The sequence below is a fragment of the Prinia subflava genome, assembly GCF_021018805.1.
Source record: "Prinia subflava isolate CZ2003 ecotype Zambia chromosome W unlocalized genomic scaffold, Cam_Psub_1.2 scaffold_22_NEW, whole genome shotgun sequence".
NCBI classification, from domain to species: Eukaryota; Metazoa; Chordata; class Aves; order Passeriformes; family Cisticolidae; genus Prinia; species Prinia subflava.
In genome coordinates, this window is record NW_026960606.1 from 439,278 (window position 1) to 727,635 (window position 288,358).

Here is a 288,358-nt window from a genome sequence, read left to right on the forward strand (position 1 = left end):
GCGTGGGGAGTCCAACACAGACCCCACCTCCATGTCCCCAAAGCTCCCTCCCTCCAAACATCGAACACGGAGGGACAAAGCACTGCGCCCCCCCCCCCCGCTCCCCCCCCCCCACAGCGGGACAGGGAGAGATGAAGGGGAAAAGAGTACAGAGATCGCAGGCAGCGGTCACCGAGCGCGGGAACGCGGAAGCGCAGGAACGCGGAAGCGTGGGCAGGGCGCACGCTGATGTCGCGGACGGTGAAAACCGAGGCAGGGACCGGGGGCACCGCTCCAGCACAAGCTGCGGGGATGCAGGAAGCGCAGGCACCGGAGGCATTTGTAAGGACCGCCGGCGCAGATCAGGGCGGGGCGGACCCCGGGAGAGAGCAGACAGAGTGCGTCTTTTCGGGCTTTGTCACACCAGGGTAGGCAGAGGAGGGGCATGGCCACGCCGGAGGCGTTTCGTTCCACACCCCCATGCTGGTGCAGACAGGGGCAAGGCGGGGCCAGGGTGGGATTTCCCTCTGGGCACCGTCCCCCTGCCCCACCCCCTCGCAGCACATGCAAGCAGCGTTCTGCCCATTCCCTCTCATAGCAGCAGTGCTCAAGCAGCGGGAGCTCCCGCAGCAACCCCGGTGCACAACCAAAATTAAAAGCAATTATGCAGCAATGCCAAGGCATTGAAATAATTAAAGCTAAACAGCAAATATGCTCCCAGCACCCAGCCGGTGCTACGCGAGTGACAAAATTGTGAAAGTGCAGCTTTTTAAAGCAAGCATCACAAAGATTATAAGTCCCCATCCTCAGAAAGGAGAGGGGAAGATGATGATTGCATGATGGCAACGCATGGCATTTAAGATTTATAAGAAACACGCAGCAACACCCAAAAGCTGCAGTGATCACGGCAAAGAATTTTTCACAAATATGCCCGTTGTATCACAACATTGGCACGGAGTTGGCTGTGCCAGGGACCCCTCAATATTTTTTATCAAGCCCAAATCCCTCAGCTCAGTCAGAACGGCCTGGCCAGCCAGACAAGCTGAAACTGAACCCAGCCGGTTCAGCGTCACCGCCATGCATGGTGGAACAGCAGCATTGCAACAATTTCTAAGCAGATTGCACAGCTTCAACAACAAAAATAGTAACAAAGGAAGCTTTCATTAACTCCTGAAGACAACAAAGTTCAAGATATGCTAGCTCAGAAGCAGCAGCAAATATTCACCGTTGGTGACAGCAAGTCAGTTCAAACTCCACATAATTTTTGGACTGCAGCCCAAACTTCTTTTGCCACTCAATCACAATCATCTTTATTTTCAAAAGATTTTTTTATGAAAAAGCAATTATTTCTTCAGTTGAAAGACTGTGCTCTGGAATTTTATCCCAATTTAGCAATGCATTTCCCTCAATCACCCCTTCCAGCATAAGATAGTCACACCCTTTCTGAATCCTCTGCAGATAATTCCTACACATTTATATCAAGGCTACCTGCTGGGTCAGCAGCAATTTCAGCTGTGATTTCCCTTCACCGTGCCACATAGGTATTATGTGCAGCACAGAGAAAGTAATTCCCCAGTCCTCATACAGGAGGGGGGAAAAATGATTTACAATATCCACTCCTCATCCAGGAGAGGGAGAAAAGTTAGAAATGTTAGCAAGCTCCAAAATGGAAGAAAGAGCATCATGGTAACAGCAACTGAATCACATTCCTGCAAATTTACAGGATGAAAGAATTATAACAGACTGCAAAGAAATCAAAAAGAAAACATTGAAAGAGAAGAACTGTGATATAGTGAAGCATGGAAAGTATTGTGTTACCAACGACTTATGATCTACAGGATGCAAACTCAAGATAAGGGCAATTGTATCACGATGTGCTCAGAGACTGAAAGTGATGCGAGAAAATGGTTTGACATCTCTGTACTTCAAACAGTTTTTGAAGGAATGCTAAATGGAGGAAAACCCTTGATGAACTGAGGAACAGATAGCAAGGAGTGAATACAACCCTCACCATGTTGCAGGTGGCAGGGGACATACCATAGGACAGAGCCAAAATTCAAGCCAGGGATTTGCCACAACAGGTGCCGGCAGACATCAGAAATACACCACAAAAAACAATTTTGTAAGTTCCATCGATTGAAACACCTGAAAACATTTGTACATATATAATATATATATATATACATATATAATAATCCAGCAAGGACCTTCAGAGTCTTTCATGTCATTCCCTGGTTGTCTCACCAAGACAATGAACAGGCAAGTGAACAGTGAAATAGCAAAGCTACACCTGCTTCAATTCCTTGCGTTTTGGAATGCCAACGCAGAATGCAGATGCATCATCAATGCAATGCCTGGTCGATTGTCTCAGGCAGAGATGGTGAAGGCAGAGATGGTAGAGGCATGCAGTGAAGTGGACACACCTCAGCACAGCACATCAGTGCAGGCAGGCATCTGAAGAAACCAGCTTGAAAGAATCCTCCAAGCCCGGGATGAAGGAATTCTCACAGCACTTCTAAAAAGATACAGAGAGAAATTCTCAAATTCTGTTTAACACGGAGTGTGGGTTTCCCACCACTTATGGTTGGTAGGGAGACCGGACCGCTTTAGATTTGCCAACTCTATATGGTTGACTTCTGAGGTAGAAGATATGAGGCCATTAATAGCCTTGAAAATCAAACAGCGTAGGATTCCGAATGCTATGGTTACAAGGAAAAGGATAACAAAAAGTAACAAAATTGTTTTGACTACAGAAGTCCACCACCCAGTGAATCCCCAGCCCTTGAACAGTTCCTTGATCCAATCTTCTGATTCTTGCTTCACTTGTCCAATCATGTTGTTCATGCTTCGGAGGGCAGCATGGATGTTTGGAGCCTTTGAGGACAGATTCATGCAACAGAGTCCTTCAAATTCCTGGCATTCATGTCCATGTAATAGTAAGAGATAATCGATAGCGGCACGGTTCTGGATGGTAGCCTGTCTGGTAATCTCCTCGTCTTCTAGGAGGGAGCTGATGGCGATAGATGTTAAATTAGCCTGCTTGACCACCCAGCACTCTAGGTGGCCCAATTCACCTAGAGCTTTGGCTGCTGCTACCCACGGAAGAAACAGGGATACAGCAACTCTTTTTGACTTTGCCCAATGAAAAATGTCTGAATTACAATTTGGGTCCAAATTGTCAGCACTCCTTTTTTGAATTTTGTCAGCCGATTTGTTTTTGTGTGTCCATTCACGAATTAAAGTTTGGTTGGGTGTCAACACGGACAATCGCCCTATGGTACATGGCCCTCCGAAAAGCCGGGATGGAATTCCTGCCCATGCCCGATCCCCACAAACCAAGAACAATCCTCTAGGGAGGCTTCTGGGTTTGGAGTGGGATGGGTTGTCTGATGCAATGTGGCTTATATTATGACACCACCTCTTTGCAGTAAATTCTCCCCGGAACTGCTTTATAAGGTGGTACTCGTCATTGCTAGAGGGTTTTGGGATGACAGAGAAATGGATGCAGTATGTGGCAGGGGAGGAACCCAATAGTTCTAACTCCTGGGGTTCATGAGCTACCCTGGGCAAACCCTGCACCCATTCGGCTAAGGGGTTCATGGCAAACACATCTTGCTTTTGATGATCTTTGTGTGGTTGTGGGGTGTGTGCCTCTGGAATTTCGTTGGACTTGTATTTGTCCAAGCCTGCTGGAAATTCTCCAGCCTGCAAAGGAATTCCTACCAGACAGGTAGACATAGGATTCTTAGCTGCTGCAGTGGACAAACATATGTTTTCTTGCTGAAGTGTCTGTGCCAGGGTTACCCAGACGTTCTGACGTGGTTGAGGGATGATCCATGCAGCTGCCAGACTGTTCAGCATTAGCAGGATGACAACTTGGATGGGGTTCATCATAGGGTTGAGTGGGAGGTAGGTTTTCTCTGGAAGGGAAAAATAAACATTTTTTAAAACATGTTAAAAAGGTTCCTGTTTCTGCCAGAAGGAATCCACCTCTAAGGAGGTTCTTTCTCTTCCATCCGGCGGCGTCTTCTCTTCGAAGCATCAGTCACTTGCTTCTCGTCCCCTTCTGCTGGAGCTGGATTTTTGGGGACAAAAGGTTTCACCCACTTCTGGGGAATCCACCGAGGGCCTGAGGGAGTAGCCACACATGCATAGCCACGACCCCAGGTCACAAGCTCATAGGGACCTCTGGTTTCCCAAGTTTCAGGATCCCTAATCAAAACCGGTGGACGCTGAGACAATTTAAACTGATCACCACTATTAAAATGACGTACCACAGGTGGACTCATGTTTTCAAATGAACAGTTTAGAAAATTGATGGTGAACATGGCTTTGCAGAGCTTCTGCTGTGGTGTCATCCACGAAGCCGAGCAGTTCTGCCTAGCCAGAACCTGTTTGAGCGTTTGGTGTGCACGCTCGGTCACAGCTTGACCTGTGGGGGAGTGAGGGATGCCAGTTTTATGCTCCACTCCCCACTGCTGGACAAATTCTAGGAACTCCTTGGACACATACCCTGGGCCGTTATCAGTTTTGATTGTTTTTGGAATTCCCAACACTGCAAAGGCTTGCACTAGGTGCTGCTTGGCATGTATAGATTTTTCTCCTGCGTGGGCAGAGGCATCTCTCTGACAAGGCTTTTTGTACCTTTTCAATTGCTGTCTTCGCCTCTGGGGTCAGCTCCCTGGGAGACGTCAGCTCCTTCTCCCCCTTCAATAAATTGAAGAGGGGTTCTAGATCTTGATTTGTGAGGCCTAGCCAGGGTCTTACCCAATTCAAAGACCCACACAGGGAGTGGAGATCTGCTAGAGTTTTTGGATTGCAACCAATTTCTAAGCTCTGTGGAACTACAGTCCTTGCACTGATTTGCAAGCCCAGGTATTTCCAAGGTGGCATCCTTTGAACCTTGTCCTCCTGTAATTGAAATCCAGCAGAGGTTAAAACTTTAACCACTAGGTCAAGCGTGTGTTGGAGTATAGAGTCATTGGGGCCACACACTAGCACATCATCCATGTCTCTGTGCGCGTAGTGAAGGATGATGGCTTCTTTTCCAAGGGTGTGTGTGCCGTGTCCCCAATAACAAAATACTCACTGTCCAATCCCATGTGGTAAACCGTCAGGTCCTGTGAGATGTTAGACAGGTCAACTGTTATAACCATCCACTCAGTAGATCTGAAATGGAAACCTTTGGTAGTTACAAGTCTAAAACGGCCAAGTGGCTGCCAAACCTTGTTAGTTGAGCATTTAACATTTACATTTTTCTGCACCCCCACACCCCGTGACCTGCCCTCCCCCCCCTTTTTCTTTAAGAGAGAAGCTTTTGCCAATGTGAGTCCCGCTACATTTATATCTTTGCGCGTTGTAGTATCAACCGCGGGCACGCGCTGTAAATTCAGTTTTTTTGTTTGTTGGATTTCTTCTGCTTCTGCGTCTGGGGGCAGGATCTGGCGAAGTGTCCCGGTTTCTTGCAGCGGAGGCAGATGATGCGCTGCAGCTGGTCTGGTGGCATCTGTTGCCTGCTGGGGTGTGGTCCAGCAGGGGCTGTATGCTGTGGGTGTGTTGGTCCAGGATGTCTTTCAGATGTGCAGAACAGTTCTGCCCGTCTGGAACAAGCTTCTATCATCTGGGACAGAGTAGGTGGTGGGTCCAAGGGTAAAGTGAGGATAATTCTACGACAGGTCTCATTAGCATTTCTTTGAGCCATCTCTTTGATCAGCTCTGCCTGCACCACGGGATCTGGTATTTGGTGTTCCACCTGTGTCCTCAGACGATCAACAAACTGTAAGAAATTCTCCGTAGGAAATTGTTTAACATTGACATAACTTCCTTTCCCTTCCCTTGATGGTAGCTGATAAAACATTTTCTCTGCAACATTGCTAATCCTAAGTAAAATTTGTTTGGATAATACTCGGGTTTGTTTTTCGGGGCAAGCCCAGACACCTTCACCACACAAATGTTCAAATGTAATATCATTATTTTCAGTGTCCTTAGCCATATTAGGGTTTTGCTGAATCTCCTGTAAAAGTGTTCGTAAAGCTCTTTTCCACATATTGTCCCACAGATCATACTCTGAGGGAGATAACAGACATCTGAATAAGTCCTTAATATCATTAGGGACCATTTCATTAGAATCAAATGTGGCTCTAAACATCCCTTTAAAGATGGGGGTGTCCCTGCCAAACTCACGTTGTACTTTGCATAGTTCTTTCTTGTCTTGGTAGGAGAGTGGCTGGTATTGCCGAGAACCCTGCCTTCTGCCTACATATGCTACTGGAGCTACAGAGAAAATGGGTTCATCTGCATTTGCCAAGGGTCTGGAAGCTGCTGCCAGTCCCCCCGTGTCTGGGGGTACCGGGGTTACAGTGTTAGCAGTCCCTTGTGGGTGGGGAAGGAAAAGCGTGCTCTGTCCGTGCTGGCTGGGCAGCCCAGGCTGTCCCCCTCCCCCCGCCGTGTGGCAATCATACCCCCCGCCGTGGCCGTGCAGGGTGGGGGGGCGGCCCTCTCCCTGCTGCCGGGGAGGCAGGAGGAGGAGGGGCCGGCCCCCCCTGAGCCGCCGCAACAGCCGGGAAGGAAGCAGGGGAAGGAGGGGTGGGGTGGGGCTGCCGGAGGCCAGCAGGGGTTGGCACAGGGGTATGGGGTGGGGGCGGGGGCTGAGGGAGGGGGTTGGGAGGGGAAGGGGTCGTGGGGGGAAGGTCGGGGCACATGGCAGCCGCCATTGTTATCAGCCACGTGGAGGGGGTCTTCCTGGGCCTCTGCCGCCTCACAGAAGTCCCGGGCCGCCCCTGCCCCCCCGGCGAGATCATGAGGAGAGAAACTGGCTTTGTTAAAAGGATCCCGGGACAAAGGTAAACCCGGGTATAAAGGTGGATCAGAGGGAGGATTACATGGGGTAAGTTTTTGCTCCTGGCTGGGTTTGTTTAACTCTAACAGATGTTTACGAGCTTGCAAAAATATTGGGATAAATACAGAAGCGGCGTGATCATTATTTTGGACTTTATCTGTGATCACCGTACCCACGTAATCCCAAAAGGAAACAGTATCTATCTGCAGCAATTCAGCTTCAGTAAATTCATGTTCTAACCAGCGAACAAAACGTTTTTGCAGCCTTTTGGAAATTTTTACGTTAATTAAAAGGTCCTGGAGTTGTTTTAATATACTCTTTTGAGGAGCTGATAGCTGTATGCCCATGATTCGATATTATTGAAAGCTATTAGCTCAAAATCCAGCCTCCAGCTGCTACAGTCAGCTGTATGTAACTCCTGTGTCTCCTATAACCAGAGAGAACAGGCGGGGAAAACTCGGGGGCTGCGGTCGCTTATTCGCGCCGTTTCTCCAGCCCCGGTGGCACCGGGGGGGTCCCCGCAGCCTTGCTTGGCCGATGGGATACGTGCCCGGGCCGGGGTTTCCCCAAAAAGCAGGGCTCCTTGTGCGGAGCCGCCCCACGGGCCCGCGGGCTGCGGCAATCAGAAACGAAAGAAAAAAAAAGAGAAAAAAAATCGCCACCGCAGGGTCCTAAAACCCACCCGCTGCTACTAGCAAAGGTAAAATTACGCCCTCCCAGTTTGCGGTACCGATCAAACGGAGGACTTTACCTGGTCCGTGGTATCATATGCTGAGTCAGAAGCAACTGAAGGTCCTGTCTTTAGCTCACTCGTGTCTGGGCAACCACAAGCTACGAGCTTATCCCTACCCACCTATAGCCACAACATGTGGCCAAAGTGCCTAGGGTAATTGAACTTCCCAAAGAGCTTTTAAGACTATGAAAGGTCTCCAGCTCCGCATGGGTTTCTAGAATTAAACCCACTTTGGGGGCCAATTAATACAATCCTGTTACCCTCAAAGGGTCTCAGCTAGCTCAGCCCTTCTCAGGCCTAGTAGGATTATATCAAGAAAGACAGGAAAAGGATTCAAAAGAGGCTCTCTTACCCTTTTAGCTGCAAGTCCTTTATTCCAGGTTGATGTCCCAGGAGAGAGAGAGCTCCCGGGGGACAGGGGTCCCTTTTTCTCAGGGTCTCTGAGGGAGGGGCTAGCTGGCACACAGCCAATGGGGTCAGAAGGGGAAGGAAGGGTCAAACTACATGACAGGAGTTCCAGGGGTCCCTGAGGGAGAAGAAACCATTTCCCCAGGGGGATGTAACACACTTCAACAAGTGATTCAACAGAACAGCATGTGAACATTGTAAGAAAAGATTAGAAGAAGAAAATACAATCATTTGTCCCTTTGTTGTGGAGCAATCCATCATTGTGTGAGAAACAAAATATGAGAAAGGGACATCTTATCATAAAGAAGATAAAATAGAAAATGAAATGGAGATGAGTTTTTAGCCAGAGTTAATCATTCTGTGTTAATTTGAGTTATGTTTCCACATTTTACTGTTGTTGAAATTTTTGTGTGGTTTGGTTCGAGTTTGAGTTACATATTGTTAAATATATAATTCTAAAGTTTATTTCAAGTTTGGGCCCTGATGAGTTTAAGTTAAGTTTATATTTAAGTTTCATGAAGTTTAATTAGTAATTAATTTATATTTTATTGATTTATTATATTTGGATTTTATAAGGTTACTGCAAGTTGTAGATTTTTTATCAAGATTTATTTATGTTGAATTCAAGTGTTGGTTGATTTAAAAAGTGATTTACAATTTATAAAAGGTATGTTTGTTTAATTTGCAAAGTTTAGTTATTTTTCTTCAACAAAGAAACAGTTTCAACTGAAATGATGATGATGGAACATTGATAAGATTTGAGGAGAAGATACAATTTGTTAGATCCCTGATTTTATTGTTGGTTGTGAATTGTTTCAGTTTTTTGTGTTTCATTTTAAATTAACAAGTGTATGAGGGTTTTGAAATGCAATTTAACATGTTAAGTATTGATACATTGATTATATAGTATGAAAATATATAGAAAAAAATTGATAGTACTTGTAAGTTGATATTACAGTTCAGTTTTTATGCTTTGTCATTTATTTATAGGGTTTTTCAAAAGGCATTTGTAATTTTGAATTTTTTCTATTTGTTTTTTAGCCATTTAAGCATTTCGTAAATGCCGTGGTTGAAAAATGTAGTTGTATTGTTAAGTGCAAGTCAGAATTTTTTCTTAAGTTTCATTTTAAGTATATAGTTTGTCTCTTTTGTAATCAGTCTTGTATATTTTATGCAATGTTTTAGCATGTCCTTTTGAAGTTTCATTTGATTCTTTTAACTGTGTTAGGCATTTCGCTTGAAATGAGATTTTGGGCTTGTTTTGGTACCTCTTGTGTGAGTAGAGACACTGCATTTCAGTTTGTTAAATCTTTAAGTGTTTTTCAGAAGGTCTTGGAGAGAGATACCTGGAGCATCATTGATGATTTTTCCATCAGTTGTTGATCCTGTGATTGTTCCAATTGGTACTCAACTGTTTTCAAGAAAAGTTCCAGAAAAGATGAGTTCCTGATTGATCTGATCAATTTTTCATCTTAAATTTTAAATGTCTCTTTTATGTAAAAAACGTTATGACAGTTTGTTGTATTTGGGGCATTTTATGTTTATTGTTGTTAGAGGATTTGTTTAAAGAATATACTAAAAAGCATAACTCCAACTTGAAGTTTGAGTCCTGGCCAAACTCCCATTTTAACTTGGACGGATGCTGTTTGCCAACAAAGACCAGAGGTTTCTGCTCCAAAAAAATAATATGCAAGTTATTTTGACTTGGCAATTTGATCTTATTAATATAACAGCTGAATTAACTTTGACGTGAGACCTGATGTCTTGCCCGGGAAAGAATATCAGGATCTGCACTGAAGGAAAGTGTTTCAGCAGTTTGCAGTCTCTGAGGTGATGGCAAAAATGATTTGATAATCACGTTTCATTTTCATTGGTATGCCGAATTTTTCCTTTGTGTTGAGCATTTCTTTATAGAAGTCTTTTGTCATGCTTTATAGTACTCATGTCATGTTTTATATCTCAAAAAAATTGAAATAACTTTCATGATGCAAAAGGAGAGGGGAGGAATGCTGAGTGTAAATTTAAGCAGAATGTTGAGGAAAAGATAGTATGTTTTAAACTTTTGACAAGTTCTTTTGTAGAGTCTACTTCACCGAGCAGCAAGTGGAACTGGAAGAGAAATGTGAAGAGAATCCTTTAGTCTTGAGCAGAAACCCAGAGACAGGATGGATTGGAAAATCATTTAAATTGAAGGTTTGGGGCAGGGATTGTGCTTGTGTCTTCACAGGAGCCGAAAGTGAGCATCAACAAGGCATGAGAACCTCTGCCAAAGTCAATGGCATCAGGCGTTGGTCCAGAAATGGAAAAGCAGGCACACAGACGTGGCTGTCAAGACTGCGGACATTTCTTCGTTCGGAATGCAAAAGATTTTGGGACTTGGGATTTCTCTTGGGACTTGAGTGGTGTTGCATTTCAGAGATTCCCACAGAGAGTGAGGCCTTTGAACAAGCAGTTCAATCAAGTGTTATACTTGTGCCTTGTGTTCTCACCGATTGTCTTGGGCAGTGGGGTAGTTTCGCCCATGATTCAGTCAAGGAAGAATGGTTGGGAAACTCTGGCCAGTGCATCAGAGTTGAGCATCTTCCATTTGATATACTCAAGATCAGGGAAATTCTTTTCAATATGTTTTATGAGTTTGTTAGTAGGCAGGTAATTGAACAAGTAGTCGATCCCAGAGAACATCCCTCCAGCAATTTCACAGTTCATTTTCAACCTAGTGGACAAATGGGATGTTCAAATGAAATTCTTTTCTGTGGCTCTTTATGAACCTCGGGAATGGAAACTTGGTTCAGCAAAAGAGAATTTTTGCAAAAAATTTGGTCTTTCCTGGAGTGACACAAAAAAGATGACATCATAAACGTCACTCCAAATCATATGATTTGTAAAAGTGCATCACCTTGGTGTAACTACACTGAGATGTCAGATAAACTAGCAAGACAGGTTTCAATGTTATTCCCAAAAGGAATCTTTTTCATTTGTGAAGACAGGATTCAGTCTGTGCTCCCTGCAGGTGTCAAGGATAGTCCATGCAGCAACAAGAGATGTTCTTTGTTAACACCCAGCATGACATTGATAAAAGAGCAAGAGAGGAAAGATCTGTTGAACAATATGATCCAAGTTGTGATGGCAATGCAGACAGTATCAGGGATGATTTTAATACTATTGGATCAAAGGGGCTGTTGTCAGAATAAGTATGCCCATACCACTTCTCTTACACTGAATGATTTGTTAACTGATATTGACAGTGTGAGACGAAAACAGAACAGCAATTGATTATTCATTGCTGACGCTGAGACACGAGTAGATAAGTTTGAAGAGATATCATGAGAACATAAGACAACTGGAAAAAGGCTGTGAACCAACGTGTTATGAGAACTGAGCCTTGAATGGATGGAATGTTCAATGTGTTTAACTTTTTATCATGGTAGAGGCAACTTTTGAGAGTATGTGTGTATTTCCTGTAGAAGCTTGTGATTCTTCTGATGTATGTGCCGTGTTTGCTTCAATGCATACGACGGGCCAAGAACAGAGTTGTCAGAGAAGCATTTTTACTGCAAAGAGGAGGGGGAGATGTTGGAGTCTAGAACATCCCTCTGGCCACCCTGGAGGGTTTGGAGACCAGACAGGGGGGTCTGGGATCTGTACAGGGGGGTCTGGGATCTGTACAGGGGGGTCAGTTAGACCCACACAGATCCCAGGAGGACACTGACTCTGATTCCTGTCCATGGGAGTGAACACTCACATGCAGGAAGAATCACAAATCCTAAGAATTTAAAATAAGTAGTGGATGGTTTATTATAGAATATAAATATAGAAATTAGGATTCTTAGCATATGGGGCTGAAGAGACAAGATGGAGGAATTGGGGAGTGGCCCCTGTCCTCCTTGTTCTTGCTCTCGTCCCCCATTTTGTGCTGAGTTGGGTTTTAGAGATTGGCTTAGAGTAGAACTGACATGTTAGCATAGGTAGTAGGTATTGGTAAAATTTTGTAAATAAAAAATACGTCTCGGACAGTGGTTGGGTCAGAGGTACTGTACATAAGGTGCGGGGCTCTCTGATCCGCCCAGTCTGCCGCGTGTCCTGCTCTGCTGGGGATGCCTTGCAGAGCTGAGAAAGAACTAAGATAAGGTACCCTGCCAGGGAAGTGCCTGGCAGAGCTGGAAAAGGGCTGAGATAATGAAGAATAAACAACCTTGGAAATGTGCACCGGCGGACTCAGCTTGTCGTCTCTACCTCTGGTGTGTAACACTTAGGGCAAAGAGAAGACTGAAAACCTTATTACCTCTGGGAACAGCAACCCAGAGGAAACTCCCAGGGAACAGCAACCTTGGGAGAACCCTTATTACCTTGGGGGTCAGCAACCCCAAGGAGAATCTCAAGGAAACAGCAACCTTGAGACTAAGAGATTTAAATAATTTTCGCCATCATTTTCCACATTAGACACTTTTAGAATTCAGCTGGAAAGAATTCTGGGCTGTCTTTTGTAGATTGTGCTTTTACCTAAAAAGGCTGGACCAGATGGTCCTTGAGGTCCCTTCCAAACTGGTATTCTACAATTCTATGATAATAACAAAAATTATTATTTTAGATTGTGAAATATATTTTATATATTATCCTTTTTTAAAGTACAAAAATTTCTGAGCTACACAGGACCGAGTTTCATTTCTGTTTTATGATTCTTATTTTTTTTTTTGACTGCTGAATAGCTACATTTGGTCATAGAATGGAAAATAAACAAACTAGGCAAATTTTTAAAAATATACAGTTCTTATTGAACCTTCTGATCTTTTAGACAGCTAAGTACAACTTATAGATATGAGCAGCTCAATTGCTTAACACAAACACAAAATTAAAACACATTGAAATTTCAACATGACTAAATGGATGAGGACCTTTTCTTCCATTTGAGTGAACAAAATAGTTACAGTAGTAAAAATTTTCCAGGATCCTCAAATTTACCGATACTTGGGTGAGTCAAAATTTTCTTACAGATCCAAGGATCTTTTCTATTCTATTTTTAATATTTAGTCTTCAAAAATTCATGTAAGATTAAAGATCATCATATTCGAACATTTTAATATTATCTTCTTTCCATTGTTTTATTTGGTGGGACTTTTTTGGGTTTTTTTCTCTTAAAAATATTTCCATATTCAACCATTATATTTTCTTGCAGTTGTGGCAAAACATGTCCTCCCCCTCTCTACCATAGATAGCTAGTGCATGAAGAGATAACCCGGGCTGAAAGGCCGCGTAAGGGGTCATCTCTGGTGCCGAAAGGGCTCAGACCCCAGATAAGAATCAACATCTTAGTCTGGAGAGCAGATGTGGGAAGAGATAAAAGAAATATTCTTGACTGAGAGATGTTGCTGTTTGCCATGCTCAAATGACCACATGGAGACTGGAAATTGAGAGAGAAGACAGCAGGGTAGAAAGGTTTGCCCCTTGTTTTTTACATCCTATTATATACTTTTAGAAAGGTGACCATCGATTGGAGGGTGGAATCCCACCCCCCATCCACAATTGGCCAAAAGGACTGCCATTCACCTTCTCCTCTCCTGGAGAAGAATGTGAAAACAGTGGCAGTATTTGCAAAAAACAATCTCCTGTTTACATGAGCAGAGCGTGAGAAAGTGAGAACTTCTACTTCAATATGAATGCTCAGAAAAGTAGGAAATCTCATGGTGACAGACTCAGAGATGCCCAAGTGGGAAAGAAGGGAAGAACTTTACTTTTACTTATATTTATACATTTTGTGGCACTGATTGTGGATTGGAGGATGGAATCACGACCCCTCCAACCACACTGGTCAAACAGACAGTCAATCAACTTTTTTCCTCCTCCAGAAAGGAATGTAAACAAAAAACAACCATTAGGTAAACAGAGCTATATTTACATTAAGAGACTGTTAGAATAGTGGGAAATTGACTCCAAGATGGTAAACAATCAGAAGGCTAAGAAAATCCCAAAAGAACAGGGTGACATCTCACCCTTTTTCCGATAAAAAAGAAAAACAGAAAAATGAAAAATGAATACTGTAAAAAGGAAAAATGAACAATGTTCAGTCAGTGCTTGTAGAGGAATCATCAGAGTGATCACTTGTGTTGTCTGCATCTGAGTCATCACTCAATGATTCGTCCACCTGATGTCTTTAAGTTTGGTCACAGTTTCTATTTCGCCTGTCGGCTGGATTCTGTCTCTGTGGTCCCCGGTCAGGACAGACACAATTTGAAGGTATCCAGAGTGCCCCAGTATCTGTGGACATGCATAGCGATAAGGTCATAGGGACCTTCCCACTGTTTGGTGAGCAAATTCCAGACCCGAACCTTTGCTCGAGGCTGATGTGTGTTGTCCGAAGCCTGCAACAAAAGGTGATGGTTCAAAATGACAGGGTTACTTGAGTTCTGGGGCACCATGATTGATGACATGCAAAGCTTTTGCCAACCAACTGTGCAGGGTTTCACCCTGCATTTCCTGTTTTTGTTTTTGAAGAACCCGCTTCAGAGTACTGTGAGCATCTTCTACAGCAGCTTGTCCAGTTGGAGAATGAGAGATACCAAATCTGTGTGACACAGCCCACAACTGCAGGAACTGCCGCACCTTCTGCGAGGCGTAAGCAGGACCATTGTCGGTTTTCACAACAGAAGGTATGCCTAGAATGGCAAAGGCTTGCCTCCAGTGGGCAATGACATTGTGGTGTTTTCTCTCCCGTGTGAGCAGACGCCCACATTGCAGAGGAGAATGTGTCCACCATGACATGCACATACTTGAGGCAGCCGAACTCGACAACCTGGGTGACATTGGTCTGCCAAAGCTCCAAGGCCTTAAGGCCTCTGGGGTTTACCCCTGCCAGGCAAAGGTGCAGCCAGTGCGTGACAGTCATCACACGACTCGACAATGTCGCGAGCCTCAGTTTGCATCAACTAGAACTGTTTCTGCAAAGTATGTGCATTCTGATGGAAAAACCCATGCGATGCCTTGGCCTGCATGAACGTGTCGGGCTTAGGTGCTACCCACGCTGGGTTAGCCAACTTGTCAGCCCTCGCGTTACCTTCTGCTACAAACCCTGGCGAGTAAGTGTGACTTCTCACATGCAGAACATAGTATGGATGAACCCTGGCCTGAGTTGCACACCACAAGGTCTTCAGCAAATGAAACAAGGCAGGACTACTGACTTCCTTCAAAACTGAATACCCCAACCGCTGTGCAATGTCGGCCACATAGGCAAAATCCGTGACCAAATTGGAAGGTTCCTGGGAAAATTTTTCAAATGCCATGACTCTAGCCCTCAGTTCAACCAGTTGGGCTGGCCCATCCTCATGGCCTTCCAAAACCTGCTACTCAGATCCATCCTGCCAAGTAACAATGGCCTTCCTTGTTTTCCCCGAACCGTCAGTTAAAATGGTGGGTCCTTGTGCTGGTTCCTGGATATTTTTGGGCCGCAAAGAAATCTGTGTGATTTTTGCCACTTGCAGTAGCTTGTGGCTGGGCAGATGATACGTGATCTGCCCTGAAAAATTCTCCAGAGCAGTTTGCAGGGACACACTGTTTGCAAGGCTCTGTTCAAAATCCTCCCACTGTACCAGGAGTATGATCTTTGAGGGATCTGCACCCACCAATTGCAAACACCGCTGCTGGCATTTGGTTACCAGGTGAGCAATTAGCTCAAAGAATGCAGTCGCCATCTTTTGCGGCTGATGGGGCAGGAAGACCCATTCCAAGACATGCATGGGATCAGACCATTTGTCACTCCATCGGCCAATGAAGGCCATGGGATGTAAATCTGGAGTGGTGATGAACACAGTGATATCAACGGAAGGATCAATGCGGTGAACTTGGCAAGCAGAAACAGCTTGCTGAACTTCCTCCAGCACCTGACGTGCCTCAGAGGTCAATGTGCGAGGTGACTTTAGATCAGTCTCCCTTTAAGAAATCAAACAGCGGAGACAGTTGTGCATTGGTCAGTCCCAAGTACGGACGTAACCAAGTGATGACACCTACCAATTTCTGGGCATCATTCAGTGTCTTCACTGAATGCACAAATTGCACCTCCTGGTGACGGATTGTCTGTTCCAGAATTTTGATCCCCAAATATTTCCACGGAGGTTGTTGTTGCACCTTTTCTGGAGCCATCTGCAGCCCATGAGAATGCAAAGCATTCAACAACTGAGGCTGAATCCTCAGCAGCTCATCCTGGGTGGACGCAGCCACCAAAATATCATCCATATAGTGGTAGACATGAGCATGTCACGATCCGATGGACAGTCGTGATGGTTTGTTTTGATTTCAAAGTGCAAAAAGAGGCAAAGAGAACTTAGTTTAAGTAAAATCAATTGTATCTTTTATTGACACCCACAATTTGCGATAGAGGAAAAAGGAAAGAGAGAGAGAGAGAAAAGAGAAAAGAGGGGGTTATAACTACTGACAACAGACGCAAGTTCTCGTGACGCTGGGCCAATAGACCACCTTCACAGTCCTTGTGGCGTGCGCCAATAGATCCATCTTGTCCACCGGTGAGATCTCATAGGCTCTCTTTTTCAGGGAGCTTATTATAGTCCCTTTTCGAGGTGAGGGGCAGCTGGCCAGGAAGGAGGGGAGACCTCGTGAGCGTCGCAGGTTTTCTTGCACAGTGAAGAAGCAGGGCAAGCTGGACTCTGTGGTACAGCACAGTCAGTCCAGAGCAAACACAGCTCCGCAAACATGGCTCAGATACTGTGACAATCCCATTGTTTATGCACGGGTTTCTGAGGGGACGTCTTGGTCCAGTGAATGCACCTGCAGGAAAAACCTGGATCCCACCTCAGTCAGGCCAGAACTCCTGTGTTGTGGTTTTGGGTTCTTGGGGTCTCAGCCTCTGTCCTTGTTCGACAGTTGTGAGGCAGATGAGGGATCTTCAGAGTGACTCTTACACTACCCTGTGGCTCACAATTGTCGTCAAGAGAGCTCCAGCAGCCGAGTTCGTTACGTTGTTCTTCAGGACTCAATGTCGGTAGCATACCCCGGAAAACAGACAGAGAGAGAGAGGGAGAGAAGACGAGAATAGAGGGAGAAAAAGAAAAAACAAGAGGAAAAGATGGGCAACAATGAGTAATCTTGATTTTTAAACAAATCACAATGATATCACAATCATAATAAGGATGATTCTAAAACAAATTACATTAAAAAAATTATTCACAAAATCAAATAATCAAACTAAAAATAATAATAGTATTAAGGGAACTGCTTGCAGACTCCAGACAATGCATGGGCCACATACCATTGACATATCATTGGCCAATTTCACATTCCTTGGGGCAAAACTTTCCATTGATACCGCTGTGTGGGCTCAGCATTGTTTATTGCTGGCACCATGAAGGCAAATTTCGGTTTGTCATCGGGATGCAAAGGAATGGTGAAAAAACAATCCTTTAAATCCACAATGAGAACAGGCCAATCTGTGGAAAGCATGGTAGGTGATGGCATACCAGCCTGCAATGTTCCCATGCTTTCCATCACAGCATTGACTTTGCGGAGGTCTTGTAGCAACCTCTATGTCCAAGACTTTTTCCAAATGCAAAAGACAGGAGTGTTCCAGGGACTGGTAGAAGGCTCCAGATGACCCTGATCCAATTGCTCCTGTACCAGATTCCGAAGGGCAACTAACTTGTCATGAGGGAGAAGCCACTGGTTCTCCCAGATGGGTTTGTCCACCAGCCACCGTAAAGGAGGCGTTGGAAATTGTGTCCTTCATAGCAGTGGCCCCCATCAAAAATCCATCCCCATACGCACCCCCCCACGTGGCCAGAACATTCCTCCCCCAAAGGTTAGCGACATTCTCAGTAACATGAGGCCAGACCATGGCCATTTCTCCCTCTGGGTTCCTGATCAGCACCGGTTGCTGGCTCATGTAACATTGCGCTGTTCCTCCCAGTCCCGTGACAGGTGTCTCCACCCAGTCCAATGGCCACTCCAGGGGCCAGGCGGCTAGGGAGAGAACGGTAATGTCCACCCCGGTGTCAAGAAGTCTGCAGAGACAGATCTCTGGCAGCATGGCACCAGGCATGGACAAGGTACACAGCATCCTGGGATGTTCCTTGGTCAGGACAGCGATCCAGTGAACTTGAGGCAGCCCAGTGGATCCGAAGCCGCCCTCTCCTCGTGACCGGTCCTCTGTCCTGCGAACAGAAGACTTAAACAGCACAGGTTGAGCAATCCGCATCCCTTCCGGGATGGTGCCGGGGGGGTAGGTGTGGAGACCATGGCATAAATCTGCCCCATAAAATCCACATCAATGAGTCACAGGTGCACAAGGATACCCTGGATATTGGCATTAGATCTCTCCATAAGGAGGGCACTCATTCTGTCACCCAAGGGACCAAAGGCATCCAGGGGGACCCTGTGCACTTTGTCAGAATCTAGGATGACAGTTGCAGCTGTGCAGACATCAACACCTGCTGACCCGCAGGTGCTGGCTGCAAGCTGGCTAAGCAGACCTCCATTGGTTCCAGCACTGGAAGGGAAACTTGTGTCTGATCATGCTCCGTTTCACATTTCCCAAACCCAGCAAAGGCTGACCATTAGCATGCACCGTTGCCTTACAGACCTTCACAGTATGGTTCGGTTTTCCCCACCGACCACACAAAAAACAAGGGAGTTGTGACCTTCTGTACCATCTTTCTCTGTTTTTTGGTGGCCTGAACAGTCCCCTGCCACCACTGCCTGCCCTGCAGGATTATCCAGGCCTGCTGCACAGCCGTAGCCATGTCCGACTGCACAGTGGCAACCACGGCACGCTGCACAGCAGTAGCCAAGGCAGCCATCTTATTACCTGATATGCCTATCTTTGCACAGGCCTCTGCCATCTGCGGTATGGAAGGGTCACTGGGAAGAGCCTCTATGACTTTCCTACAATCAGCATTGCAGTTACTCCTCGCAAGGTGCTTGAGCAAAAGCTTCCTTGCATCAGGGTCTTCCACCTGCTTCTCTACAGAGGCAGTCAGCCTCTCTGCAAATCGCAGGAATGATTCATCAGCGCCCTGGACAACAGTCACAAAGGACTCCTTAGGGGAAGTCATTTCCATGGTCTGGACCAGAGCTGTCATGCCTGTCTGCTGGCACTGCTGGAGTACCAGGTCATCAAAGCCAACCTGCCCATTAACATCAGCATAATTGCCTGTACCCAGCAGCATATCAGTGCCAAACGTACACCTAGGTTCCTGTAGGCCCAGCCCAGCATTTCACTCCAAGGCCCTGACTGCCCACTGAGTCCATTTTGACTCAAAAATGTCATATTCCACAGGCTGAAAAAGAACACAGGCCAAACTCTGGATGTCGTATGGTGTCAGCAGATCAGCATTAAAGAAACAAAGCATCTGCATGACTTCACTAGATCCCAGACCATATTTCCCAAACTTATCATGGAGTTCCATCATCACCTTCCACGATAACAGCCGATAAGTTTTATGAGTAATACCCCTAAGCACAGGGAAATCCTGACAACCCCCCAGTAAGGCAGCAGCACCTACTAAGTCCCATCCCATGGACCCCACAGGGACAGGGGCAGATGCCTGACTGGGAGTCAGGTCAGCATCACCCGATACTGCATCCCCCGCAGTATCAGAAGGGCTAGAGAAGCCATCCCCGCTATCCAGGAGGTGTTGTGCGAAGGCACAATCCACCGTGTCTTCAACCTTAGCCTTGACTTCACGCCAAAATTGTCCCTGTTCTCTCAGATGCACAGTAACCTGGCATGGGGGAAGGGTCCAGAAGGCCCCTGAAGAAGACCCACCAGTGCAGGGTCCTTTACCCTTGACAAGGCCCGGCTGCATACCGGCCGTGTCGCCATCAGCGCCAAAGGTAAACACTGCAGCGCCTGAACCCACCGCAGTCCCAGTGCTCGTGGGGGACGGCAGAGGCAGAGCTGGGACAGCTGCCACTGCCAGGGCTGCTTCAGCCCCGGCAGGGCTTTTGCCTGTTGGCAGTGCTGCGGCACAAGCCACCAGGGACCACTCAGAGAGTCCCATGGCGGGCATGGGTCCCAGCGGGGCTTTCAAGCCTGGTGCAGATTAAAGCGGAGGAGATGGGGGCAGTGGGGCCAGCAGGGCTGGGTCAGTTCCCGCGCAGCCCACACCTGCCACGAGTGCCAGAGCCCCAGCTGCCGCCACGCCCCCTGAGGGTCTTGCAGCAGCCACAGACCCCAGCAGGGCTTGCGAGCCCTCCGCGGGTCGTCGTGTGGCTAACATGGGGCCCCTGTCTCTTGGTGCAGGGGGAGAAGGGAACACGGGCATGGGTGTGGCTTGTGGAGCTGCAGCCATGCTGTGCGCCGTAGTCAGAGGTGCTGCCTGTGAAGCCCCAGCACTGCCCCACACCGCAGCAAAGGCAGCCAGGCCAGGCAGTGCGGGTGGGAAGGGAGCCAGGGAGGGGGCAGGAGGCATCTGGAACAGCCCCCAAAAGGGTCCCGCCAGAGATACAGAACCTGACAGCAGGCATGGACACCCCGAGCTAAGCGGGGCGGGCAGGTCGCCTACTGGGGCTGGATCCAGCAAAAATTCTATTAGAACCCCATCCCCGGTGGCTGCCACTGCCTACTCATGTTCGGCAGGGGCACAGGTGCAGAGACGATTGGTGCTCCCTTCCCCCTGACCCCGTTATAACTGGATTTCTTAGAGACTGCAGGCATGATGTGCTGTGGAATGAGATCTGAGCTATCCCAAACTGGGCCTCAGATTTCGACCCATGTAGAAGTAGATAAGCTTGTGGCACAGTTAGAAATTAGGTTAAGGTGTGTGTATGGACTAGATGGGACAGTTAGAGTAGAATCACGGTAGCTGCCTTAAACTAAGATTGTTTACATTTTTGTTCACGCTGAATGCCAATTGAAATGCACCTGCAATTGTAAATTATTTCACACTGTATAAAACCAGCCATTTCGAGAATAAAGAGGAGAACATATGATCTGACCATATTGGTTATACCGTGCGTTGCTCTGTTCCGGCTTCCATATAGTTAATAGAGACCCTGGGTTCACCCCGTTGCAGTCAGGGGGTAGGCGGTAGACACCCCACAATTCAGACAAAGTGTTACAATAGAATCGGAACCCCACTGAGGGGCGGACTGAGCCAAGGAGTCCTCACTGCCTGTCAGTGCTGGGAAAACATGAGGGAAGGGCAGCCCTCCCCTGCCTCACTGCCTGCGCAGAGCAAGGATGGGCGGAGTTGGCTCTGCCGGCTCCACGGAACCGTCAAAGGCCCATGGAGCCCCGCCCCTTCATTGGCTGAGTGGGACCGGTGGGCTGGGATCCCACTCCTCCTCCAGGGAGTCAGTCACAATCCAAGAGGGAAATCTCCTCCAGCGCAGAGGCAGGAGGGGGAGGGGAGAGCTCTGTCGGGCATGGAAAATCGAGATTGAATGCGGATGGGACTTCTGTATCTAACTGGGCGACCCTGCCCTCCTCTTCCAGCCCTCCATCAACCCCAGGGAAAGGTAATCGCCGGGAGAGTTCGGCGTATCTGCGGAAGCCTCAGAGCCGGAAGAGTCCAAACCCTGCACAAATCTGTCAAACAGTTTCCATTGTACCAAGAAGTGTACTACTTCTACACTATAATCAGCAGATACAGCCTTTAACAGGCATCCTCCTAATTGAGATCACGCCTCCTTAGAGAATGCGTCTTCAGGCATTGAGAAAAATCCTTGATCCCTGGCCCACAAAAACAATCTTTCAAACCCACTCTGGGAAACAAGAGCCTGTTTCCTTTCCATTAAATCTTTCCAGATCTCCAGGACCAATGAGTCCTGCACAGAAACCACAGGGGTAGCCATAACCACAGGAGCAGCAGGCAAAGCCAAGCTCTCCCAAACAGTGCACCAAAACAGGGGGAGGAGGGAGAAGAGACCTCACCACAGCTGTTCTACACACGTTAGCCCACCAGATGTTGAAATAGGACACGAAAGAACCACACAGGGACTCGGAGATGTCCAAGCGGGAGAGAAGGGAAGAACTTTACTGTTACTCATATTTATACATTTTGTGGCACCGGTTGTGGATTGGAGGAATCACGACCCCTCCAACCACACTGGTCAAACAGACAGTCAATCAAATTTTCCCCTCCTCCAGAAAGGAATGTAAACAAAAAACAACCATTAGGTAAACAGATCTATATTTACATTAAGATACTGTTAGGATCGTGAGAAACTGACTCCAAGAAGGTAAACAATCAGAAGGCTAGGAAAATTCCAAAAGAACAGGACAACAGGGGCAAGTCAGTACAATAGAAAGAAAAGAATCCCCTTATTCTAAACTTTAGAAACTGCTGAAAGTCAGATTAATTAAATGGGCAAAGTTGTTGCTAACAATCTAAGATGTGATGAAACAATATATTTTGTCATTTACGTGGGCCACAAATTCACTGTTTGTTGCAGCCAATTACAAAACACACAATGTATCCCCTTCTTTGTCTGTCATTTGAATCAATGGGGTGTCAGAGCAGCTGCTTGTGCAGACTTTCAACATCCATGAAAGGCAATGCAACCTCAAACTGCAATTTCTGCAAGGAACCAGTGCATGAACCTCTTTTCGAAAGTGCATAGGGTATTCAGCCATTCCCATTCCCAACTGTACTACTGTCACCCTTCTCTAATGCTGCTCTAACAACCAGGGGTTATAAGTATGCTTCTGCCACTAGTACTTCATAACAGAAGGCAAGGAATACATTACTACTTTGCTTTCACTAAAGATAATTAATTTTTAATTCATAGGTGCTTGGAAATGTTAGGTACAACACATCAGCAGGTCTAGATTCTGACTAAAGAACACATTCTAATAGAGGGGCCCAAAATGCTTATGCAGTATTTGTACAATCTATTTGTAAGCAGACGAGGCAGATATGAGCAGACAAAGCAGGGACAGGATTCCCAGGAGAAACAGAGACATTGCCCAAGTGTGCAGGGATGGAGTTAGGAAAACCAAAGTTCAACAGGAGTTGGAACTAGCAAGGGATATGAAGGAAAAAAGAAGAGCTGTAGATATGACAGCAGCTAAAGAAAGGCTAAAAAAATTTTGGGCCTCTTATTCAGTGAGGCAGAAGATCCAGTGACTATTGGCATGGAGAAGGGCATTCATTCATTGCCTTTTTTTTACTTCAGTTTTCATCACTAAGTACTGCCCTAAGATCTTTCAGTCCCCCTGAGCCTCCTAGCAGTCTGTGGGAATGAAGCACTACCCACAGTAGAGAAAAATACAGTTAGAGAAAATTTAAGCCAGTTGAACAGTGGTCTATTGGACCAGACAGGATGCTATCCTGGTTCTGGCCAGGACAGGTTTAATTTTTTTCAGTAGGTGGGAGGGGGCATGGCTAGGACTGGGAGGTTGTTCTATATCACCTCACATCACTACTGGAGGTGGGGGAAAGGGACTCTTGCTTCTGAAGAGAAGGGGTTTCTTCCAGTAGGGAAAATGTGGTGGAGGGAGGCATCCAGTATTGTCTGTTACTGGGAATGTTTGTCCATGTGAATGACTTGTTTTCTTATACCTTTTGTTTTAATATTGTTGCTGCTACTGTTTGTTTTCTTATCTCATTATTGTTTCCGGAAAATGATTCTTATCTCAACCTGTGATCTTTGCCTTTTTTTGCCTCCAGTTGAAGAGGGGAGAGGGAGCAGCATGTGGTTTGCAGAGTCTTGGTGAGGGCACTGAATTGGCGAGTACCATTCCTAAACCTCAATAGATGCAAAAGGGGCTGAAGGAGCTGGCTGATGCCATGGTAAGGCCATACTCATAATCAATGTTAAAAGGTCATGGTGGTCAAAGAAGTTTCCTGATGTCTGGAAAATGCAAATGCTACAATCATCTTCAAGAAGGGCAAAGGAAAGGATTCAGGGAGCCACAGGCTCCTCAGCCTCATCTCAGTCCCTGGAAAAGTTATGATACAAATCTTCTTGGAAGCCATGCCCAAGCACAGAAAGTACAAGAAGGTGTCTGGGAACAGACAGCATGGATTTACCAAGGGCAAATTGCACCCAAATAACCTTATGGCTATCTATGTTTTTATGACTGACTCTGAGAACTAGGGAAAAACATTAGATGCTGTTCACATCTGTGGAGTGCTTCCATTCTAAGGAGGCGGGAACTTGATTTTACCCTTCTTGTGTTAACTTCTCCCTTGACTCAAAACCTAAACTCCACCCTTGCGATACCCTATAAAAACCACACTACCCTGCCTTTGCCTGGTCTTTTGTCTTCATTCCCCTCCTTGTCCTCGGGGGTAATAAATGGATTCTCGAGCTTAATAAAACAGAGACCCTTCTCATTTGTTCCCATGCCCAGCACTGGCAGCTGCACTCTCCCTGGACATGATGAACTCTGTTGCAATGCGATGCAACACATGTCAACTTCAACAAGGCCTTTGACAGGTCTTTCATAGTATCCTTATAGCCAAATCTGTGAAATATGGACTGGATGAATAGACAATGTGTTGAAATTTGACTGGACCATCATGCTCACTGCTGTGATCAGTGTTACTAAGTCCAAACATTGACTGATTTCCAATGGCCTCCCAAGGACTGATACTGGGGCTGATACTGTTTAACATCTTTATTAATGACTTGGGTGATGGGATGGAGTGCACACTCTGAAAATTTCTGGACAATACCAAATTACGTGGAGCAGATGATTCAGTGGAGGGCAGGGTTGCTGACAGAAACCTCATTGAATTTAAGAAAGGGAAATTTCACAAATCTAGTATGGAGCAACTCCATACACTAGTACAGGTTGGGGGCTGACTGGATAGAGAAAAGACTTGCAGAAAAGGACCTGGTGTCATGGAAAATCAGGAAATAAACTCTTCAACCAGTTTGTTAGGTTAGAAAGCCAACACTATTCAGCGCCCTGGGTGCATGGGGATCGTTTCACCTAATATGCACATACAGCAGCTGAACAGACCGGGTTATATTCATGAAACTAATACAAATTCACTAGATTTCTATTACATATTCATTACATTTCCTGAATACATGCATATATGCTAACTATTTCCATGGACTTATTTGGATATCAGTAGGGGTCTTTTGAGGGTCTTTGGAGGTTTTTTGGAAAGATTCCATTCCCCAAATTTTCCATTCATGGTTCCAGATCTTCTAATGAATCTTTTCTCCTTGGGTGTATCTCAAATATATGGTCAGGTTATGATGCACTTCTCTTATCCTTCTTTGCTCTGGTACTCTATCTCTGTTCTTAAAACTAAGACATCTGCTAGTACATATTAATGAATGATATTGGTTGTCACCATGAGATTTCCTAGTTTTCTGAGTGTTCATATTAAAGTAGAAGTTCTCACTTTCTCACGCTCTGCTCATGTAAACAAGAGATTGTTTTTGTAAATACTGTCATTGTTTTCGCATACTTCTCCAGGAGAGGGGAGTGTTGTTTGACAGTCCTTTTGACCAATGTGGTTGGGAGGTGGGAATTCCACCCTCCAATCCATGGTCACCTTTCTAAAAGTATATAATAGGATGAAATAAACAAATCAGGGCTTTCCGCCCTTGCTCTTTCTCTGAACTTTCCGAGTGTCCATGTGGTCATTTCAGCATGGCAAACAGCGATATCTGGTAAATTCTCAGGTTGGTTTTCCTGAGATATATTGGTTAAGAGTCTTTTTTCCTTGAAAGCCCGTGCCCAAAGCAGAAAAAAAAGTTTGAGTTAGCCAGTTCAGGTTTCTCAAAGTTGTTTATTATTTCTTATCTCTCAGTTCTTTCAGCGCCCTGCCAAGGTCCTTGCTGAGGCAAGAGCATGAGGCTACTCTCCCCAGGTCGAGAGGGCTCGGATCTTTTGTACCTTTTCTCTGACCCAACCATCGTCCACAATGTATTTTTTATTTCTGGTCTATTACCAATACCTACTACCTATGTTAGACATGTCACTTTTATCCTAAACCAATCCCTTGTGACCCACCACAGCAGAAGATGGAGGACAAGGACAGGAAGGAAGAAGGACAGGGCCACACCCTGATTCCTCCATCTTGCCTTCCCCATTTGCACCCTGTAATAAATTAACTACTATTTATATCAAACTCTTGGAGTCTGTAGTTCTTCATGCGATGTTGGTAATATTTCCCATGGGCTGAGATCAAAGACAGTGTCACTTTGGGCCCTGTGCCAGGGTCCCAGACTCCCCTGCTAGGGTCTCGGACCATCCAGGGCAGACAGAGGGATGCCCTGGACCCCGACAGTAAATAAGGAAGCAATAGCTGGCACAAGACTTATTAGTCACAGATATAGGGAGTTAACACAAAACCTCACTAATCTCTGGCATTTGTACTAAGCACTGTATGGTACAAAATTAAGCATTAACCACAGAGGTAGGGATCATGCACTATTGTGATGAAGTTAAAAGAATTTTCCAACATCTTTTTCCCATGATGCATAGACTCCTTTTAAAGAAATAGAACTTGTTAGGTAACACTGGCATCCTGGTGGACAATTAGTATATGACCCAACAGCATGTCTTTGTGGTCAAGGCCAACTGCGTCCTGGGATGTATTAGTAGTAATGTAACCAGAAGGCTAAGAGAAGTGCTATTTTCCCCCTCTCTGTTCAGTACTGATGAGACTACAACTGGAGTCCTGTGCCCACTTTTGGGCTCCCCAGTACAAGAAAGACTTGACATACTGGAGTGAGCCCAGCAGAGAGCCACCAAGATGGTCAGGGGCTGGAGCATATGACATAAAAGAAGAGGCTGAAAGCTGGGATTATTTATCCTTCAAAAGAGATGGAAGGACAAGAGGCAGTAGGCCCAAGCTGAAACATGGGAAATTCCACTTAGATATTAGGAAGCTTTTTCCCCATAAAGATGTCAAAAACAAATAGAGGCCATGCTCAGGAAGGAGGTGGATTGGACTACCTGAAAGGTGGTTGGAGTAAGGTGGGGTGTCTTGGTTTGAAAGACAGATATCTGCTAGGAAGGGGGCAGGACCTCTCTAGAGGTGGAGCAAATCCCCTCCCTCCAAACTATTCTAATTAAAAAAAAATTAAAGGAGCTTTCAGACAGAGCTATGGGGATAGGAATAACAGTTCTTTACTAGTATATATGACAAAACAACAAACAAACAACAACTACAGCATCAATAATAAACAGAACCAAGAACCTTGAGGGCTTTTCACAGAAAGCCCGAGACAGTTTGATCTCGGTGCCCCTGCGGGACTTCGAGAGGCCGAGCTGGAAGGGAGGAAAGTCCCGGGCCGGTAGATGAGATGAGGAGCTCTGTGCTGGCAGCTGAAGCGGCAGGGGTGTCCCGGCAGGTCTGGGCAGTGCAGGGCTACAGAGTAGCAGGGGAACCTCAAAGCTCCGAAGAAGCAGCAGCGGTGGGGGGAGGGCTGGAGAAAGCGAGCTCAGGATTCCCGGGAACAGGAGCAGATGACGATAGATTTCCCAGGACGAGACAGAGGCAGAGTGAGGGCCGCGAACTCTTCCTGTAGCAGGGGCAGCCTGACCGTCCTCCTCGGCGCTGAGAGCAAGAGTGAGCTCCTCTCCTCCAGATCTGTCTTTTTGCCTTTCCCAAAGCTCATCATCTCTCCCCTCTGAGGGACACTCCCAGGGACTCAAAAAACAGTAGGTGTAGCCTTGTGCTGCCATGTCCGTCAAGTACTCCTTTTTGTTCTGACTAAGTAGTCATCAAGGCCTCTTGGAAACTTATGGGAAAAAATTCTGTGAGAAGAAAAAAACAAATCTAACCCCCAACATGGGGGTTGGTCTCTTTTTCCAAGCAGCAACTGACAGAACAAGAAGACACAGTCTTAAGCTGCACCAAGGGAAATTTAGGTTGGATATTAGGAAAAAGTTTTGTATGGAAAGGGTGATAAAGTACTGGAATTGTCTGCCCAGGGAGGTGGTGGAGTCACCATCCCTGGATGTGTTTAAAAAAAGATTGGATCTGGCACTCAGTGCCATGGTTTAGTTGAGGTGTTAGGGCATGGGTTGGACTTGATGATCTTAAAGGTCTCTTCCAACCGTGTGATTCTGTGATTCTGTGACTAGAGTCCTCCAAATGTGTCTTTCAACCTATATCATTCAATAATTCAATAAATGCCCATCATCATCTGTTGGAGAAGATGGAACAGGAAAGCCTTATAAATATGACTGCTTAGATCTTGAGAATATAAAACCTACAAGCGACATGAAAATGAAGGCAAGCCTCGAGGTGTGAGATACCGAGCCATCAGCTACTGAACAATGGTGTGGCTAGCTAGAGGCAATCCCCCTTGATTAAGCAAGACCCTCCTGCTTGCCAAAGGTGGAATGGTAATCCTATACGCTGTATGTAAATGCTGTAAGATTTGTATCTTGCACTGGCTTGGTTAGTGTAAATCAGAATATTCAACACAGAAAGAGACTTATTGTATTGTAACAAGAACTTCTGCCTCTTTCTTTCTTTCTCTCTTTTGCACTCTCTCTCCCTCTCTCTCTTTCTTGACCTGCTTCTAGCTGTGCCTAGCAACTCTAAGCAGTGCCCTTTCACCCATGCCTTATGCAATAAACCACGTGTTTACAGAGCTGCCTTGTTTCCAGAGATATCTGGTCTACATCCCAGCCGTCTCGTGTATCTCCCTACAATCATCCACTTGTTTTCTTGTTCCTCTAACTGAACTACTACAACACCTTGGGAAGCTTTAAGGACTTCCCAAGCTGTGGAACAAAGATGATATTTGGATCATGTGTACTCAGTTCACACTCACCGTGGGGAACAGCAACTTCCAGCTGGAAAGAGAGAACAGTTTGGGGCAACATTTTGTTAAACACCACTCCAGCTAAATCTGTGAAAGTATGTCTGAGTATGCCTTAAACTCTAGTAGTGAAGACAGCTTCAGATTTTGGGTGCATTGTATTTCCTTAGGAAAACAGTTCTATTATTAAAATTGTTCAGAACAAACTGTTAAGAGCACCACATTGTAGTCAAGATTTATTTTTCTTTGTTTTCTTTTTTAGTATCATGGAAGAGATGAGAAAATGCCTTGGTATTTTAGGCTGGAAGTCTTCTGTGAGCTGTGGTAACAGACTGTAATATGTTAGAATATCCCTTTAATACGTGGAAAATATGAACTGGGGAAATGATTGTTCAGATTTGTGGATTTGAGCAAAGGTATCTGTAATTGACTGTGTGAATGTCGAATTAGTAGCTGTGATCCTGTGATCCTATGAGATGTTTGAACAGAGAAAGATGAGATAAGAAGCCCTCTTGGCCAGTGAAGAATTGAAAACAGATCTCTCTTCCATGAGATAAAGAATATCCTTTGCATTTGAATTGTTCATTTTTAAAATGATACCCCAGTATACATAAGTCCATGGCCCATATGTAGCCATGGGAAAGGCTACGTGATATGGGATGTTGTTATGATTTTCAGATGGCACAGGAATAACAACATGACTCTCCATGATGGTAAAGATGAGAGCAAACTTTATTCTTCTAAATGCTACTTTTATAGAGTAGTTTGGTACAAAGGACATGATTGGTTATTCAGCGTCTACACCCTTTTGTAAACATCTTTTTCCAGTAAACATGTTGGAAAAAACACCACCTGTGAATGGTTTCTCACTTCCCAAGGTTTGTTTGAAATCTTCCTTAAGATTTCTCAGGCTAACATGAGAAAGTTGCTCACTTGCCTTTCACGCAGACACTGGCAGAGCCTGAAGTCTAAATTCTGACCAATGCCAGGCCCAAAATGGGAGGTTCACAACTGCATATTTTTCCCCCAGGCGGCTGCTTTTATGAAAGTTAAAAGCCACAAGCAGACTGTTTTTTCTTGTGGAATGTTACCACAAAATATCAGGAGAGACTTCTCTCTCTAAAAGGACTGATGAAAGACTATTTCATAAGTGGTACTGACCTTGAGTTCCAAGTTTTGTCTTCATACATTGTCTGTGAGAAAGAGTAGAAGCTGGTGGGGGAGGGGGAAGTGTTTTGGAAAGTTTCATTTTGATTTTCATTCTCTTCTTTTAGTGTTTGTTAATAAATCTGTCTTTATACCCTTAAAGTCTGAGTCTGCTTTGCTTTTCTCCTAATTATATACCACAGTAAGAAAAAGAGTAAATGATTCTACTAAACATTCAAACCATTACACAAATGGTGCGTTGGCCGGGAAACCAAAATTAGTGAAGTGAAACCATTACAAATACATTTAAAATAACTTGATATAGAATGTGACTTACTTGGTAATATCAACACTGCAGAAAAATCACCTTGCAGAAGTAGTAAAAATGACATTTTCATGTGCAATCCATCATATTCTGTTGTCTTCTTACAATAACGTGCATCCCTGAATTTCCACCATTTCTGCCATATTGTATGCTATGGGAACTATATTATAGCACTGCGGGCAGGTTGAACTAAACTTCCATTTATGATTTAAATAAAGTTAAAATAATTTTTCTTCCAAATTCATTAGTATTGTAATCTAAAGTATTTAATTATAGAAACTTCAAGACAATTCAAATGTCAAATGTTTGTAACAAGAAAACAAATTTATTTATTTCGGAATACAAGACACAAATTTATTTTGAAAACCACAAGAAAACTAGCCTGAGTTCATGTCTGAAATATTCAGAAAAATCCTACTGTCTTTAGCATGTTCCAGTCATTATTTTTAAAAACAACACACTAAAAGTTAATATATATTTTTATAATTATAAAAGTTTCCTAGTTATTGTACAGTACACAATGCAAATTGCCCACAAACTATTATTTAGCTCCTTCCAATTTTGAGAGGACATGATATACTAAAAGATTTAGCATTTCTCACAAAAAAAAAAAAATCACATCAGGAAATACATATTTACAAAATCAAGCACATTATACAAAAAAAACCTATCAAATTATTCTGTAAAGAGGTTTTCCTTAAATAATTAAAGTGTGTTCAACAAATTAAAAAACTGCAAAACGACATTGTCACATGCACATTCTACAAAAAAGTTCCTTTCTTAATTTACATAATGTATGCAGTAAATAGGAAAACAAAAGTTCAATTTCTTCTAGTGTTATTACATTTCTGTGCCTGTGGTACTGAATAATGTAAACTGCCACTTACTAAATGAAATTTAAATTATGGCACCTTAAAAAAATACAGTAGAAAATAAATGGAACCAAGTAAATTTTCCAGAAGCTAAGAAAGCCCTGAGTGACGACAGAATTATTGATTGGCAAGTTCTGGAATTAACCTAATTGCAGTTTACCACCTGAGGCAAAATTTCCCAAGTGTTTGAAAGGCACTCAAAGTTTATTCAATAGCCTCATTGGTTATTACTGTAAATTCAAATTTTCAGTGAGGATGAGAAACTTGCTTTGGTACATGATTACATTTTTTTACATTTAAATTGCTTTATTGGATTACTTCAATATGATATTTAATGTTTAAATACAAAACAATTAACAATGTATTTGAGAACCCTTTAGTATTCTTAGAGCAAAAAAAAAACCTAAAAGAAAAAGACCCTCTTGTTATCAGCGAGTCAAAAGATAATGGCTATATTATATCCCTGGTGAACCCAGATCAAAGGAGGTCGTCCCTCTACAGTCTTAATTCTTTTCAAATATTTATTATTTTAAAGTTCACCCAGTGCTGAAAATTCTTGAAGACATTTGCACCATGATCAAGGAAGCACTTAAGAACATAAGAGCATTTCCCTGATTCTGATTTAAGTGAGGGTCATTTTGATGCTCATAGTCTTGTTATGACTTTTTTCTCTATAGTGAGTTTCAGGCTTACAGATCAATTTACAAGAACAATTTTTACAAAACTTTAATTACTTAGGGCTTCCAGTCCCAACATTTTAATTATTGAGTTTCTTTTCTAAAAGAAAAAAAAAATCAGAATAAGCCACAAAAGTTTAAATGATCAAACTGAGGTATATTTTCCTCCAACAAAAACTAGGTAGTCACTTTGTAAGTGGCTTTTACTATTTCTTAAGTAAAATGGGTAAATTAAAGTTAGGTCTGCTCGCATTTGAAATCACTAGCAGCAATGTTCAAGGCAGGCAAACTGGGGAGCATTTACAATAACTTATGAATAACATATTGTTTTATAAAACCCCTTTGCGTGTTGCATTCTAATTATGCATGAATTTGCATTAACTTACTGAAATCTTTACAACTTACTTGCACTGTATTAAGTGATATAATTCCACTAAGTGTAATGAGACTTTTTTTCCCTCAGCTAGATTTGAATAAAATTAAATTGGACCTATAGTTGTTGATTGCTTCTGCAATCAACCAATAGAAAAGCTAAGTAAGGTGATATCTCTATCTATAATTTTCAACAGCTCTCTACTCACTTCTCAACTTGTTCCCTTGTTCTGGTGAGTACTACTTGTAAGAACAAAAGACTTTTCAACACATCAGAAGGCAGGTGCAATTTCTAGGGTTTGGTTTTCTTTCTAAATTCTGACATTCAATAAGTCATCCAAACTGCATCCCTGTAGAGGAAGCTGAATCTAGTACCACTGTCTTTTCATTAGTTCATATCACAGTAACTGAATGTTAAAAGTAATATAAATACAATGTCCTTTTTGTCTATTTGTCTGATAGACTGCAGAAAATTTGATTGCAAACATACCAAGGATTCTGTAAAATTCATTTTCTGGTTAATTAAGCAGTTTTGGTTTTGTTTGGAAATATTTTAACTTACAGTATTAAAGTATTTTTAATATTACCCTAAAGATATTTCCAAAAGAGTACAAATATTTTTTCTAAACCTCCATATTGTAAAGGCATCTTAAACAACCTATGACTGTAGAGTCAAATATTTTATTTCTTCAGATATTTATGCAATTATGAAAAGAAAATAGCAGAAATAGTTTTGCACCATACAGCAGATATTGGTGGCAGTGAATAATTTCACTTAAATCTTTTAAGCCTTTTGAAACAAAAACATTTCTGTCTAGCATGCAAATATTTAATTTAGAATTTTTTTTTTAAATTCTGCAGGGCATTCAGTTATTTAAATATGTAGAATATTTTCAGTAGTCTAATTACCTAAAAAGTGTATCCTCACAATGCTCAAAGGGTTAATGCAAGGCATTACATTAAATTAATTTTCTAAGGCTAAAACTAAGTACTTTGTATTTATTTTTCTATTCCTGTATTTTATTTTTTTTCATCACCAAAGTAGAAAAGTTACTAGAATGCCAGTCATTGACCTATTTTTAAACCACAGACATGATAGTTTTCCTTTTCTACAGACAAGGATGTAATTTTCAGAAATCTATAATGATCTATCAAATTAATGTTTTAAACTCTGAAATAACTGTGACAAAGTACCAAAAATACTTACATTATTTTAAAAGTCGCTTTTCTACCATTTTTTCATGACTATAAAAGGTTATTTAACTTTGTAAAACCCTTCTATAAAGTAAGCTAGATTGCAATGTAGTGCTAACTAATATAAATTTTTTTCTAAACAATGCTGATATCATTTGGTGAGAACCACAAATATATCAGGTCAGGTCTTCCCTCGTGGAAAATATTTTTAACAGAAGCAGTATTTCAGACATTTAAAAATGCTTCCGTTTGAATTGAAATGTTTTATAAAGCTATACATTCCTCAGTGACAGTACACTAGCACAACATTTAGCGCATTTGTGAACTAAAGGCAAAAATGCTGTACGTCATAATTTTGCAAGTAAACAATTTAAAGGATATTATCCAAATTTTTTAAATGGAACATTAAAAAAAAAAAAAAGATGCACCAAGCATGCTCCAGTATAATAATAAAACACAGAAGCAGATAACTGAAAAGAGGGGGCTTTTTTAAAAACTGATTTACAATGAGAAATATGAAAATGTAACAAAAACTTTTCATAAGTATACAACTTGTGAAAATTGGGCCCCATGTTTTGAAGAAGAAATTCAACAATACCCATTCTGCCACGGTGTTTACTAAGTAATATGTACTAATGGGGGAAGCAACTCTAAATTATTTTTTTAAATTTCACATCAAGATTGGGTAAAAATCCACAAATGATATGAACACTTATCTTGTAGTGTCTAGTCAGTAGATGCTTGGTACAGCTCTTTAGAGCTCTAAAAGAGTTAAGCAGGCTTCAGAGTGGCAATTCAGCCACATGCTGCACACTACATAGTTTGGACTGAGGGATCCATATTTCTGTGCTCAAATCATTAACAATACACATCTATTAAGAAATATCAGAAGTGTTTAAATTGTTTCATGTGTGTATGTTAGATCTAAATTGCAGTAAATTTAAAAGTAAAGCACAACAGCTTACAACAACTTAATTCTTTCAAATAATTGTTAAAGTGGGAAAATATTACTTAAAAAATTGAGAGAATAATCAGTTGATAAGCATAGAAATACAAACTTCATTCAGTTATCTGAATCAGGAATAATTAACATTTATTTTGATAGCTGTTATAATCCATGATATGCATTCTATCTTTGTATGCATATATTTTGTTTTCTTTTTGCACTACATGAAGTGGTTAACTGTTCAAAAGATGTTCAAGTCCCACCTCTTCTTAGCAATCTAGATCTACATGTTACAACCATAGTTTTCTTTCAGCAACAACAAATCAAACATTCTACCAATAAAAAAAATTTAAAGTTTGTCTACACAAAATTTGAAACCAGGCAATACTGACCATCAGTACAGCATAGGGCACTCTGCGTTAAGAATGAAAAATGCTAAGTATTCAACTATATTTTATTTTTTAAAACATTATAATGCAAAATAAAAGGGAATAAATATTTATCATAGGTTAGTTTTTAGGATTTTTGGGGAAAGGTGCTGATTTTTAAGCGAAAAAAACCCAGGATGCAGTGATATTTGGGATAACACAACCTATGAGGATTCAGTGCACAGATGAATTTAGAGAGAAATTAATACAAACCTCATTTACATTTTTTGTTGAGACAAAAAACATCTACAGACCTAAGTAGGAATTGCGTCTACATAGAATGGAGCAGTATGGGTTGGCCTCCAAATTCTGCTAGGAAATTTACAAATAATTTTGTACCCCAAAAAGTATTAAGCCATCTTAGTTGATCTATAACCATTCTTAGAACATCTGAAAGCCCTAGCAACAAATTTCTTTGCTAAAAATACACTGTTCATGTCACATGCTGTTCACCCATTTGGTATATACGTCTTAGAAAAATATCAGTCCACAGTCACACTAGATAAAACAAGAGACTCCATTTTTAATGCAGTCCTTTCTATAAAATTGCTTTTGTTATTTTTTCCTTCACTTTTTGGCTTTTATTTATTTAATTATTTTCAATATTTTAGCCTAGCAAATTTGTCTGCTTTAAAAATAATGAAAGTGCTTAAAATAATCAGAAAAAAATCAGAGATGCTTAATGTCAATTAATATGGACTGTATAAACTATGACTATAAAATATAATCATTAAAACCTAGCATCAGACTGACATCCTACCACATATGCAAATTGAAAATATGTGCTGCATTATGTACCTGCTTATTTATTTAGTCTGACTTTTTAAAATTAAAATCTGACAAGAGTTTAAAATATATAACCATGCTTATGACTATGGTCCATTTACTTTAACAGCATTTGAAGTTGGCATTAAAGCTAGTTTTGCTTTTCAAGTTCTCAAGCAAATTTTATTTGTAATGAGGTGAAATTCAGCTAGAAACAAGAAAAAATATTTTTAGTATCAATTTTTGGAGGGATATGAATATCACTTAATAATAAAACCCTCTTTATTTCTTTGAAGACTATGTAACCTGCCCCTAATACTTAGGAAATTTGAAAGTGGCAGGCACACCTTGTTGAATAAATTTTAAGAGTTATTAAAAATAACAAAAAATATTAAATCTTAGCTTCAGTTCTCTTTAAGGCACCATGTAATAGCCGAGGTACAACAATCCCTGATGTACATTCTTAAATAGCAATGATCCATCTAGCCACCTATTCAAATTTTATGCAATTGGGAATAAGTATAAGGGAGGTGTGCCAGTTATACTACCTTAATAAGTTTTTGTGAAAAATTAAATTACTTTATTAATCAGGAAATGCATTTTGAAAAGAAAATCATGCAGGTTGCTACATTTCTTACATTTTATAAATTATTATTTATGAAAGCAGCAAGTTAAACTAGTAGGAAAAGGACTGGAATAGAAAAAAGTCATCCAAAAGGAATGTTTTCCTGTATGTCCAGTTCAACATAAGTAGCACGTACACTTTAAAAAAATCAAGTTACTTCTTTTGTGGTTTAGTTTCTATTAACTACAGTACCATTTGACAACCAGACGTATCTGTGCAGTGGTCTCAAAATAGAATCAGTAGTCTCCAAAGACAGAGGAATTGGCATGCAAATATAATCCAGAGCTGTTGATTTTAAAGGAAGCTTGTATTATTCACATGTGATCAGATAATTAGGTGTCCCTACAGTGTACACATTACCCCATTGTTACAATTCTATCACTTATTGTGCATTTGTAAATGCAGTGAAAACACTTCTTCCTTACAGAAAGAAAACAGATCTTCCCAACCCTCCAACATTATGATAAAAATACCCCCTGAATGCTCACAATTTCATGAAAATAGTGTCTTCTAGTGCTGTTCAATGAAAAACACCTTTTATAACAAATTTGATGCATCTACTGTCAAATGAGTATGAATCCAGTATGTCAAAGAATTTCTTTTAATAATTTGCATCTAATTAAAAATGGATGCATATGAAATCATTGTGGCAAATAATTAACATTAAAATATATTTAAACTATGAAAAAAATAAGTGATTTTAATTTTAAGAGGACAAAAGCATTAATATTAAAAGCTTGACAAAAATCTTCATTGACACTTGAAACTATGAAAACTCAATATTGAATAACCAATGTAAAATGATTTTGCTTACAAATTTTTTTTAAACATCTGGCAAAATGCATACACCCATTTTATTTTACAACTCCAGTAAAAGGTAATGTTCAGCACAGCTAAAATTTGATAAGACAACTTTCAGATCTGTTCTCCAACCTCTCCCATTAAGTCTAGCATCAACAAGGCCAATGCAGTTGGGGGGCACTTCAATATTAGACTTCAGTATATGTATTTCCAGTAGCACTACATTGTCTGATAGTCTGAGTATTTGTAACAATGTGCTCATTATGAATTGGGTTCAGGAGGCTCGGCTCTATTCTACTCTCAAGCACTGGCTGCTGCAAGCAGCCCACCTGAAATGCTTGGTTTAAGTCTGTTTTCTCCCTCTTGGCTCGTGGCTCTCCATTTTCATCCGACTCTTCTATTTCACTTTCAACTTCACTGCCCTCATCTGCAAATACAAAAAAGAAAAAAGAAAAGAAAAAATAGCACAAAGAGAAAAAATCTGAATACAGAGGCCTTTATTTTGTAAATAACATGAAATATGAAAACACAGGTAAATGTAGCAGTCATATCTTCTTTTTTCCAGATGTCCATTCCCTTCAGCTCTCATCAGAATATACAATTAAATTTTGAAAATTTCTTGTGTAAATAATGGACATTTTAAAAAAATTAACTATTAAGGCCCTAGAGTATTCTAGTCATTATTATATACTATATATCATGTATAGCATATTGTACCCATATAATAGTAATATTCACATAATTTGAATTATGATGTAGCTTTATGTTGGGGGTTAGATTTGCTTCTTTTTCACTTACAGAAATTTTTTCCATAAGTTGCTAGAAAACTTAACTGCAGTGCTTCAGCAAAACAAAGTGGTCAAAGGAGATGGCAGCACAAGGCTACACCTATTGTTTTGGGTCTCCGTGAGCTTCCTTCAGAGAGGGGAGATAAAGCGAGCTTTGGGAAAGGTAAAAGACAGAGCTGGGGGGGCAGTTGTTCTCTCTTGCTCTCAGCATCGGGGAGGATGGCCAGGCTGCCACTCGCTGCAGGAAGAGTTCACAGCCATCACTCCGTCTCGTCCTGGGAAATCCGCCGTCATCTGCTCGTGTACCCAGGAATCCTGAGCTCGCTTTCTCCAGCCCTCCCCCCACCGCTGCTGCTTTTTTGGAGCTTTGAGGCTTTCCTGCTACTCTGTAGCCCTGCACTGCCCTGCCCTGCTGGGAAATCCCTGCCGTTCCAGCAACCAGCGCAGAGTATCTGATCTCATCCACGAGCCCAGGACTACCCACCGTTCCAGCTTGGCCTCTTGGAGTCCTGAAGGGGCACCGAGATCAAACTGCCCCAGGCTTTTTGTGAAAGAAAGCCCTCAAGGTTCCTGGTTCTGTTTATTACTAATGCTGTAGTTGTTGTTGTTTCTTTTGTCATATATACTAGTAAAGAACTGTTATTCCTATCCCCATACCTCTGCCTGAAAGCCCCTTTAATTTTCTAAATTAGAATAATTTGGAGGGAGGCGATTTGAATTCTCTATCTCTAGGGAGGTCCTGCCCACTTCCTAGCAGATACCTGTCTTTCAAACCAAGACACTTTAGATTCAGCTTAACTATATTTTCAAAAAAAAACAACTTGTTTTGCTCAGAGACATTAGTTCTGTATAAAATTATACATTTGAGAGCGCTTACCTTTATCCATATTTCCAGGGGATATAACATTTAAATCACCAAACTGCAAAATAAATAACAAAAAGTGTGGACACAGTCCGACACAAACATGACCCTAGATTATCTATGGTAAAGCCAGTAGTATGCTCTCATGGCTTGTGGCTAGTATGAAAGTGCATGCATTTGGCTGCAGTCACATCTATAGTATACCAGTTCATTTTCCATTCTATTTGTGTTCATATTAGGGAAAAGAAAATAAAATATTATTAGCAATTAAAACAATAGAATATAAACTTAAGCATATGCTTTTGCATTATTTAGGGTGACATGTCAAGGCCTTTGTTGCTTTGAGTGACATATTTCTGGTGTAAAATGCTGGAAAATTAAACTGGTGTCCATTTTTAGAATGCAATATTTTAACCAAAAGCTTGCCTAAAAGTTCCCCTGAAATGGTGTGTCACTAAAGGCAGTTATATATACATAGGGTAAATAAATGGCACCACTGAAAATGGGGTTGATGGTTATTACAGCATATCATGCTGACTAGTTTACTTAAAAAAATAAAGTGAAAAGTTGCTGACAAGTGAAAAATCAAACTTTTCTCCTCCCTTTCCTTGTGAGTCATTTACCCTTCTCTTAAATGAGAAGCAGCAGAGCATAATTTGATGAGTTAATTTCAAATAAAAGGAGTACAATATTTAAATAAATATATTTCTAACCATACCTGGTTCAGTCCTTTTCAGAAATACAGAAAGATTAAACGTCAGTGAACACTAAACCAGCATGAGCAGAAGTAGCCCTATCCTTCCAGGTTCCCTCACATATACTCCCTCCTCACGTTCCCACACCCATCCTTTCACCTTAAGTCTTCCACATGGCCATGCAAAGAACCACTTGACAGAACTAACCCAATAAAAATAGACAAAAGGATTATTTTGGACGGGATTAATTCTCTGATCCAGTTAACCACAGGACTGTCTGAGTACTTGTGCCAGCATCAATCTACAAATCTAAGGGAATGGGAGAGGATGAAACAGTGCTTTTCTCAGCTGCAAAGACAGTTCATAATGGCTTCAAGTGTTTGTCAAACTAGCCTTAGTCTTTCCGATTTTATTTCAACTAGTCAGTAAATGCAGAGAAACACAAGAAGCCATGCATTTAATGAATGTTTACAACTTCCCTGTTCCCCTTTCATCTCTCAAAACTTTAGATTATATGTTTTGTCTCTAAGATAATATCTTTCTTAAGCTTACCAAAACATTCTAGGAAGTCCCACAGTGTGGTGGTGGGTTTTTGTTAAGCTGTTTTGAGTTCTGTATCTCAATGGTTCTTCCCTGTTTCCCTCTGCTCAATGGGTCAGGTGCTGTCCAGACATGTCCCCCTTTTTGTCTCTGTCTACCTCTCCTAGCCCTGCCCTATACCTAGAAGCTTCGGTCAGCTGTCCATCTTTCCCCTGTCCCTGCCCTATGTTATGGAAAAACCCCTGTCCATCTGTCCTGGGACCAATCACCTGCTTGTTCCACACCCCCACCCCTCGGTTTTAAAAGCTGGCGCGGGCTTTGCCTCCTGCTCTTTTTCATCGTCACCCCCCTTGGGGAATAAAGGTCTCTGAGATCCATATGGAAAAGAGTCTTCTCTAGTCCTTGCTCTGAAGTCTAGACACCGCAACACCTGTTTGCCATAGAAGAACAGCCTTGTTCTGCACCGTTACCTGAATCTGCTGGCAGATTTGGGAACAGCCCTTGGCACAGCCAGGAATCAGAGCTAGCTGGGATTTTACTGGCCGTGTCACCACAGTACATCACAAGCATTACTTTTGACATATACTATGTCAAGAAAACAAGAATGTAGCAATATTATACTTCTGCAATATTTTGCTATAAATGTAACGGCAGAGTTCAAGTATCTAATCAGAAAGTAATTTCTTTTTTACATGTCAGATCAATCAAACTACAAATTAAGCCAAGACTTCTGATCTGTGTAAATGTGCATATTTTTATATTTAATTATACTTTTTAATATATCCTGAAGAAAAAATTATATATCAAGTCATGCAAGGTGACTTACAACTTATCAGATTAAACATGATATAATGATCATCAAGTATAACAACATCAAGCCTCAGTCTGGTAAACTATCAATTGTATGTTCACATCCATTTTCTAGAACTTTAGAAAGCACAATTCCTTGATGATAACTCCTTAAGCAACTTACACAAAATTAATGGTTAGGGGAACTACTGAAAAAAAGAGGTCTGAGGAAAACTTCAGATAGCAAATACCATAAACACATATAAGACACAGTGGTTGTGAATTTATACTTTCCTCTGCTTATTTTAAACTATATACATTGAAATATAGGCATGAAATTATGCCATGTTCCAATCCTGCAAGTACTTCTGTGCTACTTTCATTTCATTTGTGTGAAACATGAATGTATATAACCCAAATTTGAAGATGCCAATGTATTTGCAACTCAATCTACAACAGATTACAAATATTATTAAAAAATATCCCATAGGTCCATTTAAATGTTAAACAAACCTGAAGATGCATGTCTGAATTTATTGCTAAATTCACCAATCCATTGTCTTGTGTATTATCTTACCTCTCCCATAACTGCGATAGGTGTTTCTCCTGTTGCCTGAGCAACACGATGTTCGACTAAGTAAAACATGTACTCATCATAAAGCAAGCGGATCAGATGAAAAGAGCCAAAGCTAGCAGCACTGCGTAAGGTTAAATCTCGAATCACCATTGAGCTATTTAAATATGGGGGGGAAAATATGAAATAAATATGACAATTCTTTAATAATTTATTCATATAGAATATACACTTCAATAACAATAAAGTAATGCTATTCAAAACCATCTGATTTATGGTGTCTTCAGAAAGAAATGTCTGGGAAAGACAATTATTTGTCTCTCCCCTTTTTTGAAAGCATAGTTAGAGACCACATTACACAACTAGAAGCTAGATTTTCAAAAAGGCAGGAAAGGATCTTTTTGGTGAATGCACAATTACCAATATATGAGCACATGTAAAAACTGAACTTAGCAAAAGGAAGGTCTTTGTTAAAATTGTAAATTAAAAAATTGCATTAAAATTATTTAATTTTAAACAAAGTGTTCTTTCAAAATATTGTCTGTTGTGCTCCCATTCCTAGATCAAAGGTTTTAATTGGTATGATTTTTAAACTTGGAAAATTTAGATAAGTTTGTGTATACCTTTTAATAGAAAAATGCAGATTGTGATTGAAAACATCCATATGATACTCTCACAAAGTAGATGCTATCATGTACCATTTTGAAAAAAAATAGCTTTACTATGATAACTGATACAGTAGGAGATGACATGGAACATTTGTCTTGTTCTTTTTACACAAAAAAAAAAAAATTGTCCCTACATAATAAAAATAGAATCCATGGTATTTTAATAACTAATATTAAAACATTGGATTTGAAATTGAATAACTAGTCAATCCAAAATATTTCATGGCATATTTCCAAATCAGGATAAAATTCTAAACTCATTACACTCTCACAGGGCCTTTAAAACAATATACAAGGATAATTTCATCCACTGCTGAGTTGCACATTGCACTGTGTTTAATGTTAAGAATACTGATCTTTTGGGGGGTGGGGGGAAAGCTCTACATTTCTTGGGAACTATTGTCTGATGTAACTTTTTTCAACATTATTATGGGATACTATTGAGCAAATAATAAAATAGCTGAAATAATTTAGAGGACTACCTGTAGAAAGACCATTTTAAAAGAAATTGCCGTGCTGCTTTAGGAAAGCTGGGTCTTCCTTCATATGGTTTCAGTGCTTGCACCATTACATTATCAAGCCAAGCCGCCCACTGCTCCAGAGTGCTCTGCTGCTGAAGAGTCATCTTGAAATCTGTTTCTAGTCTTTGAACCACATTGTCATCACACTGACACACCCAGGAAGCCTGTTCCTGTTACAAAACATAGTGAATATGAAAGTAAAACATAAAATGTAAATTATTCCTAAAGACTGAGCAATTAAATTAAAAGGATGAAATATACTTATTAGACAAACTAATGAGTATTTTTATCTTCGTGTCTCAGTTTTGTTGGAAGAAAATGAGAGGAGGAATCCAAAGAACAAAAAAGGGGATCAAATAAAGCACACACACAAAATTACAATGAAAATCCACAAATACATTGCAGTGTTCCATATTAATTTTCATTAAAGAATTTTCAACTTCCCTCATTCATGATTTTTCTAGTAAAAATTTCAAGAATTTTCAGGCTTGAGACTGCAGGAACAAGGAGTGGAAAGGGCAGTCTAATGGAAGTTGAGAAAGTAAAAACCAAAGAGGAACAAAAAAACCAAAGTGCCATGGTCACTTTTGCTTTGAAGGAGTGTCCTGGTTCTGGCCAGGAAAGAGTTAATTTTTGCAGTAGCCAGATGGGTTAAGGCCAGGACCCTAGGGTTAATCTATACCACCTCACACCATGCACAGGGGGAGATGTGGTAGGCCCTATATGGAGCCTGAACCAAAGTTGATCACTGTGTGAACCTTTAAACATATGTACCTTTTAAAACAACACATGCAATTTTAGGAAAACAGGGGCTTTGTACTTGACATGCCCAGGTGCTTGGCTGGCAGATGGGTATGCCAGACCAGAAAGTTCCAAAATAAACATCTGATCATGTACATTTTTACAAGTAACAATATAAAAGTGAAACCCATTTTGTCTTAGTTTGAAAGACAGGTGTCTGCCCAGGAAGGTGGTAACCTCACTTGAAATGGAAAATATGACCACCTTCCTTCCAAATTATTATAATTTTGAGATTAAGGAGCTTTCAGGCAAAGATATGGGAAAAGGAATAACAGTTCTTTACTAGTATGTACAACAAGGCAACCAAACAACCACAACAGCAGCAACAAAAAAGAAAACCAGAAACCCAATAACAGCCTTCTCTCGGCTGTCGAGCACTTTCCCTGTTGGTGTAGTTATGGTCACAGCCTGTAGGGGTGCTGCTGGCTCCTGGCCAGGCAGGGCAGGTGCCATGATTCTCCTGTGGCTGCAGGGGACGCTGTGGTGCGAGCTCAGCCATCTCTCTGCATGTGGGTAATGGTGGACAAGCTGGCAGGGGAGAGAGAAAAGGGGCTTCCTTTACAAACTCCCAGGGGTAGCCGGTCTCAGTACCCCTCTGGATGGCAAAATGGGCTGTAGCAGGAACCTCGGCGAGGTGGCTGGAACAGCAGAGGCAGGCACATCCAGAGTAGCAAACAAAATGTAGCAGAAACTCCGCAGCTGTACCAGCAGCTGCGGGATGTCCTGGCAGGCACAGGTTGCTGGGTTTAAAAGTAGAGAAAAAGCCCAAGGCAGCAGCAGAAAACAATGGGGCTGGGCAGCAGTAGCCAGGTGTCTGCAAGCAACTGGGGCACAGGGAAGGGGTAGGGGTTTGGGGTCCCAGGATTTTTTCCCCTGAGGCACCCGATTAGATGGTGAAGGTCCTTTCCAGTGCAATCAGATGTTAATAAAGTCCCAGTTCAACGTCCGCTCTTACAAGCAAAGGCTCACCCACCGTAAGGAAGAAGCAGTACAAGGGCTGGACTCCACAGTGGCAGCAAATTCTCCCCCCCACCAGGTAGCAGCAACTTGACCGTTCCCCTCCGATCCAAGAGCAAGAGAGCAAGTGAAGAGCTGAGCCTAGCCCCACACCCCTCAGCCAAAATCTCTGCCCTTCCCAAGAGAAACCTCCCCCAGCTAAGAGAGTAGTCAGCTGCACCCCTCCCCCCACCTTGTCCTCTTCTTTTGTCTTTTAAGGTCATTATCATCTCTTAGGCAACAAATATGAGAAAATTCCCTGAGAGAAAAAAACAAAAAAAGAAAAATCCTAACCTCCAACAACTTAGTAGCAGGATCAGAAGGCTCATCTATGAGCAGATGTGCTAGGTAGGATTTACCAATTAGCAGGAGGGTGTCTTTGGTCCTTTGCTGCAACAGGGCTCCCCAGCTGAAATACGGACCAGGATGATGGTAATACATTAGGGTAACTGGTGATGTATCTTTTCTTAATCACTAGCTGTAATCTGTAGTAATGATTTGATGCATTGCCTTTCTATGCTTATTTCTGTTATCTGCTTATTATCCCACTAATAGTTCCTGTGATAAATGATGTGAGATAATTCGTGTTTATAATGTATGTATAACATAAATCAAGTTGTGCCCCTAAATGGTAAAATCATACGGGACTGGGGGTAGACAGATTCAGGAATCGGAGAACGACCCTTGCTGGGAACTGGGGAACAACTGAATTTACAAGAGAAAAGGAGAGGGGGATCCGAGGAAGATGGGTCCTCTCCGGAGATGGGATTGCAAAGGACCCAACCATTACCACCAAGATGGGCCTTGCTGTGCCATCGGGGACACGCATCTCAATATGTGATTCCCAGAAGTCTCATCCAATATTCATTTCCCCAGGGAAAAACTATTCAACTGACCAAAGAGCGAGGATGAATCTCCAGGAATATGAAGGAAAACTGATGGGACAAAGAAAGCATGAAGTAATGCTCGGTCCTGCTAAAAAAACTGTACAAAAACTGGTCTCACAGAACCGAAAGTGTGAACAGGGGGAGCTATGGCACAATAGAGGCCGTAGCTAAGGTTCACCCAGTGCCGATCCCGGGACTTGACACTGATTCTTCGATTGTTGGCTTACCCAAAATTCTGGTCATTGATTTTTCTAAAATTAATAAAATCATTTATTAATTTGGAATTGGCTGGGCATTTATTACAATTCCCATTAATGAAATGTGGAGGGTTTACAAACAGTGTGGGCTGAATAAACCAAATAAAAAAATATAGAGCTCCCAAGTGAAAATTTGGGCCCCAAAAGATGCAACTCAGCCATTGGCTCCACCTTTGGAACCTTGATGGGACATTCCACCTGTCTGTGGAAGGTCCCCCATGGATGGGTCAGAAGTTCCAGGGGGAAGGAGGATTGGGATCTGTACACTGACTTGCTGTACTGAGACAAGGGGTTAGAAATTAGAGGGTGGTTGATTAGAAACAGATACTTAGATGATGCATATTGGTTAAGAATTGCTGTGTTTGTGAATGTACTGTGCTGGCTGCTTGCAAAGAGAAGACAGGGTGTACGTGCAAAAGCAACATGAAAGAATGCAAGGATATGTGATAAGGAGAAGGACTGCCTGCAGAAGCAAAACAAAAGAATGCTAAATTTGCAAGGCTACTGAGATAACAAGGCTCCTCTGACCCCTAAAACCAGATTAGACCAGCCTTATGGTTTGGACTGTGACCAGGGGATCAGAGAGCATGCACAAGGAGGCAAGGTGAAAAGTTCAGCCTCGATGAACCACTGGCACAACCACCAGGGTTAACTGCACAAGCACCAAAAGACTGATAAGATAATTAGCATATGAAGAGGGGCTGGGCTGAGCTAGGAAATGAATATGCATAGATGTACTGTGAAACTTAAAGTATATATAACATTTTAGAAGATAAGAGAGAATGCAAGTGAGAGAGTGGTTGTGCATGCCTTTGGGAGCTATCCTGCATCATGCCCAGTGCCGAATAAATACATACCTACTCTCCAACTAACTCCTATTAGTTGTGCAGTCTTTTTTTCTGCAAAACAGTACCCCTTACAGAAAGTGTGGGAAATAGAAGTATATCATAACCAAGATTAGGAAATAGGCCAAGCTCCAGTACAGGGATGGGCAAGAAAGGATTTGCGTTCCCATGTCGACCTTAAAATTTTTTGGAAAAACCAATCTACTCAAACAGTTAAAACCCGTGTGGATACTTGAGCAGATGCCTCGCTAATTTATGGGAATCCCAAAAGATTTAAGGGCCAAACGGTTCCAATAACTGAATTAGGAAGTAAACGAATTGAAGCTGTACAAACACAAATTGAAATGAAAATAGGAAATTTACAACATTAAAAATACTCAGTGATGACAGTTCCAATCCCAGAGCATATAATTGGAATTGATATCTTAAAGGACTTAACTCTAGAATTACCAGATGGACAGTATCAATTTGGCACCAAGCCATATATTAGTATGAGACCTATTCTGGTAGGAAAGGTAAAAATGCTTCCAGTAGAAATTCTCTAGCCACAAAATTAGTCTCTTTGAAGCAGTATTGCATTCCTGGAGGGCAGAAAGAAATAATGTTAACAATTAAAGATTTGCTTGAGGCAGGTATGTTAAAACCCATCACCACATCTTAGAATAATCCTGTATGGCCTGTTAAGAAAAATGATGGGTCATGGTGAATGACTGGGTTTGCATGGCCTGGTTTTTGGTAGCAGAGGGGCCACAGAGGTTGCTTCTGTGAGAAGCTGCTAGAAGCTTCTGCCATGTCCTGCAGAGTCAATCCCTGATGGCTCTGAGGATGGACATACCTCTGGCCAAGGCTGGGCCAAATAGAGATGATAACATATTTAAGAAGAAACCAAAACAAAAGTAGTAAGCAGTCTTATTTCCATCTAGAGAAGAGGAGATGAGAAAATGTGAGGAAAACAACATGGAGACACCAAGGTCAGTGAAGAAGTGGGGGGAGGAGGTGCTCCAGGCACCAGAGCTGAGATTCTTCTGCAGGCCATGGTGATGACCATGGTGAAGCAGGCTGTCCCCCTGCAGCCCATGGAGATCCACGAGGGATACAGAGATCCACTCGCAGCCTGTGGAGGAGGTGCCCATGCCAGAGTGGGTGGATACCTGGAGGAGGCTGTGATTCAGTGGGAGACCCGGTGGAGAGAGGGGGCCCCTGCTTCCAGGCTGGAGCAACCTGTCCTTGGAGGACTGCATCCTGTGGAAGAGTGACTCACACCACAGCAGTTTTGTGAGGACTGCTGCTTGTGAGAATGGACCCATGTCGGAGAGGTTCGCGGAGAACTGTCTCCTGTGGGAAGGGACCCTACGGTCTCACAGGGGAACAACTTCTCTCCCTGCACAACAGAAGAAAACCTTAGGTGATGAACTGATCAAAACTCCCCCTCCCCCCCCCCCCCCCCCCCCCATCTCCCTGCATTGTCGGTGGGAAGGAGGGAGGGGTTGGGGTAAAAAAAGGTATTTTGTTTTTAAGGGCTTATTTTGCTTCTCATTATCCTCATCTGATTTTGTTAGTAATAAATTAACTTTGTATCTCTAAGTTGAGCCTGTTTTTCCCTTGGAGTGTTTTCTCCTGGTCCTTGACTCATGAACCCTTTATCTCTCCTCTGCCCAGCTGCAACAGGGAAGGATGAGTGAGCAGCTTTTGTGGGTGCCTGGCATTTGGCTAATATCAAACCGCAACTGGGTTAGAGGCAACTAAATAAGCATACGCCACCTTTGACTTTAGCTGTGCCCAATACAATAATATTGATTGAAATATTCAGAAACATGAGGAGACCTGGTGTGCTGGCATTGATTTAGCTAAGTTAATGCTTTTTTCACCATCCTCACAGTCAAAGAGCATTGGGATAAATTTGTATTTACTTAGCAAGGCAGGCAGTACACTTCCACAAGGCTACCACAGGGGTGGCTACACAGCCCTACTATATACCACGGACCAGTGGCTGAACATTTAGATGAGTTCACCCTTTCAGAAGGAATTAATCCATTATATTGATGATATTTTAATTCAAGGGAAAAGTGGGAAAGATGTGCAAGATAATTTGAAGAAACTTGTAGAACATATGAGAAATAAAGGATGAGAGATTAATCCTAACAAAATACAGGGACCAACACAAACTATCAAATTTTTACAAATTCAATGCCATTGTGGCAATTGGTAAATACCTCCCAAGGCCTGACAGAAGATTATAGTTTTTGCCATATGTCAAAATAAGAATGAAGCAAAAAGATTTATTGAATTACTTGTATTTTGGTGACAACATATTCCTCATTTAGGACAAATTCTAGCTCCTTTGTATCAAGTTACTAGGAAAAATGAGTTTGAGCAGGGCAATAAACAACAACAAGCATTTGAGTTAGCTAAAGAAGCAATCCAAAAGGCACTAGATTTGTGGCCTCTGGAGAAGGGAGAAGTAACTCTGCATGTATCAGTAAATGAGCTATATGCTAATTGGAGTTTATGGCAGAAACAAGAAAAAAGGAAAGTTCCTTTAGGATTCTGGAACCAAAAACTCCCAGAGGCTGGGAAAAATTAAACTCAATCTGAAAGAGTTGTTAGCATGTTATTGGGCATTAATAGAAACAGAACAAATGACAATAGGGAGTGAAGTATTTTTACACTCAGAAATCCCAGTTATGCATTGGGTAAAGAGCTCTCCTAAAACACATTGAATTGGACATGCACAAGAATCTAGCACCATAAAATGGAAATGGTATATACAGGACTGTGCTAAAGTAGGGGCAAATGGAGTGGCTACTCTACATGCAAAGGTAGCAAATTGTGGGAATGGCACCAAACACTTGGCATCTTAACCAGGATTAGAACTAATCTGTATGTTTGCTGAGGGTGCTGTGAGAAATCACTTCAGTGGAAAACCACTGTATGTGTGTGAGATTTACTGTGGCTGAAGATAGCCACAGGAATGGAATGCTCAAGGCATGTTTTGTGCTACAAAATTAGCAGAGATTCTGGGGTCCAATTAGAGGGCAGTCATTTATCTGTAACAAACAGTAATAAAAGGGAACTCATACAAGAAAAAAAGTGTAGAGAAGAAAAAAAACACCATCCGCAGAGCTCCAAAACTACAACACTGTATCAGTGTGCTTTCATTATATAAGGCTTATAGATGGATCAGCAAAGTATATAGGAGGAAAAAAGTTTTGGAAAGCAGTTGCATAGAATCTAGTATCCAAGAAATTTTTAGAAACAGCTGGAGAAGGGAAAAGCAGCCAATATGCTGAATTATATGCAGTATATATGGCAATTAAACAGCATACCTTTGGGAGATGTCACATATATACTGACTCTTGGTCAGTAGCTCAAGGATTAGATATCTTGCTACCCACTTGGGTAGCCAAGGATTGGAAAATTTTTGCAAAAGAAGTTTGGGGAAAAGAATTATGGATGAGCATAGGGAAGTTAGTTTAATAAACTCAAGTCACTGCATTTCATGTAGATGCACATTGTGATACAGATACATTAGAACAACTATACAATTCTATTTCAGACAATTGAGCAACAATATCCCAAGCAGAACTGGAGTTCCCTCAAGAAGAATCTCATGAGAGTTTGGCCAAATGGGTACACCAGAAATGTGGACATCTTTGAGAAAAAGCCACTTACAGGTGGACCCAAGACCACAGAATAGTTATTTTACTCAATAAGGTAAAAACTATCCTAGCTAGCTGCCCAGTTTGTCAGCATACTCATAAGTGGCCAGTTCCACATCTAGTTAGACAAATTGAGCAAATTACTTGGGCAGATATGGCAAATGAATTATATAGGACTGTTACCACAAGACTGTGGGTGTTGACTTATCTGTGCAGCTGTAGATACATACTCTGGGTATTTAATAGCTTACCCATGTAAGAGAGCTACCCAGCATAGTACTATTCAAACTTTAGGCTTATTTATCCTATATTAAGGTATTCCTTTACAGATTCAAACTAATAATGGGTCCATTTCAAAAATAAACAAGTGCAGCAATTTGTTGAACAACAAAATATACAATGGATTTTCCATATTCCCTATGCCAGTAACTGGACTAGTAGAACAAATGAATGGGCTTTTGAAAAAACAATAATGTAAATTGGGAAAGGGACAAATGAGAAATTGGAAAGTAAATCTAACAGGAGTGCTGCATTTATTAAATAATAGACCACTTGGTGAAGCTGAAACACCATTGATGCAACTGACTACTCCTAATTTGCAAATTAAACCCTTGACAGTAACTGAAACAATTATGAACTGGGAAATTACCCCAGGAGCATTAGCACCTTACTGGGCTACTCCTGAGGCAGAAGGACTAGACTTACATGCATTAACTTTAACACTAATTAATCAAGGTTAAAACTAAGATTGTTGGCATTGGTATTTGGATTCAATTTCCCTTGGAACATTTTGGATTAATTGCCCCACCATCCAGCTTAGCAACAAAGGAAATTCATGTAATGGGGGTAATCACTGATGCTGATTCTCAGGGGGAAATAAAAGGCATTTTGATTTATAATGGGAACCAAGATTTAGTCATAAGAACCATTTAGCCCAGCTTTTGATATTACCACTTTTGAAAGCACAAATCCAAAAAGGGATCCACCTCAAATAATTACAGTAAAAGGTGATAGAGGACTTAGATCAAGTAACTCTTTTAATAATGGAGCTAAAGTGTGGGCCCAAGGAAAAAATGGATCCCCCAAACCTGCTGAAGTAATAGCAGTAGGAAAAGATAATACCATTCTTATTATGAGACCTGGATAAGAAATATGGGAATATGTTCCCACACAGAAATGTTATTTATGAGAATAATTGGAAGTGTTGAGTTTCCCTTTTATAGAACCTGCCAGGATGGATGTTCTTCTTTATCACCATGGTCCATTTGGGAAGTGTCTTTATCCCAGGAGCTGTATCTTCAAATGAGAAAGCATTGTGAGATTCTATGACCTGGGGATGGATAAGCTCTACTAAAGAATGGAGACAGGATGATTTCACCTGCAAAGCCAATTAAGTGTGTTAACATAGTTGCATTAACTTTTCCAAAAATTGCACTTTAGAGAGAGTACAGGATCCTCAGCATCCTTTTGAATGGCTGTACGCTCTATGACTTTCAGATACAAATATAACCATAACATCCAATGTAATCCTTAAATGCTGTATTGTGGGATTGCATTTTATGGAAATGGTTTGCTCTAGCTCACCCCTGGGAAAATGTATGGTTTATCCCAAGTCTGTAACCTCCCTGCAGTATCCTGTATCTGTAACCTCATTGGCTGGAGAATGTTACCGCGCCCCTTTGAACCTCTGTGATAAGAATGCTAAGGCAGTAGGCTCTGCCCCTCTTGCCCCTCTCCCCCTGGAGGCCTCCTGATGCTCCCTTTCCCTCTCCTCCCTCCCCCCCCCTTCCCTTCCCCTCTCCCTCAGTGAATAAACCCTCACCTCATCAGCACCCCACCGGCATCTGAAGTCTCTTTGCCTGCCAGCACGGGAAAACCACAACCCCATAAAGACCCCGGGGGTCTCCGGGGGGCACTCCCCGGGGACCCCCCCATAAATTTAAACAACAACACTGTATAGCTCTAGTTGTGGCTTAGACAGTGTCCAAGAATAGGAAAAAGTTTTATGACTGTATGATAGTAACAATACTCAAATTAATGCATCATCTTCCATTTTCCTGTACAAGAAGGTGTCTTGGTTTAAAAGACAAATATCTGCCAAAGAAGTCAGGAACTTTCCTGGAAAGGAAAGACAACCTCTCCCTCCAAATTATTGTAACTTTGAAATTACAGGGCTTCCAGGCAAAAATACAGGAAAAGGAAAAAAAGGTTTTTTACTAGAATACATATATATAACAGAAAAAAACAACAACACAATAACAGATGTTTCTCACCCACTAAGCATGTTTCCCCTTTGGTGTAGTTATGATCACAGTTGACAGGGGGCGCTGTAGGCTAAGGTGAGGCAAAGAGTGCAGTGGCTCACTAGTGGCCAGTGGGGGGAAAGGGGGGAAAAGTGAGCCAAGAATTTAAAGAGCTAAGATGTTAGCTAAGGGATAGAAGCAATTTAGATTGATTAGGATTTAAGAGTGGAGATGAAGTAGAAGAGTTACTAATTATTAGATGCTTAAGCTAGAGCGTAGGTAATGTATTACTTGCTTATTGTAGTTGTGTTTGTAGAAGGAAATAAGATAGATGGACTATTGTGATAATAAATGAAACCATGACTGCACCTGGACACAGAAACTGATTGGAATCAAGCAGGAGAGCCTGGACTATGCCAAGAGGTTACATAAGCCTGATAGTAAGATAAAGGTAAAAAGATCTCTGTGAGGAAGACGTCTCTGACTTCATCCTTCAAGACCACTGACCCATTTCAAAGACCATCGACCCAGTTTGAGAGAAGAATTGCGCAGGTATAAAGGACTTTGGGCTCATTTTAATATGAAGCAGGGATAGGCAGTGCAAAGATTATGCATATGTATAAGCCTTTTTGAGTATGTAAAACTTTTGTAAATAAATAGAGGGCTAGAACTTTGTGAATTGTGTGCACGCCTTTAGGAGGCTACTCCCATGCCACCTAATGTCGAAATAAAACATACCACTTTCTAACTTTAAGTAGTTCGAGGGTCTTTGTCCATTATCTAATTGATTTCATGCAAATCAAAGGGGGGAAGGGTGAATCCCCCAGGCACTCACTCAAGCAGCAATCGGTCTTCGGCACCACCAACGGCAGCCAGCAGACACTGGGAAGGTAGGCAGGGCTAGATTGCAATGCTGAGCTACTGCGCAGAAAGAGATCCAATGGAGACTGCCCCAGATTCAGGCAGCACCCCACACAGTGGCTCTGGGCTCCCAAGAAGCAGAGGAGCAGAGAAGAAAACAGGCAGGTTTTGATCGCAGTGCCAAAAATCGCAGCTTAGCTATTTCCCGGGGCCTGGCACAAACCCTCCGCAACACACACAACTGCTCTCCCTGATTGCTGAACAGAAAGAAGGGCAGCAGCCCCGCCCCACCCCCATGCAAAATCTTGGCAGAACCTACACCTCTTGTGTGATATCTCCTGAACTGCAGGGGGGAAGGGAGGGGAGAAGAGGGACTTCTTGGGCAGCCATTAAGAATGCACGCTTAAAGATACAGTGACATTTTTTATCACAAATGGTCATGGGATACTTTATCTGACTCCCCAAAGACAGAAGGAACCATTATACAGTGCATTAATGGGACTCCCATTCAAAATCGATCAGTATGAGGACACCAAATAGAAATTTTGTGTTGACATCCCAATGTTACAATTCATCAGTTACATGGAGTACCAGCCACTTGTATAGATGTAGCTCATCAGTATTCAAAAACATATGATTCATTTTAACATTACTTTTCCTAAATTACCAAAGTGTAGCATAAAACGAGCCTGGTATATAATACCTTTTTAGGAGGAGAAGGAGCTGAAGTAGGCTTTGTAAATTCTGTTGATATCGAGGCTGTGAAAAATAAATTGAGTCATACTGGATATGATGTGGGGCAAAATTTCCACTTGAAAGCTAAGTGAATGTCTACCACATTCAAGACAAACATTACCATATGATACTGAATTTTTAAAGTTCAATTGGACAGAATGAGAGCAGTTTCAAGCTGATCAAAATCTTACATAGAATCACAGTGTGAGAAATTATGCTCACTTTTAAAATTTTCAAGGTTTATTAAACCTTAACAAAATACAACAAAGGACTGAATAAGGAAAAATTACAGCACTGGGAGCATGGAACTAAACCGCCATGTGCTCGCCCACAAAATGGCTGCTCCCCCTTTTAAACCCTTGGTGTTGTATCAGGTAACCCTAGCTGTTTATTGGTGTAGGCTACTTTCTTGCAACTTGATTGGAGGTCAGGTGTTGTCATGCCACACCTCCTAGTAACAAGCCTTCCCTCTTCCCAAATGTCCTATGCAAGGGGCACAGGTACATACCCTCCTTCCACATGTCCCGTCTACCAAGGCTGTTTTTTGGCAACCATCCAGGGGGGAAAAGGGGACTATGGGGAGAACAGAGGACGTCCAAACAACAAATCACATTAACCTAACTATACATCAATAAAACTTCTTTTGACATACACATAATATTCATCCCTTAATTGCAAGAGTCAACCATCATATAACCCATCTATAGCAACAGAATCACAGAATCACAGAATGAATTAAGTTGGAAAAGACCTATGAGATTGATGGTGGAGGGTTAAAAATATAATTTCTGTATAAGTTAACCACTGGGTTAAGTTGAGGTATGTGGGGGGGGAGGAAGGTAGAGAACGTACAACTGGAACTTGACGCAGCTCGGCTTTGGAACAAGTGTCAGCTTCTGCAACCAGCTCCATGCTATTGTAATGACCGAATCAAGTGTGACTGCAACCCAGGAGATAATTGAGAAGCATTGTTTTAACCAAATCAAGTGTGGATCAGGGTAGAAGCATAGGTATGATTTAAGATAGTAACTAAGGAATAGGATAATCAGTATCTAGGGGTGGAGGTTAGTTAACATGTGTATAATTTAAACTATAAAAATCACAAATCGACTCTGTATTCTCGGGCACAAGATTTGGGTGTCTCATCGCCCTTGTGTCCCTGCGCGCTCAAATAAAGAACCGCATATGATCGCCTTCGTGTGGTTATATGTTTTCCTACGCTAACAAGATCATCAAGTCCAACCTATGACCTAACACCACCTTGTTAACTAGACCATGAATTGGACTGAATGTACATTGCAATCATTTTATGTTCTTATGCAGAGAAACAAGGCACAAAGTGATCTAATATGTAGTAATGAACTGCTTTGGCAATCAATATTTGAAATATATTGTAACAAAACACTGGATACCACTGACACCACAAACTGTAAAATGTACTGATTTATACTGTACCAGACAAATAATTCATTATAACATTAGTAACGTCCAAATGATGTGCAAATTTGTCATAATGCTTGTAATCTTTGGAGAAAACTCTCCTTTCATACCTGAATATTGGTTACCAAGTTTCACTGGAATGTATATTGAAAAACAACATAGAATTCATAATCTAGATTTATGTAACACAGTGTAAAATGGTGTTATTTGTGGACAGGGATCACAACTATACAAACCTTGTTTACTAGAACATTCAATTAATATCTGTAAATGGGCAATATTACCTTCTTTCCAAATGCTTATTGAAATAGGACTGCAACAAATATGTATTGTCATAAATGATGAACAAACTATGCAAATGTATAATTTAATTGCTCTTTTTTCAGGGTGTTTAGAAAATATTACACATCTAATTTGGCAAAATTTGACATATGTATGTTGGCCTGACATAAATGAGCAAGTAACTATGTATTGGCACCCTAAACATTTTCATAGGTATATTGTTACATAAACTTAAAACCTTGTTACAGGCCTCAGATTATATGCAAAAACATTTGTCAATACAAAATAAAACTCCAGCAGAATGCCTAATGAATAATGTAATAGTAGAAGACAAACTGGTGTCACTGTCTAGCCAAACTGAATGTGAAACAGCACATCATTTTTTCCTGGATATTCACCCACTGCCACCAAGGCATTAGATGTATCGGTACACTCCATCTTAATTGTGTTTATTATAATTGTACTAATGACAATGTGTAATTGCATTATTTGGTATAAATTAAAATGGATTGATAGCACCTGTATGCCATATTCATCAACTTGAAGTTCACATAGAGGTCAAAGGACAGAATGGTGTGGTAGGCCTTATGAGGAGCCTGAACCAAAGCTGACCACTGTGTGAACTTTCAAACATATGTACCTGTCTTGAGGTGATTTTATGATGATGCTTTATTTTCTAACTGTCTACTTTATGCTCAGAAAACAAGTGCTATAGCTTTAAGATGGACCTGAGGAGCAGGGCAGAGAGCCTTGGGCTCCTGTGTGGGCTCTGTTCAAGCTCTCTCTCTCCATGTGTTCCAGACAGCATGGACTGGGGCGCTACACTGTTCTGTTTGTTGGATTGGTTTGGGGTTTCTTTTGCGAGTGTGAAGCAACAAGTTTTTTTTCCTTCTATTATAAATAGCTATGTAGTTGTTGGCTTTCACTATTATGTATTAGCTTTTGTAAATTATTATTAATCCCAACAGTTTTGATGTAGTACTGTCCTGGTTTAAGGCAAATTTGGGAGAAAACCTATGAATAGGGTTCCTTTTGGAAGCCAACTCAAACGGCCCCTCCCCCCAACTAGTCTGGGAAAGAACTTCCTTAGAGAAAAGTGGAAAAAACTATTAATTTAACAAACAAAGTCCCCACAAGTATATATATATAAAAAGAATATCAAACAAAACCTCTTGCTGCTCTGAAGAGACTGCAGTGGCATGGAATGTGGGAGAAATTGTCTCCTCCAATGTTTTGGGAGTTCACCCCTGAACAACTACAGGATCCTGATAAAGTCATAGAATATTTGAAAGGAAAATACTGTGGCAGATACAGAGAGGAATGAAGTGTGCTGGGCTCTGGCTGCTATTTATCGGACACTGCTCATCACTAGACAGCACCCTCAGGGGGAGGAGGAGGAAAGCAGACCAACAGGCACCATGGCCACTCAAACTGCAGCTGAGCCAGAGGAATAACCCATGCTGGTAGCAGTTGCCCCTATAGAGAAGAAAAAATCCAAGACAAAATCAGTTCACTTAATAAGGGATGAAGAGGAGTAAGCAGGGCCCTCACAACAGGAGGAAGAGGCAGAATCAAAGAGCATCACCCAACACTGGGTGAGCTGCGAGATATGCAAAAATATTTCAGCCACCAATCAGGTGAACCCCTGGTGACCTGGCTGCTCTGATGCTGGGATAGAGCAGCCCACAGTTGGAAACTAGAGGGTAGTGAAGTCAAGCAGCTGGGGCCCCTGGCCAGGGATGTGGCCACTGACAAGGGCATTGGGATGAGGACAGAAATTCTCAGCCTCTGGACGTGACTCCTGTCAAGCATGAGGGAAAGGTATCTTTTCAAGGATGATCTATCAGTGCACCAAGGCAAGTAGAACACCATGGAGAAAAGTATCCAGTACCTGAGAAAATTTGCTGTGCTGGAGGTACTCTATAGGGATTGAAATAACGAGCAATACCCTCTAGATCCAGATGAGGTCCACTGTACACAATCCATGTGGTGGAAGTTTCTACAGAGCACACCATTATCATATGCCAACTCATTGGCAGTGATGTCATGAATGAACAGTGAATAATTTGGTTGCCCAACTCTGGCAATATGACGAAAGTCTGTCTTCCTCCATACAGGCCTGCATCTTGGCTGTAGAAACACTAAGGACCATCAGCAATTTAAAGAGGAAATGTCCCATGCCCTGCCAGTACAGACAAGAATCTCTGTTATTAAGAACAAGCACCACCCTGTTTAAGAGAGGGAACACACCTTGAGGTATTCTGTGATTTTACATTCATGATCACGAAGAGGAAATGAGGAAGTGGGATGGAAAACGCACGTCTGCCCTAGGACTACAGGTACATGAGTTGAAAGGAAGAACAACCACCACAGGAATTCCTTCAAGAATAAATGCTGCTCCAGTTTCCAGTGGGCAACTCCTCACAGAGAATAGAAGGGCTGATGTTATTTCTGATCCTCTTGAAGGAACCTCAGGTTGATCATAATTAAAAGAAGTGAGCAATGAGTACTATGACCAGTACTATTTGGAGAGAGTTCAAATTGGAGAGACATGGATTTGATGGATGGACCACTCGGTGGATAAAGAATTGGCTGGATGGCCACAGGCAGTGTTGTGGTCAACAGCTCATTGTCCAGGTGGAAACCAGTGACTAGTGGTGTCCTTCAGGGGCCAGTACTGGGTCCAATACTCTTCAACATCTTTGTTGGCAACATGGAGACTAGGATTGAGAGCAGCCTCAGCAAATTTGTTGTGTGGTGCAGTCTACACTCTGGAGGGAAGGGATGCCATCTAGAGGGACCATGACAGGCTTGAGAGGTGGGCCAATGCAAACCTCATGAAGTTCAACAAAGTAAAGTGCAAGGTCTTACACCTGGGTCACAGCAATCCCAGAGACATCAACAGGTTGGGGGGAAAAGTGATTGAGAGCAGCCCTGCTGAGAAAGACTTGGGAGTGATGGTTGAAGAAAAATTCAACATGAGGCAGCAGTAAGCGCTCACAGCCCAGAAAGCCAACTGTGTCTTGCTGCATCAAAAGGAGCGTTGGCAGCAGGTCCAAGGTGAATATCAGCTCTAGTGAGACCCCATCTGGAGTACTGCATACAGTTCTGGTGTTCCCAACATAAGAAAGACATAGAACTGTTGGAGCAAGTCCAGAGGAGGGCCACGAAATTGGTGACTGGAGTACCTCCTCTACAAAGACAGTTGGGGGCCTGAGAAAGTTGGGGCTATTCAGCCTGGAGAAGGTTGCATGGAGACCTCACAGCACCTTCCAGTATCTGAAGGAGCCTACAGGGAAGCTGGAGAGGGACTCTTCATCAGGAATGGTAATGATAGGACAAGGAGTAATGGGTACAAATTGAAAGAGGAGAAATTTAGGTTAGACATAAGAAAAAAATTCTTTACTGTAAGGGTGGTGAGGCACTGGGACAGGTTGCCCAGAGGAGTTGTGGTTGCCCCATCCCTGGCAGTGTTCAGGGCTGGGTTGGATAAGGCCTTGAGCAATGTGGTCTAGTGTGCAGTGTCCCTGCCTATGGCAGGGGGATTGGGACTAGATGATCTTTGAAGTCCATTCCAAACTCTTAACATTCTATGATTATATGATTAAAGTGGCCCTGCCCTCAGCCAGGTGGAGGAAAGGGACAGTCAAATCAATTGCACTATGTGGATCCCATGGCCTGGCACATCAGACCCACAAGAGTATAAGGTTTTAGTTGACACTGGTGCACAATGTATGCTGATGCCATCAAGATACGTGGAAGCAGAATCCATCCCTGTTTCTGGGGGGACGGGGATCCCAACAGCTGACTGTACTGGAAACTGAAGTGAGCCTGACGGAATGAATGGCAAAAAACACCCCAGAAGCCCTGTGCATTCTTGGCATAGATTACCTCAGGAGAGGGTATTTCAAGGGCCCAAAAGGGCATCTGTTGGGCTTTTGAGACAGCTGCTGTGGTGTAGCAGGGCATCTCTACCCCCTCACAAGAGCTTATCTGTTGTTTGTTAACTGGTCAGATAACTCAAGAATGACAAGCTGTCTAGTAGTGAGTTATTTTGGCACCGTGGGGTTAACATGGGTCTGGCATTTCCCAGCTGACAATACACATCTTACTGTTGAAGTGAGATCTGGAAGATAAGCTGGATTTCTGACCAACAGACACCTCACTTTACAACTATAGCAGCCACACCAAACTTTCACAAAGCAGAAATCGTCTATACATTTCCCTGGAAATGTGGGGAGCTTCTCCCATAAATAGGGGACACCTGCTTCACAGTTACTCCCAAGGGGTTAAGTGAAGGAATCTGTGTACATTATCATAATTTTGGTGGCAAGTTGCATTTGACTCCTAATCAATACTATTCCTTTTGCGAGCGTTAATATAGGTACCTTGATATCGTGCACTGTTTTATGTTATGCTGTAATCTAGTAGTATGGTTTTATACTATTAAGTAACTCTGATTAAGATCTTTTGTCTGTTATCTCTTGTTTGTTTAATAAATAATTCATTTTTATAAATAGACCTGATTCACCATCACTATAACTTGCAGGCCAGAGTGATTCCTTAAACTCCTCCCAAAATCTGAGGCTAAGGCAGGGCTTGTCTGAAGCTCCCACTCATCCCGTGACATGTGGAGACAGAGAGAATTCAACATCTGAATCCCTTGCTTGATGTCTCAGAGGACCCTTCTGCTGTGGGACTCCTGCAGGTCGAAGAACAGCGGGTACTGATTGCTAACACAACAGTGCACTATCAAAAACACCACACCAACCGAGACTTTGTGACCCTCATTCATGAGATGATTTTTGAACTGGAGAGCCAGGGAGTGCTCAGCAAGACTTGCTCACCCTTTAATAGTCCTATTCAGACAGTGTGTACGTTCAATGGAGAGTGGAGACTGACAGTGGACTATCATGACCTGAACGAAGTCACACCACCACTGAGTGTTGCTGTGTTGGACATGCTCGAACTTCAGTATGAACTGGAGTCCAAGGCAGCAAAGTGGTGCCACCATCGATATTGCTAATGCATTTTTCTCCATTCCTTTAGCAGCAGAGTGCAGGCCACAGTTTGCTTTCACCTGGAGAGGCATCCAGTACACCTGGAACCGACTGCCTATGGTGGTGCATACCCCCATACCTCAGGATGCATTATGATCTGAGAAATGCTCATTAGGAGCCTTCACAAACAGTTCCTCTTGAGCTTATCAAAACCACTGTCTGTTCCCAGGAACCTGTGCTGTCTAATGAGCTCCTGTTTTTTAATGAACAGCCTTGGAAACTTATTTTTCTTGCCTAAATAACAACCTAAATGGAATAATATTTTTTATCAAGCTTTCAAAGAAAGTTACTGACCTGAGTTGCAGCCAGGATAGAAAATTATTATGACTAAAGTTCGCTCTCTTGTGACACTACCAACAGTGGTCCAAAGTAAGATCCTTTGAGCTCTCCTGGACTGCAGCAGGCTGCAACCAGCAACATCCTTTTGAGTAGGGCCTCTCAGAGCGAACAAACTCTCAAATTTGCTATACTCGGAGGATCACCAAACAACTCCTCAGGAGTCAATCCTTCACCCGCTGAGAAGATGCAATGGCATCTGAAGTGAGTATCTCACTGAATTTGAGGGGATTTTTTTACAGGTACCATCTTTTTACATGCAAGTGTGCATATGCTGTAGCAAATATACCAGGAATGTTCTACATTCTCAAGTACTTTAGATTTGTAACTAAGTTGGGACTACAAGTAAGTTACTGTTGTAGTATAGAAAATTCTATATGAATCCTTTACTAAATTGCTTAGCTTATGGATTGAGTTTAAGTACTATTAAGTTTAAATGCTGTTAAGTTTAAGTTAAATGAAGTGTTGTTGGTCAAGTCCAGGGCTCAGTTTATCATTGGAGTCTACTCTGGAGCTTGTGACTCAACAGGAGTGTTTTCTGTATTCCTTTTTTATCCTTACCCTTTCCTAGCCTCACGTCTTCCCCTCCTCCTGTCCCAGCCTCCACATACATAGTTTTGTGTTTATTTTGGTTTGGATTGACTGATTTTGGATTTTTGTTTCCTTTTTCTCTATGTGTTTTAACCATCTAGTAAATAATAGAGTGAACCTTGCCAATGAACTTTGTAATGATGTGGCTTCTTATATTAAACCTTTGCTGGTGATTCTTTAAGTGAACTTAAAACACTCATTCACAACATTGCCCCAAGGGTGGAAACACAGCCCCGCTATTGGCCATGGACTGATCTAGACTGCACTGGAAAAGGGTGAGGCTCCAAAGCACTTACAGTACATTGATGACATCATCCCATGGGACAACACAGCAGAGGAAATTTTTTGAGAAAGGGGAGAAGATAATCCAAATCCTCCTGAAGGCCAGTTTTGCCATAAAAAAAAGTAAGGTCAAGGGACCTGCCCAGGAAATTCGGGTTTTAGGAATAAAATCACAAGATGAATGTCAACAGATTCCAAGGGATGTGGTCAACAAAATATCAGCTGTGTCCCCACTGACCAGCTAGAAGGAAACACAGGCTTTCCTATGTGCTGTGAGTTTTTGGAGGATGCATATTCCAAATTACAGTCAGATTGTAATTCCTCTCTATCAAGTGACATGGAAGAAGAACGATTTTAAGTGGGGTCCTAAACAACAAGCTTTTGAACAGGGGACAGTTCATGCAGTAGCCCTTGGGCCATTCAGGACAGGACAGGATGTAAAAATGTGCTCTACACCGCAGCCAGGGAGAATGTTCTTTCCTGGAGCCTCTGTCAGAAAGCAGACTCGAGGTGGACCTCCAGGTTTTTGGAGTCAAAGATACAAAGGATCTACAGCCTGTTACAGCCCAACTGAAAAAGAGATACTGGCATCTTATGAGGGGCTTTGAGCTGTTTCAGAAGTGATTGGCACTGAAGCACAGCTCCTCCTGGCAGCCTGACTGCCAGTGCTGGGCTGGATGTTCAAAGGGAAAGTCCCTTCAACACATCAGGCCACTGTAAGTGGGTTGCACTGATCATACAGAAAGCTTGAATAGGAAACCCCGATTGCCCAGGGATCTTGAAAGTCATCCTGAACTGGCCTGAAGGTGAAAATTTTGGACTATTGGAGGAGGAGGAGGAGAAGGTGACATGCTGAGGAGGTCTCACCATATAATCAGCCAACAGAAAATGAAAAGCGATATGCTCTCTTCGCTGACAGTTCCTGCCACATTGTAAGGATCCATTGAAAATAGAAAGCTGCCATATGGAGTCCTACATGGCGAGTTGCAGAAGTTATTGAAGGACAAGGTGGATCAAGGCAAGTTGTACCTCAAGGAGATTTGATTTTTGGGTGAGAACAGTCTAAAATGTTGAATTGTATAATTCTGGTTGCTGAATGACACTGCTACTGTATGTCATAACTACCCTGGACAATGAGGATGGAGCGCTCCAGATACACCAGTCATGAGCTCCTGATGCAGCTTGTAACCAGCCAACAGCACACCAGTTCTCCTGCCCTGGAAGACATCTAGGATGGATAGAACCCACAGTTATAGACTAAATGAACTCAACAGACATCTTGGAGGGATGGCCATTGACTATGGCAATGATACCTGTGATTGTGTATATATGTGTTTATATATATGTATATAATTGGAAGGTGTAGGGGTGGATGATGTCCTGGTTCTGGCCAGGACAGGGTTAATTTTTGCTGTAGCCAAGAGGGGGCATGTCTAGGACCTGGAGGTTATTCTATACTATTTTATGTAATTTTCCAGGAATGGGGAAAGGACTCCCTCCCAGGTCAGGGTAGCATGACAGAGGTCTAGTATTGTTGGGCTCCATTTGGTGTAGTGGTGAACGTTACCATGTGAATTGCTCACCTCTCTTATACACTTTTGGTATTAATATTGTTGCTGTTACTGTTTGTTTTCTTATTGCTGTTTCTAGTAAATTGTTCTTATCTCAACCCGTGTTTTTTACCTTTTGTACTTCCAATTCTCCTCTCCATCCTGACACAGGGAGGGGAGGAGTGAGCAAGTGGCACATGGTCTGGGGTGTTTCGGTGGGAACACTAAATTGGGGAATACCATTCCTAAACCACGACAAAGGACTTAAGATCTAATAAAATTTGTTACATTTTTTAATCACCTCACTTTAAAAGAGCTTTCTTTTATAGGCAAAAAAGGATTGTGGTGTTTATCCACAGTCTGCGATATATTACACATTGCCTAATGAGTAATATAAATAGCACACAATTGGACAAACACAGTCTATATACGGTAAAGAACAATTCACAGTATTATCATGGAATAAGATTATATTAAATTTTAAAGTTTTATTAAGACCAATATGGATACTTTTGTTAAATGGAATTTGAGAAAATGAATATTGATTTAAAAAAGATCATATTCTTAAACTCTAGCTATCACATGCCAAGTTACCATCTCAACTTTCATAGACTCTATATCTTACCACAGAACAATTTTTAATATACCATATATTTGGTTATATACTAAATTTTAGGTAGTTTACACACTGCATTACACATTGCATAATAGATGCAATATAACTATATTGTGTTAAATGTTATGTATTCAACGATCTTTGCAACAAAAAGAATTCAACTGTGCTAGTGAACTTCTGAACTTCTTTTAAGTTAAAATGTTTTAAAATGTTTGTTCATGAAAGACAAATGTATGACTACCAGTAATCTGGGCCATGTAAGTTAGTTGAGCAACAGGAGAAAAAAACTTTTTTCTTCTAAGGAGAGGAAAGAGATAAAAGGGAAACCTTTTTCTAAACCAAATGAAAAATAATAAATTGATGTTTTACAGATAACTGGAAACTAGTTCTAACCATTTACTTAGGAAAGGTTGGAAATGTAAACACAAACGATTAAAGAAAGTGTACTAATGATATTGTATTTTAAATTAAAATATGAAACATATTAAAAATAATTAAGCAGTCTGTACAAAAAATAGTGCTCTATGATAAATATTTTTTAATGAACGATCAGAAGCTATGCTATCCAAGATTTCATCTCCAGGTATTGTTCATACTGTTCATGCTAAGAACACATGTAGTCTACATTTTCATCTGCATTAAATAAAAACTGTCAGAATGCATGGTCTGAAGGATAAGAAGCCTTCAGAGAAAATGGAAATAGATAATGTTTCTGAGGTTCTATTTCTCTTATGGCCAAAGCAGAAGCTGGAAAGTTTTGACTGAATCACTGTATATATATATCAGAAAAATGCTCCCACTTTCCTTTCTTGATAGAATAAGAACTAACGATAAAAATTTTAAAAATGTGTGGAAATAATTTTTTTTAAAAGTCTAGGTTTTAAAGCTAAAGGTACCTGTACATTGGCAAAATCCACACGGTTGAGATCACTGAGCATCTGGTTGATCTGAGAAGTGTTCTGAAGCACAGCCCGAGCTGCCTGAGCCAGGTGATTGAGAGATGTGTATCTTCTCAAAGTCTGGGCAAAGGCACTTACAGTGGCAACCTATGAAGAAATCCATTTATCTTAAAACATTGTATTATCAACCAATCTTTTGTTTTGTCTATTTTAATTCTAATATTGTTGTATTAATTTATGAGCCCTCAGATATTGGAATTCACATATAATGGAACAAATACAGTTCTTCCTATGATTTTTTTGGCAAAACAAAGTTATTTCCAACCCCATGGTTAATGTCTGAAGTTCAACCTAAATATAACATTTAGCATAAAAGTTAAAATGATGCTATTTTTAGATCTTGAATGACATCTAGTGTACAATTGCAGAAAGAGAAGAAAACTGCAGTCAATTTTGTTTACCTTGCTTTGTATCATTCTCTGTGGTATATTGTTCATGGCACTGGAAAGCCAACCTTCAAGGCTTTTTGCAAAATTGCGAATGGCTTGAGTCAAGGCACCTAAACATTAAAGAATAAAAATAAAATGAAAAGGATGGCAAGGCGCCTCTCTTGAAACCTTTTGTATCTTCAGTATTTAAATATTTCACACTGAGAACTACTGCATTTATTGGCTCAGAGACTTATGCAGTTTAGGTTTGAATCCCTATCATTACAAGAAGGATGTTGATAAACTGTAGCAAGTTCAGTAGAGGGCCACTGACATGGTCAGGGAGCTGGAGCACATATCTTATGAGGAGAGGCTGAGGGAACTAGGTTTTTCAGCCTGAAAAAGAGAAAGTTTAGGGGAGACCTAATAGAAGCCTTTCAATACCTACATGGTATCAAGAACAGACTCAGCCTCTTCACAATGATGCATGCCAGGAGGGTGATAAACACTGGGCATAAACTGAGAAAAGAGGGATCCTGACTTGATAGGAGAAATTTTTTCACCTTGAGGACAGTTAAGCAGTGCCAATTCATGGCCCTTCATTGGACTGTCTCCAATATGTCCATGCCACTCTTGTACTGGGGAGACCAGAACTACATGCAGTACTCCAGGTATACAGCACTCAAATGGTGCTGAATAAAGGGGAAGGATCACCTACCTGGACCTACTGTCAACACTTTGTCTAATACAGCTCAGGATACCATTAGTCCTCTTTGCATCAAGGGCACTCTGCTGGCTCATGTTCAACTTGATGTCCACCAGGACCCATTGGTCCTTTTCTGCAAAGCTGCTTTCCAGTTGGTTGGCCCCCTTGGCATGTACTGGCACATGGGATTGTTCCTCCCCAGGGGCAGGACTTGGCACGTCCCCTTGTTGAACTGTATGAGGTTCCTGTCAGCCCATTTCTCCATCCTGTCGACGTTCCTTTAGATACCAGCACAACCTTGTGATGCATCAGCCACTCTTCAGTTTTGCGTCATCAGCAAACTTGCTGAGGGTATGCTCTGACCCATCATCCAGATCACCAATAAGGACATTGAACAGTGTTGGACCCAGTACTGACATTTGGGGTACACTGCTATTTACTGGCCTCCAACTAGACTTCATGCAACTATAACTATGGGATTCTCTGGAGTGCTGCAATGGATAGATACAGAACCTTTAGGGGAAACAAGACAAGAAGGTGCTCTATATGAAAGAGGAGCTGCAATGCGTAGAGCTTTGCCTAGGGATGTATGATAAATCAGTTGAGAGCTTAAGAATCCAGGTTAGATGACATAACAACATGGGTGATTTTGTGGGTATCTGATACAGCCTACCTCATAAGGAAAAAGTAGACGAAGTCTTGTGGTAGCTTGACCTTGGCTGACTGCCAGGTGCTTACCAAGCTGCTCTATCACTCTCCCTTTTCAACAAAACAGAGGAGTAAAATACAAAGAAATGATCATGGGTCAAGATAAGGACAGGGAGATCACTCAGCAATTGCTGTCACAGGGAAAACAGACTCAACTTGAGGAAATTAATTGAATTTATTGCCAATCAGAGTTGGAGAATGAGATATAAGAACAAATCTAAAAAAACTTCTTCCAACCCTCACATCTTTACAGGAACAACTTAACTCCCAGCTGTTCTACCTCTTCCCCACAAGTGGCCCAGGGCAACAAGAAATGGGGGTTGCAGTCAGTTCATAATACTTTGTCTCTGCCTCTCCTTCCTCCTCATGCTCTTTTCCTGCTCCAGTATGGGGTCTCACCCATGGGAGACAGTCCTTCATGACCTTCTTGAACATGTATACTTCCCATAGGCTGCAGTTCTTCACAAACTGCTCCAGCATAGGTCTTTTCCATGGGGTGAAGTCCTACTGTGCTAGTTTAGCACGGAAGTGATTTTTTTTTCAAGGAAGTTATAGCAAAACCAATCAATGACTAGGTTTGAATACTGATATCTGGTGTAGCCACTGGAAAGATGATACGCCTCTGTGAAAACACAGATTAAAATTAGAGAACTCCTGGGAAAAATACTTTTTCCTTCCTGCCTGGGAAACAGGTAACGAGTGGCCCCGGTTCCCTCCTTGCTGCCGTAGCTGGGCTGGCCAGGCCCTGCCTGGGGCCAGACCCCTTCCCGGGGAGCCAGGTTGGGGCTGGGTCTGATGACTGCCAGGCAGAGGGAGGGGAGAAGAAGAGACCCTGTTCTGGCCAGATTGGGCCTCCAGCAGCTGTTAAAACCTTACTGCTAAAAGCCGCACCTCCATCACGGCCCAGGAGGCCTAGCAGGGCTGGGCCAGGCCCCCTCCAGTGGCTGCTGGGCAGAATAAGGGGGAGGAACCCCAGCCACAGGCATGCTGCTGTGAAATCTTAGCTGCCCTCTCCCCCACTGTTACCAAGACCCCTTGCTGGGCCCTTCCCCCAGCCATGTGAGAGATCATGCAGCTGAGACCAGGGGCGGCTCTGCAGCTATGTAGAGTAGCCCTGCAGCATGGTCTGATTTTACCACCTTTGGCTGCTGCCAGGAAGAATCATCATGCCTTCTGCAGGCTGTTAACTCTTTCCTTGCACAGATGAAACTTGCAAAGCACTAACCTTTCTCTGAGTGAGAGAAAAAGCCAGAGTGGGGACACGTAAAGAGACAATATGTAGCTATCAAAGTCAGTGAAGGAAGAGTAACATCTTAGATGGAAGAGATGAGAAGATGCCTTGGTTTTAGGCTGCAAGTATTTTGTGAGCTATGGTAATAAACTGTAATATGCTACAGTATTCCTTTAAATCATGGAAAAAATATGCATTGGGAAGATGATGAGAGTATTCAAATTGTAGATCTGAGCAAAGGTATTTGTGATGGACTAAGTAAATATTGAAGCAGCTGTGATCTTATGAGAAGCTTGAACAGAGAGAGATGAGATGAAGATGAGGATCTGCCCCTAGAAAGAGAAAAGATCTCTGTTCCTGGAGATGAAGAAAAATCTTTGCTTTTGGAACTGTTCATCTTTAAAACGATACCCCATGAATATGCATGACCCATATTGCAACGGTGAGAGGCTGTGTAATATGGGAGGGACTTTACAACTGCAGATTTCTGGGCTGCTGTTTTTGTGAGAATTAAAGGCCACAAGAAGACTATTCTTGTCTTGTGGGAAGTTTCCATGGTAAACCAAAAGAGACTTCTCTCTCTAAATGAACTGATGAAATACTATTTTATAAGTGGAAAAACTGACCTAGAGTTCCAAGTTTTGTCTTTATATGTTGTCTGTGAGAAAGAAAAGAACATGAGGAGAGAAGTGTTTTGAAGGTTTTATTCTGATTCTTATTATTTTTTTCTCTCTTGTAGTTTTGTTAATAAACTTGTCTTAATATCCTTTTGAGTTTTGAGCCTGCTTTGCTTCTCTCCTAATCCTATCTCACAGCAGAAAAAGAATAAATAATTCTAGTAGACACTCAAACCACTACATATAATTCATAAAACAGAAATTGGCAAACATGAAACCACCACACCTACAAAAACAGACTGTTCCAGCATTCATCTCCTCACGAGATCACAGGTTCCAGCAGAAAATCTGCTCTAGCATGGAGTCCTCTCCCCAGGACCACTGTTCCTGACAGGACCCTGCTCTCATGTGGGATCCTCCATGGGCTGCAGGGTGACAATGTGCTTCACCATGGTCTTCCCCATGGGCTGCAGAGAAATCTCTGCTCCAGCAACTGGAGCAGTTTCTCCCCTCTTTCTTCACTGACCTTTGTGTCTGCAGTTGCTTCTCTCACATATTCTCACTCCTCTCTCCTGGCTGCTGTTGTAAAGCATTTTTTACTCTTTAAAAAAATATGTTACCACAGAGATGCTACTAATGTCTCTGATTGGTTGACTTTGGCCAGCGGCAGGTCCTTCTTGGAGCCAGATGAAAGTGTCCCTTTCTGACATGGGGACAGCTTCTGGTATCTTCTCATAGAAGACATCTGTGCACTCCCCACCTCTACCAAAAGCTTGCCATGTGAAGCCAATACAGGTCTCCTTCAGGTAACTAGAATAAGCTTCATGTTTACAGGCTCCAGTTTTCATGAGAGACTTGAACAGCAGAACTGTCCCTATCTGCTAGAGGGACAACAAAGCAGAGCAGAAACAGCCCAGGAAGACAGTTGAACAGTGCAGCTGGTCACCCAGAGAGCTTTATGTAGTTTCCATCCTTAGATGTTTTCAAGACATGACAGGGTAAAGCCCTGAACAAACAAGTCTGAATTCAGCATTGACCATGTTTTGAGCAGGATGTTGGACTAAAGATCTCCTGAGGTCCCTCCCAACCTGAATTATTCTTTGATTCTATATTATGTAACAATTATTTAGTTTCTGATTTAACAAAAAAGAATTGACCACTTCACCTAAGATCCCTTAAATAAACTTATGATCAGCAGTGAAAATTCTTTTCGGCATTTCTACAGGTACATCAGTAATTGTAACAACTGCTTCCTGTCTCCTGAAAACTTCCATCACGAATTTTCTGCCATCAATTTTTGCCCAAGTGCTTTTGTTTTTAAAGAGCAAAACCCCACAGGAAATGGTAATTATTGCAATACTTCAGTTTCCTCAGTGTCCTAGGTTGCAATGTAAGATGTGCCCAAAGTATGTATTCTATCACCATCTTCATGAGCTGTTGGAACCAGGTGGGGCAATGTTTCCCTTGCCCCCTCCCTCTGGACTATCTTCTGTTAAAGGGGCATCAATGCCTTGCCTCATGACTCATAGGTAACGCCCTCTGGCAGCTATCTCTGTTTAATGGGCAATCAAGGACCCACTGCATGACTCATAGAATGATATCAGCCCATTGTGAGATGCTCTGCCCAGGGGGAGGAGCCAGGCATTCCCTCCTGGATATAATCTGGGATTTGGGACAACAGAGGAGGCCTAACTCACGGGATCCCCAGAGGACAAGAGCTACCAGACCTTTCTACAGGATCATTGCTTCAACAAGACCGCTTCATCTGGACTGCTACCACCACCCTAACTAACAGGGTGTCAGGTTGCATTCTGACTCTGTCAGAGTGTTTTGTACTATTGCTTTCATTTTATTTTATTTTACATTTTTTTCTCTCCTATTAAATTGTATTTCTGACTTGGAGTCTCTCACTGGTTTTGCTTTCAAACCAGCATACTCAAGTAAGCTTGAAGTACCCTGAACCATTGCCAACACATTTTGCTTTTAGTTCTGAAGAACAAAATGTAATGTGTGATGTTCAACTACAGTATCAATAAGGAATATATAAGAATGTATTAAACAAGCAAGGTAGAATTGCTCGTACTGGAGTGAAAATTTGGTGGTGGTGAATGAATGGTGCTACAGTAATAAAGAAAAAAAAACAGAAATGGGAAATATTACTATCTATAAGTGATTTTTTTTTACTACATCTAAGAAGAAACAGTGTAAGTAAACAGTGGATTTTGTTTATGAGGCAAAACAGCATGTTTGTTACAATAAGAATTAATTGCTCATGGAAGTCACCTAATATGAGAAATGCCCTTTTTCAGCTTGAGTAATTGATGAATCCTGCAAATAAGAACAACTGCTAGCAAAGTTAACTAATATGCTTAAAAAGAAAGAAATATTTTGTTTTTTAAAGCATTATTTTCTTTGTAGTGATAACTGGTTTATGTAACTGTCCCCAAATGTGAACATTCATCTGAAATTTAATTTGCATTTATAAAGCTTCTCAATTAGCTCTATGGAATGGGCTTTTTCTTTTTTTTTCTTTCTTGAGGTTTCCAGGCAAAGAACATTCTTTTTCACTATCAATCATTTAACCCATGTTTCTACATTAACATCTTTGTATGTGCTTGCTAATTAACAAAGCATTCGCTTATGTTAATTTATTACCTGCAGAATAATAAAAAAGCTCTTTCAGATAATTTGCAAAGTGTTACTAAAAACATTAAATGATACAGCAAAAAAGGTTAAAGGGAAAACATATTTTTGGATAAGCCTGCAAAAAGCTTGGGGTTCTCATCTGAAATATTTCTTCTACACAAATAACAAGATTTTGCAGTCTTTCTGGTATTTGTAATTGCTGAAATTGACAGATACAACATGAAAAATATCTTGAACATCTCTGCCTGTAAGAGGAACTCCCAAACAAGTTTGGTGCTATCCATCCTGTCACTCGTGAAGATATAAAAAGGCCACTCTCAGGGGAAAGGATCTATTGCCGTTAATACATAGTGGCTCTGGTCTTTTACTAGAATAATTAGATAATAATAAATTTTACTTCTGACTGAAGTATAAAGTGTTTGGCTTCTTTTTAAACAAAGAAATTTGGCTTTTTCCCACACAGAAGTTTTTCATTTATTTTGTGGACACTCAAATGTTTTCACAAAGATTCCAACTAACCAAATTTTACTTAGAGCTTGTTTTTCAACAACTTTTCTTCACTATTAATTTCTTTTATGGTGTCCTGGTCTGAGGGGAAGTGAGTTTTTTCAAGAGGCTGTGGTCAAACCAATCAGTGGTCAGGTTTGAATGTTGGCATTTTTAGTGGCCACTGAGGGGTTGGACACGCCTCTGAGGACACAAGGGGTTAAAAGCGGGGACTCCCAGAAGGGCTGCCTCTTTTGGGTTCCGGTTTCAGCAGGGAAACATCTCCTCTCCCCTGCCCAGTTTACTAGGCTGGGTGGGGGAGGGGAGCCACGTGGCCGGGCTGAGGGGAACCATGCTGCCGGGCTGAAGTAAGCTGGGGCCCTGGGACAGGAAGAGAGCGGACAGGACTGAAGCTGAGCTGGCCCCATCCAGGATGGAGGGGTGGAAAACTGTGGAGGTGCCTTCCGTCCCCCCTGTCCCCCCCCCCCTCCGGGAGAAGGTGCCCAGCCGCCTGTGGGAGTTGTCGAGCCTGGGAGCCAGAAACTGTTAACCCTTTCTTGGCAGAAGGAAACTTTTTCCCAGACATTGATTCTCATGGCTAGTGGTTTCAGAAGAGAAAGAAAAACAGCCTGGGACCGAGATGATAAAGTTAGAAGATGAAAAGAATCCTAGATGGGCAAAGATTGAAGAGGAGTGGCCTCTGAGCCTCTGAGCTGGACTTTTCTTGCATAATGTTAGCCATAGACTGAACTCAAGTCTCTTTTGAACATAAACTGCATTTGGGTGGATGCAGCTGCCTCTGCTTTTGCTACAGTGACTGGCACTTTAAGAGTGGAGCAAACAGAGGAGAGAGGGGGAGGGTGTGGTGGCACCCTCTGCCCTCAAAGAAGACTTGCTCTTGGAACCCTTGGCCCCAGGGGAAAAATGGGGAAAGCTCGGCATGCAAGCATCCTTAAAAGAGCCCTATATGCAGCTTTGGCCCATGGACAGTGGTGAGAGCACTGGACATAGAAAAGAGAGTGTCACCCTGACAGACTTCTCCAGGTGGTGCCATGGGTGACATGGAAACACATAAAGGGTGGACCTGTGTTTTCTGAGGAGCAGTCTGTGGTGCGAGAGAGGCTCCTCTGTCCCTTGCTGAATTGAAGATTAGTTTTTTTGAGTGGTGATTGTTTGATTTAAAACCCAAGGTTTTGGTCTATGGAGAGTAACATGTAGGGGGTGGAAATTGGGGGAGGAGAAGAAATGTTCTGGGAAGGTTTCATTTCTGTTTTGTGTGTGTGTTTAGAGTTTTCCTTTCTATTTCTGTTCCTATGTAATGTAATAAAGTTTTGTTCTCTGTTTTCAAGTTTTAGGCCTGCTCTGCTCTGTTCTTGACCACATCTCACAGTAGCTCATTAGGAAAAAACATACACTCATAGGTGCATTAACATCTGGCCAGTGCTAACCCATGACATATGGTAATATTAATTAGGAAGTTATGTGGAAGAGTATGTTTCTCCAAATACTGAAAATCAGGAAAAGAACAAATGATGAAACTCAAAAATAGAATTATCAGTTTGCATCCTTATGAAATTAAACACATTTTCCACTTTTTTTTTTTTTTTTTGGCCAGCTGCTGTTGGTACCTTTCTGATTACCCAGAAAAAATGAAACCTGCCTATGCTGGGGTATTTCTACAAAGCAGAGCTTGCAAATATTTTCCTGAGTTGCTTCTTACAGCATAGCTAACAGAGGCAGACAACAGATGCAGTACTAGTGCTAGAAGAGAGAACAGCATTCATCTCCTCAGCAATGGTGTTAATATGTCTGAGTACCACCTCCAACCATTGGAGCAACTATCCCTATAACATCAGAGGCCTCAATCCAGACTGAACTTCTGAGGGAAGATGCAGCTCAGAGTACAGCAAGTGCTTGGAGTCTCTTGCTGTGGCTGGGGCAGAGGGGGGCAGTTTCCTTGCCTGTAGAAGGTGTGCAGTGGAACAGGACCTGTGTTGCCAAGGAAGTGCAGGAAGAGGTCAGCAGACTGTGCAGTATCAGAGAAGGTGAGAAATAGATCTACTGAATCTTTTTCAAGACCCTGCAGCCTGAAGTCTCAGCTGTATTGAAGGAGGATCGGGTGGTCTGTGCTAATTGGATAAGGAAATGGCAAAGGCTGGAAGTCTGTGACTTCTGGAAGCAGAGAGAAGGGTCCCGCTTCTCCAGCATATCTCCAGCAAAGAACAGATGCAGTACTCTCACAGCAGATGAGGGTCTGGGAACTCTGTCCAAGAACTAGTTAAGCCTGAGCCATGCAGCAGCACCAGAAGGACATAACTGATAATAATGGGAGACTCCATGCTATGGGGATTGAGGCCCACATCTACCAACCTGACCTGCTGTGTTGGAAGATTTACAGCTTGCTGGGGGTTGGATCCAGGGTGCTATGGTGATACTGACAAGGTTTGTCCAACCCTCAGATTATTACTCCTTGCAAATCTTCTCGTGGGCACAAATACTGCTAGAGGAGACCTGGAGCATATCAAGTGACTACATGCATCTAGAGGTAATGGTCAAGGGTATGGGGGCCCAGGTAGTTTTCTCATTGGACTTTCCAGTGAAAAGCAAGAGCTTGAAGGGGAATGTAAGTATCCTGTGGGTCAACAGTTGGTTGCCCAGCTGGCAATGACAATCGGTATTTGTATTTTATAACTATGGGGACCCTTCTTTAATGATTGAAGACTATTAGAGATGGGATCCACCTGACCAAGTGAGGCAAAACCATCTTTACCAATAGGCTGGCCAACCTGGTGAGGAGAACTTTAAACTACAAATAACAGGGGAGGGAGATAACCCACAGTCAAGTGAAGGAGTACTGGAATGAGTTGGTAAGCAGGATGTTATGGAAAAGAGAGAGCTTGTAATTGGCAAAACAGGGCTGAAAAGGAGACCCTGCTGGACCAAATTATTACAATCAAGGAAACTTGTCTTACAATTTTTACAAACTGTTTGTGATGTGAAGCTTGGGGGGAGTCTGAGCTGCATTGACCATGAGATGGTGGAGTTGAGTATACTGAGAGGATGGAAAAAGGCAAATGGCAGGATAACAACTCCAAATTTCAGGAGAGCAGACTTTGGCCTGTGCAGAGACCTGCTTGAAAGAATCCCATGGGAGCCAGTCATGGAGAGCACTCTGGATCTAGGAGACCTGTTTGATATTCAAGGATCACCTCCTCCAAGCTCAAGAATGGTTCATCCCAATGAGCGGGAAATCAAGCAAAGGTGACAGGTCTGCATGGATGAAGAAGGAGTTCATGACTAAACTCAAACATGAAAAGGAAGCACACAGGAGCTGCAAAAAGGGGCAAGTGACCCAGGAGGAATGCAGAGACACTGTCCAAGTGTGCAGAAATGGGGTTAGGAATACCAAAGCCCACCTGGAGTTGAAACTGAAGAACAACATTAAGGATTTTTACAGGTACATCAGCAGAAAAAATGAAGACCAGAGACAATGTGGGCCTGGTGCTGAATGAGGGCAGGGAACCTAATGACAAAGGCTGAGGTACAGGATGCCTTCTACACTTGAGTTTTTATTGGTACAGACTACCTTCAGGAATCTGAAGCCTCTGAGACCAGAGGAAAAGTCTGCAGTAAGGAAGAATTCTCCTCAATAGAGGATGACCCAGGTAGGGAAACATTTAAAAAATTGGAGAGGCATAAGTCCCTGGACCTGATTGGATGCATCCATGAGTGCTAAGGGAGCTGGCTGATTTTACTGCGAGCCTACTCTCAATTATCTTTGAATGGTCATGGTGATCAGGGAAAGTTCATGAGGGCTAGAAGAAAGCAAATAACCATGTCCCTAAGCATCACACCTATGTCTTTTAAATATCTTTTAAAACTGATCAGAACTTGTGGGTCCCTAAGCCCTCAAAGCAGATTCCGAGGGTACTCTGCTATGTGTCCCTTAATAGCTTAGTTTGCCTTCCTAAAGTCCAGTGTAGGAACTCTGCTGACATTTTTTTCTCACTACACTGAAAATTTTAAACTCAAACATTCTATGACCATGGAATCATTAAGATCATTGAGTCCAACTGTTGATCACTATGGGCAGGACAGCCACCAACCATCACATCTCCCAGGCAGTCCTTCTCTAGTCACAAACAACAAGTCTAGGAGAGCGTCTTTCCTAGTTGGCTCACAGAGTACTTGTGATGAGAAGTTACCTCCCACAAACTTCAAGACTTCCCAAGGCCTGCTCGTCACAGCAGGATGATTTTCCCAGTTGATGTCTGGGAAGTTGGAATCTCTCATAAGCACATGGGTTACTGATCCAGAAATTTCTCCTAATTGCTTACAGAATAACTCATCACTGCTTACAGCCTGGCTGGGCAATCAGTAATAAACACCCACTATAATATCTCCTTTTTTTTCCATCCCCTTAAGCCTCACTCAGAGGCTCTCCACCATCACTGCCAACTGTAAGGGCTGTGCAATCAAACCTCTTCTTTATGTATAGTGCCACACCTCCATCTCACCTGCCCTGCCTATCCCTCCTAAACAGCCTGTAGCCCTCCATCCCAGCACTCCAGTTGTGGGACTCATTCCACCTAGCAAATATAGCACTACCTGCTACATCAGTTAGACATACACAAGTCTGTGGGACTTGATGGGATCCACCCAAGGTGGAATGTTTTGGAGCAGATCACCCCTACAAAGAGGGGTCTGGACAGGCTGAATTAATGGGCTGAGGTGAATTGTATAAGGTTCATGAAGGCCAAGTGCCAGGTCCTGCACCTGGGTCACAACAACCCCATGCAGCACTACAGGCTTGGAGAAAAGCCGGTGGAAAGTGGCCCAGTGAAAAATCACCTGGAGATGTTGGTCAATAGCCAGCTGCACATGAGCCATCAGTGTGCCCAGATGGCCAAGAAGGCCATGTATCAGAAACAGTGTGGCCAGTAGGACCAGGGAAGTAATTGTCCCTCTCTACTGGGCACTGGTGAGGCCACAACTTGAGTACCGTGTCCAGTTCTGGACCCCTCACTACAGGAAGGACACTGAGGTGCTGGAGCAAGTCCATAGAAGGACAAGGAAGCTGGTGAAGGGTCTAGAGAGTAGGTCATATGAGGAGTGACTGAGGGAGCTGGGGTTGTTTATCCTGGAGAAAAGGAGGCTCAGGCGTGATCTTATCACTCTTCACTGTTGCCATGAGGTTTTTTCCTGGTTTGCCGAGCGTTCATATTAAAGAAGAAATGTGCAGTTTCTCGCACTCGTAAATGTAAACACAGGACCATGTTTTGTAAACACTGCCCTTGTTATGAATTCCTTCTCAAGGAGAAGGGGAGGTTGAATGACAGCCTCCTTGGCCAATCTGGTGGGGAGGTGGGAATTCCATCCTCCAATCCACAGGCCTCATAGGAAATGTATGAGTGGGTTTTTGTAAATAGTCTCTTCCTGCCCTGCATGCTCTGCTGAACCCAGAACTGTGTCCCCAGTCTCATTTCCGGTCAGGCCCCGCAGTGATATTCACAACTACTTGAAAGGAGGTTGTGGTGAGGTGGAGCTTGGCCTCTTCTCCCAGGCAACTAGCGACAGGATGAGAGGACATAGCCTCAAGCTGCACTAGGACAGGTTCAGGCTGGACATCAAGAGGAATTTCTTCACAGAAAGGGTTGTTAAACATTGGAATGGACTGCCCAGGGAGGTGATGGAGTCACCATCCCTGGAGGTTTTCAAAAAACAACTGGACATGACAGTGCTATGGTGTAGTTGACAAGGTGGTAATTAATTAAAGGTTGGACTCGGTTTTAAAGGTCTTTTCCAACCTAAATGATTCTGTGATTCTGTAATAATATTGATAACACACAGATTTTTTGGGTTTTCCTAAGTAGAGCTTGCCCTAAGTCAAGGACTTTTCAGTATTTCATCCTCTGCTAGTGAGGTGCACAAAAAGCTGGGAGAGAGCATGACTGAGACAGGAGACCTGAACTGGCCAAATAGATATTTCACACCATAGAACGTCATGCCCAGGATATAAACTGGGGGGAATTAGCTGGAAGTGATCAATCGCTGCTCAGGGACAGGCTGGGCATCGGTCAACAGGTGGAGAGCACTTGTGTTGTGCATCACTTGTATTTCTTAGATTTTATTTCTCTCTCTCCTTTACATTACAATTATTATTATTGTTAGTATCATCATTACCAATATTAGTATTATTATATTTTAATTTGCTTCAATTTTTAAGTTGTTCTTATCTCAACCCATAAGTTTTAGTCTTTTTTTCCTGATTTTCCATGCAACTAGTGAGGGAGGGAGCGTCTGTGTGGTACTTATTTGCCAGATGGGGTTAAACCACAACACCATCTAACAGTGGCCAGAATATTTTGAGGGACTGTATCAAAGGCCTTACATAAGTCCAGGTAGATGACATCTGTAGCTCTCTCCTTTTCCACTGATGCAGTCACTCCATCGTACAAGGCCACTAGATTAGTCAGACACGATTTGTCCTTGGTGAAGCCATGTAAGCTGTATCTAATGTCCCCTCTGTCATCGATGTAGCTTCCAGGAAGATCTGCTCTGTTAAGGAAACTACCCAGTCTGACCATTTATGAGACTCCTTGGAGGCACCAGCTCAGGCTGTTTCTGTGTTGCTGTGCAATGAATAAATTGCTTTATGGAACAAGACATCTGAGACTGCTATGGGAAACCTGGGGTCAAACCAGTAAGGAAACCTGGTCTGACTGCATGTGAGTGGGGTGTGCAGGGGCTCCCTTTAGCTCACTGGAGCCGCTGCTGCGAAGAGGCTTCGGTCCCAGCAGTTAAAGTCTGGCGTTTGGAGTGTGACTGCCAGAGACTCTCCTGAATGGTAAGACTGGGAAGTTACCTTTACATGCTCCATGATCTTACAGGTAACAGGTGAGGCCAACTGGTCAGTAGTTCCCAGAATCCTTGTTTTTACACTTTTTAAAAATGGGTGCAATGTTTCCCTTTTTCCAGTCACTGGTGATGCAGTTGGACTGTCAGGACTTCTTAAATGTAATGGAGAACACCTTGTGAACTACAGCAGTTCCTTCAGGACCCTGGCATGCATCTTGTTAGGTCATGGACTCATAGAACTATTTAGGTTGCAAAAGATCTCTAAGATCATTGAGTCCAACCTTTAACCTAACACTGCCAAGTCCACCATTGAACCATGTTCCTAAGTGCCACAGCTATGTCTTTTAAATACCTCCAGGGATGGTGACTCTAATGCTTGACAACCCTTTCAGTGAAGAAATTTTTTCTAATATCCACTCCTAACCTCTCCTGGTGCATCATGAGGCCATTTCCTCTTGTCCTATCATTTGTTACTAGGGAGTAGAGACCCCCTACCCTGCTGAAAGCTCCTTTCAGGTAGTTGTAAAGAGACATAAGGTCTCCCCTGAGCCTCCTTTTCCCCACACTCCAGTTCCCTCAGCCACTCCTCATAAGACTTGTGCTCCAGACCCTTCACCAGCTTTGTTGCCTGTTTTTGGACATGCTTCAGTACCTCAATATCTTCCTTGAAGTGAGGGGCCCAGAAGTGAACACAATATGAGGTGCAGCCTCATCAGTGCCAAATACAGGGGAACAATCACTTCCCTGGTCCTGCTGGCCCCACTATTTTCTGACACAAGCTAGGATGTCTTTGGCCTTATTGGTCACCTGGACACACTGCTGGCCCATATTCTCCCCACATAAACTCATGACATCTTTGTAGTCCTCCTGAGTTTCCTGTCCCTCCTTCCAAAGGTCATAAACTCTCCTTTTTTTCCCCCCTGAGTTCCAGCCAAAGTTCTCTGTTCAGCCAGGCCAGTCATCTTCCCCGCCAGCTCATCTTTCAACATGTGGGGACAGCCTGCTCCTGCACCTTTAGAATTTCCTTCTTGAAGAATGTCCAGCCTTCCTGGACTCCTTAGCCCTTCAGGACTGCCTCCCAAAGGGCTCTCTCAACCAGTCTCCTAAACAGGCCAGTTTGCTCTCTGAAAGTCCAAGGCAGCAGTTCTGTTGCCATCCCTCCTTACTTGTCTGAGAATCAAAAACTGTCATTACATGATTGCTTTGCCTAAGACATCACCCAGCAGTCCATTACTGTTCACATACAACAGGTCCAGCGGGGCACCTTCCTGAGTTGGCTCACCAGCTGTGTCAGGAAGTTCTCTTGTACACACTCCAGGAATGTCCTAGACTGTTTCCTCTCTGCTGTGTTGTATTTTCAGCAGACATCTGATAAGTTGGTCTCCCATGAGAACAAGGGCTAGTGATTATTAAGACTTCTCCCAGCTGTTTATAGAATATTTCATATGCCTCTTCATCCTGGTTGAGTGGTCTATAACAGACTCCCACCATATCTGTCTTGTTGGCCTTGTCCCTGATTCTTGAGTAAACACTCAACCCTACAGACACCACCATTAAGCTCCAGACAATTGAGACAGTCCCTAACATACAGGGATACCCTACCATCTCTCCCTCCTCGCCTGTCCCTTCTGAAGAGTTTATAGCCATCCATTACAGCACTCCAGTCATGTGAGTCATCCCACCATGTTTCTGTGACGACGACTATGTCATAGTTTTCCTGCTGCACAATGGCTTCCAGCTCCTCCTCTCATCCCATGGACTGGTGTATGCTCAGGTTCCTCAGGTGATCACAAACCTGATCTTCTCCCATGATGGGAGGGACTTCTTTCTCCCAGTCCCTACCTTGAAATTCAGGGTCTTGAAAGATGTGGGAAGAGAGATTGCCGATGTCAGGGTGGTCCCCCAGGAGGATCAGAGCCTGCGAGTGTGATGCTTCCTGTAGCTGAAGCAAGAACACTTCATCAACAGGCTCCCCTTGACTGGGCAGCCTGTAGCAAACATCAACCACGAGGTTTCCTTTGTTGGCTTTTCCCTTATTTTTACCCAAAATGTCTCAACCCATTCAGCACTTGTTTTCAAAGACAGCTCTCTCCAGTCAATCCATTTTTTTACATAGAGGGCAACCCCTCCACCCCTTCTTCCTTGCCTGTGCTTTCTGAACAGTTTATAGCCATTGATTGCAGCGTTTCAGTTGTTCGATTTGTCCCACTAAGTTTCAGTGATGGTATTAAATCATGGCTTTCCAGGTGCACAGAGGCTTCCATCTTTTCCTGTCTGTTATCCATCCTGCATGCATTGCTACAGAGACACTTCAGTGGACCTATCAATCTTGTCACCTTTTTAGAGGAACACAACCTAATTCCTTTGTGGCATTTCACAGATGTCTCCCTGTTGGTTCCTAATATTTCTTTTATAATTTCTTTTAATATTATATTATATATTTTATATATATATATATGTAATTATAATTACTTTTCAAGATTTAACACAACATACAAACCATTCAATAAATGTTTTTAAAAAGAATTTATCCTTCCTGGAAAACAATTTAAAAATAATTTACTACCAAAAGCAGCCATTAAAAAATACCATGCTTGAGCAATGATGGATGCTATAAACTCAGCTTTGAAAAGAATGCTCTATTCCTGATAATGATCAGTTTGCCATAATATTAGAATCAATTGATGAGTCCTTCATACTGGAAATAGAAAATAAACTATAATAGACTGGAACAATAAACAAGTCTTAAGATGTTTGATAGTGTTAGGTTGGTTTACTAGGTATCAAAACTGATAAGGTTTTAGCAGCCACTGATAATACATTAATGTTTACTTATCCAAAAATAAAATGACAAAGCATATACATTTTACTTTTTTTAACAACTAGAACTTTTATATAAAAAACTCAAACTAAAGCCTACTGAAGTCAACAGAAAGACTGTCTTGACATTATTGGACTCATGCTCAGGGCCATAGTGCATTCACAGCTGTCAGTTAGACTAGATCTAGTATATAAAGTAAGCCATTTTTATCTGTAATAAAAACGTAGAATTTGCAGTTTAAAAAAAGGCATAATTCATAAGAAAATATATTCTTAAAAAATCTACAGACTTTCCTAAATACAATGAAACATCCACTCTGCTTTTCTTTAAATACAATGCTTACATCAGCTCCAGTACACCTTTCTACTCAACAGAGTTAAGGATAGATCACACACACTATGTTTAGATCCTTTGAAATCAATCCCAAACGTTTCACATGAGGCACAAAAATCTCACCACATAAAGCAAAAGACAGTCTTATGAAATGTTATCTGTGTTAAACTTACTAGGAATAGGTCTAAGGACATCTGGAATGAGAATCTCCACCAAAGCCTGGTACATCACATGGTCGCAGTTACCCATCCATTTCAGAATAGACTCATTTTTGCACAGAGTAATTAGTTTTCCTTTTGGAAGTCGACTTTCTATTTCACTCAGATTGCTGTTGTGAATGAACGGAACAAATGGAAATGCATTTAAATACAGATAAGAAAAGTACAATGGATTTTGAAATAGATTATTTAATGAAAACCTTTTAGATGTCTGTTACATCCAATTGAACTTTAACTTCATCATATGAAACTGGGGGAAAAAATGGCCTCCAAAGTTCTGCTCCAGACCATAAATAATGTAGAGGTATGATAAAAATGATCCTTGCAATTTAAACAGACCAGACAATATATTGTGAAAAGATACTTTGAATTTAGTAATCCAAATGAAAAAATAGATGTATGCAATCATCTCAAGGCTTCAGTTTGACATATATCAACACCCGATATATCAAATAGCAGACAACACAAATTTAACCTTGTAAGAGATGGTCCAAAGATCCCTCATCTGCCTGACAACTGTCGAACAAGGACAGAGGCTGAACCCCCCCAGGCCCCTAAAACCACAACACAGGAGCTCTGGCCTGACTGAGGTGGGATGTGTGCCAGGTTTCTCCCGCAGGTGCATTCACTGGACCAAGAAATTGTACACGTCCCCATGGAAACCTGCACTAAGACAATGAGCACAGACAGATCGTGCTTGCCAGCGACCAGACACAGCCCTGCCTGATCCAACCCTGCTGAACCGGCCTGTCTGGTACCTGTCCTGTACTTGCTCTGCACCTCTTCCCCACCTCTTGGCCAACTGCCTGTCGCTTTGAAAAAGACTATAAGAAGTCACCACAACTTTACCACCTTTGAGATATCCCTGATGGAAGAAGACGGATCTATTGGCAGAGGACCATGAGGATTTCATCTCTACGTTGGTAGCTATTTCCCTCCCCCCCTTCTTTTTCCCTCTATCCTTTGTTTCTTTTTCCCTCTCCATCTATCACATACTGATGTTGTTGGCACTCAATAAAGTGCACTGCTGATGTGATTAATTTGAAGTCCCCTTGTGTGTCTTTTGCACTCTGAGATTAAAATGAATCTATCACGATTTTAGCCCACATTGGCTGGATCGTGACAAACGTGAAAAACTATTGATATCAGAAAAGGTTCTAAGCCTATATGCAAAACTAAGTCTTTCATTGATTTAACTCCTGCTGTTATATCATGATGGTGAACAGTAAGCAAAGATACATTTACTGACCTCCGTTCAATAATAGCCGCATCATCAGCTGGAGTAGAGGGAGAATAGCGCCAGAAAGTTTGCCACAATTTTTCTATAAGGCTAAACTGAAGATTCACAATAACATCCACTATTGCCTAAAGAAATATAAAATCAGTGCAGATAGTCTTCTAAGTGATTCCCCCCACAATTCTTTCCAGGGGTATAGCTGCCCTTGGTCATTTTGCAGAAAAAATATTAAAATGTATGCTTATAAATAAACATATAATATCCTTTTAAATAATTTTTTAGCGAAAATATTTACAGCTATCTGGACTAGTGTAACCAGAGACTAAGATCAGGCCAAGTGACTAAGATCAACCCTCCAGAAAAGAGCCTAAGCACATATATCAGGTGAATTCACTTAAACGGAACTTTTAACACTATTGCAAACACAAAGGAAACCCATTTCATTAATTTTTTTACTTCATTACATGCTTTAAAGCACCTTAAACCGTAATTTTAAAAGACATTATTCAATATAAAATGCGGCCTTAAGTTCTTAAGCAACCCACTTCTTTAAAACTTGAAGAAAAAATCAGTTTGTTTTTAACATAAACATTAGAAATAATAATTTAATCTGATTTCAACTCATAAAAATCCCAAAATTATATATATATATTATCTAAAATTTGTTTTATCTAAAATTCTCAAAACCTACACATGATTACATTCCAGTATCGGTATTCTATTACATGTTATTTTTTTTTTCTTGTTAAGAGAGAAATTTCAGGGGTCTTTTTGCAAATGTCCTTTCGGAATAAGCAAAATATTTGAGGATCACATAAGATACAAGTAGGCTGGCTGTAATCTGTTTTGTGTCAGTCACCCTTTTGTACTGATTCTCACTAGAGGACATGAATTTTCAAAGAATGATTTCTGTGAAAAGACATTTTTCTTACCTCACAGTGTTCTCGATAAAGACTTTGCAGTGATTTTATGTCCTCAAGGGTAGTACCATCTGGCAGAGAAGATATTTCAACTTCTCCAAACTCTGGAAGTACTCGAGATGCATCTGTTTCCATGACAACATAACAGAAGAAAGCTATTGCAAATGATGCCAATTACAGTTTGATTAGAAAACATTTAAGGACGATGTAAAGAAATAAATTCTAGGTCATAATCTCCAAAGAGGAATGTCATACTCAATATGTTTTAAAGTTGCAATAAAATTGTGAACAAACTGGCTAGCTATTTTTAAAACAAAAGGAAATGTTAAATTATTCTTGACAGGTAGCAGATAAATAAGATTACACATACATATTGTATCTGTATATAAAAAAAGATAAGACTCATTTTCAGGTTATTCATGTCAGTATATGAGATCAATATAATGTAATAGTTGTTATTTTGATCAACCAAAGAGTTTTTGCATTGCCATGCATGTTAGGGTTTAGTAGACTCAGCAGACTTTTATTTACTTGAAATTTAAAAGCCTTTCAACTGCAGCCAACATGTGCTTTTACTATTTCTCAACAGATATATTGGTATGGGGGGAAAAACGCACTGTCAACTTGGGGGACAGAGGAAAGGAAAATTCAAAAACCTGCTAACTATAGCCTAAGGTTCCCAATAATTTTGGTAACAGCAAGGATATGCCAAAAGATGTGATGCTTCAAAATCCGAATATATGAATTCAAAACAAAGTGTACAATTACTGCAATAACACATTTAATAAACATTTTTACATTAGCAAATGTAAAAGCCAGGATGCCATTGGCCTTATTGGCCACCAAGACACTGACATCTAAAGTTTAGTTGGCTGTTGACCAGCACCCCCAGATCCTTTTCCAATGCTTTCCAGCCACTCTTCCCCCAGCCTGTAGCATGGCATGGGGTTATTGTGACCCAAATGCAGGACTCAATACTTCATGTTGTTGAACCTCATTCCAATGGCCTCGGCCGATCAATCCAGCTTGTACAGATCCCTCTGCAGAGCCTTCCTACTCTCCAGCAGATCAACACTTCTGCCCAATTTGGGGTCATCTGCACACTTACAGAGGCACATTCAATCCCCTCATCCAGATCACTGATAAAGATATTAAACAGGACTGGCCCCAATACTGACCCCAGGGGAACACCACTTGTGACCAGCCACCAACTGGATTTAACTTCATTATCACCACTCTTTGGGCCTGGCCATCCAGCCAGTGTTTTACCCAGCAAACAATGTACCCATCCAAGCCATGAGCAGCTTGTTCCTCCAGGAATGCTGTGGGACACAGTGTCAAAGGTTTTACTGAGGTTTAGGTAGACAATATCCACAGCCTTTCCTTCATCCACTAGGCAGGTCACCTTGCCATAGAAGATCAGGTTATAGAATCATAGAATGGTTTCAGTTGAAAGGGACCTGAAAGACCATCTGCATCAGTTGTGTGACTTGTTCCATCATGTCTCTGTGATGGCAACTATGTCATAGTTTTCCTGCTGCACCATGGCTTCCAGTTCCTCCTGTTTGTTGCCCATGCTGAGTGCATTGATATAATACACTTGTGTTATTGATCCACTATCTTTTCAGGGGAAGAAGCTCTAATTTCTGCTTGACCATTCTCAGCTGCTTCTGTGGTTTCTAACACATCAATAACCCATGTATCCTTGCTACTGTACAAATCTCCATCCCCTACCTCTATCAAGACTACAGACTGAAGGATCTCATTAGCACACCATGTGTCAGTGGCGTGCCACCCCCAGGCTTATCGCCAGTGTTCCTGATTCTATTCCCTTCAAATCTAGTTTAAAGTTCTCTCAGTGAGCCCTGCTAACTAATAAGGATCCTTTTCCCCCTTTGAGACAGGTGTATCCCAGCTGTTGCCAGCAGGCTCAGTGTCATGTAAAACAACCCATGATCAAAAAAAACCAAATTCTGCTGGTGACACCTGGCTCAGCATCTGCATGATTTTCCTGTTTCTACCTCCATCATTCCCTGCAACTGACAGAATGGAGGAGAAAACTGTTCATGCTCCAGATCCTTCAATCAGTCATCCCAAAGCCCTGGGGCCCCTGTCTGTTGTCCTCAGACATTTTTTTGGACTTCATTGTTGACCACCTGAAAAACCAGTAATGGATAATAATCAGAGGGCTGTTCCAAGCTACAGAGTTTCTTGGTAATGTCTCTTACCCAGGCCCCAGGGAGGCACCAGACTTCCTTATGGATTGGGTCCAGTCAGCATCAGGCCTCTGTTCCTCTCAAGAGAGTCACCAATGACAATTGCTCTTTGTTTCTCAACTGAGGCAGTTGAGATGCAGGGGGTAGACTTACTCACCCTAGGCAACTTCTCCAACCTGGACGGACCTTTGTCCATATTGTAGTGTACCCATGTTGTATTTGTGTTCAAGAGGCATCTGGATGTGGCACTTGGGGATATGGTTTAAGGGTGATTATGGGGGTGCTGAGTTGATGGTTGGGCTAGATGATCTTGGAGGTCTCTTCCAACACTGATGATTCTGTGCCTGGTCTTCAAGTTCTAGAGCCTCATAATTATTGTATGGCAGCTGGGAAGGTGAGGTAGGCCAGGAGGGGATTTGCCTGCTGCCTTGAGTAGAAACCTGTTTCCATTCCCTCCCATCCCTTAGGTATCCTCCTTCTGCCTGGTGGTGAGTGTAAAGGATCCTTTTCTTGTGGCGTAGCCAACTGGTGCATTTGCCTCAGGAATGGTAAAGAGTGGCTCAACCATTCAGAGTCCCTGATACTTCTTAACTTTTCTACCTCCTCTCTTAGCTCTGCCCCTGGGCCAAGCAGATCATCCACTTCATCACACCTCACACAGCTGTTGTCTCTACTGCCATCCAATACCAGTGTCAGGCTCTGGCATTCCCTGTAGCCCAAGACCTAGATGGCTGCATGTTTTCATGGCAGCTCTGTCTGTGTCACCACATCCTTTCTGGCAAGACCAGAAGACATAGCTCCCCACCAAGTGTATACCACAGCTGAGCTCCTTCTGAGAAGGTAATGACCACCAACTGAGCTCTCTTTTTGAGCTGGTGAGTGACTGCCTTCTACCTTCCTGAACTGCTACACCCCTCCCTGTTTACTTACTCTGTGCCCTAGGAGCTGCTTTTGTAGGGGTGTGTCAGAGACTGGAAAGATCAATGTCTGGAGACATTTTTGGATGCTTGGAATATGTGTAGTAGGGGGCAGGTCCGGCCTTGCTCTGGTGAGGTGGTGCTCTGCCTTCCATACCCCCCAGCCCTGCAGTCTCTGTCAATCATAGCACACTGGAGGCAGCCCCTCAGTGTTGCCTAACCCAGACCCTGAGTGGCCGAGCAACTGAAAAACCCAACTGGGAGGAAGGCCCACAAAGGGCCATGGGTTTAAGAAGGCTGACCACAAGGCAAGCATGTTGTTCTTTAATCCTACCTTCATCTTGGAGTTTTCTATCTGTTACATTGCTGGAACCCAGGAGTTGGTAGCTATATGACACTTGCTATATCTTTCCTGTCTTTCTCCCTTTTCTTCTTCTTCTAACTTTCTTTTCATGGAACGTGACATCAAACGGGTTTAAAGCTTGCTAAGTTGAATGGGCTAAGTCAATGCTGTGATAAGTATTTTATGTTGTACTAAATCTTTTGCCAAAGTTCCTTGATTTTCTCTTTTTTGCCAGTAACCCTTTGCGGGATTTTTACCTCTTGAGAATATCTGGTCGGTATTTCTCCCTTATGTACCCAGAGCAAAGGAACCTCAGTTTAGCCCTGTACATTAAGTGTCCGGGGTGTTACAGGGTGGGGAGTGGACCTCATCACTCCTGACCTCACCCACACTGAGTCAGAGCTGCCTCTGGGTCAGAGCTTCAGCGCTTCCTGCTGGGAGGGGAAGGTGGCATGCTGAGGCACCTCTAGGTGCTAATTTTGAGGTCTTGCCACTTCAGGAACTCTCTCCACAGTCCCTCGACATGATCCTTGACTCCAGAGCATATCTGCCAGAGCAGTTTGTCTCAGTCTTCCCTGCACTTGCATTGGAATATATTTTAAATCTACCGTGCAAATAGATTTTGCACATATTTTTGTTTTATATCTGCATGATGAATATTAAATACTGCAGAAGTCTTGCAATACAGAACATATAGCTCCTACAAGTATCTTTTTGTTCTATTATCACTGAGACAACAGTATAACATCTTTTCATACCTAAAAACTGTTGATGATGTTGACTTTGGGCAATTATAGTTTGTTCAGCAGATGTGCCTGTCTGTTGACCACTTCCTGTGAAACCATCTGGAACTCCATCCACTTTCTGCACAGGCTTGTACCTACAAAATTATCAAATACAAAATCATTCTTTAGGGTCACTTTTTTTTAAGTGCCTGATTTCTGAGTCTCAATATATAGTTTTGCTAGTTCACACAAAAGAAAATAGTAACATCAGAATAATTGTAGCAAGGAAATGTAGAACATTGACAACACATAAATTTCATGAAGCAGATATCACAGCACAACTACCAATTTCTTGTGGAATTTGGTTTAAAATCTATACCACAAACATCTAAAGCTCATTTACACTAAACAGAAACACAATATTTCCTTTTCCAAAGGACTGGTCTTCCCAGGAATCAAGTAGCTCAAAAATAAAGGTTTAATCACCTAAGGAAGGGTGATTCATTTGTTGGAAGACAAAGTAATTTAAATAATTTTAATGTGTAACAAACTTCTCATAAGCTCAGAAGGTCTGAGAAGGCTACTTAAACTAAGTAGCTGAAGCAGAGGAGGTTCAGACTTGATATTAGGAAGCATTTCTTTACTGAGAGGGTAGTCAAACACTGGAACAGGCTTCCTACAGAGATGGTCAATGTCCCAAGCCTGTCACTGTTCAAGAGGCATTTGAACAATGCCTTTAATAATATGCTTTAACTTTTGTTCAGCCTTGAAGTAGTCAGGCAGTTGGACTAGATGATCATTGTAAGTCCCTTCCAACTGAACTATTCTACTCTATTCTATTCTGTTCTATTCTATTCTGAACTCTTCATCATTTAAGTCACAAAAAACTTTTATAAAGGATAAAAAGGACAAAGATACAAATAGGAATCCTGTTTAGGGTGGTCAGATGTTAAAACCATCACCCTGACAGGCTGAAAATTCTGCCTGCCATCTTCAACATAACTGAAAATTAATTCTGCCACAGCTATTACTGATAAGAACTTGGAACCTTGGTCCTTCTGAAGTAGCTCTGTAGCCAGAAGAAAACTAGAGAAACCTCAATGCAGAAAGCAATGCATGTGAACTGTTGCTCAAGTCTGAAATTGCAGATTGTAAAGCTTTGTTTTAACTTCAGAAACATCAACAAATTCCACTATGAAAATGCTCCTCTTAAGAAGCAGTTGAGTCAGATGTGAGAGTGTTCCCATTTTGATCTTATTAAACAGATAATAGGAATGTCCTATGTAGCTGTTTAGATTTTAATTTATGAGAAAGTTCCCATAAGAAGCAAGCATCCAAGGTTCTGGTCATTCTAGACATATATTTAACTATACAATAACATAAAGCATGTGATATACAACTGTGTTGATTTGGCATGGCCTGGTTTTTTGGCGTTGGCGGGGGGGGGCACAGGGGTAGCTTCTGTGAGAAGCTGCTAAAAGCTCCCATCATATCTGACAGAGCCAATCTCTGATGGCTCTGAAGATGGACATGTTGCTGACCCAATCAGAGAGGTTGTTAATGCCTCTGTGATGACATATTTAAGAAGAAAATCAAAACAGTACACTCACAGTTTTTTCCCCAGGGGTGGGGAAGCACCACGGCTGCTGCTGTGGCCACTGCCATCCCTGGTGCAGCCTGCAGCGAACCTTGCCTGCCTGGCTGGCCCTAGCCAACTGCACTGCGGGCGAAAAGGGCAGGGGCAACGGCGGTGGCTTCCCCTTCCCGGTGTCCCACATGAAGAGAGGTGTTAAATAGCACCAGCGCCACTGTCCACACAATGGCAGCAGGGCTGCCTGGCCAGCAGAAGAAGCATGACGAGCGATTCCCTGACGTGGAACCTAGACGAGATCAACTTCTCAGCGCTGTGGGATCTTGCAAGAATCTTTGACTTGGTGGAACTTGTTGACAATGGTACCTACAAGCAGCAGTTTTTGTTCTAGTCAGAGAAGAGGAGGAATTGAGGATGTGAGGGAAAACAACGTGGCGGCACCAAGGTCAGTGGAAAAGAAAGAGGCGGAGGAGGTGCTTCAAGCTTCGGAGCCGAGATTCCTCTGCAAGCCATAATGAGGACTATGGTGAGACAAACTGTCCCCCTGTAATGCACAAAGTCCATGGGGAATACAGAGATCCACTCACAGCTTGTGGGAAAACTGCTCACACCAGAACGGGTGGATGTTAGAGAAGGCTGTGGTCTAGTGGGAGACCCAAATAGAGAGAGAGGTCCCCTGTTTCCAGAGATAGATAGAGAGCGAGCCCTTGCTTTCAAACTCGAGCAGCTTAGCCTTAAAAGACTGCACCTGGTGGACAAATAACCCACACCACAACAGTTTTGGGATGACTGTTTTGCCCATGGGAGGGACCTCATGGCATAGCAGAAAAAAGACTCCTCTCCCTGAGCAAATGGAAAAAGATCTCAAATGATGAACTGACCAAAGCCCCCATACCCTTTCTTCCTGTGCTGTCGGTGGGAAGGACAGAGGGGCTAGGGGGGAAAAAAAGTGTTTTAAAGGCTTATTATACTTCTCATTATCCTCCTCTGACTCTGTCAATAATAAATTTACCTTATACCTTTAAATTTGAACTTGTTTTGCCATTAAAGTCTTTTTTTCTCCCAGTCCTTAACTCATGAGCTGTTTCTTAATTTTTTCTCTCTCCTCTACCCAACTGTAGCAGGAGAGAGTAAGTGAACAACTTCTGTGAGCGCCTGGCATTTGGTCAGTGTCAAATCACAACAACAAGAAGTATACTTTTCCAAAAGACACCTCTTGGCCCGATTAACATAGAGTATGATAACTGTAGGAATGAGAATACTTGAAAACAAAAACTTTTTTTATCATCTATATCTCTATGACTTTTATATGAAGTTAAGTTATTGTAAAGGCCCAGGATAAAATCCCAGGCCTGGAGAAATAAATTTTACAACTGTAATCAACTTTAAGAAGACTAAAGTTTAATCTCTAGTATCACAGTGATGCCAAATTGATTTTTGCCTTTCTTTCTTCTATATATTCTCTATATTCTTTACACAAATATTTGTAGCTCTGTAACCTATTATTGTCTTTGTAGTTAGCTCCAGTATTTTTCCCTACCTTTTTCTTACCCTGATCAACAGTAACATTGAACTCTTATGGATTAACTTCTCATCACTTGATAGATCTATTTGCAATCCAAAAACCCAATTTTTAAAGTATTTTTAACTTTATTCTCATTATACTTTAAAAATGTCTGGCAGAGGATCAATTTCTATTTTAAAATCAAAAGCAGTATGTTCACATAGTTCCACTAGTTTATACAAAATTTATTATTTCACAAATTTTTCAGCTCTGTGAGTAGAATCCAAAGTGCCTTGAATGCAAAAAGTAACGGTCCTTTGAGTTTCTAGGGTTTAAAAAGAACTTTCACACACACAAAAAAATCTAGATGCTAGGAGCCAGGATTATCCTACCACTTGCTCCAATGTGCTTTATCTTGGGGAAAAGTCTTAATTTTGGCATTATTACAGGTGACATTGTAGGAGTCAAACAGTTTCAACAGCTTTCATAGGATGGTTCCTGAGAAGTTGATGAAGCAGCTAAACCTAGGAACCATTTAAAAACACATGAAGGAGAAGATGGCAATTGGGAGTAGTCAGCATGGATTCACCAAAAGGAGTTCGCACTTCACCAAATTGATAAACTTCTACAATGAAATGACTGGCCTGGTAGATCAAGGGAAAGTTGATGAAATATGGGCTGGATGAGCAGACAGATAAATTGAGAATTGTCTGAATGGCTATATTGGGTTTATGTGGAAAAGTCTTGGTAGTGGGGGTCTGCAGGGGTAGCTTCTGAGACAGCAAAAGCTGTCCCCATGTCAGAAAGAGCCAGTTTCAGCCAGCTCCAACATGGACCCACCACTGGCCAAAGCCTGAGCCAATCAGACACTAGTAGCGTCTCTGTGATAACATATTTAAAAAAGAGTAGAAAATGCTGCACAACAGTAGCTGGGAGAGAGGAATGAGAATATGTGAGACGAAATTCTGCAGACGCCAAGGATCAGAGAAGAAGGAGGGGGAGGAGGTGCTCCAGGTGCCAGAACAGATTCCTCTGCAGCCCATAGTGAAAACCATGATGAAGTAGCTGTCCCCTTGCAGCCCATGGAGATCTATGGGGATGCAGAGATCCACCTGCAGCCTGTGAGGAACCCCCACCAGAACAGGTAGATGTGCCCTGAAAGAAGCTGCAGCCCATGGAGAGCCCACACTGGAGCAGTTTTTTTGGAAGGACCTGTGACCTTATGGGAGACCCATGCTGGAGCAGTCTGTTCCTGAAGAATTCCGCTCCGTGGAAAGGACCCATGCTGGAGTTCATGAGGAACTGCAGTCTATGGGAAGGATCCACATTAGTGAAGTTCATGAAGGACTGTCTCTTGTGTGAAGGGTCCCACACTGAAGCAGGTGAGGAGAAAGGAGAGGCAGAGATAATGCATTATGAACTGACTGCAACCCCCATTCCCCATCCCTCTGTGCTGCTGCAGGGGAGGACTTAGAAGACTTGGGAGTGAAGTTGAGCCTGCAAAGAAGCAAGAATTGAGAGGAATGGTTTTTTAGTTACTTTTATTTCTCATTATCCAATTTTGATTGACAATAAAATTGAATTAATTTCCTCAAGTCAAGTCTGTTCTGCCTGTGACGGCAATTGCTGAATGATCTCCCTCTCCTTATCTTGACTCATGAGCATTTTGTGTTATTTTTCTTTCCTGTCATGCTGAGCAACTTGGTGGGCAATTGGCAGTCAGCCAAGGTCAACCTACCACAATGGCCAGGCCCAGAGGATGATGATCAGTGGCAAAAAGTGTAGTGACTAGCAGTGTACCTCAAGGGTCAATACTGGGTCCAGTCCAGTTCAACATTTTTGTAGTCGTGCATTTCTGTACTCGAGCAGGTGTTTCTATATAAGGAAGTTAAACTAGAATTTTCTATAGCCTGCTCATTGCAATTGGCTCAGTACCAGCACAGACACAGTGACAGGGCTTTGGAAATGCACCTCAAAGCCTAGTGTCCATCTCATTGGGCAAAGAGCCAAATAAGCCCACCTAGACCATCGAGTATTAAAGAGCCAGCACAAGGGATGCACGGGGGCTTTTTGGGAATGCCTTAGCCTGTGTAACTGTGCTTGGTACACTGTGCTTGGCTTATCTCTTTTAATTTTGTAATGTTTGTTATTTTTGCTGTTATTAAAACCTTTATTTTACAAAGCATATCCTGAGAAGCCGTCTCGCTATTTTATTAAGCCATTTCTCCGCTGGCTGGACCCTCGGAGGTATTGAGAGAAATCTCGATACATGGCACTCGAACTGGGACCTTATATTAAGATACCTAGTTGGAGTTTTGCTGACAGAGCCCTCACATCAGCTAGGCCGTTTTGCTCTTGGTTTTCGTTTTTTTAAAAGCGAGCTCGTGGTGGTTTTTTTGGTCGTGAAAATAAAACCACACTTTTTGGGTCAAAAAGGCTTAGAGGGAGCCTTTTGACTGAACCCCTATACCGGTGAGAAGGGGTCATTGCCAGGACACCGATTCTAGTACGAGGTGGATTACTCTTCAGAAGAGAGAAGCTGCAGTCTAGCAGAGCTGGAGACAGAACAGCTAATCACCGAGTGACTTCAGAGAGTCAGGGACAAACTAAGAGCTGCTGGGTGATCACAAGAGCCATTCTGGTGAGTGAAATAGGGACCCAGCAATCAGTAGAACAGTGAGACATTTATTTTTTATTTTAATTATAATTTAGCAATTTAAGACTTTAATTTGAAAAGAAACACCTTGAAAGACTTGTAAAATAAGTCTATAAAAAACCCGAAATCAGAAACACGTGCAGTCTGGAGAAAAAAGAGATTTGATTGAAAAAAAAACTTGCAGGACGAGTTGTAATATACCTTTAAAAGGAGCAGAAACACGGAGCAAAGCAATTTAAAACATAAGAAAATCAGAGCGCTAATCAAGTAGAAGAAAAAAACGTGCTTTAATTCTGTAATCCCAAAAAGCGGTCTGTTCCTGACGCTGACCCTGAAAAGCAGACCGGGACCTGTCCGGAAAGCCCCGAACTGCTTTTTCCCCTCTCCTTCTCCCTCAGCACGGAAACAGAGCTGATACTGGCCATATTAGCAACGTTCCCGTCCCCTCCGTCATTCCCATTCCTTTGTGTTCCTGACGTTCTCCTACCAATAAACCTAAAAAGAAAAGCAAATTCAGAAGGTGCCGTGCAGAAATTTAAAAATTGCACCGAAAAAATATTTCCTTTGTGAGAAGCCACGTGCTCCCAGAGCATATTGCCTCGGCACAGGTTTTCCCCTTCATAGCCAGTACCATGCAGCTGTGCCTCGCAAGGCACGCCCAGTCCCACAAGTCACGAAGCTGCTCCCTATGAGCCGCGGGACCACTCCCCTTTTGTGGGCTGTGCTCACAGCCCCAGCCTTCATAACCACCCTCAGCTATAAGAGACACGCCCCCCAGTTCAAGTAACCGTGGGAACCACAGCCAGCATACAGCAGCAGCTTTGGCAGATACTGCAGTCTCTCTCTTGCCTCAAACAGCGGGAGACACACAGCAAACAGTAAAATCACTACCAGAGAGTCAAAGAGAAAAGCGAGGCAGAGCTGAGCCGCATCAATGGTGCCTCTCCTGGTGCGTAAAGGCTCTCTTCCCCCTCTGCAACCACCCATGGCCAGCAAGAAAGACAAACACCAGCCCACGTGAAGAGCCGTGCCGGCAGCAACAGAACCCAACAAAAACAGTGATATAATAACCCCAGTCCCAGCGCCAAAGCAACAGCTGAAAAGAAACCAGCACCCCGGGGCCAGCCCGGCTCCGGCGACAGAAGAGCAAAACAAAACAAAAGCAAGGACAGGTCAAGACTGAAGCAGTGAAAGTTTATCGTCGTCTAAAACCCACCAAGTAATTCCAAAACAAAAAGTTTTTCTTTTCTGTTTTGTCAATTAAGCAAGAAGATTGTAGTAACTTGCCCAAAAATTTATATTCCAAACTAATTATAAAAGCTAATTCCTAAATAATTTTTCCTTTACAGGAAAAGATTCTGCAAAAATATTTTGCTTGCTCATATCTTTAATTGAAATAGTTAATTCAAAATTCAAAATTTTTTATAAATTGCCCGTATAAATATTACAAAAAAAATCTCTAATTATTAAATTCATCTCTATAATTACATTGAAAACCTTTCAAAATTCATACACCTCTAAAAACAATTCGTTTTATAAATAAGTCAAGAAAATCTAAAATCTCATAACCATGTAGTAAAATCCTAACACCAAAAAATAAAAATCAGATTTTAAGAAAGTCTAAAAACTATATCTCAAAACCAAAAAAGAACAACTGTCTACATGTTTTTCAAAGTTCATATTTTATATTTACAAATTTTTATGTTACAAGTTTAATAGAAAAAGCAAAGACCTCTCAAGAAAAAGTTCTAATCAATTGTAAAATTTACATTAAAATACTAATCTTTTTCCTTTTTTCTCAACAGCAACTGTATTGTGTCACATGTTAAAGCAAACACTAAACTCCTAAGTTTTATAGCAAATAGCAATGTAACAGCGAACTTTTAACCATACATCTGTCATCAAAATACATCAACTCTTGTAAAAAGTGTCTCATATATCTGAAAGTTAAATTAAGACAATTGTGCAACCATGCCCAAGCTACCAAACACTAACTATGCCATCAATAGCAGCAAAAGTTAACCCTCAAAATTAAAAACAAGTATCATGCAATATCAACCATTTAAACAATTCAAACAAATTCACTTGTCTAACCACACACTTTTTAAAGTATGTTCTACCTCAACACATAAAGGAGAAAAGGACCAAAACAGACAATTAAAACATCTCTTGTAAACATTTCTCATTCCTAAATGTACAGTTCTTAAAATTACAGAAGTTTTTCAACATACCAAATTTACCACATATTATAACTAATTCATTCAAAAGCCAATCTATTGTTTAAAAAAAAGCACACAAATAGCTAAGAATGCTCTTTAAAAGATAAAAATGGGAGAGTGTGTAGTGCTTTCTATTATAGAAAGGTTGAACAAAGTTATATATATGTTTTTTAATCTCTCATATTCATAAAAATTCTGAAAACAAGACAAATTTTAGAGCCTGTCCTTTATGGCAGGGAGAGAGGTTTTGATTGTCTCCACAGGAACAGACTCTGTGAAAAATAGGGTTATTTAATTCATGTTCTATAAATGATTATAAGCTGGAAACTGTAATATATTGTATAAAGGTATGTGTGTATGCTCAACCCGCGTGTTTTACGGACTTCTGTAAAGCACCTCTCCTGATCTCCCTGGTCCAGAAATAGAAGGTGAGGACACGAGGCACTGATGAGACAATGAACACGGACCAACCTACCCCTGCCTACCTGCAGCGAAAATTGCCTCAAAAGCAAGGATTTACACTGATCAGTCGCCTACGTGCGGAGAAGTCATCACACACTTCTACAGCGGCGGTTAGATTACTCTAAGCAAGGACTTACTCTGGACATTAGCATTTGAATGGACCAGGGGACTTTTTCAGGGCTTAGTGTAAACACTCTTAATTGCCGGTGCTTAGCAGAAACAATGGGAGGATTGCTGCCGAGGGGGGAAATAAAGTGTATTTAAGTTGAGCCTCTGGATGGGCGAAGGTGTGTACCCAGCTAGAGACACAGACGGCCAGGGTCTATGTCTATGGGTCACCCTTGACTCTTTTTCCCGAGAGAAACTCTGTCAAGTAAGTGTCGCTGTTTGTGTGGGTTTTTTCTATTGCTTAAAATTCTGTGATTTAATTCCAAATTTTGTGATTTGAATTTTTAATAAACCAAATTATTGAATTTAGAAATAAATTGTCCTAGCATTTATAACAGACTCTAAGAAAGTTCCTGCAAAAGAAGTTGAGTCACAACTACAAAAGAGGAAAGGAGAGCAGAACACACCTGAAGAAGAGCATGCAAAAAGACACGGAGTGACCACAGACCGTGTCTTCAAAAAGACTTCTGCATTTTGACACAGCCCAGCACTATAGACACTGAAATACTTTTGAAGCAGAGACTTAAGTTTTATAAAAGTTGCACTGTTAAAATTTTTGAAGTTATTATTGTCATGTCAAAATTGTTTGTTGTTGTATGTTAAAAGTTATTACCAAATCCTTATGCAGAAGAAAAAGAAAATATAGTTCACTTGAAAAAGTCTCCCCAAACAAAAAAGTAAAATAAGATTCATATGTAATTTGAGACTAAATATTAATTTTAAAATATTAATAATTGAAATATTGGCTAACAAAAAAGAAAGTACCAAATTTAAAATTTTGTAATCCATAAAACTACAGCTTAACTATAAACCAAATTGTTAGATGACAATAAGTTATTGACACAAACACAATTATCAACAAAAGTGAGAATTTTTTCAAAGTAACTATTTATCTTTTTTTTCTTTTTTTAATATGATTTTACAGGGTGAGATGTCATGCATTTCTGTACCTGAGCAGGTATTTCTATATAAGGAAACTAGAATTTTCTATAGCCTGCTCATTGCAATTGGCTCAGTACCAGCACAGACACAGTGATAGGGTTTTGGAAGTGTGTCTCAAAGCCTAGTGTCCATCTCATTGGGCAAAGAGCCAAATAAGCCCACCTAGACCATTGAGTACTAAAGAGCCTGCACAAGAGGTGCGCGAGGCTTTTTGGGAGTGCCTTAGCCTGTGTAACTGTGCTTGGTACACTGTGCTTGGCTTATCTCTTTTAATTTTGTAATGTTTGTTATTTTTGCTGTTATTAAAACCTTTATTTTACAAAGCATATCCTGAGAAGCCGTCTCGCTATTTTATTAAGCCATTTCTCCGCTGGCTGGACCCTCGGAGGTATTGAGAGAAATCTCGATACATTTTCATTAATGATCTGTATGATCAGGCAGAGTGTACCCTCAGCAACTTTGCAGACAGTGCCAAAACTGGGAAGAGTGGCTGATATTACAAAGGGTTGTGCTGATAAAATTTATACAAATATACAGTTATATACCAAACTTCTCAAATATATACTAAAAATGATTCATAACTGTGGCAGAAGTCTTAGTTTAGAAATATAGTGTTTAAATATGTAATGCAGCTTAATGCATGCTTTTTTTGGTTTGTTATTCTTACATGTACCTCTGAGGTTTAGTACATACAGGAGAATCTTTAGATCTATTACAATAAACAAGCAACTATATGGGTCAAGCTTTCCCTCCATACACATTTTGGAAGAAAATCAGACCAAACTGTATCCTAAACCCTGCAAAATAAGGATATAAACAGAAATAAAAAGTAAAAGGAAATATTTCTGCATGCTAGAGAACAGCAAAATTATATTAAACATGTTAGAATAGTAAAATGCTGGTGTTTTATATATATATTTAAACTTTTGTTCAAAATTACTATTATGTTAACCATAGTCCATTGTGGTACAAATATTAGGAAGACATCTGATCTTGCTTTTAAAATGTCTATTTTCCCATCAAACAATTTACATCAAAACCTTCAAAGTTGGCAGTTTTTATACAAAATGTCTTGAAGGTAACGGTTCATAGATTTCAAATTTTTCCAATGAATTTTTTTTATTTTTCTGTTGGATAAACACCTCTTTTCTGAATAGTATATTAGTATATCTGATTTTGCACAGAAAACAGAGAGTACTAAGCTTTCCACCTTGTAAATATCACACAGTCATTTTAGCTCCTTACTCTCTGCATTTCATCTGTTTAGAATGCCTGGGATTTGGAAATTTATTTTACTGAAATCTTTGCACACCTAAATTGATTTAGGGAATGAACAAAGATCTTCAAAACTACTTTATATAGATACTGTCGGGATGGAATGAATAAAGCAGTTCCACACTATTTTCATTAGTATCCAGGGAAAGGAAAAAAGGCAATGGGCACAAATTGAATTGCAGGAAATTCCACTTAAACATAAGAAAATTCTTTTTTACTCTAGGGCTGCTTGAACACTGAAACAGTTTGCCCAGTAAGTTTGTGCAGTCTCCACCTTTAGAGAAATTCAAAACCCAACTGTACATAGGCTCAGGCGACCTGCTCTAGCTGACACTGCTTTGTGCTGCAGGTGTGTGTGCATGTGGACTAGACAATTGCCAGAGGTGCCTTTCAACTAAATGACATTTTCTCTTTTTCAGTTTGTGCCCATTGCTCATTGTCCTGTTACTGGGCACTGCTGAGAAGAGTCTGGCTTTGTCTTTACTCCCTCCCATCAGGTATTTATACACATTGATAAGATACCTGTGTTGCAGGAGTACTGATTTCTATCTCTGCCACACCCACACCTGTGACTGGTATGGATCCCATTGACCTGGACCCCAAATTATGGATTTGCTTTCTGTCTTGACCTTGGATCTGTCTTGCCCCTAGGGACCTACCCAATGATCAATGGACTGTGTCTGACCCTGGTTGTCCTCACCAGACCCAAGTCTGATTTGTGGACTGACTTCCTGGCTGGACCTTGCACCTGTGTCATCACCACAAATTTGTCTGGTAATCTGGACTCTCGGTTGAATCTGACTACTATCTCCAGATCTGCCCTGCCCTGCTCACTTCACTTGGATACTGCAGGACTAGACCCAGGCTGGTGAGGTCCCTGCTGTGTATACCATGGTACTCAACTCCCAACTCCCCATTCCTTAGGGAGAAGCCAGCCCTTGCTGCTCCCTGACAGGAAGACAGTTTTGAAAGCCTTGCTGAAGTCAATGTAGACATAATCCACTGCTCTCTCTTCATCCATGGAGCCATTCACCTAATTTTAGAAGACTATTGGGTTGGTCAAGCATGATTTCCCCTTTGTAAATACATGCTGACAACTCCCAATAATCTTCTTGTTCTTCATAGGTGGGCTTTGGTTTCCTAACACCATCCCTGCACACTCAGTCTACATATATAATAGAGAGAGAGTCTATAGACAGACTATATTCCTCCTGGGTTCCCTGACCTTACTTCCACCTCTTGTATACTTTCTTTATATGTTTGAGCTTTGTCAGGAGCTCCTTTTTCATCCATGCAGGCCTCCTTCCACCTTTGCTTGACTTCCTGTATGTTGTGACGGACCATTCTTAAACTTCAACGTGATCCTTGAAAAATAAACCAGCTCTTCTGGACCCCTTTGCCCTGAAGGACTGTCTCCCATGGGATTATTCCAAGCAGACCCCAGAAGAGGCCCAAATCTTCTCTGCTCAAGTCCAGGGGTTTGATGCATCAGTTCTTGCCAGGAGGACATCAACACAAAGCTGAACATAATCACAAGTTTTTCTATAATTTTTTATATGTGCTGAATAAAGAGATGAAAATGAACAGCAGATTTTGAAATTCAAAGCTCCTATTACTTTTTTTTCCCATCTTTTGAGAAAATAACCCAAGACCACCAAGAAGTGTCTGTTCTGAAGAACTGAATATTTTACTTTTTTAATCAATTTTTCAAATTGATGAGTTTTTAGATATATCTACTGATATCAGACTCCAGTGACATCAACTACTGAACTGACAAACGTTTTTTCCCAAGAGAAGTTAAACAATTTCCATTAGAGATTCAACTTTGCCACATAAATGCAGACAGATATGGTTCCAAGAACTGGAAATATGAACAAGTAGTTTCATATAACACTATACCTCTGTTTCTGCTGCATAGGTTGCTGTCTCATAGCCATATATTGCATGTCCTCTTGTAGCTGATTAAGAGGAGAATCTGGTTTGACACGAATCCCATAATAATGGTATTTAGAGTTCCCCCTTCATGAAAGAACAAAAATAACATTGTTTCTTTTGTATATACATCACACGTTAACATTTGCTTTGACTGGTAAACAGTACATAAAAGTTAGGGTTGTCTTTCACTTTGGTATAAAACTGATATAACTCTACCAGCTTCTGGAAAACAGTTCACTTAAACTGTATTTTCCAGCACTTTACTGTTGGGCTTCATTTAAATAGAATAAGGTAAATAAAAAAACAACTAAATGACATGCAGTCATGGTGAATAAAACAATTTCAGTGCTTGTGAGTGAGGGTTTGTGAATGTTTTACTAACTAATCAACTTCAGTCCTGGTCAACTAGAAAGAAAGAACAGATTTGGGCTATCTGTGTTCATGTTTATGAGAGTGTCTATATCGGTGTTGTTAAAGGCATTGCCCTGTGTTAGCTTATGTGGTTAGCTGTGTTAGTGTCATGTGTGTGTTTGCATCTTTGGAACACATGTTCAGTCTCGCTACTATCTGGACCTGCAAGTGGAAACAGCAGAAACTGCATCCATTGGACTGAGATGGAAGATATCTGGGTCATAAGAGTACACAGAATCTGGCTATAGCAGACCAGGAGTCCCGAGTCCTGAAGTCTGCTGGATTTGGCAACTCCCTTAACAGAAAGGTTTTTAATATTTTTATTTGCTTATTTCCTTGCTTGTTTTTAACATATGAGCTTCATGTACACAATTATTATTGATATTTTTCTGTTAAACTAAGATTTTATTAATGCAAACCTGGTTCCCAGTCTTCTGGTCCGTAATCCCATGAAGATTGACCGTATGAGTTTTCCAAATGAGGCAGCATTGACTGGATCTAACTTGTGCTCCTGACAATGACGTAAGTAATGGTTGTAAAGGGTACTTCTAGGGAGACTCACTCCTTCTGCAGTTTCATAGTTGTCTAAAAGCCATTGGAGCTATGTCAAATATGAAAGAGTGAACATATGTAAATTCAGTATTACTCTACTTAAAACCCCCAATTAATTGTACAACACAGAACTCAGATATTTTTTTTGAACACTCAAGGCCTGTTTAATACACTGACTTTGTTCTTCAAGCAAATATAATCTCTTTAAATCTCTTTCAATGCTAGATATGCCATGATGCCTTTGTTTTGGATTATTTTTTTTTTTTAGGTTTACAAGGAAATAACAAGACTCATGGCACTTGTGAGCTCAGATAGCTCCACTTCTAAAAATATCTCAGATTCAGTACCATATATTAACATATTATGAAGTTATTTGTGCTTTGGAGAAAAATTGCTGGAACTCCAAATAAATAAAATAACCAATGACAACTATATTAATTGCATGAAAAAACCCTAATAGAACTAAGTTAATACATTTTAAATTCTGGAATGATATACTATTTCTCTTCATATGGAATTAAAAAATACAAATTTTTAAAAAAAGTACAACATTTAACTGAATAGGGTTTATTGTCTTCTAAATACAAAGAAACTATCAAACATAAGGTAAAAAGCAATCTAGATGACATGAAAAATAACTTGTATAGCTATAAAGCATCATGGGCCCAATCTCTTTCTGTTGTAGCCTGTTTGCTTTTGACTTCTAAGAGGAACAGAATTAACATTTTTTCCAGTATAATTTATTGCAGAATTTTGGTGAGTAATTTTGGAAGCATTTAGGCAAATAGTTTCTAATGCATGACTGTACATTTGTATAGCAAAAATAGCCACTAACACAGATTTACAGAATATTCTGAGTTGGAAGGGACCCATGAGGATCAATTCCAACTCTAGTAAATGGCCCATACAGGGATTGAACCCACAGCCTTGGTGTTATTGGCACCATGCTCTAACCAACTGAGATAATTTCAGAGTTATGCACACAAAACTCAAGTAAAATGGTCATTTTAATGACATTTACCAGTATAAGAGAAAAAAAATGGAAATATTTTTATAGTTTTTATTTATCAGCAGTCCTGACTAATGGGGGAGGTCCCATTTGACTAGAAGTTAGCAAACCTATAAGGAGGGCCAGAAGGAGGATCCAGGGAACTACAGGTCTGTCAGTCTGACTTCAGTGCCAGGGAACGTTACAGAGCAGATCATCTTGCATACCATCCCATGGTACATCCAGGACACCCAGGGGATCAGGTCCAGTCAGCACTGGTTTAGGAAAGGCAGGTCCTGCTTGACTAACCTGATCTCCTTCTATGACAAGGTGACGCACTTAGTGGATGAAGAAAAGGCTGTGGATGTTGTCCACCTGAACCTTAGTAAGGCCTTTGACATTTCCCAGTGCATTCTCCCGAAGAAGCTGGCTGCTTATGGCTTGGACACGCATACTGTTTGCTGGGTAAAAATCTGGATGGATGGATGAGCCAAAAGAGTGGTGGTGAATGGAATTACATCCATTTGGTGGCTGGTCACAAGTGGTGCTTCCCAGGGCCCAGTATTGGGGCCAGTTCTGATTAATATCTTTATAAATGATCTGGACAAGGGGATTTAGTGCACCCTCAGTAAGTTTGCAGATGACACCAAGTTGGGTGGGAGTGTTAATCTGCTGGAGGGTAGGAAGGCTCTGCAGAGCTTGTATGAGGTTCAACAAGGTGAAGTGCATAGTTCTGCACTTGGGTCACAACAACCCCATGCAGCAATACAGGCTTGGGTAAGAGTGGCTGGAAAACTGCTGGTCAGAAAAGGATCTGGGTGTGCCAGTTGACAGCTGACTGAGCAAGCCAGTGTGTGCTCAGGTAACCAAAAAGGCTGATGGCATCCTGGCTTGTATCAGCAATAGTGTGGCCAGCAGGGTTAGGGGAGTGATTGCCCCTCTGTACTCTGCAGCTGTGGGGCCGAACCTCAAATCCTGTGTTCAGTTTTGGGCCACTCATTACAAGAAAGACGCTGAGGTGCTAGAGTGTGTCCAAAGAAGAGCAATTAAGCTGGTGAAGGGTCTGGAGCACAAGTCCTATGAGGAGCAGCTGAGGAAACTGGGGTTGTTTAGTCTGGAGAAAAGGAGACTCAGAGGGGACCTTATCACTCTCTACAACTACCTGAAAGGAGTTTGAAGTGATGTAGGTGTCAGTCCGTTCTCATAAGTAACAAGCAGTAGGACGAGTAAATGGAAATATAGGAAAATTTTCTTCAATGAAAGGGTTGTCAAGCATTGGAACAGGCTACCCAGTGAACTGGTCAAGTCATCAACCCTGGAGGTGTTTAAAAGACATGTAGCTGTGGCACTTAGAGACATGGTTTAGTGGTGGACTTGGCAGTGTTATTAGTTGGACTGAATGATCTTAGAGGTCTTTTCAAACCGAAATGATCCTATGATTCTATATTTAACTTATGGGGTTTCAGCTTTTTGAGGATACTATCATTTTACTTAGCTTACCCCTTCCTTCCACCATGGTTTCATATGCTTGGAATTTCCCTTTAATTTCCACTTGAAGAATTTCCCAATTTTGTTTTCATCTTGTATTTACTAATTATTTAGGAAAGTAAGTATGCCAAAATGAATTAGAATGAACATCCAAATTTTCCAGGTTCACAAATCTTACAAAAAGTCTGGATTTACTTTGAGCATCTGATAAATCCCCAAACCATGGATTTGGTTTTGACATTTGGAACAAAGTTTTATTCCAGTATGTTGGACCCTCACACAATTGTTTAATCCATTTCACTTTAGTCCACCAAAGTAATTAATATGACCAAGATATGTGTTTAAAGTACAGTAAAATATATAATTATGTGACATTGAATATGCTACTCTGCAGGGTTACTTACTAATAGATCACTGAACAAATTCTGTTCTAGTAATGTTCCATATAACTTGTCATTCACAGAACAAGAATGTCAATATTTTAGTGCACATTACTCCCGAAATAAGTTTCCACTCTGACCCTTCTTTATTGCAGAACTATTAGTAAAAATTAGATTATAATGAATATATTGGACATACAGTTCTGTTTAAGTCAATTGTGAGCAATTTACTGAACACAATACATGAAAAATGAAAAAAAAAATAGGAAAAGATTTACTTGAGACTTTTCAAAGACCATCTTCATGTTTACTTTCTTACAGAAAACATCACCAGAGCTATTATGCTTAGGTTTCTAAACAAGAGCTCTGTGTAAAGACGTAGGAGAAGCATGATCTAGCTGTTTGCAAGATGGATGTAGATAATGTTGCAGTTTAAATAAACATTAAAAAGTGCAGTTCATCATCCTTATATCAACTTTTAGGTATAAATGCAGTCTTAAAATTCACAATTTTTTATTAACTTGAGCATTTACAATTCTGAAACAAAGCCTAGGAAAAAATATTATAAACTTTTACCTTTACATGAGTGTATTATCAAAACCATTTCACTATATCTTAATTATATCCTTCAAACTTACCATTTCAACTATACTAATTAGTTTATGGAATATGAGCAATTCGTTTTACCTCACAAAGTAAAAAATTATTGACAAAACCCCCCAAATATTTCCAATTTAACTTCTAAATATAGTATTACATTTTTTCCAGATTAATTATAATTTATTATGATTCATTTCAGTGCATTTTACTAATGATCTGTATTTGACAGATATTCTTTCAACCACAGCTTGGCATTAGTCAACAATGGGAAAGCAAAACCCAAGATAAGTACAAAGGATATTTGCTCCAGGGTGAAAATATTTCAATTAAAAAAGATTGACATGATTATTTGGCAGGTTACAGCCTTCAAAGAAGAATGCCAATAGCTGAATGCCATGTAGAAAAGTGAATAATCTGCAGACATGATAACATTGCAAACAACCTTAAATACATTTTTGTATTTGCAAAAATCTAATTCTAAAATTGAAATGTCTACACTTTGACTTGTTGATTTGTAATATTAACAACATTGGAATGGTATGAAATGGTTTATGCAGAATGGGTAAATTGACTACAACTTCAATGAAACTCCAATATTTAAAAATCATTAGATTATAAATTAGCCAACTCAATCACATACAGAAAGAAATCAGGAAAGGAAATAAAATAAAGGAAAAATTTAAAAAATCATTAAAATAAACAGGTATTAATTAAGGCAACAAGATGCCAGCTTAAGCAAGAAGATAGGACTAAAACCATATTTACTGTACATATTTGAGTCATAATTCAATAAAAGTTTCTAAAAAAGGGAAAATATCCAGTGTTTGATATGGGTTCCATTAATTTCTTCCAAAATGACTGAGGCTAGGAAAGAACATTTATTACAGCAAGACACCTGGAGGTCTTTTTTCCACAGAATCCACAATAGATCCCTCTACTTGTCTTTCAGTAGTTTTGAAAATACCTCAAAACCGTTAAGAAACATCATAATAAGACTACTATAAGACAGATGCAAATCTCCTGATTAGAAAGATATTTTCAGAAAGTCATAGGATAGTTTGGGTTGGAAGGGACCTTTAAAGGTCATCTAGTCCAATTCCCCTTCAGTGATTAGGGACATTTTCAATTGGATCAGGTTGCACAGAGCCCCATCCAACCTGACTGTGAACACTTCCAGGGATGGGGCAGCCACAACTTCTCTGTGCAACCTGATTGTTCCAATGTCTCACTACCCTCATTGCAAAGAACTTCCTTCCTTATGTTCTATTTAAATCTATCCTCTTCCAGTTTAAAACCATTGTTCCTTTTGCTGTCACTACAGGCCGTGGTAAATATCTTTCTCATAAGCTCCCTTTAAGTACTGAAAGGCTGCAATAAGGTTGAAAAACCTCAACTCTCTCTGCCTTTCTTCATAGGACAGGTGTTCCAGCCCTCTGATCATTTCAGTGGCCCTACTTAGTGTAGCAATGTATTTGCACAACTTTGGCCATTCTGTGTACCAGCCAAAATCATTGTAGATAACAAGACACCTGCAGTCTTGTTTTCCAGAGTTCTCAGGAATTCATCAAGGTTGCAGGGAAAACAACAGGATGAAAAATAAGATCAAAGAGCCTGAGAAACTGTCTACAAAGAATGTAAACCCTAGATATAGGAGGTTCAGTGTGACAATGGACACTTGACCAATTAGGTGACCTGAAGGAGATGAACCTGCCTCTTGAACCAGCGACTTGGCCAACCAGGAGTGTGTACCCACGTGGGCTGTAGATTTTAGAGTCTATAGCTGGGATTGTAAAGTAAACAATAAATGGCTTCTGTTGAAATCATATTGGTTCTATTATTCAGTTGTCCAAATCCCCCTGCAACTTAGACTCTCTCTATTCCACTGTCTAAACCGTTGATGAAGATATTAAATGGCAATGGTCCTAGTACAGGCCCTTGAGGGACACAACTCATTACTGATCCTTGTTTGGACATTGTGCTGTTTGCCGTAATGCTTTGGATGCAGCCATCCAGCCAATTTCTTATCCATCTAAGAGTCTACCCATCAAACCCAACTCAAATTTAGCAGCAGGAATGGTGTGGGGGCTGTATTGAAGGCCTTAAATATGTCTAGATAGGTGACATCCAGACCTCTCCCTTTATTCACCAAATCAGTTGTTCCATTGTGCAAGGCCACTAGATTAGATAGGCATGATTTGTCCTTGCCAAAGTCATGTTGGCTGTCTCTAATAACCTCCCTGTGTTCCATGTTTCCTCCTCTTCCAGGAGGATCTGTTCCATCTTTTAACTAGTGCATTACATAGGAAATAGGGGAATACAGTGTTCTGATGTAGAAAAGCTTGTCCTTTATGTGTTATTGCTTTCATTATGAAGATTCTGGATTTCCTTGTCAGATTCAAGGCAGATTTAGCAATTCTTTGTATATCTAAGTTTTAATAGATATTTTTGGCATTTTGCAAAAAAATTTATCACCCATTTAATTATGATGCTAAAATAATTTTAGCATGTTTCTAGGTTGCCTCACCATGATCTAAATCTTTCTTCACATTTTACAGCATTCAAATTCCTTCACCTAATTTTAGCATTTTCTAAGAAAACTAAATTCTCTTCCAAGAAATTGTACTGGCTCCTGCTGTCTTTTTCTACCATGATGATGAACTTTTACAAAAAAATTTTGGTCTTCACCTCCATATTGCCACATTCTTGGGGGGGAGAGGGGGAAAATGTCAACAAATCAAAATAAGTATATAGACTGTACCCAATATACTCATACATTCATATTACAATCAATATTTACTTTTCTGTGGTAAAGAAATACAAGAATCTGAAAACATATGTGAGTTTCTGTTTCTTAGTAAGGCTACAAAGCAAAAAGGATGTAGTATGTATAGAAATTCAGCAGCAATTAAAAATACAAAACTATTTATACCAGCTGAAGAAAAACCATTTTGTTTGCACAACATTTCAAGAAAGACTAGCACTATTTAAAAACAAACTGAAAATTAAATTTTGAGCCTTACTCCTTTACCTAAAAGTTATATTTAACAGCTTTACCACTATATTTGCAACTATCTTTTTATGCAAATATCTTCAGCCTTTTATTATGGAAAATTCCTAACTACAGGATTTGCAAAGACAGAACAAAGCCAAAGGTAGAAGAAGCAAACATATTAGACACTAACAGATTGTTTTAATTTTTAAATCTCATGAGATGGATCTGCAGAATTGTTATAATAAACTTATTCAGAATAATAGAAATATTTGAAAAGAAACCTAAACTATATTTTTATTCAAACTGGGTGCACTGCTTATTTCCCCCTTTACCTACTCTTAAATTATTATATCAGGTACACAAATTATAGAAAATTAATTTTGAATGTCAAACACAGACTACCTAAGGGTTATTTGGTTATTATTTTTATATTTACATTGGGACCTGCAAAATAGACAAATACGTTAAGCTGCATTAACACAATACAGAACCTAGAAAAGAAATGCACTCTACAGTGTCATGACACTTAGCCTGACAAAATATAGTGACATAAGATGTAGATTTATGAGCAACTAAAATTGAAAGATTACAAGAAAAAAATAGCAATAAATTAAAACAAACATTTAGAGGCAGGCTAAGCATGCAGAACAAGATAGAGATTAGCTGTCATGAAAGAAGAGAACTTACATGGCTATTGAGAAGAGAGCTTCTGTGAGTAGAAAGACCATCAGACTTTTGAAGTGTCTCGATCGCCATTTCAATCTGATAATAGATGTCATTAGAAAATTACTCAAGACAGTATAAAAGACTAATCATAAAAATTGTCATAGATTCCCTTAAGTTCAACAGAAATATCTAGTTTGGTCATAGCTAAGGGATATTTTCTACTTAAAGGCCTCATCCTGAAGTCCTCATGGAGGCAAACCTCCTAGTGAAGTCAGGGTGGCATTTTGCTTGCATATTGTGATGGGTTTTGTGTTTACTCTCTTTTCTTTCTGTGAGATAGACCTTTGGGAGGAAAAAGGCAAAACAGGCCCAACTTAAAGGTCACAAAGATAGTTTTATTAACACACACTAAAAGAAGAAAAAAAGAGGAAAAAAAAAAGAAAATTTGAACTCTTCAAAACTCTTCTCCCTTCCCTACAAACTGTTCACTTTCCCACAACCAACACAGAGAGACAACTTGTGATTTTCAGTCAGTTTCACCATTTGGAAACAGTCTTTCATTACTTCTTTAGGAGAGAAGTCTCTTTAGAGTCATGGATCCCACTGATTTTGTAACAGTTTTCTTGTGGGTTTTAACTGTCACAGAAATATCCACCCAGGGAAAATTTGCTTCTGTGACCACTCTGACCTTTCTTCCCATTAGCAGTTTCCCAAGTTGCTCATGGGTCATGTGAACTCGGGCATATTGGGGTGTCACCTTTTAAAGATTCACAACTCCAGAGGCAAAGGATTCTTCTTCTCAGGGAACAGAGCTATCTCTTCACTTCTCCACTGGCACAAAGGCTTCTCATCTCTCTCTGTTCAAACATCTCATGAGACTACAAGAATCACAGATTCTAATGCAATATTACTCAGTCTATCACAGCACCTTTGCTCAAAAAATCCACAAATAAACAATCATCTCCCCAAATGCATATCTTCCTCATGGTTTGAAGGGATAAATTACATATAGAGTTCAGTTCCATGGCTCTAATTGAAGTCCAGCCATCAGGCAACTCCTCTATCCTTCCTCCAATTAGTCTTTCACTCTCTCTCTCTCCATCTGACTTCATGCTGGGTCTTCTATATGTTCACTCTGCCCATCTCTCTTCTCTCTCAAGGAAGGGTCAAGTTTCAAAAGCTTCAGGTTACTAAGAAAAGGTTAAATCTGCCCTGGTTTGCGATGGTCATGTGACTGGCTTCTCTGGCTGCCTTCCTCAGAGTGGCTGGGCTTCTCCCTGCTTCTCCTCTTTGCCTGGGAGTCACTGGAGGAAAGGGAGAGAGGGAGAGAGGGGTCTCTGCCCACCCCTCGATTGCAATCCAGGTGGGCTCGGTCCAGCTGGGCCCAAAGGTGTTATCAGAGGCCCAGCTCCTGCTGCTCCCTCCTGGCTCGGTTGGATCCAGGCCTCCAGCCGCCTCCCCTACTGGCCGGCCGGGCCCAGAGGCACGGCCAGGCCCTGAGCTGATTCTCCCCCCTACAAGGGGAAGGGAACAGCAGGGCCGGGCCAGCCTAGGCTGTCCTAGGAGAACGGCCCGGCTCAATGTTACCTGTTCAAGCGGACGGGAGGAAAGATAAGACCTGCCCTCACTCAGAATTTTATATGGGTATTCCTCAAAGTTGCATCTAGCTTCCTCAATTGTCTAACAATATGTCAGTATTTAAAAATGAACTCTGATAGGTGCTTGTCTCAAAACAATTCCAAAGTCCTGACGGGGAACTGTTTTCAATTTACCTAAAAACCAAACTGTGTCAACCTATAACACATATATACTGCAGGATCCCACTTTCAAAGTCCCATTTACCTTCCTCCCTACTCATGAAATAAGAGAAGTGGATTTACTAGTAAGCTACATTGCAAACAGTAAAAATTACTGAACAATCAGTTTTTTGAATAAAAGAAAAAAAAAACCAGAATAAAATCCTAAGAAATGCCTCAGTGTTTCTTCCTCTAAGTATTTGAGAAAGAACTGTGCACACTTTGAGTGTGAATAAGAAGCAAAATTTCTGCACTCTGCAACCATGGAGTAAAATCTCAATCATTCCATAGGTTTTCTGCCATTAGCTTCATTGTACAGATCTCACCCTCTACAGCCTGTTAAAGCATTCTTTTAATATTCAGAGCTCTCAAAGTAAATGAAAATCAGAGCCTTACACAGACAGCAAGATCCATCCTTAAAAGATAAAAAAAATCAGATGGGTTCAAAATAATACTTTTAAAGGAAAAATTATTATAAACCACTAATTATGCAGTAGCATTATTCCTAATACAAATGAGTAAAGACAACCATATCGCTTCCTATTCTTCCCTTCCATATTAATACATCTTATTTATTCAATAATGACAACAATAAAAATAAAATTACAATCTAACTGTAGTTCAGATGCAGAGCTAGAATAGCAAAAACATTAAAAGTCATCGAGACAATGGGATGTACAGTAAAAGAAGGCACATAATGAGCTACATTAAATGGAAAAAACAGAAAAGCAATGGAAAAGCATATGTAAATTTAGAACCACTTATCTCCACTGTTGACAGTTTTTAAATAAATCTTCCCTACACTTCTTTAATTATTGCACTATTGATGGCTTAAGTTTTAGCTTTCATGTTCCTCAGATTCTGTGCTGCCTAGGAGTGTAGTTCTGAGCCTCATATTAAGTGCTGGTAAGCTCTCTCACAGAGTAGGTGGACAAAACAAATCCTTTTCCAGCTTGAGACCAAGGACAACCATTACAACTTTCAGGCCTAAAATCATAAACAACAGTGGACTGAAGAGAGAAAACAAGAAGGATGGGACTTCATAATCTGAAGCTGTAATTGGACAATCAACCTCAATATACAAATGGACCAAAATTTATAAAAGTGTGAGACCTCGTGACCGGTCGTCCATTTCTGTGACCATTTTGGGTCCATCTTGGGTGTAGCCCTGGCCAGGCTCTTGTACTGCCCAAGGTGTATCCTTTAAGGCCTTTTAATAAATACCTACTTTATTCTCTTAGCTCTGTCTAGTCTCTGTTCCAGGTCAGCCTTCTCAAGGCATCACTATTATCTAAAGAGTTTATAGTGGTAAATTGCATTACTAAAATGAGTTCACTCAATATACAGCACAAAACTGAAAAATATTTCAGATTATATTTCACTTAGTGCATAAATAAAATGCGCTTTCCCCTTTTTATAAACTAATCAAATAGTATTCTTACTGTAAGAATTCTCAATGAAAAAGGAAGTCTTTCTTACAACTGTTTACTATTAGAAATATAAGCCTTTTGATAAAAGCATACTAGGATCTGATGATATGCAAGAAATATTGCAAAATAATGTTTGGACACAGATTTTTTTTCTTGCTTCAGTAGAAAATACTATTAAGTCAAACTATTCAATCAGTCAGAAAAGGTCAAATTTAAAAGAATACTGTATATTAAAAATTAAAAGGTCAATATTTCATCATACTAAGATCAACTCACTATATTGTACAACCATAGACTCTCCCATTTGAACATAATATTATAACATCATGCATAATTTAAATCGTAATTCTGAATCTCACTCCACTCTTTGACAATACCTTCTCTACAGCAGTACTACAGGGCTGAAGTCCTGTCTCCTGCTGTTCATTCAAGCTATTAAACTACCCTCTCACTTCACTGACAAGTTTTTGTGACCCATTCAAAGAACCAATTTTTAAAAATCATAAATTATGAAAATATATATATATATAAAATCATAGAGTCATAGAAACATAGAATGGTTTGAGTTGGGAGAGGCCTTAAGAATCATCCAGTTCAAACCCCTACACCACGGGCAGGGACACATTCCATTAGACAAGGTTGCAGAGACCCCCATCCAACCTGGCCTTGAATGCTTTCAGGGATGGGGTATCCACAACTTCTCTGGGAAACTTGTGCCTCACCACTCTCACAGTATTCTTCCTAATATCTAATCTAAACCTACTCTCTTTCAGTCAGAAGCCATTCCCCCTTGTCCTGTCACTACATGCTCTTGTAAAAAGCTCCTCTCAAGCTTTCTTGTTGGTTCCCTTCAGGTACTGAAAGGCCACAATAAGGTCTCCCCAAAGCCTTCTCTTCTCTAGGCTTAACAACTCCCAGCTCTCTCAGCCTTTCTTCAGAGGAGAGGTGCTTCAGCCCTCTGATCATCTTGATGGCCTCCAGGGCAGGTTTCACCAGAGTGAAGTAAAGGGGCAGAATATAGATGAAATCAACTTCTCAGTGCTGTGAGATCCTGCAGAAATCTTTGAATTTGTGGAATTTGTTTGCAAGGGTACTTGCGAGCAGCAGTTTTTTCCTCCTAGTTGGAGAAAGAAGAGGAAGTGAAGACATGGAAAAAGACAACATGATGGCACCAAGGTCAGTGGAAAGAAAGAGAGAGAAGACGTGCTCCAAGCATCGGAGTCAAGATGTCTCTGCAAGCTGTGTTGAGGACTATAATAAAACAAACTGTCTCCCTATAATCCATGAAGTCCATGGGGGGGGATGCAGAGATCTGCTCACAGCCTGTGGGAAAAGGTGCTCATGCTGGAGTGAGTGGATGCTAAAAAAGCTATAATCCAGTGGGAGACCCAGAGAGAGAGGACTCTTGCTTCCAGAGACAGAGAAAGAGGGCCCTTGCTACCACACTAGAGCAGCTTATCCTTAAAAGATGACACCCCATGGACTAGTGACCCACGCAATGGCAGTTTGGGGAAGACTGTTTTGCCTGTGGGAAGGATTCACATTACAGCAGGTTGGGTGGGACTGCTACTCGTGAAATTAGAACCATGCTGGAGAAGTTAATGGAAAACTGTGTCCCATGGGAAAGACCCCACAACATAGCAGAAGAGAGAGACTCCTCTCCCTAAATGAACTGAAGAAAGATCTCAAGTGACGAACTGACCAAATACCCCCACACGGTCTCCCTGCACTGTCAGTGGGAAAGAGGGAGGGGCTGGGGGGGTGGAAAAGTGTTTTAAACACTAATCTTACTCCTCATTATCCTCCTTTGACTCTGTTAATAATAAATTTACTTTATAACTTGAAGTTTGAGCCTGTTTTGCCCTCAGACTGTTTTCTCCTGGTCCTTATCTCAACTCACGAGCCCTTCGTCACGATTCATGTCAGTGCCTGGTGTTTTAACCAGTGTCAAACCCCGATAGCTGAACACAGGGTTGATAATACAGAGATGTTTTGTTATTGCTGAGCAGGGCCTACACAGAGCCAAGGCTTTTTCTGCTTTTCATACTGCCAAACTGCCAAGGAGGCTGGGAGTGTGTGGGAAGTTGGGAGGAGACACAGCCAGGACAGGTGACCCAAACTGACCAAAGGGATATTCCAGACCATATGACATCATGCTCTGTAGCAGGAGCAGGATGACTTATATCATAAGGTAGAGCTATCCCAAACTGGGCCTCAGACCAGGCCTTAGACCTGGGCTTGCTAGGCCTCAACATTTAACCTACGTAGAACTAGATAAGTCTGTGGCGCAGTTAGAATTTCACTTAAGGTGTACACATGCTTTAGCTGAGATAGTTAGGATGGAAACACGGTTGCTGCCTTAAACTGTAATAGCTTACATATTTGTCCACGCTCACTGCCAATAGAAATGCACCTGTTGCTGTAAACTATCTTTCCTGTATATAACCAGACATTTCGGGGAATAAAGCGGAGAACGTGTGATATAACCATGTTGGCTGGACCCTCGTTTTTCTAGTCTCCGGTCCCTACACGGTCCTAGCTTCAATGCTCAGTATATAAAGTGGGAGGAAGAAGGAGGAAGGGGGGAAAGGGATGTTTGGAGTGATGGTGTTTGTCTTCCCAAGTCACTGTTATGCGTGACAGAGCCCTGTTCTCCTGGAGATGGCTGAACACCTACCTGCCCACGGGAAACAGTGAATTCATTTCTTGTTTTGCTTTGTTTGTGCGAGTGGCTTTTCCTTTCCCTATTAAACTGTCTTTATCTCAACCCATGAGTTCTCCAGCTTTTACCCTTCCAATTCGCTCCCTGATCATGCTGGTGGGGGAGTGAGCGAGTGGCTGCATTGGCTTGGTTGCTGGCTGGAGTTAAACCACAACAGACACACAGAAATCCACTACTCTAGAAAAGATTTTAACACCATGCCACTAAGATTTGAACTGTAATGATAGCAGTGGCTAGTCATGTTTAACCTACTCTATACATTTTTACAGAAGAAAAGAAAAAGAACAGACAAATTCACTTCAGGGATTCAGAGGCATCTCCAATATCAAATTTTGAATACCTCAGAAACAAAACATCATTGTGTTCCTTTGACCAATTTCTTAATAATGAGAATAGTTTTCCATACAAGTGTATTGGGTTTATGTGGCAAGGTTTTGGTAGTCCTGGCGGTGCAGGGATGGCTTCTGAGAGAAGACACTAGAAGCTGTTCTCATGTCAGAGACAGTTCCAGTCAGCTCCAAGATCGACCTGCCACTGGCCAAATGATGTTGCAAGAGCCTCTGTGCAAACATATTTAAGAAGGGGTAAAAAAAACTTCACAATGGCAGCTAGAAGTGAGAATATGTGAGAAATAAAATCATGCAGCCACTAAGATCAGTAAAGGAAGAGGGGAGTGACTGCTCCAGGCCTCTGAACAGAAATTTCCCTGCAGCCCATGAAGGTTAACAGTGGAGCAGATATCCACCTGCAGCCCATGGAGGACCCCATTGTAGGAATGTATTTCCACACCCGAGCAGGTGTTTCTATATAAGGGAGTTTCAGCTTACCTTGGAACATGTAAGGAAGTTAAACTAGAATTTTCTATATCCTTCTCATTGTAACTGGCTCAGTGCCAGTACAGGGGCACTGGTTGGATCTTTGGGATGTTTCTCAAAACCTGTAGCTGTTTCTATTGGCAGTTTGCCAATAGAGCACTCCTAGGTCATTCAGTACTTATGGATGAGCACAGAGGTGCTCTGGGATTTTTAGGGTGTTTTTAGCAGGGTGTCAGAGGTTTCTCTGACACCTGTGCTCAACTTTTTCTTTTATTTATGTATTGTTATTTTACTTTTATTAAAACTTATTGCTTTACAAAACACCTCTGAAGAGCCGTCTTGCTATTATTAAGCCATTCTGAAAAGTGCTGGACACCCTGCTGTCGTGGTTTGAAGGGAAGTGAGTTTTTTTGGAAGTAGTGGTCAAACCAATCAGTCTTTAGATCTGAATATTGGCACCTTTGTTGGCCACTAAGAGGTGGACACGCCTCTGAGGACACGAGGGGTTAAAAGCCGGATTTCCCAGCAGGACTCTCTCTTTCCTGCTCTGCTTTCGGAGAGGGAGCGTCTTCTCCTCTCCCCTGCCTGGGCCTGGCTAGGCCGGGTGGGGGAGGGGAGCAAGGTGGGCCTGGCTGAGCAAGGTGGGCCTCGGGGTGGGGAACAGAGGGAGCTGGAGTGGAGCTGGTCCAGCTTCCATCTAGAATGGAGGGGTGGAGGGAGAACTTTGGAGGTGCCTTCCGTCCCCCTCCCTGTCCCATCCCGTTCCCCCCCCCTTCCCCCCCCGGTCCCGTCTCTCTCCCCCCCCCCCCACAGAGAGAAGGTGCCGAGTTGGAGCTGCTTGTGAGACCTGCAGTGCCTGCGATCGCCTGTGCCTGACCTTGGTGGTGGGAGATAAAGCTTTTAACTCTTTCTAAGGCAGAAGAGAGTTATCCCTGGACGCTGTATTCTCATAGTTGGTGGTTTTAGAAGAGAGAGGACAGCCTGGGACCAAGAGGGTAATGGGAGATGGAAAGAAGCCCCTTTGATTGCCGGAATGAAGAGGAGTGGCTTATGAGGCTGGACTTTTCTTGCATAATGATAGCCATAGACGGACCCTGGACCCTCCTGACTATAAATAAGACTGTGTTTGGGTGGATGTTTTTGGCTCAAACCCAGAGACGTTCTGGCCTGCTTCTTGGAGCCCCCGGCCCCAGGGGTAAATGGGGGGGACCTGAGTCCCAAAATGAGAAGATGGCTGGTTTTTGGTACTTGGCCAAAACATCCTTAAAAAGAGCCCTGTGGCAGTGCAGGTCCATGGACGGCAGTGAGAGTGCCGGACATGGAAAGGAGGGTGTCACCCTGGCAGACCCTTCCAGGCAGTGCCATGGGTGACGTGGGAACACGGGATGGTGGACCTGTGTTTCCTGTGGGGGGATGGTCTGTGGTGCGAGAGAGACTCCTCTCGTCCTGGATGGAATGTGGATTGTCTGAATTTTAAAGGATGATGGTTTGGATTAGGAACCCAGGGTTGTTGAGGGATTAAGCAAGTAGATGAAGGTAATGTGCCGGAGTCAACTGAGTGAGCATGTATGGAATGGAATTGGGGGGAGGAGAAGCAGTGTTTTTGGGAGGTTTTCTCTTCTGCTTTTGGGTGGTTGGGTTTTTCTTTCCTTTTCTATTGTCCGTTGTTATGTAGTGTAATAAATTGTCTGTCTGTTTCAAGTATTAGGCCTGCTCTGCTCTGTTCTTGACCACATCTCACAGCTGTTAATTAGGTAAAATATACCCTCATGGGTGCATTGGCATTTTGTCAAATGTCAACCCATGACACCTGCGAAACTCGATAAATCTTCACATAGCTTATTTCATCCTGTCCACGTGCAAAGATTTTATCACCCCACAGTGGGCAAGGTAGATGTGTCCTAAAAGAAAGCTCCTGGCAGGAATGGTGGCTTGTGGAGAGGAGCCCATGCTGGAGCAGGTTTGTTGGCAGGACCTGTGACCCTGTGGGGGACCCATGCTAGAACAGTCCACTCCTTAGGGACTTCACCCCATGGAAAAAAATAAACACTCTGGAGCAGTTTGTGAAGAACTGTAGCCAGTGGGAATGCCCACATTGGAGAAGTTCATGAAGGACTGTCTCCCGTGGGTGGGACCCCACGCTGGAGCAGGGCAAGAACATGAAGAGGAAGAAAAGGCAAAAACAAAAAGTGTTATGAACTGGTGGCAACCCCCATTCCCTGTCCCCCTGTGCTGCTCTGAGGGAGGAAGTAGAAAAGTTGGGAACGAAGCTGAGCCTGGGAAGAAGGGAGGGGTGGGTGAAAGGTGTTTTTAGATTTGCTCTTATTTCTCATTATCCTGCTCTGTTTAATTGGCAATAAATTAAAATAATTTCACCAAGTCAAGCCTGATTTGCCTTTGAAAGTGTGGTGGGTTGACCCTGGCTGGCCTCCAGGTGCCCACCAAGCTGCTTTAACACTCCTCCTCAGCTGGACAGGGAGAGAAAAAAAATGACAAAAAGCTTATGAGTTGAAATAAAGACAGGGAGATCACTCACCAATTATGGTCAGAGGCAAAACAGATGAGGAGTGGGATTGAGAGTGGCTTGGTGGGCACCTGGTGGCTGGGCCAACCTACCACAAAGTTATTTCAGAAACAATTTTTTTGTAATGGATACACTAAATATAGCATACTGATATAGGTATGTGATGTACTGAATAAATACATTAAGAGGCAAAACTAGAAACAAAATACTAGGTGCTACAGGGCTTTTAAAATTTAATTTTTAAATGCAATTGAAATTTTTTAACACAACAAAAGATAATGGCTGAAAGCTAGAGAGAAATGAGCAATATAAGCATATGAGGCCAGAATGTAAATGGTGCAAGTGTGTCTGACCTTAGTCTCATGGGGATTTTTTGGAAATCCAGTGGGGGCTGTATGGGGCTCCCAGGGGCAGAGTAAGACATATATGTAATTCTGTCTACTGTGCAACACTGAAACTTATCTCTTTCCCTGGGAAGGGATAGAAACAAGTCGTGATGCTTCACAGATATGGAGCAGAATGAATCAGGAGGCAGAGTCTTGAGGGACAGAGGTTAATGAGAGTACAAGATCCCCCAAATCCTCTAAATTTCCACTCCACTAGTTAATTCATAATTGACCAACATTTTTAACAGTGATAGTACTTGAACTTGGACTGACTGATTAAACAGATTATTCACCTTCTTGTGTTTGGAAACCTAGACTGAATGCCTTTTTCACCAAACAAGTCATTGTGTTCAGAAAAAGATTTGAATAAAAATGTCAGGCCTGCATGATTTAAAGGTCAGACTAGGTGATTTAATTTTCCAATATAACATAAAGATTATTGTATCTCTTATTTTTTAATCTGAAGCAGTTTGTTCATTTTAGGATGAATACAGCTATAAAAACTATTCTGCCAATTACCAGAGAGGTGAGGAAAAAAGGAAAAAAATCCTTTACCTAGAAAGAGGTTGGTTGTTTGTATAAATAAAATCTTATTTCAAACTACTTTCCAAATCACAACTACTCCAGCTTAAAATAAGGCTATGGAAGCTTACACATTTTTATACTTTTTTTCTCTTAAAGAACTATACTTCCTCCAAAACTATACTATCAGGATTTGACATTACTATTGGCCCTCCTTATTTGTGGCTGTTATTCTTTTTCTCCCACTCCATTATCAAATGGTTTATTTTAGAAAGGTGCCATGCTTTCTTTTCCATCAAGAGAATGCTTAGCACACTGTATTTAGTACCAGGAGTATTCACTAATTAATTCAGAAGTATTAACTAATTATTAATTCATATTGGCTTTGTTTTTATTTCCATGTACCTTTTGATGTGCACAAGCATGACTGAAATAGGATACATTTCTGAGTCAATAGTTCCTATGGATAGTGATGATTGATGAATAACAGTGACTGCAGATCAACCTTAATGCTTGCTAGAAAAAATAGAACTAATAGATGGAAGTTCCTTCCAGGATGGCAAGCATAATACATTTTTTAATTTAATAACTATATACACATTTAAAAAGTTTTTACATTAGGAAACATTGGTGTTATGATGCAAATTTCATCTGAACAACCCTTAAAACATTTACATATGGTAAAAAGTGCCAGGTGATTTAAATTCTATTATTTATTGGGGAGTTGAGTTAATCTTCTAATTCGTCTTTGCTGTAGCTGCCCATCCTCTGACATTAACTGTCAGTAACCCACCCAGACTCATCATTCAAGTAGGATACATGTGATATAATTTCAAATTGCAACAATGTATTAGTGGAATTATCAGGAAGAGCTAAAATCTTACCAATGTTATGACTAATTTGCTAGTTACAAAAAAATATAATTATTTGATTAGGGACAGTGAATAAAACAAAATGAAGTTGTTTATTGTAAACAGTGAAACAGAACTAAATCTTGATATGGCAAAAGTGTCACAGCTTATAAAAGGCCCATGCCTGGTTCATTTGTCTTCATGTGAAAATTATCCAAAATTAATTCAAAATATTTGCATACATTTGATGAGTATTACATTAAGAAGCAGGTCTGGCTACATATTATTGTGATCTCTTAAATTGCCTATATAAGTGTGCAAAAATATTATAATGATGCAGGTAGAATGAGGAGGAAAACTGAAATGTGCTAGGCAAAAAACAAGAAAAATTGAACTGGTAGGTTGCTCTAGTTTACCCGGTTTATTTAAACCTTCTAGTATATTTAAAGCAGCATGTGTTTGATGTCACAGTTTAGGCTGAACTGTTTAGGTTTCAATTGACTATTTCTTGTATGAGTTGAATCCTATATATCAAGAGTCTTAAATTAATTAGAGATATCAAGAACTAATTAGAGTTCTCAAGACTGGTGGCAGCCCTTGCTGCAGTGATCATGCCCTGGTGGAATTCACAGTCTTGAGGGATATGGGCCAGGTGAAGAGTAGAGTCAGGACTTCGAATTTTAAGAGAACAAAATTTCTGTTGTTTAAGGAATTAGTGGATGGGACTCCCTGGGAAACTGCCTTCAGGGATAAAGGAGCTGAACAGTCAGCTCTTCAAGTACATTATTCTTAGAGCACAAGAGCTCTTGATTCCCACATGCAAGAGATCAGGCAAGGAGGGCAGGAAACCAGAATGGCCTAATAAGGATCTCCTGGTCAAACCTAAAGTATGAGAAGGAAATGCACGGGCTGTGGAAACAGGGACATGGGAACATGGAAAGAATATGGGGATGCTGCCCAAATGTGTAGGGATGGGATCAGGAAAGCTAAGGCACAGCTGGTGCTGAATTTGGCAAGGGATGAGAAGAATGAGAAGGGCTTCTACAGGTATCTTGGCCAGAAAAGAAAGATTAAAGAAAAGGTACTCTCTTCTCCAGCCTGATACATAGCACAGGACAACTGGTGACAACTGACATGGAAAAGGCTTAGGTACGCAACTATTTTTTTGCCTCAGTTTTCAATGAAAATCTCTCTTCCCACATATCTCAAGCCCCAAACCTGAAGGCAATAACTGGAGGAAAGAAGTCTCTCCCATCAGAGAAGATCGGTTCATGACCACCAGAGGAACCTGAATGCACACAAGTCCATGGGACCCAACAAGATGCATTCCAGGTTCCTGAGGGAATTGGCTGATACAGTTGCCAAGTCATTCTGCATTATATTTGTCATGGCAGTCAGGAAACGACCCTGGTGACAGGAAAAAGGGGAACATTGTATCCATTTTTAAAAAAAGGTAAAAAGGAGGATCCTGGAAACAACCAACCAGTCAACCTCACCTCTGGCCTGGTAAGATCATGAAATGCATTGTCCTGAAAAGTATAGAGTCCAGTATTATTTAGCCTATTCATCAATAACTTGGATGAAGGAATAGAGTACCTTCAACACAGGTTTGCTGGCCATACAAAACTTTGAGGAGTGGCAAATACTCCAGAGTGCTGTGCTTCCATTCAGAAGGGTCTCAATAGACTGGAGAGATGGGCAGAGAAGAACTGTCTGAAACTCAACAAAGGCAAGTGCAGTCTTGCACCTGGTAAGGAATAACCCCAGGCAACAGTACAGGCTGGAGGTGACCTGCTGGAAAGCAGCTCTGTGGAGAAGGACCTGGGGATCCTGGTGGACAACAAGCTGCCCATGAGCCAGCAGTGCCCTTGTGGCCAAGAAGGCAAATGGTATCCTGGAGTGCAGTGGGAAGAGAATTACCAGCAGGTGGAGGGAAGTGATCCTGCCCCTCTACTCAGCCCTTGTGAGGCCACATCTGTAGTGCTATGTCCAGTTCTGGGCTCCTCAGTACAAGAGACATGGAGATCCTCGACCAAGTCCAGTGGAGGGCTGTGAGCCTGATATTTTTGGGCCTTAGAGATTTTAGCCTGCTGGTAGCTGCTAACTCCTTTCCCGAGGGAAAAGTTTCTTAGGAAAGCTTCTTCCCAAAACAATCTTGGCAAAACAACTATCCTTTCCCAGTAGTGTAGTAGCTAAAGTACCTGCCTACCACACGGGATACCAAAGTTCGATTCCCTCTCTGAGAACCAGAAAGGCAAAAGTGCCACCTGGGAAAGGATAGTTGTTTTGCCAAGATTGTTTTGGGCAGAAGCTTTCCTAATAAGCTTTTCCCTCGGGAAAGGAGTTAGCAGCTACCAGCAGGCTAAAATCTCTAAGGCCCAAAAATATCAGGCCCACAGAGGGCTATAAAGATGATTAGAGGATGAGCAACTCACTTATGAGTAAATGCTCAAGAAGCTGAGCCTGTTAAACTTGGAGAAGAGATGGCTGAGGAGATCTTATCAATGTATATAAGTATCGAAAAGGAGGGTGCCAAGAGGATGGGGCCAGGCTCTGCTTGGTGGTGCCAAGCAATAAGATGAGGATCAACAGGCAGTAGCTGGAACACAGGAAGTTCCAACTGAACATTAGGAAGAACTTTACTGTGCAGGTGACTGAGCATTGGAACAGGTTGCCCAGAGAGATTGTGGAGTCTCCTTCCCTGAAGATATTCAAGAACTGTCTGGATATAATCCTAAAAAATGTATTCTAGGGCCCTTGCTTGAGCAGAGAGGTTGGACTAAGCAACCTCCAGTGGTCCCTTCCAACTTACCCATTCCATGATTCTGCATATGTCAAAACATGGAAAACAAGGGGGTGATTAGGGACACAATCAACATGACTTCACCAAAGGCAAATCATGTCTGACTAATCTAGTGGTCTTCTACAATGGAATGACTACATCAGTGGAAAAGGGAAGAGCTACAGATGTAATCGACCTGGACTTCTGTAAGGCCTTTGAAATGGTCCCCCAAAACATTCTGGCCACTAAATTGGAGAGATATGGGTTTGATCAATGGACTGTTAGATGGATAAGAAACTGGATGGCCATGTCTGAAGAGTTACAGTCAATGGCTCCATGTCCAAATGGAGATCAGTGACTAGTGGTGTCTCTCTGGGGTTCATACTGGGACATTAAGAATGACAAAAGACTGTGTTGTCCCATACCTGGAAGTGTTCAGGGTCAGGTTGGTCAGGTCTTTGAGCAACCTGATCTAGTGTAAGATGTCCCTGCCCATACTGTGTTCGGTTTTGGGCCCCTCACTACAAGACATTGAGGGTGCAGAGAAGGACAAGGGAGCTAGTGACGGGTCTGGAGAGTAAGTCATATGAGGAGCGGGGCTGACTGAGCTGGGGTTGTTTAGCATGGAGAAGAGGATGCTCAGGGCAGACCTTATCACTCTTTACAACTACCTGAAAAGCGCTTGTAGCCAGATTTTCAGTCTCATTCACATTCTTATGTATGCAAGCATCCCCAGTGAAACTGCACTGGTTTTGGCTGGGATAGTTAATTTTCTTCACAGTAGCTAGTATGGGGCTGTGTTTTAGATTTGTACTGAAAACAGTGTTGATAACACAGGGATGTTTTAGTTATTGCTGAGCAGGGCTTACACACAGTCAAGGCCTTTTCTGCTTCTCATGCTGCCCCACCAGTGAGTAGGCTGGGGGTAGACAAGAAGTCAGGAGGGAACACAGCTGGGACAGCTAACTCCAATTGACCAAAGGGATATTCCATACCATATGATGTCACGCTCAGCAATAAAACTAGAGGAGACATTGGCAGGGGGGGTCACTGCTCGGGGACTGACTGGGCAGCTGGACTGGCTCAGTCAGTTGGTGAGCAATTGCTTTCATTTGCATCACTTCTCTTTGTTATTTTTTCTTTTCCTTTTAATTTTTATTCCTATCAGTATTGTCATTATTGTTTCCATTTTAAAATTATTAAATTGTTTTTCTGTCAATCCATGACTTTTCCCTTTTTTATTCTTCTGATTCTCTCCCCCATCCCACTGGGTGAGAGTGCGTGTCTGTGTGGTGCTTAGTTGTCAGCTGGGATTAAACCATGATAGCACTATACTATTTACATGTACAGAGTTAAACTAAATGTAAATATTTGCAAGACAAAGCCATGTATTACTGATTCTGCCAACATAATATGCTTTTTGCTACAGAAACATGTCAGTATGCCAGAACATCATAGTGATTAAGAAATATCCCCAAAGAGTTAACATAGTTCTGAAGTACTTACTGTAGCTGGGGAGGCTTGTGTTGTATGAGTCACTGAATGACCAGAATTTTCCATTGAATTGCCAATCAGATAGGTCCCTCCTGAGTTGCTAATGAGCTGTCCTCCTGCAACACCCATCTGAATCCCTCCGGTGCCCACCATACTATGAGAGGAGACCACTGTAGTTGCCTGTGAAGAACTTCCTTCGAAGTAATTTCCCCCAGTGTTTTGGCTAAACATCTGGGTTTCCGTGTAAGGATAAGTTGTTCGACTTCAGGAAAAGAAAATAAAAGAAGTAGTAGTTATTTATTTGAATTAAGTGAGGGAAACATCATTGTAGAAAAGTGTACAGTTGCTATAACCAAACTTACCAGTGTGAAAAATATGGGATGTTAATTCATGTTCTTATGGGTTATGACATATTAAAACTATGAAAATCACTGTATATATGTTATATGAGAATATAAGTTTCAGTCTGCCTTGAAAATTTGCTGGGACGGAGAGCAGGCACCACCCTGGAATTTAACATTTAGAAAGGAGACAAAGGATTTACTGGAAAACCGGCCTTCTCAGCATCAGGAGAGGACCCATTAAGATAAGCTATCAGTCTTCTCCTCCCTGGATGGCAGTCGTCAGATCATTATCTTCAGCCAACACCCTCATCCGAGCATCTGAACACCACCATCAGAGGACCATCATCATCCACATCTCTGGAGATGAAATTTTATCATTCATAAACCTGGGCATCTATACACACATGGGAAACAAAAAATTGACACCTCACGGGAGAGAAAGAACTCTTTTCAGCTAAGTTGGAGACGACTATGAATTTGAATAACTAGCTTGGAAACAAAAGGACTATGAGGAAATTTTTGCCAGGGGCGGAATAAAGTGTATAAAAACTAAGCCCCGAACAAGGCCAATTCGTGAACCTAGGGGGGACAGCAGTCAGCCAGGTACTGCATCCCAGTTCACCCTTGACATTTTCCCGGGTAAAAATAGTCAAGTATCTCTGCTGTGGGTGGTTTTGCCGAAATTCTGTAATTCGATCCTTTTTAATAAACCAAATTGTTATAATTTTAATTGGACTACTGTATTGGCATTTATAACACCAGGATTGTCAAAAAAACCCACATCACTGTGAAAAATGCATATTATATGGCTCTATGCAGATATTTACTATATGTATTATGCTAGGTTGAAAAGTTATGCTGTATTAACTTTTGAATAATATAGTGATGTAGTTTTGTAATTAACATTAAGCTGTAGTAATCAAAAATAAAAACTATGTGTGTGAGATATTCTTTTTAGCTCAAGAGAAAGAGAAGATAACCAGGAAATTCTTCACACAGAGATAACAATTACAGAAACCCCTAAATTTCCAGAGAGAGAGATTTATGTCTTCCTGATCAACAGAGACCACCACTTCACTCGAATCCAGACTAAAAGGCGCCTGGGGGGATTAGCAGAGGATTTTTGACAAGGACCAGATAACTTGTTTTGTTTTAAATAAAATATGCATAATCATGAAGTGACTCCTCTTAAGAGAAGAATTCTACTATAACGGGGTCCTTCTCCTGCTGACTTTGGTCTAGGGAGAGGAGACCCAGCCCAGGGCTGTTCTCTTTGTCATTATTGTCTCATAAATTGTCCTACTCTAAATTGTTTAACCTTTATTATTGTATTTGTATTACTATTTTTTTATAACCATTTTAATTTTTATTAAATTTCCAAAAATCCCAAAAGCGAGTGATTGGCGTTTATTACATCACAAAATAACGTCATATGTCAAAGTACTGACGTAATTAATTTGGACTCATTGTTAAAATAAGTATTCAATTAACGTAACAGAAAATGATTTTAGTCCCATCTGAAGATGAGTGGAGAAAAGTATGACAAAAATTGAAGAAATGAGAGGAAGATCTCATTCAAGTATTAATATATTATACAGTAATTTAAAAAAATGTTGTAACTTAAAATCCTCCAGTCAAAGCTGGATTTTTATTTATATGACATTTATTTTGTATACTGTTTTCAACTGTAATAGAAATAATTTTCTTCCTAGCAGTTGGTACAGTGCTGTGTTTTGGATTTAGGATGAGAATAATGTTGATAACACACTGATGTTTTAGTTGTTGCTACGTGTTGGGGGTTAGATTTGTTTCTTTTTTACTTAGAGAATTTTTCCCATAAGTTGCTAGGAAACTAATTACTGGGTATTTGTAGGTATTTAAGCAGAACAAAGGGGCCAGAGGGGAGGAGTTATAGCACCTGGCTACACTTCTTTGGGTCTTTGGGAGTTTCTCTAGGTGAGGTTTGGGGGCAGATAAAGGACAGGGCTGGGGGCAGCTTCACTCTCTTGCTCTGGGCAGTGGAGAGACGAAGGCCAGGATGCTGCTCGCTGCAGGAATTCGTTGTTACTCCCCCGTCCGGTCTTGGAAAATCGACCACCATCTGCTTGTGTGCCCTGGAACCCTGAGCTCACCTCCTCCTGCCCTGCCGGGCCGGCCCTGTCCCATCACCGCTGTTTCTTCGGCACTACTTTAAAGCTTTTCACTCCTCTGTGGCCCCACACTGCCTCTGCCCTGCTGGGACATGCCTGCCGCTCCAGCAACCACTGACAGAACTGCTGATACATCTCATCCACCAACCCGGGATTATTTTTTTTCCACCGCTCCAGATTGGTGCTCTTGGAGTCCCAAGCGATCAGACTGCCCTGGGCTTTGTAAAACCAAAGCCCCTCGAGGTTCTTGGTTCTGTTTATTATTAATGCTGTAGTTGTTATTGTTTGCCTTGTTAGACATACTAGTAAAGGACTGTTATTCTTATCCCCATACCTCTGCCTGAAAGTCCCTTTAATTTTCTAAACTACAATAATTTAGAGGGAGGGGATTTGAATTCTCCATTCCAAGGGAGGTACTGCTCCCTCCCTAGCAGACACCTGTCTTTCAAACCGAGGCACTATGTAGTGCTTATACTAAGTCAAGGACTTTTCAGCCCCTCAGGCCCAGTCAGCAGAAATGCTAGGGGTGCACAAGAAGCTAGGAGGGGGCACAGCCAGGACAACTGACCCAAACTGACATAACGGATATTCCATGTGTGAGCTCACAGCCCGGGAAGCAAACCACATCCTGGGCTGCATCAAAAGGAGAATTTGCAGCAGGTTGAAGGAGGTGATTCTCCCCCTCTACTCATCTCTTGTGAGATCTCATCTGGAGTACTGAGTACAGTTCTGGGTGCCCTCAACATAAGGACATGGAACTGTTGGAACAAGTCCAGAAGAAGGTCACGAAGTTGATAAGAGGACTGGAGCACCTCCCCTACAAAGACAGGCTGAGAAAGTTGGGGCTATTCAGCCTGGAGAAGAGAAGGTTGCATGAAGACCTCATAGTAACCTTCCAGTATCTGAAGGGACCTACAGGGAAGCTGGAGAGGGACTCTTCATCAGGAACTGTAGTGATAGGACAAGGAGTAATGGGTACAAATTGAAAGAGGGGAAATTTAGGTTAGACATAAGAAATTCTTTACGGGGAAGGTGGTAAGGCACTGGAACAAGTTGCCCAGAGAAGTTGTGGTTGCCCCATCCCTGGCAGTGTTCAAAGCCAGGTTGGATGTGTAATATATGATGTGAGATAATTCGTGTTCATACAATGTAAATGTGAAATCATTCATGTTCATGTAATATGATGTGGAACAACCCGCATTTGTGATCGATGGTGTAAAATCAGTCATGTTTTAGAAGGAATACGGTAACAGTCACTCGGCCTTGGAAATAAAGAAAAATTATTAGGAATTGTAAACGCCTTTGCCCCAAAACTCGGGCAAGGACCACCATTTGCAACAGAAAGGAGAGTGACTACGAGGAGAGATAAGCCCACTCCAGAGATGAACTCGACAACAACCAACGATTATCGCTTGATATGGATCTAGCCTCCATCATCGGGATGTGCATCCCAATACGAGATTCCCAGAAATTGAATCAAGTATTCATCTCTATTCGAAAATCCAATCAACCGTCTGGTAGTGAGGACAGAATTACATGAATATGGAAAAGGAATCGGAAAGACAAAGAAGTATGAAGCAATGCCCTGTCCGACTGAAAAACTGTATATAAACTGACCCTGCAGAGACTGAAATTGTGAACAGGGGAGCTCTGGTGCAATAGAGGCCGCAGCTAAGTTCACCCAGTGCCGACCCCGGGCTCGACACTGACTTTGTTTGTGGCTTTTTCATTTTGCAAATTCTGTTTCCAAATTCTATTTTGTAAATTATCAATAAAATTCTTTTTTATTAATTTGATTTGCTACGCATTTATAACAGATGGGACTTGGAGCAATCTGGTCTAATGGAAGATGTCCCTGCCCAAGGCAGGGAGTTTGGAACTAGATGATCTTTAAGGCCCCTCCCAACCCTTAACATTCTATGATGTCATGCTCAGCATATAAACTGTGAGGAGTTCGCCAGGGGGCTGGAATCACAGCTCAGGGATGGGCTGGGCATCAGTCAGCAAGTGGTGAGCCATTGCATTTTGCATAATTTGTTTTGTATGTTCTATTTTCTTCTCTTCCTTTTTTATCTAAGAAAGCTTTCCTTATCTCAACCCATGAGGTTTACTATTCACAGAATCACTGAATCATAGAATCATCAAGGTTGAAAAGACCTTTAAAATCATAAAGTCCAACCGTCAACCTCAACAACTATCAAGTCTGTCAAACCATTTTTCCCAATTCTCTTCCCCATCCCACTGCAGGGAGAGAGGAATGAATGAACAGCTGTGTGGTGCTTAGTTGATAGCTGGGGTTAAACCACAACAACTTTGTACATTACAAAACTGTAAACGTGACAAAAAATGTCAGCCAAGAGGGTCTTATATACAAGAGTCCTATAAATGCTTTGCTTTGATTTCAAATTCACTGAAATTCTCTGGCTGAAGCTTGAAATTCTGAGCTCATTTGTATTTTAAGACATTCAGTTAGTTCAGCAGAGTGAAATTTCAAATTGGACAGCAATATGTACAGTGTTATTATGAAAAAGAAGGAAAAACTAAAATAGAACTAGAATTTGTGAAAGGATTTATGGAGGGAGTAGAAAAAGTCAAAGGAACAGCAGCAATTTCACACAGTTCTTTCCAACTATTAAACATTTGGGCCTCATTAACCAGTTAATCTTTGTGGGAGGTTAGACTTTTTTCTTTTTTTTTTCTTTTTCTTTCAGGGAATTTTTCTCACATTTGTTGCTAAGAGATATTAATGACCTGTACTTAAGAGAGACAAAAGAAGTGTCCAAGGTGGGGGGAAGGGGTGCAGATGGCTGCAGTCCCTTAGCCAGGGGCTTTGCTCTTGGTAAGGACAGAGATACAGTGAGATTTTGGCTGGGGGTGAGGGGCTGGGCTCAACTCCGAGCTCTCTCTCTTGCTCTTGGGATAGGAGGGGAGACAGGCTGCAGTCGCTGTGGGAAGAATTTGCCACCACTGCGGCCACCATCTCCTACTATTTTCTCCTACCGTGAGTTTTGAGTTACTCTCCTGGTGGTTGAGTGAAAGGACTCTGTGTACACTATTGTCAATTTGGTAGTTACATTGATTTCTAATCTATACTATTTCTTTGCTAGCTGTAATATAGGTACCTTTATGTCATGCACTGTTTTATGTAATCTACTAGTATTTTTTTTTGTTTATACTGTGTAGTAACTAACTCTGTTTAAGGACTTTTGTCTGTTACCTCATGTGAAAAAGGCATATTGTGTGTGTGGCTCTACGCAGATATTTACTATATGTAATATGCTAGGTAGAAAAGTTATGCAATATTAACATTTTAAATAATATAGTAAATGCAGTTTTTAACATTGAATCTAAGTAAGAATTGTGTGTAAGGTATTGTCCTTAGCTCAAGAGCGAAGAGAAGATAACCCGGAGGTTTCTACACAGAGAGAACAATTACAACAAGCCAGACAAAAACCCCTCTTGGATGTTTCAGAGGGAAAGATGCATATCTCCTCGAAACCACCCTGGTCAAGCCAGACCATGCATATCTCCTTGAATCCACAAAGCTACCTGGTTAAGCCAGACTCCAGGACGCCAGGGGTTTTGCAAAAGGCTCTTGGCAAACGGGCTTTTCTTAGATAAAGTATGCATAATCATTAAAGTTTGTCCTCAAAAATAGAGATGCTTCTCCCTAACGGGGCCCTTCTCTTTCGCAGCTATGGTCTGAGAGGAGAGGGGACGGTAGACCTGGGCTACCTTTCTTTGCTCTTATTGCCTCATTATTTGTCCTGTCTCTGAAAACTTTTTAAACTTTTATTATTGTATTAATATTTTTGTAACCAATTTTTATTCTTTATTAAATTTTCATAAATTTCAAAAAGCGAGTGATTGGCATTTATCACACCTCATATCTATTCAATAAATAACTCATTTTACAATAGACCTAATTGAACATTCTTAAGAACTTGTGAACAAGAGTGATTTAGGTGAGGGTCACTTAAGTGGAGCTGCAGCCAAAAATCTGAGCCTAAGGTAGGGCTTGTCCAAAGCTCTCACTCCATCCAAAGCAGTCTCACCGGAGTGGAGTAAAGGGGCAGAATCACCTCTCTTGACTTTCTGGCCAGGATGGTTTTGATGCAGCCCAAGGACATAGTTGGCTTTCTGGGCTGCAAGCACACATTGCCAGCTCATGTCTAGTCTCTCATCCACCAGCACCCTCAAGTCCTTCTCAGCAGGGCTGCTCTCGATCAGTTCATCCCCCAGTCTATATTAACACCGGGGTTCGCCTGGACCCAGGTGCAGCACCAGCACTTGGTCTTGTTAAATCTTATGAGATTCTCATGGGCATGGTTCTCAAGCTTGTCCAGATTCCTCTGGATAGCATCCCATTCTTCAGGTGTGTTAACTGCACCACTCATCTTGGTGTCATCTGCAATTCTGCTGAGGGTGCACTCAATCCCTTTGTCTATGTCATTGATGAAGATACTAAATAACACTGGTCCCAATATGGACCCCTGAGGGACACCACTTGTCACTGATGTCCATCAGGACTCTGAGCTATTGATCACTTCCCTTTGGATGCAACTTTCCAACCAATTCCTTATCTACCTAACAGTCCACCCACTGAATCCATCTCTCCAATTTAGAGAGAAGGATATGGGGGACTATGTCAAAGGCTTTACTGATGCCAAATTGATTATTTGCCTTTTTAAAAAAATATATTTTCTCTATTCTTTACACATATATTTGTAGCTCTGTTGCCTATTATTGTATTTGTAGTTAGCTCCAGTATTTTTTTTCCTTAGCCTGATAGGCAGAAATACAAATCACATTCCAGAGGCTCCAAGCTGGTGGTCCAAGACTCCTTTCCTACCTTGATTCTTCCTGGGAACCAAAGTTGAAACAGCTCTTCAAGACACATATTCATAAACAGAGTTTAGTCCCTCTCTAGAGGAGGGGAAATTCAAAAAAGGGCTCAACTGAGGGGAATTACCTCACCAATTATGTTTCTAATTGGGGATTCTTGTCAGATATGCTAATTTGCAAAATGTATAAAAATTGTATATGCAGTATGTTGTGTGTGCATCTTCAATGTTTTCCACCTGGCGAATTGTGCACCAAAGGATCCTTATAAAGGTAACTCCTTTTTATCATCCTGTGTCTGGGTCATGATTTTAGGGCCAGGGAAAAAGCATCATTACAGAAGTCCAAATAAATGACACCTGTAGCCCTTCCCTTGTCCACTGATGGAGTCACTTCATCACAGAAGGCCACTAGGTTGGTCAGGCAGTACTTGCTTTTGGGGAAGCCATGCTAACTGTCCCGAATCACCTCCCTGTCCTCCATGTGCCTTAGCATAGCTTCTAAGAAATATTTTTTTTTTACTCTAAGGGTGGTCAAACACGTGTATTGGGTTTGGCTGAGCTGGAATTCATTTTCCCATAGCAGCCATCCCAGTGCTATGTTTTGCATTGGGAGCTAGAAAGATGATGATAACACAGCAGTGTTTTGGCTGCTGTTGGGCAGTGCTGGCACAGCATCAGCACTCTCCCCAACACCCTCCCCCCCCCATCAATGGGCTGGGAGTGGGGAAGATCCTGGGAGGGGACACAACTAGGCCAGCTAACTCAAATTAACCAAAGGGATATTCCATACCATATGATGTCAGCTTAAATATAAAAGCTAAAGAAGGGAGGAAGAATGGTGGGCATTCATTATTTATGTTTGCCTTCCAGAGCAACCACTTCATGTACTGAAGCCCTGCTTCCTGGGAAGTGTCTAAACATCACTCACTGTAGAGAATAATTTTTTTCTCTCCTTATGTTCATGCAAACTTTTGCTTTTGCTTTAATAAACTGCCTTATCTCAACCGATTATTTTACATCTTATTTTTCTCTCCCCTGTCCCACTGGGAAGGAGAGGGAAAAAGGGGCTTGATGGGTACCTGGCATTCAGCCAAAGTCAACCACTACATGTTCATCCTGTTTGTTTCTCATACTGAGTGCACTGGTGTACAAGCATTTCAGCTATGCTCCTGATCCCCAAATCTAAATGTAAACATTCCTTCTTTCATTTCAAAACTATTGCCCCTTGTCCTGTCAGTACAAGCTCTGGCCAAAAGTGCCTCTCTGCCCCCTTTATATATTTAAAGAGTACAATAAGGTCTCCTAGGAGCCTTCTCTTCTCCAGGCTGAACAATACCAACTCTCATAATCTTTCCTCTTACAAGAAGTGTTCCAGCCCTCTAATCATCTTTGTGGCCCTCCTCTGGACTTTCTGTAACAGAACTGGATGTTGTACTCCAAGTAGGGTCTCATGAGAGTGAAGTAGAGGGGGAGAATTCACCTCCTCCAAACTGCTGACCACACTGACTTTTATGCAGCCCAGAATGTGACTGGTTTTCTGGGATGCAAGTGCACATTGCCAGTCCATGGTCAATTTTTCATCCACCAGTATATCCTCAGGTCCTTTTCTTCAGGGCTGCTCTCAATCCATTCATCCCCAATCTGTATTGATACTTGGGATTGCCCTGATCCAGGTGCAGGACCACGCACTTGGCCTTGGTGAACTTCATGAGGTTTGCATGAGCCCACTCCTCTCTAGCCTGTCAAGATGCCTCTGGATGGCATTCCATTCCTTCCCTTTTCCTGTCTGTTACCCATGCTGCATGCATTGCTACAGAGGCACTTTAGTGGGCCTATTGACCTTGTCAGCTTTTTAGAGGAACACAAAGGGAAGGGATGTCAACTGCACCACTCAGCTTGGTGTCATCTGCAAACTTGCTGAAGGTGCACTCAAACTCACTGTGTCATTGATGAAGATATTAAAAAGTATTGGTCTCAATAAGTACCCTGACAGACACCACTTGTAACTGGTTTCCACTTGAACACTGCACTATTGACTGTAAGTCTTTGGACATGGTCATCTAGCAAATTCCTTATCCATCTAACAGTCCCCATATCTCTCCAATTTAGTGGCCAGAATGTTTTGGGGCCATTTGAAAGGTCTTACAGAAGTCCAGGTAGATGACATCTGTAGCTCTTCCCTTTTCCACTGATGCAGTCATTCCATTGTAGAAGACCACTAAAATGATCATGCACAATTTGCCTTTAGTGAAGCCAAGCTGGCTGTGCTAATCTCCTCCCTGTCATTTGTATGCCTCAATATATCTGTCTCATTATCTTACTGGACACAGTGGTGAGGTCTACTGGTTGGTAGTTCCCAGGGTGGTCCTTTTAACATGTTTTAAAAATGGGTGCAATGCTTCCTTTGTTCCAGTCATCAGGGATGTGGTCTGACTGCCATAACTTCTCAAATACAATGGAGAATGGCTTAGCAACCACATCAGTGAATTCCCTCAGGACCCTGGCATTCATCTTGAGTGATCCAGTGGATTTATGTATGCTCAGGTTTCTTAGGTGGTCACAAACCTGATCTTCTATGATGGGAGGGACTGCTTCCCCCCTGCCTTGGATACAGACCTCGAGGTCTCAGTGGCAGCAATTAAATCATGGCTTTCCAGGTGCACAGAGGCTTCCATCTTTTCCTGTTTGTTACCCATGGTGCATGCATTGCTACAGAGGCATTTTAGTGGGCCTATTGACCTTGTCAGCTTTTTAGAGGAACACAACCTAATTCCTTTGTGGCATTTCACAGATGTCTCTCTGTTGGTTTCTAACACATCGGCGGCCTCTGTTTCTTTTTTCAGGATGGCAAATGGATCATTTAGTGCCTTTCAGTAAGGAATCTTTAAGATTCACAGAGCATCCACTATTGCCCAAAAAAGTATAAAACTAGTGCAGATATTCTTCTACTCCCTTTGAGTTGGGCATGGGGAGTGGGGGGTATGCACTAGACAGTCTTCAGAACTTTCTTGATATATGTATGAGCAATATCTTTGTGTTTGTCCCAAGTAGTCTGTCCCTGCTTCCACCTTCTGTGTACTTCCTTTTTGTGTTTGATTTCAGTTTGGAGCTGCATTTGCTTGGGTGGTGATGGCTGTTCCCCAGCCAGTTCAAACCATGGGAAGCCAAAGCCAGCAGCAGCAATGGCAGTAGCGGCAGCAGTAGTATTTGCTGTGTGCTGAGAAAAGTGTGATGCTTATGAAGCCCTGGAGGGTGTTTGAGGGTCACAGTACAGCTAGTCTGTAGCTGGACAGATAAATCTGGCTATAATAATGTCCTGGGGTGACTTTGTGATGCTTGTATCCTCAGTTGTCTGTTCTGTTTATGCTGGATATTAAGTTCTACACCTTTAAGACTGGTTCCAAGAGCGAAGGGAGGAAAGAAGAAGCGTGCAGTTTGTTTTCAGAAACTGCACTCACTCCTCTGCATTCTGCTCCTAGACTGTGTTGTCTACGGACGGACAGTGACAGAGAGATCTCCTTTGCTTTTTAGTTAGTTTTTGCTAGCTGAGGCAGAGAAGTTCCTTGTACTGTGTTTTTTTTTCTTTTTCTTAAAACTGTTTAAACCTATTCTAGACTGAAAAACCCAGAGAACACCCAGAGCTCACACCTGCGGCCCACTGAGGCCCAGGATTGCATTTTCCAGTGCCAGAGGGACTGATAAGAGACTGGGCAAGCTGAGCTACAACCCACAGCAAAGACTTTCTCAATTTTGCCATCTCACTTCAGAACAGCGAGAGGTTTTATTGTTTAATATTACTCATTTTTTATGCTTGTGAACACTTTGCTTGTTGAATAAACAGTTTTGTCCACTTTTCTCTAAGGAAATTTTTTCCTGCACCAGTTAGGAGAGGGGCTACTTAAATTTGCTTTCTAAAAGAACCCCATTCAGAAGTTTCCTCCCAAAATTTGCCCTAAACCAGGACAAATAAGAAACCAAATTTGGCTTTCCTACTTCAATAAACAAGTCCCTAGGTGAACCATCATATGATAGATTTAAACTCCCTCCCAACCCTAAATGCAGACATATTATTGGCCAGGGAGGTGGTAAGATCCTGATCAATCATTGTCTAGATCTGGGAGTTTTGAACTCCCTATATAAGAAGGTTCTGAACAATAAAACAGGCTGTTTGTCTTTTGATCAAGAAGACTTGAGTCATGATTTCTGTCTCCAACCTACGACCACACATAACACGTGGTGCCTCCTTGTGAGGACGACCGCCATCTCACGAGCAGAGCGAGGGGGAACAGAACAGCTCATCAGGCTGTATAAAAACATGGCGGCATGAAGAGCTGGCCAAAATGGCATGAAGACCCAACAAAAAACCCGATTCCCCATTGTAAATACCCCTTGTAAACAGAAAACGGCGCCAAAGACATGGGAGGATGATTTTCACTGGAAGAAAACCCCATCATCAAGGTATTGTTTCTCCTTTTACCTAAATGGGGAGTAAAGTACATGCAGCAGGTGTTGCTAGCCTTGCTGGCATGGTCTGGGAACCATGGACTGAACATTATAAAGCCCTAGAAAATTGTTTTAGACTTCCTGGGGCAGTTGGAAGCTGAGTGGGACACAGAGACAGCAGTAAAGATGCTGCAGACACCACCTGCCAAAACACTCACCAAGGATGCAGAGCAGAGCAGAGTGACAAGTGAAAAACCGAGGGGAGAGGGGCCATTATTTGCCAGAGTTCCCCTGCTGCTGCCGGAAGGGAGTCCATCCTCAGAATGCTGGGGGCCCCCCATGCCCCAGCTACAGGGACCATCAGAGACAGCCTGCCGAAAAACCTCAACATGGTGGATGCCATGTGCTTCAGACGTGGGTCACCCAAGATGGCAGAGAGTGCATGGCACTGGAGTCACTCATCCAAAATGGCAGAGCGCAGGACGTAGCCCATGGGGAGAGAGATGCCACGCTGAGCATGCAGGAACAGCAGCCGGAGTCACCCCCACCGTAGTGTTCAGGACTTCCTCTGATGTGGCCCCAGCAGAGACAGCACCAGCAGAAGTAGCGCCACATTCCCTGCCCCCCCCCCCCCCAAATGGCAGGATTTACCCGGTAAGGCAAGGCCACCATCTTGTGGGCTGGGAAAGGCCTACAAGCCTCCCCAGTGCTACTATTCCCAACCCCTGCAGCCTCCACTGCTCCCGCTGCAACCAGGGTCCTGTTCCTATTTCCTGTGACAGCAAGGGGGAGTGGGAACTAGCCCAGCCCACTGTAGCACACCATCCTGGGGGGCCTCCAAGCAACATCTCCCCCCTTACCTCAACCGGGGAGAAGGGCATTAGGCAAGATGGCCACAGGGAGAGACAGGGGCCCTCCCAGCCACCACAGCCACCACAGCCCATTCACCTGTGGTGATGCAAGTGACTGGCATACAGAACAACCCCAGAAAAGACTACCCACAGAATTAAGATGCATTAAAAGCTCCTTTGGTAATGTTTTCAATAATTGGATACAACAAAAAGTTGCAAAAGAAACAGATGCCCAATCTAATGTTGGTTTCTAGGTAGTTTCAACAGTTTTAGTCCTAACAATACTTAACTTTCTTCTTTTCAAATGTGCATTAAAATTTCAATATAATACTTTGTAATATTTAAGGATTTTATTTTAATACAATAATATTCTTCTGTATAAAACTCAATAATTTTCCAGGCTATTTTTATCCCTCCAAAGTAAAAAGAAGCATCAAAGTATTTACTTTCCTCTTCCAAAAATCCTACAATTTCAGTTAAGAGATTTCAAAACCCAAATTAAGTTTTGTTCTCAGTCATCTAAAACTGTGCAAATATTTTACCTAGCTGAAACAGGGAAATGTTTCCTTTAATGGTTTTAAATTGGTTTGTTTGTAACAAGGAGGTAAATAATGCTTTCAAAAGGATTATATATATGTGTACATAGTTGTAGTTACTTACAAGTTTTTTATATATCATTAGTTATTTAGTTAAAGATAACAAAGCCAACTGTTCCATGAGTCATTACTAAAAGACTTCTTTTAAAGATATGATAGGGAAGTTCCTTCCAGTCTAGATCTTAGCCCTGGCCAGGCTATGGCCTTGACTGGCAGGAAAAGTATCAAACCCAGGTGTTGTCTATGCTAAAAATGAAAGTAAGTCACTTTAACTAGCTGATTTGGCTTTGCAAAAGCTGAACCTCATTCCCTTTGAGATAAACATGAAGGCCTCGGCTGGAAGAGGCCTTTCAAGTCTTCATTGTGAAAAGGAAGCTCCTCAGCGATGGCAGACCCTGGATAATGGTAAAGCATACAGGCAGTTTAAGTTTCACCTTGTTAATTTCGTTCAAAAGTACATATTTTGTTCCTATTATAGTTGCTAAAACAAAGAAAGGGGAGAAGTGTGGGGTGGATGTACATCCCCCTCAAGAGTCTTGGGTGCTCTCATGTTCTCATGTTTTTCTCATCTTTTTCAATCAATTCACAACATAACCTAGCAAGACGACAGCTTGTCAGAAGCAGAAGATTGTCAATAGTAAGACAATTTACCCACCATCCTACTTGAACTCCAAGACTCAAACATTTGGGAGACATCAGTGGCAGAAGGATGTGTGTTTTTAATTGAAATGGTTTTGAGTTGAATTGTTTACTCTTCTTAGTGTTAAGTTGCAACTTTGTAACTTCTAAGCAATTAACCTGTGGCATGTTATCTTGAAAGATTGTGATCTTGTCTGACAGCTCCTAGAAGTGAGTGCTGCAACTCCAGTGGTACATAGGAAACATCACTGACTGAGGGGAGCTAGGTTTGTCAAACTGAGTGGAAAATCTCATTCAAATTAGACCCATGCTGTCTTCTGTCACCATCTGCAATGGACCCTTGCAGGTAAGATAACAGAGGACACTGCATTTTTTAAATAAAATTGAAAAGGAGGAATTGTCACAGTACAGCTAGTCTGTAGCTAGACAAGATAAATCTGGCCATAACAAATCCAATTTGGCTAACCTGGCTCATCCTAGAAAAGAAGTAGAACAAGTCCCTGGGTGAACAATTATAGGACAGATTTTAACTCAAACAGGGACTCTCAGCCAACCATGTTCAAGCCTAGATGCAGAAACACCACTGGCTAGAGATCTGGGCAGAGAGAAATCCCAACCAATCAGCTGTCTAGACCCGGGAGATTCAAACCCCCTATAAAAATAGCTGCAGTAATAAACTCTTGACTGTTTGTTGAGGATGCTCGGTGGGTTCGTGTCATTTCTGTCTCCAACCAACGACTCCAAATGTATTATTTGAGGAGCTTTCTGGGCCCCCAATACCCTTGGGCTGTGTGTGTGTGTAGGGACTGGCCAGCAGTCAATAGGTCTCACAAGAGGGGCATGAGAGAGTTGAGTGGTCCCTGTTGTTGGTGCAGCCAGTTCAAACCACAGGAATTCACATGTAACTGGCCTCTAGGGAGTGCCAGTGACCAATGTGTGGTGCTGTAGGGAACAGTGCCTGAGAGGAATGGTGCAAGAGATTGTGCAGCAGTTCAAGCAGAAGGGTGCATGAGGAAGGCAGCACATCCTACTAGTTGTTGGACTGCTACTGTTGGTCATCCCAAATAGTTGTTGACCGTGTGTTGGGAAGTATGAAGTAGAACGGCCTTGTAAATATGATGGTTTAGATTCTGGGAGTATAAGACCAACAAGTGAGATGGAAATGAGGGCAGGATTTGGGGTGTGGGGTACAGGGCCATCAGCTAGTGAACAATAGTGTGCCTAGCTGAGGGCCATCTCCCTTGATGAAACAATACCCTCCTGCTTGCCAAAGGTATTGGGACAGTTCTATTGGCTGTATGTAAATGTTGTGAGATTGGTATCTTGTATTAGGATGGTTGGTCCAACACAGACTATTCAACTTGGAAAGACATCTATTGTACGGTATTCAGAACCTCCTCCTCTTTTTCCTCTCTTTTCCCCTCTCTTTTCCTGCTCTCCTGGCCTGCTTTAGCTGTGCCTAGCAGCTACAAGCAAGGCCCTCACAATAAACCACGTGCTACCACAGCTGTTTTGCTTATAGAGATACTTTGTCGCCGACTCTGCCGTCACTGAGAAGCTCTTACAACCGTGCAAGCCTATCCAGCAGCTTGAGGTCTCCAGGGAATTATAGGACCTTATTAGGCAGTGTTTTGAGGTTGTTGAAAGAATGATGGTAGAAACTAGATGACCACTCTGCAGCAGGCAGGAATTGGCTGTCTAGCCAGGCTAGCCTGGAATGAGTGGAGGCAGCCACCCAGACCGAGCTTCCTATCAGGGAAACTGCTGTCCAGGTGGAGGGCTGTAAAGACTGCACCTCATACTACTGGGTGAAGATGCAGGAGGAGGTCACTAGGTTATGCTGTATTAGGGAGGGGTGTAAAGACCCACCCTTAAGGGGAAGGGAGCACCTAAGATTCATAAATGCTCATGTTCGAAAGGAATGACCAAAGGCAGAGGGTCTGCAAATAATGAGAAAGTTTTATTAGTAAATTACACACTTGGCATGGAAATTGGTATGTTAGTCCCTGACCTACTATATAAGCACACAGCAGTGGGTTTTGGATAAAGGGGTAGGGTGAAAGGAAAGACAGAAAGGAAGACATTAAAGAGGGGGAGAGAAAAAGAAAGAAAAACAGAGATCACCAGTCCTGTTTTCAGCATCAATCCAGCAGCATTGGTCCAGCTGATGAAATGTCCAGGGTCCTGGGGGCACTGCCTGGGCTTCGGGGTGGGTACATTTTTATGGATAGGTTTCTCTGCCCTGAAGACAGGTTTCTTGGTTTCTATGCAAATTAATTCTCATGCGCAGTCCATTCTTTCAGATCTTTCTGGAAGTGGACCAGAGGGCTTCAGGGATCTTTGGTGGTCTTAATCTCCCCCTATAATCCATACTCACTTCTTGACCTCATTCCTGTGGTTGCACTGTACTGTGTTGTGCTTATCTCCAGGAACTACAACAAGGATGTTTATCCCAGAAAAATGCTACCCTACCTCTGTATGGCCCCCCTTCTCAAGCCAAACCTTGTTTTTTCTCATGGCGACCAGTCCTTGGTTGGCTCCACAGCCATCTGGTTTTCAGTGTTTGAGACACAGACATTATCCCCTTATCTTCTGAGACTCAAGAGCTCAAAGGGTCTCACATTGGACTGCTGTTTATAGCGTTGTTGGAGAGTGAGCTTTAGTCATAGTAATTTTCCATCCTGTCTGCAATTCAAGTCAGTAATTTTCTTTGAAGGTTCAATAAGAAAAATATTATTCCACTTAGATTGTTATTCAGGCAAGAAAAATAAGTTTCCAAGGCTGTTTGTTAAAAAAATAGAAATCACAATAAGCTGAGTTGTTAGTTCCTGGGGACAGTGTTTCTCATAAGCTCAAGAGGGGTTTAGTCCAAGTGCAGTTAGTCAAGGCCAAGGCCTAATGAGCATTTTTCAGATCATAGTGCAGCCTGGTGAGGGGGGCAGGAGGATGCACCCCACGACTAAAGTCAGCTTCTCTGGGCCTTTACAAGGGGGAACTAGAAACAGAGTACTATTTGAGATGTTGCAAGAATAAATACTAGGACCCCATGGCACTGACCTCCAAGGACTATCAGACAAAGAGCTGCAGTGCCAAACAGACAGCACCTTGGAGAAGGAGGCACCATGGTCTTTGGTGAACCATGGAAACAGGATATTGCTTCACTTCTCTTCCCTGTATGTACCAACCAGCAAAAGATATAAAGCCTTAGCAGTGGGCAAAACCAATGTGCAAGATTCAGAGGGAGAAACTGCAACAGCAGGACATACTAAAAGCTGCAAAAGAAAGCAGCAAGTGCTAACAGTGGGTGAGAGGCATCGAGGCACCCATCTGCCAGCCTGATATACAGTCAAGGGAAGTTTGCTGCTTGCCAGGAGCCAAGATCCAGGATGTCACAAAGAAACTGCCACAACTGGCTAAAAGTGCGGACTGCTACCCACTACTTCTTTTCTACATAGGCACCAATGACATGGTAAAGCATTGTCTGGGCAAGATCAAGCGGGACTTGAAAGCCCTGGGGCTTCAAGTGAAGGGGACAGGTGTCCAAGTGATCTTCTCCTTTGTCTTGCCAGTCAGGGATAGGGGTGCAGGCAGAAGTCAATGCATCATGCATATCAATACCTGGTTTTGTGAATGGTGGTGTCCCCAGGGTTTCCCCAGGGTTTTGGTTTCTATTGTCACAGGAATTCTTCAATGAATAAAGCCTATTGGGAAGAGTTGGAATCTACTGATCTAGAAGAGGCAGGACAATCTTCACCAGCATATTGACTGACTTAGTGAATCATGCTTTAAACTAACAAACTTGGGGAATGGGGCCCAAAGTTGTGACACCTGTATATCCATGAGCAACAGGGTGGATGAGCATACCTACCAGAGTAGTGAGTAATGCACCTCAACCCTCTCCAAAGTCAAAAACCCCAAGTCCAGCCACCTCAAGTGCATGTATACAGTCTGGGCAACAAACAGGAGGAAGTAGAGCTCCATGCCCAGTATGACAGTTATGATGTCATAGGAGTTAAAGAAGCTTGGGGGGAAAACTCATAATTGGCAGACCACAATGGATGGCTATAAATTCTTTTGAAAAGATTTGAAGGGAAGAAGAGAAGGTGGAGTTGCACTTTATGTAAAACATAAGTTTGAATTTATAAAGGTGAGCTGTGGAGACCACAAAACTTCTATCATTGAATAACTTTGGATCAAGATTGGAGGGATTGTCAGCAAGGGGGATCTTATGGTAGGTATCTGTTACTGACCTCTCAAGCAGGATGATGAGACTAATGAAACCTTACTTCAAGGAATTCTTAGGCTGACAGAACCTGGTCCTCATGGGTGACTTCAATTACCTGGACATTTGTTGGGAAAACAACACAGCAGGGCACAAGTCAACCATCAGGTTCTCAGAATGCACTGAGGACTGCTTCCTGCTACATATACTAGACATGCCGACTAGGAGTAGTTCATTGCTGTATTTACTGCTTGCAAACTGAGACTTGCTTGACAAGATAACTGCCAATGATAGCCTTGGATACAACAATCTCAACATTGTGCAGTTTAATATCCTGCCAAGAACACTGAAGATCAGTAGTAGGACAAAGACCCTGGATTTTAGAAGAGCCAACTTGAAGATGCTCAGTCCATGTTCCCATGGATCCTCCACTTATGGATGTATATGGACGATTGCATACAGTGTCGCTCCTTTGGTTGAACCAGTTGGAAAGTGAAAGGAATGGTTTGGCTCAGATCCATGTGTGAGAATCTGAAGCCTCTTCTGGAGTCCGGGGAACTCCAAGTGTTTCCCTGTCCCTGGAATGGGAGCAGAAGTCATTGCCAGAGCCTAGAACTGGGGGCTGTGGTGGTCTGAAAAGCCAGTTGGAAAAGGCTAGACACCATTAGGCCAGTCACGCTGAAAAAGCTAATAAATTTGTTTAAATTTTGCAATATGAACCCACATAACCTGTTTACTGCAATTACATCAAGTCAGATAGACTGTTCACAGTGTAAACATAATCCTTACTGCAGTTGTATTTGTTTTTATGCTGCAAAACTGTGTAATTACTGTTTCATTTTTAAACTGTTAGTTGTCATATTTCTCTTCATCTCACATTCTAACGAAAAAAAGGGTGAAGTATGGAATTGCATTTTATTGAAATGGTATGCTCTGTCTCACCCATCGAAAGCGTACAGTTTATCCCAAGTCTTTAACCTCCCCTGCAGTATCACGTATCTGTAATCCCATTGGCCTGTAATCAATCTGCGCCCACTTTGAATCTCCCTGTTAAGGGTGCAGAGGGAGGGGGCTCTCTTGCTTGCTCCAGAGGCCTCTGGAGGCTCCCCTTCCCTCTCTCCTTCCCTCTCCCCCTCCTTCCCCCCTCTCCCTCAGTGACCATGCTGCCTTCCCGGGGTCAAACTCCAAATAAATCCTCATCTAAACAGCACCTCACCAGCCGTCTGAAGTTTCCTTGCCTGTCTGCATGCAAATACCAGCAAACATAGGGCCTGGGGGCCCCCCAGGGACCCCCCCCGGGGACCCCCCCAAATCCACACTACAAGAGAAAGAATTCTTCAGGTATGTCAGACAGAAAAGGAAGGTCAAAGATGTACCCTCCCCCCCCATAAGCAATGCTGGCAGATGGGTAAGAACAGATGAGGAGAAGGCTGAGATACTCAAGAAATTTTTTGCCACCGTCTTTGATGGCAACCTCTCCCACACATCTTGAGCAGATGGACTGCGAGACAGGGGACTGGGGGAGCAAAGTCCATCCCATTGATCATGTTTGTGACCACTTGAAGAAACAGAACAGACATGAGTCTATGGGACTTGATGAGATAAATCACAGTCCTGAGGGAATTGGCTGATGTATTTGCAAAGCCATTCTCCATGGTATTTGAAAAGACATGGAGGTCAAGTAAACTCTCAGATTACTGGAAGCAGGGAAATATTGCACCCATTAAAAAAAGGGTAGAAAGGAAGACCCTGGGAAGTACTAGTCTATCAGCCTCACCTCTGTGCCAGGGAATATCATGGAACAGATCCTCCTAGAAGCTGTGCTGAGGCACATGGAGGACAGGGAGGTGATTTGGGACAGCTGGTATGGCTTCATCAAGGGCACGTCCTGCCTGACAAACCTAGTGGCCTTCTAGGATGGAGTGAAGCCATCATTGGACAAGGGAAGGACTACAGATGTCATTTATCTGAACTTCCATAAAGCCTTTGACACGGTCCCCTACAACATTGTGGGAAATCAAGGCACAGAAAGCTCTCAAAACCTTGTGCCTGCAGGCCCAGACATGGAAATGAATGCAGGGTTTGATTTGAGACCTTGGAAAAGGCTTCCACATGTAGAGACCAGAAGCAAGAATATGGATTAGTAGTTTAACAGAAACATGTTAAGCCAGGTAGTGGAAAGTTTTAGAGTAGAAACATTTGGCAAGAAATTTTGTTACAAAGGTAGTAAGAAGTTTTAAGGTGTAGTACCGTGGGTTTGTGTGTCATTATATGATTGATTAAGAAGATCCGCACTGCGGCAAAACTTGTAAAACAAAATAATTAACGATTGGTTTAAAGACACTAACAAACTTTGTGGCAGTAGTTTATTGGCTAATAAATCTTTAAAAAGCATTGTAACTAGAGATCTTGTGACCTCTGACGAATGAAGACATTCTCACCCTCTCTGAGACTGATGAAGAGCAATAAATCATGCTTTAAAAAGTCTCTCAGTGGTCCCGTCTCTCAAATAATCCCGATACGCCATCCTTCTCTCTAAACTGAAGAGAGATGGATTCAATGGGTGAACTGTTAGGCCTGTCCAGACCCCTCTTTGTAGGGGTGATCTGCTCCAAAACATTCCACCTTGGGTGGATCCCATCAAGTCCCACAGACTTGTGTATGTCTAACTGATGTAGCAGGTAGTGCTATATTTGCTAGGTGGAATGAGTCCCACAACTGGAGTGCTGGGATGGAGGGCTACAGGCTGTTTAGGAGGGATAGGCAGGGCAGGTGAGATGGAGGTGTGGCACTATACATAAAGAAGAGGTTTGATTGCACAGCCCTTACAGTTGGCAGTGATGGTGGAGAGCCTCTGAGTGAGGCTTAAGGGGATGGAAAAAAAAGGAGATATTATAGTGGGTGTTTATTACTGATTGCCCAGCCAGGCTGTAAGCAGTGATGAGTTATTCTGTAAGCAATTAGGAGAAATTTCTGGATCAGTAACCCATGTGCTTATGAGAGATTCCAACTTCCCAGACATCAACTGGGAAAATCATCCTGCTGTGACGAGCAGGCCTTGGGAAGTCTTGAAGTTTGTGGGAGGTAACTTCTCATCACAAGTACTCTGTGAGCCAACTAGGAAAGACGCTCTCCTAGACTTGTTGTTTGTGACTAGAGAAGGACTGCCTGGGAGATGTGATGGTTGGTAGCTGTCTTGGCCACAGTGACCAAGAAATGTTTGAGTTTAAAATTTTCAGTGTAGTGAGAAAAAAACATCAGCAGAGTTTCTGCCCTGGATGTCAAGAGAGCAATCTTTAAGCTATTCATGAAGCTAATTAGAAGATTACCCTGAGAATCTCCTTTTGTGGACTTAGGGGCCCACGAGTGCTGGTCAGTCTTAAAGAACCACCTTTCAGAAGCACAGGAGCAGGAAATTCCACTGTGTCAAAAGTCAAGCAAGTGGGGCAGAAAACCAAATCGGGTGAGCAGGGAGCTCCTTGTGGAGCTCAAGAGGAAAAAGAAATTGTAGAATCTCTGGAAGCAGGGTTAGACTTTGCAGGAAGATTACAGAGCTATGGCTCATATTTCCAGGGAGAAGACATGAAAAGCGAAGCTCAACTAGAGTTGAAACTGGCCGAGGTTGTGTCAGATAACAAGACTTTTTAAAATACATTAATAGCAAGAACATGTCTAAAGAAAACATTGGACTGATACTTGTTGAAGATGGTGACCTGACTAATAGGGTTGAAGAAAAAACAAAGGCATTGCATTCTTTTTTGCCTCAGTCTTTAATGATACTGATAGACCCTGGGCTTCCCAGTCCTCTGAGTTGGAGGACCATGACGGAGGGAAAAGTGGTTTTCCATTTGTGGACACTGAAATTGTAAAGTACCAGTTGTATCAGCTGAATGTTCACAAGTCAATGGGGCCTAATGGGATTCATCCCCGAGTTCCAAAGGAGCTAGAAGATGTTATGGCAGGACCTGTATCGATCATCTGCCTAATGTTTTGGGAGTCTGAGGAAGTCCCTGCTAACTGAAAGATGACAAATGCTATTCCTAGTTACAAGAAGGGTGTGAGGGAAGACCCAGGGAAATACAGACCTGTTAGTCTAACCTCAATACCTGGAAAAATTATGGAGGTCATACTGGGTGCTACTGAAAGACATTTAAAGAACAATGCAATCATCAGGCACAATCAACAGGGGTTCATAAAGGGGAAGTCCTGTTTAATTTGGTATTCTTCTACATTAAGCTGGATGTAGGTTTTCTGGATTTTAGTAAGGCCTTTGATACTGTCCCTCACAGTATCCTTCTGGACAAGTTGTCCAACTGTGAAATGAGCAGGCTCATGGTGTGCTGGGTGTAGAACTGCCTGGATAGCACAGCTCAAAGGGTTTTAGTGAATGGGGCTAGCACTGGCGGGCAAGTAGTCACTAGCAGTATTCCTCAGGGTTTAATTTAAGGGCCAGTTCTGTTCAATATCTTTATCAATGATCAGGATGCAGGAGTTGAATGCACCATTAGCAAGTTTGCTGATGATACCAAACTGGGGGGAGCTGCTGAATCTCTTGAGGGACAAGAGGCCTTGCAGAGGGATCTGGATAGACTGGAGCAATCATCAATGGCATTAAAATTAACAAGTCCAAATGCCAGATTCTGCACCTGTGACAGAGTAATGCCAGGCACAATTATAGATTGGGAGAGTAGTGGCTGGAAAGCAGCCTTGCAGAATGGGATCTGGGGATGCTGGTTGACAGGAAGCTCAATATGAGTCAGCAGTGAGCCCTGGCAACCAAGAAGACAAACCTCATCTTGGGGGACATTAGGAACAACCTGACCCTAAAGGGATTCCCTGCTCACAACAGTGGGGTTGGACCTTTAAAGGTCCCTTCCAACCCAAACCATAAGATGATGATTCAGAGAGCTATGGCCTGTCTAGCTACTGATGGTAGAACTCTCACTCACTCCTGTAGCTGACACCACAGGCCCCAGGGTGGCTACATCTCCTAGTCTGACTCCAGTAGCTGGGCACCAAATTTCACTCACACACACACAGGTCTCACCAGCAGCTGGCATCTGTTCCTTGCAGCATGCATAGTGTCCTCATTTCAGCTGGGATAGAATTCATTTTCTTCTCAGTAGCTGGTACAGCACTCTGTTTTGGACTCAGTATAAGAATAATGCTGATAACACACGGATGTTTTGGTTGTTGTTGAGCAGTGCTTACCCTGAGTCAAGGGCTTTTCAGTGTCTCATGCTCTGCCAGGGAGGAGCTGCACATGAAGCTGGGAGGAGCATACTCCAGACAGCTGACCTGAACTGCCCAAAGGGATAGTCTGTACGACAGAACATCATGCTCAGTGAATAAACTATGAGGAGTTAGCCAGAAGGGGCCAATTGCTGTTCAGTCAGTGGGTGGTGAGCATTCATATTGTGCATCACTTCTTTTTCTTGAGTTTTACCTTCCTCTCTCCCTCTCATTTTTATTACAACTGTTAACAGTAGTATTAGTATTACCATATTACCATCATTATTATTATATTTTACTTTGTTTCAATTATTGTGCTATTCTTATCTCAACCCACGAGTTTAATTTTCTTTCCTGATTCTCCTTCCCATCACAATGGGAGTGGGGGCAAAGGGAAGTGAGTGAACAGCTGTGTGTGGTATTTAGTTGCCAGTTGGGGTTAAGCCACAACACATACACAGAGGACAGAGAGTGAGATTAGGCAGGGCGATAGTTAAGAAAACATTTAAAAAGAAAATATAAGAAAATAGGACAGACTGCAGTGATCAAGCACAGGGCTCAGCCAGACAAGCATATGACTGGCTCCATTTTACCTGTGACTGGAAACTTTTATCCCCCTTTCTGTCTGTCCCTCCTCTTTGTCTCTCCCTGCTTCCTCTTTCCCCTGTAATTTCCTTAAATCAGTTTGTATAGTTCTATCAATTCCTGCATCAATCCCAGTTTGATGTCTGGGATTTCCCCCGATTTAACATCTTATCAGTTGCAAAGTCCATGTTGATCTTCCTGAAAGTGGTGCCTATAGTTTAGATTCCTTCCTAAATCATTTTTTGTATGTTTTGTTTGTTGTGTTAAATATTAAAAAGAAATTTCCTGTTTACAGTCCAGTATAATTCTTGTAAATACTGAGTTTTTTATTCTTTTCTGTGGAACAAAGAATAATCTCTTGATGAAGTTGAATTAATATTTTTCGATGTAGAGCCTCAGCTACCCTTGTAGCTATTTTCAGTCCTGTATAAATGACACCATCTCTGTGGTGACTTCAAGTGTAATCACAGAAACATAGAATCGTAGAGTAGTTGAAGTTAAAAGGAATCTGTGGAGCTCGTCTAGTCCAAACCCCTTCCCAGCCCATGCTCAAAGCAGGATCAACCAGAGTAAGTAGCTTGGGAAATTGTCCAGTCAAGTTTTGGATATCTCCAACCATGGAGAATCCACAACCTCTCTGGGCGGCCTGATCCTGTGTTTGACCATGCTTAGAGTTAAAAAGATTTTTCTTATGTTGGAATGAAAGTTCATGCAGTTCAGTTTGTGTTCATTATCTCTCATCCTTTCACTGAGCACACCTGAGAAGACTTTGGCTCCATCATTGTGCTGGTTTCAGCTAGGGTAGACTTAACTTTCTTCCCAGTGGCTGGTATGTGGCTATGTTTTGGTTTTGTGCTAAACACAGGGTTGATATTACAGAGATATTTTTGTTATTGCTGAGCAAGGCTAGACAAAGCCAAGGCCTTTTCTTCTTTTCATACTGCCAAGCAGGTGAGGAAGCTGGGGGTGTGTGGGAAGTTGGGAGGAGACACAGTCAGGACAGGTAACCCAAACTGACCAAAAGGATATTCCAGATCACATGACATCATGCTCAGTATATAAAGTGGGAGGAAGATGTAGAAAGGAGGGGGGGAATGTTTGTAGTGATGGTGTTTGTCTTCTCAAATCACTGTTATGCGTGACAGAGCCCTGTTCTCCTGGAGATGGCTGAACACCTACCTGCCCACGGGAAGCGGTGACTTAATTTCTTGTTTTGCTCTGTTTGTGTGTGAGGCTTTTCCTTTCCCTATTAAACTTTTATCTCAACCCATGAGTTCTCCAGCTTTTACCCTTCCAATTCTCTCCCCGATCATGCTGATGGGGGAGTAAGCAAGTGGCTGCATTGGCTTGGTTGCTGGCTGGAGTTAAACCACAACAATCTTTAATGCACAGTGTATTTAGACACAGATTAGATCCCTCCTGAGCCTTCTCTTTTGCAGACTAAACAATCCTAAACAGTTCAAGAAGTGTGGACTGGATGGGGGGACAGTGAGGTGAATTGGCAACTGTCTGAAATGCAGATCCCAGAAGGTGGTGATCAGTGGCACAGGGTCTAGTTGGAGGCCTGTTGCTAGGGGTCCCCCAAGGTTCAGTACTGGGGCCAGTATTGTTTAACTTATCAATCAATGACTTGGATGACAGGGTAGATTCCTCCTCAGCAAGTTTGCTGAAGACACAAAGCTGGGAGGAGTAGCCAATACTCCAGAGGGCTGTGCAGCCCTTCAGAGGGACCTTGACAGGTTGGAGAGATGGGCAGAGAAGAACTGTCTGAAACTCAACAAAGGCAAGTGCACAGTCTTGCACCTAGTAAGGAATAACCCCAGGCAACAGTACAGGCTGGAGGTGACCTGCTGGAAAGCAGCTCTGTGGAGAAGGACCTGGGGATCCTGGTGGACAACAAGCTGTCCATGAGCCAGCAGTGCCCTTGTGGCCAAGAAGGCAAATGGTATCCTGGAGTGCATTGGGAAGAGAATTACCAGCAGGTGGAGGGAAGTGATCCTGCCCCTCTACTCAGCCCTTGTGAGGCCACATCTGTAGTGCTATGTCCAGTTCTGGGCTCCTCAGTACAACAGAGACATGGACCTCCTGGACCGGGTCTAGCAAAGGGCTACAAAGTTGGTTAAGGGACTGGAACATCTCTCTTATGAGAATAGGCTGTTCAGCCTCGAGAAAAGCTGACTGAGAGGGGACCTTAGCAATGTCTATCAGTATCTGAAGGGAGGGTACCAAGAAGATGAAGCCAGGGTCTTAGTGATGCCAAGCAATATGACAAAAGGCGATGGGCTGAAATGGATACACAGGAAGTTCCACTTGAACATGAAGAAGAACTTCTTTACTGTGTGGGTGACCAAGCACAACAACAGATTAACTGGAGAGCTTGTGGAGTCTCCCTCACTGGAGATATTCAAGAACTGTCTGGACACAATCCTGTGCCATGTGCTCTGGACTGACTCTGCTTGAGCAGGGAGGTTGGACCAGATGACCCACTGGGGTCCCATCCAACCTTACCTATTCTGTGATTCTGTGATCCTGAGTCAACATCCCTGAAGGCATTTGGCAAAACATAAATATAAGGCACTTAGGGACATGGTTTAGTGCTGGACAACACTATTAGGTTAATACTTAGACTGGATGATCTTAAAGGTCTTTTTCAACCTCAATGATCCTATGATTTTATGATTCTGTCCCAGCTCTTTCACCATCTGTTCCTGTAGGAGATGCTCCAATCCTTTCATCACTGCAGTGGCTCTTCGCTGAACTTGTTACTGTATTTCTGTGCCTTTTTTGTAATGATGAGACCATAACTGGACACAGTACTACAGGTGTGGCCTCTCCAGTACTGAGTACAGAGAAAGGTTTACCTCCCTCAACCTCCTGTCAACACTGTTCCTAATTCAGCTCAGGATACTATTGACCTCCTTTGATGCAAGGGCGCATTACTGGTTCACATTCAGCTTATTTTCCACCAGGACCCCCATGTCCTTCTCTGCAAAGCTACTTTCCAGCCAGTCAGCCTCTATCTTGTACTGGCGCATCATGTTATTCCTACCCAGGGACAGGACTTGGCATTTCCCTTTGACAGACTGCATGAGGTTCCTGTCTGGCCATTTCTCCTGTCTGTTGAGATCGTTCTGAAGGCACGACAGCCATCTGGCCTATCAAATGCTCCTCCCAATTTTGTACCATCTGAAAACTTGCTGAGGGTGCTCTCTGTCACATTGTTCAGGTCATTAATGAGGTTGTTAAACAGTATTGGCCCAAGGATCAGCCCAGGGAAACACCACTAGATGGTGACCTCCAGCTAGACTTTAGGCTTCTGATCACAACTGTCTGAGCCTGACAGTTCAGCCTCTTTTCAGTCCACCTCACCGTCCACTTATTTAAAATGCACTTTGTCAGCTTGTCTATGATGATGTTATATGAGAGTGTTGAAAGCCTTGCTAAAGTCAAGATAAAGAGCATCTGCTGCTCTCCCCTCATCCACCAAGCTAGTTGACTCATTGTAGAAGGCTGGCAGGTTGGCTAAGCATAATTTCCCTTTTGTAAATCCATGGTGACTACTCCAAATCACCCTGTGTTCTTTGTGTGCCAGGAAATGGCTTCCAGGATTATTTTTTCAATCATCTTCACAGGAATAGACATGAGGCTGACCAGCCTGTATTTCCCCAGATCCTCCATCTTGGCCTTTTTGAAGACTGAAGTGTCATTTGCTTTCCTCCAGTCCTCAGGAACCTCCCCTATCCTTGGAGGTGTACACAACCTCTATCCCTGGACCTGTACATGACTTTATGGGACAGGTCCTTGAGCAACCTGATCTAATTAGACTTGCTTTGAGCAGAGGATTGGACCAGATAACCTCTGGAAGTCTCTTACAATCTAAGTGTTTCTATGGTAAATTATCAGCCATACTAAAATACCGCTTACTGGTGGATGAAATATGACTACAAGCTATGTCCCATCAGCCAACTCCTCCTTCCATATCCTTTTTAAGGTGCTATCTACAAACGAAATTGTAAGGAGTTATACCAGGAAAATCATATAGGAATCATCTCCTGTATGGAGACAACTTTTCTGGGCTGTTTATCCAGCCAGTATTTTTATTTTTGTTTTGTTTTGTTTTTTAAAGTTCTTTTTCCCAGACAACCATGCATTTTGACATTTTGTTAGATTTCTGTGTCTGCCACCATACATCCTTCTTTCCATACAGTGGTTCTTGGCTCTTGCCTTTCCAGGCACTTCCACTAACTCTTTATCCAAGACCAGAACCCTTTCCTGCTCACTGGATCACAGTTTCACTCTTCTGAATCAGACAACTCATGTTTTCCTTTCCTCCTCACTGACTGGGCCTAGTTGCTGTTTTCATGAGCAAATGATCTCTTGGGAGGTCTTGAGAGTTGCATTAGAATCAAGCCAGCACATGACCATAAAAAGAGAATGAAAGAATATCCATGTTACTTGTCATAAAACATTTTCCATTCCCACCATAGATTTAGTACCTGCTCCTTTCTCTGTTTTAATAGGATAACTTCCTTCAACCATATATCCTAGGCCCTGTATATGGAATGGAATAGACTCTTTGTTAATAGATTAGGTACTAGAAATCAGAGTTCATATAATTAATAGCAAAAGCAGCAGGTACAAAGAAATACTTCATTTAGGGTCATCTGGAGGACATACATTGGTCTTTGGAGCAATTAACATATAAACAGGATAAAACAAACAGTCCTCTGCTTAATATATTTGAGCTATAAAGTCAGGTAAAATGTCATGAACTGCAATAAACTATACATTCCTAATATCACTACCCAAAATTTAAACAGTAGAAGCACTAGAGCTTTTAAAAGAAAAACAAGTGTTGATGAAGAAATATGTTTCCTTTTGTCTCGACAGTTTTGTGTCTTTGGCTGACATTTTTCAAGTAGAAGTTAGCCTGATCAGACATTCTACATAGATATTTTCAGTCTTTGATTACAGTTTAACAATGTGATGAGTGACTTTCCATTTTTACAGTATCTTAAACAGGGACACATTGGTCATTCTTAATAATAATCATGTCTTAACAGACCCATTTAGGACAGAAGATTGCTTAGATATTATAAGAGCAAAGAAAATAAGGGAACAAGAGAGTGTTGGAAAAGTTTATCTAAAGAATGAATTTGGCAAAATATGTCAGTGAAGAGGATGCTGCAAGTGTTAACATAAGTCTCAGAACCCAATATTGTTGTTGACTTTTTTGTGTCAATGCCAGATTATCATCAATTGATATATTTGTTGGCACCAAAAAAGTTTTCTACAGGCTTTTTGCTTCTTCCTTAACCTTATAACAGAAGTTTCAGGGGATATATTTAGACATAACTGGAAAAGGAGGGAGGGAAAGTTCTCCCTGAGCAACTTTGAAGTTAGCCCTACTCTGACTGTGTGTGTGAGTTTTACCATATAACCTCTAGAGGTCTCTTTTGATCTAAATCATTCTATGATTTAAAGTTTGAACATGGGAGAAAGAAATTTGATGGTAGAAAACCATGTTCATTGAAGCAAGAAAAGCACAGGAAATGGAAGAGTGAGAGAGAAGCAAAAGGACATATTCTAGTTCCTCTACCTTCCTTCCTTTGGAAAAAAAAAATATGTATATCATTGCACTTAAAGCAATGAAGAAATTATATAATTGTTTTCTGTAAGTAATGACTGCAACTGCCTCAGCAATTTAGGAACTTGCCAGTATAATTTCAGCTAGAAGAATAGAGGCCCACATGAAGACTACTTTATTACACAGATGATCATATTATGACAAATTTAGATCATACTTCCTATCAGCATAACTTAAAACTTGTCCATAAACAAGGCTTTTTTCCCCAAACAACAAAATGCTGCATATACAGCTTCACACTGTCCAACTGTAACAATTACCTGAATTCATTTGATTCAAGTGATATGAATCCAACTTGTTTTCACTCAAATAATGATTCAATATGACGAAATATAGTTTTAGTTCAAACATTTTTCTTTGCTAATTAAAACAGCAGCCCATATGATGTCATGAAAAGAATATGCATTTAACTTCATATTTTAGTAAACATTTTAATTTAGATGAATAATCAACTTACATTGTTCCATTTGTGTAGACTGTGTCGCTTCCCTCCACATACTGAACCTGGGCTGGGAAGACATGTTGTACCTGTTGCACAGCCTGTACTTGTTGTACCTGCAAATGAGAACACCAGAAATAGAGGACAGTTAACCTTATAAAAAGTGCTTCAGTGCATCTAATGGTTTCTAAACAAAACTCTCAATTTTGGGACATCTCTGTCCTCACAATTACTAAATGACACACAATGTAATATTGTGCTGCAAGTCTGTAATATGCTAAGTGGAGTATTGTGTTGATTTGGCATAGCCTGATTTTTGGTAGCGAGGGGGCCACAGGGGTAACTTCTGTGAGAAGCTGATAGAAGGTCCCACCATGTCTGACAGAGCCAATCTCTGATGGCTCTGAAGATGAACATGCTGCTGGCCCAATTAGAGAGGTCTGTAATGCTTCTGTGATGACATATTAAAGAAGAAAATCAAAACAGTACACGAGCAGTTTTTTCCCCAGGGGTGGGGAGGCGCTGCGGCTGCCGCCATCTTGGCGCAGACCGCAGCGACCTTTGCCTGCCTGGCTGCCCCTTAGCCACCTGCACCACAGGCAGAAGGGCTGGGGGAATGGTGGCAGTTTCTCCTTCCCCTTCCCGGTGTCCCACATGAAGAGAGGTGTTAAATAGCCTCAGCACCGTGGCAGCCGCAGGGCTGCATGGCAGACAGTGAAAATGTAGCAGGTGACTGTCAAGGGTTGGCGCTGGCCAAATGCCAGTGCACCCATGAGTGTATATTTTTCCTAATGAACTACTGTGAAATGTGGTCAAGAACAGAGCAGAGCAGGCCTAAAACTTGAAATAGAAAGAAAATTTTACTAACCTACATAACAACAGACAATAGACAAGAAAAGAAAACCCAAACACCCAAAAACAGAAAAGAAAACCTCCCAGAACACTTCTTCTCCTCCCCCCAATTTCCATCCCTGGCATGCTCTAACAGTTAACACTAGCACATTACCCTCATCTACTTGCTTAAACCTTCCACAACCCTGGGTTCCCAATCCAAGTCATCATCCCTTAAAAAAACCAATCTTCAATCCATCCAGGGAGAGAGGAGTCTCTCTCGCACCACAGACCCCCCCCAGGAAACACAGGTCCACCCTCCCGTGTTCCCATGTCACCCATGGCACCACCCGGAGAAGTCTACCAGGGTGACACCCTCCTTTCCATGTCCAGTGCTCTCACCACCGTCCATGGACCAAAACCACATAAAGGGCTCTTTTAAGGATGTTTGGCCAAGTACCAAAAACCAGCCATCTTCTCATATTGGGACAAGCAGTCCCCCCCACATTTACCCCTGGGGCCGAGGGTTCCAAGAACAGGCCACAAAGTCTTTGGTTTTGAGCCAAAATGCATCCACCCAAATACAGTCTTATTTATGTTCAGGAGAGTTCAGGGTCCTACTATGGCTAACATTACCCAAGAAAAGTCCAGCCCAAAAGCCACTCCTCTTCGTCTCTGCCATCGAGAGGGGTCCTTTTCATCGTCCTTCATCATCTCGGTCCCAGGCTGTCCTCTTTCTTCTGAAACCACCAGCCATGAGAATCAAGGTCTGGGAAAAGTTTTCCTCTGCCTCAAGAAGAGTTAAAAGCTTTTGTCTCCCAGCAAGGCCACAGGCTCAGGCACTCGCAGGCTCCGGCAACTCCCACACGCAGCAGCTTGGCACCTTCTCCCTGGGGGGGGGGGGGGGGGGGGAGACGAGATGAGGGGGGGGGACGGGACGGGACAGTGGGATGGAAGGCACCTCCAAAGTTCTCCACCCCTCCATCCTGGATGGGGCTGGCTCAGCTCCAGTCCCGTTCTCTCTCTTTCCCCCCCCTGGGGCCCTGGGCCTACCTCAGCCTGACCACCTGGCCCCCCTCTACCCACGCAGCCTGGTCAGCTGGGCAGGGGAAGAGGGAAAAGATGCTCCTCTCCTGAGAGCAGAGCCAGAAAAGAGGAAGTCCCTCTGGGAGTCCTTGCTTTTAACCCCTTGTGTCCTCAGAGGCGTGTCCAACCCCTCAGTGGCCACCGAAGGTGCCAACATTCAAACCTGACCACTGATTGGTTTGACCTCAGCTTCCTGAAAAACTCACTTCCCCTCAAACCAGGACAGTGACTCCCCAGTGCGGAACCTGGATGAAATCAACTTCTCAGCGCTGTGGGATCTTGCAAAAATCTTTGACTTGGTGGAACTTTTTGACAATGGTACCTACAAGCAGCAGTTTTTGTTCTAGTCAGAGAAGAGGAGGAATTGAGGACATGTGAGGGAAAACAACGTGGTGGCACCAAGGTCAGTGGAAAACAAAGAGTAGGAGGAGGTACTCCAAGTGTCGGAGCCAAGATTCCTCTGCAAGCCATAGTGAGGACTATGGTGAAACAAACTGTCCCCCTGTAATGCATTAAGTCTACAGGGGATGCAGAGATTCACTTGCAGCCCGTGAGAAAAGTGTTCACGCTGGAGTGGGTGGATGCCAGAGAAAGCTGTAATCTACTGGGAGACACGAATAGAAAGAGAGAGCCCTTGCTTCCAAACTAGAGTAGCCTAGCCTTAAAAGACTATACCCCGTGGACGAGTGACCCACACCACAACTGTTTTGGAAAAGCTGCCTGTTGGAGGGACCCCATGGCACAGCAGAGAAAAGACTCCTCTCCCTGAGTGAACAGAAAAAGATCTCGAATGACGAACTGACCAAGACCCCCATGCCCTTCCTCCCTGTGCTGTTGATGGGAAAGAGGGACGGGCTGGGGGGGGGAGGTGTTTTAAAGGCTTATTTTACTTCTCGTTATCCTCCTCTGGTTCTATTAATAATAAATTTACTTTATATTTTAAGTTTAAACCTATTTTGTCCTTAGAATATTTTCTCCCAGTCCTTATCTCAACTCATGAGCCCTTCACTAATTTTTTCCCCTCTCCTGTGCTCAGCTTTAGCAGAAGGTGGTAAGCAAATGACTTTCATGGGTACCTGGCATTTGGCCAGCGTCAAACCATGACAAGTACTAACACTGGAGATGGAGGCCCTTGCACGTATGGGTATTTTTAATGCCAAAGAAAGAACCATCTAGAAAAATCAAGAACTATATGATTGACACCAAGCTTAGAAACTATATGTAGGAAGGAAGAAAATTTTATTTAATCATCTGTATGCTGATTTTCTGTTGTTCTTTTTTTACTCCAGTTTAACTCTATAAAATACAAGCCTCTACATCACAACTTACATGTGCTGTTAAAAGGCAAACTTGACCTGTGAGAGCAGGTCCTAAAAAATTCAGTGTAATCCTAGAAGAGTCTGGTTCTCACCCATGTGATGCATCATCATATGTCTCTGAGGTGAACTGCTCTGGCAGACATGCTCTGGAGTGGAGGATCGTGCTAAGACAGCTTCCCAAAAACCAGCAAAACTGTGAACCTAGCACAGAGAGAGGGTGCACCAGCCTCAGCCAGAGCAGGAAGTGTTAAAAGCTAGACAAGCGGCAGCTCTAACTCAGTATGGACAGTGCCAGGAGTGAAGGTGATCAACTCCTACAGGTACAAAAGACGCACCCAAGAAGCAACCAGGAGTGGGGAAAATAGGGCAGGCAAACAGGGTGTGACTGTCAACGGTTTAGGAACAGTATTCCCGAATTTAGGGCTCCCTTTGTTTTATGGCAAAACCAGCTTTCAGGAGGATTTGGATTATCTTCTCACTTTCTCAAAAACCTCCTCTGTTGTGTTGCCCCATAGGATGATGTCACTGATGTACTGTAAGTGTTCTGGAGCCTCACCCTTTTACAGTGCAGTCTGGATCAGTCCACGGACTGAACATTATGAAGCCCTGGAAAATAATTTCGGATTTGCTGGGGTGGTTGGAAGCCAAGCGGGATACAGAGATGGCAGTAAAGATGCCATGGACACCGCCCGTCGAAACGCCTGCCAAGGACACAGAGGGGGGCAGGGCAGCGGGTGAAAAGCCAAGGGGGGAACGGCCATTATTCTCCAGAGCTCCCCTGCCACTGCCCGTACCGGGTCCATCTGATACCTTAAGTTTTAGCTTTCATGTTTTTCAGATTCTGTGGTGCCTGGGGGTGTAGTTCTGAGCCTCATACTAAGTGCTGGTAAACTCACTTCACAGAGTAGGTAGACAAAACAAATCCTTTTCCTGCTGAAGACCAAGAACAACTTTCAGGCCCAAATGCATAAACAATAGTGGACTGAATGGAGGAACAAGAAGGATAGGACCTCACAACTTGAAGCTGTAATTGGACAATTAAACCCCAACATGCAAATGGACCAAAACTTATAAAAGTGTAAGACCTTGTTGTTGTTGAACCCTGAAAAGACTGGGGACTAGAGTAACGCGAGACTAACTAGTATGGTTTCTAGCACGTACTCTGCTTTATTCTGCGAGATGGCTGGTTAAGTACAGAGCGAATAGTTTACAGTTAGCAGGTGCACGGTGATAGGCGGTGAACATACAGAAGTATGTAAGCAATCTAGGATTAAGGTAGCTACGGAGATCTAGTGCCATTACTTCTACGCTGCGAGTGGCCATACCTTAACACATACCTAGTAGGAGATAAGTTTATCTGCTACTACGTATGCTGAACGTTTTGCGGCCTACTAGGCCCAGGCCTGAGGCCTAGTTTGGCCTAGTTTGGAATAGTTCAAATGGTATCTGTGAGCATATCATGCCCACGATACCTGAGAAACTCGGCCACACCTTGTGACTGGTTAGTCATTTTTGTGACCATTCTAAGTCTACCTTGGGTGTAGCCCTAGTCAGTCTCTTTTCCTGCCCAAGGTGTATCCTAAAGGTCTTTCAATAAATACCTACTTTATTCTCTAGCTCTGTCCAGTCTCTGTTTCAGGTCAGCCTTCCTAAGGCATCAGGGTTTTTCTTTAATTTTTTTTTTAATATGCACAACTGTATTATTTTGGGGTTTACATAAAAAAAATTCCTAAAGACTGCACAACTTTTGTATTCTAATTTCTTACACATATGTTTCCAAGACTCTCTTTTCAAGCTAATTCCCCCCTAACAACTTGTGATGGAGTAGGTTCCCCCGATTTTTAACCTAGTCACCTTTTCTAACAGGATATGTCTAAAGCTGCAATATGGCACTTGGTTCACTTAGTTGGCAGGTTTAATACATCTGGAAAGCTGGGGTAGGGAGCTGCACATGGTTCAGAGTCCATCAACACAGGCAGGCACCCTGATCTCATGTCTGTGCCTCCAGAATGAACCAGACCTTTCTCCTTACTGTGCAAATAACAGTCTTTGGTCATCAACCAGTCTTTGTCGTAAGGGATTTTTGCCCCTGAAGAGAATCCCGTCTTTAAGTGGGGAAGCAGCCCGGCCATTCAAGCAATTGTCCATGGCAGTGCTAGGCACTGAGATCCCTTCAGTTAACTGTACCATTGTATGACTTGTTGAGCTTGTTGAACATGAACTCTACATTATGCATGGAAATAGGCTTTCGGTAGAGAGGATTGGATGCCATTTCATATCTGGCGTGGGAATGTTCACTCTGGAATTGGTTGAACTCCCGCCTGTCGTGAATGGTGACGAGCAGCTTCCAGAGCGCCAGCAGGATGATGCCAATCAGTACCATGATGCCAATCACTGCAAGGACGATGGTCACAGCGCTGGGGGCTGAGCTGCAGGCTGGGTCCTTGAGGACAGTGAGGTTGGATTTCCCACTGGGAAGCTCCAAGTAGGTGAACTTCATGACACAGTTGTTCACTGGGTAGGTGCAGAGGATTGCGTTGGGGTCATCCATTTCACGAACATCCACAGTGGTAATGATCTCATCCTTGCAGTGCTTTTGGCAGATTTGGTCATCAGCCAGTCTTCCTGAGTTAAACAGCTTGCACTCAATACAATCCCTTTTAGTGCTACAGACATCTGGGCAGATGGGACACTTCTCACAGGTGTCTCTGAAAGCCCCTGGCTCTGTGCACTGACACTTCCCACAGACACAGGCACCCTGGCCTCTGCACATCTGCCCATCACTGGAAATGCAGCTGTCCATCTCTGTGGAGCAGTTGCAGTTGTCCCTGATGTGCCCAGCATGGCACTTGCACTCCCCACAGTGACACTTCCCATGACCTGAGCAGAGGACTCCCTTGTACCTGGCGCAGGAGAAGTCATCTCACTTGCAGAAGGGCCCATAGATGTTGTTAAACTTGCTCTCATAGCAGAGGCACTGGTTGCAGCTGCATTCCCCTCTGCCGCTGCACAGGGGCTTGCCCTCAGCCTCACAGCACAGGGCATGGTGCAGGTCCTCGCTGGCCCCCTCCTCGCACTTGCAGCAGGCCCCCAGGTAGCCAGGGTCGCACTTGCAGAGCCTGCAGGCGCAGGTCCAATTGCCACTGCATTTGCCTCGGGCATGTGCAGCGTGGCTGGTGCAGCCACACAGGTCACGGCCACCTCCAGTGTGTCTCGAAAGGCTTGATGGTGAAAGTGTGGGACATGTCCTCAGCCAGGCAACTCTGCACCTCCACAGCCATCTCAAAGGAAACCATATCTCCAATTCTGAGATCCCCAAACTTCCTGAGCCCAGGATAGGACAATCCATCCTGGCACATGGCAGTGAAGGTCAAGCCAATGTCCTCAGGGCTGTTCCAGACTGTGAGCTCTGCCTTGGACCGAATACTGTTGTAGGCTTTGACAATCAGCTCTATTATATTCTTGGAATCTTTGTGCAAAATCTCCACTGTTGTTCCAGGGATCAAAGTGGTAAAGTTCTTGTACAGGATGTAATGACTTTTTCTAACAGCAAAAATCAGGTGGATGTTGTTTTCAGCAAGTTTCTCCCCAAGAAGTGCCAGGGAAGGATAATCCAGCTGGCTGGACATGGTGTACTCATTGGCTTCAGGTGGCACTGGCCATCCCCCTCAGCTTCCCATCCAGGCTATGTGGGGCACATCGTCCGTGGTGAAGACCAGCAGGTGAGATGCCTCCTTACACCAGCCCATCTCCTCCTTGCACACAGCAGCCTGCAAAATGGCATCAAAGTCACCCTCTGGAGCATCTTGGTTGTGGGAAACCTTCTGTTTCCGGATTTCTTCATTGAAACGGTCAACTTTATCCGTCAGGGACAGGAGGTGGCGGAAGCCAAAGGATGAGACACAGCTGGGGAACAGCTTATAACCAATGCAGGGATTGTTTTGGTATTGTGGTGCTATGTAGGAGAAAGAAGAAATGTTTTTGTCCACAAAAGAGCCAAACCCCAGACGGAAATTGCTCAGGAGCTTTCGCATCTCTTCAGCCAGCTTGGTCCCCAGATTGCAGATATTATCCAGGTCGTCATTCATGGACAGGGAGAGATCCATCAGGTAGTAGAGGTCCACAGGATAGTCCTCCACTTGCCGCACCTGAACTCGGAACGAGGTCCAGTCATCAGGACGAAGATTCAAAGCAACCTTCTTCATGACATCCAGGTGGGTCTGGCCAGAGCCCTTGCTGCCCAGAGGGACGTTCTTCACCACGCTGATGCTGCTGCTGGGGTTCTCGATGGCTCCAGCACAGCCATTTGCAGTCAGGTTCTGCAGGAAGTCGCACCAGGATGTGATGGACTTTGTGCTGCCAAAATCCTCCTTGGAGCACCAAGCACACTTGGGATGGATGAAGAGACACGTTGTTTATGCTTTTGGGCCTGAAAGTTGTTCTTGGTCTTCAGCAGGAAAAGGATTTGTTTTGTCTACCTACTCTGTGAAGCGAGTTTACCAGCACTTAGTATGAGGCTCAGAACTACACCCCCAGGCAGCACAGAATCTGAAAAACATGAAAGCTAAAATTTAAGGCATCACATCCTCAGAATGCCCAGGGCCCCCCATGGTCCAGCTACAGGGACCATCTTTGGGCTCCACACCCCATGACATGCCATGGAGACAGCCTGCTGAAAAACCCCAAGATGGCAGGGAGCACATGGCACAAGAGTGACCCACCCAAGATGGCGCTTGCCACATGATGCGCCCTTCCTGGTGGCATGCCCCCTCTGGGCCAGCCCTCTGCGGAACTGGAGCGGTGGCAGCAGAGACAGCGGGGGGGGGCGCACGGAGCCACAGGGGTATGGTACTGGGCTCATGGCTCCTGCAGGGGCAGCCCTGGCACTACCTCAGCCCTTGCCACTCTCAGTGTGGCCCTCCTCAGCACACCATCCTGGGGGAGGGCCCTTGGCCCCTCCCCCCCCCCCCCCAGGACCGGGGAGCAGGGCATAGGCAGATTGGCCACAGGGAGTGGCGGGCACCCACCCCCTCCCCCAGCCTGCCACAGCCCATTCATCCATGGCGATGGAAGTGATCAGCATACAAAGCAACCCCAGAAAAGACTAACCACGGAATTAAGATGCATTAAAAGCCTCCTTTGGTAATGTTTTCAATAATCAGACACAACAAATAGTTGCCAGAGAAACATTCTAATGTTGGTTTCTAGGTACTTTGTCAACAGTTTTAGACCTAACAATACTGAACTCTCTTCTTTTCAAATGTGCATTGAAGTTTCAATATTATACTGTGTAATATTTAAGGATTTTAGTTTAATTTGATAATTTTCTTCTGTATAAAAATAATGATAATTTACAGGCTGTTTTTACCCTCCAAAGAAAAAAGGAAGCACTGAGATATTTATTTTCCTCCTCCAAAAATCCTACTATTTCAGTTATAGGATTTCAACAAAAGCATTTTCATGCTAAAAATCACTAACAACTGCCTTTCATATTTCACTCAAGAGAACTCCTGTTAAAGTCAGTAGCAAGTTTCTGAATTTAGCAGGTCTGTCACTGCCACCTCTAAAATAATAATCACATGTTTTCTTATTTTCAAACCAAAATATAACCATGACTTTTACTGTTCAGTTTTTACAATTAGGTATGCAGATGTTAATCACAGAACTAAAGTCATTTGAGATTACAGAAAGGTTAAAAATTATACATGAGAAAGTATTAACAGAAACTGCTAATTAACAAAAATGATTTGTCCTACAGCCTTAAGGTTATAGCCTTATACCTTTCCTAAAGAAAACAAATACATGATAATCCCAAAAAACATGTTTAAATTAATTAGAATTGTTGATTTGCCCATGTATACTATAAATTCTCATCTTCCTCTTTTTTTCACTGACTACCTCAATTTCAAAACTCCTAACAAAAGGAAAAGGATCATTATTTACACTATTGCCATTAAGCAATTGTCTTGGTTTGAGGGGAAGTGAGTTTTTTCAAGAGGCTGTGGTCAAACCAATCAGTGGTCAGGTTTGAATGTTGGCACTTTTAGTGGCCACTGAGGGGTTGGACACACCTCTGAGGACACAAGGAGTTAAAAGCAAGGACTCCCAGAGGGACTTCCTCTTTTTTGGCTCCGCTTTCAGGAGAGGAGCACCTTTTCCCTCCTCCCCTACCCAGGCTGCGTGGGGGAGGGGGGCCATGTGGCCGGGCTGAGGTAAGCCTAGGGCCCCAGGGGGGAGAAAGAGAGAGAACAGGACTGGAGCTGGGCCAGCCCCATCCAGGATGGAGGGGTGGAGAACTTTGGAAGTGCTTTCTGTCTTCCCCGTCCCCCCCCTCCTCCCCGTCCCCCAAGGAGAGAGACTGCTGCTTCAGAGTTTCGAACACTGGCAGAAGCCAGCAGCAAAGAAAGAGCGGGGGGAGGGGAGAGGAGGAGTTCCCGGCTGTGTAAAGAGGTGCCGAGTCCAGGACCCTGCCGGGAGCCAGGAACTGTTAACCCTTTCTTGGCAGAAGGAAACTTTTTCCCAGACATTAATTCTCATGGCTAGTGGTTTCAGAAGAGAAAGAGAAACAGCCTGGGACCAAAATGATAAAGTACAATTGAAAAGAACCTTAGATGGGCAAAGACTGAAGAGGAGTGGCCTCTGAGCTGGACTTTTCTTGCATAATGTTAGCCATAGACTGAACTCAAGTCTCTTTTGAACATAAACTGCATTTGGGTAGATGCAGCTGCCTCTGCTTTTGCTACAGTGACTGGCACTTTAAGAGTGGAGCAAACAGAGGAGAGAGGGGGAGGGTGTGGTGGCGCCCTCTGCCCTCAGAGGAGACCTGCTCTTGAAACCCTTGGCCCCAGGGGAAAGATGGGGAGAGCTCGGCATGCAAGCATCCTTAAAAGAGCCCTATATGCAGCTTTGGCCCATGGACAGTGATAAGAGCACTGGACATGGAAAAGAGAGTGTCACCCTGACAGACTTCTCTGAGCGGTGCCACGGGTGACATAGAAACACATAAGGAGTGGACCTGTGTTTTCTGGGGTGCAGTCTGTGGTGCGAGAGAGACTCCTCTCTCCCTTGCTGAATTGAAGATTAAGTTTTTTGAGTGGTGATTGTTTGATTTAAAACCCAAGGTTTTGGTCTATGGAGGGTAACATGTAGGGGGTGGAAATTGGGGGAGGAGAAGAAATGTTCTCGGAAGGTTTCATTTCTGTTTTTGTGTGTGTTTAGAGTTTTCCTTTCTATTTCTGTTCTTATGTAATGTAATAAAGTTTTGTTCTCTGTTTTCAAGTTTTAGGCCTGCTTTGCTCTGTTCTTGACCACATCTCACAGTAGCTCATTAGGAAAAATATACACTCATGGGTGCACTGGCATTTGGCCAGTGCTAACCCATGACAGCAATGTTAAGTATACTAATAATAGTACAATAACTGTGTGAGTAACTTAATTCCTTCCAACCTCAAAAAACAACTCCATGTGTCTTTAGATAAAATGATTTACCTTTGTTATCTCTGTTCTGTAATACTACAAACTATCTATATTTATAGAAACAAACAATCCAAATAATTTTACACTGTTTTTAATATTGTGATTTTACAAAGCAATTGTACAAATACTGAAGATTAGGGACTCTGATATTGGGGTTGGAGACAGAGCAACGCACGATCCAACCAATATGGTTAATAACATACGTTCTCCTCTTTATTCTCGAAATGGCTGGTTTTATACAGTGCAGAATAGTTTACAGTTACAGGTGCATTTCTATTGGCATTCAGCGTGAACAAGTATGTAAGCTATCACAGTTTAAGGCAGAGACCATATTTCCATCCTAACTATCCCAGCTAAAGCATGTACACACCTTAAGTGAATTTCTAACTGCGCCACAGGTTTATCTACTTCTAGGCAGGCCAGAATCTGAGGCCTAGTTTGGGATAGCTCAACCTTTATTCTATAAGTCATCCTGCTCTTGCTACAAAATACAACTGAATGATGTTATCAACATTGTATCTACCCAACAAATAATAAGCTAAAATCACAACCAAGTGAAGAAGCCTTCACAAGAAAAATCTGAAAACTCTACATATACAGCTTACATCATCTATGGGACTCTTAGAATGACAATTTACTTATGACTTTATACAAAAGACCTCAAAAATCAAATATTTTAAGGACATTGCTAACACAAGGATGTGTAAACTTTAGTCATATACCACAATATAACCTGTAAAACCTGACTGAGACAAGATGTTTCCTTTGATGGTTTTGAATTGGTTTGTTTGTAACAGAAAGGTGAATAGTACTTTCAAATGAGTTGTATATATATGTACATAGTTATTGTTATTTGTAAGTTCTTTATAATATCATTGATTATTTAGTTGGGGATGGCTGACAAAGCTAGCTGTTTTGTGAGTTATTAGTAAAAGATTTCTTTTAAAGATACAATAGGGACACTCCGCCCAGTCTAGGTCTTAGCCCAGGCCAGGCTATGGCCTTGACTGGCAGGAAAAGTATCAAATCCAGGTCTTTCTGTGCTGTAAATGAAAGCAAGTCACTGACTAGCTGATTTGGCTTTGCAAAAGCTTAACCCCTTTCCCTTTGAAATAAACATGAAAGGCCTCGTGGAAGAGGGTCTTCAAGTCCTCATTGTGAAAATGAGGCAGCAATAGCAGACTCTGAGTGACAGTAAAGTATATAAGCAGTTATAAGTTTCACTTTACCAATTTTGTTCAAAGGTCCATGTTTTGTGCTAATTGTTAAAACAAAGAAAAAGGAGAAAAGTGTGGGGTGGATGTACATCCCCCTCAAGAGTCTTGGGTGCTCTCATGTTCTCATGTTTTTCTCATCTTTTTCAATCAATTCACAACATAACCTAGCAAGACGACAGCTTGTCAGAAGCAGAAGATTGTCAATAGTAAGACAATTTACCCACCATCCTACTTGAACTCCAAGACTCAAACATTTGGGAGACATCAGTGGCAGAAGGATGTGTGTTTTTAATTGAAATGGTTTTGAGTTGAATTGTTTACTCTTCTTAGTGTTAAGTTGCAACTTTGTAACTTCCAAGCAATTAACCTGTGACATGCTAGCCTGAAAAATTGTGATATCAGTGAATTTCACCTAACAGCTCCTAGATGTGAGTGCTACAGCTCCAGTGAAACAAGGGACACATTGCTGGCTAGGAGAATTAAGTTTATCAAATTGAGTGAAAAGCCTCATTCAAATTACATTCATACTGTCTTTGTCGTCCTATCTGCAAGGCACCTGCAAGAAGGATAACAAGGAACACTTTTGAATTTTTTAATATTAACCAAAAGGGTGATTTGTCACAGCTGGTCTGTAGCTAGACAAGATAAATCTGATCATAACAAATTCAATTTGGCTTACCTGGCTCATTCTAGAAACAAGTCCCTAAGTGAACAATGGAACTCAGAGACCTCAGTCAGTCTCAGAGAGCAGACATATCACTGGTCAAGGAACTGGGCAGGGTTAAGCCTCAGACCAATCAGTTGTCTAGACCCAGGAGTTTTAAACTACTATATAGGAAGGATCCGAACAATAAAATGGGCTGTTTGCTGATGACCCTTAGTGTGTAATGTGTCATGTGCCTGTTTCCAACCCACAACCCTCATGTAACAGTCTGCTTTCCTCCTATTCCCTCTGAGGGTGCTGTCTAGTGACAAGCAGTGTCTGATAAATAGTAACCAGGGCCCAGCACACTGCAATAAGTTGTTTTTCTCTGGAGTTGCCAGTTTTCTCCTTGCAAATATTCTGTCATTTTATCAGAGTCCTGTAGTTGTTCAGGGGTGAACTCCCAAAACATTGGAGGAGAGAATTTCTCCAAAACCTGGCCCATTTTCTCCCACATTCCATGCCACTCATGACTAGTCCCCCATAGGGCAGATCTCTGAATGACCTTCCTAAAAATCTCTTTCTTGACTCTAAACATAGTGTGGACCACACTGAGGAGACCTGGCAGACTTAGCAATAAGAACATGCTTTCCTTAACATCCAAGGGAAATTCTAAATTCTCAAAAGCTCTTGTAACAGGCCTGAAAGATGAAAAGAAGGTGAAAAGGTGCGGAAAATCATCCTCCCCTGTTCCCCCCACAGACTGAATATGATTATTAATACACTCCCAAAGGTAGCATCTGAGGTAAGGGTAGGAGAGCGACACTGAATACACACCCCAAATGACCCTCATTGCTCTTGATGTTATGTCATAAACTGATATCACACAGTACAGCAACAAAGCTATGCTGATCTCTCTCCCTGCTCTGAAAAAAATCATCATGAGGAGCACATACAGGAATATATACAGGGTTGGGTACCACACCCACATGAACAGACCAAGCAACATTGTGACCAGTGGCTTCGTACCTAATACAACAAATGCTTAGATCAAATTTGTTTCCAACCCGCTCTGGGCAGATCTGTTGTTATCTCAACCCTTCATGCCTCCCATTGGGTGCCAAATAAGGCTGTTGTGGTTTAGGAATGGTATTCCCCAATTTAGTGCTCCCACTGAACACATGCTTTTGCTTCCCCACCCCCCTCCAATTGGAAGCACAAAAAGCAAAGATCACATTTTGAGATAACAACCATTTATTGGAAACAGCAATAAAATTGGAACTAACTGTAACAGTAGCAATATTAATAACAAAAAGGTATAAGAAAAAGAAATTAATTACACAGAAAGCTCACAAGAATAAACAAATACTGGACAGCTTCCCCTGCCACATTTTCTCAACCGGAAGGAACACCCTTCTCCTTGGCAGTGAGAGAGACCCTTTCCCCTCCTGACTACTGCAAAAAATTAACCCTGTCCTGGATGAACCCAGGGCAGTGGCACAACAGCCAAGGCAGGGTGCATCAGCCAAGGCATGTGTGGCAATTTACACAGCAGTTCAGGCAAGAAAGGCATGCAGAGAGGACACAGCCTCCCCATCAACTCAAGAGGCCAGCCAGATTAGTGGTCATTAGTGGGTTTAGGAAAGGAAGGCCCTGCCTGACCAATGTGATCTCCTTTTATGACCAGGTGACCTGCCTAGTGGATGACAGAAAGGCTGTGGATGCGTCTACCTGGAATTTAGTAAAGCCTTTCATACTGTCTCCCATGGTATTCCGGAAAAGCTGACAGCCCACAGCTTAGACAGGAGCACTCTTTGCTGGGTTAAAAACTGGCTGGATGGCCAGGCCCAGAGAATGGTGGTGAATGGTGCTGCATGCAGTTGATGACTTGACACTAGTGGTATTCCCCGAGGATCAGTGTGGGGCCCAGTCCTGTTTAATATCTTTACTGACAATCTAAACGAGGAGATTGAGCCAACCATTATCAAATTCCTGGATGACACTAAATTGGGTGAGTGTCAATCTGCTGGAGGGTAGGAAGGCTCTGCAGAGGGACCTGAACAGGCTGGATCAACAGGCCGAGGCCAGTTGTATGAAGTTTAATAAGGCCAAGTGCCAGGTCCTGCACTTGGGTTGCAACAACCCCATGCAACATTACAGGCTTGGGGAAGAGTGACTCGAAAGCTACCTGGCAGAAAAGGACCTGGAGGTGTTGGTCAATTGCCAGCTGAACATGAGCCAGATGTGTACCCAGATGGCCAATAAGGTCAATGGCATCCTGGCCTCTATCAGAAATAGTGTGGCCAGCAGGATCAGGGAAGTGATTGTCCCTCTGTACTCGGTACTGGCAAGGCCACACCTCAAATACTGTTTCCAGTTTTGGGTCCCTCACTACAAGAAAGACATTGAGGTGCTGGAGTGTGTCCAAAGAAGGGTAACAAAGCTGGTGAAGGGGATGGAGCACAAGTCTTTATGAAGAACGGCTGAGGGAACTGAGGTTGTTTAGTCTGGAGAAAGGAAGTTCAGGAAATACCTTACTGATGTCTACAACTACCTGAAAGGAGGTTGTGATGAGGTGGGAGTCAGTCTCTTCTCCCCAGTAACAAGTGACTGGATGGGAGGACATAGCCTCAAGTTGCACCAGGGCAGGTTTAGATTGGATATTAGAAAAAATTTCTTCACTGAAAGCATTGTGAAGCACTGGAACAGGCTGCCCAGGGAAATTATTGAGTCATCATCCCTGGAGGTATTTAAAAAATGTGTAGATGTAGAGCTCAGTCACATGGTTTAGTGATGGATTTGATGATCTTAAAGGTCCTTTCCAACCTAAATTATTCTTTGATTCTATGATTCTATGATCTACAAGAGCTCTTTAATAACATTTTAGTTAGAACACATTCATCATCCTCACTATATTCTCTAAAATTCCTACCCCTCCTTTTCCACCATTAACTTATATACTTCAAAACAAGATTCTAAACTTCATTGTTAACTACTGGGAGTAGTCTGGAGGTGCTCAAGAAGTTGAGAGGGAACACAGCTGGGACACCTGACCCCAACTGACAAAAGGGATATTCCATACCATACGATGTCATGCTCAGCAACAAAACTAGGGGGAGGGTTAGCCAGGGGACTGCTGGGCATTGGTTGGTTGGTGGTGAGCAATTGTTTTCATTTGCACTCATCTTTCTTGAATTTTATTTTTTTCTGTCTTTGGATCTTTTTACCTACTCTTTTCCTTACAATTTATTATAATTACTTTTTAATTATTAAACTGTTTTTATCTCAGCCCATGAACTTTCTCATTTTTACCCTTCCAATTCTCTCCCACTGGAGGGAGGAGAGGAGTGAGTGAGCAAATGGCTGTGGTGCTTAGTTGCCATCTGGGGTTAAATCATGACACCTAAGGAAAAATGTATATGAAAACCCTAATTTTGAAAAAAAATACATTACTTTGAAAAAGACTGTTCAAGTGTGACAGAAAAACAGAGTTTCTGTCAATCCCTAGTAATGATATGTACTCTGATGATTAAATGGAAAATTCAGCAGGTTGCTGATTTCACATTAACTGTTACATAAATTGACATTGGCCTGCCATCCCTTAACAGTGTTTCCAAACTATAATTTCCCAAATTCAAAAAAATACATCTCTTATTATTAAGCAAGATAAAATTGTACAGAATTTTGATTTGAGATACAAGTGTTTGCATCAAAAGTACTAATAAGGTTAAGAGAATATTACCAGGGTAAAATATGTAAGGATTTATAAACCCCATTTAAATTTTAAAAAAATCAGAGCCGTATACACAGAGATTTCTGTTCTCAGAGAAAAAAAAATCATCTTATTAAATTAATTAGTCTGTAATACTTCTGGAAAATAACTCATGCTGTAATGTTAATATTTAGATAAATGATCAATAACTAGTTCATAACTAGTTTTTATGTTAAAAATGATCTTTCATTAAGCTCCAATTTTCATTAGCAGAAGTTTGTATGTCCAGTTGAATGACACATTTATTTCTGAATGCTATGGCCATAGTCTATGATGAATAGGAAGATTTGTGTAACCTTTGATGCATGGATACACCTTCTAAAATAGATTAGATGCTTGTTTTTAATTTTACTCTTTGAATCCTTCTGTACTGCATGACATAAACCATAAGGTCAGTGAAATTAATTTAAAATCCTTGTAAGCTTGCTACCTCATGCTTAAGAATGCATGATAAAACAGGAATGATACATGAGTGGAAAATCATATTTGAGGAACTATAAGACTAAGAAAAATTGCACAAGATATTAAATGTCATTTAATTATGCTTCTCACTTTTTCACCTTACTTTTGCTACATTTCACTTGCACATATATAGGTTTCTCCCTTCACCAACTAAGGTTCCAAAAATGACGATTGCTGTGTCATTTGAAAACATCTGTGAAACCACTGCCGCTACACTCAGAAAGGAATTTTAGTTTTTCCTTAAGGACATTGTAGCATCGTGTGGCAACAGTGATCATCGTGTCCAGAGAGGTACAAGACGCTGGCATGGAAACAGATGAGACAAGTTTGTGTTTTGTTAAGCTTGAGAATCCATTTTTATTTCCCCTAGGGCCGGGGAGGGGAACAAGATGAAGAGAGCACAGGGGCAGGGGCAGGGGGTTTTATAGGGTGTTGTAGGGGAAGAGTTTTAGGGTTTGAGGTCAAAGGAGGAGTTAACACAAGGAGAGTAAGATCAGATTCCAGCCTCCTCAAAATAAAAGGACTCCGCAGGACATTTTTCTTCATTTGAAGCACCATATCAAACTTTCATAAAAGCCATAGTTATATTGTCAGTGTGTAAATAAACAAATTTTTTCAGCAGAAAATAATTTAGACATTTAAAAATTATTCCCCTCATAACTACAAGAAAAAATTCAAAAAAATAATCTCTTCAGAATTTTTCATTTTTATCTAAAGTAGTCTGCTCCTAAAGTATGCGTAGATAAATTCCGATTTTAAATTTAAGCAAATATATAATATATACATTAATTTTTTTCAGAGCAAAGCCACTCATCTTCATCAAAGACATTGTTTTAATGCCTGATAGCCTTTTCCTACAGTGGAAAAGCACCTATCTTTCCCACATTCTTCATCACATTTCCTAGTGTTATACTAGATTCACATCTTCTTCCCAGAATCACAGAATAGTTATGGTTAGAAGGGACCTCTGGAGATTATCTAGTCCAAACCCCCTGCCAAGGCAGGGTCACCTAGAGTAGGTGACACAGGAACACGTCCAGGTGGGTTTTGAATATCTCCAGAGAGGCAGATTCCGCAACCTCCCTGGACAGCTATTCCAGTGCTCTGCCACTCTTAACAGAAAGAAGTTCTTCCTCAAGTTGAGGTGGAACTTCTTGTGTTTTAGTTTGTGGCCATTGCTCCTTGTCCTGTAACTGGGCACCAATGAAAAGAGTCTGGGACCATCCTCTTGGCACCTGCCTTTGAGATATTTATATGTATTAATAAGATCCCCTCAGTCTTCTCCAGACTAACCAGGCCCAGCTCCTGCAGTCTTTCCTCATAAGAGAGATGCTCCAGACCCCTAATCATATTTGTGGCTGCCACTGGACTGTCTCCAGTAGTTCCTTGTCTTTCTTGTTCTGAGGAGCCCAGAACTGAACACAGTACTCCAGATATGGCCTCACTAGGGCCGAGTAAAGGGGGAGGATCACCTCCTTTGACCTGCTGGCCACACTCTTCCTGATGCACCCCAAGATCCCATTGGTCCTCCTAGCCACAAGGGTGTCGAAGTCCAGGGCATCCCTCTGGCTGCCCTGGATGGTCCGGGACCCTGGCAGGGGGGTCTGGGACCCTGGCACAGAGCCCAAAGTGACACTGTCTTTGATCTCAGCCCATGAGAAATATTACCAACATTACACGAAGAACTACAGACCCCAAGAGTTTGATATAAATAGTAGTTAGTTTATCACAGGGTGCAAATGGGGAAGGCAAGATGGAGGAATCAGGGTGTGGCCCTGTCCTTCTTCCTTCCTGTCCTTGTCCTCCATCTTCTGCTGTGGTGGGTTGTCGCAGTGCCTTTCAGAACGCGGTCCCGACCTGCCCAGGCTAGCTCAGGCACCACGGCAAGCAGCAGGTATGGCTGGCAAGCAGCACAAGCCAAGCCGATCCAGTGGGTGTTGTTGCCGACAAGACTTCGAGGGCACAGGTGGCAAGGGGCAGACGATGGTGGAGAATGAAGAGAGGAGCTGGTCAAATAAATCCAAGGGGGTTTATTGAGGGGTCAGGTGGAGCCTCCCCACCTGCCAAGGACTGCTCAGACCGAACCGATTTTGGCTTTTTGGGACCCCCTTTTATCAGGGGGCAGTACAGAGGGTGGTGAAGAGGGTACAACCAATTGGGTTCAATACAGAAGGGGCTAGGAAGGTGACTGACACAAACAAGGACCACACATAAGGGAGGGGAGGGGATTTTCCCAGAACCTAGCCTATCACTCAAAGCCCCTCACAGAACTTTCCAGCTCTGAGGCAGAGCTCTGAGATGACAGGCAAGCTCCAGGGAGGAGGGGGGAAAGGATTGACACCTAACAGTTACTGCGGAAGTTCCAGGGGCAACTATCAGGAAGGCAAAACGGAGGGTACAAGGAACAAACCATCTTACAAAGAACTTAGAAAAACTTATAAAATATAAAGAACTCATTAACACACCACTACAGCGGGTCACAAGGGATTGGTTTAGGATAGAAGTGACATGTCTAACATAGGTAGTAGGTATTGGTAATAAACTGTAAATAAAAAATATGTTGTGGATAGTGGTTGGGTCAGAGAAAGGGAACAAAAGGTCCAGTCCTCCTGACCTGGGGGAAGTTGCCTCGTGCTCTTGCCACAGCAAGGACCTTTGCTGGGCACTGAAAGAACTTAGAGATAAGAGACAATAAACAATCTTGAGAAACCTGAGCTGGTGAACTCTGACTCTTCCTTCTGCTTCTGGCACGGGCTTTCAAGGAAAAAGACCCTAAACCAATATATCTCGTGAAAACAGACCTGAGACAAGGGCACACTGACAGCTCATAGTCAACTTGTCGTCCACCAAGACTACCAGGTCCTTCTCCACAGAGCTGCTCTCTAGTAGGTCAGCCCCCAATCTGTACTGGCCCTTGAGGTCATTCCTCCCCAGATGCAGGACCATACACTTGCTCCTGTTGAACCAAGTGGGCCTTGGCCTTCCTCATCACATCCCTGCATATTCTCATGATATTCCTATAGTCCTCCCATGTGGCCAGTCCCTTTTTTACATCCCATAAATTTCTTTCTTCCATTTGAGATTTGCTAGAAGCTTCCTGCTCATCCATGTAGGTCTCCTGCTCCCTTTGCTTGATTTCTTGCTCATGGGGATACACTGGTCTTAGGCTTGGTGGAAGTGATGCTTGAATACTGACCAGCTCTCTTGGACTCCCTTCTCTTCTAGGGCCCAAACCCATGGGATACTTCTATGTAGGTCTTTGAAGAGGTCAAAGTTAGCTTTCCAGAAGTTCAGAGTTCTAGTCCTGCTTACTGCTTTGCTTCCTCCATGCAGGATCCTGAATTCTACCATCTCATGGTCACTACAGTCAAGGCTGCCCCCAACCTTTACGTCTTAAATCAGTCCTTCCTGGTTTGTTAGCACAAGGTCCAGCAACACATCTCTCCTCGTTGGCTCTTCCACCACTTGCCTCAAAAAGCTTTCAGCAATAATCTGCAGGAACTTCCTGGACTGTGTATGCCAAACTGTGTTGTCTCTCCAACAAATATCAGGGTGGTTGAGGACACCCAGGAGAACTGGAGCCTGTGACCATGACGCTATTTCTAGCTGTCCATAGAAAGCCTCATCAACTTCCTTCTCCTGATCAGGTGGTCTGTAGTAAACACCTACAACAGTCACCCATATCAGCCTGTCCCTTAATTCTCACACATAAACTCTCAACTCGTTAGTCTGTCCCTGGGTACATCTGCCAGTGGATCGATACATTCCAGTTGCTCTCACATAAAGAGCAACTCCACCACCTTGCCTCACTGAACTGTCTAAACTGTTCTAAAAAGTAAATAGTCATCCATGACAACATTTCATGTGAGCTATCCCACCATGTCCCAGTAATTGCAATGAGATCATGACCCTGGGACCACACAGAAATTTCCAGTTCTTCCTGTTTATTCCCCATGCTGCATGTGTTTGTATACAGGAACTTTAGAGATAATCAAGCATGCAGGTTCCCTAGAATGGGTGTAAGAGGATTCACCACAGCGATACACACCCTCGATGTGGTTAGCCCTGTGATTTTCATCCTGAGAGGTAGTCAAGGAACATCTGTCGCTGCACTGGTTGGGATGGCCTACTCCCTGTGAGGAAGCAATGGCACAAGCATTGCCACTTTGGACCCCATTCCCTGAGTCCTTCAGTTTAAAGCCCATCTCACCAAACTGGCCAGCCTGCCGCCAAAGATTCCCTTGCCCTTTTTAGATAGGTGGATCCCATCCCGCCCTAACAGACTACAATCATTGTCATAAAAACCAAAACCTTTTCAGTGGCACCAGCCACAAAGCCAGACATTGATGTGCACTATGTGTCTGCTTCTGTCTGTCCTCATTTCTCTAACCAGTAGGATAGATGAGAAGATGACTTGGGCACTGATGTTTTTCACCTGCCTCGCCAGGGCTTTATAGCCTTCCTTGATCCTATCTATTTTTTGACTTGCGGCATCATTTGTACCCACATGAAAAAGTAGTAGTGAGTACTAGTCCATGCTCTTGACAAGTTGGGGTACCCTCTCAGTAACATCACAGATCCTAGCCCTGGTAGGCAGCATACCTCTCATGACTTTATATGGCTGGCAGATGGGGCCTCAGTGCCCCTTAATAGAGTCACACACCATGAGCACTCCAAGTTTCTTTTTATGGTAACTGCTGTGTGCTGCTGGTGTGAATTATCCTTGCTGGCTTTGCTCATGGTCATCTAAAGCTTTTAAAACATCAAATCTGGTTTTGGTCTGGATGTTGGAAGGTGGAGGTTGAATTGGAACCCTGCTTTTGTGGGTCACCAGGTTTCAAGGTGCCTCATGCTCACTGGTTTCCATTGCAGGTGGATGATTCCAAAGCCACATTATCTATCTCCATTTCAGCCCCTCTAATACTGTGCAGCTGATTAACTGTCTCTTGTAATTCAGCCACCTGCCACAACAGGTCATCAACCTGTGCATGCTTTGTGCAGGTACCAGCCTTTTTTTCAGGAGAAGTATCTGGGCATCCATTGCAAGCTACCACCTGTACTGACATCTCCTTCCTTACCAGTTCCATCTGGGTGGAAGCATCAGAATTCTCAGTAGACATACTGGTTTGGGCTCTGAGACAAGTGCCCACCATTATGGCTGAGACCTAGAGCACTTAGCACTTACCTGAGCTGTGGACCTACTTTCAGATTGCAACACCCTCCCCATATGCCTTGCCCATGTGAACTGCCGTGTCACATCCTTCTGACGTGCCACATCCTTCTGATGTGCCACATCCTGTTTGCTCACCCTGTTTGACGCTCTCTGGGTTGCTCATGCTTTCTGGAGCCATTTAAATCTCCCACAGTGCTCCTGGCTATGACCCCTCCTTGTCTGATTGGCTCACAAGAGCTTCCAAGCTCTGACATGGCTCTGGGCTGCTGATCAGGCTGGACTGCTGATTCTTCCTTTTCCTTACCCTACAGAATCACTAGGTTGGAAGAGACCTTTAAGATCATCAAGTCCAACCCATGCCCTAACACCTCAACTAAACCATGGCACCAAGTGCCACATCCAATCTTTTTTTAAACACATCCAGGAATGGTGACTCCATCATCTCCCTGGGCAGACGATTCCAGTACTTTATCACTCTTTCAGTAAAAAACTTTTCCCCAACATCCAACCTAAATTTCCCTTGGTGCAGCTTAAGACTGTGTCCTCTCGTTCTGTCAGTTGCTGCCTGACACATTCAATTCCTTTAGAATTCCTGACCTTTTCTCAACACTTTTATCATCTATCCTTTTCTCTCTAAACCAGTATCTCCTCCATATTCTGTCCTAATCACTGCACAATCATCTGCATTGTCTTTCACTACATATGGATCACCTTTTCAGTCTATACAAATTATTGCAGCAAACTCCTCTTCCTTGGCCAGGCTGATCCCCTAACATTCCTTTCTGAAACCTTACATAACTCATACTTTCAAAATAAGACTCAACTGAAAAACAGTCCAATAGAATCAGAAAATGCTCCAAAGTACAGTTGAAATATTCAGTGAAATAGAAATATTGGAAATAATAACACTAGAAAATAAGTAATACTGTACTGAAAATATATTCTGGTATAAACTATATCTAGTTTTCAAAAGTTTGAAGCAAAACTTAAAAAGAGTTAACCACAGTAAGTCTCATAGCTTTACTAAGTCAAAGCACCGTAGTAGCTTAATTTAAAAAGTTAGCACAATAATAGAAAGACCCTATCGTTTTCACACAGTGTCTTGGTTTGGAAAGACAGGTATCTGTCAGGGAAAATTGGAGTTTCCCTTGGAATGGAGAATGTAAAAACCCCCTCCCTCCAAATTATTACAATTTTGCAATTAGGAGCTTTCAGGCAAAAATATGAGAATAGGAATAACAGTTGTTTACTAGGAATATTAAAAAAAAATACAAATTCAGTAGTACAAAAAAAAAAAGCAAGCAAACAAACAAAAGTCCTAGAAAACCCTGACAGAGTCAGAGATACGACCTGACACCCTGTTGTCAGGGTTGGAAGCAGTCCAAATAAGTCTTCCTGAAGTAGCAGATGTTGTTCTGTGAAGTAGAGATGATCCTGTAGAAAAAAGGGTCCAGTGCTGGCGAGATGGGTCCAGTCTTCCTCCGAGGATTCAGTGGAAAACCAGCTGCATTAGTGTTTTGAATTGCAGGTTTTATGCTGGTGGAAAGGCTTTGGCTCCTCCCACTGAGTGGAGCATCTCACAATGGGATGAAGTAATGTTGTCAGTCATGTGAGAGGCCTTAAATGGCCCATTCAGAGGTGATGTCCCTCCAAGGAGGATGGGTGGAGGAGGAGATAAGAAGGCACTGCCTTATCTGGTGTTATCAGTTGTCCCATTAACGGAAGACATCCACCCTCTTCCCCCCCCTAGATTTACAAGAGATAAAGAACAATATCTCCCAACTGGTTTCAACAGATGAAAATAGAATACACATTTTTGGTTACATTTTTCAACCCAAGACATCTGCTTATGTAGATATTTTAGTTCCATAAAAATAAAATTTAATAAAACAGTAAAAAGGAATTGGTTTGCAGCCTTGTACAAAATCACTTCTTCACTACACGCATTGAAATGCATCATTCTGTATTGCCAGGGTTTTTTGTTTTCTCAAAATTAACAGACACCTACCTGTTGCTGAACCGGTACCTGCTGTACTACCTGTGTGGGCCCTGCTGCCTGGCCAGCCACAGATGCTTGTAAAGTCACAGTTGAACCTGTGTCTGACGCAGTCTCTGATGCCTGCATCGTGGTCTCTGAATAAAACTAAAATGTAAAATAAAAAGTTCAGCACAAACTTCTTTGCTTTTTGTCACTTATTCAGATCTTAAAAGAAGCATATTCACCTAAAATCAAATCTGGGGATTAGCTAAAGATTGTTTCATGTACTATTACATGAGTACACAGAGATATTTATTTTTCATTTTTAAAAATGTTGTTTTGGCCTAAAATATTAGAAAATTCATATTATATATTATGTTATTACTTTGTCTAATCTAAGGTCTGCTTAGAGCTTGAAGCACATCGAGAAGAGAATAAGATTTGGACTTCATGATTTTATCTAAGAGTTTACAGTCTACTCTGTAATAGCAAATACATTTATCAAATCAGAAGCAAGGTGCACACAAACCTATTTACTGCTTTAAAGTAAAGAACTTTTAGAAAAAATCTGTGCACAGGCTTGATTCTTCTCTAACTACACTTGTATACATTAGCTGCAACTATTATTAAATTTTGAGAGGAAACTCAAAACCTTTTACCATATTAAGACAACACACTGTAGGCTACCTATATGCACAAAAATAATTAATGCTAGAAGCTGCACATATAAATATTTACTTCTTAATTAAGCATGCCTTCACAAAAAGGCTTGCAATCATCAATGCAATAAAACTGAATGATAGAAATATTTCTAAGTCATCACAATTCTAAAGAACAAAAAGAGTAATTTATGTAGTAATCAGAGTACAAGTAAATTATAGTACCTTCAATATCATCAGCTTTCAGAAAGAACTAACATACACTGAATAAAGTATACTGGAAGAACACAATGGGTAAAATATGCAGTACCAGAAAAAAGTTTCTCTTTTCATTTTTTTCCCTGAAACAGTTCAAACCCTTAGGTACTAAAATATTAAAAGTTTTCTCTTACCTTATTTGCCCTCAAGATATCCTTTTTAATAATGCAAATCAACAGAAACTTTTCTCACTTATTTATGTGACTTCAGGAACAACTCATTAAAATCAGAAATAAGTCAAAGTCCTGCCATAAGCTTGTAAATGACTACACATTATTCAAAGCTGTCCTTCCTCTGGTTTACTGAGTTGCACTATAAATTTTTCATATTCCAATGCTGAGTTAAAGCTCTGGCATGTGATAGAATGAGGGGCTTCGACCTGAAAAGAAGACCCTGGAAAGCATTTTAATGGTGAAAAAGTGACTCAAGTAAGGTTTTGTAGCAGATAGTGTTAATGTAATCACTGGAGTTATAAACAGGGTTTTTTATCCCTACATGAGGTTGTGGCACTGACATTTTTAAGAGGCATATTCAAAGTTTGGATACAGCACAGAAATGGTCCAACATTGAAGGAAAATACCTTACAAAGAAAACCTATTTAGATTATCATAAAGAAGACTGAGGATGACTTACTCTGTTGGGTTTGTGTGGCCAGGTTTTGCAAGTTGAGGAGGGGCTACAGAGGTAGCTTCTCAGAGAAGCTGCTGAAAGCTTCCTCCATGTGTGACAGACCAAAAGCCAGCCGGCTCCAAGACAGACCCCACCGCTGGCCAAGGCTGAGACAATCCGTGATGGTAATAACGCATTTGTTATAATATATTTAAGAAGGAAAAAAAAAAGGCATTGCATAGAAGTATGCAGTCAGAAAAGAATGGAGTGAGAACATGTGAGAGAAGCAACTCTGCAGGCACCAAGGATGATGAAGAAGGAGGGGGAGGTGCTCCAGGCACCAGAGCTGAGATTCCTCTGCAGCCTGTGATGAAGACCATGGTGAAGCATCTGTGCCCCTGCAGCCCATGGAAGAGCCCCACATTGGAGCAGGCGGATGCCTGAGAGGAGGCTGTTACCCCATGGGAAACCCACGCTGGAACAGGGTCCTGACAGGGACTTACAGACCCATGGAGAGAGGAGCCCATGCTGAACCAGGTTTGCTGGTAGGACTTGTGACGCAGTGGGGGACCCACAGTGGAGCAGGCTGTGCCTGAAGGACTGCACCCCATGGAAAGGGATCCACACTGGGGCAGTACCTGAAGAACTGTAGCCTGTGGGAAGGACTCATGTTGGAGAAGTTCATGGAGGACTGTCTCCCATGGGAAGGACCCCACGCTGGAGCAGGTGAACGACTCCGACTCCTCTTCCTCAGCAGCATCAGGAACAGCATGTGAGGAACTGACTGTAACCCCCATTCTCTGTCTCCCTGTGGTGCTGAGGAGGGAGAAGTTAGAGCCCAGGAAGGAGGGAGGGGTGGGGGGAAGGTGTTTTTAAGATTTGTTTTGCTTCCCATTATCCTGCTCTGATTTTGATTGTTAATAAATTCATTAAATTTCCCCAAGTTGAGTCTGTTTTGCCTGTGACAGTAATCAACAAGTGATCTCTCCCGGTCCTTAACTCATGAGCCTTTCATTATATTTTCTCTCCCCTGTCTAGTTGAAGAAGGGAGCAATAGAGCGGCTTTGGTGGGTACCTGGCATCCATCAGGGTCAAACAACCACACTTATACATAACAGGAATTAGAGTAATCTTCAGTTTTGCACAGAATTACAGAATTGTTTAGGTTGAAAGGAACCTTTTGAGATCATCTAGTCCAACCCTCATGCTGAAAACAGGGTCACCTAGAACAAGTTGCCATGTCCAGTTGGGTTCTTAATACCTCCCAAGATAGACACTCCACAACATATTTCTAAAACCTGCTATAGTTCTTGACTAACCTCACAGTATAAAAGTGCATTTGAGTATTCAGATGAATTTTTTGGCTTTTTTCCATTCATGCCCATTGCCTCCTGTCAATGACCACCACTGAGAAGAGTCTTGCTCCCTCATCTTCACTCCCTCCCATCAGGTATTTATGCATAGTGATAAGGTCCTCCTGGAGCCTTCTCTTTCCAAGCTGAATAGCCTCAGATCCCCCATCCTCTCCTCATATGACATATGCTCCAGTACCTTAATCATCTTTGCAGTCCTTTGCTGCCCCTGCCCTTTCTTGTACTAGAGAGCCCAGAACCGAACATGTGGAGTTCACTAGCACTGAGTAGGGAGGAAGGATCTACCTCAAATCCTAGCAACGCTCTTCCTAATGCAGCCAGGGATACTGTTGGCCTCTTTTGTCATTAGGGTGCATTGCTGGCTCATGTTCAGCTTCTCCATGAGGACACACATTTTCTTCACCCCAAAGCTACTTTCTAGCTAGTCATCCTGCAGCCTGTAATGGTGCTCAGGGTAAATCTTCCCCAGATGCAGGATTTTGCATTCCCATCTGTTGAATATCATGAGATCGTTCTCTGCCAATTCTTTAGAATGTAAAGATCTCTCTGAATGGTACAAGACACATCTGGTCTATCAACGGCTGCTCCCAGTTTCATATCTGTTGCTGGGGTCATTCAGCCTGGAAAAGAGAAGACTCCAGGGAGATCTCACAGAGCCCTTTTAACACTTAAAGAGGGCTTCTAAGAAATATGGAGAGAGACTTTTTACCAGGGCCTGTAGTGACAGGAAAAAGGGCCATGGTTTTCAACTGATTTAGATGGGAAAGTGATTTAGATGATCTAGTGAAAGGTGCCCTGTACATGACAGCAATTTGCTGATGATACCAAACTAGGGGGAGCTGCTGAATCTCTTGAGGGACAAGAGGCCTTGCAGAGGGATCTGGATAGACTGGAGCAATCATCAATGGCATTAAAATTAACAAGTCCAAATGCCAGATTCTGCACCTGTGACAGAGTAATGCCAGGCACAATTATAGATTGGGAGAGTAGTGGCTGGAAAGCAGCCTTGCAGAATGGGATCTGGGGATGCTGGTTGACAGGAAGCTCAATATGAGTCAGCAGTGAGCCCTGGCAACCAAGAAGACAAACCTCATCTTGGGGGACATTAGGAACAACCTGACCCTAAAGGGATTCCCTGCTCACAACAGTGGGGTTGGACCTTTAAAGGTCCCTTCCAACCCAAACCATAAGATGATGATTCAGAGAGCTATGGCCTGTCTAGCTACTGATGGTAGAACTCTCACTCACTCCTGTAGCTGACACCACAGGCCCCAGGGTGGCTACATCTCCTAGTCTGACTCCAGTAGCTGGGCACCAAATTTCACTCACACACACACAGGTCTCACCAGCAGCTGGCATCTGTTCCTTGCAGCATGCATAGTGTCCTCATTTCAGCTGGGATAGAATTCATTTTCTTCTCAGTAGCTGGTACAGCACTCTGTTTTGGACTCAGTATAAGAATAATGCTGATAACACACGGATGTTTTGGTTGTTGTTGAGCAGTGCTTACCCTGAGTCAAGGGCTTTTCAGTGTCTCATGCTCTGCCAGGGAGGAGCTGCACATGAAGCTGGGAGGAGCATACTCCAGACAGCTGACCTGAACTGCCCAAAGGGATAGTCTGTACGACAGAACATCATGCTCAGTGAATAAACTATGAGGAGTTAGCCAGAAGGGGCCAATTGCTGTTCAGTCAGTGGGTGGTGAGCATTCATATTGTGCATCACTTCTTTTTCTTGAGTTTTACCTTCCTCTCTCCCTCTCATTTTTATTACAACTGTTAACAGTAGTATTAGTATTACCATATTACCATCATTATTATTATATTTTACTTTGTTTCAATTATTGTGCTATTCTTATCTCAACCCACGAGTTTAATTTTCTTTCCTGATTCTCCTTCCCATCACAATGGGAGTGGGGGCAAAGGGAAGTGAGTGAACAGCTGTGTGTGGTATTTAGTTGCCAGTTGGGGTTAAGCCACAACACATACACAGAGGACAGAGAGTGAGATTAGGCAGGGCGATAGTTAAGAAAACATTTAAAAAGAAAATATAAGAAAATAGGACAGACTGCAGTGATCAAGCACAGGGCTCAGCCAGACAAGCATATGACTGGCTCCATTTTACCTGTGACTGGAAACTTTTATCCCCCTTTCTGTCTGTCCCTCCTCTTTGTCTCTCCCTGCTTCCTCTTTCCCCTGTAATTTCCTTAAATCAGTTTGTATAGTTCTATCAATTCCTGCATCCATCCCAGTTTGATGTCTGGGATCTCCCCCGATTTAACATCTTATCAGTTGCAAAGTCCATGGTAATCTTCCTGAAAGGGGTGGCTGTAGTTTCTTGACAGTCCATTAATTAGTGTGACTGGAGAGGTTTGTTTCTTGTCATTGTCTCCCACTTCCATTGTAGTGGAGAGCCAGGTTAACCCATGTCATGGTTTAGGAATGGTAACAAAGTTTGGAGCAATAGCCATAACAGGATGCTAGACAGGATGCATTGACCATAAGTTAAGGAAGATTTGCAGCATTTAGCCTCATGGACAGAGCTTCTAAGCCAATTATATATACTGCAAGGACGTGTGAACACTATGGTTTAACCAATGATGTTCAGAGTTAGGTGCATGATATGCTTAGCACAGTATAAATGTATGCCAAATAGCTGAATAAACGAGCAAGATTTCTAACTCATATTGAGTGCTGTCTTGACTCTGGCTGATCTCCGGCAACATTTCTGGCACCTGAAGCCCTCAGACAGGGAAATGGGAACTCTCAGATCTGCGGATAATTGAAAGAGGCAGACAGAGAGCGGGGATCAGAGAGGGAAGGCGTCTCAACAAGGGAGATAGCAGGATTTCTGACTACGAGCTCAAGTCAGACCCACATAGAGGTAAGACCGCTAACCCTGAACGATGGAGTGGGAGGTGGCCCTCAGTCTGTTGGAATGTATCCTTGCCAAGCAAAGGAGGAACACCGAGGAGAGACAGCTCAAAGAGCTTTTAAAATGGGCTAAAGAACATGGATATATGAAAGGTGTTTCACTAATCTTTAGCCCTGAAGAATGGAGGGAGGTGGGCGATGTCCTATGGGAGAAGACGATTGAAGGCAGTAAATCAGCTAAAAAGCTGGGGAGCTTATGGCGCAGTGTAATCAACACATTACTACAGATGAAAGCAGAACGTAAGGTCGCTCTGGCAGCTACAGAGGGCAATGCCCTCCAGCCACCCCCCCCTCAGTCCCTGAAGCAACAACTTCTCGGATCGGAAGATTTTTTGGCACTGATCATATGCGACCGATAAGAGGACTGCAACAGAAGCCAAAAGACTTTGCTGCTGAAGTAACAAAAGACAAAGCGGCTGCCCGAGCACCAGGTGGTTCTACTCACCAAGACACAGTCCCTGAACCCACACCAAGTCATGATGTAACAGAGTAAAACAAAGTGGCTCGCCGGCCACAAGCTTATCCTCCGCTCCCAGCTAGTGAACAAACAATGCCTTATCTCTCCTGCTCACATGGAACACCACCCGTCAGTGGGCATGCGTCACCCTCTTCACCCTCTCCTCCTATGGAGGTTACAAAGAACCCACCTGGTTTGGAATCAAATCAGTCAAGTGAAACTCAGCAATTAATGAAGTGCTGAAGAAATTAGAAGAGCTTGCCCAACAAAAGAGTGCAACAAGCCAAGCAATCGATCCAGCTGGGAGAGACAAGGGTCTCCCACAGAAACAATGGGAAGCAGAACAAGAAATGACAAAGCATATGCATACTGAAAAAACCCCTCCGATGAATCCTAATCATTTTAGCAGACCAATGGCTCCGCCCATTGGACCACTGCAAGAACCTGTGCTTATCTCCTCGTCAGAAGGAATTGTGGTAAAGCCTAAACAGGCAGGAAATAGATGGTTGGGTGTCATCTGCGATGCGATCCTGAAAGGGGACTGGCAAGCAGCCTCTGCAGTCACTTTCCCCATAGCGCTGCAGTAAACGCAAACTGGACTAGCTGCAGAATGGAAGCCATATGATTGGAAGCTTTTACAACAAGCAAAAACCATTGTTACCCAATATGGACTGCATTCAGAAGCTGCAAAAAACATTATCCATTATTTGTTCACCTCGGATATCGTGTGCCCAAATGATTGTATGAACATCGCAAGATTGCTATTGACACCATCACAGTACTTGTTATGGGAGACAGAATGGGAGCGACAAGCGCAAAGAGAGGCACAGAAGCCACAACAAGTGGGGGATGCCTTGTATGCAGTCCAAGTGGAACAGCTGACTGGAAGAGGAGCTTATGCAGATACCAATGTACAGCTCACATTCCCCATACAGATGCATCATGCTGCTGCCACCACAGCCGAACAAGCAATGCTGTCCATCCCTCATGACTGATGAGAACCATCGTTTACAAATATTAAGCAAGGCCAAATGGAGAATTTTTCCAATTTTGTAAATCGGTTGCATGAGGCATTAGAACATCATCCTGACTTAACTACTGAGATGCGCAGTAACATGTTTAAAATTCTGGCCTTTGATAATGCCAATTCCAAAAAAAGATGATTCTTTCGACGCTTCCGAATCGTGCCTCAGTAGACGAAATGGTGGAAAAAATGGCTAAACAAGACTTGAGTCAAAATGCTGCACTCATTGCCGAGGCAGTGAAAGGTGCTGTACAAGGACAGACGCAAATATTGGCAGCCACATTGAAGCAACAGGGAAAGAGAGTGAAGGAAAGCTGGGCTGCAAATTGCGCCCAAGAAGATTCAACAGAAGAGCCCTTGGAAATATTTGGGTTGGCTCATAACTGATGCGATAATCACTCCGCAAAAAATCACCATTAAAACTCAAATTTCCATGCTCACAGATGTGCAAATGCTACTTGGTGATCTACAGTGGGTTCGAACTCTAGTTGGCATTACAAACGATGAATTGTATCCACTCTTGCTGTTACTCAGAGGTACTGATGCAGATCAACGTATAGAACTTACTCAAGAGCAGCAAGACTGTATTAACTGCCTTGGTCATCTCATTTCCACTCGATGGGCTTCACGTCGTATTCTTGAGTTACCCATTCATCTGCTTGTGGTGACACGACCCACCACTGTATTTGCTGTGCTTTGTCAATGGCAAAAGAAAAACGGGGAAGAAGGGAGGCCTAAGACAAGTGATGCCATTGACAAGCTGAACGTCAGACCTAAAGCGGTGTATTTACATTGTTTGCGACAATCTTGTCGCAAATGTGGTAGTTGTGATTGGTGGGCAAAGATTAAGTGCAGAGGCTGCCAGTGAATTATTTCGATCCATAGGAGTCGCCTCTGTTTGATTGCCTGTTGTATTAGCTGTGATGGTAACTTTCGCCCTGGAAATCCTTGGGCAGCATTAAGAGAGTATTTAGGAGAAGTACACTTAGACGATCACAGTTTAGAGGGTTTGTTTGAAAATGAAGAAGCCAAACAGAGAGCCTGGACAGTTTGGCTTGTCCAGCAAACTTTGAAACGTGTGGTTACCCTTAGGAATACACGTATTTTGGAACAGCAGTGTAGTAGGGGGGTGAGAGTCCCCATTCGACATGGGGTTCCTGAAGATAGATGGGAAAGGATGTGCCGATATTGGCAGCGGCGCCATAATGGTCATTGCAATCACCATCCTAGCCACACTACACAAGGTTGATGCCGTCACAGCAGACCCTGGGAAAGCCTTATTTGACCCCAGAGAAAATGTTTGGGTAGCACTGGCACGAAGCCTGAATACTACCTCTTTTTGTGCCAGTTTAGCCATCCCAATGTCACCATCTGTGACATGCTTGGTAGGTGTTCCGATAAATGACTCCAACATAAATTTGTTGACTGAGACCCTCATAGGAGATTTTTGTAGCAGTGAGGTAAACTATTATGAAAATGGATTGGCGATTAGCTTTACCTCGATTACTGGAAAATGTATGTATGGAATCAATTCATGGATCCCTACACTACCCTTTTATCCAGGCAATCCTCAAAAGATTGAAATTCTTGGGACACTTACTGGTCCTTCATGTTTTTATTTTAATGCATCAGCAAAAGGGGGGGCCAATGGGGATAAAGGATGACAAGCGTATAAGGCCTACTTTCGTTACAGGGTCAAATGGGTGGAATAATGAGTCCTTATAGTGCTTGGAGCTAACTCAGAATAAAACAACCCCAGCGTCATCGGTTTACCCTAGGCAATTACTAGCTGGCCTATTTTTAATATGTGGCAATTGCGCCTGGGCTGGGATACCTCCAGCACCTGTTGGTGGGCCATGTACGATTGGACAAGTAAGCATGGCAATGCCGCACCATCATCCTAATGTCAGTCACCTGAAGGTTAAAATACAACATAGCTGAACTAAACACACGGCCACTGTATCCCTTGGAGAAAACTGTAATGATGAGGTGAAGTTATGGAGTAAATGGCAAGTTGTTTTGTCAGCATTGTTTCTCCCTGGAGCTGCTGCTGGCAATGCCTATAACAATTTAAGAAAATTAGCTTGCTGGGTTGTTAAACAGGCTAATGCTACTACTAATGTTTTATCCTTATTAGCTAAAGATTTATCTAGTGTGCAGCATGTGGTATTACAGAACCACGTACAGAACCGTGCCGCAGTTGACTTCCTGTTATTAGCTCATGGTCATGGTTGTGAAGACTTTGATGGAATGTGCTGCATGGACCTTGAGGATCATTCTGAGTCCATCCACAAGAAAATACAGAGTTTACAGCAACATGTTAACAAGATTCAGGAAGATGTGGGATTTTTTGGATTGGAGTCATTATGTGATTGGCTAGGCCTTGGTGGATGGATAAGGGGACTAGTGAAAACAGGAATTGTTGTGTTATTAGCAATCATTTTAGGAGTGTGTTTGTTTAGTTGCTTGTTATCATGTGTGCATAGAATGTTTGCAAAGGTAACAGAACAGGCATGGATTGTGCAAAAAGAAAACAGGGGAATTGTGGATGCGTGGCTGGAAAAGCAGGGACGTGCACAATCCTGCTCTTAGCCTAAAGGATGAGTAGAAGCTGAAATGTCCTTGACTCCTTGACCTGTTTTTTAGATGGGATAAGGATGAAGTAAAGTTTGGAGCAATAGCCATAACAGGATGCTAGACAAGATGTGCTGACCATAAGTTGGGGAAGGCTCACAGCATCCAGCTGTGTGGACAGAGCTTCTAAGCCAATTATATATACTGCAAGGATGCGTGAACACTATGGTTTAACCAATGATGTTCAGAGTTAGGTGCATGATATGCTTAGCACAGTATAAATGTATGCCAAATAGCTGAATAAACGAGCAAGATTTCTAACTCATATTGAGTGCTGTCTTGACTCTGGCTGATCTCTGGCAACATGGTACTCCCCAATTCAGTGTTCCCACTGACACTCTCCAAACGACACTGCTGCCTGCTCACTTCCCCTCCTCCCCCTCCCCCTGTGGCAGGCTGGAGAGGAGAATTGGAGGTACAAAAGGTAAAGATCATAGGTTGAGAGAAGAACAATTTACTGGAAACAGAAATGGTATTAATAATAAAGATATGCAAATAGAGAGAATGATTCACATGCAAAAAATGCTCACCATGGAGCCAGCAACAATAAACAATACCAATCATCTTCCCCTCACCACATTTTCTCCATGAGAAGGAACCCCTTCTACCTGGAAGAAAGAGTCTCTTCCCCCTGCCCCCAGCAATGAGGTGGTATTGAATAACTTCCATGTCCTAGCTGCACCTCACCCCAGCTACTGCAAAAAATTAACCCTGTCCTGGTTGGAACCAGTACAAGAAAACATGGAAATGCCCTGACGATAGGCAATATCCAATCACTCTCTCTGCCACACTACGCCGACTGTGGAAGAGACTCCCTTCCTCCCACCCCTGATAATGACATGAGGTGGTATGGAATAACCTTCAGGTCCTAGCCATGCCCCTCCTGGTCAGAACCAGGACAACCTGGAACCCTGTCAAGTAGCTAGTCAAAGGTCTGTTGAACAGGAAGGCTGGAAGCTGATCACTGTCCATACTGGAAGGAAAGCTCCTCAGCCTGAAAACTTGACAATGACAAGTAGGACTGGCACTTTTTACAACAGGTACGAAGCCCTGGAACCAGAAGGACAGTCAATTGATGAGGTGGAGGAAGGTCCTTCTGGGATGGAGGGGCCACCTAGGGCAACAAAACCTACCCCCTGCATCATGACCACCTCTGTTAAGAGGAGAAGAAAGGTAGTTGTCATACGTGACTCCCTTCTAAGGGGAACAGAAGGCCCTATATGCAGACCAGACACAACCCACAGGGAAGTCTGCTGTCTCCCAGGGGCTCAGGTAAGGGACATTACTGGAAAACTTTCCAGTCTAATAAGGTCCTCTGATAATTATTTGCTATAGGTTCTTCAAGTCGGTAATGATGAAATAACAAATAGAAGTCCAAGGGCAATCAAAAGGGATTTCAGGACCTAGGGAAAACTGGTTGAAAGATCAGGAGCAAAGGTGGTCTTTCCCTTGATCCTTCCAGTAGCAAGGTATAATATAGAAAGGAACAGGTAGATCCATCAGATCAACACATGGCTCTCAGGCTGGTGTCATCGGAAAAACTTTGGGTTTTATGACCATGGGATGATCTACTCATCACCTGATCTACTGACACCTGATGAGATGCACCTATCTCAGAGGGGAAAAATGGTTCTAGCACAGGAACTAGTAGGGCTTTAGATTAAATTGGAAGAGGAAAGGGATGAAACCAGGCTTGCCAGTGATAAACAGTGGGATGGTGTGCCAAAACATGATGATACACACTAGTGGGATCCCTCAATCAGCCAGTCGGCTCCATGAGGTGTCAGCTACAATAAACCACGCCTGAAGTGTTTCTATACTAACACATGTAGCATGAGGAACAAACAAGACGGACTCAAAGCTTTGGCCCTATGTTGATTTGGCACAGCCTGGTTTTTGGTAGTGGAGGGACCACATAAGTGGCTTCTGTGAGAACCTGCGAGAAGGTTCCACCATGTCTTACAGAGCCAATCTCTGATGGCTCTGAAGATAGACATGCTGCTGGCCTAATTAGAGAGGTTGGTAACACCTCTGTGATGACATATTTAAGAAGAAAATCAAAACAGCGCGTGCATGGGTTTTTTTCCAGGGGTAGCGAGGCACTGCCACCAGGGCCATCCTAGCACAGCCTGCAGCAATGGGCTGCTGTGGCCACCACCATCCTGGTGTGGCCCGTGGTGAACCTTGCCTGCCTGGCTGTCCCTAGCCAGTCGCACTGCAGGCAGAAGGGCAGGGGCGGCAGGGGCAGCTTCTCCTTCCCGGCACCCTGCATGAAGAGAGGTGTTAAATAGCACCAGCACCGCAGCAGCCGCCACTACTTGCTTGGTGGTGGTGGGGCAGCATGGTTGGTAGTGAAAACATGGCGAGTGACTCTCCGACGCAAAACCTAGAGGAAATTAACCTCTCAGTGCCGCGGGATGCTGTAGGAATCTTTGAATTAGTAGAACTTGTTGCCAATGTTACCTACGAACAGCAGTTTTTCTTCTAGTCAGGGAAGAGGAGAAAGTGAAGTCATGTGAAGAAAAACAATATGACAGCATCAGGGTCAGTGGAAAAAAAGAGAGGGAAGAAATGCTCCAAGTGTCAGAGCCAAGATTCCTCTGCAAGCCGTAATGAAGACCATGGGGAAATAAACTATCCCCCTATAATCCATGAAGTCTTTGAGGGATGCAGAAATCCATTCACAGTCCGTGAGAGAAGTGCTCATGCCGGAGCAGGTAGATGCTAGAGAAGGCTGTGTTCCAGTAGGAAACTGAAATAGAGAGAGAGGGCTCCTGCTTCCAGAGATAAAGAGAGCTCTTGCTCCCAAACTAGAGCAGCTTATCCTTAAAAGACTGCATCCCTTGGACAAATGACCCATGCCACAACAGTTTTGGAAAAACTATTTGCCCATGGGAGGGAGCCCACAGCACACCAGAGAAGAGACTCCCCTCCTGAGTGAACAAAAAGAAAATCTCAAGTGACAAACTAACCAAAACCCCCATGCTGTCTCCCTGCACTGCCAGTGAGAGAGGGGCTGGGAGGGAAAAAAGTGTTTTAAAAGTTTATTTTACTTTTCATTATCCTCCTCTGACTGTTAATAATAAATTTACCTTATACCTTTAAATTTGAACCTGCTTTGCCTTTAAAGTGTTTTTCTCCCAGTCCTTATCTCAACTCATGAGCTCTTTGTTAACTTTTTTTCCCTCTTCCCTGCCCAACTATAACAGAAGAGAATGAACTAATGACTTTTGTAGGTGCCTAGTGTTTGGCCAATAACAAACCATGACAGCCCAGACCCAGAGATTTTACATCATTGGCATAAGTGAAAACTGATGTGATGAGTCCTGTGACTGGAGTGCCATGTTGGACAGTTACAGGCTCTTCAGGAGGGATAGACATGGCAGGCAAGGCGGGAGGAGAAGGTGGAATTGTATGTATTGGAGGGGCTGGAACGTATGGAGCTTACAGATGTCAATGGTGCAGTTGAGAGCATCTGGGTAAGGATTAAGGGACAACCAAATAATGCAGATGTCATTGTGGGAGTCTTGTATAGATCTCCTAGCCAGGACAACGACAGCGACAAATTATACTTTGAGGAACTAAGAGAAACCTCTAAATCAACTGCCCTTGTCTTTATGGGTGAATTCATCATGCTTGATGTTAACTGGAAACACCACATAGCTGGTACAAACTGTTGCAGCCATGAGGCCTAACAGGCCTCTCTGGCGGTCAGTTGCCTAACGGCAAAGAAATGCCTAGTCATGGTGACTAGGCCAAAATAACCCTTCTCCCGCGCTTGGACCCTCGCTTATCTCCCTGTAAGACAATAGGTCACTTTCTACCCTGACTCATACTATTGGACCACTTCTCAAAACCTCGGTACCCTATAAAAACCCCACTTTTCCCCCAGCTCAGCGGAAGAGCTGTCCCTGAAACCCTTCACGGAGGACGCTAATAAAGGATCATCTGTGGAACTTCATACAGCACTTCTCCTGTCTCTCCCTTGTGTCTGCCAAGGCACCCTAGCAAACTTATGAGCTGAGAATCACTGCAAAAGAGCTGATCACTGCTAAGAGCTGTATATCACTATAACTAAGCTTGCTAAGTGTTGCCTGTGCCTGGGAGCTTTGCCGGAGTTGCTTGGGCAGGGGGGTACGTAGGTGCACCCCTACCCAGGAACAACCAAGGCAGCTGAGACCGACTGAAGCTACTGGGAGGAAAAACAAAAACAAACAAGTCCAGAAGATTTCTAAGAAACCTGGATGACAACTTTATGGAAAAAGTACTAAGAGAGCTGACTAGGAAGGATGCCATCCTTGATTTGTTGCTTGTCAACAGAGAGGGTCTTGTGAGAGAAGTGGAGATTGGCAGCTGTCTTGGCCACAGCAACCACAAAGCGATCGAGTTTAAAATCTCTGTTGACAGAAGGAAAAGTGCCAGCAAAACCTCAACTCTGGACATGACGAGAGCAGACTTCAGGCTGCTCAGGGAATTAGTGAGTAAGGTCCCCATGGAAAATGCTTTTGAAGGTGCTGGGTCCATCAGTGCTGGTCACTTTTAAACACCACCTGTTAAGGGCACAGAAGCAGACAATTCCCAAATGTCAGAAGTCAAGCAGGCAAGGCAGAATGCTGGTTTGGCTGAGCAGGGAACATCCTCTGGAGCTAAGGCCAAAAAGGAAGTTGTATGCCAAGTGGAAGCAAGGTCAGGTGACATGGGAAGAATAAAAGGGTGCTGCTCATGACTCTAGGGAGATTTGTACAACCAAAGCTCAGTTGGAGTCAAAGCTGCCAGAACTGTGGGGGACAATAAAGTGTTTTTCTTAAAATACATTAGTGGCAATAGGCAGTGCAGAAATTACATTGGCCCGTTACAGGATGAGGATGGTCACCTCACAAACAGGGACATGGAAAAGGCAGATATGTTTAATGCTTTCTTTGCCTCTGTCTTCAACACTAATGATAGACTAACAGGGTCCCAGTGCCCTGAGCTGAGGGATCATGGCTGTGAGAATTATCAACTCTCAGTTGACCCTGAAGTTTTGAAGGACCTGCTGTTCCAGCTGGATCCTTATAAATTTATGAGGCCTGATGGGATTTATACAAGAATCCTCAAAGAGCTGGCTTATGTCATTTCAAGGCCTCTCTTGAGTATTTTTGAATGGTCTTGGGAATCTGGAGAGGTCCCAGTTGATTAAGAGCTGGTGAATGTTGTCCCGATTTAAAAAAAAAAAAACAGGAAGGATGACCCTGGAAACTACAAGCCTGTTAGTCTCACTTCAATGCCTGCTAAGGTTATGGAGAAGATTATTCTGGAAGGTATTGAAAAACACTTGAAAGACAATGCAGTCATTGGTCACAGCCAGCATGACTTCATGAGGGGAAAGTCCTGCTTGTCCAACCTCATTGCCTTTTATGGCAAGGTAACCCACCTAGTTGGTCAAGGAAAGCCACTTGATGTAATCTTTTTAGACTTCAGCCGAGCTTTTGATACTCTCATAGTATCCTTCTGAGGAAAATGTCCAGCCCACAGCTGGGTAAACACATCATGCGATGGATGAGCAACTGGCTCACGGGTCAGGCACAAAGGGTTCTAGTGAATGGGGTGACATCAGACTGGCAAAGGTATTGTAAGCAAGTTTGCAGATGATACAAAATTGGGAGGTCTTGACTCCCTAAAAGGCAGAGATGCCCTACAGAGAGACTTTGATAAATTAGAGGGCTTGGCAATCACTAACCATATGAAGTTTAATAAAGGGCAAGAGCCAGATTCTGCACCTGGGACAGGGCAACCCTGGATGTATGTAGAGACTAGGAAATGAGATGCTGGAAAGCAGCACCACAGAAAAGGACCTGGGGGTCTGTTGGGAGCAAAGGGTTAAAACTGGAATATTTGGCAAAGAGGGAATAATTTCATTCAAAGTAACCTTGAAAACTTCACTTATTATGCCTAGTGTTGCTTGTCCTCTGCCTATTTTGAGAAGTAGAATTCTTGTGTATAGATAACACACTCTCACAGACATGCTTGAGCCTCCTTCTGGGAGAGAGAGAGAGATCATAAAAGCACAGCCTTGTGATAAACTGTGCATGCCCAAAGCCTTTTGATATATTGGGGGCAGCAGCTGCCCTGCCCTCCCCCCCCCCCCCCCACTGCTGTCCACTAGAATGAACTAAGCCTAACAGAGCCTAACAGCCAGTGTCTCCATGTGTCTCTGCTGCCCAGTGTTGTTAGTGAGGTAATGAAATAAAGTTGTGTTTTGATGGTCACCTTGGTTACCTGTATGTCAATTCACACAGGGTCCTGGTTGATGGCAAGTTGAATATAAGTCAACAGTGTGCCCTGGCAGTCAGGAGGGCCAACCATGTCCTGGGGTGCATCAAGCACAGGATTGCCAGCTGGTCAATGGAGGGAATTTCCATGCTCTGCTCTGCACTGGGGTGGCTTCACCTTGAGTCCTGGGGGAAGTTTTGAGTGCCACAATATAAGAAAGATATTAACCTATTAGAGAGCATCCAAAGGAGGGCTATGAAGATGGTGAAGGGCATAGGAGGTTAAGCTGTATGAGGAGTGGCTGAGGTTGCTTGGTCTGTTCAGCCTGAAGGACACTGAGGGGAGACCTCATTGCATTTTACAGCTTCCTTGTGAGGAGGGGCAGACACTGATCTCTTCTCTGGTGCACAGTGACAGAACTTGAGGGAATGCCTTGAAGTTGTGCCAGGGGAGGTTTAGATTGGATATTAGGAAAAGGTTCTTCACCCAGAGGGTGGCTGAGCACTGGAACAGACTCCCCAGGGAAGTGGTCATAGCACCAAGCCTGACTGAGTTCAGGAAGCATTTGGACAACACTGTGAGGCACATGGTGGGATTCTTGGCCAATGAGGAATGGTGTGCTGTTAGACCTTATACTGACTAACAAGGAAGGTCTGGTTGGAGATGTGAAGTCTGGGAGCAATCTTGGCTACAGTGACCATGAGATCATGGAATTCAGTATCTTGTGAGGAGGAAGCAGGACAATGTGTAAGATCACAACACTGGACTACAGGAGAGCTAACTCTGGCCCCTTCAGGGACCTTCTTGGAAGAATCCCATGGGAATGTGCCCTAGAGAAAGAGGGGTACAAGAGAACTGGTCAATATTCAAGCACCACTTCCTCCAGGCTCAAGAATGGTGCATTGCCATTGGAAAGAAATTGAGCAAAAGGGGCAGGAGACCTGCACAGATGAACAAGGAACTGTTAAAACTCAGACATAAGCAGGAGATACATGAGGTGGAAGCAAGGACAGGCCACCTGGGATGAATATAGAGATGATGTCAGAGTATGCAGAAATGAAGCAAGGAAGGCCAAGGCCCATCTGTAATTAAATCTGGCTAAGGATGGCATGAAGGGCTTCCTCAAATGCATCAATAACAAAAGGAATACCAGGGAAAATGTGAGCCTGCAACTGAATGGAACAGGGATCCTCTGCAACAGAGGTTGCAGAGAAGGCTGAGATACTGAACTCCTTTGCTTCAGTCTTCACTGCCAAGGCCAATCCTCAGGAATTCCTGACCCAGGAGACCAGGGAGAAGGTCAAGAGAAAAGAAGACTTTCCCTTGGTTGAGAATTGGGTTGGAGACCATTTAGTCAAACTTGACATCCACAAGTCCATGGGCCCTGATAGAATGCACTCATGAGTGCTGAGGGAGCTGGTGGACATCGTTGCTAGGCCACTCACAATCATCTTTGAAAGGTTGTGGAGATCAGCAGAGGTGCCTGAAGACTGGAAGAAATCAAATGTCACCCAAGTCTTCAAAAAGGGCAAGAGGGAGGACACAGGGAACTAGTCTGACCTCAGTCTCTGGCAAGGTGATGCAACAGCTCATCCTGGAGGCCATCTCTAAGCACATGGAAGACAAGGTGATCAGTAGTCAACACAGATTTAACAAGGGGACACAATGCTTAACCAACCTGATTGCCTTCTACGATGGGACAACTGGCTGGATAGATGTGAGGAAAGGAGTGGATACTGTCTACCTGGACTTCAGCAAGGCTTTTGACACTGTCTCTCATGATATCCTCATAGGCAATCTCAGGAAACAGGGTCTCGATGAGTACATGGTGAGGTGGATTGAGAACTGGCTGAATGGCAGGTCTCAGAGGGCTGTGATCAGTGGCCCAGAGTCTAGTTGGAGGCCTATAACTAGCGGTGTCCCCCAAGGGTCAGTACTGGGTCCAGTATTGCTTAACTTATTCATCAATTACTTGGATGAGGGGGTAGATGCCTCCTCAGTAAGTTTGTTTATGATACAAAACTGGGAGGAGTAGTCGATACCCCAGAGCTATGCAGCCATTCAGAAGGATCTTGACAGGCTGGAGGGATGGGCAGAATGGAACTTCTGAAATTCAGCAAAGGCAAGTATAAGGTCCTGCACCTGGGGAGGAATAACCGCATGCACATTTTGATAACAGCAATGATGATGTGCCTGGGTTGGCAAATGACCATGGCATTGCTGCTGTTTCTGTGCTGCTGTACTGGACAGGCTGGGACTAGTGTGAATTTAAGGGACTTGTGGATGAGTCCATGTGGGAGCAGAGATCTACCTGCAGCCTGTGAAGGACCCCACACTGGAGCAGGTGGATGACCAAAGTAGGCTGTGACCCTGTGGGAAGCCTGCACTGGAGCAGGCTCCTTGGCAGGACCTATGGACTCGTGGGGGACCCATGCTGGAGCAGTTTGTTCCTGAAGGAACAGTGAAAGACACTTTGTAAATGCACACAGGAAAGTATAAAGACCAGAAGTTAGGTCTTGCACTAATTGTCACCTCCTTCAACTGTGTACATCTCCTTCAAGTGTACATCTCAGAGCTGTAAAGTTCTGACAGGCATACAGTGGCATGCATCTTTTTCCTCTGAACCAATTTATGAAGAAATACAGATTTGACTAAAGTCAATACGCATAAATAAAACTTCTTGTGAAAGAACTGCATTGTCTCAAATGAGCCATAGTCTATCATCCCTCTTTATGATCAGTAAACAACTTGAGTCGTTAATTAATCTGAATTTATTAAATACTTCTTCCACAGGAGGAAGCAAGTATTTTTAAGTAGGCTTATCTGAAAAAAGGTCCCCAAAGTGAGGGAGGGATATGAATAGAAGAATAGGGTTAAAATATACCAAGTAATCTTCTTGCACTATCTTTAGGATTTACCTTTCCATGGTGATAAAATTCCAGCTATTAAATAATGGGATATAATCTCTACAATGGAAGAAGGTGAATTGTACTAAAAATGCAATACGGTTTCAATATATCACACCAAATCTAGGCTGTAATGCTAAAATCAATGATACAATCAATGTGTTTTCAAAATGAAGTTTAAAACCTCGTTTCTTGCACTGTTTCATAATGTTAAGGGCCACTGTGAATTGAAGGTAAAGATGAAGACATCACCATCTGAATTCCAAAACTTTTCTTGGAGACTGATCCACACTAAAGAACTTTAATCATCAACTTAAGTATCTGTGGGAAAATGACGGGGGGTAAAATTAGAGAAAACTTGGAAGTTATATTGTAACAGAAGTTATAACAGTAAGGAAATTATAGGGTGAAATGCAGTTGCTACTCCCAGGATGGAATGTGGTTGGCATGCCTGAAACCTATTCCACAGTAGTTCCCCACACAACACATCCTGCAACCTGAAGCACACACTAAGAGGGATGAAAAGGAGGGTGGAGTGGAGTGAAGACACTTGGCCAGGCTCTGTTGCAATCCCTGCAGGAATGGGAACTTGATGGTACCATGTAGTTGATAAATCGCATAGCAGCTGTCAACCAAGGGAGACAAAAGATGTCTTCTTGTTGAATCAGCAACTGTGGCAAAACCACTTTCCTCAGATGAACTTGGTTCATTATAATCTCACTGTAATACCAGAGCACACCTCCATCCTGAAGTTACACACCTCCAAGGTACAACCATCGCTCACTGGGCATGCACTCTAGATTTTATTGACTATGTCTTTAAGAGCAAAGTGAGAGAATTCTACACGAATCAGTGACAAAGGTATGCATGACTAGAGTCACTTAAGCTCCACCTAAACACAAAGAAATAGTATAAAAGAAAGTTTAAAATGGGGAGAAGTTAGAGAAGACTCCATCATAACTGCAGGGATCAGTTGATGGGCTGAACCTGTCTTCTCCCCCATAAGGATGCCTATTTGGTACAAACTGTACTCTATGTGGGCTGAATGATTATCTTGAGCCCATCTTTTGTTAGGGATTAGAGCTTTTCTGTATATTGATTCAAATTTGTTTTTGCAGTCATACTGTCAATGGCAATCTTTGAACTTTAATCTGTCCCAATTTTCTATTATCAGTGTGTCTGTTAACAAAGTGTGTTATTCCATAAACTGTTTAGTGTGAGTCCTTCTCAAGGGCAGTAGAAGCAGCTGGCAGCAGATAGCATACTTGAACAAAACTGATAATATACCAACTATGAGTGGGGAGATCCAAAATAGGGTCTCTCCTTGCAAACTGAAATAAAGGAATTGACTCCAATTTGCTGTTGACGCATGTTCTCCGATACAGTGGACTGTGTAGTGGAGTCCCCATAACAGGACACTGACAGACTGGTCAGATGCAAGGATCTTGTCTTTCTTGGGGCATTGACAGACTGATCAAACATAAGGGTTCAAGGAAACTCCCCCTGTCATGTGACAGTATTCTTTCCTTTATTTTTTACTAGAACATGGTCAATTTAGTATGAACAAAATATTTTCTTCAAATGTGATATTCCCAATGAAACTCAAAACCCTTTTTTCCCCTGCAACTTTTGGAGACATGAGAGATAATTTGACAAAAAGCATAAAAACCTCAGTTATTTTCCTTTTAATTTGACTAATGTATATACAAGAGAATGAACCAAAAATTAAATATAAAGGGTATTTACAAAGTAAAAACTCCCTGCATACTTTCATATACTTAAAAATTGCAACCTAAGAGTAGCTAAGAGGAATTAGGTCCCTGATTATCTTTGATTATCTGAGCCCAAATAATTTGCTCCAGACCACACACACAATCTGTAACACAGCAGGGAACTTAGCATAGGTCTCCAGATTAACACCCTCATTTCTGGACTTTCCTTTCAAATTAAAAGTGAGAAACACTAGAGAGAACCATACAAAGGATACTACAGTACATCATGACAATTTGAAAAAAGGAAAAACAGAAAAATAAAGGAAAAGCAGGAAAAAGAAAGGTTACAAAACCACAGTTTTGAAGGAAGAAACTTCATTAAAGTTATCTTGTAACATTTTAGTCAAAACCAAAGAATTGCTATATTTGATAATAATCCCTCTATTGTACATAGACTTAACATTTCTCATACCCTCCTTCACCTATCCCTTTTCTGAAGATTTTGATCCTGTTCACCCTTTCTTCTTTTTCCACTTTCACCTACAGTATGTATTTTATCAGAACTCAAATCTCTCATATTTCCATCCTCTATTAAAAGTCAGTCCAATGGTCCTATCCCTCCCTGGTATCTGCTTCTATGTACCACCAGAATTCTTCTATACAGAATTTATTTTTCCAATAAATGTCTTCCCTGTTCAAGCTCCTGTTCATATTAACTAAGTAGCAGTAAGGGAATTGGAAGATATGTTTCAGAAATAGTGTGGCCAGCAGGACTAGGACAGTGATAATTTCCCTGTTCTTTGGCACTGGTGAGGCCATGCCTTGAATACTGTGTTCAGTTTTGGGTGTCTCAATACAGGAAGGACATCGAGGTCTTAGAGTGTTTCCAGAGAAGGGCACCAAAGCTGGTGAGGTGTCTGGAGAGTGTCATATGAGGAGCAACTGAGAGAGCTGGGGTTGTTTATTCTGGAGAAGGGGAGGCTCAGGGGAGACCTTATAGTTGTCTACAACTACCTGAAAGGATGCTAATATCTCAGCTGTTGTATTATTTTGTCGGTAATTTCCTTTATATTTCCAAACACTGCTTAGTGTCACAATAAAATGAAAGATGTGATCCAAATTAAATAAGTATTTATCATATGGCTTCAAGTTTTGCATAGCTATTGTATAGGTATTGTTCTGTCTCTGCCAGTAATTAGAAATGAAATGTTCAACAGATTTTCTACAGGCATATATTTGAAATTTTAACAGTAGTTATGCAATCTTAACCTCCCCTGGTGCAACTTAAGGACATTTCCTCTTTTCCTATCCCTTGTTACTTGGGAGAAGAGGCAGATCCCCACCTTGCTACAACCTCCATTCAGGTAGTTGTAGAGAGCAATACGGTCTCCCTTCAGTCTCCTCCAGACTAAACAACCCCAGCTCCTGCCGCTGTTTCTCATATGACTTACTCTCTAGCCCCTTCACCAATTTTTGTTGTCCTTCTCCAGACTTGTTCCAGCACCTCAATGTCATTTTTGAAGTGAGAGGCCCAGAACTGGACACAGTACTCAAGGTGCAGTCTCACTAGTGCCCAGGATGGGGGAAGAATCACTTCCGTAGTCCTGCTGGCCACATTATTCCTGATACAGGGCAGGATGTCATTGGCCTTTTTGGCCACCTGAGCACACTGCTGGTTCATGTTCAGCTGGCTGTCGACCAGCATCCCTGGATCCTTTTCAGCTGGGCCTTTTTTCAGCCAAATGTCGCACAAACTTCACTTCTAAACTTTGCAATAAATTCTTACTGGTAGGCATCAAGAAATACACATCTATATATGATGATTTTGAGGTGTCATGTGACCACCTACCTGAAAACTGTCCTAAACTGTATTCATTCTTTTTGGTTTTGTGTTGTGATCAAATGGCACTAATACATATCTGTTTTCCATTCAAAATTGAATTTTAGAAATAGGTTTCCTAAGTGTCATGTTAAGTAGAATCAGAAAACATCTATATGTAGAATGTGTGTCGGTAAGTAATTTTAACTGAAATAAGACTGAAATGTTATTTAGATTATTAATAAGAATTTCAGATCCTGCTTATGGTTGTTTCATTTTCAGGAATAATTTTAAATATAGTTGAGATTCCTATATTACACTGAAGAGAATAAATTCCTAACCAGTTTCAATAAATATGCCGAAAACCAGAATCCATGGCCACAATAAAACTTGCCTTTCTTTAAAAAAAACCAAACCAAACACATGTAGCTGGTACAGATTTCATTGGATTTTTTTTTTAAGAGATGATAGGGAGACTGAAAACACACTACCTAATACCTCCTGATACACATCCTTTTCCCCCTTTCTACACAGCTTTTGCTAATATCAAGTCAGAATTTCCCCTGTTCCAACTTGTGTCCATTGCCTCTTGTCCTTTCACTGTGCACCTCCCAGAATAGTCTGTCTCCATCTTCTCTACACCTTCCCATTAGGTAGTTGAAAGGCAGCAATAGGGTTTCTCCATGCCTTCTCTTTCCTAGGCTGAACAAATCCAGTTCTCTCAGCCTCTCCTCATGTCACATGCTTCAGACCCAAACTTGCTCCAATCTCTCTGTCATATATTGGGAGCCCAAGACTGGACACGGGATTCCAGATATGATTTCATCAGCATGGAATAGAGGGGAAGGATCGCTTCCCTGGACCTGCTGGCTGCACTCTTGCTAATACAGCCAAGGATGCTTTTGGCTGCCTTTGTCTCAAGGGCATGTTTTTCTGGCTTATGTACAACTTCTTGCCCACCAACACCCCCAGATCCTTCTTTTTCTGCAAGGCTGCTTTCTAGCCAGTTGGCTCACAGCCCATACCAGTACATGGGGCTATTTCAGCCCAGACATGGGACTTGGCATTTCCCTCTGTTTAACTCCATGACATTCTGATCAGCCTATTTCTCTAATCTGTTGGGGTCCCTCTGAACAATAGCCCTGCACTCCAGAATACTGACCACATACACCAATTTACTGTCACCCACAAACTTGTCAAGGGTGCACTCCATCCTACTGTTCAGATTACTAATAAAAGGCATTAAACACTATCAACCCCAGTATCAATCCCTGAGGGACAACACTGCTATCCAGTTCCCAGCTAGACTTTGTGTCACTACTCAACACCTTTTGAGCCAGGCAGGCCACGACAGTTTTCCTACCCACTTTATTGTCTACTTATTCAATCAATATCTCACCAATTTGGCCATAAGGTTACCATGAGATGCCATGTCAAAGGCTAAAGTAAAAGGTGTGACATCCACAGTTCTCCCCTTGGAGACACACACACAGTCAGCTCATCATAGAAAGCTATTAGGTTGGTCAGGCACTACTTTGCCTTGGTAAATCCATGCTGGCTGTTCCCAAACACTTTCTTGTCAAGATTTCCTTCATAACCTACCCATGGACTGAGGTTAGACTGACAAACCTGTAGTTCTCCAGTTCCTCATCCTAATTCTCCTTGAAGATGAGCATAACATTTGCCTTTTTCCATACTTTTAAGACCTAATCACACTTTTAATTATTTTGATATTGAAATACAAACAGATCTCTGGAACTCCTGATAAGCCTTGATCAAACCAGTTGGGTAGTGAAGCATCCCTTTAACAGGAGCTCTTGCATGGTAAAGGTGGGAACAACAATGATCGTATCAGGAACATCAGTTGCCTGACCAAGGTGGGGAACAAGGGATAATCAGTTAACCCCTGACAGCCTTGGAAAAGTGTTTACCTGAATAAGTGAAATAGTACCATTGTTACATTGTTGTATTTTTGAAAAAATGTCCAGTAGTTACCAACTTAGGTTATGGCCAGGATAGAAACTTACTGATGACTAAAGCAAATCATCTTGCGACCCTACAAAGGCCCTTTGAGCTCTCCTGGACTGCAGTGGGCTGTGCCAGCACCTCCCTCTGAGTGGGATGCCTCTCAGAGCTCATGAACCCTCAAGTTTGCAATACTTGAAAGACCATTGCTGATAATGAGGCTTAGGCTGACACCCTCCTCCCCATACACACACTCCTTGAGGTACAACCCTTGCTCACTGAGAACACAAAGGAATTTGGCATATTTCACTGAACTCAACAGAAGTTTTTAACAGGTACCTTTGCACATATAGATGCATACATCTATTTGTGTGAGTGCATGTGAATTGATTATGGTATGAATGTTATCTCAAATCTATAATTGTCATTGTTGTAATTGTAGTAAACCCTATTGAATCACTTAAATGTTAAATCAGTCCATGATTAAGTACTGCTAAACCCTTTTGCACTCTGTCCTGGTTTCAGCTGGGAGCAAGTTTTCTTCTCAGCAGCCATTACAGTGCTGTGTTTTGGATTCAGAATGAGAATAGTGTTGATAACACACTGATGTTTTGGTTTTTGCTAAGTTATGTTTATCCTAAGTCAAGGAGTTTTTTCTTTGTCATATGATCTGCCAGTGAGGAGGTTTGCAAAAGAAACAGGGAGGGGGCACAGCCAGGACAGGTGACCCGAACTGACCAAAGGGATATTCTACAGCATAGAACATCATGCCCAGTATATAAACTGGGGGGAGTTACCTGGAAGGGCAGCTGATCTGGGTTCAGGAAGGGGGGTCTGGCATTGGTCAGTGAGTGATGAGCAATTGCATTGTGCATTACTTGTTTGTTTCCTTTTTATTATCAGTATTATTATTTGTGATTATTGTTGTATTTTACTTTATTTTCAATTATTAAACTGTTCTTATCTCAACATACAACTTTTACTTCTGATTCTCCTCTCCATTCCACTGGGTGGGAGGGGGGAGGTCAAGCAAGCATCTGCATGGTTTCTTAATTTCCACCTTTTATTTTGGTTTTATGTCATAAAATAAAGCTTTATGACAGGCAAGGCATTCGTTTAGATGAATTTCTATCACTAGCTCTCTATCAAGGACATATGAAGTAATGAAATAGACTCATTACATTTAACAAAGTATGGTTTAAAACAAAACAAAATATACATGGCAAGATTTTGGTAGTTGGAGGAGGTGACACCCTGCTTCCTGATACCCTGCTTCTTGACCAATATCAGAAGCACAAGCAGGATGCTGCTCAAATTCTTCATGTAAAATATGATTCTCTCAAATCACACTACCATCAGTGTGTAGAAGCCCAGAAGATAAAGAGCTAATGTGTATGTCTCAAACACTGACAGCCATGGAGCCAAACAAGGACTGTTGTGTAAGAGCGCGCTGTGCAAATGGGCAAAAAAGAGCAGGATGTGGCTGGAAAAGGGACCATGCAGAGGTAGGGCAGCACTTTTCTAGGACAAACATCCTTGTTCTGGTTCCTGGAGATAAGTACAACACAGTCCAGAGCAATGGCAGGAATGAGGTCAAGTAATGGCCAAGACCAGTAGAGGGGGGATGAGACCACCAAAGCCCCCCAAAGCCCTCCGACCCATTTCCAGAAAGGTCCAGAAGAACAAACTGTGTATGGTGACTAATTTGCATAGAAAGCGAGGAACTTATCTCCAGTGTGGGGAAAACTTATCTACAAAAAGGTACCCCCACAAAGCCTGTGTGGCTTCTCCCCAGCACCCTGGACACCCTGTCAACCAGATCGACGCTGGACCCAGGACTGGTGATCTCCTTTCCTCTCCTATCTGATCTCTCTATTTCTCTTTCTCTCCATCTTCCCTCTTTTATTTTTTATTTTTCTTGCTACTAGAAGATAAGGGACTAACTTATACCAATTTACATGCCAAGTTTAGAATTTACTAATAAAACTTGTTAAGTTTTTTTCAGGCCTTCTGACTTTTGTCATTCTTTTTCAACCACAGGCATCTACAAATCTTGAGTGCTCCCTTCCTCTTAGGAGCGGAACGCAACATGGTGGAGTCAATGGAAGGCACAAATTCTACCTACACTCAAAAGGCAATGGCATGATTGGCAGTTGCTGTCAGATGACCCAGCCATCAAGTGTACCTGGAAGTCCACCAGAGTTATGACATCACTTATGATCCTATGTTTGCTAATGGTGATTGTGCCATATAGGCGCATCATTGCTCATCTTTCTTACTGCTTCAATAAAGCTTTGTTTTATAACATGTTGTCAGACTCCATTAGTGTTCAGACCACATGGGGTTGCACAGATGGCTTTTGTGAAGAAAGGTCAGGGCCTGCCCCTGTGCCTAACAAAGGTGGTTCCAGCAAGATCCAAAATGAACTCACCACTGGCCAAAGTTGAGCCAATCAGCAAAGCTGGTAGCACCTCAGTGATAACATATTTAAGAAAGGGCAAAATCACTGCACATTAGAGTGAGAAAAGGGGGGGGGGAGGGGCGAGGAGAATGTGAGAAACAACCCCACAGACACCAAGGTCAGTGAAAGTAGAGGGGGAGAAGATGCACCAGAGCAGAAATACCCCTGCAGCCCATGGCAAGGACGACAGTGGAACAGGTGTATATGAACAAAACACACTGGAGCTTATGGAAAGCCCATGCTGGAGCAGACTCTTGGCAGGAACTGTGACCCATGGGGAGAAGCCCATGCAGAAGCATGTTTTATTTCTCTGTCTCATTCCATCTCCATACCACCAACCTGCCCACATATTTTCTACCTTTTTCACAACTTTAACACAAAGGATTTTAAAGGGTAAGACACACTGACAGACTGGTACAACAGTAAATTTGTCCATCAGTAACTTTTATACAAATCTTCACAAGAATTTCACAAACATTTTTGAAAAAGGTTAGTTTGATTTAAAACAGTCAATTTTACTGTGTTTAGCAAATAAATTTTTAAAAAAATCAATATAGGATTTTATATCAACATTCATCTCAAAAAAAGTTTGAAAAATTGATTCAGAATATTTGTTAGCTGAACCAAGAGAAGACAACAGAAAAAAATAAAAACAATTAAACAGTAACCATCTATATTTTGGAACATAAAAATTGTCTAAATGAGAAAAATATTGAGTAGAAATTTAAGCAGAATTTTGAATGTTAAAGAAAATTTAGTGTTTTAAACTTTTGACAAGTTCTTTTGTAGAGTCCACTTCACCAAGCATCAAGTAGAACTTGAAGAGAAATTTGAAGAAAATCCTTTAGTCTTGAGCAAAAACCCAAAAACAAGATAAATTGAAAAATCATTCAAATTAAAAGCTTGAAGCAAGAGTTGTGCTTGTGTTTTCACAAGAGCTGAAAATAAGTGTCAGCAAAGCACGAAAACCTTTGCCAAAGTCAACAGCATCAGACGCTGGTCCCAGAAACAGAGAAGCGAGCACGCAGACGTGAGCTGGTGTCAAGACTGCGGATATCTCTTCATTTAGTGTGCAAAAAATTTTGAAACTTGAGATTTCTCTTAAAGCTTAAGTAGTGTTGCATTTCAGAGATTTCCACAGAGAGTGAGGCCTTTGAACAAGCAGTTCAATCAAGTGTTATACTTGTGCCTTGTGTTCTCACCGATTACCTTAAGCAGTGAAATATTTTCGCCCATGATTCAATCAAAAAAGAATGGTTGAGAAACTCTGGCCAATGCATCAGAGTTGAACATCTTTTGTTTGATATACTCAAGATCAAAGAAATTCTTTTCAACATGTTTTATAAGTTTGTTAGCAGACAAGTGATCGAACAAGCAGTCGATCCCAGAAAACATCCCTCCAGCAATTTCACAGTTCATTTTCAACCTAGTAAACAAATGAGATGATAGAATGAAATTCTTTTCTGGAGTTCTTTGTAAACCTCGAGAATAAGAAATTTTTAGTTCATCAAAAATGAATTTTTGTAAAAAAAAATTTAGTCTTTCCTGGAGTGACACAAAGTCATAACATCATAGATGTCACTCCAAATCACATAATTTGTAAAAGTGCATCATCTTGGTGTAACTACACTGAGATGTCAAACAAACTATCGAGCCAAGTTCCAATGCAATTGCCACAAAAGATCTTTTCCATTTGTAAAGACAGAATTTAGTCTGTAATTTCTACAAATGTGAAAAGTAGTCCATGCAACAAGAGACTTTTTTTGTTAACACCCAGCATGACATCGATAAAAAAGCAAGAGAAAAAAAAATCTGTTGAACAATATGATCCAAGTTGTGATGGCAATGCAGATAGCATCAGAGATGATTTTGACACAATTGAGTCAAAAGAGCTGTTGGCAGAACAAGTCTGCCCATGCCACTTCTCTTGCACTGAATAATTTGTTAACTGATGTTGACAGTGTGAGATGAAAACAGAACAGCAATTAATTATTCATTGCTAGTGCATAGACACAAGTAGATGAGTTTGAAGAAATATCATGAAAACATAAGACAATTAAAAAAAAGTTTGAACCAACTTGAAATAAAAATTAAACCTTAGATAGATGAAGTGTTCAATTTGTTTAACCTTTCATCATAGTAGAAAAAACTTTTGAAAGTATTTGTGTATTTCTTGTTTGCCGTGGTTGCGGGGGAGGTGAATTTTTTCCAGGGGGATGTGGGCAGTACAATCAGTAATCAGCTTTTCTGCTGGCACCTGGATTGGTCACTCGGAGGTTTGGACACGCCTCTGAGGACACAAAGAGTTAAAAGCAGGACCCCAAGAGGGTTCGGCCTCTTTTTGGATCCCGGTTTCAGCAGAGAGACGTCTCAGGTCTCCTTCCACTGCCCAGCCACAAGGTTGGGTGGGGGAAGGGAAAACACGTGGTCAGGCTCAGGTAAGCCGGAGCCCCCGGCGGGGGAGAAGAGAGTGGACAGGACTGGAACTGAGCTGCCCCATCCAGGATGGAGGGGTGGAAAACTGTGGAAGTGCCTTCTGTGTGTGCTCACCCCCTCTTCCCCCCCAAACTCCGGGAGAAGGTGCCCAGCCACGTGGGGGTTTGCCGAGCCTGGGAGTGCCTCAGCCCGCACCCTGCTGGGAGATAGAAGCTGTTAACCCTTGCTTAGCAGAAAGAAACTTTTCTTAGACATTGATTCTCATGACTGGTGATTTTGGAAAAAAAAGAGAAGGAAGCGGCCTGGGACCGAGGTGATAAAGCACGATTGGAAGGAACCTGATGGGCAAAGAATGAGAGGAGTAGCCTTGGAGCTGGACTTTTCTTGCATAATGTCAGCCATGGACTGAACTTGAGTCTCTTTTGAACATAAACTGCATTTTTAGGTGGATACAGCTGCCCTTGCTTTTGCTACAGTGACTGGCACTTGAAGAGTGGAGCAAGCAGAGAAGCGAGGGGGAGGGTGAGGTGGCACCCTCTGCCCTCAGGGCAGACCTGCTCCTGGAACCCCGGCCCCTGGGTAAAAAGGAGAGAGCTCGGCATGCAGCATCCTTAAAAAGCCCTGTATGTAGTTTTGGCCTATGAGACAGCGGTGAGAGCGCTGGACATAGGAAAAAGAGAGAATCACCCTGGCAGACTTCTCCGGGCAGCGCCACGGGTGACATGGGAACACATAAGGAGTAGACCTGTGTGTTCTGGAGAACAGTCTGTGGTGCGAGAGAGACTCCTCTCTCCCTTGCTGAACTGAAGATTGGTTTGTTTGTTTTTGAGTGGTGATTGTTTGATCTAAAACCCAAAGGTTTGGTCTGTGAAAAGTAATGTGTGGGGGATGGAAACTGGGAGAAGAGAAAAAATGTCCTGGGAAGTTTTTATTTCTGTCTCTGTGTGTGTTTAAGAGTTTTTTCTGTTGCTGTTCTTATGTAATGTAATAAAGTTTTGGTGGTTTTTTTTGTTTTGAAGATTTAAGCCTGCTCTGCTCTGTTCCTGATCACATCCCACAGGAGTTGTTAGAAAAAAAAACATATTCATAGGTGCATTAACATCTGGCCAGTGCCAACCCATGCCATTGTTGAAGCCTGTAATTCTTCTGATGTTTGTGCCGTGTTTACTTCAATGCATACGGCGGGCCATGAACAGAGTTATCAAAGAAGTGTTTTTAGTGCAAACAAGAAGAGAAGATGTCGGAGTCCAGGACATCCCTCTGGCCCCCCTGGAGGGTTTGGAGACCGGACAGGGGGGTCTGGGATCTGTACAAGGGGGTCAGCCAGCCTCACACAGAGCCCAGGAGGACACTGCCTCTGATCCCTGTCCATGGGAGTGAATGCCCACATTGTATGAAGAATCACAAGCTGAGAGAATTCAAAATAAGCAGTAGCTAGTTTATCACAGAGTGTAAATGTAGAATCTAGGATTTTTAGTACATGGGTTTGAAGAGGCAAGATGAAGGAATTGGTGAGTGGTCCTGTCCTCCTTGTTCTTCTTCTCATCCCCCATTTTCTGCTGAGTTGGATCACAAGGATTGGTTTAGAGCAGAAATGACATGTTAACATAGGTAGTAAGTACTGGTAAGATTTTGTAAATAAAAAGTACATTGTGGATGGTGGTTGGACCAGAGAGACCGTACATAAGGTCTGGGACCCTCTGATCTGACCAGTCTGCTGCATGTCCTGCTCTGCTAAAGACGCCTTGCAGAGCTGAAAAAAACCTAAGAAATGAAAGAATAAACAACCTTAGAAACACGCACTAGCAAACTCAGTTTGTCTTCTCTAGCTGTAGCGTGAGACCTTTCAGGCAAAAAAAGCTCAGAAACCCTATATACCTCAGAAAACAGCAACCCCAAAGAGAATCTCAGAAAAAAGCAACCCTGAAAGCAAACTTCACATAGACACAACAATCTCTACAGTAGGCAGTTATGGAATAACCTGTTCAGGGGAGATCTCTTTCTACCTCCATTAGTTTCACGTATACCCCAAAGTAAAAGAATTTTGATTCCTTCGAAAATATTTGTTTACTTGTTTAGCTGGTGACTTTTAGGAAATCCTACAATAAATTAATTTATTAGAGAAGTTGAAATATACAAATCTCCTTAACCATGCATTAAATTTCTTATGTAATGCTCCATTTATTGATTCTTTATTTACTGTTTTATCTCATAGTATTATGCTAGAAAAAAAGAAATTAGAAAAAAAAAATCCCATCTCCACACCAAAACCTGACAGCCACTCTCATTCCAAACAGCTTTATTAGTTTTGGTGCCAGAAGTGGGGCACACGCAGTTTTTTTCTACCCAGAGAAGAGGAGGAGGTGAGAACATGAGGGGAAACAACATGGAGACACCAAGGTTAGTGGAGAAGGAGACTTCCTATTTTGGAGGGACAAAAAGTTCCTTAAATTCAAACTAGTTTATTATGAAAAGAAAACCATTACAACTGTTTGTACCCTTGCTTTACTATTACATCTGACATGTCGCTCTTAAAAATTCAATCTGCTACTGTTGCTAGGAGTCAGTTGCTGTGCAACCTAAAAGGTATGTGGTGCTTTCAGGTTAAGAAGCACTAATAAATCTATCTCTCCTTATGCATTTCTGACAAATTTGCTTAAAGAGCTTAAAAGTCTTCTCAAATAGCCACCACACACTGACAGATCTCTTATTAAAAGGTTACACTAACAGATTTTACAATTGCACTGGGTTTTGGCTGGGATAGAATTAAGTTTCTTCACAGCAGCTTGTATGGTACTGTGTTTTGGATTTGTGATTTAAAACAGTGTTGATAACACATCCATGTTTCAGCTATTGATGAAAAGTGCTTATGCAGCATCAAGGTCTTTTCTGTTTCTCATACTGCCATGCCAGCAAGTAGACTGGGAATGCTCAAGGAGTTGGGATGGGACACAGCTGGGACTGCTGATCCCAATTGTCCAAAATAATATTCTATACCATATGACATCACACTCATCAATAAAAGCTTCATATTGACTCCAAGTTGTTTTTGTCAAACTGTGTTTTTCTGGTTTTATTCATTATTTTTAATCTTGAAGATTCTGCAGGCCAAATTACATACCTAAAAATTCTTCTACAGGATCAGTGTTTTCAATAATATTTATGCAAATCCACTGAAGAAGGGTGAAGAAGTGAACAATATGGCTTTTCTCCTACAAATTGTTCAAAAGTAGCATGATTTATGACATCTATAGGAAATAGGAAATCTGGCCTATGCCTTTTGCTCTTCAATTGCATCCATATCACAACAGAGAGTATAAGGTGTGGATGCTTGTTGACTGGCCAGATGTTTATTGCCAAATAAAATATATGAAACCTGAGAATTGACTGCATTTTCTTCAATAGCAGCATAAATTTAGTCTTACCTTTCCCTAGATAACTATTCTGATGAAATCTGTGTTTTTGAGGCCTCTACTCCTTTCAAATAAGATGAAGGGCACTTTCACAGAAATTATTTCTTTAGGAACATAAGAATAAAAGCATGTCTTGAAAGTTATCAAAAAGGCTGAGATAACTAGTCTATACAACATCCAGTTTGTGCATCTGAAAGCATTTAATACTACTTGGTCAAGGTTTTCTACAGGGACCTGAAAAAAGAATAACAAAAAGAAGACTCCTTTGAAAGCAAGAAGTCAGTGGGAAGGGAGGGGGGAGAAAATTTCTTCCTAAGAGATCATTCATGAATGAGAACTGCTTTTGTAACTGGTATTTTGTTTCTTCTCCATAATTCATAAGCTTGCAGTGTTTTTTCTAAAGCAAATCACAGAATCACAGAATCACAGAATCAACTAGGTTGGAAAATACCTCTAAGATCATCAAGTCCAACCTATGACCTAACACCACCTTATCAAATAAACCATGGCACTGAGCATCACATTCTGTCATTTTTTAAACACCTCCAGGGACAGTGGCTCCACCACCTCTCTAGGTAGCCCATTCCAGTGCCCAATCACTCTTTTAGTGAAGAAGTTTTTCCTAATGTCTAGCCTAAACATACCATGGAGCAGCTTAACACTTTGTCCTTTCATTCTGACAGTGGTTGCCAGGGAGAAGAGACTGACCCCCCCCCTGACTATGACCTCCTTTCAGGAAGTTGTAGAGAGTGATAAGGTCTCTCTTGAGCCTCCTTTTTTCCAGGCTAAACAACCCCAGCTCCCTCAGCCGCTCTTCATAGGACTTGTGTTCCAGACCCTTCCCCAGCCTTGTTGCCCTTCTGTGGACACGTTCGAGCATCTTAACATCCTTCCTAAACTGAGGGGCCCAGAACTGGACACAGTACTCAAGGCTTCACCAGTGCTGAGTGCAGAGGAAGAATGACTACCCTGGTCCTGTTGGCCACACTATCCCTGATACAGGCCAGGATGCCATTGGCCCTCTTGGCCACCAGGGCACACTGCTGGCTCATGTTCAGTTGGCTGTCGACCAGTACCCCTAGGTGCCTTTCTGCCTGGCCACTGTCCAGCCACACCATCCCCAGCATGCAGCACTGCAGGGGGTTGTTGTCAAAGTGCAAGACCCGGCACCTTGACTTGTTAAACCTCAAAGTCAAACCTTTTTTTCTTTTTTTTTGTTTTTTTGCCTAGTGGGCTTATAAAACAAACCATAAAGAAAAGATACTTCATCAGGCTAGTGAGGCACTGGAACAGCTTGCCCAAAGAAACAGTGGACACCCCATACATGGATGTGTTCCAGACCAGGTTGGATGGAGCCCCGAGCAACCTGGTCTAGTGGAAGGTGTCCCTGCCCATGGCATGGGAGTTAGAACTGGATAATCTTTAAGGTCCTTTCCAACCCAAACCATCATGATTCATGATCTCCTGCACTTTTAGGATTTGGCCTTGTAAAGATGTCTTGGGTTGAAAAATGTAACCAAAAATGTGTATTCTATTTTCATCTGTTGAAACCAGTTGGGAGATATTGTTCTTCTCTCCTGCTCCATCCATCCTACTCCTGCACCCATCCTCCTCCAAGGGACATCACCTGTGAATGGGCCATTTAAGGCCTCTCACATGACTGACAACATTACTTCATTCCAATGTGAGATGCTCCACTCAGTGGGAGGAGCCAAAGCCTTTCCACCAGCATAAAACCTGCAATTCAAAACACTAATGCAGCTGGTTTTCCACTGAATCCTTGAAGGAAGACCAGACCCATCTCACCAGCACTGAACCCTTTTCTTTTCTCTACAGAATCATCTCTACTTCACAGAACAACATCTGTTACTCCAGGAGGATTTATTTGGACTGCTTCCAACCCTGACAACAGGGTGTCGGGTCGTATCTCTGACTCTGTCAGGGTTTTCTAGGACTTTTGTTTGTTTGCTTGGTTTTTTGTTGTTTTTTTTTTTTGTACTACTGTATTTGTATTTTTTTATATTCCTAGTAAACAACTGTTATTCCTATTCCCATATTTTTGCTTGAAAGCTCCTAATTGCAAAATTGTAATAATTTGGAGGGAGGGGGTTTTTACATTCTCCATTCCAAGACAAACTCCAGTTTCCCCTGACAGATACCTGTCTTTCCAAACACAGAGGAAAGTCAAAATCCTGAATCAAGCATCTATTTTCCTCAACACAGACAAAAAGATTACAGTATTTGCTACTTATAATTACTTTTAAGGACAGATAACTGTAAAATTAAAAGCTATCCTATTGATTGTGATCTCAAAAGTGAGAGAAAACAGCTTGGAAAACAGTCTAAAAATATTGTATCTACACAGCTACAGTTAAAGACATCTAGATATTTATACTGTAAAAATAGTTGCACTTAAACTAGCTAATGATTATCTGAACTCCACTTTACAGTCTTGGTGTTTGTTAGATCTAGTTTGTACTGAGAGCAAGTGTTTCCTTCTGTGTTGCTCAAGGATACACTAGAGACAGGAGGGACTTAGCAAAGAGCAGTTGCAATGCTGTCCAACTTCAATTGTTCCATAAGTAATATTTTATTAGTACCAGAAGACAGTCTCTTGAATGCAATTAAACTTCTGCAGACATACAGGGTTTTTTATATAAGAATAGGATAGAGTGTCAATCTGTTAAGACTGGCAAGACATCTTGGTTATATAAGTATTCTTCACATGAAGAAATTCAACCAGAATCAGATCCTACCCAGATTAAACCAACATTTCCCCCTTCACTATTATGGAGTATCTCCCTCATCTGTGAGATATTTTTACAGTACATACTAAGTTCAATGTTCCCTTTAGTCTTTTCCATTCAAATTCCTTCTCCCTCCTTCACTACTCAGCATCGAACTTTTAAGTACTTGATGCAAGTACATAGACCAGGCTTTGACACACATGCAGATGTTCATATGCTCAATCTCTCTAAACAACAGTTTCACATGTACATGATAAATATCTGCCCAAAATGAAATAAATATTGCCATCTACACTTAAGACTCTTGAACATTTTCCAACATGAGTATGTTTTCATTTTGTTGTATCTTTACTAAATTTATTATTTTTCCAACTGGCATAGTGTCAGACACCCAGAACTTTCAGGAAAATTAACTGCTCTGCAATTCCAAGAACAGGACATGTTTAAAAAAAACCCAACACCTTAATCACCTCTATTTAAATGTACATATAGATACAAGTATATAATACATATATATTAAGATAGATACTAAAACCCCCCTGAAAACAGCTACTTCAATACTAAGTTCCAGTAAATCCTTGATTTTTAAATGGTAAATTTAATGTGGTAAAGGGTTGTTACATCAAGAGATGTCAAGCCAGACACAGAAGCACTACTATATCACAAAGGAAAGAGGCTTTAATATGTTCTGCAGAAACCTAAGCAGATATCAACCAAGCACACTTCTATAATATCTAAAAAAATAATTTTAAAACTTCCTCAGATTCTTCAACTTGACAAAAAGGAAAAATCCTCAATATGCTTATTTTCACAATATGTTTGAGGATGTTTAAACTAATCTTCAGGTTTCTTGTGTGAAAAATAGATCCTGAACTGCTGAATAAGTGTTCTTTCTAGTAATTTGCAATTGGCTGAAGGAGTCTTCTTCAAAATAAATTTTAAATGTCAATTCTGTGTATATTGAGATGAAGCAGGTAACATTTACACCTCAAAAGAAAACAGATTAATAAAAGAGCAACTGTAGGCTATCTCTGCAGCTCAGATGGATATACTTCAGAGATGTCTAATATACAGTGCTTCCCAGCCTTGACACACCCCTCTGCCTCAAGTGAACTGAAACATTAAACCATGTGGAAGTGAAACATCTAACAAGGAAAGAATACTGGTTAGGAAACAATTCGGCAAAAAGGAACCATATTGAAAAGATGAAACCAAGGAACAGCAGATAGAGAAAACAGAATTATAATATGTACATGAACAGAAAAAAAATTATCAGCAATAATAAAAAAGCAAAGTAGGACTAAAACGTAAATTGCAAAAGCAAAGAAAATGTTGGCCCAAAAAAGTTTTCAAGACTGGTATGTAGTTTAACTCATCTAGAAACAAAATCAACAAAATGGTGAACAAAGGAACTAGAGAGACATGGATTTGATTGATGGACCACTTGGTGAAAAAGGAATTGGCTGGATGATCACACTCAAGAGTTGCAGTCAGTGGCTCAATGTCCAAGTGGAAGGAAGTAACGAGTGACATTCCTCAGGAGTCTGTATTGGGACTGGTGCTGTTTAACATCTTTGTCAGCAACATGGACAGTGGGATTGAGTGCACACTCCGCAAGTTTGCCAACAACACTGAGCTGTGCAGTGCAGTTGACATGCTAGAGGGACAGGATGCCATCCAGAGGGACAGTAACAGGTTTGAAAGGTGGGTCTGTGCAAACCTCTTGAAATTTAACAAGGCCAAGTGCAAGATCCTACACCTGGGTTGAGGCACTCCCAAGTAAAAGTACAGTCTGGGCAGAGAATGGATTAAATGCAGCCCTGGGGAAAGGGATTTCAGGCTGTTGGTGGATGAGAGTCTCAATATATCTCAGCAATGCATTCTTGCAGCCCACAAAGCCAGCCATGTCCTAGGCTGCATCAAAAGAGGTGTGGTCAGCAGAGTGAGGGAGGTGATTTTCCCCCTCTATTCTGCTTTGGTGAGACTCCACCTGAAGTTGTGCATCCAGCTCTGGGGGCCCCAGCACAAGAAAGACATGCATCTGTTGGTGCAAGTCCAGAGGAGGCCACAAAGATGATCAGAGGGCTGGAGCACCTCTCCAATGAAGACAGACTGAGACAGTTGGGGCTTGTTCAGCCTGGAGAAGAGAAGGCTTTGGGGAGACCTTATAGCAGCCTTCCAGTACCTAAAGGGGGGCTACTGCAATGTTGGAGAGGGACTTTTTACAAGGGAAAGCAGTGAGAGGACAAGGGGTAATGGCTTAAAGCTGAAGGAGGGTAGGTTTAGATTAGATATTAGGAAGAAATTCTTTAGTGTGAGGGCAGTGAGGCACTGGCACGGGTTGCCCAGAGAGGCTGTGGCTGCCCCATCCCTGAAAGTGTTCAAGGCCAGGTTGGATGGGGCTTTGAGTAACCTGGTACAGTGGAAGGTGTCCCTGCCCATGGCAGTGGGGTTGGAACAAGATAATCTTTAAGGTCCTTTGCAACACAAACCAATCTATGATTCTAGGAAAATGTTCCAAGGCTGTTCTTTAGCTTCCCCCATTATCTGTATTCCAAATATCCCTTTAAAATATTGTGTCTTCCATTTCATGGGCTTGTATCTGCATGTTAGTAAACAGCAATTCTAAAAATTGAATCATTATTTTCCTGATACAATATTACTTTACAGTTAGCTTAAAATTAGGTTTAATTCAAAAGTATTCATAATGTGATAAAACTAAACAAAATGGAAACACTGAAGATAAAAATATCCTAGTTTTGTGCCATGTAAATATGCATGTAAGAGGCAATTAAACCTTTTATTGTGGCACTAAATGAGAGTAAATTGAAGTAATGCAATTATAGAGGAAATATATATGGGATTTATGTGGCTAAAGGGTTGTGAAGAACTAGATAGTTTCATGGTATCTGTGGTTTTCTCCTTTTAAAGTAATTTAAAAATAGTTTAAAACCCACACTCGATATGTTCTCTCATTTTTCCACATAGAACTCTTAATAGACAGAAGAAAGATGCTATGCTCATAAGAAAGACAGCATGTACATTTTTTGTAAGAAGTAATAAGCTAGGGTTAATAGACTATGAACTTATTTTAAATAGTCTACTGAGATAATACAACTTGATACAGAAACTGAATGACAAGAAACCATATGGATCAACAACAGGGCATGGTAGGGCCACCTTAATTAAGAAGGCTTAGCCAGGTAGATGGCTCTTATTCCTTTCAAACTACACATTCAACATGTCTTTAGCCCTTCAGAAACAAATGTGTTTTTAGAAAGTAAGACAAACATACAGCATTGTGTGCTCTAAATATGCAGAACTCCTTTGAGTTTTCTGAAAACAGTGGTTTCTATACTAGCAGGTCAAATTCTACAAGTAGCACAAGCTGAAGAACTTAATAAGGCTCTGACTCAGTGCATAAAAAAATAATAGCATCAAATACTCCATGTAGAACAAATATGTTTTTAAAATAAAATGAAAGTGTTAGCTGATGAGAAGAGAATCTTAGGAATTCAGAGGTACAGCCATAAAATGAAATTATTAAATGAAATTACACTTGCACCCAGACATGACAATTAATTGCACTGAAGAATCTTATATAGTACCATGTAGCCCTTCAGCATCTATTATTAACTACTAATCATACCTCCAAGATAATTTTAAAGGATCGGTAATGTGTACTACAGGTAACATAGGCCTTTCCCTATTGATGTACAAGATACTTTGGAACACTACAAGTACTGCAGCGTGTCAGATAACTTGTAATAATATTTTTTTTAAAAAAGATAAATACCCTTCATAATAAACAACCACAGGGCAGTTTACATCATTTTTCCCCTCTGGAAATTATGTCTCTTCCCATATTATAAATTGAGAAGGAAGAAAGGCTGAGGAAGAGAATGCGCTCGAGGCTTTTCTCCCTCCCCCCCCCCCCCCCCCCCCCCCCCCCCGCCCCTCCACAATCAATAGCGAAGCCCAATGCAGCAGTCCCAGCCTGGATGCTGCAAGGAGGGAGGAGGTAAAAGCTGAGGTGGAGGCAGTGAGGAGAAGAAAGGGATAGAAAGGCAGAATTGCAAGCCTATACAGTATAGTTACATTCACCTGAATCGTCGAAAGCTGTGTTGTTGTTCTTGCTGGTGGTGGCTGTTGTAGGTGATGATTAGGAAGCAAATAGAGAGCAGTGGAAGAGAAGTTGTTGATGAGTAACAGCCACCAGGACTACGGTGACTATGGCGCTTGATTCACAAGGCAACAGTTGCTATTACTCACAAAAGAGAGCAAGCAAGCGAGAAGGAAGCAGTGGCCCAACCGAAGAGACCCGGAAGAGGCAGGGCTTCCCGTATGACAGACAGCTTTTAGGGCCGGAGGGGAGGAGGATGTTTCCTCCAGGAGGAAAGAAAAGAAGGTTGGTAGGAACGTATTAAAACCCCCACCCCAGTAAGGGTATGCGAGGGCGCATTCTATCCCCAGCAAGCAAAGTGGCACTAGTATGACAATAGACAATCCATGGATGTAAGATCATACTACATCGGAGTGGGCAAGAAGGGAACCTATAATGATGGCTGATAGTTCCAATGGGATAGCAACTGCCAGGCCGAAACACGAGTGGGAGGGAGAAGGAGGGAAGAGAGGGTGTGGTCATATCAGCATATCTGTCTCCCGCGTGGATCATGCTCACCGACATCCTGTCGTCACATCCGATTAGCGACTAAAATAAAGGGGGGTTTTGTGCAGGCATCTCTGCTCAGTGATTTGCTTTGCTTTTCCACCCTGTTTGCTTCCTGCTACTTGGAAGCAGTTTAGAGTGAACAGGAAGTTCTGCTTTGTCCTAACAGCTTATCACCATCTCAATTTCTTTTTCCATCAGAAAGTAATAGTGAAGAGATGCTGCTGGATGGGGTATTTGTTGACTGCTGCCATCTAAAGTAGGTGAGGCTGTGGCAGCAGCTGTACTGCCCTCATTGGCAAAGCTGAACATTTTCTGTAACTGCTGTATACACTTGGCCTGCTGGACTCAGCACATGAACAACCAGCATATGCATTACCAGCTGCCTTGTGCCAACCTTTCCCTTCAGCAATGTTTCTCATAGACCCCCTACCCTTCCCCACATATGCCTTTCCTTAGAATGCAACCTGCTTCACTTTTATTCCTTCCCTGTGTTAGAAATGAAACGCTTGACACGGCCAGTATATCAAGCAGCAATTCAGTTTAATAATTGACTAATTAGCATGGTAAAGTGCGAGCAAAGACAGCGTGCTGGGTGCAGTGGAAGGATTTTCCCTTCCGACTGCACACCAATTGCTGGACTTGCTGGTGTTTTATTGGCTATATTCATAAGCTTTCTCAGCAGTTTCCATTTCTAGTATTTAATGTCATAATTCAATACCTATTGTGGTCTATTTTAAATTTCAATATCCCAGGATGTACATCCAGGATATGTATTCCAGGTGGTGGGGTCCAGCTTCCAGATGTGGGGTCCAGCTTCTATTTTCCAGGTCTATCAATCTTTGATAGTGATGTTCAGTTTCCTTTTTTCAAGAACCATAAATCAGCGAGCTGAAGTATTTTCTTCTGCATCCAGGATGGGTTTTTTTCCAGTCTGTGAGAAAGCCTTTTTACATTCTAAAACTACAGTTTAAAATTCTTTAATACAAAACAAGCTTCTAAAGTTATAATTCAAAGACACTTATTACAGAATTGCTTGAGATTTATAATAGGTAATTGCAAGCAAAGTTTGTTCAAAAACCTTCCATGCTTTCCTGGGTTGTTTATTAGAACTCATCTTTATAACTGTCCCATGTCTGTGTTCCACAACTACAATTACACAGATTCTTTTTATTTCCCTGACACAAAACACAACTTTGTATTTCACACCTGAACACACTTCATTCTGCATGCTGCCACGAGGGCAATGCTCTTTAAATTCCATTCCTCATCCTGTTTTCTCTTAATCTCCCATATCACCAATGATTCTATGCACCTTGTAGTCATGGGGCTAAAAGATATTGAGCATTACTGCTTGATTAAGGGATATAAGAGATGTTACATACTGGAGTCAATACAGTGTGAGAATTTACACAGCACTGAGACACTAATTTTGAAGCTTTTAAAAAAGCTGAGGTTATAGTTAACAATAGATGTTGCTGATTTAGCTGAGATGAACAGATAAGCTTTGCTGAAATCAGTTAAAAGTTACAGGATGGTTAAAAGAAACCCGGATTTAAGATAAGCTACCCCGGATCTAATAACTCATTGCTTGTCAAACAGAGAAACTAATCAATACAACACCAGACCTCCTGTTTCCAGAAACCCACTGAAATAGTCCTGGAAAACAGGAAACACAGAGTTCTACCATCCATTAATCACATCTGCATTGAAAAGGCTGAAAGTTTAGAATGAGGAAGACTCGTTTTACTTCCTCCTTTTGGTGACCACTCCTCACAAAAGGACCACCGACCCATTTCAGGGAACAAACTCCGCATGCTTAATAACCTTTGTGTCAATTAGCATACGAAGCGGAGAAGAGGAAGTGACGGGGTATGAATATGCATTTGTATTTTGTGTATTCAACACTTTTGTAAATTAAAGGCTCTGTAATTACCTGTGATCTTGGCAGTGCACATTAGGGAGCTTTCCCACGTGCTGCCCAGTGTCGCAATAAACATACACTTTCTAACTTTAACTGTCAGAGAGTCTTTTGTCCGTCACAGTTGGATATTGATATTAGATCGATATTCATATTTTAATAAATCAGCACCATAGCTATTTTTCTGCAATGCATCCACATCTAATGGTCACTATGATTCCATATATCCCTGTAACCCAAATACATGCAAACCTGCAGCTCTTTTACACATTTTGTAACCTATGAAATCACTGTTGTATGCAGCCCATTATACCATCTACATAACCAGTAATATTTGGCTGTAATACATACATTGGTCATAGCCAGCATGGGCTCATGAGGGGAAAATCCTACGTAACTAAATTTCCTTTTATGACAAGGTTGCACATCTAGTTGACCAAGGGAAACCAGTAGATGTGGTGGGGTTTTTTTGGTTTTTTTTTTTGGCAAAGCTTTTGATACTGTGTCTCACAGTATTCTTCTGGACAAAATATCTAGCATACAGCTGGACAAGTCCATAATACATTGGGTGAACAATTTCCTGACAGGTTGGGTTCAAAGAGTTATAGTAAATGGGGTTATATTAGGCTAGTGGTCAGTTCTGGGAATACACAAGACAGAGAGTCAAACAGCCTTGATTAGCATATCTGGTTTGATAACCAAGATGCCATGGCAGGAACAAACAGAACTGTGAAAATTACAGGAGATGGGATTACACCTGCTTACGGGAAGAGAGAAGATTCAATCAACTTCTGCAAGCAAAGAATTGTTGTAAAATGCATGAGTTTTCTGTGTGATTTTTAACTTGATTATTGTAGTAGAAGTTATTAACCTGTTTGAAATAGTATATAAGCTTTTGGGAAACCCGAGTAAAATCGAATTCTCATCACCAACTCAGCCTTCCCATCTCTCATCAATCGCCAATAGTCAGTCACCAGTAGGGTTCCCCAGGGCTCAATTTTAGGGCCAGTACACTTTGATGTTTTTATAAATTATCTGGGCACAGGAATCAAATGCACGTTAAGTAAGTTGGATGATGATACTAAATTAGGAAGAGCTGTGGATTCCCTTGAGGGTAGAGAGGCATTCCAGAGAGATCTGGATAGACTAGAGAGCTAGGCAATCACCAACTCCATGGAATTTATTAAGAGCAAGTGCCAGATTCTGCACCTGGAACAGGGTTATCTTGGTTATGTGTACAAACTGGGGGGTGGCAGGGTGGGGGGGTGGATGCTATATGTACGAACAAGAGGCTTGAGACCAGCACCATGGAAAGGGATCTGAAGGTTTGGCTTAATGTCCAGTTGAACATGACTCAGCAGTGTGCCCTGGAAGCCAAAAGGGCCAATCGTGTCCTGGGCTACATCAGGCACAGTATCACCAGCAGGTCGAGGGATGTGACTGTCCCACTCTGTACTGGTGGAGCACCACCTCAAGTACTGTGTGTAGTTTTGGGCACTTCAACATAAGGACATCAAATTATTACAGTGTCCAGAGGCAGGGGACTGATATGGTGAAAGGTCTCAAGGGCAAGACTTATGAGGAGCAGTTGAGGCCACTTGGCTTGTTCAGTTTGGGGAAGGGGAGGGGAGGGGAGGGGAGGGGAGGGGAGGGGAGGGGAGGAGAAGAGAAGAGAAGAGAAGAGAAGAGAAGAGAAGAGAAGAGAAGAGAAGAGAAGAGAAGAGAAGAGAAGAGAAGAGAAGAGAAGAGAAGAGAAGAGAAGAGAAGAGAAGAGAAGAGAAGAGAAGAGAAGCTGAAGGGAGACTTCATTGCAGTCTGCAACCACCTCATACAACACATTCCCTCAAAATCCTCACACCTGTGCCCATGTGATAATAGCAAAACTCTATAACAGCTCTATTTTACAGTGTGTTGTGTCTGATACTATCTGCACCAGTGAGCATCTGATTTGAAATAGCTAAAGGTATATTTAACTACTTGGCTGCCTAGCATCCCAACTTATTAAGCACAGCTAAAGCTTGAACAGCAACAACATCTGGAGTAAGGAAGGATGCTATGTAAAAACCCGATTAAAATCAACAAAACTTGTTAAATCCAATCATGTCACTGACACAGGGTCTCACAGCATGAGAACAATAAAAATAATGTCCAATGTCTCTAGGAGAAATTGAGATAAATGTTCATTATTTTAAAGTCCAAGTAGCTGAGACTCAGGACAAAGTCCACTAGCTGGAAATGTGGATCATGACATCACTGAATGTCTTTTTGGGAACCTGGAACAGGAAATAGCTGAAGAAGGTTAGTAGGAACACTATACCATGATGATGACAAAAGGCTTTGGTTGACAAGTTTCCTCTGTAAGTCTCTAGACACAGCTGTGTTCTGGCACTCCTACTTCTGCTCCTGTTCTGATCACAAAGGCTGGGTGGTGATGAAGTCATTTTTCTCACTGAACCTCATTTTCTCAGAGGCAATTGATGTCTGATCAACTGAATAGATGACTATTTTTAACCTGTTAATAACAACACATGCATATCTTAAAGTTAATGAATCAATTGGAACAAATATTTTGAAAAAATTTGCTATCTTGATACAGTGGATTTTCGTTTAAAAGCCTGGAAACTCTTTTGGGAAACTTCATACAACTAAGTTACAGAGTGTTTTTTCACTTACTTGTTTTCTAACTGCATATAGATTACAACCAAAAACTTGGTAGATCCAAACATGTAGAGCCTCTGGCAGATGTGATCTGAGCTCAAAATTAAAATTTAGATTTGATAACTCTTTTTTCCAAATTTCTAATATAACTATTGCATTATTCCCACTCTTTCCCCAAATTGCTAATCTAAATATTACATTATTCAAAATTATCTGTTGTCTGAAGTTCTAATGTGCATCTTGCATTATACAATCTTCATAAGGCCCTAAATTCCCCCTCCCCTTTTTTTTGGGGGGGGGGTGTTGTTGTTTGTTTGTGTGGATTTTTTGGTTTTAAAAACAGCATGCATGACTCTTGCTAAGAACATAAAGGGAATAACAAAACAAAACTATATATGTAGTAAAACAAGAAACTGACAGCAATCAGGAATAAGTCAGGTACAACCATTAGGAATATTTCCGATACTACACCTAATCACCAACACATGTGAAATTAAGTAATTAGCAATCTCTGAAATACTGTACCATCATCCCAGAGTCTGCAAACAGCTGATAGACTGCAAATCAGTAAAGATTTGGAGAATCATTTTCCGGATAATGATTCTCCAAGCTCTTGTCAAAGATAGGTCCAGCTGTCGCCCTCTTGTGTCGAATTGCCAAATCTAGGCGACTTGAATATTATTTTGATACAGAAAACACCTGGGTCTGTTGGCAAATTTCCCATCCACATAGAGCTAAGGCCTGGCCACTGCCCGAGCTCTAACTGGAAGAGAATTCCCTAGACATATTTCAAAACAAGGCTCTTAAGAGTCTTAGGGTGAAAGACTAGTTGAACCATCTAATAACTGGTCTCTTCCGAAATTCCCTCAGGATAGGGATGCTCTAAACACAGCAAACTGTTGGACTGCTTCTGTAACAAGAACTAAAGGTCACAGTATCATCACTTCAGAGGAGGTCTTCAATGAAGCTCAGATGTCATTTCTTGGAACTATGAAAAATACTTAAAAATTATGAGACAGCACTGGTTCAAACCACAGAGCTAGTGCAGAAACTAGCATAACCAGCTAGAGAACAATTTAATCCATATTTAAAACAAGGTCCTTAACAACAGCAGTTATTAAATACTTCAAGCAGTTAAAAATAAATAAATAAATAAAATCTTGAAACAACACATGTTTTCTAAGAAGCCAGCTATAACACAATAATATCACCTTATGAATAATGCCTATTATCATATCAGTAAGGTCACACCATACAATTAATATTCAGACCTCGTGTCTGAGATAGAAAAAGTCAAGCCACAGAGTCTTGTCTAAAAATGTGAAAAGGTCCTGGTTTATTCTTCTTTATAATTCAGCTATCCTGATCCTAACTATTCACTGACCTTTGCCTGCAGTAAACTCCCACCATAGCGTTCCTTTGGCAGACACTGACTACTGGCTGTTTCCTACTGTATTCTAGTAGGAATAGGACAGTAGAAGATAACAAGTATTCCCTTGCCACCTCTAACCATAGGCCTTCACCCAGCTCGACTGACTGCAAGAGACTCCCACTGCAGGGTCCAACTGCAGACCCAGACTGACCTCACAGCAGATTCCTCACAGCAGTCTCTCCCCTTTGCTCAGTCTTCCCAAACTGTTCTTGCAACACCTTCAATTCCTTCTTCCTCAGGATCTTCTCCTGACTACCTATCCTATTCTTTTATCACACTCAAAACACAGCTATGATTTATCAGGTGTAAAGTCCACAGTTCTTCAGACCATGCCCCATGTCTCCTTGGACGCAAGATATTTCCTGGCTCTCGGCCGTCCCCCAAGGCTCAAGGGTGGTCTTTCCCATGATTCAAGATCACGTCCACCTGTAACCTTTGTCTTAAAAATACATCAGTTGTAACTATCTGAAAAGGTTCAGATAATATATTCCAAACCTTCATGCATTTATAACAGTAAAATGAAACAAGAGGGGAGATAAAACTGTGAGCTCCTTCACCAAATGAGTTGGAATCTGAAAAACAGGATAGAAGCAAAATGAGACTGCACTGACAAACTTAATCCAAAACTGAGAAGACACACAGCATCCCACAGCAAGGATGGACAACAGCATCCCACGAAGAAAAAACTAGAGAGCTTATCTACCATTTAGAAGAAGGTCCTCAAGAGCTTCCACCCTCTGCTCAAGTTCAACAAGATCAACAGGACCAGAGAACCCCTTGAAAACACAGAAAAGCCAAAACAGCTTTGCCTCCTGCACAGCCTGCATGGCCACAACCCGTGGGTATTAGGAAGCATGAAAAAGAAAACACTGAACAACTCACCAGTAATATCTATTCAAATTTCTCATAAACTAATTTTGACAGCAATAAAGCCCAACAAGATGAACTCAGTAGAACTCTGCCCCAAAAGGACTCCAAATTAGTTCGATGTAGCTCAATTATTACCTCAGTAAAACAGAGGGTACCTTTAAGAAAACTCAGTCAGCCATTATACTGAATACAACTGTGATCTATATAAAACTGGGATAAAACCTTGTCTAGACTTACTAATCTTGAAACTTAGCAGACATGAAATCCACCAAGCCAACCCATTAAACCTTAGCCTTGCTCAATTTAACAGAAGCATTATACCCTTGGACCTTATGTTAACACAGCTGCAAATTAATATCTCCTAAAGTTATAGATACAAGATGTGACTTATTGTACTGTTATAACACCAAAAAAAAAAAAAAAAAAAAAAAAAAAAAGGGAACGTGAACAACCCATAAGAGAAATAACAGCATGATGTAATGGAGGGATGTCACAACAAGCATATTAAACTCATAAGTAATTTGGTTATGAAAAAAAATCCCTGACAAGTGTAAATTTCTTGGAAACAGAAATTTTGTAAGATTTCTTAGAGTGCAGGGTTACTGGAAAAAATAAATATAACAACGAGTAATTTGGCAGACTGCTGAACAGCTGAGTAGCTTCTCACGATTGTATTTTGTGTAATTTCATCTGGCAAATTCATCAGCATTCTTGTTAAAGAAATCAGACCTATGTTGAAATCTGAGAGGTAATCAGGCACTGCGTTTACTGCATTCTATCTCTCCAGCAACCGTAGAACTAAAAAATTAGAGATCAGTTAGCAAAACCAACTTAGAAAAAAAACCACCCTTATCTCAACACCTTTTCAAGGCACACAAACACAATACGTAAAGCCTCATTATCAGAGGTAGTCAGAACTCACTCCGTGCTGGAGCGAGGGAGGGCCATGATGCCCGCAGGGAAAAAAAAGAGAAGGGGAGGAAAGAGAAAAAAAACCCTCCAGTTGCTCGATCTTGCAGCCACTGCAGGGAAAGGAAAACCAAACAAACGCCGCCGTGTTGTGCTCACATTCGTAAGGATCAGATCCTTAGCTCTGGAATGCCCGAGCAATGGTGGCGGTGGGAGCCGTGCGGAACCCGCTCGATTCGACCCGCTACAGCTCGCGGGGCTGCTGCATCCCCATCCCCCCCTAAACACCCATGATAGAAAAGCAAAGGGGAAAAACAACACAAAGAAAACCTTTAAAGATCACATGTAGAAAAAAGGGGAAAACACCAAAACCAAATACGGAAAAGGTTAAAAAGACACAAGGGGGTTGTGTCTCCCACCTCCTGCCCCAGACCCCATGGAGCTCCGCATAGAGGGGCCCGCAGATCCAGGGGCTGCCCCAGCAGAGCCGCCAGCTCTGTTGAAAAGCCCACGCAGACACCAGGAGAGAATGGCATTGGAGCCGTCAGCTCCGGGAAGGAGCTGTGAGCAGGAAATGTGCTCCAGTTCCTGCCGTCTGCAGAACTCGCGGGTTCCGTGTGGAGCTGCGAACTGACCAGTGCCCGCACCTAGGGGGTTTCTGGAGGATAAAACTCAGATGCACGGAGCTGCTTTTTTCTAAAAAAACCCTATACTTTGAACTTTAGACAAGCAGCTTTTAACAAAATTTAGAAAAAAATTAAATTAATCAACACCTAAACTCGATAAAAGTTAATTTGAAGAGAACTTAGCATCTGGATACCAAAGCAATAACATATAACTCAACTCTGACCTAAACATAGTAACTCATTTATGCCTAACTCTATCAAATTTCAATTTATATTAAATGTAACCTTGAGTATAATTCAATAACTGCAGCTTTACCAAAGAAAGAGACAACACTTATAGCTTGTTAAAACTGCTATTCAATTCTGCAGCATTTTGGAGATGTCTGTACAATATATTCAAGCTTCTTCTATTTCCTTCTGTATATTTATTCAAGTTTCTGGGTTGCTGGATTGCTGTTACTGTCTTCTTTGAGATTTCTGACAAGGTATTTTCATCTCTCTGTGAAGCTGACTGCTCTTGGATCTTTCCAAGTTGCAGGTTATCTGGAATTGATCATGGTGTTCTTCCTGGTGGTGGCTGCATTCCCTATGGGTGGGCCAGCTGGCCTCGGGAGGGATGCCAGGCAGGCGCCAGACCGGGCTCAGCCGGCGGGGTGCCACAGCCTGTGGGCAAGAAAGTCACTCTGCCCCTGCTTCGGGTCTCTGTGTCTCTCTCTCAGAAAGGAAGGCGAGCCCTCTTTTTTGAGTTTCTCGACAAGGCATAATCAAAAGCTTTTCATTTACTACGTCAAAATCTCTCTCTCTAATAATTTTTCACCTCACTTCAGTCCAATTAGTTGATTTTGAAATTTTTCCTGAAAAATCTTGTGATTTAAAATTTGAGGGGTCTCTTTGTGGATTCAGTGAGCCTGCATCCTGCAAATGTGTCCCTTTTGCCAAGATAAAATCATTTCCTTGCTGTTGTATTGATTTATTAAAATATGAATATGGATCTAAAATCAATATTCACCTGTGACGGACAAAAGCCTCTCTAACAGCTAAAGTTAGAAAGTGTATGTTTATTGCCACGCTGGGCAGCGCGTGGGGTAGCTCCCTAATGTGCACTGCAAAGATCACAGGTAATTACAAAGCCTTTTATTTAGAAAAGTGTTGAATACACAAAATACAAATACATATTCATACCCCTGTCACTTCCTCTTCTCCGCTTCGTATGCTGTCGCTGTGAGCCTCGCCAGAAAGACACACTCGGAGCCGGAGTTCAGGTTGATCAGAGCAGCAGGGCAGAAAATTCCCCGCCTTGTTTATTACTTCCTATTTTATACTTCTTGCAAGGTGCCTATGGATTGGAGAGTGAACATTCCCACCTCTCACCACATTGGTCAAGGGGACTGTCACACAGTCTTGTTTGTCCCAGCATGGAATGTGAAAACAATGGCTATGTTTATAGAACACAGCTGGTGTTTACATGAAAAGAGCGTGAGAAGGTACAAACTTCTACTTTATATGAAACGCTCAGCAAGCTAGGAAGATCTCATGGTGACAGTATGCTAATTGACACAAAGGCGATTAAGCACGTGGAGTTTGTTCCCTGAAATGGGTCAGTGGTCCTTTTGTGAGGAGTGGTCACCAAAAGGAGGAAGTAAAACGAGTCTTCCTCATTCTAAACTTTCAGCCTTTTCAATGCAGATGTGATTAATGGATGGTAGAACTCTGTGTTTCCTGTTTTCCAGGACTATTTCAGTGGGTTTCTGGAAACAGGAGGTCTGGTGTTGTATTGATTAGTTTCTCTGTTTGACAAGCAATGAGTTATTAGATCCGGGGTAGCTTATCTTGTGATAAATGCCAATAACTCGCTTTTTGAAATTTATGAAAATTTAATAAAGAATAAAAATTGGTTACAAAAAATTAATACAATAATAAAAGTTTAAAAAGTTTTCAGAGACAGGACAAATAATGAGGCAATAAGAGCAAAGTAGGTAGCCCGGGTCTACCGTCCCCCCTCCCTCCCAGACAAAGGCTGAGAAGGAGAAGGGCACTCTTTGGGAGGAATGTCCCCTTTTTGAAGACCAAAATTTCACGATTGTGCAATCTTTATCTTAAGACAGACCCGTTTGCCCAGAGTCCCTCTTCTAATCTTTGGCGTCCAGGTGTCTGGCTCGATCAGGTGGCCCTTGTGGATTCAGTCTGGTTTGACCAGGTGGCTTCTGTGGATGCAGGGAGATATGCCTCTTGTCTTCTGAAAGTCCTAAGGGGGGGGTTCTCTTCTTCTTGTTGTAACTGTTATCTCTGTTGAGAAACACCTCTGGGCCTCTCCCTTTTTTTTTTTTTTTTTTTCCCTTCTTGAGCTAAAGAAAATATCTTACACACAATTCTTTTATTACTAAAACTTAATGCTAAAAACTACATTTACTATATTATTCAAATGTCAATACAGCATAACTTTTCTACCTAGCATTATTGTATATAGTAAATATCTGCATAGAGCCACACACACAATATGCCTTTTTCACAATCTTAAATCCGGTTTCTTTTAACCATCCTGTAACTTTTAACTGATTTCAGCAAAGCTTATCTATTCATCTCAGCTAAATCAGCAACATCTATTGTTAACTATAACCTTAGCTTTTCTCAAAGCTTCAAAATTAGTGTCTCAGTATCCCTTCTATTTGTTTATAACTGTTCGTTCCTCTCCCTCCCTGCTTCTTGCAATAACAGAAGCAGCCAGAGGTGGCACTGTACTCAGAGGCTGTGAGCCTCGGTGGTCACAAAATGGCGTCGGCAGTAATGCGCATGCTCCGGATAGGGAGTCAGCATTTTGTACGGAAAAGAACAAGAAGCAGCCCTTCTGTTGTAAGAAAGGTCTTTGAAGGGTGCCGCCATTTTGTTATACGGACGGCTGTGCTGCACATGTGCAGTGCTGCTGAAGGACACAGCCCGATTCCCCGTCATGCTTAAAATGTGTTCGCTGGGGGTGGCTGCCCCGGGCCAGGGGTTTGCCTGTATGGTGTGGAGGGAGACATCCAGAAGGCTGGGCGGGGTCGAGGGAGCCAGCATAACTTAGGTGGAACAGGGTGTGGGGTCGGTCATGGCTCAGCGGAGCTGAGCGCTGTTCCGATTTCGGCAGGGCTGCCTGCGGTTTCCGCAGGGGGATGCCAGTGACGCAACTGCTCCCTGGGATCTCTTACTTGCTCTTAACTTCATTAAATATGCAGCATGCAGGGAGCAAAGAAGCTGTAATGCAATCTCATCAAAGTCTTTAAATTCTAATAAACATCCCATTGTTATGTCAAGAATTTTTGACTTAATCTCCTGTCCCCCGCTGCCCGCAGTTTCCCAGGGAGCTGTGATTGTTTCTGTGTTTGTTTCTGTGCATCTTGCACCATCCACGGCCCTGTGCGTTCCCGCTCGGGTCCCACTCTGCCAGCTGGTTCTTGTCTTTGCATATTTTGTGCTGTCCCGTGGCGGGCTGTAGCCGCAGCCTTTTGCTACTTTCTGTATTCACTGCCTGAATTTCATTTCGCTGCAGGCTGTTCATCCTGCATTCTGTTGACCCCATTTCGGGTCATATTTCACTCCTCTCTCAGAGAGAATAAGTTAGGGGACATTTGATGTGGCCTGTGTTTCATTGGACAGTGCCTTTCCCATCCCCTAGCCCCTGCCTCTCACCTGTTCTAGTCGGTGAAACTCGCTGCAGCATTCAGAAGTTTTTTTCTTCTCAGGAGTGTTTCCTTGAACGGTTTCGTGCTTTCTTACTCCAAGAGCAGTCTTGCGACTCCCACCTGTAGTAGTGCATTTTGACACACAAACAATTGTTTCTGTATAAGGGAAAGAGTTTCAGCTTATCTTGAAACATATAAGGAAGTTAAACTAGAATTTTCTATAGCCCTCTCACTGTAACTGGCTCAGTACCAGCACAGAGGCACTCATTGGGCTTTGGAAGTGTACCTCAAGGCCTGTTGCCAATCTCATTGGGCAAAGTGCCAAATAGCCCACCTAGGTAATTCAGTATTTAAGAAAGAGCACAAAAGAACTTAGGAGCTTTTTTGGAATGCCTTAGCCAGTGTAAGAGTGTCTTTTACACTGTGTTCGCCTTGCATTTCTTTGTTTTATAATGTTTATTATTTTTGTTGTTATTAAAACCTTTATTTTACAAAACATGTCCAGAGAAGCTGTCTCGCTATTTATTAAGCCATTTCTCTGCAAGGCTGGACCCTCGGAAAGTATTGAGATCTTCCAATACTCACCTCCTCAGCCCGCTGTGAAGGCTGTAGGCCGGGCCCCCTGCCTTCTTCACCGCAGACCCCTGTCACACCCGAACAGAGTTCAAAGAGCTTCAGTCTGCAGCAATCTCATGTGTCCTTCTAACATCGTGGGTCACCATTATGCAGGGGGATAAGGGCCACTGAATACTGAACAAATATGATTTCACCAGAAGCCGTTTATTGTTTCCAATACAATTCCAATTATAGATTCTAAGTCTCCGGCCCATGTGGGCACACATCTCTCGGTTGGCTAAGTCACTTGCTCAAGAGGCAGGTGCATGTCCTTCAGGACATCTAATTGGTCAAATGTCCATCATCAAGTCACGGCCTCTGTATCTAGGGTTTACATTCCTTGTGGACAGTTTCTCAGGCTCTCTGTTCTTTTTTTAATCTTGTTGTTTTCCCAGTAACCTTGATGAATTCCTGAGGGCTCTAATAACAAAACTGCAGGTGGTTTGATATGATTACTCACAAACAGTTTGGCTGGTGCATCAGAATGACCTGTTACACAGATGCATTGCTACACCTCCTCATGTCTTCTCCATGTTCATGCAGGTAAATCCACAGGTTACTTCGTGGAGTGTACCTTCTCTCCCTAGCTGGGGGGGTGCCTGTTCCTAGTAGCAGAAACTCTGGTCTGTACTGGTGAGGCATGGAAAATTTCCTCACTAAGTTTCTGGTGGGTCTCTTCAATTTCCTCTTTTAAATTCCGGAAATCCTTGGCCAGTTTTTCCACTGACAAGACATGGGCCCCTAACCGGGAGGAGATACTTTCTTCATATAGCCGGAGTTTGCAAACCAAAGTGCCCACTTTGTCTTCTCCCTCCTTCCATTGCATCATTGTTAATTGGCTGGCATATGACACTGGTGCGATTCATGTGAGTTTCAGCCACATCTGTGATGTACACTACATGTCGTCCAGATTAGTAGGGAATTGCTCACCACAGCTGCTTCTCTCAGGCACCAGATACCCTTGTGAAAAACAAGGTTCACCTTCTTAGTAAAAATATATAAGTTTAATAAAAATAGAGACAATTAGGAGACAGACAAGCAAAATTAGTATGACTGGCTGCCTGACGTGCAGGCAGAGAGCACACCTGCTAACAAAAAGGCTTGCTCCTTAAAAGTACCAGCCTGTTGCATATCCATAAATTCACATGCATGATTCAAACATTGCTCTTGAGTTTGAATTTCTCTGTTCAGTTTAAACTCCCCCCCAACCATTTTATCTTGTAGTTTCATCTGAGAGTGGCTCCATTCCATCTGATAGTATAGGTTCAATAAATTCCTCTCTTAGAGTTTTTGGCCTCTTCATCTGGATAAGATACTGATAACAGAGGTTCAATAAATTCCTCTCCTGAAGCTCTGGTCAGCAATCTTCATCTGGATAAGATAATTCAGGAATGCATGGATATTTTCTCCATCCTCTGGTTTAGATGTTACAAAAACAGTCTTTAATATGCTATAGCCCAAGAAATATATATATATTCATCACACTACTTATTTCTAAGTTTCATTAATAGCAGAAGTAAAAGAAACCATATTAATACAGAAAAACCTTCCCACATTATACATATAGCATTCATTTCAATATTTGCAAAAAGCCAACTTTATAATATGTATCTATAACACCTTGCTCCATGGTGTCCCACCTGCCTTGGTGCACTGAAAGGTCTGCCTTGCAAAGCTATCTTTCCCTTACACTTGACAGGAGTCGCTTCTAGAGGCTGAGAATTTCTGGTCTTCTGATCCCCTGTTATGAATGAAGACAAATTTAGACAAGTCCTGCCTTTGACTCAGATTTCTGGCAGTAGCCCTGTTGAGGCAGCCTGCACCTCAACTATCTCTCATTTGAAAGTTCTTAAGAATTGCCGATTAGGTCTATTACAAAATGAATTATTTCTTGAATAGACTCAAGATTAACAGATATAAGACTTTAAACACACTACTTTACTACACAGGTGTTGGAAGTTAGGGGTTTTCCTTTTGTTTCTTTCTCTCGAAGAATTTTCTCCCATATGTGTTGCTAGGAGACAATTACCTCTGAGACTGTAGTCACAGCCTACCCGGCCATTCACACTCCCTTTTCTCACAAAGCTGCTGCCATCAGTGAACCAGTTCATGGCATCTGGGAGTGGCTGTTCCTTTAGATCTGGGCCACTGGAGTACACAGCTTTGTTGGTCCCTGGGCAGTCATATACTGTTATAAATACCAATACGATATTCCAATTAAAATAATAATTTGGTTTATTAATAAAGATCAAATTACAGAATTTCGATAAACCCACCAACAATGGAGATACTTGACAGTCTTTTTCCCGGGAAAATGCCAAGGGTGAACCATGAGACACAGAACCTGGCAGTCTGCTATCTCCCCTATGGTTCACAAATTTGTCCGGTTCGGGGCTTGGTTTTTATACACTTTATTCTGCCCTCAGCAATATTTCCCCATATTTCCCTTTATTTCCCGGCTAGATATTCAAATTCAAGGGTGTCTCCGACCAGGCTGGAAAGAGTTCTTTCTCTCAGTTCATATGTTAATGTCCAATTTCTATAGATCCTTATGGCTGATGAATGATCGAGACATGTATGATGACCGGAGAGGGTGTAGTCGGGGGGACCATTGATGTTTCTGCCACCTTATCTCGATGGGTTTCCCATAAGCCTATTGTCTCTTTCTGAATGTGAGTTTCTCGGGTGGCGCCTGCCTTTTCAACATTTTGGTTTAGCCAAATGTTACAAGGTTTCCTGAAACTTACATTTTCGTATAACACACACAGATATACAGTTTTATAGTTTCAATAACATTTCATTAACTATAAGAACATGAATTAATCATTTCACATTTTTCACATATACTAAAGATTTAGCTTTGGGCTTTCCTTGCAGAAAAGAGGCCGAGTTAACAATATTGGTCACTTGAATTTCAGTATCATCAGATTCAGCCAGGACTGTTTGGTGTTTTAGGAACCTCAAAGGAGACAGCCAATGGTTCCCTTTCTGTTCTAAAACAGCTGACACTGTGTGTGGTACTAAGACAGTCATCTTTTGTCCTAGTGTAAACTTCTGTGCCTCTTCAATGTTCACAATCACTGCTGCTACTGCCTTAAGGCAGGCAGGTGCCGCAGCTGATCCTGACGATAAGAGAGGGACTCAGGAAGCATTTTCTGGGTTGTGAGCAGATCAGGGCAGGAGGCAGGAACTCCTGCAGTTTATTTACAAAAGTAACTTATATACATCCCCTATAATGTCCATCCATTGGAGGATTAAATTCCCACCTTTCAATCCCACTGGTCAAACTAACTGTCCATTACCTTTTCTCCTCCCATCTAGAAATATGTAAACAAAGAGAGACAGTTAGCAAAACATGGCCAGTGTTTACATTAACAAGCGTGAGAGAGGCTGCATATTCTCTTTTAATATGAGCACTTGACACACAGGAAAAAGCTCATGGCAACAGGCAGGTCAGCCTTTGCTCACAGTATTGAGTTGTTTAGAAAAATAGGCTACTGCCCTTTTTTAAGGACCCAGGTGTTGTGCCAGAACCTCTAAGGCTATTCCTTGTCTCTCATGTGAGAATAACCAAAATGGTTTACTCACCTCAGGAAGTCTCAAGGTCGGGGCTCTCATGAGCTCACACTTCAACTCTTCAAAGGCATGATTTGTTTCACTGGTCCACACCACAGTATTTTTAGAAACTTTCACTAGCTCATATAAAGGTTTCACAATCAGTCTGTAGTTGTATATCCACAACCAGCACCAACCTGTCATTTCAAGAAAAGTGCAGAGTTCTCTTACAGTTTGTGGCTTAGGTGTTTGGCAGATTGTGTCTTTTTGTACAGTTCCTAGGGATCATTGTCCTTCAGAGATTTCATATCTGAGATAGGTCAGCTGTTGTTGCACCAGCTGAGCTTTTTGTTGAGACACTCAATAACCATTTAGTCCAAGAAAATTTAACTTATTGTCCATACAAGGCACTCTAGTTTTAGTAGCAATTAATAGATCATCTACATATTGTAGGAGTGTTCTCTCCTCAGGCAGAGACTGCCATTATTCCAGTTCTTTGGCCAATTGATTCCCAAAAATTGTGGGACTGTTTTTGAACCCCTGAGTAACACTGTCCAGGTAAGTTGGGTTTTCTTGCACTAACATGTAAGTTCCATTAGGTTTTTTCACTGGTAGTATAGGAGTATTAAATTCAGATTCACATTCTTTCAACAATCCTAGTGCCAAAAATTTGCTAATAATTGGATCAATCCCTTTTCTGTCCTCTATTCTCAAGGAATATTTTCTCCTAAACACTGGCCTGGCTCCTGTCTGAAATTCAATCTTAATAGGGTCAGCCATTTTTTGACCTCCCAGGAGCATCAGTGTGCCATACTCCTGGGTATACCAGATTCATTATTTGCTCCAAATAGTTACTATTGTTTGCTGGTCCTGTATCAATTGCCAATCCTAAGGCTAAAATCAATTTGCCTTCAGGTACTTTAAATTTCATTTTTCCCTCTTTAAACTCAGTTTTTGCCTCTAAATTTTTAAGGAGATCCCTGCCTAACAGGGATTCAAAGGTATAAAAATAACACTTAAGAAAATGTATAAGGAAAGAAAATAAAAAGAAAGGATAAACTTAGAAATATATGTAGTCACTACCCATTGGATCCAGTTACAAGACTTGGTTGTTGCAATTTTGATGCCCGTTGGTCAAAATGAAGGTTGCAGTCCTGTCAAAATGATAATCTTGATCCATTGGGGGTGGAGGAAGTCCACAAAACTAAGATTTTGTGAGTTATATACTCAGGTTCTGGTGGGGTGGGTTCAGGGGTAGAGAGTTTTATACTGGATAATGTAATACTGTGAGTCACAGCATACTTTGGGAGTCTTTGATGGTGTAAATCCCTACAGCTGCCTACTTTGTCAGTGCAGTTGAGTCCATTATGGCCCATCAACAGAGATGAATACCTTCAGGCTACATGTGAATGTCCCTGATATGCCCCTGGCAGGAGAGTTATCACAGCTGAGTTCACTTGAGTAAGGACAGAGATAGTACCTGCCTCACTGGGTTTCCCTCTTTCCTGAGTTCCTTCAACACCCAGTTGTAGGCTAAGGTGGCAGGTGTGCACACCCTCTGCACCTGAGTGGTTACTTTGCACATTGACAGCTTGCCCTCTGATTGTTTGGGCCATCAGCATTCCAGTCTCTCTTCCAGTATCACTTGTGGATGCATTCTTCTCCTGAGACCTGGGACGATTGGACAATAGTACCCTCTTTAAGATCCTGTCACAGTCCAAATTCCAGTTAGTAAGCATATTTAGGGAGGGGTGGGCTTCAGTGGTCATAGATGAACAGCTGCTTCTCTGTGTTTTGCTATAGGAGGCAAAAGTCCTCTGATGATTTTAGCAATGTTTAAGCCATTAACCATTTCAGTCTCTCACAGCAGGGTTCTGCATGTTGGTGGGGGCAACCCCAAACACAAGTATGAGCTGGGAGGAGAATGGAAAAAGACTAACCCTGGGGAGAAAGACTTCAGGGTTTTTGTAGATGAGAAACTCAACATTTCTCAGTAATGTGCACTTGCAACCATGTCTTGGGCTGCATCAAAAGAAATGTGACCAGCTGGTGAAGGGAGATGATTCTCCCCCTCTACTCTGCTCTTGTGAGACCCTACCTGGAGTACTGCATCCAGCTCTGGGGTTCCCAACAAAAGATGTGGACCTTTTGGAATGAGTCCAGAGGAGGCCGCTAAGTTGATCAGAGGGCTGGAGCACCTCTCCTATGAAGACAGGCTGAGACTTGGGGCTATTCAGCCTGGAGAAGAGGAGGTTTCAGGGAGACTTTATAGCCCCTTCCAGTACCTAAAGGGGGCCTAGAAGAAGGCTGGAGAGGGACTCTTCACAAGGGCATGTAGTGATAGGACAAGGGGGAATGGCTTTAAGCTGAAACATGGTAAATTTAGATTAGATTTCAAGAAAAAGATCTTTACCATAAGGGTGGTGAGGCACTGGAACACGTTGGCCAGAGAGGTTGTGGGTTCCTCATCCTTGGAGGTGTTCAAGACCAAGTTGCATGGGGCTCTGAGTAACTTGGTCTAGTTAGATGTTCCTGTCCATAGAGGGGTTGGAAATAGATGATCTTTAAGGTCCCCTTCCAACCCAAACCATTTTGTGATTCTCTGATTCTATGCATTAGAAATGGTACAATTCAAGCCCTCTGTCTCTACTGTTATTCAAGTGTGTGCTTTCAGGTGTGCATGTTCAGCAGGGGCAGATGTAGACTGACCTCACAGTGTTGGGACAAGGTGGGAGTTCAAGCCCCAATGATACCAAAGGGTTAATATAAGAACAAGGAGTCCTACAGTGTCTATGTACTTCTAGCAAAGAAACAGGATGTACAGGATCTACTTATTGAGCAAGGACAGAAGGGAGATAAAGGAATTTGGGAAGGGAGTACATCTGATTTAGGAATGCAGCCACAGACAAAATAAGACCATAAAAGGGACTGAACCTGGGGAGGGTTTATGGTAATGAGCAATTATAATACCAGTGAGATTTCTGGAAATTGTGATGTATATGTATGTGATGAATGTATATCAGCAACATGCTTGCAGAGGACTGGTATGCAAGATAGGTGGAGCTATCCCCTGTGCATCTGGGCCCACAATAAATAATGCCAACTTCTTAATGCTACACTGATGTTAAGGATTTCTATTTACCCAGCTTTTGGTGATTTTCAATGGCAGTGACTGGTGACCCAGATGGGACATTGCCTCTGAGCCTCAGTGGATCTGGAATCAGCAGATCTCCAGCCGGCACTGAGGGATTCTCAGGGAGAACCTCAGCTATGGACCATCAGGGGCTTGGGGCAAGATCCCTGGGGTAAGTAAAGGCATTATTTGTTTATCTCAGGTGTTATTTAATTATTTACCTTGGGAGATTACTGGTAAGGGGTTTGAGTCCCCACACAGGTTTCAAGTCCCTGGGTAAGCTTACTGTCCATAAAGGGTTTGAGTCCCCCAGGACTAGGTGTTCGAGCCTCCTGAATCAGTCATCTATAAGGGGTTTGAGTCCTCCAGGTCAAGGATTTTGAGTCTCCTGGATCAGAGACTTAAATCCTTTAAGGAGGCATGCACCCAGCAGGGAGGGAAAAAAAAAAAAAAAAAGAGAAAAAAAGCCTCAACCAAACAAAAAAACCCTGGCTCACAGCACAAGAGCCTGAGCCTGCACCACTGCCACCTCCAGGCTGTGGTAATTTTCAGTGACACCAACATGGCTATTAACCACAGGCCCAAGCTCTCCTTCAGGTGTTGTAGTTGGGCGAAACATTTAAGGACTGATGCACAGGACAAGCTGGTTCACAAGCTGATATCTGTAGCTTTGTTCTTTCCAAGCAGCATGTACGTCCTGCAAGGATGTGATGCCTTAAGTTTTAGCTTTCTTGTTTTTCAGATTCTGTGCTGCCTAGGGGTGTAGTTTTGAGCTTCATATTAAGTGCTAGTAAGCTCTCTTCACAGAGTAGGTAGACAAAACAAATCCTTTTCCTGCTGAAGACCAAGGACAACTTTCAGGAACAGCCAAGCAGCAGCCCCCAGCCCTGTCAGGACCTGGAAGCTTTCATGAGCCAATCAGGCAAGGAGGGAGCATTGCCAGGAGCAGCATGGCAGATTTAAATGGTTCTAGGGAGTGTGAGCAACCTGGAGTGTGGTGAACAGGCAAACATGATGTGACATCACAGTTTGTGCAGCATAGTGTGTAGGAGGGTGCAGCCACTCTCCTGGCTCCTGAGGTGAGCTCACCTAATGGTTTTCCACCTGCCCAATTTGAATAGACCCAGCAATGGTTTACACATGGTCAAAAGCAGTTGCTAGCAGGAGCATGGTGACCCAGAGAGAGCTCTCCCAGAAGCACACAGCTGCCCAGGTCTCCAGCTCCAGGGAGTGTTTGAGCCTGGCATGTCCTAGGTAGCCCACTGTATTCCATAACTTTCCTATACCAATCTGCCCGATTGTTACTATCCCTTTGTCCTGGTTTGAGGGGAAATGAGTTTTTTCAGGAAGCTGAGGTCAAACCAATCAGTGGCCAGGTTTGGATGTTGACACCTTCCGTGGCCACTGAGAGGTTGGACACACCTCTGAGGACACAAGGGGTTAAAAGCAAGGATTCCCAGAGGGACTTCCTCTTTTCTGGCTCTGCTTTCAGCAGAGGAGCATCCTCCTCTCCCCTGCCCAGGCTGGGCGGGGGAGGGGAGCCAGGTACGCCTGGCCGAGGTAGGCCTCGGGCCACAGGGTGGGGGGAAAGAGAGAGAACGGGACTGGACCTGAGCCAGCCCCCATTTAGGATGGAGGGGTGGAGAACTTTGGAGGTGCCTTCCGTCCCCCCCCGTCCTGTTACCCCCCCCCCTCGTCCCATCTCTCCCCCCCCCCGCCACAGGGAGAAGGTGCCGAGCTGCTGCATGTGGGAGCTGCAGTGCCTGCGACTGCCTGAGCCTGTGACCTTGCTGGGAGATCAAAGCTTTTATCTCTTTCTAAGGTGGAAGAAAGCTATCCCTGGACACTGAATTCTCATGGCTGCTGGTTTTAGAAGAGAGAGGACAGCCTGGGATTGAGATGGTAACGGGAGGTGAAAAGAACCCCCTTCGATTGCCAGAGTGAAGAGGAGTGGTCTTTTGGGCTGGACTTTTCCTGCGTAATGTTAGCCATAGACGGACCCTGGACCCTCCTGATTATAAATAAGACTGTGTTTGGGTGGATGCATTTTTGGCTCAAAACCAGAGACGTTGTGGCCTGTTCTTGGAAGCCCTTGGCCCCAGGGGAAAATGGGGGGGACCTCTGTCCCAATATGAGAAGATGGCCGGTTTTTGGTACTTGTCCAAGCATCCTTAAAAGAGCCCTATTGCGGTTTTGGTCCATGGATGGTGGTGAGAGCACTGGACGTGGAAAGGAGGGTGTCACCCTGGCAGACTGCCCCCGGGCGATGCCATGGGTGATGTGGGAACACGGGATGGTGGACCTGTGTTTCCTGTGGGGGGGTCTGTGGTGGGAGAAAGACTCCTCTCTCCCTAGATGGAATGAAGATTTTTTTTTTTAAGGGATGATGATTGTGATGGGAACCCAGGGTCGTACAAGGTTTAAGCAAGTAGATGAGGGTAATGTGCTGGTGTCAACTGTGTGAGCACGCATGGGATAGAAATTGGGGGGAGGAGAAGAAGTGTTCTGGGAGGTTTTCATCTCTGCTTTTAGGTGGTTGGGTTTTCTTTTTCTATTTTCTGTTATGTAGTTTAATAAAGTCCTTTTCTATTTCAAGTTCTAGGCCTGCTCTGCTCTGTTCTTGGTCACATCTCACAGTCACTCATTGGGTAAAATATACACTCATGAGTGCACTGGCATTTGGTCCGGCGTCAACCCATGACACCCTTTAAGACCCAGGGGCTGGAAATTGAATGGGAGTGTTACCCTGGGTTAGAAGACATGGAGGGTTCCCAGGGTACCTTTAAGATAGATAACACACTGAGCCCTCTTTATCTTTTATTCTCACCCTGCTACTGAGAAGCTGAGGCACCACAAGGCAGCAGGTCTCTTTTCTCCCCAGGACTTTGGAGTGGAGGCAAAAGTGGGGGTTTTTTTGTTTCTTCACAGTCTATTGTTATAGATGAGTAATGTTGGCTCTCACAATTAAGGGATGAATATTATGTGTATGTTAAGAGAAGATTTATAGATGTATAGTTTAATGTTATTGTGATATGTCCTCCCATAGTCCTCTTTCCCCTCCCCCTTGTATTGTTTTCAGGGGATGGCCTTGGTAGTTGGGGCATTTGGGGAGGGCCAGCTTGTTACTATGGCAACACCTGACCTCTAATAAAGATGTAAGAAAGTGATCTCCACCAATGGATGGCAAAGAAGGAGTTGACTGACAAGACTTTGGGAGGGTCTACAGTATAAAAGGCAAAGCACCCCTTTTGTAGATGAGCACGTGGCTGCTGGTCATGGAGACTCCCAGCGCTGCTCTTTCTCCTTATTCAGTCTTTTCTTGTATTTTGTTAAGGTTTAATAAACCTTTGAAATTTTGAAAGTGAGCGTCATTTCTCACACTACTAAGAGAGTTGCCTGGGGCAGGTTCTCAGAGTCAGGCGAGTCGAGGCAGCTTGAGTCAGAAGCTCTCTTGTTTATCTCTGGGCTTTAAAGAATTTCATAACACTTTTTTTTTTTTTTTTCCCCAGCATTTGCCAGGGCAGCCCCCATCTCTGGGCTGGGAAGGACTTTTTTTCTGACCTTTTTTTCACTGCTGCTGTATGGAAGGGGCTGACGGCTGGCCTGTGAGCCTGAGGTGTAAGTTAGCTGAAGAAGAAGCTGATAAGATCTGAGTGTACCCCTGAAAAGAATTTCTACCAAGGCCATTGACATGCAGACGAAGAAGAAGGAAGAGATAAGCAGAAGACACCTGTACCTGGAAAAGTATTTTTAGAAAAGTTTTGTGAATGCTAGCTGGAAACAGTGGTAGAAACTGCTCTGTACCAATGAACACTGTGTTGATTTATTGTAACCAATGAATAAGTATAAACTATGTTGAGGAATGTATAAAAGGCAGCCCGCTGCCATAATAAACAGAAGCCTTCTGAACTTGCACTGCATCCCTCTGTGTGTTGTGGCTGCCTCAACAGCGACACTGCTGCTTAAGACAGCTATGCCAGGAAAAGTGGGACTCCTCTTTTCTCTCCATGAGTTCCAGCAGCTGCCAGAGTTCCAGTCACCACTGTCAACAGAGCTGCCGCCACAGGGAGACCTATGGTCAGGTGATGTGGAGCAAAAGGCTCGACAGCATTTGACTGTTTTTAGACAGGAATAGTTCTCCAAGTTTCTTTTGTTTTGTCCTTGTTCCCCACTGATGGTTGTTTGAGGGAAGAGAGAGTTTTGTAATTGTGGAGGTTCAGTTGCTGCATTGTTTTTCCTTTGTTCTCTCTCCACCACATGGTCTGGACAAGGGGGCTTCTCTGCCATATTGTCTTTGTCTTCTGGTCCACATGGTGGGCTACAGAGGCTGCCATTTTGGAGGTGGGGTTTCTCACCATATCATCTTTTCCTTCTGGTCCACACGGTCAGCTACAGAAGCCACCATACTGGGGGAGAGGCTTCTCTGCCATCTTGTTTTCTTTGTTCCTGGGAAGTCCATGGGATTCATCACCTTTGTATTTAGTGCTTATTACTTTTGGTTGCTGCTGGATTTTCTCAGCAAACCTAATTTTTCACTTATATTTTCTCTCATTCATCTCTCCTCATTGGTGAAAAGGGAATGGTTAAAACTAAAGGGGTGGTAGCTTGTTTCCTAGGCTCCAACTCATGAATTGTCTTAAACTGAGATATGGTGTTAGTACCAGAGGACAGCAGAAAAGACACCTGTGTGTGGTGTGAACAGGTGGATGATTTAGAGGAGGTAAAAGGCTGAGGAGTATCAGGGAGTGTGAGATAGAAATAGACTGGTGGGATCACACCCTTCTATCCCTGAAAGAAATGCAGCAGATGAAAGCTTGGCAAGATTTGGAGGAGCCCTGACCCTCTTGGATCACGCAGAAGGAGGGGACTGAAAAGACTGGGGGGGGGGGGAATGAAAACAGACCCCTGCTTGGGAAGGTAAAAGAATCCCCTCCTGGCCTCTCTCACCTTCCTGTGTGCCCTTGCAGAATAGGTTTGAGGGTTTGGAACTCAAGGGTCAGGCAGATGACAGTGGAGATGAAGGTCTATCTGGGGAGTCTCCCAGATCAGTGCAGTCAACCAGATGAATCACAACTACAAATATGTGGTGGTTTAGTAAAGAAGTGATTCTTTTGAGGAAGCTATATCAAAACTAATTAGTGATTAGGCATGAAAACTGACAGCTAATATAGCCATTAGAGAGATGTCCTGGTTTAGGACAAATTAGGGGAAAATCTCCAAAAGGAGCCCCTTAAAAAACAAACCCCCACAACTCCTCCCCTCCCCCCAACACCGGGTTCGGGAGGAATTTCCTTGGAGGAAAAGTGGAAAAAACTTGTTTATTAAGAAACAACAAAAAAACCCACTCCCCAACACAAGAAAAAAACAGCCCCAGATGACAACAAACGTTTTCACCAGTCCAAGAGAGGATGAACAACTTGGGCAGTCTCTGCTGGGGAGGGTGCCAAGCTTCTCTCACAGATGCAGACTCCAGCGGGGGGGTCCTTGACCTTCCCAGATCAAGGTCCAGAGCCGGTTCGGATGTCTTCAGGAAAGGGGAGGAAGGAAAGAAGGGGGAAAAAAAAAAAAAGCAGAAAAATGACAAAAAGCAAGCAAAAAAAGCAAGCGAGCAAAGCCAGCAAGCGAGCCTAAAGCCTAAAGCCAGCAGCAAGCCAGCAGGCAATCAAGCAGCTGGGAGAGGGGCGCAGCTATTAGACAAAACAAAAAACCTCTCCGAGAGCACGGGAACAGAAACACACGATTGGGATACAAAGCACTGTCACCCCAGGATATTCCACCCCTATCACCATGGAGGCCTAGCCAGAAAACAGACTGGGGACACAGATCTGGGTGCAACAGAGCATGCCGGGCAGAAGCCCCCAGTTTATTTACAAAAACCTACTTTTATACTTTTTCTATGAGGCCTGTGGATTGGAGGAAGGAATTCCCACCTCCACACCACATTGGTCCAGGAGGCTGTCAATTACCTTTTCTCCTCCCAACTAGAAATATGTAAACAATGGGAGAGTTAGGAAAACATGCCAATGTTTACATTAGCAAGCAGGAGAAACTGCACGTCGGCTAGACAGGGACAGAGCCTCATGGCAACATCTCACCCTTTTAAGTATATTAAAAAAGAAAACAGAAAAAGAAAAATTAACAATTCTATGACAGGAAAAAAGAAAGAAAAAAAACCTGTATAAAGTTCACCAACCTTCATTTAGGTGACGGTGTGAGGGCTACATGTTGGTCTCATTCTGCCTTTGCTACCCAGGGTTTCACCCTGAACCCCTTGCAATAACCTGCTCAAAATATCTCGAGCATAGTCTAACATAAACTAACCAACAACCCTCATATATTTAAATTTTTATAAGATACAAGGGAATATACGGTGCAAAAGGCAGGAGCATTCCAAGAATTTTTTTCTACTCAATTCAAAATTCTGCACCCCAAGAGTTCTGTCCCAAAAACCACAACCCCCAAACAACGTGCACTTTCCCCACAGAGGTCACAATGGCTACCATACATAAAACTGAACCATAGCAAACAATTCCTCTGAGTCCATGATTAACAGTCCGCTGGCTCTCAGCATCACACTGCTCCAATCAGTCCTTGTCCAGCAGCTCCATAGGATCCAAAGTCTCTATGGAGGCCATATAGGAAAAGAGAGGATGCCAGTCCGTGTCCATGTCAATCAGATCTCGAAGAGGCTTCTGTGATGGGTGGCACTAGGGTGGCACAGGGTGCACAGGGTTAAACGGGATCAGTCCAATGCACCTGAGGCAGCTCAGCAGACTTTCAGCGGCCGCCTTCTTGGCAAAGATCGCAGAACCTGAGGATAGAGAACTCAGAAAACACAAATTGAGCAATTGACTTTTTCTCAAAGAATGCATGCAACATAGGATGTGGACGTAGAAACCCACTGCAAGGTCCAAGGAAAACTGACCATAGCTATGTGGCAACATCAACACTTCCTACACTTGAGATGATGGCTGTACACCAGCCAGAGAATTTTGCTCTTGTTCTAGAGCTTGGGAAACTGTTTCGTCCCCCTGATGTGTTCTTCTTTTTCTTCTTCGCCTCCGACTTTTCAGGCTTGGCAAGGGCTCAGCATGACCCACTGCTTTGCAAGTTTCTGCAGTATGGTCTGGACCCCCACATTGTGCGCAGAGAAACAAGGGAGTCACTTTCTGTGCCTCCTTTTCCTGTTCCCCACTAGCCTGAATATCTGTCTCATGTCCAGCATTCTGCCTCTGTTCAGCCGGCTGTGAAGCAGCCGTTGGGGTAATCACCATAGACTCACAGGTGTTCAGAACTGCACAGGTCTGGACCATCTCCAGGACATTAGAAGTCTCTGGAATGGTTTCCAGGAGCCTCTGGCAAGCAGAATTAGCATGGCTCCATGCTAATTGCTCCAGCAGTATCATTCTTAAAGTGCTATCCTGGACTCTCATCTCTAAAAAATCCATCAGACGCACTATAAGTCGATGAAAAGGTTCACCTGGCTTCTGTGCTATATCTGAGAAGTCTTGCTTTGGGGAGAAGGATAACTTGGTTTTTATCAATGCGGATATCCCTATGTATCTGCATGAATCTAAGACAGTGCGAGAAAGGCCAGTTTGCACATCAGGGCAAGCATATTGACTTCTCCCCATAAGTAGATCAGCTCCGACCCCAAACAAGGGATCGTCTCGAGGCAGGTGGCTATTTCTGACAGCCATTTGTCCAGCTAGGAATTTCCAACTTCTCTCAAAGGTAAAAACCTGTTGAGGTTCAAACATCACTGTTGCAAAACCTCTTATCTCATAAGGAAAGATCAAATTCTCAAATTCTGCACTGATCCATTGAATTGCTTCAGTGAAGCTTGTATTATTTTTTGCCATGTCCCTTAATAAGGGAAACGGGACTGCCCATGATGGGTCATCATGGCTATGATGCTGTGGAACCAAGCCCACAGGTCCCTGAACTGGCTTGGGCAAAGCTACATCTGCAGGCAGCAGCTCCGTTAGGTCAGCAGCCTGATTCACTGGGATGCAGGACTAAAAACCTCATCCGATTTCATGACAGGAAAAGCGTGCACATCAGACAACGCTTTCGCCCCGTTATCATCTCCCACAGCCGACCCGGCCCCGTAGGGGGGGTGGGCGGGGGGCAGTGACACGCTCAGACTCCTCTCTGAGCGGGGGGGCGATTGTCGCGCTGGGCAGGGAGGCGTGGCCGATCGGCCACAGCTTTCAGCTCCTGCTCGGACAGCCGATGGGTCGGTGGGCGGGGCCAGAGCCGGCGGCAGCTCTGCGGCATCAGCGCTCGGCCCCGTCCCCTCTGAACGGAGGGGGCACGCGGGGGGGGTCGCACGGCACGGGGGGCCCCGCAGCGGCGGGCAGCGTTGCGCCCAGCCCTCCCCCTGTGGTGCCGGACCGGCACCGGACGCGTAGGGCGGGGCGCGGCGCGGTGAGCGGCGGCGGCGGCTCTGCTGCGGGCGCCGCATGGGCCGCCGGCGGCGGCGACCCCGCGCACAGCATTTGGCGCGGCGGGGGGACGGGGCAAGGAGGGACCGTCCCCGCCGCTCTCGCCTGCCGAATCCTGCGCGGAGCAGGTCGCAGCGGGGCGGGGCGGGCCGGGGAGGCGGCGGCAGGGGGCGGCGCCGGCAGTGCTGGGGGCGGCGCACACGGTGGCCCCCCCGGCTCCCCGCAGGGGGCCCGAGGCGGCGCGGCTCCGCGCAGCAGCTGCAGGGCCGACCCCGCAGCGGCGGCGGGCAGCGGGGGGGTCGCTGCAGCATGCCGGGCCCGTGAGGGCCGGGGAGTAGGGCCGGCGGAGCGGCGGCCGCGGTGGGAGCGGCGTTGAACCGCTCTGGCTCGGCGCGACACGGGCGGATGCGGCGCGCGCGCGCCAGCGTCACCACCCGGGCACAGTGGCCCAGCAAAAAGGCTCACGAAAGTCCCGCAGCCCTTCCAAGACCCGCGCTGGCCACGCCCAACCCCCGACATGGGGGTGGGGGTCTCCTGCATCGGCTCTAACCCTGCATCAGAGCAATCCTCATCATAAGAGACGGAGCTCGCAGGGGAACCAGTCCTGGTTCCTGTCGAAAGCCCAGAATCAGCTTCGAATTCCTCTCCAGCCTCTTTTAAAAGCAGGAAACTGTGGTCCATGCCCGTAAAAGAGTGTCTGCCTTAGAGTTTCCGTCAAGGATGGATAAGAAAAGGCTTTTCCCCAGGGTTCTCCATGGGCCAATATAAAGTGCCTTTTCAGCAGTATGAAAAATTCCAAGCTTTTTTCCCCAGCCAAACAGTTCTCTTACGTGTTTCCTGGTCAGGTCAGCGTCACGGGACAACAGAAGGGACTGGAAGAGTTCCAACATAAAGTGCCTTTTCAGCAGTATGAAAAATTCCAAGCTTTTTTCCCCAGCCAAACAGTTCTCTCACGTGTTTCCTGGTCAGGTCAGCGTCACGGGACAACAGAAGGGACTGGAACAGTTCCAACAGAAGTTTCTCCTCTGAGAACATCGTGGGTTTCCCGCAGCTTGTGGAAGACAGGTTTGTTTTGTTTTGTTTTTTTTTCTTGCCTCACTAGCTTGCAACTTGACCACGTTGGGCACCAGTTATCACCGTGGAGGCCTAGCCAGAAAACAGACTGGGGACACAGATCTGGGTGCAACAGAGCATGCCGGGCAGAAGCCCCCAGTTTATTTACAAAAACCTACTTTTATACTTTTTCTATGAGGCCTGTGGATTGGAGGAAGGAATTCCCACCTCCACACCACATTGGTCCAGGAGGCTGTCAATTACCTTTTCTCCTCCCAACTAGAAATATGTAAACAATGGGAGAGTTAGGAAAACATGCCAATGTTTACATTAGCAAGCGGGAGAAACTGCACGTTGGCTAGCCAGGGACAGAGCCTCATGGCAACACACCCCTTATCCCATATCGTGCACATATTACTGAACACAGTGTAAAAACTTTCACCTCACTTACTCAGTGTTTCAACACTTACACATTTCCTTCCCTCTTACTTGCTCAGACCTTTGACACTTTCACATTTCCTTCTGTCTCATGTCTGTATGATCTAACGTACAGACAATGGTGGTAACATTCAGCAAACAATAATATCATCCCACAATCAGATCTCCCTGAGGTACACAACGGGTTGTCCCATCTTTCTGCCTTATCCACCAGGTATAACCTGGTCCTTGAGCAAAGACAATCCCATGAATGGGTTTGCCTGTACTCAAGGCAGGATTAATCCATACAGTCTTCCCCAACAAACCTCTGACATGGGCCACTGGGACTCCATCTACTATATTAAGGGGCTCAGACTGGGCAGGACCTGCTTGGTTGGGGGAACCTCGAGTGTTAACTAACCAGGTGGCCCTTGCTAAATGCTGCTCCCAGTTCTTGAAAGACCCCCCACCCAATGCTTTCAAGGTGGTTTTTAACAATCCATTGTACCTCTTCACTTTACCTGCAGCTGGTGCATGGTAGGGGATGTGGTACACCCACTCAATGCCATGTTCCCTAGCCCAGGTGTTAATAAGATTATTTTTAAAATGAGTCCCATTGTCTGACTCAATCCTCTCAGGAGTACCATGCCTCCAAAGGACCTGCTTTTCAAGGCCCAGGATGGTGTTGCGGGCTATAGCATGAGACACCGGGTAGGTTTCCAACCATCCCGTGGTGGCTTCTACCATGGTTAGTACATGGTGCTTGCTTTGGCGGGTTTGAGGCAGTGTGATGTAATCAATCTGCCAGGCCTCCCCATACTTGTACTTGGACCACCGCCCCCCATACCAGAGGGGCTTCACCCGCTTGGCCTGCCTAATGGCAGCACACGTCTCACAGTCATGAATAACCTGAGAAATGCTATCCATGGTTAGATCCACCCCTCGGTCTCGTGCCCACTTATAGGTGGCATCTCTACCCTGGTGGCCTGAGGCACCATGGGCCCATCATGCTAGGAACAGCTCTCCCTTGTGCTCCCAGTCAAGGTCTATCTTCAACTCCCCTATCTTTGCAGCCTGATCTACCTGCTGATTGTTTTGCTGCTCCTCATTAGCTCTGCTTCTGGGAACATGGGCATCTACATGGCGAACCTTCACAGGTAGTTTCTCTAACCGGGTAGCGATGTCTTTCCATTCTTCAGCAGCCCAAACTGGTTTTCCTCTGCGCTGCCAGTTCGTCTCCTTCCATCTCTTCAGCCATCCCCACAGAGCATTGGCTACCATCCAGGAATCAGTATAAAGGTAAAGCTTTGGCCACTTCTCTGCTTCAGCAATGTCCAGGGCCAATTGGACAGCTTTGAGTTCCGCGAGTTGACTCAATCCACCTTCTTCTTCAATAGCTTGTGCAACCTGTCATGTGGGCCTCCATATGGCTGCTTTCCACTTCTGGTTCATCCCCACGATGCGACAGGAACCATCAGTAAAAAGAGCGTAGCGTGTGTCTTCTGCCGGCAGTTGGTTATATGGTGGAGCTTCTTCAGCACGGGTCACTTGCTCTTCTCCCTCTTCACCAGTGAGACTGAAGCTTTCACCCTCAGGCCAATTTGTTATTATCTCCAAAATTCCAGGACGATTTAGTTTCCCAATTTGGGCACACTGTGTAATGAGGGCAATCCACTTGCTCCATGTAGCATTGGTGGCATGGTGGGTGGAGGGAACCTTTCCTCTAAACATCCACCCCAGCACAGGTAGTCAGGGTGCCAGGAAGAGTTGTACCTCGGTACCAATCACCTCTGAAGCAGCTTGGACTCCTTCATACACGGCCAGAATTTCCTTCTCTGTTGGGGTGTTGTTGGCTTCAGACCCTCTGTAGCTCCGACTCCAGAATCCCAGTGGTCGGCCTCGGGTCTCACCAGGCACCTTCTGCCAAAGGCTCCAGGACAGGCCATGGTTCCCGGCTGCAGAGTAGAGCACATTCTTCAACCCTGGTCCTGTCCTGACTGGGCCAAGGGCTACAGCATGAGCAATTTCCTGCTTTATCTGGGCAAAAGCTTGTTGCTGCTCAGGGCCCCAGTGGAAATCGTTCTTCTTATGGGTAACCAGGTAAAGAGGGCTCACAATCTGACTGTACTCAGGAATATGCATCCTCCAGAAACCTATAGCGCCTAAGAAAGCTTGTGTCTCCTTCTTGTTGGTTGGTGGGGACATAGTGGTGATTTTGTTGATGACATCAGTAGGAATCTGGCGCTGTCCATCTTGCCACTTCACTCCCAAGAACTGGATCTCCTGAGCAGGTCCCTTAACTTTACTTTTCTTAATGGCAAAGCCAGCTTCCAGGAGAATTTGGATGATTTTCTCTCCTTTCTCAAACACTTCTGCTGCTGTGTTTCTCCACACAATGATATCATCAATGTATTGTAAATGTTCTGGAGCCTCACCCTTTTCTAGTGTAGTCTGGATCAGTCCATGACAGATGGTGGGACTGTGCTTCCACCCCTGGGGCAGTCGGTTCCAGGTGTACTGCACGCCCCTCCAGGTGAAAGCAAACTGAGGCCTGCATTCTGCAGCCAGCGGAATGGAGAAAAATGCATTAGCGATGTCGATTGTGGCATACCAGTTTGCTGCCTTGGACTCCAGCTCGTACTGGAGTTCCAGCATGTCCAGCACAGCAGCGCTCAGTGGTGGTGTCACTTCATTCAATGCACGGTAATCCACGGTCAATCTCCATTCTCCTTCAGATTTACGCACAGGCCAAATGGGACTGTTGAAGGGTGAGTGGGCGATGCACTGTCGAGGTGGCAACAGGTACTTGTTGCTCTTCCATCTTCAGGAGTCCTACTGCAGATGGGTTCTCTGACAGTCCAGGCAAGGTGTTCAATTTCTTAATGCCCTCTGCCTCCACGGCAGCTATTCCAAAAGCCCATCTGAAAACCTTAGGGTCTTTGTAATAGCCATTCCTGAGATAGTCTATGCCCAGAATACATGGAGCATCTGGGCCAGTCACAATCGGATGTTTCTGCCACTCCTTCCCAGTCAGGCTCACCTTGGCTTCCAACAGAGTCAATTCTTGTGATCCCCCCCTTCACCCCGGCAATGGAAATAGGTTCTGTTCCCACATGTCCTGATGGCATTAGGGTACACTGAGAACCGGTATCGACCAAAGCTCTATATTTCTGTGGCTCTGATGTGCCAGGCCATTGAATCCACACAGTCCAAAAGACTCGGTTTTCCCTAACCTCTACCTGGCTAGAGGCAGGGCCCCTCTAAGCCTGGTTATCCTTCTTTCCTTGGGCATATGTCTTAGAGGTTCCTTCAAGGGGATGGGACAAGTCATCATTATGCCTGGCAGTTTGGCTACGGGCAACTGGAGCTGCTTCCCTTTTTTTACCTTCCTTCAATTCATGCACCCGTTGTGCCAGAGCAGCAGTAGACTTCCCATCCCATCTCCTCATGTTTTCTCCAGACTCACCTAGGAAGAACCACAACTCAGCTCGTGGGGTGTACCTTCTCTCCCCAACAAGGGAACGTCTGCATTGGATACCAGGGCCTCTAATTTGTACAGCTGAGATTTGGTGGAGGTCCTCCTTAATCTCTTCCCTGAGTTTCTTACGACTTTCCTCTATTTTGTCTTCTAATTTCTGCAGTCGTGTTTCCACAGCTGCAATTCTGGCATGAGTCAGGCCATGTACAGCATCTGCATATGCTTGTAGCTTCTTCGCCATATCAAGTACAGTCTCATATACCTCATCCCACTTCATTATTGCTAGAGCAGAAGCGTATTCAGGTGGCCCAAGGCACACAAGTTTCCTCCACATTACAGGTGTACATGGTACCAGGTCCGGATTCCTAGTTGTTATGTCATCTGAAAAAATGATCTCTACCACTGCCATCTCCCTCAGGCATTGGATCCCCTGTTCTATGGTCTTCCACCGTGTCTGCTGAATATAGAGGTCATCTGCACACAGGTATCTTTGTGCTATGCTGTCCAGGACCCGTTCCCAGAGGCTGTGAGGGCTAGCCCCCCTCATCATGCCTTGGTCAATGACAGGATCATGTGACAGGGATCCCAAATGCCTCGCTTCAGTGCCATCCAGAATGGTAGCCTCCCCTGCCGCATCCCAAAGGCGGACTAGCCAACTAATTATAGACTCATTGGGCTGTCGCCTATAATCCTTCCTTAGGCCTCGAAGGTCCTTCAGGGAGAAGGAATCAATATTGGCTCTAGAATCTGTGCCACTTGGTGTGGCTTCTGATTTTGGTGATGGTCCTTCTCTTGGATCATCATCATCCTCCACCCTTCGGTCAGTCTTGCTTTTGCACTTTCCACCTCTTGTATTAGCAGCAACAGCCATTGGTTGAGGCTTACTGTCTGGTTTAACTACTGGCCTGGAGCCTGGGATGTTGGCTGCAGCCTGAGTGACTGGGACAGTAATTTATCTCCCTGTTCCCTTTCCTCTATCTGCTGCCCTACAGTGTCTAAGCAGGGTGCGATAAGCATGTGCCAGGGCCCAGCTCACTGCAATGATCCTTTCCTCCTTAGTGTTACCATGGCACCTCTCTTTCAGGTACTTTACCACCTCAGCTGGGTTCTGAATTTGTTCAGATGGAAAGTCCCAGACTATAGGATCAGAAAACTCCTTTAAAATTTGGCCCATATCCTCCCATTTTCCACACAACTCAGGATTCTTCACCCTTGGTTTTACTCCTAAATCAGGAGTCTCACCAGCCCCTCTAGAAATATCAGCCTTCATCTTATATAAGATGTAGACAGTATAAAGAAAGCTTACTAAATTAAATACCAGAAAGATGGTGCCCTTGGCAGTCAGGGAGAACCGAACATCTAATAGAGATGTAAACAATTCAGAGGAGAAGAAGGAAAGCAAAGGCTGAAAAGCCTCCTCCCCTGCTTCTCCCCTAACAAACTGAGCACACAGCCACAACCACGAACTATACATTCCTGGAACTGATAACAACATTTTTATAAACCTCTTGGAAATCATCACAACCAAGCCCAGCCCAATAAATATTCTGGTTAGTGCCCCTCTGCTACAAAAGCTACGCATTAGGGACAATACCGGAGCTATTTCTGAATAAGAAAATAAACCTAGGGACCACAAAGGTATTAAAACTTCAAAGAACCCTAATGACCAGAAATAGAGGCAGGCTTTCACTCCAAATGACATTATAACTTCAGAAAGAGACATACCAATATGCCCACGAAACAATTGAGACCAAAATATTATTAGAATAAAGTTTTTTCCACTTTGTATGGTCGACTCCCCGTATGGGCCACCAAAAATATTTGTCCTGGTTTAGGACAAATTAGGGAAAAAAAATCTCTAAAGGAGCCCCTTAAAGGAAACAAACCTCCACAACTCCCCCCCCCCCCCCCCACCACCAGGTTCGGGAGGAATTTCCTCGGAGGAAAAGTGGAAAAAACTTGTTTATTAAGAAACGACAACAAACACTCCCCAGCACAAGAAAAACAGCCCGAGATGACAACAAACATTTTCACCAGTCCAAGAGAGGCCGAACGGCTTGGACAGTCTGCTGGGGAGGGTGCCAAAGCTTCTGTCAGATGCAAACTCCGGGGGAGTCCCTTGACGTTTCCGAATCAAGGTCTGAAGCAGGTCCGATGTCTTCAGGGAAGGGGAGGAAGTAAAGAAGGGGAAAAACAAAAACAGAAAAAATGGCAAAAAAGAAGCAAAAAGCAAAAAGCAAGAGAGCAAAGCTAGCAAAGCAAGCCTAAAGCTAGCAGCAAGCAAGCCAGAGCAAGCAGCCGGGGGAGGGGTGCAGCTCTAGACAAAACAAACTGGGAGCACGGGAACAGAAACACACAATTGGGATACAAAGCATGAAGATGTCCTGTCACCCCAGGACAACTAGAACAGATGTTTCCATCATACCCCAAAAGGACTAGCCCTTGGAATGGCCCCTGGCCCCCTCAACTGCAATTGTAGCAGGCATCGCAAGTCAGCAAATTCCCTGGCAGTCTTCTAAGAAACTGAAAATCATCCACCCAGAGTGTCGCAACTGGGGATGACAGAAATTACACACACACTCCGAGTTTTGTGCAACAGAGAGATATTTTAATGGTTTGCACAGCTCTTATATACCCTATTTGAAAGACTGTGTTGGAACCTGATTGGCTATGAATGGTTACCACTCAGCTCACTGAGTGATAGCTGCCTGCTTGTGTTCTCGTCAGGGATTGGGTCTCTGTAGCCAAACCCCTCCTCCTTTTATGATGCATACAGTCCAGCTGTATGCTGTCATACCAGAGGGCAAGACTGCCGCCTTGCAACCATATGTACTTCCGATCCCAGACACTGTAAGAACAGAACCTGATGACACAATGAGGTTTGATCATTTCAACACATTTTTGATAAGGCCCTGTCTTAGTTTGAAAGACAGGTGTCTGCTAGGGAGGACAGGGCCTCCCTTGGAATGGAGAATTTAAACCCCCTCCCTCCAAATTATTAGAATTATGAAAATTAAGTGGGCTCTCAGGCAAAAATATGGGGATAGGAATGACAGTCCTTTACTAGTATGTATAACAAGGCAAACAAACAACTACAGCATTAATAATAAACAGAACAAGGAACCTCAAGGAGCTTTGCTTCACAAAGCCTGGGGCAGTCTGACCTCAACAATACAACCAGTACAACAAAAATATCCATCTGTTTTGCTGTATCCTTACATGGACAATATTTTAATGGTTTCTGCAAACTCCCCATTATTGTATGACTGTCTTGCTGCTTTAAAGGTAACACTTGCCAACAGAAGCTTGTAAGTAGCCACAAAAAAAAAAAAAAAAAAAAAAATCCAAACAAAATCTCCCTGGAAATACCTAGATTTCAAATTTTTGAAAACAGCAGTCACCCCACAGCCAGTAACCCTAAAAACCGACATACACACATGAAATGATTTGCAAAAGTTTTTAAGCACCATTAATTGGATTTGCCCTTTATTAAGAATCACTGCAGAGGAATTATCCCCCTAGTTGTGTATGGCTGGAGGAACCAGTTGAAGAAGCTGCTGTTGTCCACACAGGAGTGCCCTGTGAAGCAGTGATGTGAATCATGCTGTCATTGGTACTTGATGCTTGTTGTTGTGCTTGAGCTGCTCCTTGGTCCTCTGAAGTTGGCAAGAAATCCCCTTGCTGTTGTTGGAATTGATCATCATGAATCAAAATCAACTGATTCGGAGAGATGTACTTTTTGTATGAAATGGGACGGAGTGGTGTAATGTGGAGATTCCGCCACTGAGTGGCGCTGTTGCTCCACCGATTGGGTGTAGCATTTGCTGCCACTGCTGTAATTTTGCAGTCCCGCCATGAGGTGGCGCTGATGCTGTACCAGCTGGGTACAGCTATTTGGTGCCCGCGCCCGACAGGCACGGCATGGCAGTGCTCTCTGGTTCTGGCAAGTCAGCAATTGCCTCTGCTAGCATGCGTTGTGCTAGTAAGAGGTTTTCAATCCTTGGGTGATGTAGCTGTGAGCCTAGCTAGAAAAGAGCCAGGAATTTGGGAGAGCAGAAGCAGCAGGGAGAATCCCCGCTTTGTTTATTACTTCTTATTATATACTTTTAGCAAGGTGACCATGGATTGGAGAGTGGTATTCTCACCTCTCAACCACATTGGTCAAAGGGACTGTCACACAGTCACTCCTCTCCAAGGATAAGAATGTGAAACAATGATAATATTTACAAATACACTCTCCTTGTTTACATGAAAAGAGCGTGAGAAGGTGAAGACCTTCTACTTTAATATGAACGCTCAGCAAACTAGGAAAATCTCATGGTAACAGGGTACTTTTGTTGGACTGTTTTAATTTTTGGACTTGCACCCAAATGCAAAAAAGCCGCATCAGATTGAGCATCACTGTGTAGAAGCTGAGAAGGCACCAGAATGGCGCCAATGGCAGGGCCTGGCTCAGCAGTGCTTGCTGTGTGAGGGCAGTGCCTTGGGGGAAATCTCCGCCCCTGCCATGCCCCATCCCTGAATGTCCCGACATGAGGGCATGGAAGGGAACGCCTCCAGACTGGCCATGCCCCACCTCTATCTGCCTCCTGCTCACAGTCAGCGGCTGACCTGTCCTGGTAGCCTTTGGGGTTCGCCCCTCCCAACATGAGCTCGCAACCAAGGCCCGCCCCTTTCCCTGCTCTACGCCTGCACTGAAACTCGCTGGGACGTCTGACGCAGATGTCTGTGCTTGCACTGCCTGATCTCGCACTGGCTGCCTTGGTTCTGTGGCCGCACCCCCGAATGCGTTCGTCCCACTCCGGGTAGCTTGCATCTTCATGGTGCATCCCTGCCTCATCACGTACTCTCCATCCTCCCCCAATCTGGTCCTGCTTTGCTTGAATTCACGAGGCTCATCCGTAAACAGGTTTTCCCCACTGTCCTGGTTTGAGGAGAAGTGAGTTTTTCAGGAAGCTGAGGTCAAAGCAATCAGTGGTCAGGTTTGAATGTTGGCACCTTCGGTGGCCACTGAGGGATTGGACACGCCTCTGAGGACACAAGGGGTTAAAAGCAAGGACTCCCAGAGGGACTTCCTCTTTTCTGGCTCTGCTCTCAGGAGAGGAGCATCTTTTCCCTCTTCCCCTGCCCAGCTGACCAGGCTGGGTGGGGGAGGGGGGCCAGGTGGTCAGGCTGAGGTAGGCCCGGGCCCCAGGGGGGGGAAAGAGAGAGAACGGGACTGGAGCTGGGCCAGCCCCATCCAGGATGGAGGGGTGGAGAACTTTGGAGGTGCCCACTGTCCCCCTCCCTTTGTCCCGTCTCCCCCCCCCAGGGAGAAGGTGCCGAGCTGCTGCTGTGTGTGGGAGTTGCCGGAGCCTGCGAGTGCCTGAGCCTGTGGCCTTGCTGGGAGACAAAAGCTTTTAACTCTTTCTAAGGCAGAAGAGAACTGTTCCCAGACATTGATTCTCATGGCTGGTGGTTTCAGAAGAGAGAGGACAGCCTGGGACCGAGATGATAAAGGACGATGAAAAGGACCCCTCTCGATTGCTAGAGGTGAAGAGGAGTGGCTTTTGGGCTGGACTTTTCTTGCATAATGTTAGCCATAGACGGACCCTGGACTCTCCTGAACATAAATAAGACTGTATTTGGGTGGATGCATTTGGCTCAAAACCAAAGACTTTGTGGCCTGTTCTTGGAACCCTCGGCCCCAGGGGTAAATGTGGGGGGGACTGCTTGTCCCAATATGAGAAGATGGCTGGTTTTTGGTACTTGGCCAAGCATCCTTAAAAGAGCCCTTTATGCGGTTTTGGTCCATGGACGGTGGTGAGAGCACTGGACATGGAATGGAGGGTGTCACCCTGGTAGACTTCTCCGGGTGGTGCCATGGGTGACATGGGAACACGGGAGGGTGGACCTGTGTTTCCTGTGGGGGGGGGTCTGTGGTGGGAGAGAGACTCCTCTCTCCCTGGATGGATTGAAGATTGATTTTTTTTTTTAAGGGATGATGACTTGGATTGGGAACCCAGGGTTGTGGAAGGTTTAAGCAAGTAGATGAGGGTAATGTGCTAGTGTTAACTGTTAGAGCATGCCAGGGACGGAAATTGGGGGGAGGAGAAGAAGTGTTCTGGGAAGTTTTCTTTTCTGCTTTTGGGTGTTTGGGTTTTCTTTTCTTGTCTATTGTCTGTTGTTATGTAGGTTAATAAAATTTTCTTTCTATTTTAAGTTTTAGGCCTGCTCTGCTCTGTTCTTGACCACATCTCACAGTAGTTCATTAGTAAAAACATACACTCATGGGTGCACTGGCATTTGGCCAGCTCCAACCCATGACACCCACGATCTGTGCCCCCCTGGGATGGGGTGTCTTCTGACTGCCCCAGCCAGCGCTGCGCACATTCATGCAACTGGTCACAGCATGGTAGATTGGCTCTGTGCTCCTCCATCCCGCCCGCCATGCCCAGTGTGGCCGCGATCAGTGCAGACTGAGCTCTTGCTGTTTGCACCGCACCCTCCCCCTCCCGCCACTCCTGACCGGAGGATGAAAGCAGGGAAAAGAGGGGCAGAACTTGCGTGCCGTGTTTGTTCGCCCACCCCTGCTGGACTTTGGGGTGGGGGAGAGAAAGGTCTTGGAGGTGGGCTCTGTCTCAGGCTTCCACTTCCCGCCTGGGGAGAAAGCATCGTGGCTGGAGGACAAGCCTCAAAAAAGAGCATATCCATGTCCTCCTGGTCACTGGGGAAAACCAGGAGCTTCAATTCTCCCGGGACTTGTGGTGATGTGTGTGGAGGCTCTGAGGAACTTGGGGAAAGCTGCCCCTGCTGAGATTTCCCTCCCACATCTCCTGTAGGAGTCAAGTGTGCTGGCTGATGGCCAGCAGAAGAGCTACTGTTCTCCCCCACATTGCCATGCTGCAGCCCTGGGCTGCCCTTGCAATTCCGTGAGATTGCCTCCAGAACAGTTCTTGTTGCAGGCAAAAGCTTTTGGGCTGTTTTATCTTTTTTCGTAGCTCTGTGATACGATTTCCTGTTTGCTTCCTGCCAAAACCCTGGCTCAAACAGGACATGGATTTTGCAGTAGGGATAATTACAGCAAACCCAAAGAAGGAGTGCCTGCAATTCTTTTTCAGAAAGTGCTGCGGGATGCTGACAAGATATTAACTTGTTCCTGGGAAATTGCCCCTCCCATGTTCTAGATTTGACTGGTCTTACCAAAGGCCTATAGCCTTGCCGTTGCCACTCTCCGATTTGCTCTGGGGTTGTCCTGGTCACTGGCCATCAGGTCTCAGGATGATGGGGTCCAGAGCCCTCAGAACTCTGTCGGTGCAGAAGGAATTGGAGATTGGCTTCTCTGCAGAGATGTCGCTGTGGTCTTCTCAAGAGTCGAGCATCCGACTCCTCACCATCAAAGGGCTGGCTGTGTGCCCACTGTGTATTTGCCCACCCAGGGACGCCAGAATCTCGGGTTAACCCCCCAAGATTGGGGGGATAAAACATCTTTGCCCTTTGAGGAGTCCCAAGCCGGACGCAAAGAAAAATGCAGAGTCTTCAGGTTTCAGGTTTCTCAAGGTCTTGCTCCTTGTTTATTATATTTTATCTTTCAAGTTCTTCTCGTGCTCTACAGAGCTCTGTGCTGCAGCAAGGACACACACCGACTCCTCCTGTCTGGGAGGATCTTCCCATCCTATACTAGATGTTACGTGTCTATTATTTACAATCAATTACCAATGTCTACCAGCTTTGCTAGACAGGTCATATGTACTCTGACCCTATCCAAACGTGCCACCTTCAAAGCAGAAATGTTGGACAAGAAGAAGAACCAGGAGGACAGGACCATGCCCCAAATCCTCCATGCTGTCTTCTCAAGCCCACACACCAAAAACTACATTCACCCCCAGTGATAAACTAGCTACTATCTATTTCACACCATTGTGACTTGTAATTCCTCCTGCAATGTAGGTAGCCTTTCCCATGGACTGAAGTCAAAGACTGTGTCTCCCTGGGCTCTGTGCCAAGGTCTCCAACCCCCTGTACAGATCCCAGACCCCTCTGCCCAGGTCCCAGGCCCCCTTCACAGGGTCCCAGACCCTCCAGGGTGACCAGAGGGATGCCCCAGACTCCAACAAAAAGGAAACCCAGATCTCTCTTCCCCTTGGCTGACACAGCTGGACACGAAAGAACCACGTGACTCACAGATGTCCCAGCAGGAAAGAAGGGGGGCAGCACTTTATTTCATATTTATACATTTTTGGCACCAGTTGTGTAAGTAAAAGTTTCCTTGCTTCGGGGTCTCCCACGTGCTTCTCCCCAGAGGCAGTCAGCCTCTCTGAAAATCGTAGGATAGACTCATCAGCCCCCTGAACAACAGTCACAAAAGATTCCTTTGGAGCAGCCATTTCTATGGTTTGAACCAATGTTGCCATGCCTGTTGTCTGTCACTGACTGAGCACAAGTATTTTAAAGCCAATCTGCTCATTAGGACGAGCATAACTGCCTGTGCCCAGCAGAATATCAGTGCCAATCACATGCCTGGGATCCCGCGGACCCAGCGTAGCATTCCCTTCCACTGCTCTGATTGCCAGCTGAGTCCATTTAGACTCAAAAATGTCATATTATACAGGTTGAAAGAGAACATGAGCCAAGCTTTGGATGTCATATGTAGTGAGTAAGTCTGCATTGAGCACCCGAAGCAGCTGCATGACTTCCACAGACCCCAGACTATATTTTCCAACCTTATCACAAAGTTCCATGAGAGCCTTCCACGATAAGGGGTGATAGGTGTTATGAGGGACACCCCTAAGCACAGGGAAAGCCTGGAAACCCCCTGGTAAGGCGGCAGCACCTGCCAAATTCCATCCCATGGGCCCCACAGGGACAGGGTGGTGTGGAATTAAGTTCATGGTAGGTTTGTTTGGTTTGTGCAGGTTGATTGTACAATGGTATGTTCCTTGTACCCCATTTCCCCCTGTTGGTATTATCCTGGAATTCCCCAAGTCATATAACTCTTCAGTTATTTGTCAATCTTTTCTCATGGTCTGTGTAAACCCCTCCCTGTTGTTCCTGATTGGTTTCTGTAATGTCACCCCATGTTCGTACCACCTCTTTAGTTGAAACCCATTGGTTGTAACCTCCTTACCACGCCCCACGACACTGCTGTCAGAAGAGCCTAGGTGGCCCAGTCTGAGGATCCTGCAGGTGGTAAGGAGGTCCTGTGTGACCCCCCCAAATAAATCTGTCGTTTTACTGGACTGGCTCCTCCCTTCTTCTTCTCCGTTGTTGTCAGCATTCTCCACCGCCTCACACAGCCTCTCAGGACAAGAACTCACAGGGATCAGCAGGCTTGCGTGACTCGCCTGGCTGTACCCTTTAGCCTGCTGCGGTGTCTGAGCTAGCCGGGCAGGCAGAGAGACTGAGTTCTCTTAACGGCACCGCGACAAGGGACAGGGGCAGGTGCCTGACTGGGAGTCAGCTCAACACCGTCCGACATCACGGGCCCAGCATCACCAGTAGCCACTGCAGGGCTAGGAATTCCATCTCCACACTCCAGGGGGCGATGTGCAAAGGCACAATCACACATCTGCTCGACCTTAGCTTTGACATCTCCCCCAAATCGCCCATGATCTCTCAGACGTATGGTCACCTGACATGAGGGAAGGGTCCAAAAGGCACCTGAAGAAGACCTACCAGCACGGTGTCCCTTACCCCTGGCAAGCGCCAGCCTCATGCCGGCTGTGTTGGTGCTTGCGCCAAAGGTGAACACTGTGGTGTCACGAGCCAAAGGATGGTCGTGGTGGTTCGTTTTGATTTCAGAGTGCAAAAAGAGGCAATGATAACTTAGTTCAAGTAAAATCAATTGTATCTTTATTGATACACACAATTATGCAATAGTAGAGAAGAGAAAGAGAGAGAGAAAAGAAGAAAGGGGGGTATAGCTACCAACTGAACAGACGAGAGTCCTCGTGACGCTGGAAGCCAAGACCACCTTCTCAGTCCTTGTGGCGCAGGCTGATAGATCCGTCGTGTCTGCTGGGGAGGGCCTCAGAAGCCTGCTCTTTTGGTGGGGTTGTTATAGTTCTTTTCGAAGTGAAGGGCAAGATGCCAGGAAGGGGGGGAGGTCTCGTGGGCATTGCAGGTGTTCTCTCACAATAGAGAGAGCGGTGCAGCTCAAACCTCACCAGGTACGGTCGGTACAGAAACACCCCTTCACAAACACGGCCCAGAAACCGTAACCGTCCCCCATTGTTTCATGCACGGGTCCTGGAGGAGGGCATCTTGGTCCAGTGACAGCAGCAGCAGGAAAAACTTGGATCTCTCCTGTGCTGTTGCCCAGGGTCCATGGGGGTCTCAGCCTCTGACAGTCGTGAGGCAGATAAGGGATTTTCAGACCGACTCTTACACGTGGCCCTCGCACTCACCGCAGCCCCGGTACTCACGAGGGCCGGCGGGGGCGGGGCCTGGCCAGTCACTGCTGGGGGAAAGCTACCTGTCATGGGTTGGTGCTGGCCAAATCCCTGCTTTCATCCTCCGGTCAGGAGTGGCGGGAGGGGGAGGGTGCGGTGCAAACAGCAAGAGCTCAGTCTGCACTGATCGCGGCCACACTGGGCATGGCGGGCGGGATGGAGGAGCACAGAGCCAATCTACCATGCTGTGACCAGTTGCATGAATGTGCGCAGCGCTGGCTGGGGCAGTCAGAAGACACCCCATCCCAGGGGGGCACAGATCGTGGGTGTCATGGGTTGGAGCTGGCCAAATGCCAGTGCACCCATGAGTGTATGTTTTTACTAATGAACTACTGTGAGATGTGGTCAAGAACAGAGCAGAGCAGGCCTAAAACTTAAAATAGAAAGAAAATTTTATTAACCTACATAACAACAGACAATAGACAAGAAAAGAAAACCCAAACACCCAAAAGCAGAAAAGAAAACTTCCCAGAACACTTCTTCTCCTCCCCCCAATTTCCGTCCCTGGCATGCTCTAACAGTTAACACTAGCACATTACCCTCATCTACTTGCTTAAACCTTCCACAACCCTGGGTTCCCAATCCAAGTCATCATCCCTTAAAAAAAAAAAACAATCTTCAATCCATCCAGGGAGAGAGGAGTCTCTCTCCCACCACAGACCCCCCCCCACAGGAAACACAGGTCCACCCTCCCGTGTTCCCATGTCACCCATGGCACCACCCGGAGAAGTCTACCAGGGTGACACCCTCCATTCCATGTCCAGTGCTCTCACCACCGTCCATGGACCAAAACCGCATAAAGGGCTCTTTTAAGGATGCTTGGCCAAGTACCAAAAACCAGCCATCTTCTCATATTGGGACAAGCAGTCCCCCCCACATTTACCCCTGGGGCCGAGGGTTCCAAGAACAGGCCACAAAGTCTTTGGTTTTGAGCCAAATGCATCCACCCAAATACAGTCTTATTTATGTTCAGGAGAGTCCAGGGTCCGTCTATGGCTAACATTATGCAAGAAAAGTCCAGCCCAAAAGCCACTCCTCTTCACCTCTAGCAATCGAGAGGGGTCCTTTTCATCGTCCTTTATCATCTCGGTCCCAGGCTGTCCTCTCTCTTCTGAAACCACCAGCCATGAGAATCAATGTCTGGGAACAGTTCTCTTCTGCCTTAGAAAGAGTTAAAAGCTTTTGTCTCCCAGCAAGGCCACAGGCTCAGGCACTCGCAGGCTCCGGCAACTCCCACACACAGCAGCAGCTCGGCACCTTCTCCCTGGGGGGGGGAGACGGGACAAAGGGAGGGGGACAGTGGGCACCTCCAAAGTTCTCCACCCCTCCATCCTGGATGGGGCTGGCCCAGCTCCAGTCCCGTTCTCTCTCTTTCCCCCCCCTGGGGCCCGGGCCTACCTCAGCCTGACCACCTGGCCCCCCTCCCCCACCCAGCCTGGTCAGCTGGGCAGGGGAAGAGGGAAAAGATGTTCCTCTCCTGAGAGCGGAGCCAGAAAAGAGGAAGTCCCTCTTGGAGTCCTTGCTTTTAACCCCTTATGTCCTCAGAGGCGTGTCCAACCCCTCAGTGGCCACCGAAGGTGCCAACATTCAAACCTGACCACTGATTGCTTTGACCTCAGCTTCCTGAAAAACTCATTTCCCCTCAAACCAGGACACTACCCCCTGCAGAACTCACGCCCATCAGCAGTGCTGGAACGTCGACTGCCAAAGCCCACCCTGAGGGTCCCGTGCTGGTCGTGGGTCCCAGCGGGATTTGAGAGCGCAGTGCAGGTTGGAGCAGGGCTGGCGCTTGGCCCCCCCTCTCCCAGCACAGGGGGCAACAGGGCGCAGTGAGGGGCATGGATTGTGGTGCCACGGCATGAGCCCGCGTCCTGGCCATGGGAATTGGCCCGGGCAGCGCAGGCGGGGAGGGAACCTCGGGCGGGGGAGAGAGCCATGCAGAGAGGCCCGAAGTCAGGACCAACCCCGCCCCGTGCCTACCACCACCCGCCGAGCCTGGCGGAGGTGGCGCTGGGGTGGCAGGGTCTGGGACCACCCCCGGCAGGGTCCTGCCCATGGTTCGGAAGCCTACAGCAGGCACTGCCCCCCCCGAGCGGAGTGAGGCGGGCTGCCCGCTAACCAGGGTGGGGTCAGACAGAAAATCAATCAAAACCCCAACTCCAGCGGTTTCCACTGCCCGCGCATGAGTGACAGGTGGCACGGGGGCCGAAGCGGCTGATGCCAGTCCCCCCTCGGTCTAAAGTGGCGGTGGCAGAGCAGCGAGCTTCACTCCCGCCGCACCCAAGGGGTATGTGGTAGAAACGCCACAATTCGGGCAAAGTGTCGTCACCGAATCAGAGTCAAGGAGAGGCAGAGGCTGACCCAAGGGCTCCTCGGAGCCCCCGAGGGGTGGGAAAGCATGAAGCGGCGGCAGCTGGGCCCCGCACCACCGTCTCTGTGGGGCGGGGATGGGCGGGGCCTGCCCTACTGGCTCCACAGAACTGTCAAGAGCCCGCAGGGCTGCCTCCCCCTCCACCCGGGGAACCAAGATGGCAATCAGGGGTGGAAGCGCCCCCCCAGCACAGTGTCGTGGGGAGGAGGGGACGGATCTGCTGCGTGCAAGAAACCAAAATCTACCTCATCTCCCAGCACAGCAGCGTCCAATAGGACGTCCCCGCCCCCCTCTAGCTGGTCTCCCGAGGCGGGAGAGGAGCTCCGGGAGCTCTGCCGTTTCGCAGAAGCCTCAGAGCTAGAGGAGTCCAGTCCCTGAAGAAACAAATCAAACAGTTTCCAATTGTAATAAATGCTATGGGATAATTCGTGTTATAAAATTATAAAATGGGATTGTTTGCGTTATAAGGTTGTAAGTTCATAAAAATAAGTGTAACCGAACAAGCCCGGGCTTTTTGCAGTGAAACCAGTAAGCCCAGGCTTGTAGCAATTACGTTTTAGGTCAAACAAAAGCTGCTGCCAGAATGAGGTTGGAGAGGTGAGAAGCACCGCCATCACCCACCAGATTGGAGGGTGGACTAAGTAATCAAGAAAAAGATATTAGTCTCGGCAGCAATCTCAACAGCAATATCGGAGCGGACCCACTGTTATAAAGGACCTGGGATAATTCATGTGTTAAGAATATATATATTTGTGAAGTATATATGTATAAAATAAATATAACCAGCAAGCTGGGGTTTGCAACGGGAAACCAGGCAAACTCCAGCTTGTAAAAGTTGCTTTTCAGGGAAAGAAAACCTGTGGCTGGGTGGAGTTGATGGGGAGAAGTACAGCCATTAACCAAAAGAAAGGAAGAAGGAGCAACTCTTTCTGGGCCAGATGGACTGTTAAGTGCCCAGAGATATCGATCTCGGCAGCAGTATGGGGGGGGAACGGACGGACGGATGGACGGGGGGGGCCGACAACACACCTCTATTCATCAATTTGACTCCCTATTCAGACGCCCTGAATAACCAAAATTATTATTCATCTCTCCCGGGAAAATCTATTCTGCTGTTGGGAGGACCAACCGAAAACCCAAAAAGTTATTATTCATCTTTCCCCAAAGAGCCTATTAAGAAGACAAGGCGGGAGAATAAGACAAAGAACTTTGGGTGCTGCGGGCGAAATAAAGTGTATTTAAGGGGGACCTCAGGAGGAGTTCCCCTTTTGTGAACAAGGGAGGGACTCAGTGCGCTAGAGGCTGTGTCCATAAGGTTCACCCAGTGCTGATCCCCGGGTCATCAACACTGTACTTTCGATTGCTGGTTTGCCCAAAATTTTTGACTTGTAATTTGTTAATTAATAAAAATCATTTTATTAATTAAAATCGGCTCATATTTATAACACACTGTACTAAGAAGTGCGCCACCTCTACACTAAAATCAGCAGAGAGTGCTTCCATCAAACACTGGCCTAATCGAAACCACGCCTCCTTAGAGAATGCATCCTCAGTGTGATATAGTGGGTTAATTCATGTTTTTATGGATTATAATATGTTAAAATCATGATCTGGTAAATGTATTATAGAGTATACCCTAAATTCCAGCCAGCCACAGAATTGAGGAATTCCGAGGCAGGCACCACCCAGAAACCACCATTTAGGAGGACACAATGAGATGTTGGAACTGGAGATGATGAGATTGGCATCAGAAAGGAAGACACATTAAGATAAGCAATCAGTTCTCTTCCCGTGGGCAGCAGAACCATCAGAGCTTTATCATCGCACTGATCTCCAGAGGAGAACGCTTTTCCATTCAAAAATTTCGGCTTTCATTCACCCACAAGGACTAAAATTTACACTTCTCCCTCCCATAGGAGACCCCATTCAACAGACCAACGACAGCAATGCATTCGAATAACTATTCCAGGGAAACAAAGAACTGTGGGGAAATCTTATGCCAGGGGCAAAATAAACTGTATAAAACTTGGACCCCAGGCGGGGCCAATTTGTGAACTTTTGGGGGACTGCAGTGCGATAGAGGCTGCTGTCTGGTTCACCCTTTGACGATCCCCGGGTTATCGTCACCGTAACTCCGCTTGTTGGTTTTACAAAATTCTGTAATTTGATTTTTAATAAACCAAATCATATTTTCAATTGGAATATTGGATTGGCATTTATAACATCAGGCATTGGGAAAAAAACCTGCTTTCGCCCCCACAAAAACAATCTTTCAAAACCCATGTGGGAAACGGAAGCTTGCTTCGTCTCCATGAGATCTTTCTAGATATCCTGGACCAATGAGTCCTGCGCAGAGACCTCAGGGGTCGCCATCATCGCAAGAGCTGCAGACAAAGTGCCTAGCAACTCTCAGCCACCACGCAAGAGGGAGGAAGGGGGAGTAAAACTATAAGACCTCACCCAGCTGTTCCTCACAAATGGTCACCTGTCACAGTGGACACGGGAAGAACCACACGAGGACACACTGGTGAGCGAAGCAGGAAAAAGGGGCGAGTTTATTTACAAAACCCAGTTTTATACATTTCCCATGGTGCCCGTGGATTGGAGGATGGAATTCCACCTCTCAATCCACGTTGGTCGAGCTAACTGTCAATCACATTTCTCCTCCTACCTAGAAATATGTAAACAATAAAAGACAGTTAGCAAAACATGGCCAGTGTTTATAGTAGAAAATGTGATAAGGTGAAATTTCTGACTCCAATATGAAGAATATAACAGAAGGCTTAAAAAGGTCTTCAAAACCAGGGTGACATCTCACCCTTTTTATCTTTAAAAAAAGAAAAAGGAGAAAAAGAAAAATGAACAATTTTTACAATGGAAAAAACTGTACAGAGTTCAATGATTATCCATGGAGGAATCATCAGAGCGATCACTCGCGTCATCTGCGTCCGAGTCATCGTCCAAGGATTCATCCATTTGATAACCTTCCGTCTGGTCACGGCCTCCATCTCGCCTATCGGCCGGATTCTGCCTCTGCTGTCGCAGGTCAGGACGGACACACTTTGAAGGTACCCAGCGTGCCCCAGTATCTGTGGACACGCACGCATACCCACGCCCCATAACGATCAGGTCATAGGGTCCTTCCCATTGTTTGGAAACTAAATTCCAGACCCGAACCTTCGCTCGAGGCTGATGCGTGTCATCTGAAGCCTGCAACGAGAGGAGGTGGTTTACAATCACAGGGTTACTTGAGTTCTGCGGAACTGTAAGGTAATTGATGGTGTACAATGCTTTGGCCAAGCGACTGTGTGGTGTTTCACCCTGCATTCCCCGTTTTTGCTTCTGGAGGACATGCTTTAGAGTACCATGAGCACACTCTACAATTGCTTGTCCTGTTGGAGAATGAGGGATGCCAAAGTTGTGAGTCACACCCCATGCCTGTAGGAACTGCCGTACCTGTTGAGAGGCATAAGCAGGACCATTGTCAGTTTTCACGACGGAAGGTATGAATAGTACAGCAAAGGCCTGCCTCCAGTGGGCAATGACATCGCGGGCTTTCTCTCCAGTGTGAGCCGAAGCCCACATCGCAGAGGAGAATGTGTCCACCGTGACATGCACATACTTGAGCCGGCCAAACTCGGCGACCTGGGTGACATCGGTCTGCCAAAGCTCCAAGGCCTTAAGGCCCCTGGGGTTAACCCCTGCCGGCAACGGCGCACCAAGGGCATGACAGTCGTCACAAGAGTCAACAATGTCACGAGCCTCAGTGGCCGTCAGGTGAAACTGCTTCTGCAGCATATGCACATTTTGGTGGAAGAACCCATGCGATGCCTTGGCCTGTGCGAGTGTGTCAGGCTGAGGAGCAACCCATGCTGGGTTAGCCAGCTTGTCAGCCCTTGCATTACCTTCCGCTACGAAGCCTGGAAAATTTGTGTGACTTCGAATGTGCAGAACATAATAGGGATGAACCCTGGACTGAATTGCACACCACAAGGTCTTCAGCAGATGAAACAAGGCAGGGTTACTGACTTCCTTTAAAACTGAATACCCTAATCGCCGTGCAATGTCGGCAACATAAGCTGAGTCTGTGACCAGATTGAAGGGTGTCTGAGAGAATTTTTCGAATGCCATGACGGCAGCCCTTAGTTCAACCAGTTGGGCTGACCCGTCCTCATGGCCTTCCAAAATCTGCCATTCAGATCCATCCTTCCAGGTAACAATGGCTTTTCCTGTTTTGCCTGAACCATCAGTGAAGACGGTGGGGTCCTTGCACTGGCTCTTGGCTATTTTTGGGTCGTAATGAAAATCGAGTATCTTTTGCCACTTGCAATAGCTTGTGGCTGGGAAGATGATAAGTGATCTGCCCTGAAAAACCCTCTAGAGCACTTTGTAGCGAAACGTTGTTCGCATAGCTCCAATCAAATTCCTCCCTCTGAACCGGGAGTATGATCTTTGAGGGATCTGCACCCATCAATTGTAAGCAGCGTTGTCGACACTTGATTATCAAGTGCGCAATCAATTCAAACAACGCAGTTGCCGTCTTGTGCGGCTGATGAGGCAGGAAGACCCATTCCAAGACGTGCAGAGGATCAGTCCAATCATCGTTCCATTGGCCAATGATACCTGTAGGATGTAGATCAGGAGTGGTGATGAACACAGTGACATCAATGGAAGGTTCAATACGGTACACCTGGCGGGCTGAAACAGCTTGCTGCACCTCCTCCAGCACTTTTTGTGCCTCAGGGGTCAATTGACGAGGTGACTTTAAATCAGTGTCCCCTTTCAATAATTCAAACAAGGGAGACAGTTGTGCGGTGGTTAGTCCTAAGTAAGGACGTAACCAAGTGATGACACCTACCAGCTTCTGAGCATCATTCAGTGTCTTCACAGGTTGCACAAATTGCATCTCCTGGTGACGGATAGTCCGTTCCAGAATTTTGACACCTAAATATTTCCAGGGAGGTTGCTGTTGTACCTTTTCTGGAGCCACCTGCAGTCCATGTGAATGCAGAGCATTCAACAACTGAGGCTGTATCCTCAGCAGCTCATCCTGGGTGGGCGCAGCCACCAAAATGTCGTCCATATAATGATAGACGTGAGCGTCAGGAAACTGCTTGCGGACTCTAGATAAGGCACGGGCCACATACCATTGGCATAATACCGGGGAATTTCACATTCCTTGAGGCAAAAATTTCCATTGATATCTCTGTGCCGGTTCAGCATTGTTTATTGTTGGTACCGTGAAGGCAAATTTTGGTCTGTCATCGGGATGCAGAGGGATCGTAAAAAAACAATCCTTCAGATCCACAATGAGGACCGGCCAGTCCGCGGGAAGCATGGTAGGCGATGGCATGCCCACCTGTAATGTCCCCATGCCTTCCATCACGGCATTGATTTTTCGGAGGTCTTGTAGCAACCTCCATTTCCCAGACTTCTTTTTGATACAAAACACAGGAGTGTTCCAGGGACTGGTAGATGGTTCTAGATGCCCCTGGTCCAACTGCTCCTGAACAAGTTCGCGAAGGGCGACTAGCTTGTCATGAGAGAGGGGCCACTGATTCTCCCAGATGGGTTTGTCCACCAGCCACCAGAAAGGAGGCGTGGGACACTCTGCGCCCTTCGTCACAGTGGCCCCCATTAAAAATCCGTGCTGAGTCGCACCCCCCACGTGGCCAAAACATCCCTCCCCCAGAGGTTCTTAGCAGTGTCCGTAACATAAGGCCAAATCGTGGCCGTCTGTCCCTCCGGGTTGGTGATGATCACAGGATTCTGGCTCACATAACACTGCTTCGTTCCTCCTATGCCCGTCACAGGTGTCTGCACCAGGCTCAAAGGCCACTGCAGGGGCCAAGCCGCCAGGGAGAAAATCGTAACATCGGCCCCGGGGTCCAGGAGGCCGCGAAGTTGAATCTCTGGTGGCGTTGCACCAGCCATGGACACAGTACACACCATCTCAGGGCGGTCTTTGGTCAGGGCAACAGTCCAGTGCACTTGAGGTGGCCCAGTAGAGCCGAAGCCGCCGTCACCTCGTGACCGGTCCTCCGTCCTAGAAATAGAAGACTTAAAAGGAACAAGTTGAGCAATTCGTGTGCCTTTTGGGATAGTCAGAGGGGGGGTAGGTGTGGAGACCATAGTGTGAATCTGCCCTGAAAAATCACCATCGATGAGTCCCGTGTGCACAATGATACCCTGAATGATGGCACTAGACCTCCCCATGAGGAAAGCACTCATGCCATCACCCAAAGGACCAAAGGCATCCAAGGGGACCCTGTGTATCTTGTCCGAATTTATGAGGACAGATTCTGCTGTGCAGACGTCAACACCCGCTGAGCTGCGGGTGCTGGCTGCAAGCCTGCTAAGCAGACCTCCATCGGTTCGGGTGGGGGCAGAGACACTTGTGTCTGAGCGCGTCTCTGCTTCGCGCTGCGTTTCGTGTTTCCCGACACCAGAAGGGGATGGCCATTAGCATGCACCGTCGCCCTGCAATTATTTGCATAGTGATTTGGTTTTCCACATCGAGTGCACAGAAACAAGGGGGCCGTGGTTTTTTGCACTTTCTTCCCCTGTTTTTTCCTGGTTTTGGGACTGCCCTGCTGTTGCAGCCTGCCCTGAGGGCCCATCCAAGCAGGCTGCATCACAGGGGCCATGGCTGGTTGTACAGCCATAGCCACAGGTGACTGCACAGCATCAGCCAAGGCAACAAACTTGCGGCTACGTGTGCTTATCTTTGCACAGGCCTCTGCCATCTGAGCGATGGACAGATCACCAGGAAGTGTGTCGATGATCCTCCTGCAATCGGTATTGCAGTTGCCTCGGCCCAGGTGCTTAAGTAATACCTTCCTATGCTCAGGATCACCGACCTGCTTTTCCACTGCAGCAGTCAGCCTTCCTGCAAAATGCAGGAATGGCTCATCAGCTCCTTGAACAATTGTGGCAAACGATTCCTCTGGAGCAGCCATTGCTATGGTCTGAACCAGAGCTGCCATGCCTACCTGTTGGCACTGCTCAAGCACCAAGGGCGCAAACCCAACTTGTCCATTGGCATCGGCATAATTTCCAATGCCCAGCAGCTTATTGGTATCAACCGTGCGCCTGACATCAGTTGGGCCTAATGTGGCATTTTGCTCCACTGTGCTGTTTGCTAACTGACTCCATTTTGATTCGAAAATTTCATATTCGACAGGTGGAAACAGAGCATGAGCTAGACTCCGGATGTCGTAAGGTGTTAAAAGATGACTGTTGAAAAACCTGAGCATCTGCATTACTTCACTAGACCCCAAGCCATATTTCCCCACCTTATCACAAAGCTCCATCAAGGCTTTCCAATGCAAAGGCTGGTGGGTGTTATGGGTAACACCTGTTATGACAGGGAAAGCCTGGAGACCTCCTGGTAGGGTGGCAGGACCTGCCACATCCCGTCCAGTGGGGTCCACAGGGACAGAGGCAGACACTTGGCTGGGGGCCAGCTGAATGCCAGACACCGGAGGTCCAGCGGCGTCAGAAACAACAGCAGTAGAGCTAATCTTTTCAGACTCCGGAGGACGATGTGTACACATGCATTCCTCCACTTCCTCCATCTTGACTCTAACTTCCCCCCAAAATCGCTGCTGGTCCTTTGGCCGCACTGTGACATTACAAGGAGGGAGTGTCCAGGTGGAGGATCCCAGAGCGCGGGGTCTCTTGGCCCTGGGAAGGGCCGGCCGGACCCCAGCTGCGTCCCCACCAGCGCTGAAATTAAAAACTGTAGCGCCTGCTCCCATCGCAGGCGCAGCGCCGGTGGGAGGCTGCGGGGGCGGGCCCGCTGGCGCTTCCGCAGCCCCGGCGGTGCCTGCGCCCGCCGCAGCACGGGTATAGGGCTCTTCAGTAGGTGTAGGTTCCGATAGAACCCCCGAGTCCCATGCAGGCAGATTACAATGTGCTGGGACGGGTGCGGCTGGCGGAGCTTTCGCTCCACTGTGCGCCGTGGTCAAGGACGCTTGCGCACTCAGCGCGGGGGGGAACGGGGGGTGGGCACCGGCGCTGCCCGCGGGGCTGCATCCCCGTCTCGCGCCGCGATCAACAGCGCAGGCGCGGTTCGCGGGACTGCACCCTCTCCGCGCGCCGTGCTCAGCACCGCAGGCGCGGCCGGTGCAGTGGGGGGGGGGACCCAGGAAGGGAGCGGGGATCGGCGCCGCTCCGCCCTTGCCCGAGCCAGCCGCCGCTCGGTCCGGGATCCCGCCGAGTAAGGTTTCACCGAGGCTCCGCCGGCCAATAGCAGGCAGCAACCCCCCCGACAGGGAATGCACGGACTGCCCACCCAACAGGACGGGGGCCGGCGAAGAGCCGATACAGGCCCCGCCTCCAGCGGCGCCCGCCCCCTGCACGCTCTGCAGAGTCGGCGCAGGCGCAGAGGCGCCCAAGGAGCCACCCTCGGCGCCCAAGTGGGGCGGCGCGGGGGGCGGCTCCACCCTTGACGTATCCAGAGGATACGTCGTGGAAGTTCCGCATTTCGGGCAGAGCATGGTAATAGAATCATGCTCTACAAGGGGCGGGGCCCGCGCCGCGGGTTCCTCCCCGCCCGTCAGTGCTGGGAAGGCCTGAATGGAAGGCTCTTCCATCCCCACTCTCCGGCGCTGTGGCGCATGAGTGGGCGGGGCCGGCCGTGACGACTGCGGGGCCCCGCCCTCTCGCTGTTCGAGCGGCCGGGGCGGGCTCAGGCTTCCCTTGTTCCCCAAAAATTCGAAATCCGAATCGGAGAGGAACAAATCTTCCAGCGCATCAGCCGGAGGGGGAGGAAAAGAATCCTCCGACCTCGGAGACAGGGGGTCGAGCTCGGACGGAGATCCCACGTCCGACACCGCGGCCGCGTCCCTTTGCGGCTCCCCACCTACCACCGGAGAGGGAGGGTCGCTCAGAGAATCTGCCGAGATCTCCGAGCTAGCGGGATCCATTTCCCGGAAAAAGAGATCAATCTTTCGCCACACAACCAACAACCTGGCTGCCTCCAGCATGAGGGGAGAAGAGAGAAGGTCCATGAGGCACTCCCCCAAGCTGCCCCACACCTCCCCAGAAAATGCGTCCGCCGGATCGCTAAAGAAGCCACGCCCCCGGGCCCATTCAAACAAACCCTGAAGTTCTGCCTAGGAAACAGGAACGTGCTTTCGTTCCATAATAGACTTCCAGACATCCAAAGCTATGGAGTCCTCTTTCAAGACCGTATCGAAAGGCATTGTGCAGCAGAAAAGGGGGAGTAAACCCGCCAAACAGAGCCACAGAGCCTAGGGAAGGAGTGAAAGGCACTACAGAGCCACAGAGCCTAGGCAAAGAGTGAAGGGCCCGACAGAGCTCACCCAGACAGTCCTACCACACACGTCAGGGTCACCAGATGTCACAGTGGACACGGGAAGAACCACACGAGGACACACTGGTGAGCGAAGCAGGAAAAAGGGGCGAGTTTATTCACAAAACCCAGTTTTATACATTTCCCATGGTGCCCGTGGATTGGAGGATGGAATTCCACCTCTCAATCCACGTTGGTCGAGCTAACTGTCAATCACATTTCTCCTCCTACCTAGAAATATGTAAACAATAAAAGACAGTTAGCAAAACATGGCCAGTGTTTATAGTAGAAAATGTGATAAGGTGAAATTTCTGACTCCAATATGAAGAATATAACAGAAGACTTAAAAAGGTCTTCAAAACCAGGGTGACAGTCACCAACTGACACAGTTGGACACGAAAGAACCACGCGACTCACAGATGTCCCAGCACGAAAGAAGGGGGAGGGAGCACCTTACTTTATTTCATATTTATATGGTTTTGGCACTGGCTGTGGATTGGAGGATGGGATCTCGACCCCTCCAACCACACTGGTCAAACAGACAGTCAATCAGTTTTTCTCCTCCTCCAGAAAGGAATGTAAACAAAAAGCAACTATTAAGTAAATAGAGCTATTTTTACATTAAGAGACTGTTAGAAGTGTGAGAATTCTGACTCCAAGAAAGTAAACAATCAGAAGGCTAAGAAAATCCCAAAAGAACAGGGCGACACTTGGCAGTTGACAAAAACTGCCCAAAAGGCTTTAGAGACTGTAAGTAATAAAATCAACAAGTCCTTTACCACACGTCAAAACCCAGATTTGCCTTTGCAACTGTTCATAATTCTACAATATTTACAACGCTATGCTCTTATTGGTCAATGTGATGTACAAGAGCATCATCTCTGGTTATTAAAATGGATTTTTCTACCACTGTCACAAGCCAAAGGATGGTCGTGATGGTTCGTTTTGATTTCAGAGTGCAAAAAGAGGCAATGATAACTTAGTTCAAGTAAAATCAATTGTATCTTTATTGATACACACAATTATGCAATAGAAAAGAAGGGAAAGAAAGAAAGAGAGAGAGAGAGAAAAGAGAAAAAGGGTGGTATAGCTACCGACTGAACAGACGAGAGTCCTCGTGATGCTGGTACCAATAGACCACCTTCGCAGTCCTCGTGGCGCAGGCCAATAGATCCGTTGTCTGCCGGGGAGGGCCTCAGAGTGTGAGTTGCAGGGGGAAGCTTTTATAGTCATTTCAGAAGCAGGGGGCACCCGGCCAATGCAGGCAGAAGTGGGGGGTACCCGGCCAACATGGGGGGAGAACCCAAGAGTCATTGTGAGGAGGCTCGTTGCTCTGGGCAGGCAGGTTTGGGACAAGCAGGTCTGGGACAGCACAGTCAGTCAGAGCAAACACGGCCTCTGCAAACACGGCCCAGGAACCGTGACAGTGTCCATGGTTCCTGCACAGGTTTCTGAGGCATCTCGGTCCAATGGAGGCACCTGCAGGGAGAAACCTGGGTCCCACCTCGGTCAGGCCAGAACTCCTGTGCTGCGGCCCAGGGTCCTTGGGGGTCTCAGCTTCTGACAGTCGTGAGGCAGATGAGGGATTTTCAGACCGACTCTTACAACCACACACCTTTTCAAAAACTATAACCACTCAGCTTGAAATGCTTATTTGACTGCTGTCAATGAGGCTACTCCAATGTCAAAACCTGACAACATATGATCTGGCAGTAATACATCTCCCTATTACTGCAGTAAAATTAGAAAATCTTTTTAGAAATTCAGTCATTTCAAATTGCTCTTGCAAACTATAATAGAAAATTTTTTCACACGCCTCAACATGCCATACTACAATCCTTCAAAGAACTCCCCTTTCAACAACTACAAATGAAAATCCCAATCCCTGATGCAAAGACTGTTTTCATTGACAGATAAAAAAAAAAACCAAAAAACACACAAAGCTGTTACTCTGTAAAAAAATGATAAAAGACCATAAGAACATTTAATAACCTTTCAATGTGAATTTACCCAGCTAATCAAACTGGCAGCTGTAGTAGAAACATTTTGCCTTTTTTCACATAAACCTATTAACATTGTTTGTAATTCTCTTTATGTTACAAGAATCATTGAAAAAATTGAACATTCATCCCTGAAAGAAATCTCTAAAAAAGATCTTTTTGTTAACCACTCTGTAAAACTTTTTACTTCACAAATCTCATGAATATTACATTCTACATCTTAAGTCACACATCACTTAGCCTGTGATGCCTTAGGAAGGCTGACCTGGAACAACAACTAGACAGAGCTACGGAATAAAGTAGGTATTTATTAAAAGGCCTTAAAAGGATACACCTTGGGCAGAACAAGAGCCTGGCCATGGCTACACCCAAGATGGACCCAAAATGGTCACAAAATGGACAACTGGTCACGAGGTCTCACACTTTTATAAGTTTTGGTGCATTTGCATATTGGAGTTAATTGTCCAATTACAGCTTCAGATTATGAAGTCCCATCCTTCTTGTTTTCTCTCTTCAGCCCACCATTGTTTATGCCTTTGGGCCTGAAAACTTGTAACGGTTGTCCTTGGTCTCAACCTGGAAAAGGATTGTCTACCTACTCTGTGAAGAGAGCTTACTAGCACTTAATATGAGGCTCAAAACTACACCCTTAGGCAGCACAGAATCTGAGAAACATGAAAGCTAAAACTTAAGGCATCACCTGGACCTATAATAGTTAGTAAAGCAAAAGCAAATGCCCTTGCCATAACAATCACTATACCAGAAAAATTAGGACAAGCAAAATTTTCTCATGATTTCCACCATCAAAATGCCCAAACGCTAGCAAAACATTTTGACCTAACTTTGCCACAAGCACAAAATGTTGTAAATACTTGCTCACACTATCAACAAACTCTTTCTTTGCCACAAATGTTAGATAAAAACCCACAAAAACTGAAGCTTAATAACATTTGGCAAACAAATGTAACACACATATCAAACTTTGGAACTTTTAAATATGTCCATGTTTCTATTACTACCTATTCAAGATTCATAGTAACAACAGCACACAAAAGTGAAAAATCAAGAAATGCCACCCGACATTAGCTCTGTGCCTTCAGCATGATGAATGTCCCTCAACAAATAAAACCAAATAATGGACCCACATATACATCTCATAAAACACAAAAATTCTTCCACACTTAGAATATCAAACATGTCACAAGTATTACCCATTCTCCAACAAACCAAGCTATAGTGGAAAGGGCACATTTTACATTGAAAAACATGCTGCAAAAACAAAAGAGAGGGAATCCAATAGGCGTGGTCCCTCAAGAGCAGCTTGACAAAGCAACCTATGTTTTAAATTTTTTGAACCTCTCCTCTAGATATGACTTAACTGAGCATAAAAGGCTTCTGGATCAGACCACTGGTGGAGTTCACCCACAAGTTACATACAAGGATGTACATAGCAGTCACTGGAAAGGTCCAGTTCCACTGTTAGCTTGGAGAAAAGGTTATGGGCATGTTTCTTTACCTACCGGACCATATTGGCTTCCAGTGAAATAAATCAAACCCAGCCAAGGATGACAACATTGAACCTTGTTGTCTTTCTTCTGCTACACTGCCATCAAATGGCAGAAGGGAGAATCCACTAGACACACATCATTCAACCTCCGTTGTTTCGGCCTCTGATTTGGTGGGATCTGGAGCCTCCCCTCAGCAACAATGGAACAGAATGAGTAGGAAGAACTTGACTTCCTCCCCTAGATCAAGATATTGTGAATACATATAGTATTAACACTACTTTTGTTACTGATTTACGACCTATATGCTTAACATGGAATCAAACCAGTACCTCTTTACCTTTACCTTGTACTAACTTTTCTATGCAATTATATTTAGTATATGTACACTCAGACAATGCCAAAAAATTGACTGCTGTTACGTTGCTGGCCATTCTGTCTACCTCCAACAAATCTGTGGATGCCATTCCACCTCATTTCCCCAAATGTCATTTTAGACCCATTTCCAATATACAGTGTTTGGAATGGACATCATGAATAGGACAATGGCCACAAAACCAATTTTTACAGTATGAGAGGGTAATGGAGGGTAATTGATTGGAAACCATATGGTATCTTAAAGAAAGTGGGACCAATGCAACCATTCTCCCATCCCAAAAGACAAACTGCAGTTTTGTTTGGCATGATAGTGGGATGGCTGGATCATTAATTCAATATTATTTAGGTAATGATCAGTCCCATGTGCACAAACAGTTGTGGAAAATGTTATTACCTGCTTTTGGCAATAAGATATACCAAGTAAAATTAGTTAAGAATGCTACAGTTGCTAATTTAACACTGCTAGAAGAACAATTACTAATGACCTGTACTTCCCACCTGTATATTTCTGCTTTAGCTAATGATTTTTCAATAGATTATAGAAATGGTTTGTATTTTTATCTGCTGATTCTTTGGTTTTCAAATCACATGTAACCAATGGAAATATGCATAACTATTCTGTCCTTCTTCCATTTAAAAGAAGATCTGAAATTTGGGTACCTGTAAATCTGACTCAAACTTGGGAAAGGCAGTATGGTCTCTTGCAATTGGCTCAAATAGTCCAAGAAGAAATCCAGACAAAGAAACAAATTCACAAATTTCTGTGTTGGTTAATCTTTGCTATTGTTTCTGCCATAATAATATTAACCACAGCGTTTGTGGTTGTGGCTGCCTTAACTCATTCCATTCAAACTGCCCATACTGTAGGACAGACTAACTAATATCACAAAAGAATTACAAACACAAGAAAACATTGATAAAGAAATAACGGTTAGATTAGATGCATTGGAAAGTACTCTTATATGGGTAGGTGAGAGAGTTGAGACCAAAAAACCTCATCTATCCCTGCACTGTAACTCGAAACATATCCACAATTATGTCACTCGTCTTCCATGAAATGACAGAACAGAATTGGGAAACAGTTAAAAACCATCTTCAAGGAGCCTTTGATAATTCTTTACAACAGAATATGCAGTCACTTCATATTCAATTAAAAGATCAACTCAGAACTTTACAAAATATGGAAGAATAAAAGTTATTGACAGATCTGCAAAATTATTTTTCTTGGCTAAATCAAAAAACTTGGTTTTCTGGGATAAATTTATGAATTTGGATTTTCATTAGACTGTGTTGTCTGGCAATGATAACATTTTTTAATATTTTGTCTTGTCCTTTTTAACATAATCAAAACTGTTAAAAGCACACAAAAACAAGTAATAGTTACTTTAGCTTTATCTATGACCCCAATCAAAAAAGACAAAAGGGGGAGATATGAGAAAGAAGCAAGCCTGACAATGCAGAAAATTCCTGGGAAGCACAGAAGGAAGTAGATTACAGACAATCAGAGAACAGGAAAGGCATCCTGTTTGTTCAAAGCCTGCAAACCTTGAAAAAACTAACAGTCAGGCCGATGAATTTATTACAGGCCTGCAACCAGGTTGCGTGCTAAGGACTCAACAGAGATTCTCACACTAAGTGCATTAAAGAGAACTGGGAGGGGAAAACTCAAGGCGGGAAAGATAACTGACAATTAACCGAAGGGAACAGGTGCAGACACCTCGTGATGGAGGAGAGGAACAAAGGAATATTAATGGGGGGGGGGGGGGGGGGAAGGTAGGGATACATAGAACTGGACTTTTACAGACAAACAATAAATTCAAAAACATGCACTGCCACATATGTGGTAAATATAGTGTGTTAATTCATGTTTTTATGGATTATAGTATGTTAAATCATGTTTTGATAAATGCAAACTGTAAATATGTTCTGTAGAATGTAACACTAGTTCCAGCCAGCCACGGAATTGGCAAATTCTGAGGCAGGCAACACCCAGAAACCGCCATTCAGAGGAAAACAATGAAATGCCAGGAATTGGAGACGCTGCCATTGGCATCAGAAAGGAGGACACATTAAGATAAGCAATCAGTTCTCCTCCCATGGGCAGCAGAGCCATCAGTGCTCCACCATCACATTGATCATAGGAGGAGAACATCTGTTCATTCAAAATTTGGTCTTCCATTCACCCACCGGAGAAAAGAAATTGACACTTCTCCCTCCCATAGGAAACCCCATTCAGCAGACCAATGACAGCAATGCATTCGAATAATGTGAAAAATAGGGTTATTTAATTCATATTCTATAGATAATTATAAGCTAGAAACTGTAATATATTGTATAAAAGTATGTGTACGTGCTCCACCCGCGTGCCTCACAGATTTCCGTGGAGCACCTCTCCTGATCTTCCCGGTCCAGAAATAGAAGGTGAAAATACAAGGCACTAATGCTGTCAGAAGAAGACAATGAACATTGACCAACCTACACCCTGCCTACGTGCAGCGAAGATCACCTAAGAGCAAGGACTTACTCTGGTCACTAGCCTACGTGCAGCAAGTCATCCATGCTGCTGCGGCCGTTAGATTACCTCAAAGCAAGGACTTACTCTGGACATTAGCATATGAATACAGATCGAAGGACTTTTTCAGGGCTTAGTGTAAACACTCTTAATTGCCGGTGCTTAACAGAAACAATGGGAAGAGTGCTGCCAAAGGGGAAATAAAGCTTATTTAAACTGAGACCCTAAGCAGGCGAATTTGTGTACCCAGCTAGAGACCAGACTGCCAGGCTGTGTGTCTAAGGGTCACCCTTGGCTCTTTTTCCCGGGAGAAACTCTGTCAAGTAGGTATCGCTGTTTGGGGGGGGGGGGGGGGGGTTGTTGCTTAAAATTCTGTGATTTGGTTCCAAATTTTGTGATTTGAATTTTTAATAAACCAAATTATTGAATTTGGAAATAAATTGTCCTGGCATTTATAACAATTTTGATGCCCCACAGTGGGGCCAGTTTTGAATATTCTACGGACCCCCGCTTCTGACCAGGAGGTGCCCCGCCGTAAAAAGCGGCCCGGGAGAGTGGGTGAGTCCGGAAGAACGAACTGGCTTTACGAACCCAGAACCCACAACAGCGAAAGTATTAGGTGTTAGGACAAGCTAGCTTGGGGAGGGCTCTAGAACTCAGCAGGGGTTTCCCTGGTAACCGCGGTATTTTTTTCACTCGTAAAATTCAACGTGCATGAAGAATCCACGCAGGAAAAGGACCGTAAGTACAGAGTGGTTGAGTGGGGTGACCAAGTGCTTGAGAACGTGTATATGTGTGTGTGAGTGTGTGTGAACGAGACGTGATTTATCACGAAGCGAAAGCAGACCTTGAGGTTGCGGTTCCGTTGCTCCCGCAAGGGACACGACCAACCGATTGGGAAGGGATTGGAACGCATGATATTTCGCGTGTGAGTGTTACCCGACGGGGTGTAGGAGTCACCAGGGGTCCTGAAGGAAAGAGGACGTCCCTTCGAGTTCGGGGACTAGTAAGCCTTCTTGACCGCGACCTAGATGGGTCTGTTAATTTTTTCGGTGGCAGTTGCAGAGCCCGCGGTTAACTGAACATCCATGGAACAGTCATCCGTTGGATCATTAAGTTAACGGCACCGAGTTCAGAAACTCGGGATTTAATTTTTATATAGTATCTCATAACTTCTGTGCCACGGGGAGTATGGGATCGTATCTCAGTAGAGATCAGGAGGATGATTTGTGGGAAGACTTGGCAGAAGTGGTTCCTGAGATCCCAAGGGGAAGCCCCTTGGGATGGATGTTGGAATATTGGAACGAATGTCCTGGAAGGAGGGAGAAATCTAAGAAAAAGATGATTTACTTTTGTATGGAAGTCTGGGGGGGGGAAGAAGATCGGGAAATATGTGGTTTGGCCGATGCTCGGCACGTTCGAGTCGTGGACATGCCAGGCCCTGTGTAAGTATGTAAGGAATAAGGAGGATAGAGAGACAGATGAGCTAGAGTATGCACGGTTAGGGGAGGGATCCCAGGTCGGGATGTACCCGATGAAAACAGGGAGAAAGGAGGAATGGGACCCTCTGGACTACCTTCCACCCCCCTATACACCTCCGCCAGCACAAGCCCCTGCCTCAACACAAGAACCCGGTCCTGACCCTAATCTACAGCCCGTTCTGGACCGCCCAGTAATAGCTTCAGCGCCGCCGCTGGAAACCGGGGTCCTGGTGGCCGAGGCTCTGGCCCTGCCGCTTTTCAGTCATCCTGAGGTCTCACCCCTCAAGGAAAATGCAATCTCTCTCCCCGGCCTGAGCCAGCATCCGCGCCCGGAGCCAAAACCTGTACTACCCTCTGCGAGTAGGAAAACTAGGCGGAGAGGTAGGAAAATTGGTGAAGAAGATAGCGAAACAGAAGAAGACGGTAAGAGTCTATACCCTTTGCGAGAGGTACCCACTGCCCCAGGGATCATTGGTTATGTTCATATACCTATCAATTCTATGGATGTGAGAGCTTTTAAGCGAGAAATGGGAAATTTGATGGATGATCCTTTGGGGGTTGCGGAAAGGGTTGATGAGTTTTTGGGAACTAGTATATATACCTGTGATGATATCATGGCAATTTTGAGAATTTTGTTTAATCAAGAGGAAAGGGAATTGGTCCGACAAGCGGGGATGCGGGAGTGGGAAAGGCGGAATCCTCAGGGAACCCCTGGAGACTTAAAATGGCCCAGCCGTAGACCGGAGTGGGATTCCCAAACAGAGGACGGGCGGAGGAGCATGATGGATCTAAGGAGTATTGTTATACAGGGCATTAGGGAAGCAGTACCTCAGGGGCAGAACATCAGTAAGGCTATGAATGAATGTCAGGGTAAGGACGAGGCGCCGACTGAGTGGTTGGAAAGGTTAAGAAAGAGCTTACAGATGTATTCAGGTACAGATCCTAATTCCCCTGCGGGAGAGATGTTGCTAAAGGTTCAGTTTGTAGCTAAGTCCTGGGAGGACATCAGAAGGAAATTGGAGAAAATTGAGGACTGGCAAGGAAAAGGTTTACAGGAGTTGTTAAGAGAGGCTCAAAGGGTGTATATGCGACGGGAAGAGATGTTGCAAAGGACCCAGGCGCGTGTTTTGGCGACGGCCGTAAGAGAATTCCAGGGCAAGGGACCATCACAAAGGTCTGAATTTTTGGAGAACAGTGGCGTTAAGGAAAAACCGGAAAGGTTTCCCCCGGACCGACGAGAGGTTCGTAAGGAGGCTCCTCGGTGTTTTTACTGTTGGGAAAAGGGACACATCAAAAGGGAATGTGTTAAGAGGAAGAAGGATGAAAAAATGTTTAAGAGCGAGTAGGACACCCTTGGGCTCTTTTTTCTAGGGTCTGGTCCATCTAATGAGCCTAAGGTAATATTGAAAATAGGCCCCTACGGAGAGGAGGTGTTGTTTTTAGTTGATACGGGAGCTGAACGTTCTATGGTGAAGAAATTACCAAAAGGTTGTTGTAAGAGTAATGGTATGGTTTTAGTGATCGGAGCTAAGGGAGAACCCTTCAGGGTTCCTATAATTTAGGAGGTGAAGGTGGAATTAGATGATAAAGCATGTGTGATTGATCTGTTGTTGGTGGAGGAGGCAGATTATAACCTGCTCGGAAGAGATTTGATAGTGAGGATGGGAATAAATCTCATGGTGGAAGGTATGGATATTGTGGTAAGGTTGTGTCAGCTGACTGAGAGAGACGAGGGACAAATTGATCCCTCAGTGTGGTATACTCCAGGGAAGGGGGGAATTATAGACATGGATCCGATTGAAATAGAAATACAAAAATTGGAGGACCCCATCAGGGTCAAGCAATATTATACCTCCCTGGAAGGAAGGAAGGGATTGAAACCTATTATAGAAGATCTACTCAAAAGAGGTGTCCTGGAACCCTGTATTTCTAAACATAACACCCCCATCCTGGCTGTAAAAAAAACCTGATGGGAATTATCGATTCGTCCAGGATGTGAGGGCAGTAAACCAGAGAGCAAAAACTAATTTTCCCGTCGTGGCAAACCCCTATACCTTGTTAAACCAGATATCTCCTGAGGATGTTTGGTATAGTGTGATAGATCTGAAGGATGCATTCTGGACATGTCCCCTGGCTGAAAACAGTAGGGATTTCTTTGCCTTTCAGTGGGAGGATCCGGACACAAATAGAAAACAACAGTTGAGGTGGACTACCTTGCCTCAGGGTTTTACAGACTCACCAAACCTGTTTGCCCAGGCTCTGGGGAAATTGCTTGATCAGTTTGTCCCCGTGGAAGGGACGAAAATTTTGGAATACGTGGATGATATATTGGTTACCAGGCCGGAAGAAGATGGAGTTAGACTGGGTACAATAAAGCTCTTGAATTTCCCAGGGGAAAAAGGATTAAAGGTGTCTAAGTCAAAATTACAGTTCACAGAGCAAGAGGTGAAATACTTAGGGCATTGGTTGGTAAAAGGGAAAAAGAAGTTAGATCCAGAACAGATATCGGGAATTATTGCTATGCCACCGCCACGCTCGAAACGGGAGATCCGACAATTACTGGGACTCCTGGGATATTGTAGGCAATGGATTGAGGGGTACAGTGAGAAGGTTAAGTTTCTTTATGAGAAGCTCACCACAGATCGGGTAAAATGGAATGAGCAGGATGATTTAAGGTTAGAAAACTTTAAGGGAATCTTGGTAGCAGCCCCGGTGTTGAGTTTGCCAGATATAAACAGGCAGTTCCAACTATTTGTGGATGTTAGCAATCATACGGTGTACGGAGTTTTAACACAGGAATGGGCAGGAGCTAGAAAACCGGTGGGGTACATATCGAAGTTATTGGATCCCGTCAGCCGAGGGTGGCCGACATGCTTACAGGCAATTGTGGCAGTAGCTTTAATGGTGGAGGAAGCCAAGAAGGTAACTTTTGGTGCTCCCCTGATAGTATATACTCCCCACAATGTCCGGAGCCTATTACAGCAAAAAGCCGATAAATGGCTCACGGATTCCCGATTGCTAAAATATGAAGCAATTTTGATTAATTTCCCCGAACTAGAGCTCCGTACGGCCGCAGCTCGAAACCCCGCCCAGTTTCTGTTCGGGGAAGGGTCTGAAGAATATAGTCACAACTGCTCTGAGATTGTTGAATTACAAACAAGAATACGACCCGATTTAGAGGAGGAAGAGCTGGAGGAAGGCGAGAAGTGGTTTGTGGATGGATCTGCACGGGTTGTGGATGGAAAGCGGAAAACGGGGTATGCTATTGTAGATGGAAAGACTGGAAAGGTTATTGAATCAGGACCTCTGAGTGCTGATTGGTCAGCCCAAGCGTGTGAAGTTTTTGCGGTCCTACAAGCTTTTAAAAGGCTTAAAGGAAGGACTGGGACCATCTTCACCGATTCTAAATACTCTTATGGAATAATACATACTTTTGGAAAAATCTGGGAAGAAAGGGGGCTGATCAGCACCCGCGGGAAGGGATTGATACATGGTGAATTGATTCGGCAGGTTCTAGAAGCAGTTAGGGGACCAAAAGCAATCGCGGTGGTGCATGTAAGGGGCCATCAGACTGGTGCTCAGTTTAGGACTCGTGGAAACAATCTAGCAGATCAGGAGGCAAAGAGGGCAGCTCTCCTCTCAGTAAAGACCCTGGAGATAAAGGAAAGAAACCCCCAAGAATACCCCTGCCAGCTATCCGAGGATGAGGTTAAGGAATATAGCCGATTGGGAGCCAAGCAGGAGGGGGGGAAATGGAAGTTGCCTGACGGGAGGGAATTGATATCTAAGGAATATACTAGGAAGATTTTGAATAGATTACATGTACAAACTCATTGGGGCTCACAGGCACTAGCGGAACACTTCTTGAAATTCTTTGGCTGTAAAGGGATATATGAATTGGCAAAACAGGAGGTACTGGGTTGTGTTGTATGTCAGAGAATAAACAAAACAAGGTCCAAGCACCATCCTTGGGGAGGGCGACCTTTAGCATACCGCCCTTTTGGCAGGGTGCAAATAGATTATACCGAACTTCCAAAGGTGGGAAGGTATAAATATTTATTAGTAATAACGGACCAATTCACTCGCTGGGTAGAGGCTTTCCCGAGTTCTAAAGCCACCACCCAGGTAGTGGCTAAGGTGATATTGGAAGAAATTATTCCCCGCTATGGTATCATAGATTATATAGATTCAGACCAAGGCACACACTTTACTTCAAAGGTTAATAAGGCATTTGGCAGACGCCTTGGGAATACGGTGGGATTATCACACCCCTTGGCATCCTCAGAGCTCAGGGAGAGTTGAGCGGATGAATCAGACTATAAAGGCTCAGCTAGCTAAGTTAATGCTTGAAACAAAAATGTCCTGGGTAAAATGTTTACCTCTAGCTTTGCTAAATATAAGGATGATGCCAAATTCAAAGGGAGGGCTATCCCCATTTGAGCTGCTATACGGGATGCCCTATGAACATGGTATGCCAGTGGGTCATCCTCAAGTGGAGGACTCGCAGCTGCAGCCTTATTTGGCTGCTGTCAATAAAAACTTACAAGAATTGAGGAAAAAAGGAATAATTCTACAGAGTACTCCCTTGGGATTTGCTATTCACAATATACAACCAGGAGATAAAGTACTGATAAAAGTTTGGAGAGCAGTGTCACTAACCCCTCATTGGGAGGGACGCTTTCTTGTCCTTTTAACTACAGATACAGCCATCCGAACAGCTGAGAGAGGTTGGACACACGCCTCCAGGGCTAAGAAATTAACAGCCCCGAGGGAAAACCCTGAGTGGAAAGTCATCTCTTCCCCCGGAGATCTGAAGGTCCGGCTACACCGAGGACGCAACCGCCCTGAAAAACATCAAGCCGCAGCCTAAAGAATCCTCAAAGGAAACTTTGTAACCACCCGAAAAGGAAAACTAAAAAGAGGGAAGGGTAACCCGAAGGAAGGTATTTCTCCTTGGTCATAAGATCTTAGAAATTGCGGTCTGCTGGGAGTAGTGTGGGTTAATCTGGCAAATACCTGAAATTCGGCCAACAGGGGGGGATAGAGTGCGAAAAGCATAGAAGTGGAGAAATTGATCCAGTAAAGCTCCTATTGTGACAAAAGGGCAACTCAAGCCCTCCAGGGAAAACAACCCAGCAGAAAATGAAGGAAGGATCAGGAAGGGGGTCAGGGCAACCTGTTCTTGCTGTTGAGAAGAACCCAGAAACCAGCCATTGGTCGCAACCCAATAGGGCTTTGGTATAAACAGAGGAACTCGTTTGTGGACTTCCCTACTGATCATAAGCTTACAAAGAGTCAGTACAATGAAACTGGACTCAGCCTGGGGATTCCTAGAAAGGACAGTCTTAAAGTTGACATAATGTCTAAAATGGAGCACCCTCAAAAGGGAAACCTGGATGAGGGAAGGAAATTGATTAAAAGAAACTCCAGCCCACAGACCTTGTCTAAAGATTTATGGCCAGAAACACTCTCTTCTTTCAAGAGGACCCCCCTCGGAAGGAACCTCGGAGGGAGTGGTAATCACATGCAACCCGGCTCAAATAGCAGAAGCTGGAATGAGAATCCACGAATTTCTAATCAGCACAATTTGGGAAGAAGGGTGTTAATGGGCAGTAATAGAGGAAAACAATAAGGCAAATACAAAACATGAATTAAAATTGTTGACAAAAGAGAGAAATGGGGGAATTGTGAAAGATAGGGTTATTTAATTCATGTTCTATAGATAATTATAAGCTAGAAACTGTAATATATTGTATAAAAGTATGTGTACGTGCTCCACCCGCGTGCCTCACAGATTTCCGTGGAGCACCTCTCCTGATCTTCCCGGTCCAGAAATAGAAGGTGAAAATACAAGGCACTAATGCTGTCAGAAGAAGACAATGAACATTGACCAACCAACACCCTGCCTACGTGCAGCGAAGATCACCTAAGAGCAAGGACTTACTCTGGTCACTAGCCTACGTGCAGCAAGTCATCCATGCTGCTGCGGCCGTTAGATTACCTCAAAGCAAGGACTTACTCTGGACATTAGCATATGAATACAGATCGAAGGACTTTTTCAGGGCTTAGTGTAAACACTCTTAATTGCCGGTGCTTAACAGAAACAATGGGAAGAGTGCTGCCAAAGGGGAAATAAAGCTTATTTAAACTGAGACCCTAAGCAGGCGAATTTGTGTACCCAGCTAGAGACCAGACTGCCAGGCTGTGTGTCTAAGGGTCACCCTTGGCTCTTTTTCCCGGGAGAAACTCTGTCAAGTAGGTATCGCTGTTTGGGGGGGGGGGGGGGGGGGGGTTGTTGCTTAAAATTCTGTGATTTGGTTCCAAATTTTGTGATTTGAATTTTTAATAAACCAAATTATTGAATTTGGAAATAAATTGTCCTGGCATTTATAACAAATAACCACCCCAAGAAAACAAAGAACTGTGGGGAAATCCTATGCCAGGGCCGAAGTAAACTGTATAAAACCTGGACCCCAGACGGGGCAAATTTGTGAACTCTGGGAGACTGCAGTACAATAGAGGCTGCTTTCTGTTCACCCTCTGATGATTCCGGGCATCGTCATCGTAACTCCGCTTGTTGGCTTTACCAAAATTCTGTAATTTTATTTTTTTAATAAACCAAATTATATTTAATTGGCAAAGTAAATTGGCATTTATAACAGCCTGCCATGCAGTATTTCATAGCGACCTAAGTTGTCTCTCTGCCTTAGTTGTATGCAGATTCTCAGGAAGGCTATAGGCAAAGCCTAAAGCCATGTCATGGATGTTTCTTGACAAATTTTACAAACCTGTGTTTTGAGGATTCTGTTCACATGTTCAGCCTTACCACCTATCTAGGGTATGTAGGGAATTCACAGATCCCAAACAATTCCCAACATTTGACTAACTTCCCCGATCAGTGATAGACCAACCCCAAAAGAACCCCAAACCTTGGAATTATATGATTGAGCAAAATTTTCATCACTTCTTTTGCTATGTTAGTGTAACAGGGGTAAGCTTCAGACCATCCACTTAAGGTATCAATCAACACCAATACATACCTGTTTCTTTCTTTGCTTGGTAACTCAGCAAAATCTATTTGCCAACAATCTCCAGGATAATCCCCTGCCTCTGTTATTTCTAACACAACTCTTTTGCTCAAGTTTGGGTTGTGTCTATAGGAGATTTCACATTTAGTT

The 288,358-nt window shown here is 43.4% G+C and overlaps 1 protein-coding gene, 1 long non-coding RNA gene and 1 pseudogene across 9 annotated transcripts; 1 reads left to right on the top strand and 2 right to left on the bottom strand.

Moving 5' to 3' along the window:
* Positions 1-26,985: 26,985 nt before the first annotated feature.
* Positions 26,986-227,039, bottom strand: LOC134564858 (transcription factor RFX3-like). Of its 8 annotated transcripts, none has more exons than XM_063424110.1 (18): positions 217,847-218,093; positions 178,115-178,249; positions 154,146-154,243; positions 124,148-124,397; positions 108,835-108,909; positions 101,567-101,748; positions 100,701-100,820; positions 88,018-88,139; positions 83,796-83,908; positions 82,876-82,991; positions 81,582-81,736; positions 65,036-65,133; positions 64,572-64,721; positions 42,196-42,404; positions 41,049-41,202; positions 38,463-38,505; positions 37,127-37,224; positions 26,986-36,281 (listed from the first exon to the last, which is right to left on the bottom strand). In XM_063424110.1, exons 2-18 carry the CDS (start codon positions 178,229-178,231, stop codon positions 36,222-36,224), a joined length of 2,160 nt encoding a protein of 719 aa, XP_063280180.1. In that variant the 5' UTR covers positions 178,232-178,249; positions 217,847-218,093; the 3' UTR covers positions 26,986-36,221. The 8 variants fall into 8 exon arrangements, with proteins under 8 accessions (XP_063280180.1, XP_063280177.1, XP_063280175.1 ...); XM_063424107.1 differs by adding an exon at positions 179,635-179,777 and having other exon boundaries at positions 26,986-37,224; positions 217,847-218,091; XM_063424105.1 differs by having other exon boundaries at positions 26,986-37,224; positions 217,847-218,091.
* Positions 115,961-117,280, top strand: LOC134564865 (uncharacterized). Its single transcript, XR_010083681.1, has 2 exons — positions 115,961-116,217; positions 116,390-117,280. It is a non-coding gene; the product is annotated as an uncharacterized LOC134564865 (long non-coding RNA).
* On the bottom strand, positions 158,697-161,583 carry LOC134564866 (integrin beta-5-like; annotated as a pseudogene).
* Positions 227,040-288,358: the final 61,319 nt, after the last annotated feature.

Coding starts and splice junctions, on each gene's coding strand:
- LOC134564858 (XM_063424108.1), bottom strand. CDS start 226,737: ATGCCATTCTCTCCTGGTGTCTGCGTGGGCTTTTCAACAGAGCTGGCG. Junction 101,749..108,834: donor GCTCTCTTCTCAATAGCCAT/GTAAGTTCTCTT, acceptor TATTTGACATAG/CTCCAATGGCTTTTAGACAA. Junction 42,405..64,571: donor TGGATTTTGCCAATGTACAG/GTACCTTTAGCT, acceptor GTTTTGTAACAG/GAACAGGCTTCCTGGGTGTG.